This window comes from Mustelus asterias, unplaced genomic scaffold (assembly GCF_964213995.1).
Source record: "Mustelus asterias unplaced genomic scaffold, sMusAst1.hap1.1 HAP1_SCAFFOLD_301, whole genome shotgun sequence".
Classification (NCBI taxonomy): Eukaryota; Metazoa; Chordata; class Chondrichthyes; order Carcharhiniformes; family Triakidae; genus Mustelus; species Mustelus asterias.
Window position 1 is genome coordinate 276,170 of NW_027590266.1, and position 288,358 is coordinate 564,527.

General features: G+C 45.9%; 5 protein-coding genes and 4 pseudogenes across 7 annotated transcripts; all 9 read right to left on the bottom strand.

The window, feature by feature from the left end:
• Positions 1 to 9,397: 9,397 nt before the first annotated feature.
• Positions 9,398 to 27,008, bottom strand: LOC144486239 (interferon-induced protein with tetratricopeptide repeats 5-like). Its single transcript, XM_078204307.1, has 2 exons — positions 26,871 to 27,008; positions 9,398 to 12,517 (listed from the first exon to the last, which is right to left on the bottom strand). Exons 1-2 carry the CDS (start codon positions 26,873 to 26,875, stop codon positions 11,035 to 11,037), a joined length of 1,488 nt encoding a protein of 495 aa, XP_078060433.1. The 5' UTR covers positions 26,876 to 27,008; the 3' UTR covers positions 9,398 to 11,034.
• Positions 10,030 to 10,239, bottom strand: LOC144486241 (U2 spliceosomal RNA; annotated as a pseudogene).
• Positions 27,009 to 30,526: 3,518 nt separating the features above from the next.
• LOC144486233 (interferon-induced protein with tetratricopeptide repeats 5-like) lies at positions 30,527 to 50,334 on the bottom strand. The gene is made up of 5 exons (XM_078204303.1): positions 50,171 to 50,334; positions 43,533 to 43,931; positions 42,103 to 42,988; positions 31,688 to 31,793; positions 30,527 to 30,624 (listed from the first exon to the last, which is right to left on the bottom strand). The coding sequence occupies exons 1-5, from the start codon at positions 50,332 to 50,334 to the stop codon at positions 30,527 to 30,529; spliced, it is 1,653 nt and encodes a 550-aa protein (XP_078060429.1).
• A 17,519-nt stretch (positions 50,335 to 67,853) lies between these two features.
• LOC144486226 (interferon-induced protein with tetratricopeptide repeats 5-like) lies at positions 67,854 to 118,058 on the bottom strand. The gene is made up of 2 exons (XM_078204299.1): positions 117,963 to 118,058; positions 67,854 to 70,647 (listed from the first exon to the last, which is right to left on the bottom strand). The coding sequence occupies exons 1-2, from the start codon at positions 117,965 to 117,967 to the stop codon at positions 69,165 to 69,167; spliced, it is 1,488 nt and encodes a 495-aa protein (XP_078060425.1). The 5' UTR covers positions 117,968 to 118,058; the 3' UTR covers positions 67,854 to 69,164.
• Positions 118,059 to 126,077: 8,019 nt separating this feature from the next.
• On the bottom strand, positions 126,078 to 241,937 carry LOC144486240 (interferon-induced protein with tetratricopeptide repeats 5-like). 3 transcript variants are annotated; one of them, XM_078204308.1, is made up of 3 exons: positions 241,843 to 241,892; positions 186,241 to 186,297; positions 168,768 to 171,887 (listed from the first exon to the last, which is right to left on the bottom strand). In XM_078204308.1, exons 2-3 carry the CDS (start codon positions 186,243 to 186,245, stop codon positions 170,405 to 170,407), a joined length of 1,488 nt encoding a protein of 495 aa, XP_078060434.1. In that variant the 5' UTR covers positions 186,246 to 186,297; positions 241,843 to 241,892; the 3' UTR covers positions 168,768 to 170,404. The 3 variants fall into 3 exon arrangements, with proteins under 3 accessions (XP_078060436.1, XP_078060434.1, XP_078060435.1); XM_078204310.1 differs by lacking the exons at positions 168,768 to 171,887; positions 241,843 to 241,892 and adding an exon at positions 126,078 to 127,482 and having other exon boundaries at positions 186,241 to 186,318; XM_078204309.1 differs by lacking the exons at positions 168,768 to 171,887; positions 186,241 to 186,297 and adding an exon at positions 224,654 to 227,448 and having other exon boundaries at positions 241,843 to 241,937.
• LOC144486242 (U2 spliceosomal RNA) lies at positions 169,400 to 169,609 on the bottom strand (annotated as a pseudogene).
• Positions 200,691 to 202,357, bottom strand: LOC144486234 (interferon-induced protein with tetratricopeptide repeats 5 pseudogene; annotated as a pseudogene).
• Positions 241,938 to 260,963: 19,026 nt separating the features above from the next.
• On the bottom strand, positions 260,964 to 263,597 carry LOC144486227 (interferon-induced protein with tetratricopeptide repeats 5-like). The gene is made up of 3 exons (XM_078204300.1): positions 263,231 to 263,597; positions 261,712 to 262,635; positions 260,964 to 261,061 (listed from the first exon to the last, which is right to left on the bottom strand). The coding sequence occupies exons 1-3, from the start codon at positions 263,595 to 263,597 to the stop codon at positions 260,964 to 260,966; spliced, it is 1,389 nt and encodes a 462-aa protein (XP_078060426.1).
• Positions 263,598 to 283,213: 19,616 nt separating this feature from the next.
• LOC144486235 (interferon-induced protein with tetratricopeptide repeats 5 pseudogene) lies at positions 283,214 to 284,687 on the bottom strand (annotated as a pseudogene).
• Between the last annotated feature and the right edge of the window lie 3,671 nt (positions 284,688 to 288,358).

Sequence of the window (288,358 nt, forward strand, 5' to 3'; positions counted from 1 at the left end):
ACTGTGCAAGAGGAGAAGTGATCAGGAAGATTAAGAAGGAAGGATTTTGGTCACCATACTTACAGAGTTCCATTGATTACATGATAAGTCAATGTGAGGTGTGTGCGCAGAACTATCAGGAAAAGCATAACTGCCCCAATAGGACATATACCCATTCCTGAGGGACCATTTAAACACCTGTGTATGGATTATGTGGACATGGTGAAAAAGATAAAAGGGAAAAGATATATGTTAGTAGTCATTGACAGATTCAGCAGATGGATAGAAGCAACACCATCTAAAGATCAAGGGTCAAGAACAGTGATCAACTTCCTGACAAAAGAAGTCATTCCAAGATTTGGCATACCAGCCCAATTAAGTTCAGACAATGGATCTGCATTTGTAGGGAGAGTACTGAGAGAAACCCTCTCAGTGCTCCGAGTGAAACAGAAATTTGGCTGTGTCTACCATCCTCAGTCACAGGGAATGGTAGAAAGGACAAATGGAGTTCTTAAGGCCAAAATAAGCAAGATCTGTAGCGATACAGGGAAAAACTGGATTGATGCCCTACCACTAGCCTTAATGCAATGCCGAAGTCAGGAAAATAGAATAACACACTTAAGTCCACATGAGATGATGACGGGGAGACTAATGCCCGTGCCAAAGATTAGGGGAACGGGAGGCCCTACATTAGAATGTTTAGATCAGGACACTAAAGAGTACATGCAGCAATTAACTGTTATACATAGAACTATATTTGAACAGGAAAAAGCCAAAAAGGAAGAAAGCCCAGCAGCTGACCACCGAATCAGACCTGGAGATCGAGTATACATCAGGAAATTCCGAAGGCGCTGGGACGAACCAAGAAGAGAAGGACCTTCCGAAGTTACCAGAGTTTCACCCACAGCCTTACAAGTAGAAGGCAGTACACTGTGGTACCAGTTAAATCATTGTACTAGGACAATACCAGGTATAGGGGAAGATAGAGAGGCTGTCGAAGTTGGAAGACCGGAGAGAAGTAGTAGTGGGGACGAAGAAAACACAGGAGAAAGTTCCAATAGTTCTGTGCCAGATCAAAATAGAGATGCAGAGAGGGAGGATAGTGAGGATAACATTGAGTTTGATTTGGATGATGGGCCAGATGATGTTCCTGGTCCTAGTACAGGAAGTGGGGTAGAAGGGGCAGCAGCTCCCGCCCCCTTCCCGACTTGGGACAAACAGCAAGATGAGTAAGGAAGGTAATCGGGATTCTACCTATTATCAACTAAGAAAAAGAAATCACAAGCGGTCAGTAGCAGCAGATACAATTTGGGAAAAAGCACAGAGAAATGAGTGGTGGAAATGGGCTGAATACACAGGATACAAAAATAATAATGGGAAAGAATGTGTGATATGTACCTCAGAGAAACCTCATACTTGGATAATAGATATACCTTGGGAATCAAAGAATTGTAGAGATTGGCAGCAAAAATGGAAAAAAGAAAATTGTCAAAGTAAATATCCAACCTATGAGCGAAAGTACACTATAGGGGGCCAAACATTCACTGCTCAAGTAATAAATTGTTCAGAATCCACTTGCAATAATTTGTGTACTGGGAAGGCACCTGTGTGCCAATATCACTGTATCTTATATGCAGGGATAGGAAGAAATACGTATAATTTGACCCACAGATGTCCAAAATGGCCTAGAACAACAGTAGAAGTAGCCCCAAAAGAATGGAAAATGAAACCAGCTTTGTTGATTCAAGATTGTTACTGGAGGGAAAATAGTAAGGGAACTGAATTAGGAAATTGCACCGGGGATTGTGAAAGAATATGGAACATAGGGGATGTCCGTAGTCTATATGTGCCACAAAAAGGGGGAACACCACCTCCCGCACAAGTGTTGGAATCACAGGTAAACCAATTAGCTGATCTGTGGTGGCTGTGTGATCCCAAAAAGGGGTTAATGGCAAAACTGCCGGTGGATTGGATTGGATTGTGTGCTAGGGTCATGCTGGCACAAAATACTGTCCTGCTACCGATGGAACATGAAATGGAGGTTCAGAGAGTAAGAAGGTCATACACACCTAATCCAGAAATAAAGTTAGATGCAATAGGACAACCTCGTGGAATCCCCAATGAATTTAAAGCGAGAAATGAGATAGCTGCGGGGTTTGAATCCATTCTAATTTGGATTACCCCCAACAAAAACACTGAATGGATTAATTACATTTATTACAATCAGCAGAGATTCATTAACTACACTGATGAGGCTCTTACTGCACTAGGTGAGCAGTTAGATGCAACGAGCAAAATGGCTTGGCAGAATAGGCAAGCACTAGATTGGCTATTAGCAGAAAAAGCGGGTGTATGTGTTATGTTTGGCGATCAATGCTGTACATTCATCCCTAACAACACTGATCCAAAAGGTTCATTCACTAAAGCTATGACCAAATTACAAAATCTAAGGAAAGAAATGCATGACAATGCTGGATTTGGCCATAATATTTGGAATTGGCTTGATAATGCATTCGGACAATGGGGAGCATGGTTTGCAAAGGCAGGGGTCATAATAGTAGTAGTAATAATCATAATTGGACTAATCTTTTGTTGTTTACTGCCTGCTTTGAGATCTTTTATTACCAGACTAATGATGCGACATATGGTAGTGCGAATAGAGAATCAACAAATCCCCGAACAAGAAGTCCAGGAATGGGGTCAAGTTGAATTACCCCCACCGAATAGACTCATGATAACTTTGATTGAGACTGACACTCCTTATCTTGCAATGTAACACTAAAAGACTGCAGGAGAGGGGAAGATCTGTTTCGATGCATTAAAAGAAGATGGAAATTTGATTTGTATACAGTGATCAGTATTTTCCTTCCTCAGGAACAAGGACTGTTGACACAAACTCTACCGCTCAAGTTCACGGTTCATCGAATTCGATCCAGGAAACTGAGCTATCAACTGAACTGACAAAACAAGAGAAATCACTGAAATTGAAACTGAAAGACTGTATAAACTAAATAGTAGTAGCGGCGACTAAGCGAGGGAAAAGAATTGTGTAAACTGTGATAAATTGTACTCTCCCTCTTTGTGATAGCATGGGAAAAGTAGGGGTAGGATGGATGGGGATAATACTAGTACTTAGTATGGGGGGTGGCAAGTGTAAAGATGAACAGGAAGAAGACAGATCGCATATAAATACTTCTCTATATATGTCATATATGTATGCAGAAAAATTGAATATAAGCAAATGTTGGGTCTGCACTCATGTCCCAAGCCACTCCCAAGAAGGCCTACCACTCCAGTCTCTCCCCTTTCAGATTTCAGAAACTATAGAATGGATATTGAGACAAAATAAGACAGGGGAAGGAGAAAACATGACAATGTGGGAGTCAGCTGGGTATAGCATGACCAGGTTTGCTACATGGTACCAACCCAACTTACGACCATTCCCAGTTCCCACCTGTACTGACGGTCCTAAAATCGAATGGACCAGGATCCCTCTGTTTAAAGAAAAATGTGGATGGGGCAAGAGTTGGCGAAAGTAAATGTCAACAAACTGTGGAATGGCAACCACCTGTGAAAGATTTAAGTACAGTTGGTATGTTCAAAATAGACTGGACTGAAATATGCAACATCACATCAAGCAACGTGTGGGAAGGAAAGATTGTACAACCTTGGATGATGTTGGCTGATAACTTTACGGCCTACAATGGAACTTACTTTATATGCGGTACAAAGGCATATCCCTGGCTTCCTGTGAATTGGACAGGCTCCTGTTATCTGGGATATGTAGTGCCCTACATGCACCACATGCCTTCCCTACGAAGCTACCCTTCGCGAGCAAAACGAACAATCAGTAAGACTGACTGGTTCTCTATGATGGCCTTTCCATTATATGGGACAGGAAGAACGGCAAACGAGTTAATTCTGATGGCCTCAGCCCTGGAACAACTGGCTAATATCACTGCAGCTGAAGCTCGAAAAACAGGGCAAGCCTTGACAGAAGTATCAGCAGAGCTGATGGCAGTCCGCACAGGAGCACTGCAAAATAGACTGGCTTTGGACTATCTATTGGCCTCACAGGGAGGAACATGTGCCATAATTGAACAAGAATGCTGTACTTACATACCAGATAAATCTGAGAATATAACTGACCTTGCAAAGCATATCAAGGCACAAGCAGACCAACTCCAAAAAACCATCCAGGTGGGTTATAATCATGGAATTCGTGACCTATCCAAAAGATAGGTCACGAATTCCATGATTATAACCCACCTGGATGGTTAGGATGGGTGGGAAATGGGATGTTTGATTGGATTTTTAAATCATTTATGTTACTGCTGCTTATAATAGTAGGGATTGCGTTAGCAGGATGCTTATGTCGATGTGTAATTAGCAGGGCAATGGACAGCATGTATCATTATCAATAGTATGAAAATAAGAGGAGATAAGGTGACCCTAGAACCCATACCCATAGAGGGAAATACTTAAATAATCAAGCAAAATCAAGGAGGGAGAGATAGGTTAATGCAAAGTATATGAAATGTATTAATGCAAAATGTATTTTAGTGAACTGTCAGGTAAAGGAAATCTGGAGGAGCAGCTCGCAATTAGGCTATTAAATAAACAAAAAGGGATATTGATCCTACACTTAAGCTCCTCCACATTTCGTGAAACCAAACATAACTAAGACATATATTGGGAAAATATATCATGAAATGGGATGAAGCAGCAATATAATATGAAGGGTACCATTCTTAGCAGTGTAGAGGATCAGAAGGACCTTGGGGTCCGGGTCCATAGGACTCTTAAATCGGCCTCGCAGGTGGAGGATGCGGTCAAGAAGGCGTACGGCGTACTGGCCTTCATTAATCGAGGGATTGAGTTTAGGAGTCAGGAGATAATGCTGCAGCTTTATAGGACCCTGGTTAGACCCCACTTGGAGTACTGCGCGCAGTTCTGGTCACCTCATTACAGAAAAGATGTTGAAGCCATTGAAAGGGTGCAGAGGAGATTTACAAGGATGTTGCCTGGATTGGGGGCCATGCCTTATGAGGATAGGTTGAGGGAGCTTGGTCTCTTCTCCCTGGAGAGACGAAGGATGAGAGGTGACCTGATAGAGGTTTACAAGATGTTGAGAGGTCTGGATAGGGTAGACTCTCAGAGGCTATTTCCAAGGGCTGAAATGGTTGCTACGAGAGGACACAGGTTTAAGGTGCTGGGGGGTAGGTACAGAGGAGATGTCAGGGGTAAGTTTTTCACTCAGAGGGTGGTGGGTGAGTGGAATCGGCTGACGTCGGTGGTGGTGGAGGCAAACTCGTTGGGGTCTTTTAAGAGACTTCTGGATGAGTACATGGGATTTAATGGGATTGAGGGCTATAGATAGGCCTAGAGGTGGGGATGTGATCGGCGCAACCTGTGGGCCGAAGGGCCTGTTTGTGCTGTGGCTTTCTATGTTCTATGTTCTATGAAATAGTTTAGTGAGACTAATAATGAGTCTCAAAGGGGGGATATGTAAGGAATAATCATTAAGACAACATATATTGGAAGGAATAATTATGGTGGTTCCACTGAATAATCATTAAGACAACATATATTGGAAGGAATAATTATTAGGACAAGTAGGAGATAATAATTAACATAGAAGAGATAATCACTACCTAAGAAGCTCTCATATATCATCACATATTTTATTAAGCATACACTTGTACCCTTTTAAGTGCACAATACCTTACCAGGCCAGTACACATGGATACTCACATGAATGGACATGAAGGCTAAAAGAAGTCAAGCAAACACACAGAAGCTGAAAGTAATTTCCTAAAACCTAAGAAAGTCAGACAAACACACATCTTTAAAAAAGACTTGGCATAGCAGACAAACACAATGGTTGAACAAACAACAACCTTGGCTGATTAGGTAATAAACTTCAGATAAGAAGGCAAGATGTAACCATAATGATATCATAGCACATTCATTAGTGACCAATCAGAAAGAAGGCAGATAACGTAGGTCTAGTAAACCATGGTGGCTAATGAAAAGTGGCCTTGGGGTCTGCAAAAATAGCCTTGACTGTAAGATAAGAATGATGAAGTATGAAGCTAAAATGTGTATAAAAATGACTGTAAGCGCGCTGGTTCTTTGGATTCATCCGGAAATCCCGGCTTTGTTGACTTGTATTAGAAAATAAAGCCTTGCTGCCTGGAAGATCAAGACTCAGACTCTCTATTCTGATTGACGAACTCTTCTTGCCGTCCACGGGGAACCACGGCAATAGTCATTGACTTTAGGAAACTGAAGTCGGTAAATATACCTCTTGAGGCTGGTATGAGTCAAAATACAGTCAGGCTTTATTCTCACAAGCTTGAGGGAGAACCTGACCCCTTGAAAGCGGAAGCCAAAGTTCTCTCTGAACACAAGAAGTGTGGACCTTTATACATCAGGGTTCCCAATACAAGTGATGAAGCAAAGTCCAGTTAACAGTCCTTGATCATAAATTATAGTTCCTTTAACAGCTTCTGATAGTCTCTGGATCATGGTTAGAGACAATCTGGTATCCTTGGGTCATAAAGCACAATTCTCCTGGTAGTTGCAGTCAAGGTGCCACCTCTGGTCCCCTGCTCTTCCCGCAGCTTTTCCTTTGAAGTGATTGTGTGCGATTGCAGCTGTCCCAGTGGGAGTCCTCCTTCAAACGGCCATTCTCGCACTCTACCATTTGGTAGCTGCTTCCTTTGTTTAAATCATACACAAGCCTACGGAAAAAGTTAGACTTACAACCCTACATCTACATTTAACTGTCTGTTTATCAGAATGATATAAACAAGCAAGGGAACCAGGAACAAATGGCTTATACTACTAAAAATTAAAGATGAAACCAAGAACAAATGGCTTATACTACTACCAGGAGCAATATAAACAAAGGGGAGACTAGCCATATGGAAGGGTTATGTTTGTGATACATTCCAGGTACAAAGTTCAACCTTTTAGGCACAAAATACATTGAGTACAAAAAAAAACATTAACCCTTTCCCTTCTTCAGAAGCGTAAAGGAGAACATGCCCCTGTCTACATCAATGGGGGCGAAGTGGAAATGGCCGAGAGCTTCAAGTTTCTCGGTGTCCGGATCACCAACAATCTGTCCTGGCTGCAGAATGCTCCGGAGCTGCTCAGTGATGTCCATGACCTTTGCACTTTTCAAAGTCCTGACTCTCGCTGGAACTCTCGTTCTTATTTTTTAAATTCCCAACTCTCTCCAAAATTCTTACTCTGTGCTCACACCAGCTTTTTATTTCAAAGAACTGATTTTCTTTCGAACTCTCATTCTGTCCTCACGCCAGGGTATTTCTAATCGCTGTTTATTTTCTTCTTGTATTAATTACTAATTAACTATTAATGTGTTGCCACTTTGCCACTAATGTGTTGCCACTACAAGCTGTAGTGGTTTGGATACAGTTGACTTGGCTCTGTCTTCTTAAGCTCTTGTTGCTGCCAGGTCTTTAAAAAGAAATCTTTGCAGGTGTTGTATTTTGCGGTAACTGTATCAATACAGGGTACAGAGTGTTTATTGTACTGTCCTACACTGCAGTGCAGTTGGAACTTGGTTAGGCCTCTGCTTCTGTTTGTGAAAAGGCAAAAGGATATTGTGTAAAATGAAAGCTCACAGTATACGGGGTAACATATTGGCAGGGATAAAAGATTGAACTGGCTGGCAGAAAACAGAGTGTGCAGAAATGGGTCTTTGTTCGATTGTCAGGATGTGATGCGTGGAGTCCCACAGGGCTCTGTGCTGGGGCCTCAGCATTTTATGATTTATGACAAGGAGGGAGATGGTATAGTAGCTAAATTTGCAGATGACGCAAAGATGGTCAGAAAATATGTTGTGAAGTAGACATAAGGAGGTTGCAGACAGATATAGATAGCTTGTGTGAGTGAGCAAGGCTCAGTTGTTCAGTTTGGCTGGAAGAATGAAAAAGCAGAGTATTATTTAATTGGAGAATGGCCGCAGAGTTCCGAGGTGCAGAGGGATCCAGGTGTTTTAGTGCATGAATCACAAAATCCAGGTGTTCTAGTACATGGCTCACAGTAAGTTAGTCTGCAGGTACAGCAAGTAATTAAGATGGCTAATGAAATGTTATTCTTTATTCTGAGACAAATTGAACATGAAAGTATGAATGGGGTGGGGGATTGTTCCTTGGGCAGTGCCAGCCTGGCACTGACCACTGGAAGAAGTCTCACAACACCAGGTTAAAGTCCAACAGGTTTATTTGGTAGCAAATACCATAAGCTTTCGGAGCAGAGCTCCTTCGTCAGATGGAGTGGATATTTGAGAACAGATATCCACTCCATCTGACGAAGGAGCTCTGCTCCAAAAGCTTATGGTATTTGCTACCAAATAAACCTGTTGGACTTTAACCTGGTGTTGTGAGACTTCTTACTGTGCTTACCCCAGTCCAATGCCGGCATCTCCACATCACTGACCACTGGGCCAGAGTGGGGTCTGAGGTGGTGGGGCCTACTTGGGGGAGGGGGCAATTGGTGATGGTGAGGGGGGAGGGAGTTACTGTGCACTCTGCATTATGGATAGGTGGGGGAGGGAGGGGGGCGATCGGAGCAGGCCATGGTTGGGGGGGGTGGGGGTTGGTGGGTGCGGGGGGTGTCAGGGAGGCCAGCAATCAGGGACATGGGGGTATGGTCAGGGAAGCCAGCAATCTGGGGTGGTGAAGGGGGGGTTGGGTGGGGGGGGGGGGGGGGGGCGGTAGTCAGGGAAGTCGACGATCGGGGTGGGGTCAGGGATAACATTGGGAGGTCAGCAATCGGGAGGCTGGTAATGGGAGAGGGGGCCATCCCTACTGAGAGATGAGTGCATTCTCAGTGGCCCACTCAATGCACTGATTCTGGCCTCTCGGGAGAGATTAGGTCCCGTTACCGCCTGAGTCCCTCGGCGGACTCTGTAACGCACAGAGTGCTGTAAATTCATTCAACTAAGTACACCCCAAAAAATTGGCAGGAAAATCTCCCTTTTTCCTGCCCATTGGGCAGATTGTTTTTTTCTGGGAAATTCGCCACCATTAGAACAGAAGTTAAATCCAGAATTGTGTTTCTCACCCAGTGATGAATGTGATTTGACTCCCATTTCAGAACACTGATACTTATGCTTTAATTTGCATCATATGAAGATTAGATGAAAAAAATGTGTTGCATTTCCATGGCGCCTTTCACAATGCTCGAGATCTTCCAATGCACCTTCCCGGCAATAAATCCCTTTTAAAGTGTAGTTGCTACTGTAATATGGGAAATGCAGCACTCAATTTGCACACAACAAAGTCCCAAATATCCTTGAAAGATTCAGAGAAAGTCACGGACCACTTTCCTTACCAGAATGAAATGTTGTTCATGAAAAAATTTGCAGCACAAACAAAATCTTAGCCACAATTCCATTTTATTGGTTATTTTACCATTCAAACTCATTCGATACAATTACAATTAAAAATCAGTATCTGCAGCCATTGTGTTTTATCCCTTTTAACCCAATTTAACCCATTTTTGTATCCTTTAGCCTTCCCCCATTTACTGCTTTCCCCTTCAGTGAAATGGTGACAGTCGGTAGAAAATGGTCTTTCCCGGGTATTGTCCGAGCTGCTCTGTGTTGGCCAGTGAGGGTCTGGGATGGTTTGATGAAGAGTTGGTGAAGCTGACAAGTTACAGGACAGGGAGACTCCCAGTGACAGAGACTGAGATCTGAGTGAACGCTCTGGATGGGAGTCTGATCGTCTGTCAGCAAATCCTCAGAGCAACAGAATCAAGAGTTGCTTTATCTGAAGGGGCTGCACTGACTGTTGGCCCTTTCTCCAGTGTCACATGTGGAAAGCCTTTCACCCAATGGGCAACTTTCCTGAGAAGAGGCAGCAAGTGAGAGATAGGGTGGCAGAGTGGTTTTATTTTTTATACTATTCCAATTCAATCAAATCAAATCCAATTCAGAGCCTCAACAAGTTGAGACATTTCAGATCCAGGCTGACAAGACAGGGCGGGAGACCAAAACCACCCTGTCCTGGGTCTGATCTACATGAGTCAAGCTGATTGGAGAAGGGGGAGGATCCTCCTCCAAGACTTGAGCTCATTTGCATCTTAGCCAAAAGGCCGAGATGCCGCTTTTAAAAATTGCTTCATATGAAACACACGAAGCCCCAGTGCAACCCAATGACCTCAACCAAGCGCAGGCGATCCATACTACACTTGATCTTAGCCAAAAGGCCGAGAAGCGATTATACCCACTACAGGCTTGATTGGATATTGTTATTACACTGTCATTACCATCAGCAGAGTATAAATCACACAGATCACTGAAGCTTAAAATACCAGCGAGAATAATTTTCTATTAAAATCACAAAACAAATGAAGATCCAAACAAAACATACTTTAATCTATATTTGGCCATCAGTTTATATTTATCTCCCAGTTATCTAGGTTACATTAGAATTTGATGGAAGTGATTTTAAACCTACCTACCTGGTGGAAACTGGGTTAAACTGCTCACCCAAAGTGGGTGGGTCCTCATTAACATATACAGACTGAGCTCCGGTGACATCGTTGGGCTCCGATTGCGCTGCCAACTCTGTCCTGATCCCCACACCCAGAATCTACAGAAATCAGCGAGTTTCCAAATCCCCTCACCACTCACCCAAAATCCACCTGGAGTTAAAATCAGGCCCATGTTCATTTTCTTACTGCTTTCAACAAGTTTATATAATTCATAAAGAATTATTGTGACTGTCCAATAGCATCAACTATCTCGAATTCCCCAAATTCTTAGGTAATATTGTCCTTTTCACACTCAGTAAAAGCTCTGAGGTTGGGGAAATAAATGGTAGGTTTCCCACTCTGGTTAATGTTTCTGTATGAAGCACAGACTTAGAGTAATTACAGTAAGATTATTATTTGAAAATTAAACACATGAACCAGTACTCATTGGAACAAAGGAGCCATTGGAATATAAATGAAAATGTAGCTGACTGAACCTGTTTATAGGTCAGGGCCTTCAGTACACTTTCCAAAATGTGTTTAGTTTTTGTTGGGACAGTCATTGTCGGCCTCGATGGAAAGGCGTAATTCACAAAGAGCCCTTAGATATGTTTCATTGTCAGGATCAAACTCCAAAGCCTTTTCAAAGCATTTAATAGCTTCACATCTCTCCCCATCCAGCTGGTGCAGGAACCCATAAACACCAAGGGCCTTGCTGTCTCTCGGATTCTGGCGAAGGCACCTTGCTGCTATCATCTCCAGGTTTTCCCGACACCTTTTCTGTTCTATTGAGTCATAATTGACTTTCATTCCTTCCAGAAAATGGGCCGTAGCATTTGATTCTGATTTAATGTGATTTAGTTGAAATAACCCAGCCTGTAAACATATTGCCTGTTTATTCTCTGGACGTATACCGTCCAGTGTCAGGAGATGGTTATAGATCTCTTTTGTTTTGCGATATTCTCCATTCAGTGAACAGATTCCTGCAAAATCCAGGTGTGGTTTAATAGATGTTAATGGTCGGTTTTCAAGAGCGTTTTGAAAATGAAGCTTGCACAGTTTGATCAGTTCAGCTCTTTGTTGAAGAGCAGCATTGCGAGGACCTCTGCTGCCTGGAGAATTCATCGGTTCGTACAATTTGGTTCTGTAACACACACCTATTTGACTGTGTAAGAAAGTAGAGTTTGGGGTAATTTCTAATCCTTTCTTCAACAGTTCCACAGCTTTTTCCACATCTCCTTCCTTTCTGTAAAACGTTGCAGCATAACGAAGCACGTATGGAAGATCAGGGGATTTCTGCAACGCTTCCTCAATGAATTTCAATGCTTCCTCCTTCTGATTGAACTGTTGTAGTTTTAGAGCCAGCAGCACCATGGCTACAGTGTGATCTGGATCAAGCTCCAGCACACGTCTCAACTGCTTCATTGCTTCACTGGGCCCATGACTCTCCGGGGTACCAGAAAACCATTCCAGACGAAACAGAACAGTCGCATATCCAAAAATCCATTCCGTGTTATCCGGATCTTCCTCCAGAGCCTTTTTAAAACATTCCATTGCATCTTCATAATATTGAGCAGCAGAGCTCAGCAGTGCCCAACCCTTCTCCCCGTACACTTCAGGTATCATTGCTGTATACCGAGAGGCATCAGGAAATTGTTGACAGATCCTCTCCAGTTTGTCGAGGTAGGACTGAGCCTCTGTCAGTTGTCCCATGTGATAATTGACCCAGGCACGGTTTCCATAGGTGACGATGATTCTTTTTTCAAATTCATCTTCATGATTCTCCCTCAGAATCTTTTCAGCTTCCTGTAAGTTTTGAATCGCCTCCTCACAGTTTCCTTGCAGACAGTTTACAAAAGCGAGTTGGTTGTAAGACGTGGCTTGATATTTCACATCAAGCTGTATTGAATCTTCTGATCTTTGCTTCATATTGTCCAAGTCAATGTTTTCTTTCTGTGGCGCCCACGTGAAGTGACATTGAAGCCAATCGAGCTTCACTTTCAACAAATCCTTCTCTTGGTCACTGCAAGAGAAACAAATCTTTCATAATTCACTTCAGCAGCAACTGTAACTTGTCCATTTTTCACACTTGATTCTTGGAATTAATTTTAACCCAGGCCATTATGGTTAACCCTAAGTGATGCAGTACAGATGTTTAGCACTGGTATTGTACCACATCAATCGATTTATACACCAGGACGTTGCTAGTGTCTGTCAGTATTGAAATTACAAGTGAATCATGATTAATGTAATTTGTGTAATGTATCTACTGCCCCACCCCCATTCAGGACCCACCGCTTGGCACTGCCCCTGGCACATTTACTGGTCTCCACCACTGGAGAGCAGGAGTGATTTTTGCCAGCGTGACGTCTTGCCAGTGAGGTTTGATTTGATTTGATTTAATTTGATTTAATTTGATTTACTATTGTCACATGTATTAGTATACAGTGAAAAGTATTGTTCCTTGCGCGCTGTACAGAAAAAGCATACCATACATAGAACATAGAACATTACAGCGCAGTACAGGCCCTTCGGCCCTCGATGTTGCACCGACCAATGGAACCAATCTAAAGCCCCTCTAATCTATACTATTCCAATATCATCCATATGTTTATCCAATAACCATTTGAATGCTCTTAATGTTGACGAGTCCACCACTGCTGCAGGCAGGGCATTCCACGCCCTTACTACTCTGAGTAAAGAACCTACCTCTAACATCTGTCCTATATCTCTCACCCCTCAATTTAAAGCTATGTCCCCTCGTGCTAGCCATCATCATCCAAGGAAAAAGGCTCTCACTATCCACCCTATCTAATCCTCTGATCATCTTGTATGCCTCTATTAAGTCACCTCTTAACCTTCTTCTCTCTAACGAAAACAACCTCAAGCCTCTCAGCCTTTCCTTATACGATTTTCCCACCATACCAGGCAACATCCTGGTAAATCTCCTCTGCACCCTTTCCAACACTTCCACATCTTTTCTATAATGCGGCGACCAGAACTGTACGCAATACTCCAAATGCGGCCGCACCAGAGTTTTGTACAGTTGCAGCATGACCTCCTGGCTCCGAAAGTCAATCCCTCTACCAATAAAAGCTAACACACCGTACGCCTTCTTAACAACCCTATCAACCTGGGTGCTAACTTTCGGGGATCTATGCACATGGACACCCAGATCCCTCTGTTCATCCACACTACCAAGTATCTGACCATTAGTCCAGTACTCTGTATTCCTGTTACTCCTTCCAAAGTGAATCACCTCACACTTTTCCGCATTAAACTCCATTTGCCACCTCTCAGCCCAGCTCTGCAGCTTATCTATGTCCCTCTGTGACCTGCCACTTCCCTCCGCACTGTCTACAACTCCACCGACTTTAGTGTCATCCGCAAATTTACTAATCCATCCTTCCACGCCCTCATCCAGGTCATTAATAAAAATGAGAAACAGCAGTGGCCCCAAAACAGATCCTTGCGGTACACCACTAGTAACTGAACTCCAGGATGAATATTTCCCATCATTTCTTACAGCTAGCCAATTCCTGATCCAAACCACTAAATCACCCTCAATCCCATGTGTCCATATTTTCTGCAAAAGCTTACCATGGGGAACCTTATCAAACGCTTTGCTGAAATCCATATACACCGCATCAACTGCTTTACCCTCATCCACCTCTTTGGTCACCTTCTCAAAGAACTCAATAAGGTTTGTAAGGCACGAACTATCCTTCACAAAACCATGCTGACTATCCCTAATTGCAGTCGGGAATGGGTTAATGACCCTTGTCACACTTAAGCATTAAGACCCGAACTCTGTGATTTTGTTTCGAACACTGCAGAGTCCATGTTTTTGTCAGAGTTTGGTGTTTTTCATGTCTGTGCCAGATAAAAGGAACAGCTATTCCTCTGTCTCCATTTGTTATCAAGAAATGCGATTAACCCAGCTCGAGTTAAGCTAAACAACTTCCAATTTTATGTACCTTTGTTTAACACGATGGAGTTGACATGTATGCCTTCTGTCTTTGACTCACCATAGATTCATACATATATTCATCATACGTTATTCATCTTATCTTGATATAAAGTATTATTCAAACCTGTATGTATATTAGTTAACTTGTTTGTGCAAAACCTGTAATGTTGTTTCAAGGATATAAATGATGAACAATCGTGGCCTTGGAGATCGGACAAACTACGCAGAGGAAGATACTGCTAAAACAACAAGAATCTCACCATGAACAATGACAGCCATCTCAGAAAATTGCAATGTAATGAGGGCGGGAACAGGGACATATATAAACTCTGTTCTTACTTGTGTTCGATGAGAAGGCCTGGGTCCACTGTTAGGAACCTCACTTCTCCCACAATTGGGAAAATAAACCTGCATTTTGATCTACTAATAGCGTCAGAGGTTTTTTACCTACAACAATTGGGGGCTCGTCTGGGATAATCTGTTTACGGTCCGGTCGAATGGCCACGACCGGGACACCGGAATAGATTATCGAACTCTAAATAGAGTGGGTCAAAATGCAGTGGGTAATCATCTGTGATAAGAGTGTGAGATGTTTAGACGTGAGTGAGATAGAGACTGTCTGAGTGATCGCCGGGGTTTGAAGGAAAAGCCTTCATGTGTAAGAGTTAGAAGGAAAAGCCTTCTAAGGAGAAGCCGGCTTAAAAAAAATAGTATAAGCGATGGTACGGAGGGATCTGATCAACCCTTACAGGTATCACCGGACTCCGATAAGAGCGACCTGAGAGAGGGAGAGCAAGAAGGGAGAATAAGTCATTCCAGGTGGTGAGTATAAACTTATCAGTGTTATGGCGGGACAAAGACAGTGGGGACCCCCTGGGTCCCTGATAAATGAATTTATGACTAAGAGGGACAGACTCACAAAACAGATGATAACAGCGGGATGGGATTTAGACCATCCACTGGACCAACAACAAAAATGGTTGGAAGAGGAAAAGAAAAACAAAACTAAGAAAATTGGAGTTCTCTTAGTTCATCAATTGGCCGGATTAATTGAACAGGTTTCAGTCTCGGGTAAGAAATGGGCTGATGTCAAAGAAAAAATTAAAATGTTAATCAACAAAGGGGTGAAAGAGCCTCCGAATTTGGGGAGCGACTCTTTAGAATATACCAAGAATGTTGGGGAGTACCCGAAGCTGCCCGAACAGATAGAGCCTTTTTACAAGCATTTAAAGATGGGCTGTCGCCAGCTCACCAAAAAATCCTTAAAATGGGAGTTCTCAATACCCAGACTTATGATGAATTAGTGGAATGGGCATCTGGAATTAGAGATGGACCAGATGAGAAACCACACCTACAAATAAAACAGGAAAACGTTAGTGCAAACAGTAGAGAAGATAAATTAAGGGGTGCGTGCCATAATTGTAGGAAACTGGGTCACTTTGTCAGGCACTGTAGGACTCCAAAGGGGGGTAGTGAAGTCTGCAAAATGGCAGATAATGAAGGATGAGGGGATCTGCAGGTCCTCTCATTGACATGTACATGTCAATGAAAAAAGCATTAATAAAGAGGATGCAAAAGGATGGCTGGGATACGTCTCAGACCTTAGAGTAGCAGAAAACGTGGATATATAAAGAAAAGAGAAATGAGGCAAAGAAGATAGGAGTATTGTTAATGCATCAGTTAGCTGGACTAATTGAGCAAGATAGAAAAAAGATTAGAGAACTAGAATTCAGAATAAGAGAATTGGAGAAACGAAACCAAGTCTTCGAAGAAAAACAATAGAGAGAGGAAACTGTTCCTCTACCTCCTAATGAGTCCACACAGAGACCACCCGCTCCTCCAGTGGAGTAGGAAGTGCTAGAATACAACTCAGCACCAGTAACCTGGAGGGGAACTGGTGCGCGGCCAAAAGCAAAATTATAAACCCCTCACCCAGTATAAAACAGAGATTCAGAGAGTATTCGGGAATGCTCCCACTTATTGGAACAGAATTAAGAGAATTAAAACAATTAAGAGGGATCAGTGAATGTGAGAATCAAAGGAAAGATAAAGAGGTATCTGGCTTGCCAATGTTGTTCCAAAATCCCGATACGAATGAACAGGAGTGGTGGAATTGACCCAGTGTAGATAATCGCCAGACGGCACTAAACTCAGTCCTGAAACACTTAGACGAACAGGGACTAAAGGCGAGCCCCAGGAAGGCCCAAATAGGGAAAGCGCAGGTGTTATATCTGGGACACCTGATATCCCAGGGGACCAAAGAAATGCCATTGGACAGGAAAACAGCCATTCAGCAAATGCCAAGACCAGTAACCGTCCGAGGGGTAAGGAAGGTTTTGGGGTTGTTTAATTACAGCCGCAACTTCATATCAGAATTCGCAAGGCTAGCCGAACCAATACAAAGGCTAGTAAAAGGGGGGAAGTGCAGGCCTTGCCGGCCGCCTCGATTAAAACTGAACCCCCGATAGATATCTCACAGCTACACGCTGATACCCCTGAAGAAGAACGTGTGAGATGGAAAGTTCAAGGAGCTACACCTGATGGAGGGGGGGGTATGGAGATTAAATAATAAAGTTCTAGCCCCAGAATGTATCCAGCATATTCTGATGCAGTTACATCATGGGCTGTCGCATGTGGGAAGGGATGCCATGATGACCAGTATAGGGAAGGAATGGTGGTGGAAAGGAATGGGACGGGACATTGCCCGATATTGTCACCGGTGCATAACCTGTGCACAGTATAACCCTGGAAGACCCGTAAAAATCAAGATGGGGCACCAGCCTCGCCCTAAGGGTCCCTGGGAACACCTGCAAATTGACGTTACAGGACCTCTTCCGCAGTCACATGGAAGAACCTACTGCTCAGTAATAATTGATCAATTCACCAGATGGGTAGAAGCATTCCCGACGAAAAATTGTTCTGCCACCACAGTGGCTAGAATACTAGCTGAGGAAGTCATCCCAAGATGGGGGGGTGCCTTCGCAAATAGACTCCGATCAAGGCACACACTTTACAGGGAAGGTAGTCAAAACCATATGTCAACTGATGGGGATAAAACAGAAGTTTCACATACCCTACCACCCTCAAAGATCAGGAATGGTGGAACGTATGAATAGGACGCTTAAAACCTCCCTTTCCAAGGCCATGCAGGAATCAGGAAAGAGATGGACAGAAGTATTACCCGCCATATTAATGAAACTCAGGGCCACTACAAATCGGACCACTGGACTGACACCATATGAGCTAATGACCGGAAGGGCTATGCAACTGCCCGAGTCCATCATTACCGGAGGGGCAGATGTAGGCCCATTACGGGACAGGATTAGACGATATGTATTAGAGTTAAGCTCCCAATTGAAAGATATGCGGAAAACAGTACGGGACAAACAAATAGTGATGGATGAGCACAATAAGCTAGAACAGACCCCGGAGGTACCCCCGGCGGGCAGCAAGATTATGGTAAAAACACTACCAGGAAAACCTGGATTTGCCCCCAAATGGAAAGGCCCCTATGAGATCATTATCAGTGGAGACACCTGTGCCTGCACAGATATGCAAGGTAGGGGTGTCTGGAAGCATTGGACTCAGTTAAAGGAATACACCAATTACCGCAACAAAACAGTTAAAAGGGGAATAAAGGGTTAAAAGAAAACAAACAGGTTGTAAGTTTCTCTCTCACTCGAGGGAGGGAGAGAGCGAGAGAGATGTAAGATGTAATTGCGATCGAGAGCCTCATGTGGTGGAATGGGGTATAGCAGATCAATGCGAGTTTAATAAATTACGTTCCCCGGTAAATTTTACGATCGGGGCATCGGACAGAGATTTGGGGAATGTGGGAATAATAGCATTAGATTACATCTGAAGAGTCGTAAGGAGAGTTAGCCATTTAAGCACACAGTAGATTCGATCTTGCATCTGCCAGTGTAAAGATAATTATTTTAGGAGGGATATTTAAAAGTGATAAAATAAATGGATTATTTGGATCAGGCTTTGTTAAATTTGAAAATGTATTTTTGATAGAACTGAAGTTGAAAAGATAAATAGAATTATTCCTGCGTATTTGAACTGATGATTAATCACTTGTTTATATTCCTCTGAGTTATAAGACTTGCAGTAATTTTAAGATATAGTCAAAATTTAAGAGAGAAGGCAGTTACATAAGGTAGAATGGGAGTGCGTGTGTCACACTGGGAATTATTATACTGCCATAATGCATTCTAATTAAAATGTGTTACATGGATCAACCATGAAACTGTATTAAATGACAGACGGGCTAAAAGGGAGTGCCCGCCTATAATACCAAATTGACAAATCAATATAATTAGAGATGAGGGAAATAATTCAGTGGAATAAATGAGATAAGAAAATGCTGGGGAAGTATTTGTTACAAACGGTTAAAGATTAAAGTGATCAGATTTCTTGAATTTACTTCTGTTTTGAGTTGAATTACAGTTTGGAAGGCAGCAGCATAAAAGCGACTGTTAATCAACGGTCTGTATTCTTAAATGTTTTACTTCCATCCCAGTTTAAGATGTTAAGTCTGAATAAATGTTGGAAGCTTCCATGTGTATCTGTGTGTTTAACAACGTGATTGCGTGAATGTTTTGTTGTTGTTCGTTTTAATGTTGAGAAAGGAGTTAAACCTTGGAAGGACCATGTGCTCTTTCCTTGTCTTGAAGTTGAAATTATAAGAGTGTAGTTGAGAAGTTAAAAAAATAATAAGTAATTTGGTGAAAAATAGAAAAGCAGGAACAAAAGAATGAGGTGAATATACTGTCTATGAGTCAGTTTAAAGTCTATCAAATCAATGAATCGTAGTTCCGATTATCCCAAGTTACAGCAGGAGATTAATCAGTTAAAACCTCAGTTGTTAATACAAATAAAGATGTTGTCCTTGAGTATTTTTAATTTGCATTTGATGCCAACCATTGAACACCATGAATTATTGGAACTTGTGTTGCCAGTTAGTTACCGATATGAAATTCAAGACTTGTGTGATGTTCCGATAATATGCAACAAATTACATCATTTAAATCATCTAACATTGATGATAGTTCTGATAGTGTAACTAGTTAAAACTATATACTGCCGTTGGAATTGTGCCATCTATTGTTCAAGGTTTTCCAAATCTAAGAACACTGCAAAGCTTAGAACCTAGCCAGCTAGGAAGCAAACCAAAACATTTCTAATCAAGTAACTCTTGTTATTGTTATATGTATTGTGCTTGTTATTGTTCTAAAAGTGCAAGGAATTCTGATCTGGAGCTCAGTTTAAAAATGGAAACAGATTAATTTAAAAATTAAATTAAGAGGGTTTTGAGATACCCGATATAATATATATTGTGTATTGACAAAAACATAAGTCTGTGAAAAAAAAAGGCTAGTTATTCCAAACATGTAACCATTCTTTGCCATAATTTGTAATAACTTGCACAATTAACATTAACATGACAGGAAGTGAAACCGGATTACTTGAGAGAGAGAGAGAGAGAAAGAGTTGCAGCCAGACTCAAAAGTCTTGCAGCATTCGACTGCACACAACAAATGGTTTATTCGGTTATCTGTGTTTTTAAAGAGCTGTGTCTGGCAGCATAAACTATTGGCACCTGTGAGACCTTATGAGACAATCTGTCGATAGAAGGATCATTTCTGCTTAAACATTGCACTTTCAAATGTGGACAAACAAATGAACAAATTAGATATAATGTAAGAATACACCATACAAAGATCGGAGTTGTATGGTATGTGATTTAAATGAGAAAAGCGATGTCTTTTGATAGAATTAGCCAGCTGCAGCCAGTGCAAAGTGTTGTTTGATTTGCACCAAACCAACTGAAGGGTCTGTTTATTTCTTCAGAATAAACTCGACTGATCTGAAGTAAATATGCCTTTCTTTAAGCATTGTTTTTGAAATAACGGTTATTTTAGACAAAGGAGAGAGAAAGAGCAGCCAAAAACCAGCGCTGAGATTGAACAAAACAAACATCTGTTTCTAAAGCATAACTAAATTAGATATTATTATTACGTACAAGCAGTCTCCAGCTACATCAACAACTTGGCCACGAGAAAGTTTGTTTACCTTACATTGTACTATCAGAGAATGCAGCTAAGTTTCTAAGTTGGCCTCAGAATTCCAAGCTGATGAGGCCAAATTAGCTAAAATGAACTTAAAGCATAGCACAATTAATTACATTGGGCAAAAATACTTTGCACTGGCGAAAGCCATACAGATATCGGGGGGAAAAAAACGTGGATGAAGGTATTGCCCACCATACTAAATGAGATTAAGGGTTGCTACAAACCAAACAACCAGATTAACCCCTTATGAGCTGATGACAGGACGGACGATGCTATTACCAAAAAGCATCATAACAGGTGGGACCGATGTAGGTCCACTAAAAGATAAAATCAGGAGATATGTTTTGGAACTAAGCACCCAACTAAAAGAGATGCAGAAATCGGTAAAAGACAATCAAGCAATAAGAGATGCAGAGAGAGCTTGAAATGCTCCCTGACAGTCCCAACAGTGGGATGTCCCAGTAAAAATATTACCTAACAAATCAGGGCTTGTACAAAAATGAAATGAGCCGTATGAAGTTATAATTAGTGGAGATATCCTTGCCTGTATATATTCAGTTGAATATGATGAAATTAATTGGAAAAATATGTGATATACTCCAATTGCAGATATAAACAAACAACAACTGACCTCCAAGCAAGCTGAACGGGCGCGCGGAAACTTTGCACGTGGGCGATATAGCCTTTGGACCATTGTATAACGGTCGCGCGGGATATCAGTAAGTGATAAGATGCTTCTCATGCTGATACTCACGACCCTGGCCCTGTTAGCCATAGCGGGAAAGTATAAATTGAATTATGAGGAGTTAGGGGTGAAGCACAGTGATCATCTCTGTAATGATGACTCTGTCTATTGTATGAACATCTTTGTGTATATGTCTTATCTGTATGCATCACAATCGAATCTGAGCAAGTGCTGGGTCTGTTCACACATTCCCACGCACGGAGGAAAGGGAGGAATTTCCTTATTCCCTATCCCTTTATCAGCTCCAGAAGTAATTGAATGGGTTTTAAATCAGAATGGAACCCAGAAAGGGACAAAGAAACTGACATTTAAAACCCCATCAGGTACCACTATGCAGGGTATCAGCAACAGTGATGTTGTTTCAAGGCTAGGGGGCTTTATCGACCTTTAAGAAGAATTACCAGCCCAGCTACGACAGATCAGGATCCCCACCCTACTTTGTTGTGAAAAATAAACAGAGAGGATCTATCTGCCTGATAAGAAATGGAACCATACCTGTTGGCCGTAGCTACTGTATACAGCAGGTTGATATCACTGATGATGCTGAGGCCATGATACAGGTCACAATCCAGTGCCCCATAGCCACCGTCCCGGTTAACCTCTCCTTCGCTTATATAAGCGTGATGACTGCATATAATGGTACCTATTTTGTCTGTGGAAGCAATGCCTATCCGTGGCTCCCCTGGAATTGGACAGGATTGTGTTATTTGGCATATGTGGTGCCTTATATTCACCATTACACTGATTTACGGGCCCACCCCGAGTACACCTGCTTAGGGCTAAGCGAGCCATCAGTGAGACAGAACGATTCTTCATGATAGCCTACCCATTTTCTGGGACGGCAAAGGCAGCGCAGGAACTTATACAGATGGCCTCAACCCGAGAGAAAGTTGCAAATAAGACTCAGGATGGGTTCGAGGAGGTGAGCACGGCCATCTCTGAAATGTCAGCAGCGGTCGTAGCTATTCGAACTATGGTGTTACAGAACTGATAGGCACTCGATTATGTGCTAGCCTCCCAAGGTGGAACATGTGCCATAGTTGTACGTATATTCCCGATGCTTCGGAGAATATAACTCGCTTAGCAGATCATATTAAACAAGTAGCAAAAGCAATACAGGAAGAAGGGAACCAATATCATGATTATATTCCTCCGGGCTGGCTGGGCCAATGGTTCGGGTCGTGGGGTTCATACCTGATGCATGGATTGATTGTATTAATTGTAATTGTAATTACTTGCTGTGTTTGTATGGCATTATTGAACGCCTGTTGCAAAACAGTAACAGCGCGGATTATGCCGGGCGCAAGTGTACAGGCGGAGGGGGCAGACCTCCCGACTAAGGAGCTGGGCCCATTCCCCGATAACATATGGTTCTGAGTTGGTCATAGGTGCCATGTTTGGACCTGGCATCCGACCAAAAGGGGAGAGTGAAGTCGGGAATGGGTTAATAAACTTCAAAACTCAAAGTGTCAAAGTGACCTCTGTGATATTTAGAGCTTGTATGAGAAGTGCTGTAGAATTCATTGTTTTGGTTAGAATTCATTGTTTCTTACATTCGGACCAGATAAGGGAAAACCGTTGTCTCCTGAATGTATATCAGATTAACTTGTTTGTGCAAAACCTGTAATATTGTTTCAAGGCAATGACGAACGATCGCGGCCTTGGAGATTGCTCATACAGCGGGAATCTGTATACCGAGGGGTATAAAACTCTGTTCTTACTTGTGTTCGAAGAGAAGGCTGGGGTCCACTGTTAGGAACGTTGCTTCTCCCACAATTGTGAAAATAACGCTGCACTTTGATTTACTAATAATGTCAGAGGTTTTTTTACCTACTACAGTTGGGGGCTCGTCAGTCACATTACAACAGTCACATTATCAATTCATTTAAATCCACTGCCCTTTAAGTTTTGAAAGAAAGCCTGCAGTGTCTCTGAGTTGAAAAAAATCAGTGCTTGCAATTTCAATAGCTGTTAGTGACTTAGGCCTGAGGGTTAACATTATTATATTACTACTATCTGACTGGTTTCACAACCTATCATTATCACAGTGGGATGGCCTGAAAGTTCATAGTTTGAGTGACAGCTCCCAGAACTCATGGTGGGTTTGCCGTATTTGCTCCCTGACAATTCTCACTCCCTCACTCCCCGACAATGGACGCCATTCTCAAACCAAACAATGTTCGTACCCACCTGAGTGGGTGCTTGACTCTCTTAGCATTGTTAGGAGGGGGTGTACATTGTTGGGGGAAGAGGGAACATTGATTAACAAGAGGGGGTGAACATCGCGAGGAGGGGGTGAACATCGCAAGGAGGGGGGTGAACATTGTTGGAAGGGGATGAACAACGACAGGGAGTGAGGTTAAAATTGTTATGGGGTGAATATTTTTATTAGGGGATTGAATATTGTGAATTTATTGAACATTGTTAGTCGTGGTGTGAACATTGTCGGCGGGGGAGGGGCAGGCAAGTATTGAACGTGTTCAGGAGTGGGTTGAAAGTTGTTGGATGGAGAGGGTGGAACATTAGTCAGTGTAGAGCCAACAAACAGAAGCTGAAGCTTCCCATGTCCGTACCCCACATGTCAGTAGATTGGGACCTCCTCAGGATTCTGCAGTGAATCAGCAATATCATTTAATTATTCACCCCTCCCCTAACAGAAGATTCAGGAATATTTGCAGCTACTTATCGCAGCTGCTATTGAGGAGAGGATGGAAGACTGAGGCATTGGAACAGTCACTGGATCAGAGAGGAGGACCTGAGTAAATCACTCCAGATAACTAAAATGCAGAATACCTGTCTGAGGGCACTTACTGAGAACCTGATGAAACATTGTGACAATATAGAAGTGGAATTTAACTTGTATTTGATACAAAGTCTGAGTGGAAATTAATTTTAATTAAATTTGAAATATTGCCTGATACAATATTATAAACAAACCTGCTTTTTGCTCTTATTTCTTCCGAGAGTCAGCAGTTTTGGTGCGGCGCTAAACTCTCACCTGTATGTGTGGCCAAAGCTGAGAGGACCAACTAAACTGAGGGACAAGGGAATTCAGAGAGAAGTGGGAGTTGTGAGCAGAGAGGAAAGGATGCTTCGAAGAGCAAGGGGACTGAATTAAACCGGAAACCTAACTTAAATTAATAACTTAAACTGTTCAAAATAATTAATTTAATAATAAAGCCAGTGGTGGGACAGCAGATTTTTCAATTGAGACAATAGATTTATGCGATACTTTTTCAAAAGGGGTTTAAAGTGTTGGAGAAAGGTCGCAGTCAAAGTTGCTGAACTCAATGTTGATTCCTGAGGGGTACAGCGTGTCCAATGGGAAGATGAGATGCTGCTTCTCCAGTTTGCGTTGGGCTTCACTGGATCACTGCAGCAGGTCAAGGATGGACTGTGGGCATGAGAGCACGGTACTGAGTTACAATGGTAACAGGAAGGGTGGGGTCATGCTTGTGGATTGGGCAAAGGTATTCCACAAAGTGGTCACCCTGTCTGCGTTTATTCTCCCCAATGTAGGGGAGACCACATTGGGAGCAGCAAATACAATAAACCAAATTGAAGGAGGTGCAACTGAAACGCTTCTGAATATGAAAGGAGTGTTTGGAGCCTTGAACGGTGATGAGGGAGGAGGTAAAGGGGAAGGTGTTACACCTTCTGTGATTGCATTGGAAGGTGCAGAGGGAGGGGACAGGAGTGGGGTGTGATGGAGGAGTAGATGAGGTTTCATGGAGGGAGTGGTCCCTGTGGAATGCTGACAGAGGCTGGGTAATGGGTGAGGGGAAGCTGTGTTTTATGGTAGCATCATGGCAGAAACGGTGGAGGCTGATCCTTTGAACGTGAAGAGTGGTTGGCTGGAAAGTGAGGACAAGGGGAACACTATCATAGTTCTGGGAGGGAGGGGAAGGGGTGAGGGCAGAGATGTGGGAAATGGGTCAAACCCAGTTGAGTGCCCTGTCAAGCACAGGCGGGAAAAGCCTTGGTAATCCTACACCTCTATCCCCCACCAGGAGGGTCTCAGAGCTCTCCACTTCTTTCTCAAGGAAAGGAGAGTTGCCCACTGCTGGGTCAGTTCTCAATGAGCATTCTGCCACTTTGTCAGCTTGTACTGCGACACTACGCCTGTTGGTTAGCGATACGTCAGGTGGGAGGGAGACAATTCTGCCTACTTCCCACCCCTGACCACTCCATCCCTCCCAGTCATCCTGCCAACATATTAAGTGATGGAAGGAACTCTCAGGTGGTGCTCTGGGCAGCGAGGATGTGATACGCGGCTTCCTCATCCCATTTCCCCTTTCCATTTTGGATGATTAGAACAGACGTAAAATCCAGAACCACCTTTCTCACTCAGAGTATGTGAGTTAATTCCTATTTCAGAACACTTTCCAACACTGACCCTCACAGAGTCATAGAGTCATAGAGGTTTACAGCATGGAAACAGGCCCTTCGGCCCAACTTGTCCATGCCGCCCTTTGTTTTTAAATCCCAAAGCTAATCCCAATTGCCCGCATTTGGCCCATATCCCTCTATACCCATCGTACCCATGTAACTATCTAAATGCTTTTTAAAAGACAAAATTGTACCCACCTCTACTACTACCTCTGGCAGCTTGTTCCAGGCACTCACCACCCTCTGTGTGAAAAACTTGCTCCTCTGGACACTTTTGTATCTCTCCCCTCTCACCTTAAACCTATGCCCTCTAGTTTTAGACTCCCCCACCTTTGGGAAAAGATATTGACTATCTAGCTGATCTGTGCCCCTCATTATTTTATAGACCTCTATAAGATCACCCCTCAGCCTCCTATGCTCCAGATAAAAAAGTCCCAGTCTATCCAGCCTCTCCTTATAACTCAATCCATCAAATCCCAGTAGCATCCTCGTAAATCTTTTCTGCACTCTTTCTAGTTTAATAATATCCTTTCTATAATTGGGTGACCAGAATTGCACACAGTACAGGATACAGTACTGTAAATAATTGGCCCGTCTTATGCTGCAGCGCTTCTTTAAGAAGAATGTCTATCACAGCAGACAGTAGAGTTTTCTTAAGTTGGCTAAGTTAGCCTTTTCAATGGCCAACAGCATTATGCTTTAATTATGCTTTAATTCATGTAATATAAAGGACGGAATATGTTAAAGACAGATGTGAATTTCTAGAATGTTTTTCACAATCCTCAGGATGTCCCAATGCTCATTCTGGTGAATGATTTGCTGTCACTATTATAATATGGGAAATGTGTCAGCCAGCTTCTACACAGAAAGATCCCAAAAACACAATGTGATCATGACTAGATCATTTGTTTAAGCGATTTTGGCTCAGAGATAAATATGGACCCAAACACTTGGAGAACATCCTTACCTTTTCTCTGATGTCGTGTCACTGAGAGGCAGACGCTGCCTTGATTTCATATCTCATCTGAAATGTGGGACCTCAGGCAACGCAGTGCTCCCACACCACTGCATTGAGAATAGGCCTGGATTATGTGTTCAAGTCTCTGGAGTGACAGGAATCCACAACACCCTGAGGCCGCAGTGATAGCACTGAGCTATAGTCTACACAGTATTAACACAAGAAAATCTGTCTTACCTCATGATGATCTGCGCAAATAGACAGGCTGCTTCTTCACTTCTGTTGTCTGATCAGCTGGAAGAATAGAATGCGATGTGCTCAATTCTTCCAACACACAAACACACACACACGCATACATATATATATCCTCCAACCACACCCTTCACAACATTCAGCATCAACTGACTTTCTTGGAATTGGACTTGACGCAGGGAAATGAAACCAAAAGTTAATTTATCAGTTGCTGAAAATCCACAATATCAAAACAAAATAATTTTCCCTTATTTAATGTTTCCTCCTTTCCTGTTTATGACAGCGGATCAGAACATTCAGATCTATAACACGGGTGGCTATTGTGCTTTTGAAATAAGTGATCCTCCAATTGGGGAATCCATCTACTGCAATCAGCTCCAATCCACTCTGCGGAGCATCCATTCATTGCACTGGTGTCCACGTGAGGACCTCCTGCTGTGCGGGAAGCCTCTGAACTCATGCTGTCATGGCGACACTCAGGTTTTATTCGACTTGACGTTGTATTTGTGAATTTGAACCGCACAGTGACATTCAATCTATTCAATTGTCTCTCACAAAAAACCCTGTGTTCAGCTGTAAGCGAAACCCAACACTGGCATTGAGTAAATAACTAGGTATTTAAATTGCGGCAAGGATAATATTGAATATTACTACAAAGTCTCTGAATGCAGAGTGGATTGTTTCCGGAGATGTTGTGGTTTATTCCGGGATTTGACAGGGAGTGTTGCTACAGCCTAACAGGAAAGGCAGTGGAGTAGGCGACCTGCCCACACAAGGGCTACAATATGGGACAGTAGTTGCAGACGGCAGCATAACAGAGAAATGGAGCGGGGGCTGCCCAGAGGAACAAGCTCTAGAGTTGGTCCCTCTTGTTGAATTGCAGCTGAACTTCTCCAAGCTTCTTAACAATGACAGGAGACAGTCAATACACTTGAATATCTCCGTCAGTAACCTCACCTGTGTTGTCCTATATTTCACCTCATCCCCCCTGAGTCCCCTGCATCAGAACCAGTTTCCAAGCTCCCCATCTGGCTGACACACGAACCATCTCCCTCACCATGAGTGCTTGTAGCTCACTCAATGTCTGGTGGTTTTCCCCACACACTGATCCTACACCTATACTTGTCTGAGCCTACAGTGCTGACTGTGTCGGATCTGCTGTGCTGATCTGTGCTGTTCTGCTCTGTCCTGCTGGGACTGGCAAAACTGGACAAACAATAGGACTTGGATGTCTGAAAGCAGAAGATCATAAGGGAAATGTCGATAAGCGGTGATGAGGTGTTATGAGCTGTTAATATATTGGGAGTGTGATGCATTGAGAATGAGAGGTTAAAGTTGTGATGGCCAGGACATGTCATGTGATGATGAGTTCGCTGATCCTTGACCTCCCATGTAAGGTCACTAATTTCGTTTGACCCTTTTTGTGTTCTGGTGTTTCATCAGATTCGCAGCAATAAAGTTCTGCATCAGCCCCCTGCAATTCAGTGCTTTGAAGAGGACAGACTGCCTTTAAGAAAGACAGACTTCTGCACAATGTGCTCTCTGTGAATATTTCTCCATCTGCTACCACACGAATTTCTATCCCACTCTATCCATATTTGCTGCTCTGTTCATATTATCTTCTGCTGTATAAACTCTGCCAGTCCTTATTCATCAATCTCTCAGTCGTTAACATGCCCTCACCCACCACTCCCATCCTCACTTACCCTATTCATCCTAGCACTGTGCTGACGGTCACTGCCTGACAAGAACTGGTGTTCCAGAGTTTGGGAAGCTTCCTCTCATCACCCAGTTGGTGTCCACAGCCTGTCAGAACTATGTTAATGAGGCCCAATGTCCAACACCGGTCATGCCTCGTGTTCAGACGCCTGGTACCAGAGTGCGTCAGTGTCTCTGAAACCAGTTTTCTGGATAGTTCAGAGTGACGGCATGGATCAGTTGCTGAGCTGTTCAAAATACAATTTTCAAACTTGAGTTCAACATGTGTTAAACTCTCAACGTTAATATGAACAATATTGTACGTGTTTCACACCTGGTGGAACCTAACACCCCAGAGTAAAGTTAAAGATATAAGTGAAACATTTTATGTGGCTGGAATGGCAGAATTTAGTGAAATCAGCAAAAAGATCATCTTTATTCCACGGGATCAGGATAATTTGATCAGGTGAATTCAAAATTGACTCAGTTGTAGGAGACAGAGGCTGCTTTCGTGACTGGAAGCCAGTGTCCAGTGGCATACCACGGGGATCTGTGATGGGTCCCCTATTATTTGTCATTCATATAAACAACATAGATGACTATGTGGAGGGTAGGATTATTAAGTTTGCGGATGCCACAAAGATTGGCTGGGTGGTCAACAGTGAGACGGAGTGTCTTGGGCTGCAGGAAGATATAGACGGAATGGTCAAATGAACAGATAAGTGGCAGATGGAATTTAACCCTGAAAGGTTTGAGGTGATGCACTTAGGAAGGAGTAATTTGACAGGGAAATATTCAATAAACAGCATAATCCCAGGAAGTTCTGTGGAACAAAGGAACCTTGGCGTTTTGTTTATAGATCTCTGAAGGCGGAAGGGCATGTCAGTAGGGTGATGAAAAAGGCATATGGGACACTTGCCTTTATCAATCGAGGCATAGATTACAAAAGCAGGGAAGTCATGTTGGAATTGTATAGAACTTTAGTGAGGCCTCAGCTGGAATACTGTGTGCAGTTCTGGTCGCCACATTATAGGAAGGATGTGATTGCACTGGAGGGGGTGCAGAGGGGATTCACCAGGATGCTGCCTGGGGTGGAACAATTTAAGTTATGGCGAGAGGTTGGATAGGCTTGGGTTGTTTTTTTTGGAGCAGAGAAAACTGAGGGACGACCTGATTGAGGTGTACAAGATTATGAGAGACAAGAACAGAGTGGATAAGGAACAGCTGTTCCCCTTAGTTGAAGGGTCAGTCACAAGGGGACATAGGCTCAAGGTAAGGGGCAGGAGGTTTCGGACGCATATGAGGAAAAGCCTTTTTACCCAGAGGTCTGAAATACGCTGCCTGGGAGAGTGGTAGAGAAGAGTTGCCTCACATCCTTTGAAAAGTACCTGGATGAGCACTTGGCATGTCATAACATTCAAGACTATGGGCTAAGTGCTAGTAAATGGGATTAGGTGGGAGTTCAGGTGTTTCTCGCTTGCCAGTGCAGACTCGATGGGCCAAAGGGCCTCTTCTACACTGTGTGATTCTATGATTCTATGATTCCGAAAACAAAATATGAACAACCAAAATGGATCAAACCAACGTAACAAAAACAGAGGATCAAGTCTTTATCTGGGTAGGCATATTAAAGAAGGAGCGATAAAGGCGGAGGATGCACTGTGGAAGGTATTTCCATGTGGATGAAGGTGTGATGAATTAACTGCGCCATTAAAAAACGAGGTAAAGCTAGAAGTCACCAAGAACCAGAAAAATGATCAAAGGATGGATTACGGCCCAGAATCAGGAGCGATTCTATACCTGAAACAAAAGAACAGGAGCGGGATTTCTCCTCAGGTCCCCAAAAGGACATTTTGGACCTCCCTTGTCCCTGGATTCTTTCCCTCAGGCCTCACTTCTCTGTTCTGCTGGTTTTTCAGCATTTGCCGAAGTGTTGACTGGCCTCAATGTTCCTCTTCTCGACTATTGTTCATTGCTCTGTCTCTACAAGATCTTTTCTCAACTCTTTCTTTCTGCTTTGCATTTTGCTTCTCCGAGACCCCTTTGAAATTAGAACATAAGAACATAAAAAGTCAGAGCAGGAGTAGGCCATCTGGCCCCTTGAGTCTGCTCCGCCATTCAATAAGATCATGGCTGACCTTTTTGTGGACTCAGCTCCACTTACCCGCCCACTCACCATAATCCTTAATTCCTTTACTGTTCAAAAATTTATCTATCCTTGCCTTAAAGACATTCTATGAGGTAGCCTCAACTGCTTCACTGGGCAGGGAACTCAGTCCTAAATCTGCTCCCCCTTATTTTGAAGCCATACCCTCGAGATCTATTTTCACCCACCAGTGGAAACAACGTCCCTGCTTCTATCTTATCTATTCCCTTCATAATCTTGTATGTTTCTATCAGACCTCCCCTCATTCTTCTGAATTCCAATGAGTATAGCCCCAGTCTACTCAGTCTCTCCTCATAAGCCAACCCTCTCAACTCCGGAATCAACCTAGTGAATCTCCTCTGCACCCCCTCCAGTGCCAGTATATCCTTTCTCAAGTAAGGAGACCAAAACTGTACACAGTACCTCCTCCTGCCCTCTCTCTGAGCTCCTCATCCAGTGCATCCTCTGGGGACTAACCTTCCCAATCTCCCTCGCCCGCATTCACTCCTCCCAGTGTTGACCCTGTGGACTTGGCCAATGGAGGTCAGCTCTCCCCACCCTCCCCACACTACCCTCCAGTATGTCTGTCCACTTGTGAACAAGGCCCTTGTCACCCAGGAGCTTATTGTGGATGATTTGAGTGGAGTCAAAGCCCCAAAATATGTTAATTAGAGATGGAATTCCAATGATGTATAGCTCACAATTCTGATCAGCTGGGAAATGTGATGAATTTGATTTTAATGATTATCTACATTCGTGGATTGATTGAGAACATTGCTCAGTGTGTCACCATATCCAGATTCTTGGATTGCGGCATGTTGCAATAGAAACGGAAGATGTGAAATGAAACTCACCCCTGTTGTTTTAGCTTTTGCCTTTTGACCACAGGAGAAGTTTCAAACTGAGGTGTTGAGGGACTGGAACCCAGTGTAGTTCAGTGAACAAAGGCTTGACACACCTGATGGAACTTTCTTGGCACAGGATTCAGCTTCCGTAGAGTTTAGTGCATTGGGTGAAGTGGGCTTGGTGTGAGTTAGGATACTGGCCGTAGAGATTGGGATGAACTAAAATGTGGAGGGCGGCGAGTGAGTGTGGAATGTAATCGAAAAGAAGAGGAGGCATCAGGACAGATGAGGAAAAGTTTATGGATTTTCAGAGGCACCTTACAGCAGCATGAGCAGAGCTGGAGGGTGGACTGCAGAGGGCTTTTCTGTGTGAATGAAGGTGTTCAGAATTGTCAGCAGAATGGAAAACAGAGATGCAGTTTGAAGTCACCTCAAGTTCCAGAAGTGAAAGGAGAATGGATTTCGGGCGAGGACGGGGAATTTCTGGACCGGACCTTGCTGAAAATTTAATAGGACAGCCAAGTGAGTGGTGATAAGAACATAAAAACATAAGAAATAGCAGCAGGAGTAGGCCATCTAGCCCCTCGGGCCTGCCCCGCCATTCAACAAGATCATGGCTGATCTGAGGCGAATCAGTTCCACTTACCCGCCTGCTCCCCATATCCCTTAATTCCCTTATTGATCAGAAATCTATCTACCCGTGATTTAAACATATTCAACGAGGTAGCCTCCACCACTTCAATGGGCAGAGAATTCCAGAGATTCACTACCCTCTGAGAGAAGAAGTTCCCCCTCAACTCTGTTCTGAACCAGCCCCCACTTATTTTGAGGTTGTGCCCTCCAGTTCTGGTTTCCCTTCTAAGTGGAAGAATCTCTCTACCTCTACCCTATCCAGCCCCTTCATTATCTTATATGTCTCTATAAGATCACCCCTCAGCCTTCTAAACTCCAACGAGTACAGACCCAATCTGTTCAATCTCTCCTCATAAGCTACACCCCTCATCTCCGGTATCAACCTGGTGAACCGTCTCTGCACTCCCTCCAAGGCCAATATATCCTTTCGCAAATAAGGGGACCAAAACTGCACACATTACTCCAGTTGCGGCCTCACCAGTGCCCTGTATAGTTGCAGCAAGACCTCCCTGCTTTTATATTCTATCCCCCTCGCGATAAAGGCCAACATTTTATTTGCCTTCTTGATTACCTGCTACACCTGCAGACTGAGGTTTTGCGATTCGTGCACAAGGACCCCCAGGTCCCTCTGCACAGTAGCATGATGTAATTTTTCTCCATTTAAATAATATTCCAATTTACTATTATTTCTTCCGAAGTGGATAACCTCACATTTGCCAACGTTATATTCCATCTGCCAGATCCTTGCCCACTAGCTCAGCCGATCCAAATCTCTCTGCAGACTTTCCGCATCCTCCACGCAATTCGCTTTCCCACTCATCTTCGTGTCATCAGCAAACTTTGATACCCTACACTCAGTCCCCTCCTCCAGATCATCTATGTAAATGGTAAACAGTTGAGGCCCCAGCACCGATCCCTGCGGCACGCCACTGGTCACCAACTGCCAACCAGAAAAGCACCCATTTATTCCAACTCTCTGCTTCCTGTTAGATAACCAATCCTCAATCCACGCTAACACCTTACCCCCAACTCCGTGTACCCCAATCTTCTGCAGCAACCTTATCGAATGCCTTCTGGAAATCTAAAAACATCTAATGGCTGAGGACAAGGAAGATCTACAAGAACCTACTTGTGGGGCCCTAAGGAGCCACTTCCACACGACCGACATTGACACGTCTTTTCTATCATCCAGCTGTGTGGGACTGCACACATGAGGCCCATTCTTGTCTCTTCAGTGATAGACAAAGAATCCTGGTTCATCTGGGTAATGCAGTCAGAACCAGGCACCAAGGGTGGCTCAGCTGTTGGGGAGAGGGTGGAACGGGGGAATTATGAGGAAGACCAGATGAGCCACAGTTATAGATGGTGATTTGATAGTAAGGGGAGTAGATAAGTGTTCTGTGGCCATATACATGATTCCAGGATGGAGTGCTGCTACCCTGATGCCAGGGTCATGGGCAACACTAACAGCTGCAGAATACCCTTGATTTTAGCAAGGCTTTTGACAAGGTCCCGCATGGCAGAACAGTTAAAAAAGTAAAGGCTCATGGGACCCAAGGGCAAGCTGGATACAAAATTAGACCAGTCGCTGAAAATATAGAGTAATTGTTGACGAGTGTTGAAAATTCTTCCATATTTAAATTGGAATAAAGAATATTGAACAAGGGGTTTGTTTCCAGAAGAAAAATAACATTCACAACAGTTGAATTGCCAGCCCCAATATTTGGTCCTGATTTTAACTCTCCGGCTCCTAACACCTGACACAAACCAGGCAGAGAGGCAGTTAAACTGGACTGAGGGAGTATTTGGAGTATTGTGAGCAGTTTTGGGCCCTGTATCTAAGGAAGGACCCTTGGAAAGAGTCCAGAGGAGCTTCACAAGAATGATTCCTGGAATGAAGAGCTTGTCGTATGAGGAACGGTTGAGGACTCTGGGTCTGTACTGCTTGATATTTAGAAGGATGAGGGGGGATCTTACTGAAATTTGCAGGATACTGCGAGGCCTGGATAGAGTGGACGTGGAGAGGGTGTTTCCAGTAGTAGGAAAAACTAGAACCAGAGGGCACAACCTCAGGCTAAAGGGATGATCCTTTAAAACAGAAATGAGGAGGAATTTCTTCAGCCAGAGAGTGATGAATCTGAGGAACTCTTTGCCGCAGAAGGCTGTGGAGGCCAGGTCATTGAGTGTCTTTAAGACAGAGATAGATAGGTTCTTGATTAATAAGGGGATCAGGGGTTATGGGGAAAAGGCAGGAGAATGGGGATGAGAAAAATATCAGCCATGATTGAATGGCGGAGCAGACTCGATGGGCCAAATAGCCTAGTTCTGCTCCTAGAGTCATAGAGTCATAGAGGTTTACAGCATGGAAACAGGCCCTTCGGCCCAACTTGTCCATGCCGCCCTTTTTTGTTATAACCCCTAAGCGAGTCCCAATTGCCCACATTTGGCCCATATCCCTCTATACCCATGGTACCCATGTAACTATCTAAATGCTTTTTAAAAGATAAAATTGTACCCAGCTCTACTACTACCTATGGCAGCTTGTTCCAGACACTCAACACCCTCTGTGTGAAACAATTGCCCCTCTGGACACTTTGTACCTCTCCCCTCTCACCTTAAACCTATGCCCTCTGGTTTTAGACTCCCCTATCGTTGGGAAAAGATATTGACTATCTACCTTGTCTATGCCCCTCATTATTTTAAAAACCTCTATACGGTCACCCCCAGCCTCCTATGCTCCAGAGAAAAAAGTCCCAATCTATTCAGCCTCTCCTTATAACTCAATCCATTAAGTACCGGTAGCATCTTAGTAAATGTTTTCTGCACTCTTTCTAATTTAATAATATCCTTTCTATAATAGGGTGAACAGAATTGCACACAGTATTCCAAGTGTGGCCTTACCAATGTCTTGTACAACTTCAACAAGACGTCCCAACTCCTGTATTCAATGTTCTGACCGGTGAAACCAAGCATGCCAAATGCCTTCTTCACCACTCTGTCCACCTGTGACTCCACTTTCAAGGAGCTATGAACATGTACCCCTAGTTCTCTTTGTCCTGTAACTCTCCCCAATGCCCTACCATTAACTGAGTAAGTCCTGCCCTGGTTCAGTCTACCAAAATGCATCACCTCCCATTTGTCTAAATTAAACTCCCTCTGCCATTCGTCAGCCCACTGGCCCAATTGATCAAGATCCCGTTGCAGTTGGAGATAACTTTCTTCACTGTCCACTATGCCACCAATCTTGGTGTCATCTGCAAACTTACTAACCATACCCCCTATATTCTCATCCACATCATTAATATAAATGACAAATAACAGTGGGCCCAGCACTGATCCCTGAGGCACTCCTGGTCACAGGCCACCAGTCTGAAAAACAATTCTCTGCAACCACCCTCTGGCTTTTGTCAAGGAGCCAATTTTGTATCCATTTGGACACCTCACCCTGGATCTCGTGAGATTCAACTTTATGCAACAACCTACCATGTGGTACCTTGTCAAAGGCCTTGCTAAAGTCCATGTAGACAACATCAACTGCACTGCCCTCATCTACCTTCTTGATTACCCCTTCAAAACACTCAATTAAATTTGTGAGACATGATTTTCCACTCACAAAGCCATGCTGACTGTCCCTAATCAGTCCTTGCATCTGTAAATGGCTGTAGATCCTGTCTCTCAAAATACCTTCCAACAATTTACCCACCACAGATGCGAGTCTCACTGGCCTGTAGTTCCCAGGCTTTTCCCTGCCGCCCTTTTTAAAAAAAGGCACAACATTTGCCATTCTCCAATCTTCAGGCACCTCACTTGTGCCTATTGATGATTCAGATATCTCGGCTAGGGGACCCGCAATTTCCTCCCTAGCCTCCCACAACGTCCTGGGACATACTTCATCAGGTCCCGGGGATTTATCTACCTTGATGTGCTTTAAGACTTCCAGCACCTCCTTCTCTGTAATATGTCTACTCCTCAAGACATCACTGTTTATTTCCCTAAGTTCCCTGACATCCATGCTTTTCTCAACAGTAAATACTAATGAGAAATATTCATTTAGGATCTGTGGCTTAAGGTCTCATGAGGGACTGACCCATTCCTTTCCTGGCCTGATCTAACCACCTACAATTTTAAATTGGGAAAACTGGCCCCATAAAGACATTGGGCTGACTTTTCTCAAAAAAATTCGAAGTGTAAAACGGGAGGTTTTCTCACCCGTTTTTTCTGCGAGGTTGGTATTGGTAATTTATAGCACTCTGTGCAACACAGAGGCCGTAATGTGATTCTCGCCAGTAGGGGGAGACATTAATTCATGCCCACATGGAAATGACGGGCTTAGTACCTTTTTCAAGACCTTCACTGGAAATTCATCTGCACAGAACAGGGCAGGAGGTATCAGAACCTTGGGAATACATCGTGGTGCCAATACATTCCTCACAAAACCTGTAAGGCTCAGGCTGATTTCTAAATCTTACGACAGAAACTTATGTATTAACCAGAATAATGGGAAGATGCCAAGAGCCAAAATGTTCAGCAATAACAAAACATTAAATCAACTTGTTCAGTGTACACTTGAGTTTCGTAATCTGACAGACAATCTAATTGAGGTGTTTAAAATGAAAATAGAATTCAATGTTCATTATCAGTAACTGCTGGAGGAGGGATTGAGAAGTAGACAACTGGGTATTCACCTTCCAATTTGACTTGGTACAAGTGAAATCAGAAACTCTTTCCACACAAAAGGCAGGAAAGATTTGGTGAGAAGAAGAATGCGATAGAAAGAATGAAAAAAATGGGAGAGAGAAAGAGAGAGAGAGCAAGTAAGAGAAAATGAAAAAGAGAGTAAAATAGAGAAGTAGAGGCAGAGAAAGACAACAGGAGAATGAATGTGGTAGCATGGCCCCTTTAAGAGGGTGTTCCCTAAGGGCCATGCAATTGGGTCGGATCCGATGGACTGTCGAGGTGGGAAGCTGAACCAATTGGGAATAAGGATGTGAATCCTGGGTTGGGAGGTCACGCAATTGGAGCCTGGAGGAGAGTTGTGCAGTCACACAGTTGATTCTGCCTGACCCTTTGTTGTAAATACTTATTTATTGTTCATAGTTAGAACTTTGCAGCAGGACCGGCATGGGTGGCTGGTAAGATTGTGGAGGGAACAGGACTGTTCTCCTATGTCGTGGAGATACAAGGTCGTCGTCTCAAGAAACATGCGGACCATCTGAGCAGGAGAGCAGTGGCTGATACAGGGGATCAACTGGCAAGGCCTGCAATAAATTCAACATTACTAGGCTTGGGTACGGGGACCCTAGTTGTAAACATGGAACCGGAGCAACCGGAGGTTACTGTAACTGAGGAAACAGCAGCTATCGAGGAGGTGCTTGACCCCAGATTGATGAGTTTGCCTTTTGTGTCTGTCCAGCCTGATTCTTCAAATTCTGAAGAGTCTACTGTAGTATTGAGACATTCTACCATAGTCCGGAAGTCCCCGGATTGACTAAACCTATGATGAGTTTTTTCCTGGGGTAATCTTAATGCCCTTTAAATGTCTTTGCCTGTGCTAATGGTGTTCTTTTGTTTCCTCCACAGGTGAATTCAGGAGCTGGGGGGAAGGAGTGTGGCAGCGTGGCCTTGTTAATGGGTTGTACCCTGAGGCCATACGGTCTGGCCGGACACTATGGATTGTCCAGGCAGGAAGCTGAGTCAATCGGGTGCAAGGGTACATGTCCCGGGTCAGGGAGATCCCACAGATGGAACCAGGGAGGAGTGTTGATGGCTACATACTTTATTCTGGCTGACCCTTTGTTGTAACTACTTTATCATTTGCAACAAATCCCTTGTTACTTTGAACCACATCAAGTCACCCTCGATTTATTACCAAGAGAGAATGAGGAAGACCAAGAAAGTGAAAGAGAAAAAGAGAAGGAAAGAGAGAAAAGAAATAATAGAGAATGACTAAGGAACAGGAAGGAAGGGAGAAGAAACAAAAAAATGACAAAATCACAGAAGGAAAGAGTGAGTGAAAGAAAGAAAAAGGAAAATGAGGGAAAGAATGATTGAAAGAGAGATTTGGGTAAGCGGTTCTTTAATTGCTTCCTCCAGGGGCAATGCTGTCACAGGGGAATTACAATGCCCCTGAGAACCATACATAACTTACTGAGGAGGCCAGCATGGTGGTTTCAGTCAGCTTTCTGATTGATGTCTTCATTCTTGTCTGTGCACTGTGAAAACTTGGAAGTGGCCAGATTACTTTAATCTCCATGCCCGCTGGATACTTGGAAGGCTTCCAAATCACAACAGCACTCCATTCAGCAGAAGAGATTCTCCTTTCTCTCTGTCTCAGAAGCCGCAGGTGTGTGAAGACCCCTTTGAAGTCCTTTGACTGACAGGAGAAGTCACTTTCATGAGGATTCCCTTCGCTACAGTTGCTCACTCAGCCCTATTCTTTTTTTAGCAATGTGGGACACCAAATCAATGCTCAATCCTGTCCTTCAAAAGCCAGCCACATGGACTTTCCAAACTTATGGAACTACTAAAAACTTATTGAAACTTTCCAAAAAGACAAAGAGTGCCTCCAAAAAATGAGAACTCCAAACTGTTTTATTTACAACTTAATTGGCACATTTTCCAATAGTTCTGGTTTGATAATGAACGCAGTGACTGGATTTTCTTTAAATATTTTGACTAAAAACAAAGGAACTTTTATTCAATTATATTATAAATATTTCTATTTACCATTTGTGAATTGATAATTGCTTTATATTTTGAAGTGCCTCTATCCAATCAGAAACAGGGAATATATGACTGAGAAGAATCAAAACTTTCAATGAATTTCACTTTGTCTTCAGAAAATTGTCAAAGGGACAAGTGGAGATTGGAAACTATTCTGATGGGCAGAGAATCATCACAGTCTGGGTTCTAGGAGGCAAATACTATCAACATATCTGATTATTGATGTTTAAATCGGTGTCTCGGTGAATAAAGCTTATACCCTCTTAATTTTCATCCATTTTGTGTCTTCTTATAGCCGTGAGTATGACAATGAACATAAAATGGACTTTGCAGCTTTGTCACAAGTTAGGGTTAGGGTTAGGGTTGCTGTGTGTTGACCAGAATGAAATGAGTGAAATGTTTTTGATTTGATTTGTATAGTGAAAAGTATTGTTTCCTGCGCGCTATACAGACAAAGCATACCGTTCATAGAGAAGGAAAGGTGAGAGTGCAGAATGTAGTGTTGCAGTCACAGCTAGGGTGTAGAGAAAGATAACTTAATGTGAAGTAGATCCATTCAACAGTCTGATGGTAGCAGGGAAGAAGCTGTTCTTGAGTCGGCTGGTACATGACCTAAACTTTTGTATCTTTTTCCCGATGGAAGAAGGTGGAAGACAATATGTCTGATGTCTGGGGTGTGTGAGCTCATTGAATGTGCTGGCTGCTGATGACAAATGACCATAAACTTCACCAAACACCAGAAATTATTTTGCTGATGTTTTCCCGCCATATTCTGCAGCACTAACTGTCCTCATTCACCCAGATCAACAACACAATTCACATCTTAGCCACAGATTCATTTATTGGATATTTTAACATTCCATCTCAGATTGAACAATTACAATTGAAATCACTGTTTATAAAATCAGTATCTGCAGCCATTGTGTTTTATTCATTTCAATCCAATTTAACCCATTTTTGTATCCTTTAGCCTTCCCCCATTTACTGCTTTCCCCTTCAGTGAGATGGTGACAGTCGGTAGAAAATGGTCTTTCCCGGGTATTGTCCGAGCTGCTCTGTGTTGGCCAGTGAGGGTCTGGGATGGTTTGATGAAGAGTTGGTGAAGCTGACAAGTTACAGGACAGGGAGACTCCCAGTGACAGAGACTGAGATCTGAGTGAACGCTCTGGATGGGAGTCTGATCGTCTGTCAGCAAATCCTCAGAGCAACAGAATCAAGCAGTTGCTTTATCTGAAGGGTCTTCAATGATTTTGATTTGATTTATTATTGTCACATGTATTGGGATACAGTGAAAAGTATTGTTCCTTGCGCTCTATACAGTCAAAACATAGAGTACATCAGGGATCAGGAAAGAAGAGTGTGCAGAATATAGTGTTGCGGTTACAGGAAGAGTGCAGAGAAAAATCAGCTAAATGTATAACAGGACCATTCAAAAGTCTGATGACAGCAGGGACGGAGTTGTCCTTGAGTCTGTTGGTACATGTTCTCAGACTTTTGTGTCTTTTTCCTGACAAGAAAGTGGAGGAGATTATGTCCAGGATGGGTGGGGTCCTTAATTATGCTGGCTGCTTTTCCGAGGCAGTGGGAAGTGTAGACAGAGTCAATGGATGGGAGGCTGGTTTGTGTGACGAACTGGGCTACACCCCTTTGCACTTTCTGTGCTCTTGGTCAGAGCAGGAGTCATAGCAAGCTGTGATACATCCGGAATAGATGCTTTCTATGATGCATCTGTAAAAATTGTTGAGAGTTGTAGTGGACGTGCCGAATTTCCTCAGTCTTCTGAGAAAGTAGAGGCGTTGGTGGCTTTCTTAACTACAGCGTCAGTATGCAAGGATCAGGACTGATGGTTGATGACCTGAACATCTAGAAACTTGAAGTGCTCGACCATCTCCACTTCATCCCGATTGATGTAGACAGGGGCATGTCCTCCACTACACTTCCTGAAGTCAATGACTATCTCCTTCATTTTGTTGACATTGAGGAAATGTGAATTTGAAAAGAATGCTCATAAAGCAATCAATAAAGAAATTCACAACCAAACGTCTTCATAAATTAGAGAATATGAATGGATCTTTCAAATACAGTAAGAAGTCTTACAACACCAGGTTAAAGTCCAACAGGTTTATTTGGAATCACGAGCTTTTGGAGCACTGCTCCTTCATCATCCACTCACCTGAAGAAGGTGCAGTTCTCCGAAAGCTCGTGATTCCAAATAAACCTTTTGGACCTGGTGTTGTGAGCCTTCTTACTGTGCCCACCCGAGTCCAACACCGGCATCTCCACATCATGGCTACCATCTTTCAAATATGTGAATTGGAAAATTCTTTGTAAGCCTGGATGGAAATGCTTAACTCAGGGGCAGCACACAACTAATCTTCATTGCCAAGTTCAAACTCAAAGATCTTTTCAAAACATTCAATGGCTGCACGCTTGTCCCCATCCAAGGTATGCATGATCCCCCATGAAGTGGGGAAAATCATAAAGATGGGTACCTGACACACAAAATGGTTGCCTGGCACATAAAATGGCTACCTGGGACATAGACATTAAGCAGGCACTGACCTTTAGCACAGAAAGCTACATGAAATTAAAACATGCAGCACAAACAGTTATTTAAAGTTAAACATGCAGTATACAAATACTGCAGGAAGCCAGTAAGAGCTTGAGGCACTTTAAAGATAAGGACAGACCCGGGACAATAAGGTCTGATAAAGAGATTAGCCATAAATGGGAACAGGAATACATAAATGCAGCAAAACCAATCACTGTATGTATAGACCGAAACTAATCATTGATAGTCATTGATAGAGGAAATGTATCCATTCTATGAAACAATGCGATGCTAAAAGCCAATGTCTGTACCTGTCTGATTGTAACGATGTGTTAACTATCGATCACACTCAACTATAACGATGTGTTAAATGGCTAATGTCCGGACTATCCATTGTCTGAAAAGTATAAAAATGAACAACTCCTATTGTATTATTGAGAAGGTAGCTGCCAAAGTATTGCGGAGTGCCAGTGCCTTTCTCCCCGAAGCTTCGTGTCCGAAATAAAGCTGTATTGTTGAACCTCCAGTTTGACTCCAGTGGCAGTTCCCCACAACACCCCAGATGCAAAAAGCCTTGGTATCTCTTAGGTTCCTGTAACGTTGTTTCTCAGCCATCTTTACCAAGGTGGTACGACACCATTCTCGTGCCCTTGAGTTATGTTGAATTTTAATTCCTTCCAGATAATATTTGATGGCATTTGATTCTGAATTTTTGTGAAAAAATTCAACTTTCCCAGGCCCAAAATATTTTTCCTGCTTATTTTCTAGGGTAATATTTTCCAATTCCAGTAAGGTTTTGTAGATCTCTTTCGCTTCGCGATATTCTTCATTCATTGCACAGATTTCTGCAAATGCTAGTTTTGCGATAATAAATGATTGCTTGAGTAGAAATGCTTCTCCAAAATGCTGCTTGCATTGTTTGATCAATGCAATCTTCTGTTGAAAAACAGGGTCGCGAAGGTTTCTGCAGCGTGGATTTTTGATCAGCTGGAGTAGTTTGTTTTTATAACACAGACCTGTTTGGTGATGTAGGAAGGAACAGTTTGGAGTAATTTCTAACGCTTTCTTCAACAACTCAATTGATTTATCCACTGCTCCTTCTCTTCTCAAAAATTTGGCGACATAGCGAATCACGAATGGGAGATCAGGGTATTTCTGCAACGCTTGTTCAACCAATGTGAACGCCTCCTCCTTCTGATTGAGGTCTTGTAGTTTTAGAGCCAGCAGCACTTTGGCTTCAGCATGACCTGGATCAAGCTCCAGCACACGTCTCAACTGATTCATATATTCACTGAATTCGCTATTCTCTGGGTTACTGGAACAATCTTCCAGACGAACAAGCGCAGTCGCAAAGCCAAAGTTCCATTCAATATGATCTGGATCTTCCTCCAGAGCCTTTTTAAAACATTCCTTTGCCTCTTCATAGTATTCAGCTGTAGAGCTCAGCAGTGACCAACCCTTCTCCCCGTACACTTCAGGTATCATTGCTGTTGTGGGAAATTTACCACTTCGGAGTCAGACTTGGAGGTTTCCACAATACAGTTTTATTTCGGACAATGCTTTGGGAGAAAGCACTGGTTCTCCGCAGTACTTGGCAGCTACCTTCTCGCTGATCATTTTTATACCTTTTAGACAATAGGCAGTACAGACATTAGCCGTTAACACATCGTTACAAGTTGAGTAGACAGATACGGACATTGACAGTTAACACATCCATTACAAGCAGACAGGTACGGACATGGACAGTTAACATATCATTGTTCATAGAATGGATACATTTATGCAGTTATGTCCTCTATCAGTGACTGGTTTCGATATATACATTTAGTGGCTGATCTTGTTACATTTATGTATTTATGTCCCCATCTGTGACCTTATTATCAGACTCATTGTTCTGGGTCTGCTCTTATCTAAAGTGCCTCAAGCTCTGACCAGCTTCCTGCAGCAATTCAGATACTGCAGGTTTTACCTTTTTGTGTTACTGTCTGTTCCAAAAGCCAGTGCCTCTCAATGTCCCTTCCCAGGTAACCATTTTGTGTCCATCACTTTACTTCCACCAATATATTCCAAAAAACTGAGAGGCATTAGGAAATGGATGATAGACCGTCTCCAGTTTGTCGAGGTAGGACTGAGCCTCTGTCAGTTGTCCCATGTGATAATTGACCCAGGCACGGTTTCCATAGGTGACGATGATTCCTGCTCCAGATTTATCTTCATTATTTTCCCTCAGAATCTTTTCAGCTTCCTGTAAGTTTTGAATCGCCTCCTCACAGTTTCCTTGCAGACAGTTTACAAAAGCGAGTTGGTTGTAATCTTTCACATCAGGCTGAATTGAATCTTCTAAGCTTTGCTTCATATTATCCAAGTCAATGTTATTTTTCTGTGGCGCCAGCGTGAAGTGACATTGAAGCTGATCGAGCTTCATTTTCAACAAATCTTTCTCTTGGTCACTGCAAGAGAAACAAATCTTCCATAATTCAACTTAGCAGCAATTGTGACTTGTATATTTTTCATTTTTCACCTTGGAATGAATTCTAACCCTTTGGTTAACACAAGATGAAAGATTTGGGATATTTAGCAATATCATATCAGTCTATGAAATTTAATTTATATTCCAATCGTGGACTCTACTGGTGACTCTGAACACTGAAATTCCAAGTGAATTACTGTCAATATCACTTGTGTAATGTATCCTGTTTATATATTTTCACAATGTGCAAGCTTTTAACTCACTCAAAATCCATTGATGGACACCAGTGGTTCCCAAACCTTTTGGGATCTCTGAGATCAGAAATCTTTGTATCCTCATTGGTTACAGGTGAAGTTCCAGAGGACTGGAGGATAGCCAATGTTGTTCCATTGTTTAAGAAGGGCAGCAGGGATAATCTAGGAAATTATAGACCGGTGAGATTTACGTCAGTGGTAGGGAACTCATTGGAAAAGCTTCTTAGGGACAGGATTTACTCACATTTGGAAACAAATGGATTTATTAGTGATAGACAGCATGGTTTTGTGAAAGGGAGGTCGTGCCTCACTAACTTGATCGAATTTTTCGAGGAAGTGGCGAAGATGATAGATGAGGGAAAGGCAATGGATGTTGTATATAAGGACTTCAGTAAAGCCTTTGACAAGGTACCTCATGGTAGACTGGTAGGAAAGGTGAAGTCACACGGGATCAGAGGAGAACTGCCGAGATGGATATAGAACTGGCTTGGCCATAGAAAACAGAGGGTAGCAGTAGAGGGGTGCTTTTCTGAATGGAAGGCTGTGACCAGTGGTGTTTCACAGGGATCAGTTCTGGGGCCTTTGTTGTTCGTAGCATATATAAATGATTTAGAGGAAAATATAGCTGGTCTGATTAGTAAGTTGGCAGATGACACAGAAATTGGTGGAGTTGCAGATAGTGAAGAGGATTTTTAGAGGATACAGCAAGATATAGACCGGTTGGAGTCTTGGGTGGACAAATGGCAGATGGGGTTTAATCCGGATGAGTGTGAGATAGTGCATTTTGAAAGGTCCAATGCATGTAGAAATTATACAGTAAATGGTAGAACCTTTAGGAGTATTGACAGATAGAGAGATCGAGGCGTACATGTCCACCAATCACTGAAAGTGGCAACGCAGGTGGATAAGGTAGTCAAGAAAACATATGGCCATGCTTACCTTCATCAGTTGGGGCATTCAGTATAAAAATTGGTAAGTCATGTTGCAGCTGTACAGAACCTTAGTTAGGCCTCATTTAGAATATTGTGTACAATTCTGGTCGCCACAGTACCAGAAGGATGTGGCTGTTTTGGAGAGGGTAAAGAAGAGGTTTACCAAGATGTTGCCTGGTTTGGAGGGTATTAGCTATGAGGAGAGGTTGGATAAACTCGGTTTGTTCTCACTGGAGCGACAGAGGTTGAGGGGTGATCTGATAGAGGTCTCCAAGATTATGAGTGGCATGGACAGAGTGGATAGTTAGATGCTCTTTCCTAGGGTAGAAATGTCAAGTACTAGGGGACATAGGTTTAAGGTGCATGGGCAAAAGTTTAGAGGAGATGTGCGAGGCAAGTGTTTCACACAGAAGGCAGTGAATGTCTGGAACGCACTGCCTGGGGAGGTGATGGGAGCAGGTACAATAGCGACATTTAAGAGATAACTAGACAAATACATGACTGGATGGGAATGGAAGGATATGGATTCCGTAAGTGCATACGCTTTTAGTTTAGGCAGACATCATGATCGGCACAGGCTTGGAGGGCCGAAGGGCCTGTTCCTGTGCTGTACTTTTCTTTGTTCTTTGTTCAAATACCTGGCCATACCCCAAGCCAATCTCTTTCCCACTCCAACCAGACTACCCTTCATAACCTGAACCCTCCTCCAACTGCCGAAAGGACCTGACTACCCCCAAGACCTGACTATGCCATCTGACCTGATCTGACTGTACCATGACCAGACCACCCACAACACCCACCTACCCACTCGTCTAATTATCCACTAACCCACCTACCACCTTCATCTACTCTCCGACCCTACCTCACTCATTCAGCCACACATCCCAACATAGCCACCACCCATTTACCCATGTACCCACCAACCTACCCGAGGTCTGCGTATGGGCGGCACGGTGGCACAGTGGTTAGCACTGTTGCTTCACTGCGCCAGGGACTGGGTTCAATTCCCGCTTGTGTCACCGTCTGTGCGGAGTCTGCACGTTCTCACTGTGTCTGCGTGGGTTTCCTCCGGGCGTTCTGGTTTCCTCCCACAGACCGAAAGATATGCTGGTTCGGTGAATTGGCCATGCTAAATTCTCCCTCAGTGTACCCGAACAGGCACCGGAGTGTGGCGACTAGAAGATTTTCACAGTAACCTCATTGCAGTGTTAATGTAAGCCGACTTGTGACGCTAATAAATAAACTTAAAACTTAAACTTACCTTCTCCATTTCACCTACTCTACCCACTAAACCACATGATTCACTTACCCACCTCACTCACCTCACACTGTCTACTGACTCTCCTATTCACTTCTTCATTCACTCACTCATTCACTTAACCCATCCATTCACTCACATGAAGACATCACCTATGGTGGCCTAAAAGGGGGTACATCCTGTCTTTGTCCTACTCTATTCCAATCTGACAGAGTTCCCCAAGGAACTGCTACACTGAGCACTTTTTGTGCAAACTCAGTTTGCAGCAGAATCGCGGCGGGACAAATCTCATGTTCAATATTGCCATTTCTCAGCAGATTTGGGCCAAAGAAGCAAGAAGCACTTTCTTGGTGGAATCAGCAAGTCTGAAAGAAGGGCCCTTGACCCCATTCAAGGCATAAATTCTTCTAGCATGGCAGATAGAGTATAATTTAGACAAATGCGAGGTGATGCATTTTGGTGGATTGAACCAGGGCAGGACTTATTCAGTTAGTGGTAGGGCGTTGGGGAGAGTGACAGAGCAAAGAGATCTAGGGGTACATGTTCATAGCTCCTTGAAAGTGGAGTCATAGGTGGACAAGAGTGGTGAAGAAGGCATTTGGCATGCTTGGTTTCATTGGTCAGAACATTGAATACAGGAGTTGGGACATCTTGTTGAAGTTGTACAAGACATTGGTAAGGCCACACTTGGAATACTGTGTGCAATTCTGTTCACCCTATTATAGAAAGGATATTATTAAACTAGAAAGAGTGCAGAAAAGATTTACTAGGATGCTACCGGGACATGAATGATTGAGTTATAAGGAGAGGCTGGATACACTGGGACTTTTTTATCTGGAGCGTAGGAGGCTTAGGGGTGATCTTATAGAGGTCTATAAAATAATGAGGGGCACAGATCAGCTCGATAGTCAATATCTTTTCCCAAAGGTAGGGGAGTCTAAAACTAGAGGGCATAGGTTTAAGGTGAGAGGGGAGAGATACAGAAGTGTCCAGAGGGGCAATTCTTTCACACAGAGGGTGGTGAGTGTCTGGAACAAGCTGCCAGAGGTAGTAGTAGAAGTGGGTACAATTTTGTCCTTTAAAAAGCAGTTAGATAGTTACATGGGTATGATAGGTATAGAGGGATATGGGCCAAATGTAGGCAATTGGGATTAGCTTAAGGGTTTTAAAAAATAAAGGGCAGCATGGACAAGTTGGGCCGAAGGGCCTGTTTCCATGCTGTAAACCTCTATGACTCTACGTGTGCCACATAATCTAAAGGTTTGGTTTTGAAGTTTAGGTTAATTAATTCAAATATTTCTCAAACATCCCAAATGCTCTCAGTTCCCATGGAGACAGACAATTCTGGGAGGAGGCTCGGTTGGAATTCTGGGAAGTTGTCCGTGGGATTTTTCCAGAATTTCTTTGGGGTTGGAGCTGGGAGTGACCAAGTTGGTGGGTACAAACACTGAGTTCGGAGATTCAGAGGGAAGGAACTTCCCAAGAGCTGGGAAACAGCTGTGGATCTGTGGAATAATAGAGATATTAGAAAGCGGGGCTGTTGTGAGTGAACTTCAAATAGGAGCTAAAAACAGTTCCAAACCTTCCAAGACTGTAATGGGAAATGTTGAATTTAGTCCAAAGGAAGTGGAAAACCTTCAAGAACCGGGCAAGTGACCAAAGACTTTCTGGGGGTAATCGCAGTGGAAAAGAAGAACTGGATTTATACACTGAGACCTGACAAACTAGAGTGTTATAAACTTACATAGGAATATAGGCATTAGGAGCAGAAGTAGGCAAATCCAGCCCTTCGAGCCTGCCCCGCCGTTCAATCAGATCATGGCTGATCTCTTCCTGGTCTCAAATCCATCTCCCCACCTGTTCTCAATATCTCTTTAATCTGTCTATTTTATTCAAAATATATCTATCTCCTTCTTGAAACCATTCTCATAGAAACTTACAAAATTCTAACAGGGTTAGACAGGGTAGATTCAGAAAGAATGTTCCGAATGGTGGGGAAGTCCAGAATTAGGGGTCATAGTTTGAGGGTAAAGGGTAAACCTTTTAGAACTGAGGTGAGGAATCATAGAATCCCTACAGTATAGAAAGAGGCCATTCGGCCCATCGAGTCTTCACCAACCACAATCCCAACCAGGCCCTACCCCCATATCCCTACATATTTACCCACTAATCCCTCTAACCTATGCATCTCAGGGCACTAAGGGCAATTTTAGCATGGCCAATCAACCTACCCCACACATGTTTGGACTGTGGGAGGAAACCGGAGCATCCGGAGGAAACCCACGCAGACACGAGGAGAATGTGCAAACTCCACACAGACAGTGGCCCAAGCCGGGAATCGAACCCAGGTCCCTGGAGCTGTGAAGCAGCAGTGCTAACCACTGTGCTACCGTGCCGCCCTAACCACTGTGCTACCGTGCCGCCCTAACCACTGTGCTACCGTGCCACCCTAACCACTGTGCTACCGTGCCGCCTGAGAAATGTCTTTACCCAGAGAGTGGTGAATGTGTGGAATCACTACCACAGAATGTTGTTGAGACCAAAAGATGTGCGGGTTAGGTGGATTGGCCATGTTAAATTTCCCTTTAGTGTCAGGGGAATTAGCAGGATAAATGGGGATAGGGCCTGGGTGGGATTGTGGTCGGTGCAGACTCAATGGGCCAAATGGCCTCTTTCTGTACTGTAGGATCCTATGATTCGATGAAGACTTTGTCTGATTTCAAGAAGAAATTAGATATAACTCTTAGGTCTAAAGGGATCAAAGGATAGGGGAGAAGCGGGGGGATCAGGATATTGAATTCAGTGAACTGGCATGATCGTAATGAATGGTGGAGCAGGTTTGAAGGGCTGAATGGCCTACTCCTGCTTCTAGTTTCTATGCTTCTCTGTTTCTCTGTTTCTATTCATTACCGTCGCACTGTGGGGCAGTGCTATGGAGCTTAAGTTTTTCATTTAAATATTTATAGTTTATATCTATATAAAACATGAAATATAGTAAGGTTTGCTTTTGTTTGAAAATTAAGTCTTGTGGTGTAATTCATTAAGTTCATCATAAGGGCCAGCACTGTTGCAATTACATGGAGACTCCATGTCATAACCAAAATGGTACTGGGACCCAGGATCCAGAACTCCCACCCTCATTACTGAAACATCCTAGTCAGGAAAGGGGTGGGATATAATTTGCATATTTGGGAAACCTGGCCCAGCAGGGCCACTTGAACTCAGTGTAGATTGCAAACAGAGCCCATTTCTATGAGAGTGAGTTTTGCTTTCTGCAGTGTGGGCGCGACTCATGATTTTATAAGAGTAGGTTTGGATGTATGTAGAAGGTGGAAAAGGTCTGTGGAACTGTCAGACTGTCAAGTTATTTAAATCCTCTGATCTTTAAATATTGAGGAAAAAAGGTGACCAGCCAGCAACATCCACATCTTGTGAAAGGATATAAAAAGGTTGCCCATGTGGCTGCATATCTGAACTTATTTTGGGGTGCTGGACCCAATTGCAGTGCACACCTGCCTCCTTAGAATGAAAATTCAGTAACTGGGGGCCCTTCCTTCCAAGCGCAGTGCACTAACCAGGCTCCTGATTCCATGCACCTCAAGAGCAAAAATCCAGGCCAGTACAAATTTCCCATTCCCCCATCCCAATCCCCAAATCACAAGCACCAATCACCACTTATTCTTTCCCCACTCCAAACCTCTCCACTGAGTCCCATTACCTTCACATTTCCTCTCTCCCCATTTCTCAGCTGCGTTTGGTCACCATTGCCATTCACGAGACGTGGGTACGCAGCCGAGGCTGGCACTGCTGTGCTGTGCTGTTCTGAGAGAACTGCTTTAAGCAAGGCTCCATTTGTCCTTTCAGATGGATGGAAAAGATCCAATGGCGATAGTCGATGAAGAAGCTGTGACGTCTCTCCATGTGCTGGCCAACAGTCATCCCTCCACACAACCCCAGTAAAACAGACCACCTGGTCATTTTCACATTGCTATTTGTGGGAGCTTTCTGTGCAGAAATTGGCATTTTGTACATAGCAACAGTGACAACACAGCAGAAACATTTCAATGGTTGTAAACTGCTTTGGGACACCCTGACATTGTGAAATATTTGTATAGGTAAAGGTTCTTCTTTTATGTAATTGTTAATACTCTGAAACATTATCAGACATACACCATAAGGAACATAGAATTTGGAACTATGACGCACTGTGTATTTTGGAAACAATCTATGATTCAGAAATTAATAACTGCTCAGATATTGGCGTCATCGATGGACTGGGTGTGCCTGACAGTGATTTAAATAGTCCAATTCTAATTTTATGCTCTAGACTTTGTACCTTTGTACAATTGGCTGCAGTTAGAATCCAACAATGAAAGAATTGGGTGGCAAAGTGTTGAGGATAATTCTGGTGAAGCAAAGGTTCCTTTTTCATCATGATATGAATACACCCTTTACCGTCTGACCTCAGTTCATTGTCTCAGGTGGACCTTTCAACCTCCAAAACTGCACAGTCTCGTTCCCAACAATATTCAGCCCTCCAACATTGCCACTCCCTCCCCCACAATGCTCACCAGACCCTTCACCCCCCTAACAATACTCACCCCTCACTCCTGACAATTCTCACCCCCCTCACTCCCGAACAATTCTCACCCCCTCAATTCCGGACAGTTCTCACCCCTCACTCCCGGACAATTCTTAACCCTCTCACTCCCGGGCAATGCTCACACCCCCCCCTCAATTCCTCACAATTGTCACCCCCTCACTTCCGAACAATTCTCACCCCCTCAATTCCTCACAATTCTCACCCCCTCACAACCTCACAATTCTCACCCCCTCACTACCTCACAATTCTCACCCCCTCACTCCCTCACAATTCTCACACCCCTCCCAGACAATTCTCACCCCCTCACAACCTCACAATTCTCACCCCCTCACAACCTCACAATTCTCACCTCCTCACTACCTCACAATTCTCACCCCCCTCACTCCCTGACAATTCTCACCCACTCACTCCCTGACAATCCTCACCCCCCTCACAATTCTCACCCCCTCACTCCCGAACAATTCTCACCCCCTCACTCCCAGACAATTCTCACCCCCTCACTACCTCACAATTCTCACCCCCTCACTCCCTGATAATTCTCACCCCCCTCACTCCCAGACAAGTCTCATCCCCCTCAGTACCTCACAATTCTCACCCCCTCGCTCCCTCACAATTCTCACCCCCTCACTCCCAGACAATTCTCACCCCCTCACAACCTCACATTTCTCACCCCCTCACAACCTTTCAATTCTCACCTCCTTACTACCTCACAATTCTCACCCCCCTCACTCCCTGATAATTCTCACCCCCTCACTCCCAGACAACTCTCACCCCCCTCACTAGCTCACAATTCTCACCCCCTCACTACCTCACAATTCTCACCCCCTCACTACCTCACTATTCTCACCCCCCTCACTCCCTGACAATTCTCACCCCCTCACTCCCAGACAATCCTCACCCCCTCACAATTCTCACCCCCTCACTCCCTCACAATTCTCACACCCCTCCCAGACAATTCTCACCCCCTCACAACCTCACAATTCTCACCCCCTCACAACCTCACAATTCTCACCTCCTCACTACCTCACAATTCTCACCCCCTCACTCCCTGACAATTCTCACCCCCTCACTCCCTGACACTTCTCACCCCCCTCACTCCCAGACAACTCTCACCCCCCTCACTACCTCACAATTCTCACCACCTCATTCCCGGACAATTCTTACCACCCTCACTCCTGGACAAATCTCACCCCCTCACCCCTAGACAATTCTCACCCCCCTCACTCCCGGTCAATTCTCACCCCGCCTCACTCCTGGACAATTCTCACCCCCTCACTCCCGGACAATTCTCACCCCCTCACTTCCTGACAATAGGCACCATTCTTCAATCAAGCAATTCTCTTATCCACCTCTTCACTGCTTGACTCTCTTAGCATTGTTAGGAGGGGGTGAACATTGTTGGGGGAAGAGGGAACATTGACAATGGGAGATGAACATTGCCAGGAGGGGGGTGAATGTTGTTGGGGGAGGGGGTGAACATTGTTGGAAGGAGATGACCAATGACAGGGAATGAGATTAAAATTGTTATGGGGTGAATATTTTTATTAGGGGATTGAATATTGTTGTGAATTTATTGTTCCACAGGAGCAGGCTGAGGGTAAGAGAGATTGTGTCTGCATTTAATTAATTTATTTATTTTTCAGTTACATTTGGCTTAAAAATCGGAGGGTTTTTTCAAAACAGGAAGTAGGCCCAGGAGCAGCCTGGGGAAGGTTTAAAAAGGGCTAATTTAAAAAGGAGGTTTTTTTCAAAACAGGAAGAGGGCCCAGGAGCAGCCTGGGGAGGTTTTTTTGGAAGATTTAAAAGCAGGCCTCACTTTTGAGCGGGCAGCGTCTGGAGCGAGCAGCGGAGTGAGCAGGGAGCAGAGTGTGAGCTGTAAGGGCTTTGGCTCACAGGGCTTCGGCGAAGGCGAGGAAGGTTGTTTGTTTTTCTTCTGTTACACCCCCTTTTTTTGTTTTATCTCCCAAAAACTAAAAAGGACATGGCTGGTATGAGTGGGAGGCCAGTATACTACATTCGGTGTGGGATGTGGGAGTTCCTGGAGACAACTTGCCTCCCGGAAATCCAAATCTGTGCCAGATGCGTGGAACTGCAACTCCTGAAGGATCGTGTAAGGGAGCTGGAGCTGAGGCTCGATGAACTCAGTTTAGTTAGGGAAAATGAGAGATTAATAGATAAAAGTTATAGTCAGGTAGTGACACCAGGGTCTCGGAAGGAAGACACGTGGGTCACAGTTAGGAGGGGTAATAGTCAGAAGGGTGATGTGCCAGAAAGTACCCCAGTGGCAGTCTCCCATAAAAGAAAGGGATGGGCAACAGATGGGAGAAGGGAAGGGAGTGAGCAGTCTGTGGAGGGATCCCCTGTGGTTGTCCCCCTCCAAAATAGGTATATTGTTTTGGATTCTGTGGAGGGGGATGACCCTCCAGGGGTAAGCCACGAGGACCAGATCACTTCCACGGAGACAGGCTCAGGGGTCCGGAAGGGAAAGAAGGGGTTTAGGAGAGCGATAGTTGTGGGGGACGCAATGGTTAGAGGCACGGACAGGCGGTTCTGTGGGAGTGAACGAGAATCCAGGATGGTAGTCTGCCTCCCTGGTGCCGGGGTACTGGATGTCTCCGAGAGGGTAGGAAGCATATTTAAAAAGGAAGGTAGTCAAACGGATGTGATTATACACATTGGTGAAAATGATGTAGGTAGGAAGAGCAGGGGGGTCATACGAGAGAAATTCAGGGAGTTGGGTGCTAAGCTAAAAAGTAAGGCCTCCAGGGTAGCAATCTCTGGACTGCTCCCGGTGTCTAGTGCAAGTGAGGCTCGGAACAGGGAGATTCTACAGTTGAACGCGTGGCTAAAGGACTGGTGCAAGAGGGAGGGTTTTAAATTCATAGATAACTGGGAAATCTTCAAGCCAGGATGGCAACTGTACAGAAAGGATGGGTTACACCTTAACTGGAAGGGAGCAAATATCCTAGCTGGGAGTTTTGCTAGAGTGTTTCGGCAGGATTTAAACTAGTGTGGCAGGGGGGTGGGGAACAAAACAGTAGGTCTGTAAATACTGAGGCTGGGGTTGAGCTGGGGGCCAGGGCAAGGCTAGCTAAGAAGAGGAGCACTCTGGAGGAGGATGACCTGAGTGGGCCTGGAGGTCTGGAGTGCATCTGCTTCAATGCGAGGAGCGTAACGGGTAAAACAGACGAACTTAGGGCCTTAATGCTTATGCGGAATTTGGATGTGGTTGCGGTGACGGAAACTTGGTTAAAAGAAGGACAGGACTGGCAGCTGAATATTCTGGGGTATAAGTGTTTTAGGCGAGACAGAGGAGGGGCTAAAAAAGGTGGGGGAATAGCGATATTAGTAAGGAGCATATTACCGTGGTGCAGAGGGTAGACAACTTAGAGGGGTCATGTACTGAGTCACTGTGGGTGTGATGCGCGATATAACTCTCGAGGCTAGAGATGCTCAAGGAAATAAAGGCTTTTATTGACTACTACAATAAAGCTACCATATATAATACACGATCCCAGACTGAAAGGTCCCAGACAGAGCAGTGACCTTTATACCTCTCCCAGGAGGCGGAGCCCGACTGGGATGTACCATAATAACTATATTACAGGTAGAACAGCCCAACCCTAACCCCAACAGTAACATGTAGAACAGCCCAACCCTAACCCCAACAGTAACATATATAAAGACTCATAGTACTGGCCAGACCCTGGCTCAGTACTACCTGGTGGGAACCAATGATGGTTCACCACATTCACCCCTCCTTTGAAGACAAAGGCCGTCGGGGTACAAAAAAAAAGCACAGAACAATTGATCATCAGTCTATAAGTTCAGACGGTCAGGGGGACCGCACCGTCGTTGTGACCTCCTCAACACCGGCGATGACACCGGTGTAGGCACTCGCGGTGGCGTTCCCCCAAGGCGGTGTCCAACGGCTCCTCCAATGTCTCACGGGCCGGTTGACCCCGAGGTGGTGACAATCCGCTGAACTCGGACACACCTTGAAGTGGCGACCATCTCCTGGACTCAGGCAAGCTGTAAACGGGAGTAAAAGGGTTAAGTGATGGTCCCGATGCTGCCCGCGCCGTGTCAGGAGGGGAAACAATAGTTGGGGGGTCTCTAACAGGAGGTATGGGAGTGACAGGGGTTTCCAAGCCCCCTGCTGGCGCCAGGTCTCGAATCGATACCGTGTCCTCTCGCCCGTCAGGGTATGCCACATATGCATACTGAGGGTTGGCGTGGAGGAGATGGACCTGTTCAACCAAAGGGTCGGACTTGCGGGTCCTAACATGTCGCCGCAGGAGGACAGGTCCTGAGTACGTCAACCAAGACGGTAATGAGGCCCCAGAGGAAGACTTCCGAGGGAATGAAAACAGTCTCTCATGGGGAGTAGTGTTGGTTGCCATACACAGGAGTGAGCGTATGGAGTGGAGCGCATCAGGGAGCACCTCTTGCCAACGGGAGACTGGAAGGCCTTTTGACTTCAACGGCCAGTAAGACAGCCTTCCAGACTGTAGCATTCTCACGTTCCACCTGTCCATTACCCCTAGGGTTGTAGCTCGTGGTTCTACTGGAGGCAACCCCGTATGAGAGCAGGTATTGCCTCAAGTCATCGCTCATGAACGACGAGCCCCTATCGCTGTGGATGTAACAGGGGTAACTGAACAGGGTGAAAAGATCACGAAATGCCTTGATAACCGTGGCAGCGGTCGTATCAGAACAGGGAATGACAAAAGGGAATCGTGAGTACTCATCAACCACATTGAGGAAGTACACATTCCGATCTGTCGAGGGAAGGGGGCCCTTAAAATCCACACTCAGTCTTTCGAAGGGACGAGTGGCCTTAACGAGTTGTGCCCTGTCAGGTCGGTAAAAGTGCGGTTTGCATTCCGCGCATACCCGGCAGCTTCTAGTTATGGACCTGACATCCTCCACCGAGTAGGGTAGATTCCGGGCTTTTATGAAGTGGTAGGGCCGAGTGACCCCTGGATGGCAGAGGTCATTGTGGAGAGCCTGCAATCGATTCTCCTGCATACTGGCGCATGTTCCACGCGACAGGGCATCCGAGGGCTCGTTGAGTTTCCCTGGACGATACATGATGTCGTAATTATAGGTGGAGAGTTCGATTCTCCACCTCAAGATCTTATCGTTCTTGATCTTGCCCCGTAACGTGTTATTGAACATGAACGCCACGGACCGCTGGTCCGTGAGCAGGGAGAACCGTTTTCCCGCCAAGTAATGGCGCCAATGCCGGACAGCCTCCACAATGGCCTGGGCCTCCTTTTCCACCGCTGAATGTCGAATTTCGGGGCCTTGGAGGGTGCGAGAGAAAAAGGCGACGGGCCTGCCCGCCTGGTTAAGTGTGGCGGCCAGGGCGAAATCAGATGCATCGCTCTCCACCTGGAAGGGGATGGACTCATCGATAGCATGCATCGTGGCTTTCGCGATGTCGGCTTTTAGTTTTTCAAAGGCCAAACGAGCCTCTGGTGCGAGGGGAAAAGAGGGAGACTTGATGATCGGACGGGCTTTGTCCGCGTAATTGGGAACCCACTGTGCGTAGTAAGAGAAGAAGCCTAAGCATCTTCTCAGTGCTTTTACGCTAGTGGGCAGGGGAAGTTCGAGGAGGGGACGCATATGGTCTGGATCAGGGCCAATGACCCCGTTTTCCACCACGTATCCGAGGATAGCTAGGCGGCACGTGCGAAATGCAGTGCGTAGGAATCTAAGAAGGTTGGTATCGTGGTCCTGCTGGTCATGGCCGCAGATGGTGACGTTATCCAGGTACGGGAAGGTAGCCCGCAGTCCGTCATGGTCCACCATTCGGTCCATAGCACGCTGGAAGACCGAGACCCCATTGGTGACACCAAAAGGAACCCTTAGAAAATGGTACCAGCGACCATCCGCCTCAAAAGCCGTGTATTGTCGGTCCTCTGGGCGAATGGGGAGCTGGTGGTAGGCAGACTTTAGGTCGATGGTGGAGAACACCCGGTACTGCGCAATCTGGTTGACCATGTCAGTGAAGTAGGCAATTTTCCAAAAGCCATATTGGCACCATTCATAACGTGCCTACAATGCAGAGGGGAACACCGGATGGATATTCGTTCAAACCCCCTCTGCACAGCTGAGAGACCTTTAAATTTCAAAGCCAACGAAAGATCCTTATTCTGCCCAGCAACAGCGCGAAGCTGCATTTTAAACCGGCCTTTGGCCAAGGAAGGTCGGGATATCTGCGAGTCAAGACCGAGAGTGGGCTATATTGCATAACCAGACTATCAATAAAATATTACAGGAATAAAATGGCCAAGGCAGGCAAAGAAACTTAACAAACTAGGGTAAAAGGAATAAAAGATTAGATTAAATCTCCCTACACACAGCAGGACAAAATGACATTAACACCTAATCTCGCAAGCAGGGAACACAGACACAAAACAATGAGGTCAATTCAGATAAGGGGACACATAGAGGGGATAATGGGAAACACATTAAAACACCGGGGCAAGAACAGGTAGTCCCATTAACACAAACACACACCATACAAATGCAAATTGACAAGCCTCCCAGAGACCTTCCTGACCCGACAGACCACTTTATACATATTGTAAAAATGCATAATCAAATGTTCCCGCTCGAATTTGGATCCCTATAAAGATCCAGAGCTGATGTGAAAGGATTGAGATCAACGTGGCCAAGCCACTGTTTCGGAGCTGGTTACGTTGGTTCTCCCTGGGTTCCCAGTAATTGTACAATAAAGAAAAACACTTTGAACGTTGCCTTGCGACTCGACCTCTTGAATGCACTGGTACAAGGGATTTTTCCCTACAACATCAGAAATGCGCGGGAGGGGATACGCATCCAGCTGCGTGTATCTGTTAATAGTCTGACTATAGTCAATGACCATCCGGGGTTTGTTCCCACTCTTGACCACCATGACCTGCGCTCTCCAAGGACTAGCGCTAGGTTGTATGATCCCTTCCTTGAGGAGCCGCTGAACCTCAGATCGAATGAAGATCCGATCCTCAGCGCTGTAACGCCTACTCTTAGTCGCGGTGGGCTTGCAGCCTGGCACGAGATTCTGGAATAAGGAGGGTGTGGTAATCTTAAGCGTCGAGAGGCGACAGGTGGAGCGCGTTGGGCAATTTGGAGGCTGCTGTTCTCCCACTGAAAGCGGAGGGAGTGGCCCACCGTACTGTAGGGTTACACTCTTCAAGTGGACCATGAAATTTAGTCCGAGGAGTATTGGTGCGCAAAGGTGCGGTAACACCAGGAGCTTGAAGCTCTTGTAAACCGTGCCCTGCACCGTTAGATTTACCACGCAACTCCCTAGCACGGTGACAGACCGGGACCTTGACGCCATTGAAATTGTCTGCTTGACAGGCTGGATCTGGAGGCCACACCGCTTCACGGCGTCTGGGTGAATAAAGCTCTCCGTGCTCCCGCTGTCAAACAGACAATACATCGTGCGTTTGTTTACCTGTATGTCCATCATGGACTTGTCGAATCTGTGAGGCTTTGCCTGGTCCAGGATGATCGACGCCACCGTTGGTTCATGAGCGCCACTGCAGGCAGCTGAGATGGATGATGGCGACCCCTGCTGGTCATTCGCGGTCGGTGCCGAACAAAATGGCTGCTCCCATAGGTCGCACGTGGGCGATGGCGCCAAAATCAGCGACCGCTGGTGGTCGCGCGTCTCTTGCGACTCCGTCGTCTGGAATGGCGACGTCCTGGCCTCGCACGTGGAAGAAACCCTTGACGATGCCGATGTCGAGGAAACCGGCTCCGGGGAGTCACACGCCGCACTGCTGTTCCTGGATGTAAGTTTGGATCGACATACCTTCGAATAATGCCCCTTCTTGCCGCAGGCGGAGCACAACACCGCTTTAGCGGGACATCGCTGCCGAGTGTGCTTCACTCCCCCACAGAAGTAACACCGCGGACCGCTTGGAACTGCTGCCATCGTCAGGCCCGAGGGTGGGCACGCCATCATGCAGCTTTTCGGTCCCGCCGGATGAAGTGGGGTCTGTGGTTGCCCCTGCCACGCTGTCTCCACATGGTCGTCGGGATACATCGCCAGGCTTTTGGAGGCCGTTTCTAGCGTATCCGCTCGCTCTATAGACTTAGTGAGATCGAGATTACCTTGCTCCAACAGCCGAAGTCGGATATAAGATGATCCGATTCCCGCCACAAACGCATCTCGAGCGAGGTCGTTCATGTTCTGGTCTGCCGACACTGCTTTGCAGTTACAGCCCCTGGCTAGCTGTAGGAGCTCGCACGCATACTGTTCCGTTGTTTCGCCGGGCTGCCGTCGTCGAGTGGCTAAGAGATATCGAGCATGTATCTCGTTTGGCGGTTTAATGAATCGCTTCTTAAGAAGCTCGAGGGCCCCTTTGTAGTCGGTGGCCGCACGGATCGCTAAATATACAGCGTCGCTTACCCTCGCGTGGAGGACCCGGAGTCTGTCGTCGTCTGTGGTGACCGCTGCGGTGGCTTCGAGGTAATCCTGAAAACATTTCAACCAGTGGTCGAAGGTGTTGGAGGCACCCGCCGCACGTGGGTCCAGCGTAAGACGTTCGGGTTTAAGCATTTGCTCAATGCTCTCTGTATCGCTTTCTTTTTTTTTTCAACGACGAGAGTTCAATTAGTAGTCAATAAAATTGATGCGCGATAGAACTCACGAGGCTAGAGATGCTCGAGGAAATAAAGGCTTTTATTGACTACTACAATAGAGCTACCATATATAATGCACGATCCCAGACTGAAGGGTCCCAGACAGAGCAGTGACCTTTATACCTCTCCCAGGAGGCGGAGCCCGACTGGGATGTACCATAATAACTATATTACAGGTAGAACAGCCCAACCCTAACCCCAACAGTAACATGTAGAACAGCCCAACCCTAACCCCAACAGCAACATATATACAGACTCATAGTCCTGGCCAGACCCTGGCTCAGTATATATGGTAGCTCTATTACATCGGTATTCACGAAGGAGAGGGGCGTGTTAACCGGGAGTGTCTCGGTGTTGACCCGTTAGAGAAAATCTCCATTACAAAAGAGGAAGTGTTAGGTTTTTTAGGGAACATTAAAACTGACAAAGCCCCAGGGCCTGATGGCATCTATCCTCGACTGCTCAGGGAGACGAGAGGTGAAATTGCTGGGCCTCTGACGGAAATCTTTGTCGCTTCTTTGGACACAGGTGAGGTCCCTGAGGATTGGAGGACAGCGAATGTGGTCCCGTTGTTTAAGAAGGGTAGCAGGGATAACCCTGGAAATTATAGGTCGGTGAGCTTGACGTCCGTGGTAGGGAAGTTGTTGGAGAGGATTCTTAGAGACAGGATGTATGTGCATTTAGAACGGAACAATCTCATTAGTGACAGACAGCATGGTTTTGTAAGAGGGAGGTCGTGCCTTACAAATTTGGTGGAGTTTTTTGAGGAAGTGACAAAAACGGTTGATGAAGGAAGGGCCGTGGATGTCGTCTATATGGATTTCAGTAAGGCCTTTGACAAAGTCCCACATGGCAGGTTGGTTAAGAAGGTTAAGGCTCATGGGATACAAGGAGAAGTGGCTAGATGGGTGGAGAACTGGCTTGGCCATAGGAGACAGAGGGTAGTGGTCGAAGGGTCTTTTTCCGGCTGGAGGTCTGTGACCAGTGGTGTTCCGCAGGGCTCTGTACTAGGACCTCTGCTATTTGTGATATATATAAATGATTTGGAAGAAGGTGTAACTGGTGTAATCAGCAAGTTTGCGGATGACATGAAGATGGCTGGAATTGCGGATAGCGAAGAGCATTGTCGGGCAATACAGCAGGATATAGATAGGCTGGAAAATTGGGCGGAGAGGTGGCAGATGGAGTTTAATCCGGATAAATGCGAAGTGATGCATTTTGGAAGAAATAATGTAGGGAGGAGTTATACAATAAATGGCAGAGTCATCAGGAGTATAGAAACACAGAGGGACCTAGGTGTGCAAGTCCACAAATCCTTGAAGGTGGCAACACAGGTGGAGAAGGTGGTGAAGAAGGCATATGGTATGCTTGCCTTTATAGGACGGGGTATAGAGTATAAAAGCTGGAGTCTGATGATGCAGCTGTATAGAACGCTGGTTAGGCCACATTTGGAGTACTGCGTCCAGTTCTGGTCGCCGCACTACCAGAAGGACGTGGAGGCATTGGAGAGAGTGCAGAGAAGATTTACCAGGATGTTGCCTGGTATGGAGGGTCTTAGCTATGAGGAGAGATTGGGTAGACTGGGGTTGTTCTCCTTGGAAAGACGGAGAATGAGGGGAGATCTAATAGAGGTATACAAGATTATGAAGGGTATAGATAGGGTGAACAGTGGGAAGCTTTTTCCCAGGTCGGAGGTGACGTTCACGAGGGGTCACGGGCTCAAGGTGAGAGGGGCGAAGTATAACTCAGACATCAGAGGGACGTTTTTTACACAGGGGGTGGTGGGGGCCTGGAACGCGCTGCCAAGTAGGGTGGTGGAGGCAGGCACGCTGACATCGTTTAAGACTTACCTGGATAGTCACATGAGCAGCCTGGGAATGGAGGGATACAAACGATTGGTCTAGTTGGACCAAGGAGCGGCACAGGCTTGGAGGGCCGAAGGGCCTGTTTCCTGTGCTGTACTGTTCTTTGTTCTCTTTGTTCTTTGTTCAGTACTCCCTGGTGGGAACCAACGATGGTTCACCACAGGGTGGAACTCAGAAACAGGAAGGGTGCAGTCACTATGCTGGGGGTGTACTACAGACCACGCAACAGCCCACAGGAAGTGGAGGAAAGGATATGTCAGGAGATTCTGGATAGGTGCAGAAAAAATAGGGTTGTTGTAGTGGGGGACTTTAATTTCCCTGGCACAGACTGGAAAGTGCTTAGAGCTGGAGGTCCGGACGGGGAGGAATTTGTAAAATGCGTACTGGAAGGTTCTTTGGAACAGTATGTAGATAGCCCGACTAGAGAGGGGGCTATACTGGACCTAGTTCTGGGAAATGAGCCCGGTCAGGTCGTCAAAGTTTCGGTAGGGGAACATGTGGCAAATAGTGACCACAACTCTGTTAACTTTAGGATAGTAATGGACAAGGATGAGTGCTGTCCTACGGGCAGGGTGCTAAATTGGGGGAAGGCTAACTATAGCCGGATTAGGCAGAAATTGGTGGATGTTGATTGGGAGAGGATGTTCGAGGGTAAGTCCGCGTCTGGCATGTGGGAGTCTTTTAAGGAACTATTGATAAGGCTGCAGGAGAGGCATGTGCCTGTAAAAAGGAAAGATAGGAAAGGTAGGATTCGAGATCCGTGGATAACCAGGGAAATTGAGGACCTGATTAAAATGAAAAGGGAGGCGTACGTTAAGTCCAGGCAACAGAAAACAGATGGAGCTCTGGAGGAATACAGAGAGAGTAGGAAAGAACTCAAACGGGGAGTTAGAAGGGCAAAAAGAGGTCACGAGATGTTCTTGGCAGGCAGGATTAAGGAGAATCCTAAGGCATTCTATTCATACGTTAGGAACAAAAGAGTTGTCAGGGAGAAAATCGGACCTCTCAGGGACAAAGGAGGGGAATTATGCTTAGAACCCAAGGGAATAGGGGAGATCCTAAATGAATACTTTGCATCGGTATTCACGAAGGAGAGGGGCGTGTTAACCGGGAGTGTCTCGGAGGGAGGTGTTGACCCGTTAGAGAAAATCTCCATTACAAGACAGGAAGTGTTAGGTTTTTTAGGGAACATTAAAACTGACAAAGCCCCAGGGCCTGATGGCATCTATCCTCGACTGCTCAGGGAGACGAGAGGTGAAATTGCTGGGCCTCTGACGGAAATCTTTGTTGCTTCTTTGGACACGGGTGAGGTCCCTGAGGATTGGAGGATAGCGAATGTGGTCCCGTTGTTTAAGAAGGGTAGCAGGGATAACCCAGGAAATTATAGGCTGGTGAGCTTGACATCCGTGGTAGGGAAGTTGTTGGAGAGGATTCTTAGAGACAGGATGTATGTGCATTTAGAACGGAACAATCTCATTAGTGACAGACAGCATGGTTTTGTAAGAGGGAGGTCGTGCCTTACAAATTTGGTGGAGTTTTTTGAGGAAGTGACAAAAACGGTTGATGAAGGAAGGGCTGTGGATGTCGTCTATATGGATTTCAGTAAGGCATTTGACAAAGTCCCACATGGCAGGTTGGTTAAGAAGGTTAAGGCTCATGGGATACAAGGAGAAGTGGCTAGATGGGTGGAGAACTGGCTTGGCCATAGGAGACAGAGTGTAGTGGTCGAAGGGTCTTTTTCCGGCTGGAGGTCTGTGACCAGTGGTGTTCTCCAGGGCTCTGTACTGGGACCTCTGCTATTTATGATATATATAAATGATTTGGAAGAAGGTGTAACTGGTGTAATCAGCAAGTTTGCAGATGACACGAAGATGGCTGGACTTGCGGATAGCGAAGAGCATTGTCGGGCAATACAGCAGGATATAGATAGGCTGGAAAATTGGGCGGAGAGGTGGCAGATGGAGTTTAATCCGGATAAATGCGAAGTGATGCATTTTGGAAGAAATAATGTAGGGAGGAGTTATACAATAAATGGCAGAGTCATCAGGAGTATAGAAACACAGAGGGACCTAGGTGTGCAAGTCCACAAATCCTTGAAGGTGGCAACACAGGTGGAGAAGGTGGTGAAGAAGGCATATGGTATGCTTGCCTTTATAGGACGGGGGATAGAGTATAAAAGCTGGAGTCTGATGATGCAGCTGTATAGAACGCTGGTTAGGCCACATTTGGAGTACTGTGTCCAGTTCTGGTCGCCGCACTACCAGAAGGACGTGGAGGCCTTGGAGAGAGTGCAGAGAAGGTTTACCAGGATGTTGCCTGGTATGGAGGGTCTTAGCTATGAGGAGAGATTGGGTAAACTGGGGTTGTTCTCCCTGGAAAGACGGAGAATGAGGGGAGATCTAATAGAGGTGTACAAGATTATGAAGGGGATAGATAGGGTGAACGGTGGGAAGCTTTTTCCCAGGTCAGAAGTGACGTTCACGAGGGGTCACGGGCTCAAGGTGAGAGGGGCGAAGTATAACTCAGATATTAGAGGGATGTTTTTTACACAGAGGGTGGTGGGGGCCTGGAATGCGCTGCCAAGTAGGGTGGTGGAGGCAGGCACGCTGACATCGTTTAAGACTTAACTGGATAGTCACATGAGCAGCCTGGGAATGGAGGGATACAAACGATTGGTCTAGTTGGACCAAGGAGCGGCACAGGATTGGAGGGCCGAAGGGCCTGTTTCCTCTGCTGTACTGTTCTTTGTTCTTTGTTCTTTATGGACCGCCCAGCGGCAACAGGTCTTTAGTTGAGAAAGGTGGCATGTGTCGGTGCAGGCTTGGTGGGCTGAAGAGACTGTTCCTGTGCTGTACTGTTCTTTGTTCTAAGAGCATGCACAATGAATGGTAGGATGCTAGGAAGTAGAGAGGACCAGAGGCACCTTGGGCTGCATGTCCAATGATCCCTGTAGGCAGCGGGACAGAGAGATAAGGTGGTTAAGAAGGCCTATTGGATATTTGCCTTTATTAACCAAGCCATAGAATATAAGCTCAGGGAAGTTACGATGGAGCTGTATAAAACACTCGTTAGGTCACAGCTAGAGTACTGACTGCGGTTTTGGTCATCACACTATAGGAAGGATGTAATTGGACTAAAAAGGGTGCAGAGGAGATTCACCAGGGTGTTGCCTGGGCTGGAGTGTTTCAGCTATGAAGAGAGACTGGTTAGGCTGGGATTGTTTTCCTCAGAGCAGAGAATGTTGAGGGGGGACCTGATCGATTGTACAAAATTATAGGGACATAAATAGGATAGATGGGAAGAAACTTTTCCCCTTACTAGAGGGGTCAATAACCAGGGGGCATAGATTTAATGTAAGGGGCAGGAGAATTAGAGGGGATTTGGGGAAAATCCTTTGCACCCAGAGGGGAGTGGGAATCTGGAACTCACTGTCTGAAAGGGCGGTAGAGGTGAGAACCAGCACAACATTTAAGAAGTATTTATATGAGCACTTGAAATGCCGTAACATACAGGGCTATAGGCCAAGTGTTGGAAAATATGATTAGGATATATCGGTGCTTGATGGCTGGCATAGACATGATGGGCTGAAGGGCCTCTTTCTAATATCTCTGTGACTAGTGTGTATCAGGAATAAGATGCTCATTTGACGGGAAGAATCTCAGTGAATAAAGCAAGAAGATCTTAGTTAAGGATCTCTCCGAAAAACCCACATTCATCCCAGATTGACCTGATGGTTAATTGTATGATTTATTTATGAAATCATTTAGTTAAGGTTCTCAATAAATGTACTGGATCTAATATGAGGTTGTATTAATCAAAATTCTTGATATCTGAACTTAACAAAGAGGCAAAATCACCTACAAGAGTAAAGGTCAGCATTAACAGAAGCCCCCGAGTGCAGAGCAATTTTATTCCCCATCTCCGAATGATTTCTTCAAACAGACCATAATCACTAAGAATAGACAACACCATCTCCTCCACAATCATTGGTATCCTGCAAGGCTGTGTCCTCAGCCCCCTACTATACTCCTTATACACCTATGACTGTGTGGTCAAATTCCCCTCCAACTCCATTTTCAAGTTTGCTGACGACACCACCGTCGTGGGTCAGATCTCAAGTAATGATGAGACGGAGTACAGGATTGAGATAGAGAATCTGGTGAACTGGTGTGACGACAATAATCTCTTCCTCAATGTCAACAAAACGAAGGAGATAGTCATTGACTTTAGGAAGCGTAAAGGAGAACATGCCCCTGTCTACATCAATGGGGGCGAAGTGGAAATGGCCGAGAGCTTCAAGTTTCTCGGTGTCTGGATCACCAACAATCTGTCCTGGCTGCAGAATGCTCCGGAGCTGCTCAGTGATGTCCATGACCTTTGCACTTTTCAAAGTCCTGACTCTCGCTGGAACTCTCGTTCTTATTTTTTAAATTCCCAACTCTCTCCAAAATTCTTACTCTGTGCTCACACCAGCTTTTTATTTCAAAGAACTGATTTTCTTTCGAACTCTCACTCTGTCCTCACGCCAGGGTATTTCTAATCGCTGTTTATTGTCTTCTTGTATTAATTACTAATTAACTATTAATGTGTTGCCACTACAAGCTGGAGTGGTTTGGATACAGTTGACTTGGCTCTGTCTTCTTAAGCTCTTGTTGCTGCCAGGTCTTTAAAAAGAAATCTTTGCAGGTGTTGTATTTTGCGGTAACTGTATCAATACAGGGTACAGAGTGTTTATTGTACTGTCCTACACTGCAGTGCAGTTGGAACTTGGTTAGGCCTCTGCTTCTGTTTGTGAAAAGGCAAAAGGATACTGTATAAAATGAAAGCTCACAATATACGGGGTAACATATTGGCAGGGATAAAAGATTGAACTGGCTGGCAGAAAACAGAGTGTGCAGAAATGGGTCTTTGTTCGATTGTCAGGATGTGATGCGTGGAGTCCCACAGGGCTCTGTGCTGGGGCCTCAGCATTTTATGATTTATGACAAGGAGGGAGATGGTATCGTAGCTAAATTTGCATTTGACGCAAAGATGGTCAGAAAATATGTTGTGAAGTAGACATAAGGAGGTTGCAGACAGATACAGATAGCTTGTGTGAGTGAGCAAGGCTCAGTTGTTCAGTTTGGCTGGAAGAATGAAAAAGCAGAGTATTATTTAATTGGAGAATGGCCGCAGAGTTCCAAGGTGCAGAGGGATCCAGGTGTTTTAGTGCATGAATCACAAAATCCAGGTGTTCTAGTACATGGCTCACAGTAAGTTAGTCTGCAGGTACAGCAAGTAATTAAGATGGCTAATGAAATGTTATTCTTTATTATGAGACAAATTGAACATGAAAGTATGAATGGGGTGGGGGATTGGTCCTTGGGCAGTGCCAGCCTGGCACTGACCACTGGGCCAGAGTGGGGTCTGAGGTGGTGGGGCCTACTTGGGGGAGGGGGCAATTGGTGGTGGTGAGGGGGGAGGGAGTCACTGTGCACTCTGCATTATGGATAGGTGGGGGAGGGAGGGGGGCGATCGGAGCTGGCCATGGTTGGGGGGGGGTGGGGGTTGGTGGGTGCGGGGGGTGTCAGGGAGGCCAGCAATCAGGGACACGGGGGTATGGTCAGGGAAGCCAGCGATCTGGGGTGGTGGGGGGCGGGGGGGCCGGTAGTCGGGGAAGTCGACGATCGGGGTGGGGGGGTGGGGTTGAGGTCAGGGATAACATTGGGAGGTCAGCAATCGGGAGGCTGGTGATGGGAGAGGGAGCCATCCCGACTGAGAGATGAGTGCATTCTCAGTGGCCCACTCAACGCGCTGATTCCGGCCCCTCGGGAGGGATTAGGTCCCGTTACCGCCTGAGTCCCTCGGCGGACTCTGTAACGCACAGAGTGCTGTAAATTCACTCAACTAAGTACACCCCAAAAAATTGGCAGGAAAATCTCCCTTTTTCCTGCCCATTGGGCAGATTGTTTTTTTCTGGGAAATTCGCCACCATTAGAACAGAAGTTAAATCCAGACTCGTGTTTCTCACCCAGTGATGAATGTGATTTGACTCCCATTTCAGAACACTGATACTTATGCTTTAATTTGCATCATATGAAGATCAGATGAAAAAAATGTGTTGCATTTCCATGGCGCCTTTCACAATGCTCGAGATCTTCCAATGCACCTTCCCGGCAATAAATCCCTTTTAAAGTGTAGTTGCTACTGTAATATGGGAAATGCAGCACTCAATTTGCACACAACAAAGTCCCAAATATCCTTGAAAGATTCAGAGAAAGTCACGGACCACTTTCCTTACCAGAATGAAATGTTGTTCATGAAAAAATTTGCAGCACAAACAAAATCTTAGCCACAATTCCATTTTATTGGTTATTTTACCATTCAAACTCATTCGATACAATTACAATTAAAAATCAGTATCTGCAGCTATTGTGTTTTATTCCTTTTAACCCAATTTAACCCATTTTTATATCCTTTAGCCTTCCCCCATTTACTGCTTTCCCCTTCAGTGAGATGGTGACAGTCGGTAGAAAATGGTCTTTCCCGGGTATTGTCCGAGCTGCTCTGTGTTGGCCAGTGAGGGTCTGGGATGGTTTGATGAAGAGTTGGTGAAGCTGACAAGTTACAGGACAGGGAGACTCCCAGTGACAGAGACTGAGATCTGAGTGAACGCTCTAGATGGGAGTCTGATCGTCTGTCAGCAAATCCTCAGAGCAACAGAATCAAGAGTTGCTTTATCTGAAGGGGCTGCACTGACTGTTGGCCCTTTCTCCAGTGTCACATGTGGAAAGCCTTTCACCCAATGGGCAACTTTCCTGAGAAGAGGCAGCAAGTGAGAGATAGGGTGGCAGAGTGGTTTTATTATACCCACTACAGGCTGGATTGGATATTGTTATTACACTGTCATTACCATCAGCAGAGTATAAATAACACAGAATTCACTGAAGCTTAAAATACCAGCGAGAATAATTTCCTATTAAAATCACAAAACAAATGAAGATCCAAACAAAACATACTTTAATCTATATTTGGCCATCAGTTTATATTTATCTCCCAGTTATCTAGGTTACATTAGAATTTGATGGAAGTGATTTTAAACCTACCTACCTGCTGGAAACTGGGTTAAACTGCTCACCCAAAGTGGGTGGGTCCTCATTAACATACACGGACTGGGCTCCGGGCACATCGTTGGGCTCCGATTGCGCTGCCAACTGTGTCCTGATCCCCACACCCAGAATCTACAGAAATCAGCGAGTTTCCAAATCCCCTCACCACTCACCCAAAATCCACCTGGAGTTAAAATCAGGCCCATGTTAGTTTTCTTACTGCTTTCAACAAGTTTATATAATTCATAAAGAATTATTGTGACTGTCCAATAGCATCAACTATCTCGAATTCCCCAAATTCTTAGGTAATATTGTCCTTTTCACATTCAGTAAAAGCTCTGAGGTTGGGGAAACAAATGGTAGGTTTCCCACTCTGGTTAATGTTTCTGTATGAAGCACAGACTTAGAGTAATTACAGTAAGATTATTATTTGAAAATTAAATACATGAACCAGTACTCATTGGAACAAAGGAGCCATTGGAATATAAATGAAAATGTAGCTGACTGAACCTGTTTATAGGTCAGGGCCTTCAGTAACTTTCCAAAATGTGTTTAGTTTTTGTTGGGACAGTCATTGTCATCCTCGATGGAAAGGCGTAATTCACAAAGAGCCCTTCGATATGTTTCATTGTCAGAATCAAACTCCAAAGCCTTTTCAAAGCATTTAATAGCTTCACATCTCTCCCCATCCAGCTGGTGCAGGAACCCATAAACACCAAGGGCCTTGCTTTCTCTCGGATTCCGGCGAAGGTGTCTTGCTGCTATCATCTCCAGGTTTTCTCGACACTTTTTCTGTTCTATTGAGTCATAATTGACTTTCATTCCTTCCAGAAAATGGGCCGTGGCATTTGATTCTGATTTAATGTGATTTAGTTCAAATAACCCAGCCTGTAAACATATTGCCTGTTTATTCTCTGGACGTATATCCTTCAGTGTCAGTAAGTGGTTATAGATCTCTTTTGCTTTGCGATATTCTGCATTTAGTGAACAGATTCCTGCAAAATCCAGGTGTGGTTTAATAGATGTTATTGGTCGGTTTTCTAAAGCTTTTTGAAAATGAAACTTGCACAGTTTGATCAGTTCAGCTCTTTGTTGAAGAGCAGCATTGCGAGGACCTCTGCTGCCTGGAGAATTCATCAGTTCATCCAATTTGATTTTGTAACACTGACCTATTTGATTGTGTAAGAAAGTAGAGTTTGGGGTAATTTCTAATCCTTTCTTCAACAGTTCCACAGCTTTTTCCACATCTCCTTCCTTTCTGTAAAACTTTGCAGCATAACGAAGCACGTATGGAAGATCAGGGGATTTCTGCAACGCTTCCTCAATGAATTTCAATGCTTTCTCCTTCTGATAGAACTGTTGTAGTTTTAGAGCCAGCAGCACCATGGCTACAGTGTGATCTGGATCAAGCTCCAGCACACGTCTCAACTGCTTCATTGCTTCACTGGGCCCATGACTCTCCGGGGTACCAGAAAACCATTCCAGACGAAACAGAACAGTCGCATATCCAACATTCCATTCCGTGTTATCCGGATCTTCCTCCAGAGCCTTTTTAAAACATTCCATTGCATCTTCATAATATTGAGCAGCAGAGCTCAGCAGTGCCCAACCCTTCTCCCCGTACACTTCAGGTATCATTGCTGTATACCGAGAGGCATCAGGAAATTGTTGACAGATCCTCTCCAGTTTGTCGAGGTAGGACTGAGCCTCTGTCAGTTGTCCCATGTGATAATTGACCCAGGCACGGTTTCCATAGGTGACGATGATTCTTTTTTCAAATTCATCTTCATGATTCTCCCTCAGAATCTTTTCAGCTTCCTGTAAGTTTTGAATCGCCTCCTCACAGTTTCCTTGCAGACAGTTTACAAAAGCGAGTTGGTTGTAAGACGTGGCTCGATATTTCACATCAAGCTGTATTGAATCTTCTAATCTTTGCTTCATATCATCCAAGTCAATGTTTTCTTTCTGTGGCGCCCACGTGAAGTGACATTGAAGCCAATCGAGCTTCATTTTCAACAAATCCTTCTCTTGGTCACTGCAAGAGAAACAAATCTTTCATAATCCACTTCAGCAGCAACTGTAACTTGTCCATTTTTCACACTTGATTCTTGGAATTAATTTTAACCCAGGCCATTATGGTTAACCCTAAGTGATGCAGTACAGATGTTTAGCACTGGTATTGTACCACATCAATCGATTTATACACCAGGACGTTGCTAGTGTCTGTCAATATTGAAATTACAAGTGAATCATTATTAATGTAATTTGTGTAATGTATCTACTGCCCCACCCCCATTCAGGACCCACCGCTTGGCACTGCCCCTGGCACATTTACTGGTCTCCACCACTGGAGAGCAGGAGTGATTTTTGCCAGCGTGACGTCTTGCCAGTGAGGTTTGATTTGATTTGATTTAATTTGATTTAATTTGATTTACTATTGTCACATGTATTAGTATACAGTGAAAAGTATTGTTCCTTGCGCGCTGTACAGAAAAAGCATACCATACATAGAACATAGAACATAGAACATTACAGCGCGGTACAGGCCCTTCGGCCCTCAATGTTGCGCCGACCAGTGGAACCAATCTAAAACCCCTCTAATCTATACTATTCCAATATCATCCATATGTTTATCCAATAACCATTTGAATGCTCTTAATGTTGACGAGTCCACCACTGCTGCAGGCAGGGCATTCCACGCCCTTACTACTCTCTGAGTAAAGAACCTACCTCTAACATCTGTCCTATATCTCTCACCCCTCAATTTAAAGCTATGTCCCCTCGTGCTAGCCATCACCATCCGAGGAAAAAGGCTCTCACTATCCACCCTATCTAATCCTCTGATCATCCTGTATTCCTCTATTAAGTCACCTCTTAAACTTCTTCTCTCTAACGAAAACAACCTCAAGCCCCTCAGCCTTTCCTTATATGATTTTCCCACCATACCAGGCAACATCCTGGTAAATCTCCTCTGCACCCTTTCCAACACTTCCACATCTTTCCTATAATGTGGCGACCAGAACTGTACGCAATACTCCAAATGCGGCCGCACCAGAGTTTTGTACAGTTGCAGCATGACCTCCTGGCTCCGAAAGTCAATCCCTCTACCAATAAAAGCTAACACACCGTACGCCTTCTTAACAACCCGATCAACCTGGGTGCCAACTTTCGGGGATCTATGCACATGGACACCCAGATCCCTCTGTTCATCCACACTACCAAGTATCTGAGTATTAGCCCAGTACTCTGTATTCCTGTTACTCGTTCCAAAGTGAATCACCTCACACTTTTCCGCATTAAACTCCATTTGCCACCTCTCAGCCCAGCTCTGCAGCTTATCTATGTCCCTCTGTAACCTGCCACTTCCCTCCGCACTGTCTACAACTCCACCGACTTTAGTGTCATCCGCAAATTTACTAATCCATCCTTCCACGCCCTCATCCAGGTCATTAATAAAAATGACAAACAGCAGTGGCCCCAAAACAGATCCTTGCGGTACACCACTAGTAACTGAACTCCAGGATGAATATTTCCCATCATTTCTTACAGTTAGCCAATTCCTGATCCAAACCACTAAATCACCCTCAATCCCATGTGTCCGTATTTTCTGCAAAAGCTTACCATGGGGAACCTTATCAAACGCTTTGCTGAAATCCATATACACCACATCAACTGCTTTACCCTCATCCACCTCTTTGGTCACCTTCTCAAAGAACTCAATAAGGTTTCTGAGGCACGACCTAGCCTTCACAAAACCGTGCTGACTATCCCTAATCAAATTATTCCTTTCTCGGTGATTATAAATCCTATCTCTTATAATCCTTTCCAATACTTTGCCCACAACAGAAGTAAGGTTCACCGGTCTATAATTACCAGGGTTGTCCCTACTCCCCTTCTTGAACAAGGGGACAACATTTGCTATCCTCCACTCTTTGGAGGCTAAGGTGGACTGGGAGAGCAGACTGGTAGGTAGGACACATGAGGAACAGTGGAGGATTTTTAAGGAGATCCTTTTCAGTACTCAGCAACAATATATTCCGGTGATAAAGAAGGGTTGTAAGAAAAGGGATAACCAGCCGTGGATAACGAAGGAAATTAAGGAGAGTATTAAATTAAAGACCGATGCGTACAGAGTGGCCAAAAATAGTGGAGAATCGGAAGATTGGGAAAACTTTAAGAAACAACAAAGAACGACTAAGAAAGCGATAAAAAAAGGAAAGATAGGTTATGAAGCTAGGCTAGCTCTAAATATAAAAAATGATAGTAAAAGCTTTTACAAAGATAAAAAGGAATAGAGTGGCAAGAGTGAATGTTGGACCCTTGGAGGACGAGAGGGGGGATTTAATAGTGGGAAATGAGGAAATGGCTGAAACTTTAAATAAGTTTTTTGTGTCGGTCTTCACGATGGAAGACCCAAATAGTTTACCGAATATTAACGATAGAGGGTTGGTAGGAGGAGAGGTACTCAATACAATTAACGTCACCAGGGAGGCAGTGCTTGGCAGACTAACGGGACTGAAGGTGGACAAGTCCCCGGGCCCGGATGGAATGCATCCCAGGGTACTGAAAGAAATGTCAGAGGTAATAGCGGATGCGTTAGTGGTTATTTATCAAAATTCGTTGGATTCTGGGGTAGTGCCGGCGGATTGGAAAACGGCTAATCTTACGCCGCTGTTTAAAAAAGGAAATAGACAAAAGGCGGGTAACTACAGGCCGTAACGTCTGTAGTTGGGAAAATGCTGGAATCCATCATTAAAGAAGAAATAGCAGGCCATCTGGATAAGAATGGTTCGATTAAGCAGACGCAGCATGGATTCATGAGGGGAAAGTCGTGCTTGACGAACTTGTTGGATTTTTATGAAGATGTGACTAGTGTGGTTGACGGAGGGGAACCGGTGGATGCGGTGTTTTTGGATTTCCAAAAGGCGTTTGATAAGGTGCCTCATAAAAGGTTGCTGAAGAAGATTGGGTCACACGGAGTTGGGGGTAGGGTGTTAGCGTGGATTGGGGATTGGCTGAGTGTAGGGAAACAACGTTTGCAGATGACACAAAGATAAGTGGAAAAGTGAATCGTGTGGAGGGCATAGAAGGTCTGCAGAGAGATTTGGACAGGCTGAGTGAGTGGGCGAGGATCTGGCAGATGGAGTATAACGTTGACAAATGCGAGGTTATTCACTTTGGAAGAAATAACAGCAAATTGGATAATTATCTTAATGGAAAGAAATTACAACATGCTGCTGTGCAGAGGGACCTGGGGGTCCTTGTGCATGAGACGCAAAACCCAGTCTACAGGTGCAACAGGTGATCAAGAAGGCAAATGGGATGTTGGCCTATATCGCAAGGGGGATAGAATATAAAAGCAGAGATGTCTTGCTGCATCTGTACAGGGCATTGGTGAGGCCGCGGCTGGAATACTGTGTGCAGTATTGGTCCCCTTATTTGCGGAAGGATATATTGGCCTTGGAGGGAGTGCAGAGTAGGTTCACCAGGTTGATAGCAGAGATTAGGGGTGTTGATTATGAGGAGAGACTGAGCAGATTGGGTTTGTATTCGTTGGAATTTAGAAGGCTGAGGGTGGATCTGATAGAGACCTATAAGATAATGAAGGGGCTGGATAGGGTAGAGGTGGAGAGATTCTTTCCACTTAGAAAGGAAACTAGAACTAGAGGGCACAGCCTCAAAATGAAGGGAGGTTGGTTTAGGACAGAGTTGAGGAGGAACTTCTTCTCTCAGAGGGTGGTGAATCTCTGGAATTCTCTGCCCACTGAAGTGATGGAGGCTACCTCGTTGAATATGTTTAAATCACGGATAGATGGATTCCTGATCGGTAAGGGAATTAGGGGTTATAGGGATCAGGCGGGTAAGTGGAACTGATTCACTTCAGATCAGCCATGATCTTATTGAATGGCGGGGCAGGTTCGAGGGGCTAGATGGCCTACTCCTGCTCCTAGTTCATATCTTCTTATGTTCTTCTGGCACTGTTCCTGTAGACAATGACGACACAAAGATCAAAGGCCAAAGTTCTCTGCAATCTCGTCTCTCGCCTCCCAGAGAATCCTAGGATAAATCCCATCCGGCCCAGGGGACTTATCTATTTTTACCCTTTCCAGAATTGCTATCACCTCCTCCTTATGAACATCAATCCCATCCAGTCCAACAGCCTGCATCTCAGTACTCCCCTTGAAAACACTGTCCCTCTCCAGTGTGAATACCGACAAAAAATATTCATTTAGTGCCTCTCTTATCTCTTCAGACTCCACGCACAACTTCCCACTACTGTCCTTGACTGGCCCTAATCTTACCCTAGTCATTCTTTTATTCCTGACATACCTATAGAAAGCTTTAGGGTTTTCCTTGATCCTACCTGCCAAAGACTTCTCATGTCCCCTCCTGGCTCTTCTTAACTCTTTCTTTAGGTCCTTCCTGGCTAACTTGTAACTCTCAAGTGCCCTAACTGAGCCTTCACGTCTCATCTTAACATAAGTCTCCTTCTTCCTCTTCACAAGAGATTCAACCTCCTTAGTAAACCATGGTTCCCTCACCACGTCTGCTTCCTCCCTGCCTGACAGGTACATATTTATCAAGGACGCGTAGTAGCTGTTCCTTGAACAAGTTCCACATTATAATTGTGCCCATCCCCTGCAGTTTCCTTCCCCAACCTATGCCAGCTAAATCTCGCCTAATCGCATCATAATTTCCTTTCCCCCAGCTATAGCTCTTGCCCTTTGGTATGTACCTATCCTTTTCCATTGCTAAGGTAAACGTAATCGAATTGTGGTCACTGTCACCAAAGTGCTCACCTACCTCCAAATTTAACACCTGGCCTGGTTCATTACCCAGTACCAAATCCAATGTTGGCTCGCCTCTTGTTGGTCTATCTACATACTGCGTCAGGAAGCCTTCCTGCACACATTGGACAAAAACCGACTCCTCTAAAGTACTCGAACGATAGCTTTTCCAGTCAATATTTGTAAAGTTAAAGTCCCCCATAACAACTACCCTGTTACTTTCGCTCCTATCCAGAATCATCTTTGCAATCTTTTCCTCTACATCTCTGGAACTTTTCGGAGGTCTATAAAATACTCCCATAGAGTACATAGAGAAGGAAAGGAGAGAGTGCAGAATGTAGTGTTACAATCATAGCTAGAGTGTAGAGAAAGATCAACTTAATGTGAGGTAGGTCCATTCAAACGTCTGATGGCAGCAGGGAAGAAGCTATTTTTGAGTTGGTTGGTATGTGACCTCAGACTTTGGTATCTTTTTCCCAATGGAAGAAGGTGGAAGTGAGAATGTCCGGGGTGCGAAGGGTCCTTGATTATGCTGGCTGCTTTTCTGAGGCAGTGGGAAGTGTAGACAGTGTCAATAAATGGGATGCTAGTTTACATGATGGACTGGGCTTTGTTCATGATCCTTTTGTAGTTTGTTGCGGTCTTGGTCAGAGCAGGAGCCATACCAAACTGTGATACAACCAGAAAGAATGCTTTCTATGGTGCATCTGTAAAAATTGGTGAAAATCCTATTGGGCATGCCAGATTTTCTTAGTCTCCTGAGAAAGTAGAGGCGTTGGTGGGCTTCCTTAACTACAGCATTGGCTTGGGGGGACCAGGACATGTTGGTGGTGATCTGGAAACCTAAAAACCTGAAGCTCTCCACCATTTCTACTTCATCCCCACTGATGTGAACAGGGGCATACCCTCCACTATGCTTCCTGAAGTCGATGACAATCTCCTTCATTTTGCTGACATTGAGGGAGAGATTATTGTTGCCGCACCAGTTCACCAGATTCTCTATCTCTTTCCTGTACTCCGTCTCGTCATTGTTTGTGATCTGACCCACTATGGTGATGTTCATCAGCAAACTTGAAAATCGAGTTGGAGGGGAATTTGGCCACACAGTCAGAGGTGTATTACGAGTATAGTAAGGGGCTGAGAACACAGCCTTGTGGGGCACCGGTGTTGAGGATGATCGTGGATGTAAAGCATCCGGGAGGGGGGAAGCAGCCATGCCGGACCCGATTATTATATGGAGATGCGGGCAGTCTAGGAATGAGATTCATGCTTATTCTGGGTGTAAAGCCCAGAAAAAGCAGCTAAAATGGGGCTGGGAGATAACAATTTTTGGCTTCTCATGCTATCTTCCCGGCTCACCACTTTGATCGACTGGCATGGCAGGCTGGTACGATCACACCCCTGATTTATTACTCTGCTTTCTTCTGAAAAATCTGCATTTTTGACACAATAACTTGCTAACTCAGTGCTGAGCAGATCTAAAGAGTGATAAAGGAATTTGGTGAGATTGGGAATTCTGTGCCGAGGGAAAAGGAGGTGCTTAGAAGAGAATGGTTTAAACTAGGATCTTGGATCATTGAACTTGCTTCAGAGGCACAGGCAGGAGAAATTAAAACAGGGATTAAGGAAATGACAGGAATGGTTAAACAATGTTTTGCACTGACCTTCATAGTGGAGGAAACCAAAAGCAAATGCATTCAAATAAGCACTGACAATTTCCATAATTAACCTGCAGCCTCTAGGAATCGAACATTATTTCTATTAATATCATATTAATAAAGGTGTTGTGAATGTAAGGAATGGGCTGTTTGATTAATAATTAAGAATCGCCCAATGGGGTGATATATAGACCAGAATTCTCCAGCCATTCACGCCCCATCACTGCTGTCAGCTCGGACAGAGAATTTGGCGTTCAGCCAAATCTGCATTCACTGAATTCGCACCAGAAAATCTTGCCATGAAGGCTGGAGAATTTCAGCCATTGTCTAGTTGCTTTACAACTGTGGAAGCATTGGAGAGGGGACCATATCTCAGAACACTTTTTCACTGATAACTTTGTTCTAACGTTTTATCTCCCCTCAGGTTGAGTTTGATCTTTGCGGTGGGAGAAGTGGGACTTCACATTCTGACCCTGCTTTGAAGAGACCAAGTACCTTTCTGGGAGTCAGCACTGCCAACCAGGGAGTTGTGGCATTACAAAGCAACTGTAGGAAGAGGCAGTGTCTCTATCAACAGGAACAGAGGCTTTCCAAACATTAGCAATGGCATTTTATTGATCACCACTGAATGAGCCAGTGTTTATATTCATGAAGGCTCAGCTTCTCAACCTTGTCTCTTGCCTGAGGTGTGGTGATTCTCAGGTTAAATCACCACTAGTCAGCTCTTCCCCTCAAAGTGGGAGAGCAACCTTTGGTCATGATTGACTGTGGCGACTTTACCTTTTATCTTTACAGAAACATTGTGACTGGGGACAGGAGAGAAGGAGAGGTGCCCGCTGCTGGACAATTTCTGTCCAAGGATCATTCTGTTGCTTTGCCACCTTGCTGCCACCCCACCCTGGTTTGTTTGATGTCAGATGGACAACAACAACAACAATAACAATGGCAATATTAGCTGTGAGATCAATTGTGACAATGAAAGACAAGCATGCTGGGAACATTGGTAAAGTTATAATTAAACACAGATGCAGGTTAGAAGGCTGCTGCAAGTTGTGACCTGTCCTGTGGGCTTTGACCACTTCCTGTGTTGACCAAATATGGGCAATTATTTGCGTTATGCTGGACCATTTGGCACCAAGGTTTGCTGCCATGTCCATATATGGTTGAGACTATGTGACATATGTGCACTTGGGAATAAACATTATTGAGTTGTTTATGAGTACCTCCATTGGGCTGTGATCGAACATTGTGATTGGTTTCTGGTGATGTCATTCGCTGAGTGCCAGAGAACCTTCTGGAAGATTTGGAAAGTTTGGGGATAAAGAAATGTGTCTCAACGTTTATTTTCAAGGCCCATCATCGCAAGTGTGCCCTGAAGGAACATCCTCAGAGAAGACAAAGAACCACACGGAAGAATCTTCATCGGGAACGGACCTGGCCAATTCGCTCAAACTGGGGTAGTATTCATTTTCAGCTAAAAGTTTAGAATTAATGTTAGAGTCAGAGAATTGAAGTGAAATAAGTTAAAATGAAATGAGTTGAAGTGTTGCAACTTGTGAATTAATGAGTTTGGTAATTAAAGTGGACAATGAAATGTTTCATTTAAGTGAATTTGAGTTGACTCCTGTTCTTTGGTTTGTTACACTAAAATAAGTACCTGGAAAAGATTTATGTTTACAGCTGGATAACAGGCTGGTGATACACCAGTTGGGAGGAAGGGACTTTGGTCCATTTCCCACTGAATGCCCTCCACCTGCACCCCCCCCCCCCCAATCCCACCCCCACAACTGGGTGGTTGTGGTTCTCTCCATACAATGGTGTTCTGAGGAGTGAGGATGCAATGCTCAGCTTTCTCTTCCCATTTTACATTTTCCCCGTTTTTTCATTTTTTGGGATTTCTGGCAGAGGTAAATCCAAAATAAATTTCACCCAGGGATGAATTTGTGAGTTAACTCCCATTTCAGAACACTTTCCAACACTGACCCCTATGTTTTAATTAGCATCATATGAAGGATATTATGTCAATGAAAGACTTGCATTTTGATAGAGAATTTCTCAATCCTCTGGATGTCCCAATGCGCTCTCCTCTCAATGAATCACTTTTAAATTATAGTCACTATTACAATTGGTCAGGACATTGAATACAGGAGTTGGAACGTCTTGTTGAAATTGTACAAGACATTGGTAAGGCCACACTTGGAATACTGTGTACAGTTCTGGTCACCCTATTATAGAAAGGATATGATTAAACTAGAAAGAGTGCAGAAAAGATTTACTAGGATGCTACCGGGACTTGATGGTTTCAGTTAAAAGGAGAGGCTGGATAGACTGGGACTTTTTTCTCTGGAGCGTAGGAGGCTGAGGGGTGATCTTATAGAGGTGTACAAAATAATGAGGGGCATAGATCAGCTCGATAGTCAATATATTTTCCCAAAGGTAGGGGAGTCTAAAACCAGAGGGCAAGGGTTTAAGGGGAGAGATACAAAAGTGTCCAGAGGGGCAATATTTTCACCAGAGGGTGGTGAGTGTCTGGAACAAGCTGCCAGAGGTAGTATTAGAGGCGGGTACAATTTTGTGTTTTAAAAAGCATTTAGATAGTTACATGGATAAGATGGGTATAGGGGGATATGGGCCAAATGCAGGCCAGTGAGATAAGCTTAGGGGTTTTTAAAAAAAAGGGACATCATGGACAAGTTGGGCTGAAGGGCCAATTTCCATGCTGTAAACCTCTATGACTCTATAATGTGGGAAATGTGTCAGCCAGTTTCTACACAGCAAGTTCCCAAAAACACAATGTGATCATGACTAAATCATCTGTTTGCGCGATTTTGGCTAAGAGATAAATATGGATCCTTGGACCATTCCACTCTATGTTTTCTTTGCTGGAGTGACACTGGATGTTCAAAGCCCAAATGAGAGGGCAGACATTGTCTGAATTGTATTTCTCATCTCAGGCAATGTAGTCACTGCGTTGACAACAGGCCTGGATTATGTGCTCAAGTCTCTGGAGTGACATGAACCCACAACACTATGACACTGAGGCAGCAGTGATAGCACTGAGCTATAGCTGTGTTGATGGGGGTTTTCTTTTGAGGCTGTGGATTGCTAAAACTTAAGCTAAGTACACTACTCATGAACTCAGTGTCCTGATTCAAAGGTGTGTCTATTATTGACCAATCGATCAAATCTGAGAATGATATTAGATGGTTAGCACCCCACTCGGAAGCTCTGACAAACCCAACACCACTCTAAAGTACAATGTCTCCGTGAGGGCAATTATACATTTTCAAAATCGTATTTCCCACCTTTCTGGTAGACATGATCCAGTAAACATGTATACAAATCAATCGATAACTCACCCTGTCATCAATTCCAGCCAATTACGAGTCACACCTTGGTCACATGGGATTTCATTAGCTTAAGGTATCGGATATAACCTCCCCTGGTTGCCCAGCTACACAAGACACTGGACAGTAAAGGTTAAAGGCAATATTCCTACAGACTCAAACCCACGTGACCCTTACGTCTGTCTTGCACCTCTGTTATCAGCTTTGAGCTGACACCGGTAGCCATTTTGTTCCCGACAACTGCAGATAAAGTGGCTGCATTCAGTAAGTCTATTGTCTCGCAGAATGCAGGCTCTATCTAACTGCCTCATCCCATCAAACCCTGCTGTATCTCGCTGTTAGGCTGAAATTTTACAAAATGTATTCTAAAAGCAATCTGCATCTGTTTTATAAATTCAAAATACATGTTTTAAATGAGAAATAATGTAGGGACGCAGGTTCGATTCCTGGCTCGGGTCACTGTCTGATTGGAGTTTGCACATTCTCCTCGTGTCTGCGTGGGTTTCCCCCGGGTGCTCTGATTTGCTCCCACAGTCCAAAGATGTGCAGGTTAGGTGGATTGGCCATGCTAAATTGCCCCTTAGTGTCAGGGGACTGGCTCGGGTAAATGCATTATGGGGAATAGGGCCTGGGTGGGATTGTGGTGGATGCACACTCGATGGGCCAAATGACCTCCTTCTGCACTGTAGGATTCTATGATTCTATGATTTGTTGTTGAAACAAACTGTTTTTTACACTGACGGTCTCTTATTAGTACATTCTTTAATCTAAGATCATTCTCTCCATGTCAGTATTGTGTTAGTGTTTTAAACTCATGATTACAGCAAGCTGACTACACTCTACACAATAGTGGCACAAGAAAATCTGTCTTACCTCATGATGATCTGAGTGAATAGTCAGTATATTCGTTCACTGCGCTTCTGTTATTAGATCAGCCGCAAGAATTTAGTGCGCTTAGTTTTTGCAACACACACATTTATATATGTCCAGCAACCACCTCCTTCATTCCATTCAGAGTTCAGTGGTTTTGATGGAATTGTATTTGAAACAGAGATTTGAAACCAAAAGGTAAATTCATCAGGTGCAGAAAACCAACGTCATCAAAATGGACATTCCCTGCTTGATGCTTATTCACGTATTGTTTGGGACTTGCAGAGTATGAAATTCTGGCCTGTGACACCGATGGTTATGGTGCTTTGGAAGTTGATGATTTTCCAACTGGTGGCTGCTTCAGTCACTTCCAGTGTATCCTACCTGACACCCTATCATTGGATAGATGCTCACGCAGGGTCTGCTGCCATGCTAGCAGCCTCTGTCCTCATGTTGTCATGGTGACACTCAGCCCCATGGCTAAATTGAAGTTTATTTGTAACGACGCAGGGGGCACCATCTTACCCCCGCCCCCCCATCCACACCACAATCCCGCTGCAACAAAGATGGTGAATTTGGAGGCAAGACAAATCTCCGTCCACTGCAGCGGGATGAGAAAGTCCCACCCACTTGAACAGTCGGAAAATTCTGGCTTGGGTCTTTTCAACCTTTTGACTTGTCACATGTGTTCAGTTGTAAATGTGATCCAGTGCTAGTGTTATTTAAAAGGTTAGATACTCAGTTTAGAGTAAGGATATTTTGGAATAATTTCGCTCATGTCTCAAGTTATTAAGCTGGCGGGAGGAGTACCTAGATATGGGGAAAACCTGAACATAATCAGCTTCCGGCCTCGTGCGGGAAGGGGAGTCGGGAGTTGCCTCCATCAGAAGCCCCGTTTTGATTTTGGGCAGAAATGGTTGCAGAGGAGGTTCTGTCCGCGGGCACGTTCGACAGGAATTCAAATGTTAGGACATCCAATTGTTTGGATGTTAGGACAGGAGATGCTGTCATACTAAAAATCCCGGCCAGTGATTTTCAGAGAACAGAGTGCCTTTAGGAAGAACAGGTTGTCCGCACCAGGCCCAAATGCAGCTGCTCCCACAGCATCCACCAGCTGAGCGCACACACCCACAGCAACATGGACCCTGCTTGATCAGTGCTGCCATAGGGGGAATGAGAGGGAACAGCAAATCTGCATGCTGAATATCTGCATATTTTTAGGAATGGAGCAGGCATGAAGCATGACCCCTGTGTTTAAGAAATGCTGTGGATAAATTTCTATTCCACTTTCTCCCTATTGATCTGTTTACATTATCTTCTCCTGTATAAACTCTGCCAGTCCACAGTCTCAATCACTGCCATGCGACGCCGACACCCACCCCCCCCGCCCCCCTCACCACCCTACTCCCGTCCACAACTTCTATCTTTCCCAGCACCACCTTGAGGGTCACTGCCTGACAAGAATTGGTGTTCCAGAGTTTGGGAAGCTTCCTCTCATCACCCAGTTGGTGTCCACAGCCTGTCAGAACTATGTTAATGAGGCCCAACGTCCAACGCCAGTCAAGCCTCGTGAACAAGGTATTCAGACACCTGGTACCAGAGTGTCTCAGTGTCTCTGAATCCAATTTCCAGGGCGGTTCAGGGTGACGGCATGGATCAGTTGCTGAGCTGTTCAGAACACAATTTTCAAACTTGAGTTCAACGTGTGCTAAACTCTCAATGTTGATGTGAACAATATCATGTGTGTTTCAAACCTGGTGAAAACTAACACCCAAGAGTAAAGTTAGAGATACAACTGAAACATTTCATATGGATAGAACGGCAAAATTTAGTGAAACCTGTGAACAACAAATAGATCTTTAATCTCAAAACAAAATATGAAAAACTAAAATAGATCAAATCAACTGAAAAACAGAGGATCAGATCTTTACCTCAATTGGAATATTAAAGAAGGAGTGATAAAGGTGGAGGATGCACTGCACCTCAAGACCAGAAGACATAGGAGCAGAAGTAGGCCTTTCAGCACATTGAGTCTTCTCCGGCATTCAATAAGATTATCACTGATCTGATATGATACTCCTCAACTCCACTTTCCCAGTTCATCCCCATAACCCTTAATTCCCTCACTGACTCAAAATCCGTCTACCTCAGCCTTGAACACACTTAACGACCCAGCCTCTACAGCCCTCAGCGGTGAAGAATTCCACAGATTCACTACTCTCTGAGAGAGGAAATTCCTCCTCATCTCTGTCTTAAATGGGGGACCCCTTACTCTGAGATTATGCCCTCTGGCCCTAGACTCTCCCACCAGGGGAAACGACCTCTCAACATCTACCTGATGAAATATATCCTAGGATTCTTTGGGAGGCAAGGGATGAGATTGCAGAGCCTTTGGCTTTGATCTTTGGGTCCTCACTGTCCACGGGGATGGTGCCAGAGGACTGGAGAGTGGCGAATGTTGTTCCTCTGTTTAAGGGAATAGAAATGACCCTGGTAATTATAGACCGGTTAGTCTTACTTCAGTGGTTGGTAAATTGATGGAAAAGGTCCTTAGGGATGGGATTTACGCCCATTTAGAAAGATGCGGATTAATCCGGGATAGTCAGCACGGATTCGTGAAGGGCAAGTCGTGCCTCACAAATTTGATTGAATTTTTTGAGGAGGTAACTAAGTGTGTTGATGAAGGTAGGGCAGTTGATGTCATATACATGGATTTTAGTAAGACGTTTGATAAGGTCCCCCATGGTCGGCTTATGATGAAAGTAAGGAGGTGTGGGATAGAGGGAAAGTTGGCCGATTGGATAGGTAACTGGCTGTCTGATCAAAGACAGAGGGTGGTGGTGGATGGAAAATTTTCGGACTGGAGGCAGGTTACTTGCGGAGTGCCACAGGGATCAGTGCTTGGTCCTCTGCTCTTTGTGATTTTTATTAATGACTTAGAGGAGGGGGCTGAAGGGTGGATCAGTAAATTTGCTGATGACACCAAGATTGGTGGAGTAGTGGATGAGGTGGAGGGCTGTTGTAGGCTGCAAAGAGACATAGATAGGATGCAAAGCTGGGCTGAAAAATGGCAAATGGAGTTTACCCCTGATAAACGTGAGGTGATTCATTTTGGTAGGACTAATTTAAATGTGGATTACAGGGTCAAAGGTAGGGTTCTGAAGACTGTGGAGGAACAGCGAGATCTTGGGGTCCATATCCACAGATCTCTAAAGGTTGCCACTCAAGTGGATAGAGCTGTGAAGAAGGCCTATAGCGTGTTAGCTTTTATTCACAGGGGGTTTGAGTTTAAGAGCCATGGGGTTATGCTGCAACTGTACAGGACCTTGGTGAGACCACATTTGGAATATTGTGTGCAGTTCTGGTCACCTCACTATAAGAAGGATGTGGAAGCGCTGGAAAGAGTGCAGAGGAGATTTACCAGGATGCTGCCTGGTTTGGAGGGTAGGTCTTATGAGGAAAGGTTGAGGGAGCTAGGGCTGTTCTCTCTGGAGCGGAGGAGGCTGAGGGGAGACTTAATAGAGGTTTATAAAATGATGAAGGGGATAGATAGAGTGAATGTTCAAAGACTATTCCCTCGGGTGGATGGAGCTATTACAAGGGGGCATAACTATAGGGTTCATGGTGGGAGATATAGGAAGGATATCAGAGGTAGGTTCTTTACGCAGAGAGTGGTTGGGGTGTGGAATGGACTGCCTGCAGTGATAGTGGAGTCAGACACTTTCGGAACATTTAAGCGGTTATTGGATAGGCACATGGAGCACACCAGGATGATAGGGAGTGGGATAGCTTGATCTTGGTTTTAGATAAAGCTCGGCACAACATCGTGGGCCAAAGGGCCTGTTCTGTGCTGTACTGTTCTATGTTCTGTTGTGGTAAACCACTGTTAAGCTTATTGCCTGTGTGTGTGTGTGTGTGACATGCCTGGGCATGCCCCTGCCGGCCCTGCCTGAGACTCCTCCCTCCTCGGTCCAGGTATAAAGGTGACTGCTCCCAACCCCCCTGCCTCAGTCTCGGGACCAGTTCATCGGCATGGGTGTGCTCCAAATCTTTTGCGAATAAAAGCCTATTTGTTCTTGCATACAAACTAGTCTTTGCTTAATTGGTAGTGCATCAATTTTATTTGCAAAAGGTTTTGGGATGGAGCAGATATTAAAACCCGATAGATTAGAATTGGATCCTCAAGCCGTAGGCGCCTCTAACAGCTTCGATCACTGGCTGTGATGTTTGGAAACTTTCCTCACCGCCTCCGCCTCCGTCGTCCAGACCGAAACCGACAAGCTACACGTGCTCCACGCCCGGGTAAGCGATCAAGTATTCTCGATGATTAGAGACGCTGAAACTTACGAGGATGCAATCGAACTTTTAAAAGGCCAGTACAACAAACAGTCTAATGAAATCTACACCAGACATCTTCTGGCTACTCGCAGACAACAGCCAGGAGAATCCGGCGACCAATTCCTGCCTGCGTTGCGAGCACTTGGCAGGGTCTGCAACTGCAAGGCTGTAACAGCCGCCCAAAACACTGACGACTTATTCAGAGGTGCCTATGTCACGAGTATCAAGTCAAACTATATCTGACAATGACTGCTGGAACAGGGTGGGCTGGATCTACAAAAGACTGTAGCGCTTGCCGACTCGTTAGAGGTGGCCTTCCGTAATCTCGAGGCCTACACCCCCGACCACGGGGGCGCATCGTGGACGCCGCAGTCGCCGCCACCTCTGTACTCGGGAGGGCCGCAGGCCTACGCCACGCCACATCCCACCAATGACCCGACCGCTGCGGCAGTCTCTGGAGGCCCGAAGTGCTCCTTCTGCGGCCTGGGGAAGCACCTCCGACAACGCTGCCCGGCGAAGGATGCGATCTGCTCCGGGTGTGGAAAGAAGGGCCATTACGCGAAGGTATGCAGGGCAAAGTCGACCTCCAAGCCCAGTAGCGCCATGTGCGACCCGTGGGGGCCGCCATCTTGGACGCCTTCAGCCGCGTGTGAGCCGTGCGGGCCGCCATCTTGGAGGCCGTCAGCCGCGTCGCAAAATCCAACAGTGGCTTCGGTTACGCTGGACCAATCCAGGCCTCACCAACTTGCCAGGTCCATGATGGACATCGAGGTAAACAGTCGCACTACAAACTGTTTATTTGACTGTAGGAGTATGGAGAGCTTTATTCACCCTACCACAGTGAGTCGCTACGCCCTTCCAGTACTGCCAGTGAAGCAAACGATCTCCATGGCTTCAAAGTCCCACTCGGTGGATGTCCTCGGGTACTGCGTGGCGACCCTGACTGTACGGGGCACAGTGTACAAAAACTTCAGGCTCCTCGTGCTGCCACATCTCTGCGTTGCCGTACTCCTGGGGCTAGATTTCCTGTGTCACTTTAAGAGTGTCACCATGGAGTATAATGGGCCTTTTCCCCTTTTCTGTTTGCAATCACCAGTTCTTAGATCACCCACCGCGCACCACCTGCAGCCTCTCGACCCTTAAAGTCGCCCCTCCCTCACTGTTTGAAAATCTCACCCCCGACTGCAAGCCCATCGCCACCAAGAGCAGACGGTACAATGCTGGAGACAGAGCTTTCATCAGGTCCGAAGTACAATGGCTCCTAGGGGAGGGGATCATCGAGGCCAGTACCAGCCCCTGGAGAGCCCAAGTAGTAGTTGTTAAGACTGGGGAGAAACATCGCATGGTCATTGACTACAGTCAGACCATTAACTGCTACACGCAGCTGGACGCGTACCCCCTTGATGCACGTCAATCGAGCACAAGACACAAGGCTTCGGTAACTGAAGGCTTTTATTGTCTAACAATGGAACTATTAGAACACAAGTACACCACTCCAGACTGAAGGGGTCCCGCCCGAGCAGAGGGTCTTATACCTCTCCCAGGAGGCGGGGCCCGACTGGGATGTGCCACAACAGCAACAACCACAGGTGTATTAATCCCACAGTATAAACACCCAAGCCCAACAACAACATTAGAACAACCCCACAGTGGTAACCAACGATGGTTCACCACATTCACCCCTCCTTTGAGAACAAAGGCCGGCGGGGTGCGAAAACAGACTATATAAAAAAAAAAGTCAACAATCTACAAGTCCAGATGGTCTGGAGGACCGCACCGTCGTTGTGACCTCCTCAATACCAGCGGTGACACCGGAGCAGGTGCTTGCGGTGGCGTTCTCTCCAAAACAGCGTCCGGCTGTCCTCTCGCGGACTCACGGGCCAGTTGACCCTGATGAAGCGGTAGTGCAGGGGATCCCGATACATTCTTCGATGGCGCCGATCTCCGAGTCTCAGGCAAGCTGTACAGTGGAGTATAACTGTTATGCACTGGTCCCGGTGCTGACCGCGCCACGTCCGGGGGAGAAATAAGAGACAGGGGATTCGTGACTGGGGGTATGGGAGCGACAGGAGTTGCTACGTCCCCTGCGGGCGCCAGGTCTCGGATCGAGACTGTGTCCTCTCGCCCGTCAGGATATGCCACATAGGCATACTGAGGGTTGGCGTGGAGGAGGTGGACCGGTTCGACCAAGGGGTCGGACTTGCGGGCCCTCACATGTCGCCGCAGAAGGACAGGTCCTGGGTACGTCAACCAGGCTGGTAAAGATATCCCCGAGGACGACTTCCGAGGGAATGAGAACATCCTCTCGTGGGGAGTAGCATTGGTTGCCGTACACAGGAGGGAGCGAATGGAGTGAAGCGCATTTGGGAGGACCTCCTGCCAATGGGAGACTGGAAGGCCTTTGGACTTCAGCGCCAATAGGACAGCCTTCCAGACTGTAGCATTCTCTCTTTCCACCTGTCCATTGCCCCTAGGGTTGTAACTCGTGGTCCTACTAGAGGCAATCCCGTATGAGAGCAGGAATTGCCTCAAGTCATTACTCATGAACAACGAGCCCCTGTCGCTATGTATATAGCTGGGGTACCCGAACAGGGTAAAAAGATCACGGAATGCCTTGATCACCGTGGCAGTCGACGTGTCCGCACAGGGGACAACAAACGGGAACCGGGAGTACTCGTCTATGATGTTAAGAAAGTACACGTTCCGGTCTGTTGAGGGAAGGGGGCCCTTAAAATCCACACTCAGCCTCTCGAAGGGGTGAGTGGCCTTGACCAAATGTGCCCGGTCAGGTCGGTAAAAGTGCGGTTTGCATTCCGCGCAAATCCGACAGCTCCTTGTCACTGACCTGACGTCCTCCACCGAGTAAGGCAGGTTGCGGGCTTTGATGAAGTGGTAGAGCCGAGTGACCCCAGGATGGCACAGGTCATTATGGAGGGCGTTCAAGCGGTCCTCCTGCATAGTAGCGCATGTTCCGCGCGAGAGGGCATCCGAGGGCTCATTGAGTTTCCCTGGACGATACATAATATCGTAATTATAGGTGGAGAGCTCAATTCTCCACCGCAAGATCTTGTCATTCTTGATCTTGCCCCTCTGCGTGTTATTGAACATAAACGCCATGGACCGCTGGTCCGTGATCAGGGTGAACCGCTTCCCCGCCAGGTAATGGCGCCAGTGTCTGACGGCCTCCACAATGGCCTGGGCCTCCTTTTCCACCGCTGAATGCCGAATTTCGGGACCTTGAAGGGTGCGGGAAAAAAAGGCGACGGGCCTGCCTGCCTGGTTTAGTGTGGCGGCCAGGGCGAAATCAGATGCATCACTTTCCACCTGAAAAGGGATGGATTCGTCCACCGCGTGCATCGTGGCTTTCGCAATGTCGCATTTCAATGCCTTGAAGGCCAATTGGGCCTCTGGCGTGAGTGGAAAAGTCATTGACTTAATAAGCGGACGGGCTTTGTCCGCGTAGTTGGGGACCCACTGCGCATAATAGGAGAAGAAGCCTAGGCATCTCCTCAGTGCTTTTGCGCTAGCGGGCAAAAGAAGTTCAGCAAGGGGGCGCATACGGTCGGGATCAGGGCCAATGACCCCGTTTTCCACTACGTATCCCAGGATGGCTAATCGGCGCGTACGGAATACACACTTCTCCCTGTTGTAGGTCAGATTCAGGCGAGATGCAGTGCGCAAAAAGTTCTGGAGATTTGTGTCATGGTCCTGCTGATCACGGCCGCAGATGGTGACATTATCCAGGTACGGGAAGGTAGCCCGCAGCCCGTTCTGGTCCACCATTCGGTCCATAGCACGCTGGAAGACCGAGACCCCATTGGTGACACCAAATGGAACCCTAAGAAACTGATACAGACGACCATCCGCCTCAAAAGCCGTGTAATGTCGGTCCTCTGGGCGGATGGGGAGTTGGTGGTAGGCGGACTTAAAGTCTATGGTGGAGAACACCCGGTACTGCGCAATCTGATTGACCATATCAGATATGCACGGGAGAGGATACGCGTCCAGCTGCGTATATCGATTAATGGTCTGACTGTAATCAATGACCATCCGGGGTTTGTTCCCGCTCTTAACCACCACAACCTGTGCTCTCCACGGACTAACACTGGGCTGTATGATCCCTTCTTTGAGGAGCCGCTGAACCTCAGATCTGATGAAGATCCGATCTTCAGCGCTGTAACGCCTACTTTTAGTAGCGATGGGCTTGCAGCCTGGTACCAGATTCTTAAATAAAGAGGGTGTGGTGATCTTTAATGTGGAAAGATTGCATGCGGGGCGCTTTGGACAATTTGGAGGCTGCAGCTGGTCCCCTACTGTCAGCGAAGGGAGTGGCCCACCGTACTGTAGCATCACACTCTTCATGTGGACCATAAAGTTTAGTCCGAGGAGAATTGGCGCGCAAAGATGCGGCAACACAAGGAGCCTGTATCGCTCGTAAATTGTGTCCTGCACTTTCAGAGTTACCAACCACAATTTCTATGGCATCACGGTCCCGATCTGTACCGATCGGTACAGATCGGGACCGTGATGCCATAGAAATTGGCTGTTTGGCAGGTAGAACCCGGAGTCCACACCTCTTTACAGTGTCAGGGTGAATAAAGCTCTCAGTGCTCCCGCTGTCAAACAGACAATAAACTGTACGACCATTTACCTTAATGTTCATCATTGAACAGTCAAGCCTGTGGTGCTTAGCCTGGTCCAGGGTGATCGACGCCACCGTTGGCCCTTGGACGTCACTGCAGGCAGCTGAGATCGATGCTGAGGACCCCTGCTGGTCGCTCCTGGTCATCGTCAAAATGACGATGTTGCCAAAATGGCCGCCCCCATGAATCGCACATGGTTGAGGGCGCCAAGCGTAGTGACTCCTGGTGGTCATCCTCCTCCGACTTCGCCGACCACAATGGCGTCGTCCTGGACTCGCACGTGGACGGACCTCGTGGGTACTTCGACGTCGATGGTGATGATCCCCGTTCTGGAGGGTCACAGGCTGCACTGCCGTTCTTGGGCTTCGATCTGCAGACTTTCGCGTAGTGCCCCTTTTTACCGCATTGATTACAGACCACCGCTTTAGCAGGACACTTTTGTCGTGGATGCTTGGCTCCTCCGCAGAAATAGCACCGCGGGCCGCCTGGGGCTGCCGCCGTCGTCGGGTCTATATGGGAGCGCGAGCCCGTGGGGCGAGGAGGGATTTGTGCTTGCTCCTGCCACGTTGTCTCCACGTGGTCCTCCGGATACAGGGCCAAGCTCTTCGCGCCGCCGCAAGCATTTCAGCCATCTCCATAGCTTGGGTCAGGTTGAGATTCCCCTTCTCCAACAGCTTGAGCCGGATGTACGAAGACCCTACCCCTGCCACAAACGCATCTCGGGCGAGGTCGTACATGTACTGCTCAGCCGACACAGCTTTGCAGTCGCAGCCCCTGGCAAGCTGCAAGAGCTCATTGGCGTAATCCTCCATGGTTTCGCCCGACTGCCGACGTCGTGTAGCGAGGAGGTAACGAGCGTGGATCTCGTTGGGAGGTCTCGTGTAGCGCTTTTTTAAAAGCTCGAGGGCCCTCGGGTAAGTGGTGGCCGCACGGATCGCGAGGTAGACAGTGTCGCTTACCCTCGCATGGAGGACCTGGAGTCTGTCGTCATCCGTGGTGACCGCTGCAGAGGCTGCCAGGTAGTCCTCAAAACACTTCAGCCAGTGGTCGAAGGTGTTAGAGGCGCCGACCGCACGTGGATCCAGCATCAGACGCTCTGGCTTTAGCATTTGTTCCATACTCTCCTTTCCGTCGAGAGCTTAGTGTTAGACAATAAAATTGATGCACGTCAATCGAGCACAAGACACAAGGCTTCGGTAACTGAAGGCTTTTATTGTCTAACAATGGAACTATTAGAACACAAGTACACCACTCCAGACTGAAGGGGTCCCGCCCGAGCAGAGGGTCTTATACCTCTCCCAGGAGGCGGGGCCCGACTGGGATGTGCCACAACAGCAACAACCACAGGTGTATTAATCCCACAGTGTAAACACCCTAGCCCAACAACAACATTATAACAACCCCACAGTGTCAACACCCTAGCCCAACAACAACATTAGAACAACCCCACAGTGGTAACCAACGATGGTTCACCACACCCCTTGCCCGCATATGTGACATAGTTAATCAGATTGCGCAATATCGGGAGTTCTCCACCATCGACTTAAAATCTGCATACCACCAGCTCCCTATCCGCCTGGAAGACCGCCAATATACTGCCTTCGAGGCGGATGGCCGCCTCTATCACTTCCTCGGTTTTCCAGCGTGAGATGGACCGAATGGTAGACCAGAACGGGCTGCGGGCCACCTTCCCATACCTGGATAACGTCACCATCTGCGGCCATGATCAGCAGGACCACGACGCCAACCTCCACAAATTCTTCCACACTGCCACATTCCTAAATCTGACCTGTAATAAGGAGAAGTGCGTATTCTGCACACGTCGCCTCGCCACCTTGGTTGTGTTGTGGAAAACAGGGGGATCGGTCCTGATCCCGACCGCATGCGTCCCCTCCTGGAACTTCCCCTCCCCACCAGCCACAAAGCACTGAGGAGATGCCTGGGCTTCTTCTTGTATTACGCCCAGTGGGTCCCCAAGTATGCGGATAAAGCCCGTCCGCTCATCAAATCCACCTCTTTTCCCCTGACGGCAGAGGCCCACGTGGCCTTCAACCACATCAAAGCAGACATCGCGAAGGCCACGATGCACGCTGTAGACGAATCCATCCCGTTCCAGGTGGAGAGCGATGCGTCTGACTTCGCCCTAGTCGCCACCCTTAACCAGGCGGGCAGACCCATGGCCTTCTTCTCATGAACCCTCCAAGGCCCTGAAATTCGACACTCCTCTGTCGAGAAGGAGGCCCAAGCCATAGTCGAAGCTGTATGGCACTGGCGCCACTACTTAGCTGGAAAACGATTCACCCTACTCACAGACCAATGGTCAGTTGCATTCATGTTTAACACGCAGCGGGGCAAGATCAAAAATGATAAAATATTGAGGTGGAGAATCGAGCTTTCCACCTACAATTACGACATCTTATACCGGCCCGGGAAGCTCAATGAGCCCCCAGACATCCTGTCCCGGGGAATATGTGCCAGCGCACAAATAGACCAATTGCAGACTCTCCACAACGACCTCTGCCACCCGCGGGTCACCAGGTTTTTTCACTTCATTAAAGCCCGTAACCTGCCCTACTCCATTGAGGAAGTCAGGTCTATAACCAGACACTGCCAGGTCTGCGCAGAGTGCAAGCCGCACTTCTATCGGCCAGACAGAGCACACCTCATAAAGGCCACCCGCCTTTTGAACGCCTAAGCGTCGACTTCAAAGGCCCCCTCCCCTCTTCTGACCATAACATATACTTCCTCAACGTCATTGACGAATATTCACGTTTCCCCTTCGCTATTCCCTGCCTGGATATGACCTCGGCCACGGTCATCAGGGCCCTGCACAGCCTCTTCACCCTGTTCGGTTTCCCTAGCTATATCCATAGCGACCGGGGATCCTCCTTTATGAGTGATGAGCTGCGACAGTACCTGTTCTCCAAAAGCAAAGCCTCGAGTAGGACCACCAGCTACAACCCCAGGGGGAACGGACAGGTAGAGAGGGCGAACGTGACAGTCTGGAAGGCCGTTTTACTAGCTCTGAGGTCTAAAGGTCTTCCAGTCACCCGCTGGCAAGAGGTCCTCCCTGATGCACTACACTCGATTTGATCACTCTTTTGCACAGCTACCAATGCTACCCCTCACGAAAGAATGCTTGTTTTCCCCAGGAAGTCCTCCTCGGGGACCTCACTACCGTCGTGGCTGACATCCCCAGGCCCTGTCCTGCTCCGGAAGCACGTGAGGACCCATAAGTCAGACCCCCTGGTCGAAAGGGTCCAGCTCCTCCACGCCAACCCCCAATACGCCTATGTGGCGTACCCCGACAGGCGGGAGGACACGGTCTCCATTCGAGACCTGGCACCCGCAGGTGCCCCAGGGACCACGACGACCCACAACCCCACACCCCTAACCCCCGTATACAGCACGCCTGAGCCCCAGGAGCTGCCACCACGCACCTGACAATCGGAAGGGACGACAGACGACTCGAGCGACTACGGCCTGGCGCCTGAACCAACACCGCGGCCATCGGAACCAACACCACAACCGGCACTACGGTGGTTGCAGCGGCAGATCAAGCCCCCAGAGAGACTGAAATTGTAAATTTGTAACTCTGTAAATATCGTTCCACCCACCTCACCCCCGCCGGACTCTTTTTTAAAAGCAGGGGTGAATGTGGTAAACCACCGTTAAGCTTATTTCCTGTGTGTGTGTGACATGCCTGGGCATGCCCCTGCCGGCCCTGCCTGAGACTCCTCCTCCCCCCGGTCCAGGTATAAAGGTGACTGCTCCCGACCCCCCTGCCTCAGTCTCTGGACCAGTTCATCAGCATGGGTGTGCTCCAAGTCTTTTGCGAATAAAAGCCTATTTGTTCTTGCATACAAACTAGTCTTTGCTTAATTGATAGTGCATCACCTGTCAAGGCCCCTGGGAATCCTATATGTCTCAATAAGGTCGCCTCTCAATAAGTACAGGTTCAACCTACTTAAGTCCTCCTCATAAGAAAACCCCTCCATACCCAGGATCAACTTCATGAACCTTCTCTGGGCTGCTTCCAATACCAGTATATCTTTCCTTAGATAAAGGGACTAAAACTGTTCACAGTATTCCAGGTGTGGCCTAACTTGTGCCTTGTATATAGAACATAGAACATAGAACAGTACAGCACAGAACAGGCCCTTCGGCCCACGATGTTGTGCCGACCTTCATCTGAAACCAAGATCAAGCTATCCCACTCCCTACCATCCTGGTGTGCTCCATGTGCCTATCCAATAACCGCTTAAATGTTCCTAAAGTGTCTGACTCCACTTCACGCAGAGAGTGGTTGGGGTGTGGAATGGACTGCCTGCAGTGATAGTGGAGTATACTTTTAGAAAGACTTCCTTATTTCTATCCTCCATTTCATTTGCCTTCCCTATTACCTGCTTAACTTGTATGCTAGTTTTTTGTGATTTACACACAAGGACCCCCAAATCCCACGGTGCTGTGGCTTTCTGCAGTCTTACTCAATTTAAATAATATTTAAATCCTTTATTCTTCCTGCCAAAGGGCAGCTTCAGAAATCACCATGAGTCCAAAATTGGCAGAAGAGTGGATTATTACAGCAGCTAGTGAAGAAGGCAAGTGGCATTTTGGCCATCATAGCGAGAGGATTTGAGTATAGGAATAAGGATGATTACTGCAATTTTATAAGGCGCTGGTGAGATCACACTTGGAACATAGAATCATAGAAACCCCACAGTGCAGAAGGAGGCCATTCGGCCCATCGAGTCTGCACCGACCACAATCCCACCCAGGTCCTACCCCCACATATTTACCCGCTAATCCCTCTAACCTACGCATCTCAGGACTCTAAGGGGCAATTTTTAACCTGGCCAATCAACCTAACCCGCACATCTTTGGACTGTGGGAGGAAACCGGAGCACCCGGAGGAAACCCACGCAAACACGAGGAGAATGTGCAAACTCCACACAGACAGTGACCCGAGCCGGGAATCGAACCCGGGACCCTGGAGCTGTGAAGCAGCAGTGCTAACCACTGTGCTACCGTGCCGCCCCACCACTGTGCTACCGTGCCGCCCATGTGTACAGTTTTGGTGTCCTTATCAGACGAAGGATATCCTTGCTATAGAGGGTGTGCAGCGAAGGCTTACCAGGCTGATTCTTGGGATGGCGGGTCTGTCATATGAAGGGTGATTAAATCTATTAGGATTGTATTCATTGGAGTTTCGAAGCCTGAGAGGGGATCTCATAGAAACTTATGAAATTCTAACAGGATTAGACAGGATAGATTCAGAAAGAATGTTCCTGTTGGTGGGAGAGTGTAGAAGTGGGGTCAGAGTTTGAGGATAAGGGGTGAACCTTTTAGGACTGAGGTGAGGAGAAATTTCTTCACCCAGAGAGTGGTGAATGTGTGGAATTCATTACCACAGAAAGTTGTTGAGATGAAAACAAGGTGTGATTTCAAGAAGGAATTAGATATAGCTCTTGGGGCTAAAGGAATCAAGGGATCTGGGGGGAAGGAGGGATCAGGATATTGAATTCAATGAGCAGCCATGATCAAAATGAATGGTGGAACAGGCTCGAAGGGCCCAAAGTCTGTTGCTTTTCACCTTCTAAGATCATGTGGTCCAACTGCTGCCTCATCACACATGCTGTTAAAACCCACATCCAGGCTTTACTGTTACCTGTACATTGACTATTCAATGCCTTCCTGACCATCCACAGGTATTCCACACTCCATTAACTTGAGCTAATCCAATGGCCCTCTGCCCATATCCAAACTTGTAGCAAGTCCCAGTGATCTATCAGCCCTTTATTTGCTGGATGATAATATGGCTCCCAGTTGGACAATGTCCTCAATTTTCAAATTCCCATTTGATGAGAACACAGAGATGTTCAGTTTCATTTCCCAGGCTCAGGTTCTGTTTCACTTCCAGGAAACAAATAATTTGGAAATGTTAGCACTCTGAGCACTGTTCTCCATTAACTCATTATTGGAGGCAAAGTTGACAATGAAATCTGTTGCCTTTACCATTTGATGGAATTCTGTTTTGATCATTGAAAACTCATCAATATTTAAATTTACATTAAATCATTGAACAAGATGTTTTATTTCCCGCAAACAGCATTCTCAGCCATTGAATTGTCAGCTGCGATATCTGGCTTTGAATTTAACACCCAAACTCACACAGTCCAAAATAAACCGGACAGGGAGGCGGTTAACATGGAGTGAGGGACTGAACATGGGCTGACCATCGACAATTTTAACCCAAAGCCAGGCAACACCAAGGATTCGACTTTAAACTGGAGGTAAGAGTGAGGCAGCAGTGATGGATTCTTCACTGTGCTGCACTGTGGGCCAGGAGAGGCCCAGAAAGATAAATTTATCAAAAGAGAATTAATTTCCTTGTTGGACAGTAGGAGCAGGAGTAACTCCTCCAGATCTGACTGGAGACTTACTGGATCTCTCTTGCCCAGGATTAACCCCTCATAATCACATGGCTATCCTACTGGTGATTCAGCATCATCTACTATGTGGTTCCCCTTCATCAATTCCATGTTTAGTGCATCATTTGATCAACTCCATGTGTGTTTTTGTATTTTTTTTCCATCTGACAGCTTTGGATCAGAGGCTAGCGCTCTTGCCTGTTTGATTTGATTGATTATTGTCACGTGCATTGGGATACACGGGACAAAAGTATTGTTTCTTGCGCGCTATACAGACAAAGCATACCATTTGTAGAGTACATAAGGGAGAAGGAAAGGAGAGTGTGCAGAATGTAGTATTGCAGCTACAGGTAGGCTGAAGTTAAAGATCAGTGTAATATATGATAGGACCATTCTATTTAATGGATTATCCTCCAGCATTTCTACCAGCCCTGGTGTGATGCCACCACCAAACATCCTCCCCTGCTCTCCCATTTCAGCACTCTGAGGAGGCCATTCCCTATGCTACATTCTCCTCAATCACCCCTAACAGGCCTACCCTTCCTGGCGGCACCATTCTGTGCAAGCACGGGAGATGGAACACCTGTCCTTTCACCCCCTCTCTTCCCCAAGGCCCCAAACACTCCTTCCAAACCTGGAACAGTGATTTGCTTGTAATTCTTTCAATTCAGTCTAATGTATTCACTGTTCACAATGTGGTCTCCATTACACTGGGGAGAGTAGCGGAGTTGACCGCTTTGTGGAAAGCCTCCATTCGGTCCGTTGGCCCTGAGCTTCCTGCCGCTTGTCATTCTGATTCTCCATCTTGCTCCCACGCTGAGCTTTCTGTCCGCGGCCTGCGACAGTGTGGCAGCGAAACTCAACGCAAGCTCGAGGAACAGCATCTTATCTCTTCAACTCAGCAAGTTACAACCTTCTGAACTCAACATCCAGTTCAACAACTTTAATCATAACCTCAACCTTCACCTTGTTCTGTGCGTTTTTCATCTTCTCTACTTTTTAGTTATTTTTGTCTGGTTTCTTTCATGTTGTATTCGTTTGGTTTTTAATGCAGCCATTCACGTCCCATTGTGACACAACCTTTACTCTCCCCGTTACCAGCCTCTGTGGCTGCTGCATCATGAAACCTTTTGTTATTTAATCTCCCCCATCCTCCACCCTGTCACAGAGCTTCCCCGTTGCTCTTCCTGCCCCCTCTCCATTCCCATTGGCTTAAAATCCCTCCACTTTTCTACCTTTCTTCACTCCTGATGCAAGGTCATTGATTGGAAACGTAACTCTGTTTCTCACCACGGATGCTGCCTGATCTGATAAGTTCTTTTTTCCCCAACATTTTATTGTTTTAGATTCAAATTTCCTCAGAGGGATTTGCAATGACCTTTACTTCATCATCCTGCCCAAATGGGACAAATTATTTCCACCTCTTGACCTCTGATGGCAAGTTAATGGTGAACAATGCCTGGTATGTCAGCATTTGCAGGATATTTGCTTCCTGGGTGTGAAACTAGAAAGTTAACCTCGTAAACTAAACTAACCAGCACTCATTTCTCAGTCATTTTTCAGGATGGCAGCCGGTGACTAGTGGTGTGCCTCAGGGGTCAGTGCTGGGATCACAACTTTTCACAATATACATTAACGATTTGGAGGAAGGAACTGAAGGCACTGTTGCTAAGTTTACAGATGATACAAAGGTATGTAGAGGGACAGGTAGGATTGAGGAAGCAGGGGGGCTGCAGAAGGATCTGGACAGGTTAGGAGAGTGGGCAAAGAAGTGGCAGATGGAATACAATGTGGAAAAGTGTGAGGTTATGCACTTTGGAAGGAGGAATGGAGGCATAGACTATTTTCTAAATGGGAAAATGCTTAGGAAATCGGAAGCACAAAGGGACTTGGGAGTCATTGTTCAAGATTTTTATAAGTTTAACGTGCAGGTTCAGTCGGCAGTTAGGAAGGCAAATGCAATGTTAGCATTCATGTCGAGAGGGTTAGAATACAATGCTTACCCCAGTCCAACGCCGGCATCTCCACATCATAGAATACAAGAGCAGGGATGTACATCTGAGGCCGTATAAGGCTCTGGTCAGACCCCATTTGGAGTATTGTGAGCAGTTTTGGGGCCCGTGTCTAAGGAAGGATGTGCTGGCCTCGGAAAGGGTCCAGAGTAGGTTCACAAGAATGATCCCTGGAATGAAGAGCTTGTCGTATGAAGAACTGTTGAGGAATCTGAGTCTGTACTCGTTGGAGTTTAAAGGATGAGGGGGGATCTTATTGAAACTTAGGCCTGGATAGAGTGGATGTGGAGAGGATGTTTCCACTTGGAGGAAAAATAACCTCAGGCTAAAGGGACGATCCTTTAAAACACAGGTGAGGAAGAAATTCTTCAGCCAGAGAGTGGTGAATCTGTGGAACTCTTTGCCGCAGAAGGCTGTGGAGGCCAGGTCATTGAGTGTCTTTAAGACAGATTTACATAGGTTCTTGATTAATAAGGGGATCAGGGATTATGGGGAAAAGGCAGGAGAATGGGAATGATAAATATATCAGCCGTGGCCGAGTGGCCTAATTCTGTTCCTAGGTCTTATGGTCTTATGGCCAGTCCACTTCTCTGGAATTCGGATTTCTAACATGTTTCAGTGACATCTCCGTGATAAACTGGTTGTGGTGCCGGTAACACCTAGAACCGGAAATTCTAGTCAGGCAGCTCTGTCCCTGGAGCTGGGCTGAAGCAACACCCACCAGTCTGCCCGAGCACTGACAGGACCCTCAATCCCGGGGAGGGGGTCGGAGCCAGTATTATAAAGGGAGCATCACCCTCCTCCCCCAACCCACCGCCCAAATTGCCGGGATCCTGATCCTCTGCAGCTCAGCGCTTGCAGCTGCATTCCAGAAACTGAAATATGCAAAATAATCTCTGTACAGTGAGAGAGGCAGGGAATGTGAGACTAAAAACCACTGCTGGCCCAGGGCCCAGACTGGTGAGTTGGAGGTGGGGTTAGGACTGGTTAAAACAAGGATTTGATTGTAGGCTATCATTATTAAAGCAAAAGAAATCGGCCGGCTCCCTCCCCTCCACCACGCACATGAGTAATCAGGAAGAACTGAAACATAACAAAGAAGAAAGATCATCCATTGTGCATGGAATGAGTGAATACTTGGATACAGGGATAGAAGGCTCGATAAGCAAATTTGCAGATGACACAAAAGTAGGTGGGACAGTATGTTGCAATGAGGAAATAAGAATCTTACAGATGGATATAGATATACCGTAGTATAAAATCCTACAGTGCAGAAGGAGGCCATTCGGCCCATCGAATCTGCACCAACCACAATCCCACTCAGGCCCTATCCCCATAACCCCATGCATTTACCCTGCTAATCCCCCTGACACTAAGGAGCAATTTAGCATGGCCAATCCACCTAACCCACACATCTTTGGACTGTGGGAGGAAACCAGTTATAATTCTGACACCCGAAAGAAACCCACGCGGGGAGAACATGCAAACTCCACATAGACAGTCACCCAAGCCGGGAATTGAACCCGAGTCCCTGGCGCTGTGAGGCAGGTTAGGAGAGTGGGCCAAAATGTGGCAGATGGAGTTTAATGTGGATAGGTGTGACGTCATGCATTTTGGTCACAAAAATGGGAAGGTGACTTATTATGTAAATGGGGAGAGACTTTGGGGTGCTCCGGTGCAGAGGGATCTGGGTGGCCTTGTTCATGAGTCACAGAAAACTAGCATGCAGGTACAGCAGATAATAAAGAAAGCGAATGGAATGTTGGCATTCATAGCGAAAGGAAGAGAATATAAAGGTCCATCGAGAAGGGAAAGAGAGAGTGCAGAAAGTAGTGTTACAGTCACAGCTCGAGTGTAGAGAAAGATCAACTTAATGCAAGGTAGGTCCGTTCTTGTCTGACCAGGACCAGGCGAGCCAGGGCTGTGGCCTTCACCCATCTGGCAGGGATGCCCCAGGTGCAAGGTCAGATCGACTGCTCCCACATAGCTCTTAAGTCACCGTGGCAGGATGCGATGCCATTCAGGATCCGTGAGGGATCCCACTCCCTCAACCTGCAACTCGTCTGCGACCATACAGTGCGCAGGTGTGTGCCCATTTCCCGGGGCAGCGCCCAGGACAGTTACATCTTGGACCACTTGGAAATCCCAGCTGTCTTTGAGGGAGAGCAGCAGCTGGAGGAATGGCTCAAGGGGTCCCCACTTAGGAATTGACTGATGATGCCAATGCGGGGAACAAACACCAGCAGAGACTGAACTAGTCCAATTTGCCTATGTTTGGCCCATATCCCTCTAAACATTTCCTATCTATGTACCTGTCCAAATGTCTTTTAAACATTCACATTCAGGGAACAATTTCTGAATGATAACACACAGCATTGTTCATCATTAACTCCCCATTGTGGGTAGAGTTGAAGAAGGAATCTGTCACATTTTCCATTCGGCAGAATACTGTCATGTAGATCATTGAGACTCCATCTGAATAAATTATTTAAATATATTTAAAATTTGATTTACATAGAATTAGCAAGCCCAGGACGCAATCGCCTGGGCTCACTTACCTGTGTGGCCATGCTGGGAGAGGTTCGCTCCGGCGAGGATCATATATGGTCCCCCATCAAGACGGACCAGACGTGATGGCCTCGCCAGTAGAACCGGATGCCATTGAGGCCCTCCCCCAGAGGTCAAGGGCAAGGGGGATGCGACTCTGGCTGTGCCTGCCTGGCAGTGCCAGCTAACGTTTGGGGTTGATGCTCGCTTGGAGCTCATGTTACACACATTCCCCTGCCTACTCAACGACCCCCAACGGTTGTGTATGAGGTTGACCCCCAACCCCACTGAAGATGCCACAGTTACCCTGCCATCTTTCTGCTGTAAGAAGTCTCACAACACCAGGTTAAAGTCCAACAGGTCTATTTGGTAGCAAATACCATCAGCTTTCGGAGCACTGCTCCTTCGTCAGATGGAGTGGAAATGTGCTCTCAAACAGTGCACAGAGACACAAAAAATCAAGTTACAGAATACTGATTAGAATGCGAATCCCTACAGCCAGCCAGGTCTTAAAGGTACAGACAATGTGGGTGGAGGGAGCATTAAACATAGGTTAAAGAGATGTGTATTGTCTCCAGACAGAACTCCAGACTAGCTGTTCTGTCTGGGAATGGTCTGGAGACCATTCATATGAGGAATGGTTAAGGACTCTGGGCCCGTACTCGTTGGAGTTTAGAAGGATGTGGCGGGGGAGTCTTATTGAAACTTACAGGATACTGTGAAGCCTGGACAGAGTGGACTTGGAGAGGATGTTTCCACTAGTAGGAAAAACTAGAACCAGAGGGCACAACCTCAGGCTAAAGGGACGATCCTTTAAAACAGAGATGAGGAGGAATTTCTTCAGCCAGGGAATGGTGAATCTGTGGAACTCTTTGCCGCAGAAGGCTGTGGAGGCCAGGTCATTGAGTGTCTTTAAGTTCTTGATTAATAAGGGGATCAGGGGTTATGGGGAAAAGGCAGGAAAATGGGGATAAGAAAAATATCAGCCAAGATTAAATGGTGGAGCAGACTCGATGGGCCGAGTGGCCCAATTCTGCTCCTCGGTCTTATGGTCTTTTGGTCTTATGACTGCCTGTGTGTCCTTCATTAGCCTTTCTATGCAGCTGTCCATTGTTAATACAGGCACAGCTGCAGCCATTTTGGGCGACTCATGCACCCAAAGGGTCCATGCCGGTAAGAAGCACTTTTATATTGCACTAAGTGCCATAAGCTTGATACTTGCGGCACGCCGAAAAAACCGGTGCCATTCACTCCTGTTTTCTCACTCGTTCGGCACTTGTAAATTTATTTTGTAAGATTGCACCCACTCTCTCAGCATGGAGTTAGGCCCATGCTGAGAGAGTGGGCGGCACGGTAGCACAGTGGTTAGCACTGCTGCTTCACAGCTCCAGGGTCCCGGGTTCGATTCCCGGCTCGGGTCACTGTCTGTGTGGAGTTTGCACATTCTCCTCGTGTCTGCGTGGGTTTCCTCCCACAGTCCAAAGATGTGCGAGTTAGGTTGATTGGCCAGGTTTTTAAAAAATTGCCCCTTAGTGTCCTGAGATGCGTAGGTTAGTGGGATTAGCAGGTAGATATGTGGGGGTAGGGTCTGGGTGGGATTGTGGTCGGTGCAGACTCGATGGGCCGAATGGCCTCCTTCGGCACTGTAGGGTTTCTATGATTTCTATGATTTCTATGTGATCTGATAGTCCTGGGGAATGAAACCCGAATCAAGACTGATTGAAAATCAAGTGACAGTTTCACACAGAGAAAGGGAAAAGCTACTGTTTGGAGATGGAGACTAAGAGAAATGGGGTGGAATTCTCCAGCTGTTCTCAACAACGGGATTCCCCCATCCCACTGCAGTGAACAGAGACTTGACCGAGCACCATAATTCTCCGTCCTTCCTGGCAGCGGAGGTAGACTTTGAACGGCCAGAAAAGTCTGGCCATGGTGCGTCTGTGTGTGTGGGGTGGTGCAGAGTGTTGGCGAATAGAGAGAAAAGTAGCCACTACGTTGAAGAGCGGAAAATAATTTTTTTTGTGTTATCAACCAAGTAAGATGTTGTCAGAGTTATTCTCTGAGCAGAAAAAAGATTATGGAGCAGACAGGATTTAAAGAATAAGGAGTAAATGAGATGGACTTTTCTGCTGGATGTCATTCTTGAATGCGCAAGCTAAGTGAAATGATTTGTGAAGGACAGTGAGAGACTTGAGCTGCTTTGCAGGCGGAAGTGAGAATGCAGGAAAGCTGGGAGTAACTCGGGACCTCATCTTTGATGCTGCACGTCTTCCAGAATCGTGGTCTTAGCGGAAAATGTTACAGAAAGTATGTTTCAGTTGCATTAATTAGTTAATGTGAAGGTAACTTTTAGCAGCTTTATGCATTAGTTGCTTGTTAAGTAAAAGTTGATTTTAGTTTGCTTATTACAGTAAAAGTCTGAATACATTAAATCATGTTATTTGGTTGTTTCTGTTGGGTCACAGCGAAATTAATTTAAAAGTTAACAGTTTCGATGTGGATAACAATAGACATCACATACTTTCAGCACTGACTGAAGAAAAAGTTGGACCATTCAACACCATTCCTCAGGTACATAATGGGAGAGATAATTCCCATCAATTCCCCAGCACTGTCTCCCATGCCACATGGGTGGATGAAGTTAAGGGAGAAGATGAGAACTTAGCTTGGTAGGAGTGGGATCAAAAGCATTTTCCACGGAAAAGGCAGGAAGCAATTAGTGCGAGGTGTAATGTGACACGGAGAGAAAGACAAAAAGGAGTGGAGAGCAAAAGTGAGGAAAAAAAATGAGACAGACCGAGAGTAGAAAGGAAAATGTGGAAGATCAAGAAAAAGAAAAAAAGAAACCTAGGGACTAAAGAGACAGAAAAGAGAGTAAAAGCAAATTATTGCGGATGCTGGAATGTGAAACAAAACAAATAATGTTGGAAAATCTCAGCAGGTCTGACAGCATCTGGAGAGAGAGAATAGAGCCAACGTTTCGAATCTGGGTGACGCTTCGTCAGAGCTGAAGACAACAGAAAATAGGATGCATTTTATACTATTAGTGTGGCGGTGGGAAGCAGGATTGACAAAGATGTCATAGACAAAACTAGAAAGAGCGCAGAAAAGATTTACTCGGATGCTACCGGGACTTGATGGTTGGAATTGTAAAGAGAGGGTAGATAGACTGGGACTTTTTTCCCTGGAACATTGGAGGCTTAGGGGTGATCTTATAGAGGTCTATACAATAATGAGGGGCATAGATAAGGTAGATAGTCAACATCTTTTTCCCAAAGACTGTAGATTCAAGACTGTGGACTGTAGACTTTCCAAAGCTTTATTTGAGGAGTCTAAAGCTTCAGGGTAAAGGTGAGAAGGCAGAGATACAAAAGGGTCCAGAGGGGAAATCTTTTCACTCAGAGGGTGGTGAGGGTCTGGAATGAGCTGCCAGAGGTACTAGTAGTGACGGGTACAATTTTGTCTTTTAAAAAGCATTTAGACAGCTATATGGGTAAGATGGGTATAGAGGGATATGGGCCAATCGCGGGCAATTGGTGGTAAAAGCTTAGTGGTAAAAACTGGGTGGCATGGACAAGTTGGGCTGAAGGGTCTGTTTCCATGCTTTAGACCTCTATGACTCTGTGACTCTAAAAAGACACAGGGAATGTCAATGGTGAAGATCATGGTGAAGAAGGGTGCCAATGGCGGCCCATTAAGAGATCAGAATGGTAGAGCAAAGGTTAGCAGAGTGTCAAAGGACAACATGAGAATGTATGGGAATATATGAAATATATTATGATGGAAATATAAATATGAGAATATATGAGAAAATGGGCCAAATCGATTGGGGGGAGGGGAGACCCAAAGGTGGGGGGGCAGGGGGGGAGGTGGGGGGAGATGGAAAGCGAGATTTTAAAAAGGTGGAAAAATGAAACAGTGGAGAAGATGTATATTTTATTAAACTTTAATTTTTTAAATGAAAAAAACAGGAGATAAGAGGTTCATTAACTCCTTCCTCCAGGGGCAATGCTGTCACAGGAGAATTACACTGCCTCTGAGAGCCATACATCACCTAGCGAGGAGCTCAGCAATTGTACCACATAGTGACTGTCACCTCAACTGTTGCTCTGCACTCTGGTGCAAATGTACAACTGCCTACGTTTCCCAGAACAGCCCAGCTGTCAGTTCTGTGTTAGAGGTGGAAATTGTTGCTGTGTGTTGCCCAGAATGAATTGAGTGAAACGTTGGGCCCGATTTTACCAATACTTTGCGCCCGTTTGCGGTACAGTTGGGCGTCGGGCCTATGCCGCGATCCGCACCCGATTCCTACAAGGTGAGGGAAAGATTACCAACCCGATTACCAACGGTTGATTCAGGCGCCGTTCTGGTACGCGCCCAAATTGGCTGGCGAACGATTTAAATGCATTTGCATCCATTTAAATCGACTTAATGAAGCGCGCGCCAACTTTACCATCAATTCCCCCTTTACCAGCGTTCGGCCCAATTCGCGTCCGCGCCTTTACCGACCTGATAAATAAAAGTCCAACTTGTACTTTTATTCAGCAGGGGAATCGCCGAGGCCCACCCTTCGCGGGCACCCCCTCTAACCACCCCGGCAGACCCTCCCCCTCCCCCGGGATCGGACCTCTCTGGGAGGCAGGCGCCCCCAGCAGAGCACACCCCTAACCTTCCTCAATCGTGGTCCCCCTCCACCATCCTTCCAGCTCACCTTCAGTCCTTGACTTCAGTCCTGCAGCACGTGACTTCGAGCCACGGCTGAAGTGACCGGGCTTCACACAGGTCCGCTGGCGTCTGCCGGAGGAGGGGGGGGAGCGGGCCCAGTTGGAACTCTGGTGGAGGGGGGGATGAGGAGAGGGGGCAGGCCCACATCGCCCTCTTGCGGGGGGGGGGGGGGGGGGGGGTGGGAGGGGTGGGGGTGTGACTTATCATCCCCTTGGGAGGGGTAGGGGGTGTGACCGATCATCCCCTGGGGGAGGGGGGGGGGTGCGGGGGGGGGGGTGTGGAGAGGGGCTGTGATGGATCATCCCCTCCCCACCCCACCTATCCTACTCACTACCCACTTACGCATCCTACTCACTGCCCACTTACCCATCCTACTCACTGCCCACTTACCCATCCTACTCACTGCCCACTTACCCATCCTACTGACTACCCACTTACCCATCCTACTCACTGCCCACTTACCCATCCGACTCACTACCCACTTACCCATCCTACTCACTACCCACTTACCCATCCGACTCACTACCCACTTACCCATCCTACTCACTACCCACTTACCCATCCTACTCACTACCCACTTACCCATCCTACTCACTGCCCACTTACCCATCTGACTCACTGCCCACTTACCCATCCTACTCACTTACCCGACTCACTCACTGTGGTGAACCATCGTTGGTTACCACTGTGGGGTTATTCTAATGTTGCTGTTGGGCTAGGGTGTTCACACTGCGGGGTTGTTATAATGTTGTTGTTGGGCTAGGGTGTTTACACTGTGGGATTAATATACCTGTGGTGGATACTGTTGTGGCACATCCCAGTCGGGCCTCGCCTCCTGGGAGAAGTATAAGACCCTCTGCTCGGGCGGGACCCCTCCAGTCTGGAATGGTGTACTCGTGTTTAAATAGTTCCATTGTTAGACAATAAAAGCCTTCAATTACTGAAGCCTTGTGTCTCGTGCTCGATTGTCGCGCATCAATTTTATTGTCTAACACGAAACTCTCGACAGAAAGGAGAGTATGGAACAAATGCTAAAGCCAGAGCGTCTGACGCTGGATCCACGTGCGGTCGGCGCCTCTAACACCTTCGACCACTGGCTGAAGTGTTTCGAGGACTACCTGGCAGCCTCTGCAGCAGTCACTACGGATAACGACAGACTCCAGGTCCTCCATGCGAGGGTAAGCGACACTGTCTACCTCGCGATTCGTGCGGCCACCACTTACCCGAGGGCCCTCGAGCTTTTGAAAAAGCGATACACGAGACCTCCCAACGAGATCCACGCTCGTTACCTCCTCGCTACACGACGTCGGCAGTCGGGCGAAACCATGGAGGACTACGCCAATGAGCTCTTGCAGCTTGCCAGGGGCTGCGACTGCAAAGCTGTGTCGGCTGAGCAGTACATGTACGACCTTGCCCGAGATGCGTTTGTGGCAGGGGTAGGGTCTCTGTACATCCGGCTCAAGCTGTTGGAGAAGGGGAATCTCAACCTGACCCAAGCTATGGAGATGGCTGAAATGCTGGAGGCGGCGTCGAAAAGCTTGGCCCTGTATCCGGAGGACCACGTGGAGACAACGTGGCAGGAGCAAGCACAAATCCCTCCTCGCCCCACGGGCTCACGCTCCCATATCGACCCGACGACGGCGGCAGCCCCAGGCGGCCCGCGGTGCTATTTCTGCGGAGGAGCCAAGCATCCATGGCAACAGTGTCCTGCTAAAGCGGTGGTCTGTAATCAATGCGGTAAAAAGGGGCACTACGCGAAAGTCTGCAGATCGAAGCCCAAGAATGGCAGTGCAGCCTGTGACCCTCCAGAACGGAGATCATCTCCATCGGCGTCGCAGTACCCACGAGGTCCGTCCATGTGCAAGCCCAGGACGACGCCATTGTGGCTGGCGGAGGAGGAGGATGACCACCAGGAGTCGCTACGCTTGGTGCCCTCAACCATGTGCGATTCATGGGGGCGGCCATCTTGGTCGATGACGACCAGGAGCGACCAGCAGGGGTCCTCAGCATCAACCTCGGCTGCCTGCAGTGACGTCCAAGGGCCAACGGTGGCGTCGATCACCCTGGACCAGGCTAAGCACCACAGGCTTGACTGTTCCATGATGAACATTAAGGTAAATGGTCGTACTGTTTATTGTCTGTTTGACAGCGGGAGCACTGAGAGTTTTATTCACCCTGACACTGCAAAGAGGTGTGGACTCCGGGTTCTACCTGCCAAACAGACAATTTCTATGGCATCACGGTCCCGGTCTGTACCGATCCAAGGACGTTGTGTGGTAACTCTGAAAGTGCAGGGCACAATTTACGAGCGATACAGGCTCCTTGTGTTGCCGCATCTTTGCGCGCCAATTCTCCTCGGACTAAACTTTATGGTCCACATGAAGAGTGTGATCCTACAGTACGGTGGGCCACTCCCTTTGCTGACAGTAGGGGATCAGCCGCAGCCTCCAAATTGTCCAAAGCGCCCCGCATGCAATCTTTCCACACTAAAGATCACCACACCCTCTTTATTTAAGAATCTGGTACCAGGCTGCAAGCCCATCGCTACTAAAAGTAGGCGTTACAGTGCTGAAGACCGGATCTTCATCAGATCTGAGGTTCAGCGGCTCCTCAAAGAAGGGATCATACAGTCCAGCGTTAGTCCGTGGAGAGCACAGGTCGTGGTGGTTAAGAGCGGGAACAAACCCCGGATGGTCATCGACTACAGTCAGACCATTAATCGATATACGCAGCTGGATGCGTATCCTCTCCCGCGCATATCTGATATGGTCAATCAGATTGCGCAGTACCGGGTGTTCTCCACCATAGACCTTAAGTCCGCCTACCACCAACTCCCCATCCGCCCAGAGGACCGACATTACACGGCTTTTGAGGCGGATGGTCGTCTGTATCAGTTTCTTAGGGTTCCATTTGGTGTCACCAATGGGGTCTCGGTCTTCCAGCGTGCTATGGACCGAATGGTGGACCAGAACGGGTTGCGGGCTACCTTCCCGTACCTGGATAATGTCACCATCTGCGGCCATGATCAGCAGGACCATGACACAAATCTCCAGAACTTTTTGCGCACTGCATCTCGCCTGAATCTGACCTACAACAGGGAGAAGTGTGTATTCCGTACGCGCAGGTTAGCCATCCTGGGATACGTGGTGGAAAACGGGGTCATTGGCCCTGATCCAGACCGTATGCGCCCCCTTACTGAACTTCCCTTGTCCGCTAGCGCAAAAGCACTGAGGAGATGCCTCGGCTTCTTCTCCTATTATGCGCAGTGGGTCCCCAACTACGCGGACAAAGCCCGTACGCTTATTAAGTCCACGACTTTTCCACTCACGCCAGAGGCCCAATTGGCCTTCAAGGCATTGAAAAGCAACATTGCGAAAGCCACGATGCACGCGGTGGATGAATCCATCCCTTTTCAGGTGGAAAGTGATGCATCTGATTTCGCCCTGGCCGCCACACTAAACCAGGCAGGCAGGCCCGTCGCCTTTTTTTCCCGCACCCTTCAAGGTCCCGAAATTCGGCATTCAGCGGTGGAGAAGGAGGCCCAGGCTATTGTGGAGGCCGTCAGACACTGGCGCCATTACCTGGCGGGGAAGCGGTTCACCCTGATCACGGACCAGCGATCCGTGGTGTTTATGTTCAATAATACGCAGTGGGGCAAGATCAAGAATGACAAGATCTTGCGGTGGAGAATTGAGCTCTCCACCTATAATTACGATATTATGTATCGTCCAGGGAAACTCAATGAGCCCTCGGATGCCCTCTCGCGCGGAACATGCGCTACTATGCAGGAGGACCGCTTGAACGCCCTCCATAATGACCTGTGCCATCCTGGGGTCACTCGGCTCTACCACTTCATCAAAGCCCGCAACCTGCCCTACTCGGTGGAGGATGTCAGGTCAGTAACAAGGAGCTGTCGGATTTGCGCGGAATGCAAACCGCACTTTTACCGACCTGACCGGGCACAATTGGTCAAGGCCACTCGCCCCTTCGAGAGGCTGAGTGTGGATTTTAAGGGCCCCCTTCCCTCAACAGACCGGAACGTGTACTTTCTTAACATCATAGATGAGTACTCCCGGTTCCCGTTTGTTGTCCCCTGTGCGGACACGTCGACTGCCACGGTGATCAAGGCATTCCGTGATCTTTTTACCCTGTTCGGGTACCCCAGCTATATACATAGCGACAGGGGCTCGTCGTTCATGAGTAACGACTTGAGGCAATTCCTGCTCTCATACGGGATTGCCTCTAGTAGAACCACGAGTTACAACCCTAGGGGCAACGGACAGGTGGAGAGAGAGAATGCTACAGTCTGGAAGGCTGTCCTATTGGCGCTGAAGTCCAAAGGCCTTCCAGTCTCCCATTGGCAGGAGGTCCTCCCAAATGCGCTTCACTCCATTCGCTCCCTCCTGTGTACGGCAACCAATGCTACTCCCCACGAGAGGATGTTCTCATTCCCTCGGAAGTCGTCCTCGGGGATATCTTTACCAGCCTGGTTGACGTACCCAGGACCCGTCCTTCTGCGGCGACATGTAAGGGCCCGCAAGTCCGACCCCTTGGTCGAACCGGTCCACCTCCTCCACGCCAACCCTCAGTGTGCCTATGTGGCATATCCTGACGGGCGAGAGGACACAGTCTCGATCCGAGACCTGGCGCCCGCAGGGGACGTAGCAACTCCTGTCGCTCCCATACCCCCAGTCACGAATCCCCTATCGCTTATTTCTCCCCCGGACGTGGCGCGGTCAGCACCGGGACCAGTGCATAACAGTTATACTCCCATGTACAGCTTGCCTGAGACTCGGAGATCGGCGCCACCGCAGAAGGTACCGGGATCCCCTGCACTACCGCTTCACCAGGGTCAACCGGCCCATGAGTCCTCGAGGGGACAGCCGGACGCTGTTTTGGAGAGAACGCCACCGCAAGCACCTGCTCCGGTGTCACAGCCGGTATTGAGGAGGTCACAACGACGGTGCGGTCCTCCAGACCGTCTGGACTTGTAGATTTTTTTGTATATATGTAGTCTGTTTTCGCACCCCGCCGGCCTTTGTTTTCAAAGGAGGGGTGAATGTGGTGAACCATCGTTGGCTACCACTGTGGGGTTATTCTAATGTTGTTGTTGGGCTAGGGTGTTTACACTGTGGGATTAATACACCTGTGGTTGTTGCTGTTGTGGCACATCCCAGTCGGGCCCCGCCTCCTGGGAGAGGTATAAGACCCTCTGCTCGGGCGGGACCCCTCCAGTCTGGAATGGTGTACTCGTGTTTAAATAGTTCCATTGTTAGACAATAAAAGCCATCAATTACTGAAGCCTTGTGTCTCGTGCTCGATTGTCGCGCATCACTCACCTCACACTATTCCTCGCCTCCCTACTCACCTATCCACGCACACACTTACCCATCCATTCACTCACCCATTCATGTACATGAAGATTGCACTGTTAGTCTTATGGTGCTATGAGAAGGAGATATGTTCTGTGTTCCCCAGACTCTGCTGTGCTCTGACAGAGCTCCCCAAGTTACGCTGCACTGTGCATTCCTGTTTCAAACTGGGATTGAAAGACCCCAGAACAATAATGCAACAGCATCACACGGGGAGAAGCTTTGAGCTCAGTCACAACCTACTCATGGGCAGGGTTTTCCTGTCCCGCTGCACTGGCCGTGCAGCATAGCGGGCTGGGAAATATGAGCGAGAGACGAAAAATCAAGTTTGCGCCCGATTTCTCAGCTCTCGCGATATTGCTGGCCTCATTCTGCTGGAGTAATTAGCCTTGCCCTCAGGAAGGATACCAAGCTGATTTAAATAAATGACCTTGGGACACAATCATACGGGTTCATTTAGCGTCATCTCGCCAGTCGAGGACCTCACCGGCGAGGATCACCGATGCCCCCCACCAACAGGGACCAGGTGTGATGGGAACCAGAGGTCATTGAAGCCCCCGGGTGGTCAGGGGCAGGGCCAGCAGTGCCAGCCTGGCACTCTGGCACTGCCACCCTGGCACCCTGAAAGGGCTAAGGGAGCGGGGCCAGATGGGGGCAGGGTCTGATGGGGGTAGGGTCAGAGGGGCAGGACCTGAGGGGCTGAGCCTGACAGGGGAGGCAGGGAGCCCGTAGAAGGGGAGGGAAAAGAGGAACTCTGCATCGGGGGTTGGAGGCTGATTGGTGGGGTGGTTACCTGCCGGTGGGGTGGCGGGTGGCGATCTGGCGTGTGGCCGGAGATCGGGGGATCTGTGGGGAGGAGGGTTGGGGTGATGTCCGTGGGGGGTGTGGGGGAAGATGTCTGTGGGGGGGAGGGGGGTGTGACAGAACTCCCAGTATTCTGTGTACAAAGAACAAAGAACAAAGAACAGTACAGCACAGGAAACAGGCCCTTCAGCCCTCCAAGCCTGTGCCGCTCCTTGGTCCAACTAGACCAATCGTTTGTATCCCTCCATTCCCAGGCTGCTCATGTGACTATCCAGGTAAGTCTTAAACAATGTCAGCGTGCCTGCCTCCACCACCCTACTTGGCAGCGCATTCCAGGCCCCCACCACCCTCTGTGTAAAAAACGTCCCTCTGATGTCTGAGTTATACTTCGCCCCTTTCAGCTTGAGCCCGTGACCCCTCGTGATCGTCACCTCCGACCTGGGAAAAAGCTTCCCACTGTTCCTATACCCTTCATAATCTTGTATACCTCTATTAGATCTCCCCTCATTCTCCGTCTTTCCAAGGAGAACAACCCCAGTCTACCCAATCTCTCCTCATAGCTAAGACCCTCCATACCAGGCAACATCCTGGTAAACCTTCTCTGCACTCTCTCTAACACCTCCACGTCCTTCTGGTAGTGCGGCGACCAGAACTGGACGCAGTACTCCAAATGTGGCCTAACCAGCGTTCTGTACAGCTGCATCATCAGACTCCAGCTTTTATACTCTATACCCCGTCCTATAAAGGCAAGCATACCATATGCCTTCTTCATCACCTTCTCCACCTGTGTTGCCACCTTCAAGGATTTGTGGACTTGCACACCTAGGTCCCTCTGTGTTTCTATACTCCTGATGACTCTGCCATTTATTGTATAACTCCTCCCTACATTATTTCTTCCAAAATGCATCACTTCGCATTTATCCGGATTAAACTCCATCTGCCACCTCTCCGCCGAATTTTCCAGCCTATCTATATCCTGCTGTATTGCCCGACAATGCTCTTCGCTATCCGCAATTCCAGCCATCTTCGTGTCATCCGCAAACTTGCTGATTACACCAGTTACACCTTCTTCCAAATCATTTATATATATCACAAATAGCAGAGGTCCTAGTACAGAGCCCTGCGGAACACCACTGGTCACAGACCTCCAGCCGGAAAAAGACCCTTCGACCACTACCCTCTGTCTCCTATGGCCAAGCCAGTTCTCCACCCATCTAGCCACTTCTCCTTGTATCCCATGAGCCTTAACCTTCTTAACCAACCTGCCATGTGGGACTTTGTCAGTACTGTTCCTGTGCACTGGCGCACCTAGTGCTCAGCTGATGACTTTCCGGTGAGTTGAGACTCTACGCCCCTTCTCCCCTTACTCATGAAATTCTCATTATGGCCTCTGTATTGCACAGAGTGCCATAAATTACCACCACTTACCTGGCTGGAAAAACCGCCGAGTAAATCTCCCATTTTCTCACCAGTTTTACCCTTAGAATTTAGCAGAAAGAATTTGGCCGATCATGTCTGTTGCTCGGAAGATTCAGGCGACTGGAGCTCGAAGCTATATTGTAAACATTGGGGTTTCATGTTGGAAGTCTGGAAAAAAGGGCCATTAACCCCATTCGAGACATAAATTATTCACCTGCGTCACATAATCTAAAGGTTTTGATTTGAAGTTAATTATTTTAAATATCTCTCAGACATCCCAACTACTCTCAGTTTCCATGGAGACAAGTGATTCAGGGAGGATGCTCAGTTGGAATTCTGGGAAGTTGTCCATGGGATTTTTCCAGAATTTTTTTGGGGTTGGAGCTGGAAGTGACCAAGTTGGTGGGTGTAAACACTGAGTTCGGAGATTCAGAGGGAAGGAACTTCCCAAGAGCTGGGAAAGAGCTGTGGATCTGTGGAATAATAGAGATATTAGAAAGCGGGGCTGTTTCAAATCTTCTGCTGAAGCCACGGTGCAGCAATTGTGAGTGAACTTCAAATAGGAGCTAAAAACAGTTCCAGACCTTCCAAGACTGTAATGGAAAAGTTTGACTTTAGTCCAAAGGAAGTGGAAAACCATCAAGAAGCAGACAAGGAAGGAGAATGAGGAGTGACCTTATTGAGGTGTACAAAATCATGAGGGGCATAAATAGGATGGACGCACATCAGCTAGAATTTTACTGGCCCGCCTGCTATGGGAATCGGAGCGGGCGAGGAGCAGACAATGGGAAGATCCATTAACCACAGGCGCGGTTTTACGTTTTCAGGACAAGCAAGGCCGTAAAATCCCACCCCCAGTCGGTTGTCCCAGGGTAGGGGAATTGAACACTGGAGGGCATAGGTTTAAGGTGAGGGTGGGGGGGAAAGATTTAAAAGGGACCCGAGGGGCAACTTTATCATGCAGAGGGTGGTGCACATATGGAAACAACTGCTGGAGAAAGTGGTTGAGGCAGATACAGCAACATTTAAAAAGCATTTGGATAAGTACATGGATGGGAAAGGATTTGGGGGATAGGGGCCAAACACGGGCAACTGGGACTAACTGGGAGGGCACCATCGCTGGCATGGACCGGTTGGGCTGAAGGGCCTGCTTCCGTGCTGTGCTGCTCTATGACTCTAAGTGACCAAAGATTTTCTGTGGGTAGCCACAGTGGAGAAGCATAACTAATTCATACATTGGGAAACCTGAACCCAGCTGGTACATTTGAACTTTTTTGCTCGAGGGAGATTTATTTCCTGCAGTGTGTAACTTAGGATTTTTAAGAGTGGATGCGAATGTCTATAAAATGTGGGTACGGTCACATGATTAATTCATTTAAATCCACTGCCCTTTAAGTTTTGAAAGAAAGCCTGCAGTGTCTCTGAGTTGAAAAAAATCAGTGCTTGCAATTTCAATAGCTGTTAGTGACTTAGGCCTGAGGGTCAACATTATTATATTACTACCATCTGACTGGTTTCACAACCTATCATTATCACAGTGGGATGGCCTGAAAGTTCATAGTTTGAGTGACAGCTCCCGGAACTCATGATGGGTTTGCTGTATTTGCTCCCTGACAATTCTCACTCCCTCACTCCCCGACAATGGACGCCATTCTCAAACCAAGCAATGTTCGTACCCACCTGAGTGGGTGCTTGACTCTCTTAGCATTGTTAGGAGGGGGTGTACATTGTTGGGGGAAGAGGGAACATTGATTAACAAGAGGGGGTGAACATCGCGAGGAGGGGGTGAACATCGCGAGGAGGGGGGTGAACATTGTTGGAAGGGGATGAACAATGACAGGGAGTGAGGTTAAAATTGTTATAGGGTGAATATTTTTATTAGGGGATTGAATATTTTTGTGAATTTATTGAACATTGTTAGTCGTGGTGTGAACATTGTCGGCGGGGGAGGGGCAGGCAAGTATTGAACGTGTTCAGGAGTGGGTTGAAAGTTGTTGGACGGAGAGGGTGGAACATTAGTCAGTGTAGAGCCAGCAAACAGAAGCAGAAGCTTCCCATGTCCGTACCCCACATGTCAGTAGATTGGGGCCTCCTTAGGATCCTGCAGTGAATCAGCAATGTCATTTAATTATTCACCCCTCCCCTCACAGAAGATTCAGGAATATTTGCAGCTACTTATCGCAGCTGCTATTGAGGAGAGGATGGAAGACTGAGGCATTGGAACAGTCACTGGATCAGAGAGGAGGACCTGAGTAAATCACTCCAGATAACTAAAATGCAGAATACCTGTCTGAGGGCATTTACTGAGTACCTGATAAAACATTGTGACAATATAGAAGTGGAATTTAACTTGTATTTGATACAAAGTCTGAGTGGAAATTAATTTTAATTTGATTTGAAATATTGCCTGATAGAATATTATAAACAAACCTGCTTTTTGTCTCTTATTTCTTCCGAGAGTCAGCAGTTTTGGTGCGGCGCTAAACTCTCACCTGTATGTCTGGCCAAAGCTGAGAGGATCAACTAAACTGAGGGACAAGGGAATTCAGAGAGAAGTGGGAGTTGTGAGCAGAGAGGAAAGGATGCTTCGAAGAGCAAGGGGACTGAATTAAACCGGAAACCTTGTTAAACTGCTTAAATTAAATTAATAACTTAAACTGTTCAAAATAATTAATTTAATAATGACAATAAAGTCAGTAGTGGAACAGCAGATTTTTAAATTGAGACAATAGATTTATGCGATACTTTTTCAAAAGGGGTTTAAAGTGTTGGAGAAAGGTCGCAGTCAAAGTTGCTGAACTCAATGTTGATTCCTGAGGGGTATAGCGTGTCCAATGGGAAGATGAGATGCTGCTTCTCCAGTTTGCGTTGGGTTTCACTGGATCACTGCAGCAGGTCAAGGATAGACTGTGGGCATGAGAGCACGGTACTGAGTTACAATGGCAACAGGAAGGGTGGGGTCATGCTTGTGGATTGGGCAAAGGTGTTCCACAAAGTGGTCACCCTGTCTGCATTTAGTCTCCCCAATGTAGGGGAGACCACATTGGGAGCAGCAAATACAATAAACCAAATTGAAGGAGGTGCAACTGAAACGCTTCTGAACATGAAAGGAGTGTTTGGAGCCTTGAACGGTGATGAGGGAGGAGGTAAAGGGGAAGGTGTTACACCTTCTGTGATTGCATTGGAAGGTGCTGAGGGAGGGGACGGGGAGTGGGGTGTGATGGAGGAGTAGACGAGGTTTCATGGAGGGAGTGGTCCCTGTGGAATGCTGACAGAGGCTGGGTAATGGGTGAGGGGAAGCTGTGTTTTATGGTAGCATCATGGCAGAAACGGTGGAGGCTGATCCTTTGCATGTGAAGAGTGGTTGGCTGGAAAGTGAGGACAAGGGGAACACTATCATAGTTCTGGGAGGGAGGGGAAGGGGTGAGGGCAGAGATGTGGGAAATGGGTCAAACCCAGTTGAGTGCCCTGTCAAGCACAGGCGGGAAAAACCTTGGTGATCCTACACCTCCATCCCCCAGCAGGAGGGTCTCAGAGCTCTCCACTTCTTTCTCAAGGAAAGGAGAGTTGCCCACTGCTGGGTCATTTCGCAATGAGCATTCTGCCACTTTGTCAGCTTGTACTGCGACACTACGCCTGTTGGTTGGTGGTAGATCAGGTGGGAGGGAGGTAATTCTGTCTGCTTCCCACACCTGACCATTCTATCCCTCCCAGTCAGCCTGCCAACATATTAAGTGATGGAAAGAACTCTCAGGTGGTGCTCTGGGCAGCGAGGATGTGATACACAGTTCCTCATCCCATTTCCCCTTTCCATTTTGGATTATTCTAACAGAAGTAAAATCCACTTTGTCACCCAGTGGCGAGTGTGTGAGTTAACTCCGATTTCAGAACACTTTCCAACACTAACCCCTGTGCTTTAATTAATGTAATGTAAAGGACAGAATATGTTAAAGACAGATGTGATTCGCAATCCTCAGGAGGTCCCAATGCTCATTCTGGTGAATGATTTGCTGTCACTATTATAATATGGGAAATGTGTCAGCCAGCTTCTACACAGCAAGATCCCAAAAAACACAACGTGATCATGACGAAATCATTTGTTTTAGCGATTTCGGCTAAGAGATAAATATGGACTCAAACACTTGGAGAACATCCTTACCTTTTCTCTGATGTAGTGTCACTGAGAGGCAGACGCTGCCTTGATTTAGATCTCATCTGAAATGTGGGACCTCAGGCAATGCAGTGCTCCCTCGCCACTGCATTGAGAATAGGCCTGGATTATGTGCTCAAGTCTCCGGCGTGACAGGAACCCACAACACCCTGAGGCCGCAGTGATAGCACTGAGCTACAGCTGACTATACTCTACACACTATTGACACAAGAAAATCTGTCTTACCCCATGATGATCTGAGCAAATAGACAGGCTGCTTCTTCACTTTGACTTCTGTTGTCTGAGTAGCTGGAAGAACAGAATGTGATGTGCTCAATTCTTCCAACAGACACACACAGACGTGTATAGATATGTCCTCCAACCACACACTTCACACCATTCAAAGTCCACTGGTTTTGTTGGAATTGGACTTGACGCAGGGAAATTAAACCAAAAGTTAATGATCAATTATCAATGGAAACAAAATAATCTTCCCTTAATTAATGTTTATTCCTTTATTTTTTTATGACAGCGGATCAGAACATTCAGATCTATAACACGGGTGGTTATTGCCCTTTTGAAATAAGTAACCCTCCAATTGGGGAGTCCATCGACTGCAATCAGCTCCAATCCACTCTGCGGAGCATCCAATCATTGCACTGGTGTCCACGTGAGGACCTCCTGCTGTGCGGGAAGCCTCTGACCTCATGCTGTCATGGCGACACTCAGATTGACGTGATGTTTTATTTGTGAATGTGATCCACACAGAGACATTCAATCTATTCGATTGTCTCTCACAAAAGAACACGGATGGAATTTTCCCATCGTTCAGCAAAGTATGATGGCGGGCAGCAAAGGTGGCTTTGTGCCCACCAATGGCGATGGTGGGTTTTTGTAACGTAGTGTGCACCACTTAGCCAAATCCTTTCGGACCTGGGACTCATGTCGGCTCGATGGCAGGTGGCTTCTGATTCACCGGCCTGCCTACACCTCTTTGATTTGATTTAATTTGATTTGATCTGATTTAATATTGTCACATGTATTAACATACAGTGAAAAGTATTGTTTCTTGCGTGCTATGCAGACAAAGCATACCGTTCATAGAGAAGGAAAGGAGAGAGTGCAGAATGTAGTGTTACAGTCATAGCTTGGGTGCAGAGAAAGATCAACTTAATGCAAGGTAAGTCCATTCAAAAGTCTGATAGCAGGAGGGAAGAAGCTGTTCTTGAGTCAGCTGGTGCGTGACCTCAGACTTTTGTATTTTTTTCTCAATGGAAGAAGGTGGAAGAGAGAATGTCCAGGGTGTGTGGGGTCCTTAATTATGCTGACTGCTTTGCCGAGGCAGCAGGAAGTGTCAACAGAGTCAGTGTATGGGAGGCTTGTTTGTGTGATGGATTGGGCTACATTCACGACCTTTTGTAGTTCCTTGCGGTCTTGGGCAGAGCAGGAGCCATACCAAGCTGTGATACAACCAGAAATAGTACTTTCTATGGTGCATCTGTAAAAGTTGCTGAGAGTCGTAGCTGACTTGCCAAATTTCCTTAGTCTTCTGAGAAAGTAGAGGCGTTGGTGGGCTTTCGTAACTATACTGTCAGCATGGGGGGACCAGGACAGGTTGTTGGTGATCTGGACACCTAAAAACTTGAAGCTCTCGATCCTTTCCACTTTGTCCCCGTTGATGTAGACAGGGGCATGTTCTCCTTTACGTTTCCCACAGGGAGGTCATTCACTGCCTGCTCAAGAGACACTCGCTCTCCCACATGAATTTTCAGGTGTAATGTCAGTGTGTTTGAGTTAGTAAGGGTTAAAATGGGACTGAAGAAACAGCACCATCCATATTTTGATGCAGAGAATCACCTGTCGGTTGACTGCGCCTAGAGAGAGTCTGAGAGAATTTGGAATGAAGATAGCACTGGTTTAGGCTCTAATTTGGAGATAGAAACATAGAAACATAGAAAAACTACAGCACAAAACAGGCCCTTTGGCCCCACAAGTTGTGCCAAACATATCCCAAACTTTTAGGCCTACCTATAACCCTCCATCCTATTAAGTCCCATATACTCATCCAGGAGTCTCTTAAAAGACCCTGTTGAGTTTGCCTCCACCACCACTGACGGCAGCCGATTCCACTCGTCCACCACCCTCTGTGTGAAAAACTTCCCCGTAACATTTCCCCTGTACCTACCCCCCAGCACCTTAAAACCTGTGTCCTCTCGTAGCAGCCATTTCCACCCTGGGAAAAAGCCTCTGAGAGTCCACCCGATCTATGCCTCTCAACATCTTATACACCTCTATTAGGTCTCCTCTCATCCTACGTCTCTCCAAGAAGAAAAGACCGAGCTCCCTCAGCCTATCCTCATAAGGCATGCCACTCAATCCAGGCAACCTCCTTGTAAATCGCCTCTGCACCCTTTCAATCTTTTCCACATCCTTCCTGTAATGAGGTGACCAGAACTGCGCACAGTACTCCAAGTGGGGTCTGACGAGGGTCTTATATAGCTGCATCTTTACCCCGGACTCCAAAACTCAATCCCTCGATTGATAAAGGCCAGCACACCATACATCTTCTTAACCACCTCCTCCACCTGCGGGGCCGATTTTAGAGTCCTATGGACCTGGACCCCAAGGTCCTTCTGATCCTCTCCAGTACTAAGAGTCTTTCCGTTTATATTGTACTCCTTCATTCCATTTGACCTGCCAAAATGGACCACTACGCATTTATCTGGGTTGAACTCCATCTGCCACTTCTCCACCCAGTCTTGCATCCTATCTATGTCCCTCTGTAACTTCTGACATCCCTCCAGGCTATCCACAACCCCACCAACCTTCGTGTCGTCGGCAAACTTACCAACCCATCCCTCCACTTCCTCATCCAGGTCATTTCTGAAAATGACAAACCGCAAGGGTCCCAGAACAGATCCCTGGGGCACACCACTGGTGACCGATCTCCATTTGGAAAAAGACCCATCTATACCCACTCTCTGCCTCCTTTGAGCAAGCCAGTTCTGGATCCACAGGGCAGCAGCACCTTGGATCCCATGCCCTCTCACTTTTTCTAGTAGCCTTGCATGGGGGACCTTATCGAACGCCTTGCTAAAATCCATATAAACCACATCTACCGCTTTCCCTTCGTTAATGTCACATTTTCGAAGAACTCCACCAGGCTCGTAAGGCACGATCTGCCTTTGACAAAGCCATGCTGAGTATTCTGGAGCATACTAAACCTCTCTAAATGCTCATAAAGCTTGTCTCTCAGGATCTTCTCCATCAGCTTACCAACCACTGAGGTTAGACTCACCGGTCGGTAATTTCCTGGGCTATCCCTATTCCCTTTCTTGAAAATAGGAACCACATCCGCAATCCTCCAATCCTCCGGCACCTCTCCTGTTCCCATCGACGACGCAAGGATCATCGCCAGAGGCTCTGCAATCTCTTCCCTCGCCTCCCACAGCAACCCGGGGTACATCCCATCCAGACCCGGCGACTTATGTATCTTGATGCCATTCAAAGATTCCAGCACAACCTCTTTGTTCAATTCCACATACTCAATCTTTTCAGTCCACCGCAAGCCCGCAGTACATCCACCCAGGTCCTTCTCTTCTGTGAAAACCGAGGCAAAATACTCATTAAGCACCTCTGCCATTTCTACTGGTTCCATACAGATTTTCCCGCCTTCACCTTTTATAGGCCCTATTCCTTCACGTCTCATCCTTTTCCTCGTCACATATTTATAGAACGCCTTAGGGTTTTCCTTAATCCTACCTGCCAAGCCCTTCTCGTGACCCCTTCTGGCTCTCCTAAGTTCCTTCTTTAGTCCCTTCGTACAAGCCGTATACTCATCTAGATCCCTATCTTCGCCAAGCTCTCTGAACCTTTTGTATGCTTTCCTTTTCTTCTCGACTCGGTCCCACACAGCTTTCATGCACCACGGTACCTTTAACCTACCAACTCCTCCCTGTCTGCTCGAAACGTTGTCCTGTAGAACTCTAGACAGACATTCCTTGAAAAACTGCCACCTCTCTTCAGTACATTTCCCCGAGAATACCTCCTTCCAACTTACTCCTCTAATTTGCTGCCTTATGTCTTCATATTTCCCCTTACTCCATATAAACGCTTTCCGAGCTTGCCTGATCCTCTCTTTTTTCAATGCAAGCATAAAGGAGATAGAGTTATGATCGCTATCCCCGAGATGCTCTCCCACTGAGAGATCTGACACCTGTCCAGGTTCATTGGTCAGTATCAGATCAAGTACAGCCTCTCCTCTTGTAGGCTTGTCCAAATGCTGTGTCAGGAAACCCTCCTGAACACACCTAACGAACTCCTCCCCATCCAATCCCCTTACCCTCGGGATATTCCAATCTATGTTTGGGAAATTAAAGTCTCCCATCACAACAACTCTGCTATTATTGTAACTCTCCAGGATCTGTTTCCCTATCTGCTCCTTCACCTCCCTGTTACTATTGGGTGGCCTATAGAAAACTCCCAGCAAAGTGATCGACCCCTTCCCACTCTGAACTTCCACCCACAGAGACTCTGTAGACAATCCCTCCACAGCATACACCCTCTCTACAGCTGTGACACTATCCCTGATCAGCAGTGCCACTCCACCCCCTCTCTTGCCTTCCTCCCTGTCCTTCCTGAAACATCTGAATCCCGGCACCTGGAGTATCCAGTCCTGTCCCTGAGACATCCAAGTCTCCGTAATGGCCACCACATCACACTTCCAGGCATCGATCCACGCTCTGAGCACATCCCCTTTATTCACTATACTCCTGGCATTAAAGTAAACACATCTCAATCCTTTGGTCTGAGCTCTCTCCTTCTCTATCCCCCGTCCATCCTCCCTCTTGCACCGTCTATAACCCTTCTCTGTCTGCGAGCTAACTTCCTCGCTCCCAGTCACCTCGTCTCAATCCCCTCCCCCCAACCTATCTAGTTTAAACTCTCCCCAGTAGCCTTAGCCAACCTTCCCGCCAGGATATTGGTCCCCCTGGGATTCAAGTGCCACCTGTTTGTTGTGTACAGGTCACACCTGCCCCTAAGGAGTTCCCAATGGTCCAGGAACCTGAATCCCTGCCCCCTGCACCAGTCCCTCAGCCACACATTCATTCTCCACCTTACTCCATTCCTGCCCTCACCTTCCCGTGTATTGTGACGCTGCTGTGTCTTTAAGAAATGCATTTGCCATGTCTTTCGTGCAGCATCTGTTGCAGCAGTTTGTTTTGTTAAATTATCACAGCCATTCTATCCATGCGCAGCAGAAACTGTTTTGTCACTGCAGCAACCTAATTGATCTTAATTGTGACATTGTTTGTTTTAATGCAGGGTTCTGTTATTTTGTGTTTTCCCCTGGGATGTTGCAGAGTCGGGCTTGACATGTTTGATTGATAGGGGAGGACATATGACTGGGTATAACTAGGCTAATGCAGAGAACTCAAGGTCAGTTGATTTTTGGGAGAAGAAGGGCTTATCTTTTCCGCTTTCTAAGGTTTGGAGATGGGAATCAGCTCGGAAGTAAATCTCTTTCTCTATGATTCTGCTGTTTGGGGGTGGAGCTTTCTCTGGGAGTTGCTTCATGAGAATTAGAAGACAAGCATCTGTCTTGATCAACCTCCAGAGTAGTTGGAAGGCCAGAAATCTAGTAGCCACATGAGCATATTTGGTTTTCTGAGCTAACTGGTTCAAAGAAGGGATTTATATCTATGTGGGGATACTGCTACATTGAAACAATGGAGATAGCTAGCTGCTAAGATTTATGCCTTGTCATGTTTAACTATTTTAATTGGTAACAGTTATGCTCATTCTTTTTGTTACATTCTAACTGTGTTCTTAAATAAAGTTTGTTTTGGTAAAAGCTTCCTGGTGGGTCACCTGGAGTGAAACACATCATGCTCACCCTAATGCTAAAATTAAATGTGAAAGTTAGGGTCTAAGCTCATTTCATAATATACCTGGAAGTTTCTAATCTGGCCCGGAACTGTATATAGTTGTATTTTGATGATAAACGGTTTATTTTCATCCATACAAACCTCCAGACCTCACAGTGAGACACAAAACTTAGAACACTTTCCATTGTCCAAATTATTTTTGCATTTTCCAGAGGTTTGGGTTCTACAATGAGTGCCCTGATTGGATTTTCTTTTCATGTTCTGATGAAAAAGGAGCATTGGTTCCATTTAATTATAAATTACTCTCTAACATTTGAGAATTCATGATTATTTTACATTTTGAAGCATCTGGATCCAATCAGAAGCAGGGAATCTACGACTGGGAGGAATCAAAACTTTCAATGAATTTGACTTTGGCTTCAGAAAAATTGTCAAAGGGGCAAATGGAGATTGGGAACTATTCTGATTGGCAGAGAATCATCACGGTTTGGGTTCTGGGAGACAAATATCATTGACATGTGTGACTAATGTTGTTAAAATCGGTGCTTGTATTGAAAAACATTAATGAAATTTAACCTCCTCTTTGACATCCTCTTAACTTTCATCCATTTAGTGTCTTCCTTTATCTGTGAGAGGGGCAGTTAATATAAAACAGGCTTTGCTGCTTTTTCACAAGTTGCTGTGTGTTGCCCGGAATGAAATGAGTGAAATGTTGTTTTCTAAATGATGACAAGTGACCATAAAGATCACCAAATCCCAGAAATTATTTTGCTGATGTTTTCCACACCATATTCTGCAGCACTAACTGTCCTCATTCACCCAGATCAACAGCACAATTCACATCGTAGCCACAGATTCATTTATTGGATATTTTAACATTCCATCTCAGATTAAACAATTACAATTGAAATCTCTGTTTATAAAATCAGTATCTGCAGCCATTGTGTTTTATTATTTTTAACCCAATTTAACCCATTTTTATATCCTTTAGCCTTCCCCCATTTACTGCTTTCCCCTTCAGTGAGATGGTGACAGTCGGTAGAAAATGGTCTTTCCTGGGTATTGTCCGAGCTGCTCTGTGTTGGCCAGTGAGGGTCTGGGATGGTTTGATGAAGAGTTGGTGAAGCTGACAAGTTACAGGACAGGGAGACTCCCAGTGACAGAGACTGAGATCTGAGTGAACGCTCTGGATGGGAGTCTGATCGTCTGTCAGCAAATCCTCAGAGCAACAGAATCAAGAGTTGCTTTATCTGAAGGGGCTGCACTGACTGTTGGCCCTTCCTCCAGTGTTACATGTGGAAAGCCTTTCACCCAATGGGCAACTTTCCTGAGAAGAGGCAGCAAGTGAGAGATAGGGTGGCAGAGTGGTTTTATTATACCCACTACAGGCTGGATTGGATATTGTTATTACACTGTCATTACCATCAGCAGAGTATAAATCACACAGAGTGTATTGAAGCTTATAATACCAGCTGGAATGCGTCATGTAGTTTGCTATTAAAACACAATAAACAGATAATGATCATTATAAAACACGTATGTTATCTCTATTTGGCCTTCAGTTTATATCTACCTCCCAGTTACCTCGGTTACATTCGAATTTGACGGAGGTGATTTTAAATCAACCCACTTGGTGGAAACTAGGTTAAAGTGGGTGGGGCCCTCATTAACATACACGGACTGGGTTGTGGTGACATTGTTGGGCCCCGATTGTGATATTGCCGTGGTTGGGGGGGCTGCTACAGGTTTTCCAACAGGCTGAAGAGAGAGAATCAGGATGTCAAGAGGGGGATGTGTTTCACTTTCCTTTGGACACAAGTTCCCCATCAGACCCCAGGAGGAGGGTTTAGAGATTGTCTGCTATGGACTTGCTTTTTCCAAAGCATGGGACCCTCCCCAGTATCCCCTTCAACTCCCCTCCATGCACATTGTATCGACAAGAGGTACACTGATGGCACAAGAATGAAACTAAGCTTTTAAAATACCCCAAGCCTGGCTTCTGTCAGGGGGTTCTAAATCCCCTCATTACACACCCAACAAAAATAGATCTGGAGTTAAAATCAGGCCTATGAATTGTCTATTATTATAGAAACAACTCCTAACATTCATAATAACCATCCAATTGACTCAATCAACTCTTACTCTCAAAATCAAATGTTTTGTTCTTGCCACATAGAACAGAAGGTCAAAGGGTAAGGAAATAATATGCTACTTGGTTAGTGCATCAATGTGGTCAGTATTCCTGAATAAAACACCGAGATTTTGAAGATTTGCAGAAAGATTATCATTTGAATATTATACATGCATGAATAAAATGTGAATTTGAAAGAAAGTGCCCACAGGAAATAAGTGATAATGTTCCCCAGCCAATCTCTTTATATATTACAGAATATTAATGATTTTTTCAAATATGTGAGCTGGAAAATTCTTTGTAAGCCTGCATGGAAATGCTTAACTCAGGGGCAGCACACAACTAATCTTCATTGCCAAGTTCAAACTCCAAGACCTTTTCAAAGCATTCAATAGCTGCGCTCTCGTCCCCATCCAAGATCCCCCGAATGCAAAAAGCCTTGGTATCTCTTGGAACCTTGGAAAGTAGTTTTTTAGCCATCTTCTCCAAGTTGGTGCGACACTTGTCTCCTGATTGTGAGTCACGTTTCATTTTGAATCCTTCCAAATAATATTTGATGGCATTTGATTCTGATTTTTTGTGGAACAATTCAAATTTTGCAGCCCCAATATATATTTCCTGCTTATCTTCTGGAGTAATATTTTCCAATTCCAGTAAGGTTTTGTAGATCTCTTCCGCTTCGCGATATTCTTCATTCATTGCACAGATTTCTGCAAATGCTAGTTTTGTGATAATAAATGATTGCTTGAGTATCGATGCTTCTCCAAAATGCTGCTTGCATTGATTAATCAGTGCAACCTTCTGTTGAAAAATGGGATTTTGAGGGTCCTTGTTGCCTGGAATTTTGATCAACTGGATTAGTTGGTTCTTGTAACACATACCTATTTGATAGTATAAGAAGGAAGAGTTTGGGGTAATTTCTAATCCTTTCTTCAACAGATCCACAGCTTTTTCCACATCTCCTTTCGTTCTGTAAAACTTTGCAGCATAACGAAGCACGTATGGAAGATCAGGGGATTTCTGCAACGCTTCCTCAATGAATTTCAATGCTTCTTCCTTCTGATTGAACTGTTGTAGTTTTAGAGCCAGCAGCACCATGGCTTCAGTGTGATCTGGATCAAGCTCCAGCACACGTCTCAACTGCTTCATTGCTTCACTAGGCCCACGACTCTCTGGGGTACCAGAAAACCATTCCAGACGTGATAGGGCAGTAGCATATCCAAAAATCCATTCCGTGTTATCCGGAGCTTCCTCCAGAGCCTTTTTAAAACATTCCTTTGCATCTTCATAATATCGAGCAGCAGAGCTCAGCAGTGCCCAACCCTTCTCCCCGTACACTTCAGGTATCATTGCTGTATACCGAGAGGCATCAGGAAATTGTTGACAGATCCTCTCCAGTTTGTCGAGGTAGGACTGAGCCTCTGTCAGTTGTCCCATGTGATAATTGACCCAGGCACGGTTTCCATAGGTGACGATGATTCTTTTTTCAACGTCATCCTTATTATTGGCCCTCAGAATTCTTTCAGCTTCCTGTAAGTTTTGAATCGCCTCCTCACAGTTTCCTTGCAAATAGTTTACAAAAGCGAGTTGGTTGTAAGACCTGGCTCGATATTTCACATCAAGCTGTATTGAATCTTCTAATCTTTGCTTCATATCATCCAAGTCAATGTTTTCTTTCTGTGGCGCCCACGTGAAGTGACATTGAAGCTGATCGAGCTTCACTTTCAACAAATCCTCCTGTCTGTTACTGTAAGGGAAAAAAACTTTCATAAACCACCTTGTCAACAACTGTTATTTGTCTATTTTGCATTTTTGATTCTTGGAATTAATTCTAACCCTTGCCTTTGGTTAACACAAGATAACAGATTTGGGATATTTCACAATGCTATTGTACCACAATGATGCAAAATATTTAATTTATATTCCAGTATTGGTCAAGATTGGTGAATCTCAGCACTGAAATTCCAAGTGAATTATTGCCAATATCACTTGTGCAATGTATCCTGTTTCTATGTTTTCACAATGTGCAAGTTTTTAACTCACTCAAAATCCATTTACCTACACCTGTGGATCCCAAACCTTTTTGGTTGTGTATCCCTGTTCAGGTGTACCAACTTTTTATATCCTCCTGAAGGCACTTTCATTTTTAACTAATCCTCTAATGACGACATGTTCAGAAATACTACAACTATAAAAGTTCTAATTCGGGCAAACAATTTTACCCAATAATGTTGGTCACAAGATACAAACAGAAAACGTATTTGATTCTGCATTTGCTGTTCCCTTTGGTTTATTTGAAAATAATTAAAATAATCCATCTACATTTTTAACAAGATGATGATCTGGTGAACTGGTGCGATGACAATAATCTCTCCCTCAATGTTAACAAAATGAAGGAGATAGTCATCGACTTCAAGAAGCGTAGTGGAGGACATGCCCCTGTCTGCATCAATGGGAAGGAAGTAGAAATGGTCGAGAGCTTCAAGCTTTGAGGTGTCCAGATCAGCAACAATCTGTCCTGGTCCCTCCACGCTGACGCTATAGTTAAGAAAGAACACCAACACCTCTTTTTTCTCAGAAGGCTAAGGAAATTTGGCATGTTTGCTGGGACTCTCTCCAACTTTTACAGATGCACCATAGAAAGCAACCTTTCTGGTTGTATCACAGCTTGGTATGGCTCCTGCTCTGCCCAAGAACACTATAAAGGGTCATGAACGAAGCCCAGTCCATCATGCAAACCAGCCTCCCATCCATTAACTCTGTCTACACTTCTCGCTGCCTTGGGAAAGCAGCCAGTATAATCAAAGACCCCACAACATACTCTCTTCCACCGGGAAAAAGATACAAAAAAGATACCAACCGGCAAAAGAACAGCTTCTTCCCTGTTGTTATCAGACTGTTGAATGAACCTACCTTGCATTAAGTTGATCTTTCTCTGCACCCTAGCTATGATTGTAGCACTACATTCTGCACTCTCTCCTTTCCTTCTCTATGAACGGTATGCTTTGTCTGTATAGCGTGCAAGAAACAATACTTTTCACTGTATACTAATACATGTGACAATAATAAGTCAAATCAAAGAAACTAATTCCAAAGTTTTGATCAGTATGTTTGGGGCGGCATGGTGGCACAGCAGTTATCACTGCTGCCTCACAGCACCAGGGACCCGGGTTCGATTCCCAGCTTTGATCACTGCTCTTTAAATTTTCAAAGAAATCCTGCTGTGTCTCTGAGTTGAAAGAAATCGGTTCTTGCAATTTCAAACCTGTTAGTGACTTAGGCCTGAGGATTAACATTTTTATATTACTGCTATCTGACTGATTCCACAACCTATCATTATCACAGTGGGATGGCCTGAAAGTTCATAATTTGGCTGACAGCTCCCAGAACTCATGATGGGTTTGCTGTATTTGATGTTGGGCTATGAATACAAATGTTTGTTTTTATAAGGGGCTAAGAACTTGAAAGATTTAAGAGTATTGAATGTTTTTTTACCAATGAGAGTGTGTCATATATAGTGAAGTCTGTAATTCCATCTCAGAATGGCTCTTTGAGCACTTCCCATTCTGGATACAGGGTGAGTTGACATGGAGGGTCTGAGAGGAAAGCATGGTGGGAGTTTGATTGGTAAAATCTGGCATCAGGGCTCTAAGGTACTGTGGGAATGAATGGGGGTTTATTGGTGGGGGATAGGGGTGATGGTGTGAGGTGGTGGGAGGATTGATAGGCCCCATCTACATGTATTCCAACCAGGATCCAGTCCCAGAGCACTAATCGCTTGCCTCAGCACTGTTACCCAGCACAAAGGAAGATGGTTGTGGTTGTTGGAGATCAAGCATTTCAGATGCAGGACGTCACTGAATGATTTCCTCGGGGTAGTGACCGGACCCAACGCTCTCCAGCTGATTCATCAATGAACATTGCCGGGGGAGGGGTGAACAGTGTCAGGGAGGGGTGAACAGTGTCAGGGAGGGGTGAACAGTGTCAGGGAGGGGTGAACAGTGTCAGGGAGGGGTGAACTGTGTCAGGGAGGGGTGAACAGTGTCAGGGAGGGGTGAACAGTGTCAGGGAGGGGTGAACAGCGTCAGGGAGGGGTGAACATTGCTGGGGGAGGGGTGAACAGTGTCAGGGAGGGGTGAACAGTGTCAGGGGGAGGAGCTGAACAGTGTCAGGGGGAGGTGAACAGTGTCAGGGGGAGGAGCTGAACAGTGTCGAGGAGGGGAGGGGGTGAACATTGTCTGGGGAGGGGAGGGGGTGATCATTGTCTGGGGAGGGGAGCGTGAACATTGTCTGGGGAGGGGAGGGTGAACATTGTCAGGGGAGCGTGAAGATTGTCAGGGGAGGGGAGGGGGTGAATATTGTCAGGGGAGGGGTGAATATTGTCAGAGGAGGGGGTGACTATTGTCAGGGGAGGGGGTGATCATTGTCTGGGGAGGGGAGGGTGAACATTGTCAGGGGAGGGGGTGAATATTGCCAGGGGAGGGTGAACATTGTCAGAGGAGGGGGTGACTATTGTCAGGGGAGGGGGTGAATGTTATTGGGGAGGGGTAAATATTTTTGGGTGTCAGTTGCTGTCTATTTCAGAACACTTCCCAACCCTCTGTTTTAATTAGCCTCATATAAAGGGTAGAATACGTTAAAATAATATTACATTTTTATAATGCTTTCCACAATCTTTCGATATCCCAGTGCATTTATCTGGCAACAAATCACTGGTCAAGTCCATTTGCTCCTGCAACAAGAGAAATGTGGCAACCAAACAACAATGTAGCGGCTCCATTAGCCATGGGTCCAATTGCCGGAATGGCCGCTAAATCTCACAAGATGCCAGAAGTGTGATTCTCCACAGGGAGATGTCAGTTTGCGATCTTCCCCGTCCCCTTCATGTGATCTCCCAGGAAGGGAACTAGCCTGATCTGCATCTGCATTCATTTCCATATCATTAGCAGGCATCACGACACATTGTCCACCTTTACTGTATCTTCCCACCCAGCCAGCGTGACATCACTCTGGCGCGATTCACTACCGCGCTTGATAAACAGAAACCCTGATGCCATGCCCTCCTCCGAGGAGGTTGGACGCGTATCTCCAGTATCCACCAGGGATACCGAGGAGAGAGAGGGCACTGGAGGGGGTTGATGTTGGAGGTCTGTAAGTTTGTAAATCTGTTCCCAGGAATCTGTGAGGTCGGGGGGGGGGGAGGTGGTGCTGGGGCAGGATGTTGAGGGGGCGCTGTGTGAGGTGGGCTGTGTCTGTGTGGTCAGTGGGGGGTGAGGGGAGTCTTGTTCTGTGCTATGCGGCTTGGGCAGCTGTTATGGATGGGTGGGTGGGTGCCCACATGACAAAGCCTGTACCAGTCCCCTCCTGAGTGGCGAGGTAGGGGTGGGGCTGCAGCTGAGGATTTACTCTCCACTGAGTTTTATTATAGAGGGATGACAGCAATGAGCTCTCTAATGGCTGCCGCTTGACTTACCAGGAAGCTTATTAACGCAGCCTAACCCTGAGGGAGGAACCAATTATGCTGAGTTTGTAAGCAGAGATTTATGCTTGTAACACTGATGGGCCCTTAGGTGTTAGCCCTTTGCATAATCAGCTCCCCACAGAGCTACAGCCAAGGCTCAGCCTCAGGTCTCTGTGAGAGGGCTGGCAGACCTAGTGCCTTGGAAAGAAGGGCCAAAGGGTTCACCTCTCCCCAGGGCCCCAACTCCTGCAGTAGTGGTCCTATTGCATTCCCCCCCCCCCCCCACCCCCCCTGCCCCCACTTCCCAATGCCCATCTCACCATCCGAATGTGAGACTTTAGTTGCGACCAGAAAACTCAAATGGCTCCTGAAAGAGACTTCAGTGGTCCCATCCTCATGGGCAGGAGGGTGAGAGATGTGTTGTGACATTGTGGTCCAGGATTAGGTAGGACACGTGGGTGACCCTTCTGGACATGGCCCCTCCTACATGAGGGCGAACAACTCAGGGAGCTGGTGATGCCTGAATGCCAGCTGCCGATTCAATACGGGAGGCTGATGATGACTCGCAGTGAGGAAAGAGCTGTGATAGTCCTCAGGGATACGGCGAATATCTGACTCCTGTCTGGCTGCTGGCAGCTCACAGACTCCCTGTGGCTTGGCTCATTTCAGAGCGATAATATGCAGAGTCAGTGAACTCTCCTGATGCTGTCTCAGGAGGGCTGGGGGTTCAGTTGGAAGATTGCCTGTATCATTACTGAGCGCTGTCAGTGTGAGGGAAGAACATTCACTGAGATAATAGCACCACATTGAGGGGATCGAAAGTCTGAATGCGTTCCTAATGTTCATGTCATTGCTGTAAGTGAAAGGAACCCACAACACCCTGACTCTGAGGCAGCAGTGATAGCACTGAGCTACAGCTGACTATACACAGTATAGACACAAGAAAATCTGTCTTACCCCATGATGATCTGAGCGAATAGACAGGCTGCTTCTACACTTTGACTTCTGTTATCTGATCAGTTGCAAGAATAGAACGCGATGTGCTCAATTCTTCCAACAAACTCATATATATATCCAGCAACCACACTTTCATACCATTCAGAGTCAGGCAATTTTCCAGAATTGTACTCGTAACAAGGAATTGAAACCAAAAGTGCTCACATCCCTAAATGTCTAACATCACCCGTGCCCCACAGTTTTCTAGCCCTCCTGTTGCAGAAAATCAGCATCACCAAAATAAAAGAATGACCCCTTGATTAATACTCAATCATGTATAGATCAGGCTAATTGTTCCAATCTCCCTCCCTGCACTCACCCCTCCCAGTGTTGAACTTGTAAACGCTGTCAATAATCATCATCTTTCCCCCACCCTCCCCGCAACACTCTCAGGAATGTCTGTTCACTGTGAACAGGGAGCTCCTTGTGGGCAATTGCACCAGTATTATGGTCTTTAAATGTAAAATTCCAATCATCAGAAATTCATAATCGGAAGGGGAATGTGCCTTTATTTTCTTCGGCTTTCTCTTCACTGAGAGTTAATGGAGAATAGCGATCAGTGACTCATCGTTTACAGTTCATTTTCTTCCTCAGTAAGGAGCTCGAAGCTCAAACCTGCCAAACAAAACGAACCATCACTGTTTTGCTTTCTGCCTCCTGACCCGATGAGAATTTTAAAATTAATTTCTTTCCCTGAATGGGTGCCAACATGGGCAAATGAACAAAGGGGAGATGGGAAAACAGGACTGGGCGTAATTGGTAATCATAGAACCCCTACAGCGCAGAAGGAGGCCATTCGACCCAAAGGGCCCGATTTTACCATCGCGTTGCGCCCGTTTTCGGGCGCGAAAACTTGGTAAAGCCGGGCATGAGGTGAGTAGCGCAATCCGCGCCCGCCTCCGCACTGGCTCCCCCTTTACCAAGGCCCGAAAATGGACGCGTTCGGGACCTTTGGGCGCGACAGCCATTTAAATGCATTTGCATGCATTTAAATTGAATTAATGGGCTGCACGCCCAATCTTACCGGCACTTCCTCCTTTACCGCCTGATGCGCTATTCAGACACGAGGTTTGAAGCTCAGTGAATGAAAGGCTTTTATTTACTGTTAACAAAGCTCCCAGAACTTATATACACTATCCCAGACTGAAGGGGTCCCGGCCAGAGCAGGGACTCTTATACCTCTACCAGGAGGCGGAGCCCGACTGGGATGTGCCACAACACTACAGTACAAAGGTGTAACAACCCCACCCTAACCCAACAGCAACAATAGCACAACCCAACAGTAACATATGTACATCCTTGTAGTACTGGCCAGCCCCTGGCTCAGCACTATCCAGTGGGAACCAACGATGGTTCACCACATTCACCCCTCCTTTGAGAAGAAAGGCCGGCGGGGTACAAAAAAACAGAATAAAGTGTCAGCAGTCTACAAGTTCAGACGGTCAGGGGGACCGCACCGTCGTTGTGACCTCCTCAATACCGGCGGTGACACCGGAGTAGGCACTTGCGGTGGCGTTCTCCCCAAGGCGGCGTCCAGCTGTTCTTCCACGGACTCACAGGCCGGTTGACCCTGAGGTGACGGTAGTCCAGGGGATCCTGACACGCCCTGCGGTGGAGACCATCTTCTGGGCTCAGGCAAGCTGTACATGGGAGTAAAATGGTTAAGCAATGGTCCCGATGCTGCCCGCGCCGTGCCCAGGGAAGAAACAAGAGATAAAGGGTTTGTTACAGGGGGTATGGGAGCGACAGGGGTTGCTACGTCCCCTGCTGGCGCCAGGTCTCGGATCGAGACCGTGTCCTCTTGCCCGTCAGGGTATGCCACATATGCATACTGAGGGTTGGCGTGGAGGAGATGGACCTGTTCGACCAACGGGTCAGACTTGCGGGCCCTTACATGTCGCCGCAGGAGGACGGGTCCTGAGTACGTCAACCAAGACGGTAATGAGGTCCCCGAGGAAGACTTCCGAGGGAATGAGAACATCCTCTCGTGGGGAGTAGCATTGGTTGCCGTACACAGGAGGGAGCGAATAGAATGGAGCGCATCAGGGAGCACCTCTTGCCAACGGGAGACTGGAAGACCTTTTGACTTCAACGCCAGTAAGACAGCCTTCCAGACTGTAGCATTCTCGCGTTCCACCTGTCCATTACCCCTAGGGTTGTAGCTCGTGGTCCTCCTAGAGGCAATCCCGTAGGAGAGCAGGAATTGCCTCAAGTCATCGCTCATGAATGACGAGCCCCTGTCGCTATGGATGTAGCCGGGGTACCCGAACAGGGTAAAGAGATCACGGAATGCCTTGATAACCGTGGCAGCGGATGTATCAGAGCAGGGAACAACAAAAGGGAACCGAGAGTACTCGTCAATGATATTGAGGAAGTACACATTCCGATCTGTTGAGGGAAGGGGGCCCTTAAAACCGACACTCAGTCTCTCGAAGGGACGAGTGGCCTTGACTAAATGTGCCCGGTCAGGTCGGTAAAAGTGCGGTTTGCATTCCGCGCAAACCCGACAGCTCCTTGTTACTGACCTGATGTCCTCCACCGAGTAAGGCAGGTTGCGGGCTTTTATAAAGTGGTAGAGCCGAGTGACCCCAGGATGGCACAGGTCATTATGGAGGGCCTGCAAACGGTCCTCCTGTATCCTAGCGCATGTTCCACGCGAGAGGGCATCCGAGGGCTCATTGAGTTTCCCTGGACGATACATGATGTCGTAGTTATAGGTGGAGAGTTCAATTCTCCACCGCAAGATCTTGTCATTCTTGATCTTGCCCCTCTGCGTGTTGTTAAACATGAACGCCATGGACCGCTGGTCCGTGATCAGGGTGAACCGTTTTCCCGCCAAGTAATGGCGCCAGTGCCTGACGGCCTCCACAATGGCCTGGGCCTCCTTTTCCACCGCTGAATGCCAAATTTCGGGGCCTTGGAGGGTGCGGGAAAAAAATGTGACGGGCCTGCCCGCCTGGTTACGTGTGGCGGCCAGGGCGAAATCAGATGCATCGCTCTCCACCTGAAAGGGGATGGACTCGTCTACAGCGTGCATCGTAGCTTTCGCGATGTCTGCTTTCAATTTATCGAAGGCCAATCGGGCCTCTGGCGTTAAGGGAAAAGTCGTGGACTTAATTAGCGGACGGGCTTTGTCCGCGTAGTTAGGAACCCACTGCGCATAATAGGAGAAGAAGCCTAAGCATCTTCTCAGTGCTTTTGCACTAGCAGGTAAGGGAAGTTCAGAAAGGGGGCGCATACGGTCTGGATCAGGGCCAATGACCCCGTTTTCCACCACGTATCCTAGGATGGCTAAACGGCGCGTACGAAACACACACTTCTCCCTGTTGTAGGTCAAGTTCAGGCGAGATGCAGTGCGTAGGAAGTTCAGGAGGTTCGTGTCGTGGTCCTGCTGGTCATGGCCGCAGATGGTGACATTATCCAGGTACGGGAAGGTAGCCCGCAGCCCGTTCTGGTCCACCATTCGGTCCATAGCACGCTGGAAGACCGAGACCCCATTGGTGACACCAAAGGGAACCCTGAGAAAGTGATACAAGCGACCATCCGCCTCAAAAGCCATGTATTGTCGGTCCTCTGGGCGAATGGGGACTTATCTAGACAGCTATATGAACGGAGTGGGAATGGAGGGATACAAAAGAGTGGTCTAGTTTGGACCAGGGAGTGGCGCGGGCTAATTGTTCCTTGTTTCTCGTGGAAGTGGAAATGACTAGGGTTGGGAAGCATTTTCCGATCAGGGCCATTGTGATCTCCTGGACTCGTTTCGATCGCCTAAGGGGGTCGGAGAGGAATTTCCCAGATTTTTTTCCCCCATATTGGCCCTGGGGTTTTTCACTCTGGGTTTTCACCTCTCCCTGGAGATCACATGGTCTGGAATGGGGGGGTGGGGGTGAGTTAATAGGTTGTAATGAACAAAGCATCGTAGCTGTGGGGGACAGCTCGGTGGATAGGATATTGGTATGTAGATAGGCTGGAAAATTGGGCGGGGATCCTGGATTCAGGATTCAATCCTGGACCGGGGAGCGGCGCGGGCTTGGAGGGCCGAAGGGCCTGTTCCTGTGCTGTATTGTTCTTTGTTCTTTGTTCTTTGTTCTTGGTGGTAGGCAGACTTGAGGTCTATGGCGGAGAACACCCGGTACTGCGCAATCTGATTGACCATATCAGATATGCGCGGGAGGGGGTACGCATCCAGCTGCGTATATCGGTTAATGGTCTGACTGTAGTCAATGACCATCCGGGGTTTGTTCCCGCTCTTGACCACCACAACCTGCGCTCTCCACGGACTAGCACTGGGTTGTATGATCCTTTCTTTGAGGAGCCGCTGAACCTCAGATCTAATGAAGATCCGATCCTCAGTGCTGTAACGCCTACTTTTAGTCACGATCGGCTTGCAGCCTGGCACAAGATTCTGGAACAAGGAGGGTGTGGTGATCTTCAGCGTCGAGAGGCTGCAGGCGGGGCGCGTTGGGCAATTTGGAGGCTGCTTCTGTTTTCCCACTGCCAGTGAAGGGAGTGGCCCACTGTACTGTAGGATTACACTCCTCAAGTGGACCATGAAGTTTAGTCCGAGAAGTATTGGCGTGCAAAAATACGGCAACACAAGGAGCTTGAAACGCTCGTAAACTGTGCCTTGCACCTTCAAGGTTACCACGCAACTCCCTAGCACGGCAACAGACTGGGACCTTGATGCCATAGAGATTGTCTGTTTGGCAGGTTGAATCTGGAGTCCACACCGCTTCACAGTGTCTGGGTGGATAAAGCTCTCAGTGCTCCCGCTGTCAAACAGACAATAAATCACGTGGTCATTTACCTGGATATTCATCATAGATTTGTCAAGTCTATGAGGCTTGGCCTGGTCCAGGATGATCGACGCCACCGTTGGTTCATGAGCGCCACTGCAGGCAGCTGAAGTCGATGAGGAGGACCCCTGCTGGTCGTTCGTGGTCAGTGTCGACCAACATGGCTGCCCCCATGAGTCGCACGTGGGTGAGGGCGTCAAACTCAGCGACCCCTGGTGGTCATACTCCTCCGACTCCGTCGACCGTAATGGCGTCGTCCTGGTCTCGCACGTGGACGAACCCCGCGACGACTTCGACGACGAAGACCCGAGCTCTGAAGAATCGTGGGCCACACTGCCGTTCCTGGGTTTAGATCGGCACACTTTTGAATAATGCCCTTTTTTACCGCATGCGGTGCACAACACAGCTTTAGCGGGACACTTTTGCCGAGTATGCTTCGCTCCTCCACAGAAATAGCACCGCGGGCCGCCCGGGGCTGCTGCCGTCGTCTGGCCCGAATGGGAGCACGCCATTACACAGCATTTCGAACCCGAGGGACGAGGAGGGATTGGCGACTGCTCCTGCCACGTTGTCTCCACATGGTCCTCCGGATATAATACTAAGCTTTTGGAGGCCGACTCGAGCATCTCTGCTAACTCGATGGCCTGGGTAAGATTAAGGTTACCCTTCTCCAACAGTTTAAGTCGAATGTACGACGATCCGACCCCGGCCACAAACGCATCTCGGGCGAGGTCATACATGCTCTGCTCAGCCGACACAGCTTTGCAGTCATAGCCCCTGGCTAGCTGTAGGAGCTCGTTCGCATATTCCTCCATCATTTCGCCAGACTGCCGTCGTCGAGTGGCTAGGAGGTAACGAGCGTGTATCTCATTAGGTGGTTTGGTATAGCGCTTCTTCAGAAGCTCGAGGGCCTTAGTATAATCGGTGGCCGCACGGATCACGAGGTAGACAGTGTCGCTTACCCTCGCATGGAGGACCCGGAGTCTGTCATCATCTGTGGTGACCGCTGCGGAGGCTGCCAGGTAGTCTTCGAAACACTTCAGCCAGTGGTCGAAGGTGTTAGAAGCGCCCACCGCACGTGGATCTAGCATAAGGCGTTCCGGCTTCAGAATTTGCTCCATACTCTCTCTTTTTTGTTCAACGAGAGTTTAACGACAGTCAATAAAATTGATGCGTTATTCAGACACGAGGCTTGAAGCTCAGTAAATGAAAGGCTTTTATTTACTGTTAACGAAGCTACCAGAACTTATATACACTATCCCAGACTGAAGGGGTCCCGGCCAGAGCAGGGACTCTTATACCTCTCCCAGGAGGCGGAGCCCGACTGGGATGTGCCACAACACTACAGTACAAAGGTGTAACAACCCCATCCTAACCCCAACAGCAACAATAGCACAACCCAACAGTAACATATGTACATCCTTGTAGTACTGGCCAGCCCCTGGCTCAGCACTATCCAGTGGGAACCAACGATGGTTTACCACACCACCGCGTTCACCAATCCGGAATCGGCGCAAAACAGACATGCTCCATATAAGTCCGATTCAGGCACTCCATCAGTGAGGGTTAGTGAGGAGGGAAGTGCATAGCGTCCGACAGCTCTGCTACTCGCGGGTGTCCTGTTGTTGCGGCCATTTTCTGTCTTGGGTCGGTGGTGGCTCTGTGAGTGTGTGGGGGGTGGGGGGCTGTTGCTCAGCAGGGTCTCCGATGTCCGACTTGCAGCATGGACCTGGGTCTCAGCACTGACCTCGGGTCTTGTGGTGCCACTGGGTCCTAGTGCACTCAGCTCACCACCAGCTGAAGGATGTGCACAAAGCCCTTGCAAATTGCACTGCTGCAGCCTTTCAACTGCAAGGAGCTGTTATTGTGGGGAGCATGTGGCTGGGGGAATTGGGGGGACTGGGATTGTGGGGAGTATGTGGCTGGGGAATTGGGGGGGCTGTGATTGTGGGGAGCATGTGGCTGGGGGAATTGGGGGGGACTGTGATTGTGGGGAGTATGTGGCTGGGGGAATTGGGGGGGGCTGTGATTGTGGGGAGCATGTGGCTGGGGGAATTGGGGGGACTGTGATTGTGGGGAGCATGTGGCTGGGGGAATTGGGGGGGGCTGTGATTGTGGGGAGCATGTGGCTGGGGGAATTGGGGGGACTGTGATTGTGGGGAGCATGTGGCTGGGGGAATTGGGGGGGCTGTGATTCTGGGAAGCATGTGGCTGGGGGAATTGGGGGGGGCTGTGATTGTGGGGAGCATGTGGCTGGGGGAATTGGGGGGGGCTGTGATTGTGGGGAGCATGTGGCTGGGGGAATTGGGGGGGGCTGTGATTGTGGGGAGCATGTGGCTGGGGGAATTGAGGAGGATGTGATTGTGGAGAGCATGTGGCTGGGGGAATTGGGGGGGCTGTGATTGTGGGGAGCATGTGGCTGGGGGAATTGAGTGTGGCTGTGATTGTGGGGAGCATGTGCTGGGGGAATTGAGGGGGCTGTGATTGTGGGGAGCATGTGGCTGGGGGAATTGGGGGGGCTGTGATTGTGGGGAGTATGTGGCTGGGGGAATTGGGGGGGCTGTGATTCTGGGAAGCATGTGGCTGGGGGAATTGGGGGGGCTGTGATTGTGGGGAGCATGTGGCTGGGGGAATTGAGGGGGATGTGATTGTGGGGAGCATGTGGCTGGGGAATTGGGGTGGGCTGTGATTCTGGGAAACATGTGGCTGGGGGAATTGAGGGGGATGTGATTCTGGGAAACATGTGGCTGGGGGAATTAGGGGGTACGGACAGTGACTGTGGATGTGCTGGAGGCAAGCAGCGTTCCTTAATCTCTACATGTGTTCCTCTCCACCTTCCCCCGCCCCCTGCCCTCCCCGCCACCATCCCACCCCCTTCCCTTCAGAGTGACGAGGTAGCTTTTGCAATGCAACCAATCGATCTTGTTGTTCTTTTGGTTGCTGTTGGAGCTGAGGAGGAGCTGGAAGAAGAATTTCAGGCACAGGAGGCCTGGGCCTTACCACTTGCAGGAGTAGAGGGAGACGACCACCAGGGGCAGGAGGTGGCCGCCATTCACCCAGAGGGAGGGGCGCAGGAGAAGGAGGGAGCAGAGACCCCGGCAGTTCCATGCACGAGTGTCATTTGAACAGATGTTGGACCCGTGTGCTGCCAACGTCTGCGCCTCCAAAAGGAGACAGTGCAACACCTGTGTCTGCGCAAGGCACCCAGGATGCATGCATGACAGCTTCATTGTCAGGAGCTCGGACATCCTGGAGGCATTTGAGGAGGAGCCCAGGCTGCGGGGGTGGCTCGTGGGTGATATGGGTTACCCGCTACGGACATGGCTGATGACGCCTGTGTCTGAGACGGAGACCTGCTATAATGAGGCCCATGTAGCCACCTGCACCATAGTGGAGAGGGGCATTGGGCTCCTCAAAATGTAAGTCCGGTGCCTGGACTGATCTGGCGGGGCCCGACAATACTTCCCCCATTGTGGTCGTGTCTGTGCCTTGCACAATCTGGTTCTACAGAGAGGTGACATATTGGAGGAGGAGGAGGATGGCGTGGAGGCCGACCAGCCGGGCATCACTGGGGAGGAGGCTGCCCAGCAGGAGGAGGAGGAAGAAGAGGAAGAGCAGGCCGAGGAACACCAACCAGGCGTTGGAGGGCTGGTAGCCCAAATGAGGCATGCGAAGGTGGCAAGGGAGGCCCTGATCACCAGGCGGTTCAGTTACTGGGGGCTTTTGTCTGTGGGTTCCATCGCCCCCCCCCCCCACCACCCCCCCCACCCACCCCCCCCCCCCCCCCCCCCCCCCCAAAAATTCCTTCCATATCCTGCAACATTGTCACACCAGAGTGGTGGGCCTGGGTACTCAGTGTTCGTGAGTTTCTTTGGCAGGCAGGAGGGTGATGACGACTCGCGAAGCACCATTATGATGATGCCCTGGTGCAAACTAGTCTGACTCCTACCTGAGCTCCGCATGCACGCTGGCACTTGGGCCCATGTCTGTGTAGTGGGTAAGGGATCCGAAAGCCCCATACAGGGCCCTGGGGTGGGTGGTGGTGGGGGACGGGAGGGAATCGTTTGTGGGTTCTGGGGAACCACTGGCTTCCTTTTGTCAGTGACATAAAACAAAGCATCAAGAAAATTACATCACAGGAACAGGCCCTTCGGCCCTCCAAGCCTGTAGTGACCAGGCTGTCCATCTGATCTGTTACCTCCTACCCCTCTGGGGACCATATGCCTCTATTCCCATCCCATTCACATAGCTGTAAAGACGCCCCTTAAACGTCATCGTATCTGTGTCTGCGACCTTCCCCGGCAGCGAGTTCCAGGCACCCACTACCCTCTCTGTGCAAATAAACATGTCTCGTACATCTCCTTTAAACCTTGCCCCTGCACCCAAAACTCATGCCCCCGAGAAGTTGCCTCAAAATGAGTGAAGGGATGACAGGTGCTTGACGGCAGCCCAACCATGCTGTCACTGACAGCCCGCATCTCCCCTTCCCTTGACAATTCCAGCACCTGCACCTCAAAGGGGATGAGGACCCGGAAGTCTTCGCCCTCTCATGGGTGTTATGGTCAGTCTTCTCCAGTGGAGACAGAAGGAGCCATGAAAGAAATGGTGGCGTGGCTCCTGCAGAGTATCAGGTGGCGGCCCTCAGAGGGCAAGCGCAGTGGGGCTCTTTGGGGGGGAAAGGAAGGAGCTGCTTGGGGGTCAGGAGCTAGAAGCATGCAGGGTGCTGGGGATGGGAGGATCTGGGGGAGATTTGGGGGAAGATGCTAAATGGGGTTCAGCACTCATCCTTTCTGCCCGGATGAGGTCATTGACTTTTTTCCGGCACTGCGTCCCGATTTGGGGGGGCCAGTGCCCTGGCACTGACCGAGCCGGCAACTTCCTCCTGGGTCGCATTTCCCCCTGGGTCTGTGTCCTCCTGGGGCAAGAGGGTGTCCCGCTTCACCTCTGCTCCATCCAGCAGCCTCCCCAGGTCGCCCTCAGTAAATCGCCGGGGGGGCGGGGGGGGGGGGCGCGGGGGCTGGTCATGTGCACATTTTGTGCAGGAATGCCTGCCTGCCTGTCCATTCTTGAGTTATGTATGGAGCTGCCCCTCGTTAGGGCAGATCAGCTGCAGGCAGTTCGGCAGAACATTCCAGCAAGTTCCATGCAGTTTGCTTGTTAGCATTGAGAGGAAGGCAAGTGAGCACTTGCAGGTGTGCTGATGGGGAGGGGGGTGTTGGACCAGTGCTTCAATGATTGGGGACAGGGGAGAGAGAGGGAGGTGTCACACAGCCATCAGAGTCCGGAGGAGATGGGGGCCTAGTGCGGGAGGGTTTGGGGTGGGGTGAGGGGGATCACTCTGCCTGATATCTGTCAGATGGAGGAAGGAGGGTGGATCTCTCTGCCTGAGATCAGTGAGGGGGAAGGGGGGGGTCCGCTGCCACTCTGCCTGAGATCAGTGGAGGGGAGAGAGTGGGGCCCGTAATCGGTCTGGGTGGTGGGGCGATGTGGGGGGGTGGGGGGGGGGGTGGGCGGGTGGCGGGGGGGGGGGGGGGGGCGGGGGGTGGGGGGGTTGGTGGGGGGTGGGGGTGGGGTGGTGGGGGGCGAAGGGGGTCAGTAATGTTGTGGGGGTGGGACAATGACTGTGCGGGCCAGGATAAGGCATTATCCGGCTGGGGAGGGACGTGGCAGGAGAGCGCTATTCTATCATTTCTTTTCTGCGTATGCGCAGTTGGAGGAGCCAATCGGAGCTGCAGGATTTTGGGTGGGTTAAGCCCCGCCCACAGGCTTGTACCACGTGATTTGGAATCGCTGATATTTTTAAGATTGAGTGCGTATGGGGGCGCCTGAGAACGGGTCTAAAAGTCAGACCTGAAACACTCCCAGTTTTAAGTCCGTCCAGCACTTAGAATCAAAATGGTAAAATAGGGCCCATAGAGTCTGCACCGACTCTTACCCAGGCTTTCCCCTTAACCCCACATACTTACCTCACTAATCCCCCTAACTTAACCTTGGGATCCGGGTTCATAGGATGCTCAAAGCAGCGTCGCAGGTGGAGGCTGTGGTTAAGAAGGCGTATGGAATACTGGCCTTCATTAATAGAGGAATTGAGCTTAGAAATCGGGAGATAATACTGCAGCTGTATAGGACCCTGGTCAGACCTCACCTGGAGTACTGTGCCCAGTTCTGGTCGCCTCATTACAGAAAGGATGTGGAAGCCATAGAAAGGGTGCAGAGGAGATTTACAAGGATGTTGCCTGGATTAGGTGGCATGCCTTATGAAGGTAGGTTGAGAGAGCTAAGTCTTTTCTCCTTGGAGAGGCGAAGGATGAGGGGTGATCAGTTAAAGATGTATAAGATGTTGAGGGGTATTGATAGAATGGATTGTCAGAGGCTTTTACCCAAGGCTGGAATGGTTGCCACAAGAGGTCACAGGTTTAAGGTGCTGGGGAGTAGGTACAGAGGAGATGTTAGGGGTAAGTTTTTCACTCAGAGGGTGGTGGGTGCGTGGAATCGGCTGCCGGTAGTGGTGGTGGTGGCAGATTCAATAGGGTCTTTTTAGAGACTTTTGGATAAGTTCATGGAAGTTAGTAAGATAGAGGGTTATAGGTAAGCCTAGTAGGTAGGGACATGTTCGGCGCAACTTGTGGGCTGAAGGGCCTGTTTATGCTGTAGCTTTTCTATGTTCTAACCTATACATCTTGGGTCAGCAAAGGGGCAAATTAGCATGGCCAATCTACCTGACCTGCATATCCTTGTATGGAACAATGATATGAATTACTTCATGTCTATGAATGAGGGCCAGTCAGGAGTGCTTTGATTAGAAAGACTTGGGCGAGGGTTTCAGCAGCAGAGAAGTTGAGGCAAATGGTGGCACAAACTTGAGACTGTTTAGATCAGGGGGTGAAATCCCCACATGTTTGAATCTTATTTTAATTCTTAATACAATATTTTTATTACTTAAGAAGTCTGTTGCCAATGGATTAAAGGATCAGTGAGCTGGAAGCTTTCTGCATTCCTTGTTCTTTTTCTTGCATTATGTTGACAGAGAAACTAAGCCTGTTCAGCGAAACTAACCCGCATTGATTTGCTTTCTGCTTCCGAACCAGATGAGATTGTGAAATTGAGTCGTTGTTGTTATGCAGCTTTAATTTAAACACCTTCCAAGCATTCCAGTTTAATGAGACAAACAAGGACAGTAATTCAATTATTTCTTTATTTAACACTTCTAGTACCAACTCATTAACTCTTTACTGAACTTTAACTCTAACTGAACATCAACTTTCAACTGAACTTTAACTCTTAAACTGAATATTAACTTTAACTGAACACCAACTTTATCTAAACATCAACTTTAACTATTTAACTGAAAATAGATACTACCGAGTTTAGGAAAACCTTGGCCAAGAAATATCCTCAATGTAGAATCTATCTTCTTGTTCTCTGAAGCATCCTTCAGGGTACAGTCCTTGTTGTGATGGTTGGTCTCCTGGAGTTATTGCTGCCACAACAAAGGACTCGCATGTCTTTTTATCCACAATTCTCCACTCGCTTCCAGAAGATTCAGCCAACTGTGTCATCAGAAACCGATCACATGACTCGAATAACCAGTTAAATTACTTTTGAGCGATGCCATGATACTTAGTTCATTATACATGTTCCATACATAGCAGCCATATAAATCAGAGACGCACTGTCTCGGTTAATGTTGTAAGGGGAAAATACAAGGGGGGCACACTTTAAAATGGCAGCACAAGAAAGCACACTCTGAAATGGTTGCCTGGCACACACAGGGTTAACTGGGAAAGAAGCCAGAAAAACAGCCACAGGCTCCCGCTTTTCAGAAATAACGTCAAGCCAGAATCCTGACAGACAAACCACTTACAAAGTACAGACAGTGACTCATAGCAAACAAACACCTCAGGAAGCCAAAGCCACGGGTCGAAACATCTTTAAGATAAGGAAACCCCTAAACAAAGAGTTTAGATTAATGCTAGAGGAAGGCGGGAAATATGAATGCGAGGGAACCGATTAGCACCCGCACAAGACGAAACTAGCCATTGATAGACCCATTCATAAAATGCTAAATGTCTATACCTGTTTGTATTCTTGTAAATATGGGGAAATGTACCCATTCATGAAATGTTAAATACTTGTAAATGTGATAATCTTCGAATCACCGGTCTACCCATTGTGTAAAGGGTATAAAATTGAACCGCTCCCGGTATACAATTGAGAAAAGGTGTTCTATGAACATAGCGCCTTTCTCCACGGAGCTCCGTTTAATAAATCGTATTTTCTGAATCTCGAAGTCTGACTACTGGTGGATTTTTCCCACAACAATGTAAACAACTTCCCTTATCTGGGAAGCTTCAAATCACAGCTCCCAGACCAGAGCCTCTTTACGACCTGCATCTGGTTTTAATCTATAAATTGGCTAAAAATCCCAGCATTCTTAGCTTTCAACGAGAATAGCCATTTTAAAGCCACTATTGCCATTATTGTCATTAAACTATTGTTGTAGCCATTCTTTCTCTGTCCACAGTTGCCGAAATGGAAACCTGTGTAGAACAGCAAGCACAGGGTAAACAGGACCTGGAATGAGTGAGGCTATACGAGCAGAGATTGATAAAGGCAAGTGTCCCATCTGTGTTTTTCACCACTCCAATGACATCCTTTCCGCCTTCAGAGATCCATGGATAAACACACCAAGATCCCTTTGTCCTGCAGAACTTCCTAGTGACATGCCGTTCATTTGAATACTTTCTTGTCAAATAATGCCTTCCAAAGTGTATCACCTCACATTTTTCAGGGTTAAATTCCACCTGCCACATACCTGCCCATTTGACCATCGTTTATCTAAATGACAAATAGTAGGGGACCCAGCCCAGATCCCTGTGGTACGCCACTGGGACACTGGCATCCAGTCACTAAAGTAGCCTTTTGTCATCATGTTCTGCCTTCTACAACTAAACCAATTTTGAACCCACTTTATCAAATTACCCTGTATCCCATGTACATTTGCCTTCTTTATAAGGCTCCCATGTCAGACATTGTCAAAGACTTTGCTGAAATGCATATAAACTACATCAATTGCACTACCCTCATCAACACACCTGGTCACCTTCTCAAAAAATTTAATCAAGTTTGTTAGGCATGACCTCCCTCTGACGAAGCCATGCTGACAATCCCTGTTCAAACCTTATAGGTGGGATTTTATGGCCTCACTCATCCCGAAACTGTAAAATCCTGCCTGAGGACAACGTAACTTCCCATTGTCCATCCCTCGCCCGCTCCGATTCCCGTGGTGGGCGAGGCGGTAAAATTTCAGCCTATCTCTCCAAGTGGAGATAGATTCTCTCCTTCAGGATTTTCTCCAATAGTTTCCCTACCACCAGCATGTCCACTTCTCTGGAATTCAGATATCTAACATGTTTCAGTGACATCTCTGTGATAAATTGATTGTGGTGCCGGTAACACCTAGAACTTGAAATTCTAGTCAGGCAGCTCCGTCCCTGGAGCTGGGTTGAAGCAACACATCCCACCCACCAGTCTGACCGAGCACTGACAGGAACCTCAATCCTGCGGGGGAGGTCAAAGCCTGTATTATAAAGGGGGTGTTGTGGGAATTACCACCGGAGTCAGACTGGAGGTTCAATAATACAGCTTTATTTTGGACATGAAGCTTCGAGGGAGAAAGCATTGGTACTCCGCAGCACTTGGCAGCTACCTTCTCAATAATACAATAGCAGCTGATCATTTTTATACTTCTCAGACAATGGATAGTCCGGACATTAGTCATTTAACACATCGTTATAGTTGAGGAGACAGATCATGGTGATCGATAGTTAACACATCGTTACAATCAGATAGGTACAGACATGGGCATTTAACATCGCATTGTTTCATAGAATGGATACATTTCCTCTATCAATGACTATCAATGACTGGTTTCGGTCTATTCATACAGTGATTGGTTTTGCTGCATTTATGTATTTCTGTTCCCATCTATGGCTGATCTTAATATCAGACCTTATTGTCTTGGGTCTGTCCTCAGAACCATAGAAAATTACAGCTCAGAAACAGGCCTTTTGGCCCTTCTTGTCTGTGCCGAACCATTTTTTGCCTAGTCCCACTGACCTGCACTTGGACCATATCCCTCCACACCCCTCTCATCCATGAACCCGTCCAAGTTTTTCTTAAATGTTAAATGTGACCCCGCATTTACCACTTTATCCGGCAGCTCATTCCACACTCCCACCACTCTCTGCGTGAAGAAGCCCCCCCTAATATTCCCTTTAAACTTTTCTCCTTTCACCCTTAACCCATGCCCTCTGGTTTTTTTCTTCCCTAGCCTCAGCGGAAAAAGCCTGCTTGCATTCACTCTATCTATACCCATCTGTAAGTTTTAGGGCAAATCCTCCATGATTAAAAAACCCAGGGATAAGGAAAATGGCCGACTGGTTGTCAGGAACTTTTACAGCCACATGAATATGCAAGAGGCTGGGAATAACGAGAAGGTCGAGACAGGAATAATCGAATCAACAAGAAACAAAGGAGAAACGATGGCCAGCAGACAAGAAGTAAATAGCCCAGCAGCAAGACAATGAGAACAGAGATCATTCCATCCACAGACAACATCAATGACTCATCTCGCTGATGAGATTCCAATCAGGATGACTCAGAGAACATTTAAAAGACATTAAAATGTCAATTAAGGGCGGTCCCGACAGTTCCGGCCTTTTGGCCCAGTCAATCGAAACTATCAATTATCAGAAACTGTTTTTGTGTGAGAGAATCACGGGTTCAGGTTTTAAAAAGGGACAAGCAAGCTCTGGTCTCTCTCTCGCTTTTCTCTTCGGACCAGCATGGCAGCACCCTCCACTCTCTTCTCCTGTTCCTGCCTCTCGTTCGTCTCCAGCACGCAGCCCGAAGCCCATTGAGCAATTTAAACTAGGATTGTGAGTACCCTCCGGTAATTCGCAAAGTTCCCGAGATCATCATAGTGATGAGGCTTTGGGGAAAGGGGGGGCCTTTTGCATGCACCTTTCATAGTTTAAGACACTGGTAAACTAGTGTAAAGTAAGCATTCTCGTTGTGTCCGTTTTAGTATTCCTTCCATAGCTATAGTCTTATAGAGCATAAGGCATTGTGTGTTGTTTTCCTGGTGTTTGGTGACCTTGACCTTGATGTTTTAATAGATATATATATATATATATCTTTGACTTCCATTGGAGTCCGTTTTGATCTTTTCAATTTCTCACCAATAATCTCTGACCAAGTCACAATATTAAATATACCTTACCATAATTCCGGAGTCTAGAACTGAGGGTACCCTGGGCGCTTCGAAACCGCCCACTCAGGAAAGGCTGCCAGATAGTGGATAGGCAGCAGTTTCCTTTTCTCTCTCTTGGGAGCGCTACTCTAGTGAAGTAGACGCAAGGTGGCCATTGTTCCATCGGCGAGAGAGAGAATCACTCGGGCATTGGTGAGGTTTGGGTAACGGAGACCCAAACCTAAAATAAGCCCAGTGGAGTTAAAAAGAGGGATCCCGCTACAATGGCGACCGCGACAGGACTCCGGTGGTCTGGAATATGTGACTTATCAGAGGGGGTGAGGGAAAGAAGCAAAATGGAGGAGAGAATCTCCTCATATCTGTGGAAAAAGGTCAACCTCACCGAAACGTGGGTATTAGCACTAATCAATGCAGAGCAGCCCGTAATGGCTGCGGCTGCATGGACAGAGAGCAAGGAATACACTAAAGGGTTGGAAAAGGCAGCTTGGCTAGCCTGCCTGTCCCAGCAGGTAGCCAAAATGGAAAGGAGAATTGCTGTTCTGGAGGGAGAGTTGAGCAAAGTTAGGGCCAGCACGGGGGACAGCGCTAGAGCAGAGGAACAGTTATTTAATGAATTAACTGATGCGAGGCAGTGCATCCTACAAGCTGGCGAGTCACACCGATATGAAAAGGAATTCCTCCAATGCCAGGTAGTTGAGGCAAAGGAGAGGGAACGGGAGGCCCAGGAACTCCTGGCTCAAGGTGCGCAGAGGTACAAGGAGCTGGAAGGGAGGTTCAGGGACATCCAGGCAACATACAGGGTGGCTTGCGACGAGTTAGGTGACGGCGAGCATGGGCCATGCCAGGCACGGATAGAAGAGCTGGAGGAGGCTCTGTCCAAGCTCAGGGGACGGGTGCACCTGGGAGGTCCAGGAGGGTCCCCTAGGGGCAGAGGGTTCCTCGCAGCGGATGATTCCCCAGGCGCTAAGGGGAATAGACCGCCTCCTGAGGCGCCGGAAACGTGTCCGGGTCGGCAGGTGGGGTTCGGGCTGTCCAGAGAGGGGCAGGTCCAAGGGAGGTCAATGGGGTACCCCCAGGTAGCGGCGTGTCCACCGGGTATAGCGCACCATTCCTTTGGGAAAGGGAACAGACCGCTGCCTGAGATGCCGGTAATGTGTCCGGGTCAGCAGGTAGGGTTCGGGACGTCCAGGGAGGGACGGGTCCAAGGGGGGGTCAGTGGAGTATCCCCAGGTTGGGGTGTCTCCGACATGAGTAGCACACCCCGGAGTGTTGGGGCTACGGAGCATGGAGGGAGAGCCGAATGCCGATGAGGCAGGGGGGCAACAGCCCCAGGTGGGGCAGATATCCCCGGTTAGACAAAGAAAGTATGGTCCCCCGGTGGGAGGGGACGCAAGGGGACCGATAGAGAGTGACATAATAATTCCCCATGGGGCACATGTGCTCAGGGGGATGGTAACCCACATCCCAAGACTGACTAGGGCGGGAGACCCGTCATTACATTTTATGGAGGTGCAACAGGCAGCCGACATAAATGATTGTGATGAGGTGGAACGGGTGAAACTACTGCTGATGACTCTGGATTCCTATTTATGTAAGGCAGTGACCTCCAGGGAAGGGGGAAGACCTGCCACATGGGTAGCGGCACAGACAGCGGTTCTGGAGGCCATGGGGTTAAACCAAGGTAGTCCCTTCGCAAGGGTGTGGGAGACAAAGCAGCAAGTCGCTGAGTCCCCGGATATGTTTGCAGACAGGCTGTGGACAGTATATGAGGGAGTGTGTGGGACTCCCTTAGACAGGCAACATCTGGACGAGAGGACAGCCCACTGGCTGAAGACTCTCGTGGCTAACTGCCTTCCGCGAGTTAGGGCAAAGGCCGAGCATTGGTTCGACCCGCTGGACCCCAACCTTAACGAGGCGGAGGTAATAAGGAAGCTCACCCTTGCGTATCGCAATGGGGAGAGAAGTGAGGAAAAGCCCCATAAGGGCAAGGTGCATGAGGTCGCACCGGCACCCCTCCCTAGGAGGGAGTGGAAGCAGGAAGGCAGCCGGGCCTCAGACCGGAGGCCAGTGTGCTACGGGTGTGGGAAGCCCGGGCACTTCAGGAGGGAGTGTAGGAACTCAAGCAGGGAGGAAAGGGCTCCCATGAAAAAGACACCAACCCCGGTGGTAGGAGCACTTACCCCGGAGACGATCGATGTAAAGGATCTGCTGGCTTATCTGCAGACCAAGGCAACAGGGTCCGGGCAGGTAGCGATGGCAACAGGCCAGGGCCAGCCCGCACCCGCACCATGAACTCCCTTATGACTGCCAGCGGGGCAGCCCACCTTCCTATGTCCATTAGAGTATGGCCCATGCGGGAGACCCTGGGTCAGGATGGAGATCCAGGATGTGGCCGGGAGTTACCTACTGGACACAGGTGCTTCCAGTACCATTGTCCACACGGACAATCCCCAAACATCCCCTCTATCCAGCGGGGCGCCCTACAGTCTTGTCGGCTTCATGGGAAACGAGAAGACTGGTTTTTTCTCTGTTCCCCTGTCCATCAGGTTGGGGACACTCCAGGCGCGGTGGAAATGCGTCCTGATGAGATGGGAGCAGGAGGGAAAGGGGATCCTAGGCGCTGATTTTATAGTGGCTCATCAGGTCTTGGTGGACCTGAGGAACCACTGTTTGTGGGGCATAGCAGGGGAAGGGGCTGAGAAGGAGGTCATGGTCATAGAGAGGGCACAAGAAAGGGGGGCTTTGTGTGTAGTGAAACCCAAGGAGGGGTATGATTTGGAAGCCATGGTAGGGAATACCTCGGAGGAATATAGGGGGTATATCCAGAAGAATTTGGCCGCCTTTGCGACCCACAAGCACGATTGCGGGAGGGTCACTGGGACAGAGGTCAGGATAGATGGAGACCCCATGTCCCGACCCCAGAAACAGTATAGTTTCCCCCAGGAAGCGGAGGCAGATTTAAAGGTGGCCCTAAATTCACTGATAGGGCAAGGCATTTTGAGGCCAATTGCCACACATGTGAACTCACCGCTCTGGCCGGTGAGGAAGCCAGATAATTCCTGGAGGGCCACAGTGGACTACAGAGTCCTTAATAAGAATATTCCGGCATGCGCCCCAACGGTAGCAGCCGTGGCGGACCTGTTAGGAGAAATTCCAGCGTCATCCTCTGTTTGTACAGTGCTGGATATTTCGAATGGGTTTTGGTCCGTCCCAGTCAGGTGGGAGGACCAGTATAAGTTCGCCTTCACGTTTAAGGGGCAGCAGTTTACATGGAGCTGTCTCCCACAGGGTTTCCACAACAGCCCCAGCATTTTTCACCAGTGCATGGCCGAATGCCTGAAAGAGTTTAGTGAGCCCCACAGACTGGTCCAGTATGTGGACGACATACTACTGTTCACAGACAGTAGCGAGGAACATGGCCCCCTGGTAGACGAGTTGTTGGGCTTACTCCGTAAGGGAGGGTTAAAAGTTGACCCCAAGAAAGCCCAAATCGGGTTGAGGGAGGTCAAGTTCCTGGGTTTAACCCTTAGGGCTGGGGAGAGAGGGATAGATGCGGCCAGGAGACAGGCAGTGCAGGAACTCCCAGTCCCGGTAGACGTTAGGGGGGTACGGTTTTTTTGGGATGTCACAGGCTATTGCCGTGATTTCATTGAAGATTACACCGCAACTGCAGCGCCTCTGCTCAGGCTGCTGCACAAGGGGGTGGAATGGGAGTGGGATAGCAAGTGCGAGTCGGCATTCATCCGACTCAAGGAGGACTTGCAAAAGGCCCCAGCTCTGGGAGCCATTGACCCCCGGGAGGAATCTTTCCTGGAGGTAGTGTAAGGAATAATCATTAAGCCAACATATAAGGAATAATCATTAAGACAACATATATTGGAAGGAACAATTATTAGGACAAGTAGGAAATAATAATTAACATAGAAGAGATAATCACTACCTAAGAAGCTCTCATATATCATCACATATCTTATTAAGCTTTCACTTGTACCCTTTTAAGTGCACAATACCTTACCAGGCCAGTACACATGGATACTCACATAAATGAACCTGAAGGCTAAAAGAAGTCAAGCCAGCACACAGAAGCTGAAAGCAATTTCCTAAAACCTAAGAAACACACATCTTAAAAAAAAAGACTTGGCATAGCAGGATGCCCCACAATGGTTGAACAACCAACAACCTTGGCTGATTAGATAATAAACTTCAGATAAGAAGGCAAGTTGTAACCACAATGATATCATAGCACATTCATTGATGACCAATCAGAAAGAAGGCAGATAACGTAGTTCTAGTAAACCATGGTGGCTAACGAAAAATGGCCTTGGGGTCTGCAAAAATAGCCTTGACTGTAAGATAAGAATGATGAGGTATGAAGCTAAAAAGTGTATAAAAATGACTGTAAGCGCGCTGGTTCTTTGGATTCATCCGGAAATCCCGGCTTTGTTGACTTGTATTAGAAAACAAAGCCTTGCTGCCTGGAAGATCAAGACTCAGACTCTCTATTCTGATTGATGAACTCTTCTTGCCGTCCACGGGGAACCACGGCAGATCTGGCGCTGCGAGCAGGGTAGAGTTGAGGTCGTCCGGTGACTCAACCCCGGAGGGATCGAGGGAGACGGTGGTCTGACCGGAACCGAAAAGTCCCCAGCCGGCCTTCTGTCAACAAGATAAGCTGACTTGCATGCATGTAAATCCTTGTTGTCAGAAAGGGGTTTTCGAGGCCTGGCGCACCCGGTTCTCCACTGGTCCTGGATCTCACCTACCCGAAAGATAACCTTCATTGGTAAAGTTAAAATTGTGTAAAATATTGAGAGACTGAGTCTGATCGGAAGGGTAAATTTTGCATGCAAAAAGCACGCTTTAGTTTTATGTACTGTATTGTCCACGAATGGGTAAAAAGTGAGACGCTACAAAAACCGAACGCTAATTGATGCAATTAGGTTAGTCGAGTGGTTTGGAGCGGGTTTCCAGGTTACGACTTGCCCAAGGAGAGTAAGTGTAGGCAAGCCTGCCAGTCCAAACCTACCCAGGACCTTGGAGAGAGAGACGTCAGCCGAGAGGAAGGAGAGATCTAGGAGAGATTGGTCTCCTACCTGATATAGTAATTAAGGACCTACGTTGATCGCGGGAAGAAGAGAGGGGATAGGTAGTGAAATAAAGTAAAGGGGCTACAAGGAGAAGCCTGAAAAGGTTGACCTGGAATAGCGGTGTAAGCAGCTGTTGGTAAATGTGGAGTGTAAAGCAGGATCATAGAATCATAGAAACCCTACAGTGCAGAAGGAGGCCATTCGGCCCATCGAGTCTGCACCAACCACAATCCCACCCAGGCCCTACCCCCACGACAGATCACGACAGTGATGAATCACGTAGGAATATTGCAGTCATAGATTTCTTAAGTAGTGGTGTTAACACACATTTTTTCAGAGAAGATCTAGTAAAAATAGTTGGAGGAGGTTTTAGGGAGTGGTATGAGGGTGAGAGAGATGCCCTGCTAAGAAGAATAACTGAAGTAGTTAATTTGGAGGAAGTGAGTAAGGAGTGGCCATACGTAAATTGGGACGAAATAATATACAAAAATTGGACGAGTGAAGCAGTAGAAGAAACATTGACAGAATTAATAGAAGAAATCAGACCAAGTAAGGCTCTGTTGGAAATCAGTGAGCAAGTGGAGGCATATTATCCACTAGCAGAAGAAAAAGGATTATCACCAGGAGAGGGAAGAACAGGGAAGCAAATACTGAGACCTCGGTTGGAAATACAGGTGTCAGTCAGGGAAGTGCAGTGGGAAGATAGTCCAAGGACAGAAAAAGGGAAAACAGTATATCGCATAAAAATAACAATAGTGCCAAATACCAACATATCAGAAAATAGCAAGCCGCACGGCAGTGCAAAGAAACAGAACATGCCATATCAAACTAAGACACCGGTGGAAATTCTGTGGGAAAAGTACCCGGCCCTGAAAGGAGACATAGCCCATATCTCCCAAAAATGGACCAAAAGAACAAGTAAATTAAACACACAGTGGCCAGAGGGAGGCACCTGGTGTACAGAAAGATGTGAGGATCAGAAAGGACTGGTAAAGAATTATAAATTAAGGGATAAATCACAAAAGAGAAATCAGAAAAGAAGTAAAGAATTGGAGATACTAACATTATTTGAAAAGGAAGGAAAAGAGAAAAAACGCATATGGAAAATGCAAATGCCAGTTCAGATTCAGGAAAAGGAAAAATTGGAAGACCCAAATGTAGCCCCGCCCCCTTATAAGGAAAACCAAGATTTTGCTGGGCTGTATCCAGTAATAAAGGGGACAGTGAATTTTGAGGGGGAATATGAAGAAAGGAACATGACCCGCGAACAATGGGCAAAGCAGGAGGTGGAAGGAAAGGAAAAAAGGGAAGAAGAAGGTGCTAGAGTGGAAGGAGAACTGGATAACATACGCCGTATGAGGCAACAGTTAGAAGAAGAGATGGTTCGGGTAAAAGTGTTAAAATGGGCAAAAAGAAAAATGGAGGAGGAGCAGAGTAGAAAAAGTGGGGAGGCAGTAGGAAGTGAGGCAAAGTATGAAGAGGAGGAGGGCAGGGAAGAATGGGATGAAAAATGTAAACATAGCAAGGGAAGTGCAGAAAGAAAAGGAAGCAAGACAGGGATACAATGGGTACCCCCGATGAAACTTATATGTGAAGAATTGGACGAGGAAGACTCCACCAGTTAGAGTGAGGAGGACGAAGAAAAGGTAAGAAAGGTAAGAAAGTCAAATCGAAGAAGGAGACCACCTATTAAACTCGGAGAAACAGACTGGGAAGACCCAAGAGTATGTCCCGTAGTTGTAAAAGGAAATAGGGCACAGTACATTCCGTGGGCAGGACAGGACCTACCCAATTTAATTAGTGAATTACCGAATATCATGGATGGGGCTGGGAGGTGGATTGGACAGCTGGAGGCAGGAATGGTAGGAAAAAGAATGGCCCTGGGAGATATCAAAGCTCTCCTAACAAAAGTACTGGGAATGAATCAAATGGCTGAAGTCATGAGACTTGCTGAAATTCCTACTGCAGCAATCGATCCAGATGTGGATGGAGTGCTCATAGATGAATACCGCCCACTAATTTGGTGAGCACTAAGGGGATTGTACCCTAACCGTGTAGATCTGAAATCACTAAAAGGAGACCCACTGGGAGAGGAGGAAAATGCTGCAACATATGTTGAAAATCAGTTAAAAAGGTGGAGAAGGAACACGGAAAAAGACATCCTGACAGACCCCCTAACTAATGCCATGTTCCGAGCAGCCATCTTAGAAGGCCTGCCAGCTTCAGCTAAGTCCAGATTGGATGAAGTAGTAGGCCTGGAATCAAAAACTTACAGGGAATTCCTAGACTATGTTATCCACGCAGTAGAGAGACACCATAAAGAGGAGAAGAATGCAGATAAACAATTAAAAGAAGTACACCGTAAGCTCCTGCAGGCGCAGTTAGAAGAAATAAAAGCTAAACAAAAGTCAAAAGAGGACCCCACCCCCAAGAAAATGGCACCCATAATAACTGAAGTGATTACTGAAGAAACCCCCAACCCAACACCAGAGAGGGGGGGAGAGGGATGTCAGCCTATTATAACCTATAACATCTCTGGTTTCCCGATGCCCATGAACCAAGGGGGATACAATCCAAATTATCAGACCACATATCTACCTCAAAATCAGAATAATTGGAACGGAAAAGGACAGGGACAGGGAAAAGCACCCTATCAAAATCAGAGGGGACAAAACCAAGGATATAATCAAGGCCCAAGGCAGGGAGGACCACCTGGCCCTCCAGGGTATGCTGGGGATGTGGGGAAACAGGACACATAAAGAGGAATTGTCCCCAAAACAGCTATAGACAAGGAGGTCAACAACAAATGAGTCAGCAAATGATGCAAGTGCCAACCAGTGACTGCCCAATGAGTCAGGGGCCAGTAAATCACCAGAGTTTCCTGTAGGGAGGCCCAGAGAATCCCGAAATGGTCGGCCAGTATGTACAAATAACGGACACAGCAAATCAAGAACCTATAATCAATGTTAGAATAGGGGGGTTGAGATCCCCATGATGATAGACACAGGAGCTACTTGTACGTGCATACAAGAAAAATATGCAGGACACCTACCATTGTCAGGTCAGTTTGTAAAAACTATGGGGGAAAGCAGTATTGACTCAAATGACGATGCCGGTGCCTATCACCGTTGGAAACAAAACCACTCATGTGCCTGTGTTAGTATGCAATAAAACGCCACTGAATTTGTTAGGCCGGGATGCAATCTTAGGGTTAGGGTTAAAATTAGAGTGTACAACTCAAGGAATTAATCTGACGGGCATGTACGTAATTAGGGTAAGGGGAGAAGAGTGGGCCAATGTATATTGGCTAGGGGACATAGAAGAACAAATTAAAAAGCAGGTATGGGAAATTTGGGGGACATTTGTAGAGGCACAGATTCCAGACGCCAAATGGCCAAAAACTGAATTATATAGCACAATGATTTTTGATAAAATGCAACAGTCAGAGATACAGGAGAAGTGGAATAAAGAGGCAGGACAAGAACAGGAAATAAATTCAGACAGCATTTTAATCGGACCAGAGGGAGCAGCCCTCACAATTACAAAGAATGAATGGGTCAGAAAATGGTTCTCAGTGCCTGAGACAGAACCACATGTTACGCTAAAGGTGAATCCTGATTACAGACCAAAGGATTTGGGACTTATGACGTTTAGGGCACAGGAACTGGAATTTATTAAAGCAAACAATGAGAATATTTGGATGTCGACTGACGGACAAATGATGAAAATATCTGTTAATGCAAGGATGACTGGAAGACCAAAAGAGGTAAAAATAGAGTTAAAAGATAAAGAAGTGGAGCAAGAATGGAGAGCAAAGTTAGAAAAAGATTTAGATTCTCTCCCTGAGGAATTGTGGTCAAAAAACGACACAGATGTAGGCAAAGTCAAAACAGCTACCCCAGTCAAAGTAAAATTGAAGCCAGGATGTCAAGGACCTTATAAACCACAATATCCAATCAAGGCAGAAGCAGTAAAAGGCATAAGAGAAACAATCAGAGGATTAGTAGACGCAGGGGTGTTAAAAGAAACCCGAAGTAAATGCAACACACCCTTATTACCAGTTAAAAAGGCAGATGGGGAAAAGTGGAGGTTAGTACACGACCTGAGAGCAGTTAATGAAGTAGTTGAAAATATGCCAGTAGAAGTCCCTAACCCCTACACCTTATTGACTAACATACCGTCTGAAAGCAGATGGTTTACAGTAATAGACTTATGCTCAGTGTTTTTCAGTGTGCCCTTGGCACAAGCGAGTCAGTACTTATTTGCTTTTACGTATGAGGGAAAACAGTACACATACAATAGAATGCCACAAGGATTCAAACACTCCCCACATGTATTCAACCAAGTGTTGAGAGCAGATTTGGCAGGGATACAACTAGAAGGAACACTGATACAATATGTGGATGACTTGTTGTTGTGTACAGAAACAAAGGAACAGTGTAGGGAAGAAAGTTTAAAACTGCTGGAAAAGCTGGCAAAAGGAGGACATAAAGTGTCAAGAAAGAAATTACAGTTCTGTCAGAGAAAAGTAGAATACCTTGGAAGGGAAATAACGATTGGACAAAAAAGAATAGCTTACCAGCAGATAGAAGCAGTGTTAAAAATCCCAAAACCACAGACAGTGGGACAAATGATGACATTTTTGGGAATGACAGGATTTAGTTCAGAATGGATAGAAAACTATGCAGAAAAAACACAAGCGTTAAGGAAAATAATGAAAGAGGCCGGATGTGAGGAGTTAAAAGCGATCTTGATATGGGACAGGGAGGCCTCAGAGGCATTTGATAATGTGAAAAAAGAGATGGTGCAAGCACCAGCACTGATGCTGCCTTCGTATGATAAACCCGTTGACCTTTTTGTTAGCAACAGGGAAACAGGGTTTGCCACTGCTGTGTTAATGCAAGACAGCTGTAAAGGAAGAAAGAAACAAGCAATAGCTTATTATAGCACCAAGTTAGATGATGTGGCTCTAGGGTACCCTCCATGTTATCAGGGTTTGGCAGCTGCTTGGTGGGCTTACGAAAAAGCAGCTACCATCACAATGGGATACTTAATAAACATACATGTACACCACAAAGTAGCTGAATTGATTGAGCAAGGAAAATTTGTGCTGACACCTGCTAGGATCCATCATTATCAAATACTAACCACATTTCCAGATATTACAATAATAAAGTGCAACAGAGTAAATCCAGCTGATTACATGCCATTACCTCATAAAGGAGGAGAACATGAATGCTTAAGAGAAGCAAAAACATTTATGAAACTGAGAGAAGACTTAAGAGCAGGGGGACTAGTGACAGAAGGGAAAAGGACACTGTATGTAGATGGCTCATGTTACAGGGATCACTGAGGAAATCACGCAGGCTATGCCATAGTTGAACAAAGACCAAGAGGACTTGAAGTTATAGAAGCAGAAAAATGTGAACAGCCCTGTTCGGCCCAGCTAGCAGAACTTAAGGCACTAACCAGAGCATGTGAATTAGCAAGAGGGGAGGCAGTAGAAGTGTATACAGATTCGGCTTATGCACATGGAGTGTGTCATCTGTTTGGATCAATCTGGAAACAGAGAGGCTTTATGAAAAGTAGTGGGGGACCAATACAGCATGAAAGTCAAATAAAAGCCTTAATACAAGCTATGATGGGCCCAAAGGAATTGGCCATAATCAAATGTCAAGCACACAAGAAAGGAAAAGATAATGTGACTAAAGGAAATGCAAAAGCTGATAAAGCAGCCAAAGAAGTATCAGGATGTGCATTAACTACAATAGCTCCAGTAGAAATAGCAAAACCACATCCAGGACCAGGGGTAGGGAGTATCATTCCCCAGCCCACGTTAGATGACGTAATACAATTACAGGAGGACGCTGGAATAGCTGAGAAGACCATGTGGAAAGAAAGGGGAGCGATACAAGGACAGCAGGATAGACTGTGGCGAAATGGAGAGGGGATGGTAATAGCACCCACAGCATTACTAACCTTACTGATAAGTGAGGCACATGGAGTTGTCCACTGTGCAAGAGGAGAAGTGATCAGGAAGATTAAGAAGGAAGGATTTTGGTCACCATACTTACAGAGTTCCATTGATTACATGATAAGTCAATGTGAGGTGTGTGCGCAGAACTATCAGGAAAAGCATAACTGCCCCAATAGGACATATACCCATTCCTGAGGGACCATTTAAACACCTGTGTATGGATTATGTGGACATGGTGAAAAAGATAAAAGGGAAAAGATATATGTTAGTAGTCATTGACAGATTCAGCAGATGGATAGAAGCAACACCATCTAAAGATCAAGGGTCAAGAACAGTGATCAACTTCCTGACAAAAGAAGTCATTCCAAGATTTGGCATACCAGCCCAATTAAGTTCAGACAATGGATCTGCATTTGTAGGGAGAGTACTGAGAGAAACCCTCTCAGTGCTCCGAGTGAAACAGAAATTTGGCTGTGTCTACCATCCTCAGTCACAGGGAATGGTAGAAAGGACAAATGGAGTTCTTAAGGCCAAAATAAGCAAGATCTGTAGCGATACAGGGAAAAACTGGATTGATGCCCTACCACTAGCCTTAATGCAATGCCGAAGTCAGGAAAATAGAATAACACACTTAAGTCCACATGAGATGATGACGGGGAGACTAATGCCCGTGCCAAAGATTAGGGGAACGGGAGGCCCTACATTAGAATGTTTAGATCAGGACACTAAAGAGTACATGCAGCAATTAACTGTTATACATAGAACTATATTTGAACAGGAAAAAGCCAAAAAGGAAGAAAGCCCAGCAGCTGACCACCGAATCAGACCTGGAGATCGAGTATACATCAGGAAATTCCGAAGGCGCTGGGACGAACCAAGAAGAGAAGGACCTTCCGAAGTTACCAGAGTTTCACCCACAGCCTTACAAGTAGAAGGCAGTACACTGTGGTACCAGTTAAATCATTGTACTAGGACAATACCAGGTATAGGGGAAGATAGAGAGGCTGTCGAAGTTGGAAGACCGGAGAGAAGTAGTAGTGGGGACGAAGAAAACACAGGAGAAAGTTCCAATAGTTCTGTGCCAGATCAAAATAGAGATGCAGAGAGGGAGGATAGTGAGGATAACATTGAGTTTGATTTGGATGATGGGCCAGATGATGTTCCTGGTCCTAGTACAGGAAGTGGGGTAGAAGGGGCAGCAGCTCCCGCCCCCTTCCCGACTTGGGACAAACAGCAAGATGAGTAAGGAAGGTAATCGGGATTCTACCTATTATCAACTAAGAAAAAGAAATCACAAGCGGTCAGTAGCAGCAGATACAATTTGGGAAAAAGCACAGAGAAATGAGTGGTGGAAATGGGCTGAATACACAGGATACAAAAATAATAATGGGAAAGAATGTGTGATATGTACCTCAGAGAAACCTCATACTTGGATAATAGATATACCTTGGGAATCAAAGAATTGTAGAGATTGGCAGCAAAAATGGAAAAAAGAAAATTGTCAAAGTAAATATCCAACCTATGAGCGAAAGTACACTATAGGGGGCCAAACATTCACTGCTCAAGTAATAAATTGTTCAGAATCCACTTGCAATAATTTGTGTACTGGGAAGGCACCTGTGTGCCAATATCACTGTATCTTATATGCAGGGATAGGAAGAAATACGTATAATTTGACCCACAGATGTCCAAAATGGCCTAGAACAACAGTAGAAGTAGCCCCAAAAGAATGGAAAATGAAACCAGCTTTGTTGATTCAAGATTGTTACTGGAGGGAAAATAGTAAGGGAACTGAATTAGGAAATTGCACCGGGGATTGTGAAAGAATATGGAACATAGGGGATGTCCGTAGTCTATATGTGCCACAAAAAGGGGGAACACCACCTCCCGCACAAGTGTTGGAATCACAGGTAAACCAATTAGCTGATCTGTGGTGGCTGTGTGATCCCAAAAAGGGGTTAATGGCAAAACTGCCGGTGGATTGGATTGGATTGTGTGCTAGGGTCATGCTGGCACAAAATACTGTCCTGCTACCGATGGAACATGAAATGGAGGTTCAGAGAGTAAGAAGGTCATACACACCTAATCCAGAAATAAAGTTAGATGCAATAGGACAACCTCGTGGAATCCCCAATGAATTTAAAGCGAGAAATGAGATAGCTGCGGGGTTTGAATCCATTCTAATTTGGATTACCCCCAACAAAAACACTGAATGGATTAATTACATTTATTACAATCAGCAGAGATTCATTAACTACACTGATGAGGCTCTTACTGCACTAGGTGAGCAGTTAGATGCAACGAGCAAAATGGCTTGGCAGAATAGGCAAGCACTAGATTGGCTATTAGCAGAAAAAGCGGGTGTATGTGTTATGTTTGGCGATCAATGCTGTACATTCATCCCTAACAACACTGATCCAAAAGGTTCATTCACTAAAGCTATGACCAAATTACAAAATCTAAGGAAAGAAATGCATGACAATGCTGGATTTGGCCATAATATTTGGAATTGGCTTGATAATGCATTCGGACAATGGGGAGCATGGTTTGCAAAGGCAGGGGTCATAATAGTAGTAGTAATAATCATAATTGGACTAATCTTTTGTTGTTTACTGCCTGCTTTGAGATCTTTTATTACCAGACTAATGATGCGACATATGGTAGTGCGAATAGAGAATCAACAAATCCCCGAACAAGAAGTCCAGGAATGGGGTCAAGTTGAATTACCCCCACCGAATAGACTCATGATAACTTTGATTGAGACTGACACTCCTTATCTTGCAATGTAACACTAAAAGACTGCAGGAGAGGGGAAGATCTGTTTCGATGCATTAAAAGAAGATGGAAATTTGATTTGTATACAGTGATCAGTATTTTCCTTCCTCAGGAACAAGGACTGTTGACACAAACTCTACCGCTCAAGTTCACGGTTCATCGAATTCGATCCAGGAAACTGAGCTATCAACTGAACTGACAAAACAAGAGAAATCACTGAAATTGAAACTGAAAGACTGTATAAACTAAATAGTAGTAGCGGCGACTAAGCGAGGGAAAAGAATTGTGTAAACTGTGATAAATTGTACTCTCCCTCTTTGTGATAGCATGGGAAAAGTAGGGGTAGGATGGATGGGGATAATACTAGTACTTAGTATGGGGGGTGGCAAGTGTAAAGATGAACAGGAAGAAGACAGATCGCATATAAATACTTCTCTATATATGTCATATATGTATGCAGAAAAATTGAATATAAGCAAATGTTGGGTCTGCACTCATGTCCCAAGCCACTCCCAAGAAGGCCTACCACTCCAGTCTCTCCCCTTTCAGATTTCAGAAACTATAGAATGGATATTGAGACAAAATAAGACAGGGGAAGGAGAAAACATGACAATGTGGGAGTCAGCTGGGTATAGCATGACCAGGTTTGCTACATGGTACCAACCCAACTTACGACCATTCCCAGTTCCCACCTGTACTGACGGTCCTAAAATCGAATGGACCAGGATCCCTCTGTTTAAAGAAAAATGTGGATGGGGCAAGAGTTGGCGAAAGTAAATGTCAACAAACTGTGGAATGGCAACCACCTGTGAAAGATTTAAGTACAGTTGGTATGTTCAAATAGACTGGACTGAAATATGCAACATCACATCAAGCAACGTGTGGGAAGGAAAGATTGTACAACCTTGGATGATGTTGGCTGATAACTTTACGGCCTACAATGGAACTTACTTTATATGCGGTACAAAGGCATATCCCTGGCTTCCTGTGAATTGGACAGGCTCCTGTTATCTGGGATATGTAGTGCCCTACATGCACCACATGCCTTCCCTACGAAGCTACCCTTCGCGAGCAAAACGAACAATCAGTAAGACTGACTGGTTCTCTATGATGGCCTTTCCATTATATGGGACAGGAAGAACGGCAAACGAGTTAATTCTGATGGCCTCAGCCCTGGAACAACTGGCTAATATCACTGCAGCTGAAGCTCGAAAAACAGGGCAAGCCTTGACAGAAGTATCAGCAGAGCTGATGGCAGTCCGCACAGGAGCACTGCAAAATAGACTGGCTTTGGACTATCTATTGGCCTCACAGGGAGGAACATGTGCCATAATTGAACAAGAATGCTGTACTTACATACCAGATAAATCTGAGAATATAACTGACCTTGCAAAGCATATCAAGGCACAAGCAGACCAACTCCAAAAAACCATCCAGGTGGGTTATAATCATGGAATTCGTGACCTATCCAAAAGATAGGTCACGAATTCCATGATTATAACCCACCTGGATGGTTAGGATGGGTGGGAAATGGGATGTTTGATTGGATTTTTAAATCATTTATGTTACTGCTGCTTATAATAGTAGGGATTGCGTTAGCAGGATGCTTATGTCGATGTGTAATTAGCAGGGCAATGGACAGCATGTGTCATTATCAATAGTATGAAAATAAGAGGAGATAAGGTGACCCTAGAACCCATACCCATAGAGGGAAATACTTAAATAATCAAGCAAAATCAAGGAGGGAGAGATAGGTTAATGCAAAGTATATGAAATGTATTAATGCAAAATGTATTTTAGTGAACTGTCAGGTAAAGGAAATCTGGAGGAGCAGCTCGCAATTAGGCTATTAAATAAACAAAAAGGGATATTGATCCTACACTTAAGCTCCTCCACATTTCGTGAAACCAAACATAACTAAGACATATATTGGGAAAATATATCATGAAATGGGATGAAGCAGCAATATAATATGAAGGGTACCATTCTTAGCAGTGTAGAGGATCAGAAGGACCTTGGGGTCCGGGTCCATAGGACTCTTAAATCGGCCTCGCAGGTGGAGGATGCGGTCAAGAAGGCGTACGGCGTACTGGCCTTCATTAATCGAGGGATTGAGTTTAGGAGTCAGGAGATAATGCTGCAGCTTTATAGGACCCTGGTTAGACCCCACTTGGAGTACTGCGCGCAGTTCTGGTCACCTCATTACAGAAAAGATGTTGAAGCCATTGAAAGGGTGCAGAGGAGATTTACAAGGATGTTGCCTGGATTGGGGGCCATGCCTTATGAGGATAGGTTGAGGGAGCTTGGTCTCTTCTCCCTGGAGAGACGAAGGATGAGAGGTGACCTGATAGAGGTTTACAAGATGTTGAGAGGTCTGGATAGGGTAGACTCTCAGAGGCTATTTCCAAGGGCTGAAATGGTTGCTACGAGAGGACACAGGTTTAAGGTGCTGGGGGGTAGGTACAGAGGAGATGTCAGGGGTAAGTTTTTCACTCAGAGGGTGGTGGGTGAGTGGAATCGGCTGACGTCGGTGGTGGTGGAGGCAAACTCGTTGGGGTCTTTTAAGAGACTTCTGGATGAGTACATGGGATTTAATGGGATTGAGGGCTATAGATAGGCCTAGAGGTGGGGATGTGATCGGCGCAACCTGTGGGCCGAAGGGCCTGTTTGTGCTGTGGCTTTCTATGTTCTATGTTCTATGAAATAGTTTAGTGAGACTAATAATGAGTCTCAAAGGGGGGATATGTAAGGAATAATCATTAAGACAACATATATTGGAAGGAATAATTATGGTGGTTCCACTGAATAATCATTAAGACAACATATATTGGAAGGAATAATTATTAGGACAAGTAGGAGATAATAATTAACATAGAAGAGATAATCACTACCTAAGAAGCTCTCATATATCATCACATATTTTATTAAGCATACACTTGTACCCTTTTAAGTGCACAATACCTTACCAGGCCAGTACACATGGATACTCACATGAATGAACATGAAGGCTAAAAGAAGTCAAGCAAACACACAGAAGCTGAAAGTAATTTCCTAAAACCTAAGAAAGTCAGACAAACACACATCTTTAAAAAAGACTTGGCATAGCAGACAAACACAATGGTTGAACAAACAACAACCTTGGCTGATTAGGTAATAAACTTCAGATAAGAAGGCAAGATGTAACCATAATGATATCATAGCACATTCATTAGTGACCAATCAGAAAGAAGGCAGATAACGTAGGTCTAGTAAACCATGGTGGCTAATGAAAAGTGGCCTTGGGGTCTGCAAAAATAGCCTTGACTGTAAGATAAGAATGATGAAGTATGAAGCTAAAATGTGTATAAAAATGACTGTAAGCGCGCTGGTTCTTTGGATTCATCCGGAAATCCCGGCTTTGTTGACTTGTATTAGAAAATAAAGCCTTGCTGCCTGGAAGATCAAGACTCAGACTCTCTATTCTGATTGACGAACTCTTCTTGCCGTCCACGGGGAACCACGGCAATAGTCATTGACTTTAGGAAGCTGAAGTCGGTAAATATACCTCTTGAGGCTGGTATGAGTCAAAATACAGTCAGGCTTTATTCTCACAAGCTTGAGGGAGAACCTGACCCCTTGAAAGCGGAAGCCAAAGTTCTCTCTGAACACAAGAAGTGTGGACCTTTATACATCAGGGTTCCCAATACAAGTGATGAAGCAAAGTCCAGTTAACAGTCCTTGATCATAAATTATAGTTCCTTTAACAGCTTCTGATAGTCTCTGGATCATGGTTAGAGACAATCTGGTATCCTTGGGTCATAAAGCACAATTCTCCTGGTAGTTGCAGTCAAGGTGCCACCTCTGGTCCCCTGCTCTTCCCGCAGCTTTTCCTTTGAAGTGATTGTGTGCGATTGCAGCTGTCCCAGTGGGAGTCCTCCTTCAAACGGCCATTCTCGCACTCTACCATTTGGTAGCTGCTTCCTTTGTTTAAATCATACACAAGCCTACGGAAAAAGTTAGACTTACAACCCTACATCTACATTTAACTGTCTGTTTATCAGAATGATATAAACAAGCAAGGGAACCAGGAACAAATGGCTTATACTACTAAAAATTAAAGATGAAACCAAGAACAAATGGCTTATACTACTACCAGGAGCAATATAAACAAAGGGGAGACTAGCCATATGGAAGGGTTATGTTTGTGATACATTCCAGGTACAAAGTTCAACCTTTTAGGCACAAAATACATTGAGTACAAAAAAAAACATTAACCCTTTCCCTTCTTCAGAAGCGTAAAGGAGAACATGCCCCTGTCTACATCAATGGGGGCGAAGTGGAAATGGCCGAGAGCTTCAAGTTTCTCGGTGTCCGGATCACCAACAATCTGTCCTGGCTGCAGAATGCTCCGGAGCTGCTCAGTGATGTCCATGACCTTTGCACTTTTCAAAGTCCTGACTCTCGCTGGAACTCTCGTTCTTATTTTTTAAATTCCCAACTCTCTCCAAAATTCTTACTCTGTGCTCACACCAGCTTTTTATTTCAAAGAACTGATTTTCTTTCGAACTCTCATTCTGTCCTCACGCCAGGGTATTTCTAATCGCTGTTTATTTTCTTCTTGTATTAATTACTAATTAACTATTAATGTGTTGCCACTTTGCCACTAATGTGTTGCCACTACAAGCTGTAGTGGTTTGGATACAGTTGACTTGGCTCTGTCTTCTTAAGCTCTTGTTGCTGCCAGGTCTTTAAAAAGAAATCTTTGCAGGTGTTGTATTTTGCGGTAACTGTATCAATACAGGGTACAGAGTGTTTATTGTACTGTCCTACACTGCAGTGCAGTTGGAACTTGGTTAGGCCTCTGCTTCTGTTTGTGAAAAGGCAAAAGGATATTGTGTAAAATGAAAGCTCACAGTATACGGGGTAACATATTGGCAGGGATAAAAGATTGAACTGGCTGGCAGAAAACAGAGTGTGCAGAAATGGGTCTTTGTTCGATTGTCAGGATGTGATGCGTGGAGTCCCACAGGGCTCTGTGCTGGGGCCTCAGCATTTTATGATTTATGACAAGGAGGGAGATGGTATAGTAGCTAAATTTGCAGATGACGCAAAGATGGTCAGAAAATATGTTGTGAAGTAGACATAAGGAGGTTGCAGACAGATATAGATAGCTTGTGTGAGTGAGCAAGGCTCAGTTGTTCAGTTTGGCTGGAAGAATGAAAAAGCAGAGTATTATTTAATTGGAGAATGGCCGCAGAGTTCCGAGGTGCAGAGGGATCCAGGTGTTTTAGTGCATGAATCACAAAATCCAGGTGTTCTAGTACATGGCTCACAGTAAGTTAGTCTGCAGGTACAGCAAGTAATTAAGATGGCTAATGAAATGTTATTCTTTATTCTGAGACAAATTGAACATGAAAGTATGAATGGGGTGGGGGATTGTTCCTTGGGCAGTGCCAGCCTGGCACTGACCACTGGAAGAAGTCTCACAACACCAGGTTAAAGTCCAACAGGTTTATTTGGTAGCAAATACCATAAGCTTTCGGAGCAGAGCTCCTTCGTCAGATGGAGTGGATATTTGAGAACAGATATCCACTCCATCTGACGAAGGAGCTCTGCTCCGAAAGCTTATGGTATTTGCTACCAAATAAACCTGTTGGACTTTAACCTGGTGTTGTGAGACTTCTTACTGTGCTTACCCCAGTCCAACGCCGGCATCTCCACATCACTGACCACTGGGCCAGAGTGGGGTCTGAGGTGGTGGGGCCTACTTGGGGGAGGGGGCAATTGGTGATGGTGAGGGGGGAGGGAGTTACTGTGCACTCTGCATTATGGATAGGTGGGGGAGGGAGGGGGGCGATCGGAGCAGGCCATGGTTGGGGGGGGTGGGGGTTGGTGGGTGCGGGGGGTGTCAGGGAGGCCAGCAATCAGGGACATGGGGGTATGGTCAGGGAAGCCAGCAATCTGGGGTGGTGAAGGGGGGGTTGGGTGGGGGGGGGGGGGGGGGGGGGGGGGGGGCGGTAGTCAGGGAAGTCGACGATCGGGGTGGGGTCAGGGATAACATTGGGAGGTCAGCAATCGGGAGGCTGGTAATGGGAGAGGGGGCCATCCCTACTGAGAGATGAGTGCATTCTCAGTGGCCCACTCAATGCACTGATTCTGGCCTCTCGGGAGAGATTAGGTCCCGTTACCGCCTGAGTCCCTCGGCGGACTCTGTAACGCACAGAGTGCTGTAAATTCATTCAACTAAGTACACCCCAAAAAATTGGCAGGAAAATCTCCCTTTTTCCTGCCCATTGGGCAGATTGTTTTTTTCTGGGAAATTCGCCACCATTAGAACAGAAGTTAAATCCAGAATTGTGTTTCTCACCCAGTGATGAATGTGATTTGACTCCCATTTCAGAACACTGATACTTATGCTTTAATTTGCATCATATGAAGATTAGATGAAAAAAATGTGTTGCATTTCCATGGCGCCTTTCACAATGCTCGAGATCTTCCAATGCACCTTCCCGGCAATAAATCCCTTTTAAAGTGTAGTTGCTACTGTAATATGGGAAATGCAGCACTCAATTTGCACACAACAAAGTCCCAAATATCCTTGAAAGATTCAGAGAAAGTCACGGACCACTTTCCTTACCAGAATGAAATGTTGTTCATGAAAAAATTTGCAGCACAAACAAAATCTTAGCCACAATTCCATTTTATTGGTTATTTTACCATTCAAACTCATTCGATACAATTACAATTAAAAATCAGTATCTGCAGCCATTGTGTTTTATCCCTTTTAACCCAATTTAACCCATTTTTGTATCCTTTAGCCTTCCCCCATTTACTGCTTTCCCCTTCAGTGAGATGGTGACAGTCGGTAGAAAATGGTCTTTCCCGGGTATTGTCCGAGCTGCTCTGTGTTGGCCAGTGAGGGTCTGGGATGGTTTGATGAAGAGTTGGTGAAGCTGACAAGTTACAGGACAGGGAGACTCCCAGTGACAGAGACTGAGATCTGAGTGAACGCTCTGGATGGGAGTCTGATCGTCTGTCAGCAAATCCTCAGAGCAACAGAATCAAGAGTTGCTTTATCTGAAGGGGCTGCACTGACTGTTGGCCCTTTCTCCAGTGTCACATGTGGAAAGCCTTTCACCCAATGGGCAACTTTCCTGAGAAGAGGCAGCAAGTGAGAGATAGGGTGGCAGAGTGGTTTTATTTTTTATACTATTCCAATTCAATCAAATCAAATCCAATTCAGAGCCTCAACAAGTTGAGACATTTCAGATCCAGGCTGACAAGACAGGGCGGGAGACCAAAACCACCCTGTCCTGGGTCTGATCTACATGAGTCAAGCTGATTGGAGAAGGGGGAGGATCCTCCTCCAAGACTTGAGCTCATTTGCATCTTAGCCAAAAGGCCGAGATGCCGCTTTTAAAAATTGCTTCATATGAAACACACGAAGCCCCAGTGCAACCCAATGACCTCAACCAAGCGCAGGCGATCCATACTACACTTGATCTTAGCCAAAAGGCCGAGAAGCGATTATACCCACTACAGGCTTGATTGGATATTGTTATTACACTGTCATCACCATCAGCAGAGTATAAATCACACAGATCACTGAAGCTTAAAATACCAGCGAGAATAATTTTCTATTAAAATCACAAAACAAATGAAGATCCAAACAAAACATACTTTAATCTATATTTGGCCATCAGTTTATATTTATCTCCCAGTTATCTAGGTTACATTAGAATTTGATGGAAGTGATTTTAAACCTACCTACCTGGTGGAAACTGGGTTAAACTGCTCACCCAAAGTGGGTGGGTCCTCATTAACATATACAGACTGAGCTCCGGTGACATCGTTGGGCTCCGATTGCGCTGCCAACTCTGTCCTGATCCCCACACCCAGAATCTACAGAAATCAGCGAGTTTCCAAATCCCCTCACCACTCACCCAAAATCCACCTGGAGTTAAAATCAGGCCCATGTTCATTTTCTTACTGCTTTCAACAAGTTTATATAATTCATAAAGAATTATTGTGACTGTCCAATAGCATCAACTATCTCGAATTCCCCAAATTCTTAGGTAATATTGTCCTTTTCACACTCAGTAAAAGCTCTGAGGTTGGGGAAATAAATGGTAGGTTTCCCACTCTGGTTAATGTTTCTGTATGAAGCACAGACTTAGAGTAATTACAGTAAGATTATTATTTGAAAATTAAACACATGAACCAGTACTCATTGGAACAAAGGAGCCATTGGAATATAAATGAAAATGTAGCTGACTGAACCTGTTTATAGGTCAGGGCCTTCAGTACACTTTCCAAAATGTGTTTAGTTTTTGTTGGGACAGTCATTGTCGGCCTCGATGGAAAGGCGTAATTCACAAAGAGCCCTTAGATATGTTTCATTGTCAGGATCAAACTCCAAAGCCTTTTCAAAGCATTTAATAGCTTCACATCTCTCCCCATCCAGCTGGTGCAGGAACCCATAAACACCAAGGGCCTTGCTGTCTCTCGGATTCTGGCGAAGGCACCTTGCTGCTATCATCTCCAGGTTTTCCCGACACCTTTTCTGTTCTATTGAGTCATAATTGACTTTCATTCCTTCCAGAAAATGGGCCGTAGCATTTGATTCTGATTTAATGTGATTTAGTTGAAATAACCCAGCCTGTAAACATATTGCCTGTTTATTCTCTGGACGTATACCGTCCAGTGTCAGGAGATGGTTATAGATCTCTTTTGTTTTGCGATATTCTCCATTCAGTGAACAGATTCCTGCAAAATCCAGGTGTGGTTTAATAGATGTTAATGGTCGGTTTTCAAGAGCGTTTTGAAAATGAAGCTTGCACAGTTTGATCAGTTCAGCTCTTTGTTGAAGAGCAGCATTGCGAGGACCTCTGCTGCCTGGAGAATTCATCGGTTCGTACAATTTGGTTCTGTAACACGCACCTATTTGACTGTGTAAGAAAGTAGAGTTTGGGGTAATTTCTAATCCTTTCTTCAACAGTTCCACAGCTTTTTCCACATCTCCTTCCTTTCTGTAAAACGTTGCAGCATAACGAAGCACGTATGGAAGATCAGGGGATTTCTGCAACGCTTCCTCAATGAATTTCAATGCTTCCTCCTTCTGATTGAACTGTTGTAGTTTTAGAGCCAGCAGCACCATGGCTACAGTGTGATCTGGATCAAGCTCCAGCACACGTCTCAACTGCTTCATTGCTTCACTGGGCCCATGACTCTCCGGGGTACCAGAAAACCATTCCAGACGAAACAGAACAGTCGCATATCCAAAAATCCATTCCGTGTTATCCGGATCTTCCTCCAGAGCCTTTTTAAAACATTCCATTGCATCTTCATAATATTGAGCAGCAGAGCTCAGCAGTGCCCAACCCTTCTCCCCGTACACTTCAGGTATCATTGCTGTATACCGAGAGGCATCAGGAAATTGTTGACAGATCCTCTCCAGTTTGTCGAGGTAGGACTGAGCCTCTGTCAGTTGTCCCATGTGATAATTGACCCAGGCACGGTTTCCATAGGTGACGATGATTCTTTTTTCAAATTCATCTTCATGATTCTCCCTCAGAATCTTTTCAGCTTCCTGTAAGTTTTGAATCGCCTCCTCACAGTTTCCTTGCAGACAGTTTACAAAAGCGAGTTGGTTGTAAGACGTGGCTCGATATTTCACATCAAGCTGTATTGAATCTTCTGATCTTTGCTTCATATTGTCCAAGTCAATGTTTTCTTTCTGTGGCGCCCACGTGAAGTGACATTGAAGCCAATCGAGCTTCACTTTCAACAAATCCTTCTCTTGGTCACTGCAAGAGAAACAAATCTTTCATAATTCACTTCAGCAGCAACTGTAACTTGTCCATTTTTCACACTTGATTCTTGGAATTAATTTTAACCCAGGCCATTATGGTTAACCCTAAGTGATGCAGTACAGATGTTTAGCACTGGTATTGTACCACATCAATCGATTTATACACCAGGACGCTGCTAGTGTCTGTCAGTATTGAAATTACAAGTGAATCATTATTAATGTAATTTGTGTAATGTATCTACTGCCCCACCCCCATTCAGGACCCACCGCTTGGCACTGCCCCTGGCACATTTACTGGTCTCCACCACTGGAGAGCAGGAGTGATTTTTGCCAGCGTGACGTCTTGCCAGTGAGGTTTGATTTGATTTGATTTAATTTGATTTAATTTGATTTACTATTGTCACATGTATTAGTATACAGTGAAAAGTATTGTTCCTTGCGCGCTGTACAGAAAAAGCATACCATACATAGAACATAGAACATTACAGCGCGGTACAGGCCCTTCGGCCCTCGATGTTGCACCGACCAATGGAACCAATCTAAAGCCCCTCTAATCTATACTATTCCAATATCATCCATATGTTTATCCAATAACCATTTGAATGCTCTTAATGTTGACGAGTCCACCACTGCTGCAGGCAGGGCATTCCACGCCCTTACTACTCTGAGTAAAGAACCTACCTCTAACATCTGTCCTATATCTCTCACCCCTCAATTTAAAGCTATGTCCCCTCGTGCTAGCCATCATCATCCAAGGAAAAAGGCTCTCACTATCCACCCTATCTAATCCTCTGATCATCTTGTATGCCTCTATTAAGTCACCTCTTAACCTTCTTCTCTCTAACGAAAACAACCTCAAGCCTCTCAGCCTTTCCTTATACGATTTTCCCACCATACCAGGCAACATCCTGGTAAATCTCCTCTGCACCCTTTCCAACACTTCCACATCTTTTCTATAATGCGGCGACCAGAACTGTACGCAATACTCCAAATGCGGCCGCACCAGAGTTTTGTACAGTTGCAGCATGACCTCCTGGCTCCGAAAGTCAATCCCTCTACCAATAAAAGCTAACACACCGTACGCCTTCTTAACAACCCTATCAACCTGGGTGCTAACTTTCGGGGATCTATGCACATGGACACCCAGATCCCTCTGTTCATCCACACTACCAAGTATCTGACCATTAGTCCAGTACTCTGTATTCCTGTTACTCCTTCCAAAGTGAATCACCTCACACTTTTCCGCATTAAACTCCATTTGCCACCTCTCAGCCCAGCTCTGCAGCTTATCTATGTCCCTCTGTGACCTGCCACTTCCCTCCGCACTGTCTACAACTCCACCGACTTTAGTGTCATCCGCAAATTTACTAATCCATCCTTCCACGCCCTCATCCAGGTCATTAATAAAAATGAGAAACAGCAGTGGCCCCAAAACAGATCCTTGCGGTACACCACTAGTAACTGAACTCCAGGATGAATATTTCCCATCATTTCTTACAGCTAGCCAATTCCTGATCCAAACCACTAAATCACCCTCAATCCCATGTGTCCATATTTTCTGCAAAAGCTTACCATGGGGAACCTTATCAAACGCTTTGCTGAAATCCATATACACCGCATCAACTGCTTTACCCTCATCCACCTCTTTGGTCACCTTCTCAAAGAACTCAATAAGGTTTGTAAGGCACGAACTATCCTTCACAAAACCATGCTGACTATCCCTAATTGCAGTCGGGAATGGGTTAATGACCCTTGTCACACTTAAGCATTAAGACCCGAACTCTGTGATTTTGTTTCGAACACTGCAGAGTCCATGTTTTTGTCAGAGTTTGGTGTTTTTCATGTCTGTGCCAGATAAAAGGAACAGCTATTCCTCTGTCTCCATTTGTTATCAAGAAATGCGATTAACCCAGCTCGAGTTAAGCTAAACAACTTCCAATTTTATGTACCTTTGTTTAACACGATGGAGTTGACATGTATGCCTTCTGTCTTTGACTCACCATAGATTCATACATATATTCATCATACGTTATTCATCTTATCTTGATATAAAGTATTATTCAAACCTGTATGTATATTAGTTAACTTGTTTGTGCAAAACCTGTAATGTTGTTTCAAGGATATAAATGATGAACAATCGTGGCCTTGGAGATCGGACAAACTACGCAGAGGAAGATACTGCTAAAACAACAAGAATCTCACCATGAACAATGACAGCCATCTCAGAAAATTGCAATGTAATGAGGGCGGGAACAGGGACATATATAAACTCTGTTCTTACTTGTGTTCGATGAGAAGGCCTGGGTCCACTGTTAGGAACCTCACTTCTCCCACAATTGGGAAAATAAACCTGCATTTTGATCTACTAATAGCGTCAGAGGTTTTTTACCTACAACAATTGGGGGCTCGTCTGGGATAATCTGTTTACGGTCCGGTCGAATGGCCACGACCGGGACACCGGAATAGATTATCGAACTCTAAATAGAGTGGGTCAAAATGCAGTGGGTAATCATCTGTGATAAGAGTGTGAGATGTTTAGACGTGAGTGAGATAGAGACTGTCTGAGTGATCGCCGGGGTTTGAAGGAAAAGCCTTCATGTGTAAGAGTTAGAAGGAAAAGCCTTCTAAGGAGAAGCCGGCTTAAAAAAAATAGTATAAGCGATGGTACGGAGGGATCTGATCAACCCTTACAGGTATCACCGGACTCCGATAAGAGCGACCTGAGAGAGGGAGAGCAAGAAGGGAGAATAAGTCATTCCAGGTGGTGAGTATAAACTTATCAGTGTTATGGCGGGACAAAGACAGTGGGGACCCCCTGGGTCCCTGATAAATGAATTTATGACTAAGAGGGACAGACTCACAAAACAGATGATAACAGCGGGATGGGATTTAGACCATCCACTGGACCAACAACAAAAATGGTTGGAAGAGGAAAAGAAAAACAAAACTAAGAAAATTGGAGTTCTCTTAGTTCATCAATTGGCCGGATTAATTGAACAGGTTTCAGTCTCGGGTAAGAAATGGGCTGATGTCAAAGAAAAAATTAAAATGTTAATCAACAAAGGGGTGAAAGAGCCTCCGAATTTGGGGAGCGACTCTTTAGAATATACCAAGAATGTTGGGGAGTACCCGAAGCTGCCCGAACAGATAGAGCCTTTTTACAAGCATTTAAAGATGGGCTGTCGCCAGCTCACCAAAAAATCCTTAAAATGGGAGTTCTCAATACCCAGACTTATGATGAATTAGTGGAATGGGCATCTGGAATTAGAGATGGACCAGATGAGAAACCACACCTACAAATAAAACAGGAAAACGTTAGTGCAAACAGTAGAGAAGATAAATTAAGGGGTGCGTGCCATAATTGTAGGAAACTGGGTCACTTTGTCAGGCACTGTAGGACTCCAAAGGGGGGTAGTGAAGTCTGCAAAATGGCAGATAATGAAGGATGAGGGGATCTGCAGGTCCTCTCATTGACATGTACATGTCAATGAAAAAAGCATTAATAAAGAGGATGCAAAAGGATGGCTGGGATACGTCTCAGACCTTAGAGTAGCAGAAAACGTGGATATATAAAGAAAAGAGAAATGAGGCAAAGAAGATAGGAGTATTGTTAATGCATCAGTTAGCTGGACTAATTGAGCAAGATAGAAAAAAGATTAGAGAACTAGAATTCAGAATAAGAGAATTGGAGAAACGAAACCAAGTCTTCGAAGAAAAACAATAGAGAGAGGAAACTGTTCCTCTACCTCCTAATGAGTCCACACAGAGACCACCCGCTCCTCCAGTGGAGTAGGAAGTGCTAGAATACAACTCAGCACCAGTAACCTGGAGGGGAACTGGTGCGCGGCCAAAAGCAAAATTATAAACCCCTCACCCAGTATAAAACAGAGATTCAGAGAGTATTCGGGAATGCTCCCACTTATTGGAACAGAATTAAGAGAATTAAAACAATTAAGAGGGATCAGTGAATGTGAGAATCAAAGGAAAGATAAAGAGGTATCTGGCTTGCCAATGTTGTTCCAAAATCCCGATACGAATGAACAGGAGTGGTGGAATTGACCCAGTGTAGATAATCGCCAGACGGCACTAAACTCAGTCCTGAAACACTTAGACGAACAGGGACTAAAGGCGAGCCCCAGGAAGGCCCAAATAGGGAAAGCGCAGGTGTTATATCTGGGACACCTGATATCCCAGGGGACCAAAGAAATGCCATTGGACAGGAAAACAGCCATTCAGCAAATGCCAAGACCGGTAACCGTCCGAGGGGTAAGGAAGGTTTTGGGGTTGTTTAATTACAGCCGCAACTTCATATCAGAATTCGCAAGGCTAGCCGAACCAATACAAAGGCTAGTAAAAGGGGGGAAGTGCAGGCCTTGCCGGCCGCCTCGATTAAAACTGAACCCCCGATAGATATCTCACAGCTACACGCTGATACCCCTGAAGAAGAACGTGTGAGATGGAAAGTTCAAGGAGCTACACCTGATGGAGGGGGGGGTATGGAGATTAAATAATAAAGTTCTAGCCCCAGAATGTATCCAGCATATTCTGATGCAGTTACATCATGGGCTGTCGCATGTGGGAAGGGATGCCATGATGACCAGTATAGGGAAGGAATGGTGGTGGAAAGGAATGGGACGGGACATTGCCCGATATTGTCACCGGTGCATAACCTGTGCACAGTATAACCCTGGAAGACCCGTAAAAATCAAGATGGGGCACCAGCCTCGCCCTAAGGGTCCCTGGGAACACCTGCAAATTGACGTTACAGGACCTCTTCCGCAGTCACACGGAAGAACCTACTGCTCAGTAATAATTGATCAATTCACCAGATGGGTAGAAGCATTCCCGACGAAAAATTGTTCTGCCACCACAGTGGCTAGAATACTAGCTGAGGAAGTCATCCCAAGATGGGGGGGTGCCTTCGCAAATAGACTCCGATCAAGGCACACACTTTACAGGGAAGGTAGTCAAAACCATATGTCAACTGATGGGGATAAAACAGAAGTTTCACATACCCTACCACCCTCAAAGATCAGGAATGGTGGAACGTATGAATAGGACGCTTAAAACCTCCCTTTCCAAGGCCATGCAGGAATCAGGAAAGAGATGGACAGAAGTATTACCCGCCATATTAATGAAACTCAGGGCCACTACAAATCGGACCACTGGACTGACACCATATGAGCTAATGACCGGAAGGGCTATGCAACTGCCCGAGTCCATCATTACCGGAGGGGCAGATGTAGGCCCATTACGGGACAGGATTAGACGATATGTATTAGAGTTAAGCTCCCAATTGAAAGATATGCGGAAAACAGTACGGGACAAACAAATAGTGATGGATGAGCACAATAAGCTAGAACAGACCCCGGAGGTACCCCCGGCGGGCAGCAAGATTATGGTAAAAACACTACCAGGAAAACCTGGATTTGCCCCCAAATGGAAAGGCCCCTATGAGATCATTATCAGTGGAGACACCTGTGCCTGCACAGATATGCAAGGTAGGGGTGTCTGGAAGCATTGGACTCAGTTAAAGGAATACACCAATTACCGCAACAAAACAGTTAAAAGGGGAATAAAGGGTTAAAAGAAAACAAACAGGTTGTAAGTTTCTCTCTCACTCGAGGGAGGGAGAGAGCGAGAGAGATGTAAGATGTAATTGCGATCGAGAGCCTCATGTGGTGGAATGGGGTATAGCAGATCAATGCGAGTTTAATAAATTACGTTCCCCGGTAAATTTTACGATCGGGGCATCGGACAGAGATTTGGGGAATGTGGGAATAATAGCATTAGATTACATCTGAAGAGTCGTAAGGAGAGTTAGCCATTTAAGCACACAGTAGATTCGATCTTGCATCTGCCAGTGTAAAGATAATTATTTTAGGAGGGATATTTAAAAGTGATAAAATAAATGGATTATTTGGATCAGGCTTTGTTAAATTTGAAAATGTATTTTTGATAGAACTGAAGTTGAAAAGATAAACAGAATTATTCCTGCGTATTTGAACTGATGATTAATCACTTGTTTATATTCCTCTGAGTTATAAGACTTGCAGTAATTTTAAGATATAGTCAAAATTTAAGAGAGAAGGCAGTTACATAAGGTAGAATGGGAGTGCGTGTGTCACACTGGGAATTATTATACTGCCATAATGCATTCTAATTAAAATGTGTTACATGGATCAACCATGAAACTGTATTAAATGACAGACGGGCTAAAAGGGAGTGCCCGCCTATAATACCAAATTGACAAATCAATATAATTAGAGATGAGGGAAATAATTCAGTGGAATAAATGAGATAAGAAAATGCTGGGGAAGTATTTGTTACAAACGGTTAAAGATTAAAGTGATCAGATTTCTTGAATTTACTTCTGTTTTGAGTTGAATTACAGTTTGGAAGGCAGCAGCATAAAAGCGACTGTTAATCAACGGTCTGTATTCTTAAATGTTTTACTTCCATCCCAGTTTAAGATGTTAAGTCTGAATAAATGTTGGAAGCTTCCATGTGTATCTGTGTGTTTAACAACGTGATTGCGTGAATGTTTTGTTGTTGTTCGTTTTAATGTTGAGAAAGGAGTTAAACCTTGGAAGGACCATGTGCTCTTTCCTTGTCTTGAAGTTGAAATTATAAGAGTGTAGTTGAGAAGTTAAAAAAATAATAAGTAATTTGGTGAAAAATAGAAAAGCAGGAACAAAAGAATGAGGTGAATATACTGTCTATGAGTCAGTTTAAAGTCTATCAAATCAATGAATCGTAGTTCCGATTATCCCAAGTTACAGCAGGAGATTAATCAGTTAAAACCTCAGTTGTTAATACAAATAAAGATGTTGTCCTTGAGTATTTTTAATTTGCATTTGATGCCAACCATTGAACACCATGAATTATTGGAACTTGTGTTGCCAGTTAGTTACCGATATGAAATTCAAGACTTGTGTGATGTTCCGATAATATGCAACAAATTACATCATTTAAATCATCTAACATTGATGATAGTTCTGATAGTGTAACTAGTTAAAACTATATACTGCCGTTGGAATTGTGCCATCTATTGTTCAAGGTTTTCCAAATCTAAGAACACTGCAAAGCTTAGAACCTAGCCAGCTAGGAAGCAAACCAAAACATTTCTAATCAAGTAACTCTTGTTATTGTTATATGTATTGTGCTTGTTATTGTTCTAAAAGTGCAAGGAATTCTGATCTGGAGCTCAGTTTAAAAATGGAAACAGATTAATTTAAAAATTAAATTAAGAGGGTTTTGAGATACCCGATATAATATATATTGTGTATTGACAAAAACATAAGTCTGTGAAAAAAAAAGGCTAGTTATTCCAAACATGTAACCATTCTTTGCCATAATTTGTAATAACTTGCACAATTAACATTAACATGACAGGAAGTGAAACCGGATTACTTGAGAGAGAGAGAGAGAGAAAGAGTTGCAGCCAGACTCAAAAGTCTTGCAGCATTCGACTGCACACAACAAATGGTTTATTCGGTTATCTGTGTTTTTAAAGAGCTGTGTCTGGCAGCATAAACTATTGGCACCTGTGAGACCTTATGAGACAATCTGTCGATAGAAGGATCATTTCTGCTTAAACATTGCACTTTCAAATGTGGACAAACAAATGAACAAATTAGATATAATGTAAGAATACACCATACAAAGATCGGAGTTGTATGGTATGTGATTTAAATGAGAAAAGCGATGTCTTTTGATAGAATTAGCCAGCTGCAGCCAGTGCAAAGTGTTGTTTGATTTGCACCAAACCAACTGAAGGGTCTGTTTATTTCTTCAGAATAAACTCGACTGATCTGAAGTAAATATGCCTTTCTTTAAGCATTGTTTTTGAAATAACGGTTATTTTAGACAAAGGAGAGAGAAAGAGCAGCCAAAAACCAGCGCTGAGATTGAACAAAACAAACATCTGTTTCTAAAGCATAACTAAATTAGATATTATTATTACGTACAAGCAGTCTCCAGCTACATCAACAACTTGGCCACGAGAAAGTTTGTTTACCTTACATTGTACTATCAGAGAATGCAGCTAAGTTTCTAAGTTGGCCTCAGAATTCCAAGCTGATGAGGCCAAATTAGCTAAAATGAACTTAAAGCATAGCACAATTAATTACATTGGGCAAAAATACTTTGCACTGGCGAAAGCCATACAGATATCGGGGGGAAAAAAACGTGGATGAAGGTATTGCCCACCATACTAAATGAGATTAAGGGTTGCTACAAACCAAACAACCAGATTAACCCCTTATGAGCTGATGACAGGACGGACGATGCTATTACCAAAAAGCATCATAACAGGTGGGACCGATGTAGGTCCACTAAAAGATAAAATCAGGAGATATGTTTTGGAACTAAGCACCCAACTAAAAGAGATGCATAAATCGGTAAAAGACAATCAAGCAATAAGAGATGCAGAGAGAGCTTGAAATGCTCCCTGACAGTCCCAACAGTGGGATGTCCCAGTAAAAATATTACCTAACAAATCAGGGCTTGTACAAAAATGAAATGAGCCGTATGAAGTTATAATTAGTGGAGATATCCTTGCCTGTATATATTCAGTTGAATATGATGAAATTAATTGGAAAAATATGTGATATACTCCAATTGCAGATATAAACAAACAACAACTGACCTCCAAGCAAGCTGAACGGGCGCGCGGAAACTTTGCACGTGGGCGATATAGCCTTTGGACCATTGTATAACGGTCGCGCGGGATATCAGTAAGTGATAAGATGCTTCTCATGCTGATACTCACGACCCTGGCCCTGTTAGCCATAGCGGGAAAGTATAAATTGAATTATGAGGAGTTAGGGGTGAAGCACAGTGATCATCTCTGTAATGATGACTCTGTCTATTGTATGAACATCTTTGTGTATATGTCTTATCTGTATGCATCACAATCGAATCTGAGCAAGTGCTGGGTCTGTTCACACATTCCCACGCACGGAGGAAAGGGAGGAATTTCCTTATTCCCTATCCCTTTATCAGCTCCAGAAGTAATTGAATGGGTTTTAAATCAGAATGGAACCCAGAAAGGGACAAAGAAACTGACATTTAAAACCCCATCAGGTACCACTATGCAGGGTATCAGCAACAGTGATGTTGTTTCAAGGCTAGGGGGCTTTATCGACCTTTAAGAAGAATTACCAGCCCAGCTACGACAGATCAGGATCCCCACCCTACTTTGTTGTGAAAAATAAACAGAGAGGATCTATCTGCCTGATAAGAAATGGAACCATACCTGTTGGCCGTAGCTACTGTATACAGCAGGTTGATATCACTGATGATGCTGAGGCCATGATACAGGTCACAATCCAGTGCCCCATAGCCACCGTCCCGGTTAACCTCTCCTTCGCTTATATAAGCGCGATGACTGCATATAATGGTACCTATTTTGTCTGTGGAAGCAATGCCTATCCGTGGCTCCCCTGGAATTGGACAGGATTGTGTTATTTGGCATATGTGGTGCCTTATATTCACCATTACACTGATTTACGGGCCCACCCCGAGTACACCTGCTTAGGGCTAAGCGAGCCATCAGTGAGACAGAACGATTCTTCATGATAGCCTACCCATTTTCTGGGACGGCAAAGGCAGCGCAGGAACTTATACAGATGGCCTCAACCCGAGAGAAAGTTGCAAATAAGACTAAGGATGGGTTCGAGGAGGTGAGCACGGCCATCTCTGAAATGTCAGCAGCGGTCGTAGCTATTCGAACTATGGTGTTACAGAACTGATAGGCACTCGATTATGTGCTAGCCTCCCAAGGTGGAACATGTGCCATAGTTGTACGTATATTCCCGATGCTTCGGAGAATATAACTCGCTTAGCAGATCATATTAAACAAGTAGCAAAAGCAATACAGGAAGAAGGGAACCAATATCATGATTATATTCCTCCGGGCTGGCTGGGCCAATGGTTCGGGTCGTGGGGTTCATACCTGATGCATGGATTGATTGTATTAATTGTAATTGTAATTACTTGCTGTGTTTGTATGGCATTATTGAACGCCTGTTGCAAAACAGTAACAGCGCGGATTATGCCGGGCGCAAGTGTACAGGCGGAGGGGGCAGACCTCCCGACTAAGGAGCTGGGCCCATTCCCCGATAACATATGGTTCTGAGTTGGTCATAGGTGCCATGTTTGGACCTGGCATCCGACCAAAAGGGGAGAGTGAAGTCGGGAATGGGTTAATAAACTTCAAAACTCAAAGTGTCAAAGTGACCTCTGTGATATTTAGAGCTTGTATGAGAAGTGCTGTAGAATTCATTGTTTTGGTTAGAATTCATTGTTTCTTACATTCGGACCAGATAAGGGAAAACCGTTGTCTCCTGAATGTATATCAGATTAACTTGTTTGTGCAAAACCTGTAATATTGTTTCAAGGCAATGACGAACGATCGCGGCCTTGGAGATTGCTCATACAGCGGGAATCTGTATACCGAGGGGTATAAAACTCTGTTCTTACTTGTGTTCGAAGAGAAGGCTGGGGTCCACTGTTAGGAACGTTGCTTCTCCCACAATTGTGAAAATAACGCTGCACTTTGATTTACTAATAATGTCAGAGGTTTTTTTACCTACTACAGTTGGGGGCTCGTCAGTCACATTACAACAGTCACATTATCAATTCATTTAAATCCACTGCCCTTTAAGTTTTGAAAGAAAGCCTGCAGTGTCTCTGAGTTGAAAAAAATCAGTGCTTGCAATTTCAATAGCTGTTAGTGACTTAGGCCTGAGGGTTAACATTATTATATTACTACTATCTGACTGGTTTCACAACCTATCATTATCACAGTGGGATGGCCTGAAAGTTCATAGTTTGAGTGACAGCTCCCAGAACTCATGGTGGGTTTGCCGTATTTGCTCCCTGACAATTCTCACTCCCTCACTCCCCGACAATGGACGCCATTCTCAAACCAAACAATGTTCGTACCCACCTGAGTGGGTGCTTGACTCTCTTAGCATTGTTAGGAGGGGGTGTACATTGTTGGGGGAAGAGGGAACATTGATTAACAAGAGGGGGTGAACATCGCGAGGAGGGGGTGAACATCGCAAGGAGGGGGGTGAACATTGTTGGAAGGGGATGAACAACGACAGGGAGTGAGGTTAAAATTGTTATGGGGTGAATATTTTTATTAGGGGATTGAATATTGTGAATTTATTGAACATTGTTAGTCGTGGTGTGAACATTGTCGGCGGGGGAGGGGCAGGCAAGTATTGAACGTGTTCAGGAGTGGGTTGAAAGTTGTTGGATGGAGAGGGTGGAACATTAGTCAGTGTAGAGCCAACAAACAGAAGCTGAAGCTTCCCATGTCCGTACCCCACATGTCAGTAGATTGGGACCTCCTCAGGATTCTGCAGTGAATCAGCAATATCATTTAATTATTCACCCCTCCCCTAACAGAAGATTCAGGAATATTTGCAGCTACTTATCGCAGCTGTTATTGAGGAGAGGATGGAAGACTGAGGCATTGGAACAGTCACTGGATCAGAGAGGAGGACCTGAGTAAATCACTCCAGATAACTAAAATGCAGAATACCTGTCTGAGGGCACTTACTGAGAACCTGATGAAACATTGTGACAATATAGAAGTGGAATTTAACTTGTATTTGATACAAAGTCTGAGTGGAAATTAATTTTAATTAAATTTGAAATATTGCCTGATACAATATTATAAACAAACCTGCTTTTTGCTCTTATTTCTTCCGAGAGTCAGCAGTTTTGGTGCGGCGCTAAACTCTCACCTGTATGTGTGGCCAAAGCTGAGAGGACCAACTAAACTGAGGGACAAGGGAATTCAGAGAGAAGTGGGAGTTGTGAGCAGAGAGGAAAGGATGCTTCGAAGAGCAAGGGGACTGAATTAAACCGGAAACCTAACTTAAATTAATAACTTAAACTGTTCAAAATAATTAATTTAATAATAAAGCCAGTGGTGGGACAGCAGATTTTTCAATTGAGACAATAGATTTATGCGATACTTTTTCAAAAGGGGTTTAAAGTGTTGGAGAAAGGTCGCAGTCAAAGTTGCTGAACTCAATGTTGATTCCTGAGGGGTACAGCGTGTCCAATGGGAAGATGAGATGCTGCTTCTCCAGTTTGCGTTGGGCTTCACTGGATCACTGCAGCAGGTCAAGGATGGACTGTGGGCATGAGAGCACGGTACTGAGTTACAATGGTAACAGGAAGGGTGGGGTCATGCTTGTGGATTGGGCAAAGGTATTCCACAAAGTGGTCACCCTGTCTGCGTTTATTCTCCCCAATGTAGGGGAGACCACATTGGGAGCAGCAAATACAATAAACCAAATTGAAGGAGGTGCAACTGAAACGCTTCTGAATATGAAAGGAGTGTTTGGAGCCTTGAACGGTGATGAGGGAGGAGGTAAAGGGGAAGGTGTTACACCTTCTGTGATTGCATTGGAAGGTGCAGAGGGAGGGGACAGGAGTGGGGTGTGATGGAGGAGTAGATGAGGTTTCATGGAGGGAGTGGTCCCTGTGGAATGCTGACAGAGGCTGGGTAATGGGTGAGGGGAAGCTGTGTTTTATGGTAGCATCATGGCAGAAACGGTGGAGGCTGATTCTTTGAACGTGAAGAGTGGTTGGCTGGAAAGTGAGGACAAGGGGAACACTATCATAGTTCTGGGAGGGAGGGGAAGGGGTGAGGGCAGAGATGTGGGAAATGGGTCAAACCCAGTTGAGTGCCCTGTCAAGCACAGGCGGGAAAAGCCTTGGTAATCCTACACCTCTATCCCCCACCAGGAGGGTCTCAGAGCTCTCCACTTCTTTCTCAAGGAAAGGAGAGTTGCCCACTGCTGGGTCAGTTCTCAATGAGCATTCTGCCACTTTGTCAGCTTGTACTGCGACACTACGCCTGTTGGTTAGCGATACGTCAGGTGGGAGGGAGACAATTCTGCCTACTTCCCACCCCTGACCACTCCATCCCTCCCAGTCATCCTGCCAACATATTAAGTGATGGAAGGAACTCTCAGGTGGTGCTCTGGGCAGCGAGGATGTGATACGCGGCTTCCTCATCCCATTTCCCCTTTCCATTTTGGATGATTAGAACAGACGTAAAATCCAGAACCACCTTTCTCACTCAGAGTATGTGAGTTAATTCCTATTTCAGAACACTTTCCAACACTGACCCTCACAGAGTCATAGAGTCATAGAGGTTTACAGCATGGAAACAGGCCCTTCGGCCCAACTTGTCCATGCCGCCCTTTGTTTTTAAATCCCAAAGCTAATCCCAATTGCCCGCATTTGGCCCATATCCCTCTATACCCATCGTACCCATGTAACTATCTAAATGCTTTTTAAAAGACAAAATTGTACCCACCTCTACTACTACCTCTGGCAGCTTGTTCCAGGCACTCACCACCCTCTGTGTGAAAAACTTGCTCCTCTGGACACTTTTGTATCTCTCCCCTCTCACCTTAAACCTATGCCCTCTAGTTTTAGACTCCCCCACCTTTGGGAAAAGATATTGACTATCTAGCTGATCTGTGCCCCTCATTATTTTATAGACCTCTATAAGATCACCCCTCAGCCTCCTATGCTCCAGATAAAAAAGTCCCAGTCTATCCAGCCTCTCCTTATAACTCAATCCATCAAATCCCAGTAGCATCCTCGTAAATCTTTTCTGCACTCTTTCTAGTTTAATAATATCCTTTCTATAATTGGGTGACCAGAATTGCACACAGTACAGGATACAGTACTGTAAATAATTGGCCCGTCTTATGCTGCAGCGCTTCTTTAAGAAGAATGTCTATCACAGCAGACAGTAGAGTTTTCTTAAGTTGGCTAAGTTAGCCTTTTCAATGGCCAACAGCATTATGCTTTAATTATGCTTTAATTCATGTAATATAAAGGACGGAATATGTTAAAGACAGATGTGAATTTCTAGAATGTTTTTCACAATCCTCAGGATGTCCCAATGCTCATTCTGGTGAATGATTTGCTGTCACTATTATAATATGGGAAATGTGTCAGCCAGCTTCTACACAGAAAGATCCCAAAAACACAATGTGATCATGACTAGATCATTTGTTTAAGTGATTTTGGCTCAGAGATAAATATGGACCCAAACACTTGGAGAACATCCTTACCTTTTCTCTGATGTCGTGTCACTGAGAGGCAGACGCTGCCTTGATTTCATATCTCATCTGAAATGTGGGACCTCAGGCAACGCAGTGCTCCCACACCACTGCATTGAGAATAGGCCTGGATTATGTGCTCAAGTCTCTGGAGTGACAGGAATCCACAACACCCTGAGGCCGCAGTGATAGCACTGAGCTATAGTCTACACAGTATTAACACAAGAAAATCTGTCTTACCTCATGATGATCTGCGCAAATAGACAGGCTGCTTCTTCACTTCTGTTGTCTGATCAGCTGGAAGAATAGAATGCGATGTGCTCAATTCTTCCAACACACAAACACACACACACGCATACATATATATATCCTCCAACCACACCCTTCACAACATTCAGCATCAACTGACTTTCTTGGAATTGGACTTGACGCAGGGAAATGAAACCAAAAGTTAATTTATCAGTTGCTGAAAATCCACAATATCAAAACAAAATAATGTTCCCTTATTTAATGTTTCCTCCTTTCCTGTTTATGACAGCGGATCAGAACATTCAGATCTATAACACGGGTGGCTATTGTGCTTTTGAAATAAGTGTTCCTCCAATTGGGGAATCCATCTACTGCAATCAGCTCCAATCCACTCTGCGGAGCATCCATTCATTGCACTGGTGTCCACGTGAGGACCTCCTGCTGTGCGGGAAGCCTCTGAACTCATGCTGTCATGGCGACACTCAGGTTTTATTCGACTTGACGTTGTATTTGTGAATTTGAACCGCACAGTGACATTCAATCTATTCAATTGTCTCTCACAAAAAACCCTGTGTTCAGCTGTAAGCGAAACCCAACACTGGCATTGAGTAAATAACTAGGTATTTAAATTGCGGCAAGGATAATATTGAATATTACTACAAAGTCTCTGAATGCAGAGTGGATTGTTTCCGGAGATGTTGTGGTTTATTCCGGGATTTGACAGGGAGTGTTGCTACAGCCTAACAGGAAAGGCAGTGGAGTAGGCGACCTGCCCACACAAGGGCTACAATATGGGACAGTAGTTGCAGACGGCAGCATAACAGAGAAATGGAGCGGGGGCTGCCCAGAGGAACAAGCTCTAGAGTTGGTCCCTCTTGTTGAATTGCAGCTGAACTTCTCCAAGCATCTTAACAATGACAGGAGACAGTCAATACACTTGAATATCTCCGTCAGTAACCTCACCTGTGTTGTCCTATATTTCACCTCATCCCCCCTGAGTCCCCTGCATCAGAACCAGTTTCCAAGCTCCCCATCTGGCTGACACACGAACCATCTCCCTCACCATGAGTGCTTGTAGCTCACTCAATGTCTGGTGGTTTCCCCCACACACTGATCCTACACCTATACTTGTCTGAGCCTACAGTGCTGACTGTGTCGGATCTGCTGTGCTGTTCTGCTCTGTCCTGCTGGGACTGGCAAAACTGGACAAACAATAGGACTTGGATGTCTGAAAGCAGAAGATCATAAGGGAAATGTCGATAAGCGGTGATGAGGTGTTATGAGCTGTTAATATATTGGGAGTGTGATGCATTGAGAATGAGAGGTTAAAGTTGTGATAGCCAGGACATGTCATGTGATGATGAGTTCGCTGATCCTTGACCTCCCATGTAAGGTCACTAATTTCGTTTGACCCTTTTTGTGTTCTGGTGTTTCATCAGATTCGCAGCAATAAAGTTCTGCATCAGCCCCTGCAATTCAGTGCTTTGAAGAGGACAGACTGCCTTTAAGAAAGACAGACTTCTGCACAATGTGCTCTCTGTGAATATTTCTCCATCTGCTACCACACGAATTTCTATCCCACTCTATCCATATTTGCTGCTCTGTTCACATTATCTTCTGCTGTATAAACTCTGCCAGTCCTTATTCATCAATCTCTCAGTCGTTAACATGCCCTCACCCACCACTCCCATCCTCACTTACCCTATTCATCCTAGCACTGTGCTGACGGTCACTGCCTGACAAGAACTGGTGTTCCAGAGTTTGGGAAGCTTCCTCTCATCACCCAGTTGGTGTCCACAGCCTGTCAGAACTATGTTAATGAGGCCCAATGTCCAACACCGGTCATGCCTCGTGTTCAGACGCCTGGTACCAGAGTGCGTCAGTGTCTCTGAAACCAGTTTTCTGGATAGTTCAGGGTGACGGCATGGATCAGTTGCTGAGCTGTTCAGAATACAATTTTCAAACTTGAGTTCAACATGTGTTAAACTCTCAACGTTAATATGAACAATATTGTACGTGTTTCACACCTGGTGGAACCTAACACCCCAGAGTAAAGTTAAAGATATAAGTGAAACATTTTATGTGGCTGGAATGGCAGAATTTAGTGAAATCAGCAAAAAGATCATCTTTATTCCACGGGATCAGGATAATTTGATCAGGTGAATTCAAAATTGACTCAGTTGTAGGAGACAGAGGCTGCTTTCGTGACTGGAAGCCAGTGTCCAGTGGCATACCACGGGGATTTGTGATGGGTCCCCTATTATTTGTCATTCATATAAACAACATAGATGACTATGTGGAGGGTAGGATTATTAAGTTTGCGGACGCCACAAAGATTGACTGGGTGGTCAACAGTGAGATGGAGTGTCTTGGGCTGCAGGAAGATATAGACGGAATGGTCAAATGAACAGATAAGTGGCAGATGGAATTTAACCCTGAAAGGTTTGAGGTGATGCACTTAGGAAGGAGTAATTTGACAGGGAAATATTCAATAAACAGCATAATCCCAGGAAGTTCTGTGGAACAAAGGAACCTTGGCGTTTTGTTTATAGATCTCTGAAGGCGGAAGGGCATGTCAGTAGGGTGATGAAAAAGGCATATGGGACACTTGCCTTTATCAATCGAGGCATAGATTACAAAAGCAGGGAAGTCATGTTGGAATTGTATAGAACTTTAGTGAGGCCTCAGCTGGAATACTGTGTGCAGTTCTGGTCGCCACATTATAGGAAGGATGTGATTGCACTGGAGGGGGTGCAGAGGGGATTCACCAGGATGCTGCCTGGGGTGGAACAATTTAAGTTATGGCGAGAGGTTGGATAGGCTTGGGTTGTTTTTTTTGGAGCAGAGAAAACTGAGGGACGACCTGATTGAGGTGTACAAGATTATGAGAGACAAGAACAGAGTGGATAAGGAACAGCTGTTCCCCTTAGTTGAAGGGTCAGTCACAAGGGGACATAGGCTCAAGGTAAGGGGCAGGAGGTTTCGGACGCATATGAGGAAAAGCCTTTTTACCCAGAGGTCTGAAATACGCTGCCTGGGAGAGTGGTAGAGAAGAGTTGCCTCACATCCTTTGAAAAGTACCTGGATGAGCACTTGGCATGTCATAACATTCAAGACTATGGGCTAAGTGCTAGTAAATGGGATTAGGTGGGAGTTCAGGTGTGTCTGCCAGTGCAGACTCGATGGGCCAAAGGGCCTCTTCTACACTGTGTGATTCTATGATTGTATGATTCCGAAAACAAAATATGAACAACTAAAATGGATCAAACCAACGTAACAAAAGCAGAGGATCAAGTCTTTATCTGGGTAGGCATATTAAAGAAGGAGCGATAAAGGCGGAGGATGCACTGTGGAAGGTATTTCCATGTGGATGAAGGTGTGATGAATTAACTGCGCCATTAAAAAACAAGGTAAAGCTGGAAGTCACCAAGAACCAGAAAAATGATCAAAGGATGGATTACGGCCCAGAATCAGGAGCGATTCTATACCTGAAACAAAAGAACAGGAGCAGGATTTCTCCTCAGGTCCCCAAAAGGACATTTTGGACCTCCCTTGTCCCTGGATTCTTTCCCTCAGGCCTCACTTCTCTGTTCTGCTGGTTTTTCAGCATTAGCCGAAGTGTTTACTGGCCTCAATGTTCCTCTTCTCGACTATTGTTCATTGCTCTGTCTCTACAAGATCTTTTCTCAACTCTTTCTTTCTGCTTTGCATTTTGCTTCTCCGAGACCCCTTTGAAATTAGAACATAAGAACATAAAAAGCCAGAGCAGGAGTAGGCCATCTGGCCCCTCGAGTCTGCTCCGCCATTCAATAAGATCATGGCTGACCTTTTTGTGGACTCAGCTCCACTTACCCGCCCGCTCACCATAATCCTTAATTCCTTTGCTGTTCAAAAATTTATCTATCCTTGCCTTAAAGACATTCTATGAGGTAGCCTCAATTGCTTCACTGGGCAGGGAATTCCACAGATTCACAACCCTTTGTGTGAAAAAGTTCCTCCTCAACTCAGTCCTAAATCTGCTCCCCCTTATTTTGAAGCCATACCCTCTAGATCTATTTTCACCCACCAGTGGAAACAACGTCCCTGCTTCTATCTTATCTATTCCCTTCATAATCTTGTATGTTTCTATCAGACCTCCCCTTGTTCTTCTGAATTCCAATGAGTATAGCCCCAGTCTACTCAGTCTCTCCTCATAAGCCAACCCTCTCAATTCCGGAATCAACCTAGTGAATCTCCTCTGCACCCCCTCCAGTGCCAGCATATCCTTTCTCAAGTATGGAGACCAAAACTGTACACAGTACCTCCTCCTGCCCTCTCTCTGAGCTCCTCATCCAGTGCATCCTCTGGGGACTAACCTTCCCAATCTCCCTCGCCCGCATTCACTCCTCCCAGTGTTGACCCTGTGGACTTGGCCAATGGAGGTCAGCTCTCCCCACCCTCCCCACATTACCCTCCAATATGTCTGTCCACTTGTGAACAAGGCCCTTGTCACCCAGGAGCTTATTGTGGATGATTTGAGTGGAGTCAAAGCCCCAAAATATGTTAATTAGAGATGGAATTCCAATGATGTATAGCTCACAATTCTGATCAGCTGGAAAATGTGATGAATTTGATTTTAATGATTATCTACATTAGTGGATTGATTGAGAACATTGCTCAGTGTGTCATCATATCCAGATTCTTGGATTGCGGCATGTTGCAATAGAAACGGAAGATGTGAAATGAAACTCACCCCTGTTGTTTTAGCTTTTGCCTTTTGACCACAGGAGAAGTTTCAAACTGAGGTGTTGAGGGACTGGAACCCAGTGTAGTTCAGTGAACAAAGGCTTGACACACCTGATGGAACTTTCTTGGCACAGGATTCAGCTTCCGTAGAGTTTAGTGCATTGGGTGAAGTGGGCTTGGTGTGAGTTAGGATACTGGCCGTAGAGATTGGGATGAACTAAAATGTGGAGGGCGGCGAGTGAGTGTGGAATGTAATCGAAAAGAAGAGGAGGCATCAGGACAGATGAGGAAAAGTTTATGGATTTTCAGAGGCACCTTACAGCAGCATGAGCAGAGCTGGAGGGTGGACTGCAGAGGGCTTTTCTGTGTGAATGAAGGTGTTCAGAATTGTCAGCAGAATGGAAAACAGAGATGCAGTTTGAAGTCACCTCAAGTTCCAGAAGTGAAAGGAGAATGGATTTCGGGCGAGGACGGGGAATTTCTGGACCGGACCTTGCTGAAAATTTAATAGGACAGCCAAGTGAGTGGTGATAAGAACATAAAAACATAAGAAATAGGAGCAGGAGTAGGCCATCTAGCCCCTCGGGCCTGCCCCGCCATTCAACAAGATCATGGCTGATCTGAGGCGAATCAGTTCCACTTACCCGCCTGCTCCCCATATCCCTTAATTCCCTTATCGATCAGAAATCTATCTACCCGTGATTTAAACATATTCAACGAGGTAGCCTCCACCACTTCAATGGGCAGAGAATTCCAGAGATTCACTACCCTCTGAGAGAAGAAGTACCCTCAACTCTGTTCTGAACCAGCCCCCACTTATTTTGAGGTTGTGCCCTCTAGTTCTGGTTTCCCTTCTAAGTGGAAGAATCTCTCTACCTCTACCCTATCCAGCCCCTTCATTATCTTATATGTCTCTATAAGATCACCACTCAGCCTTCTAAACTCCAACGAGTACAGACCCAATCTGTTCAATCTCTCCTCATAAGCTACACCCCTCATCTCCGGTATCAACCTGGTGAACCGTCTCTGCACTCCCTCCAAGGCCAATATATCCTTTCGCAAATAAGGGGACCAAAACTGCACACATTACTCCAGTTGCGGCCTCACCAGTGCCTTGTATAGTTGCAGCAAGACCTCCCTGCTTTTATATTCTATCCCCCTCGCGATAAAGGCCAACATTTTATTTGCCTTCTTGATTACCTGCTACACCTGCAGACTGAGTTTTTGCGATTCGTGCACAAGGACCCCCAGGTCCCTCTGCACAGTAGCATGATGTAATTTTTCTCCATTTAAATAATATTCCAATTTACTATTATTTCTTCCGAAGTGGATAACCTCACATTTGCCAACGTTATATTCCATCTGCCAGATCCTTGCCCACTAGCTCAGCCGATCCAAATCTCTCTGCAGACTTTCCGCATCCTCCACGCAATTCGCTTTCCCACTCATCTTCGTGTCATCAGCAAACTTTGATACCCTACACTCAGTCCCCTCCTCCAGATCATCTATGTAAATGGTAAACAGTTGAGGCCCCAGCACCGATCCCTGCGGCACGCCACTGGTCACCAACTGCCAACCAGAAAAGCACCCATTTATTCCAACTCTCTGCTTCCTGTTAGATAACCAATCCTCAATCCACGCTAACACCTTACCCCCAACTCCGTGTACCCCAATCTTCTGCAGCAACCTTATCGAATGCCTTCTGGAAATCTAAAAACATCTAATGGCTGAGGACAAGGAAGATCTACAAGAACCTACTTGTGGGGCCCTAAGGAGCCACTTCCACACGACCGACATTGACACTTCTTTTCTATCATCCAGCTGTGTGGGACTGCACACATGAGGCCCATTCTTGTCTCTTCAGTGATAGACAAAGAATCCTGGTTCATCTGGGTAATGCAGTCAGAACCAGGCACCAAGGGTGGCTCAGCTGTTGGGGAGAGGGTGGAACGGGGGAATTATGAGGAAGACCAGATGAGCCACAGTTATAGATGGTGATTTGATAGTAAGGGGAGTAGATAAGTGTTCTGTGGCCATATACATGATTCCAGGATGGAGTGCTGCTACCCTGATGCCAGGGTCATGGGCAACACTAACAGCTGCAGAATACCCTTGATTTTAGCAAGGCTTTTGACAAGGTCCCACATGGCAGAACAGTTAAAAAAGTAAAGGCTCATGGGACCCAAGGGCAAGCTGGATACAAAATTAGACCAGAAGCTGAAAATATAGAGTAATTGTTGACGAGTGTTGAAAATTCTTCCATATTTAAATTGGAATAAAGAATATTGAACAAGGGGTTTGTTTCCAGAAGAAAAATAACATTCACAACAGTTGAATTGCCAGCCCCAATATTTGGTCCTGATTTTAACTCTCCGGCTCCTAACACCTGACACAAGCCAGGCAGAGAGGCAGTTAAACTGGACTGAGGGAGTATTTGGAGTATTGTGAGCAGTTTTGGGCCCTGTATCTAAGGAAGGACCCTTGGAAAGAGTCCAGAGGAGCTTCACAAGAATGATTCCTGGAATGAAGAGCTTGTCGTATGAGGAACGGTTGAGGACTCTGGGTCTGTACTGCTTGATATTTAGAAGGATGAGGGGGGATCTTACTGAAATTTGCAGGATACTGCGAGGCCTGGATAGAGTGGACGTGGAGAGGGTGTTTCCAGTAGTAGGAAAAACTAGAACCAGAGGGCACAACCTCAGGCTAAAGGGATGATCCTTTAAAACAGAAATGAGGAGGAATTTCTTCAGCCAGAGAGTGATGAATCTGAGGAACTCTTTGCCGCAGAAGGCTGTGGAGGCCAGGTCATTGAGTGTCTTTAAGACAGAGATAGATAGGTTCTTGATTAATAAGGGGATCAGGGGTTATGGGGAAAAGGCAGGAGAATGGGGATGAGAAAAATATCAGCCATGATTGAATGGCGGAGCAGACTCGATGGGCCAAATAGCCTAGTTCTGCTCCTAGAGTCATAGAGTCATAGAGGTTTACAGCATGGAAACAGGCCCTTCGGCCCAACTTGTCCATGCCGCCCTTTTTTGTTATAACCCCTAAGCGAGTCCCAATTGCCCACATTTGGCCCATATCCCTCTATACCCATGGTACCCATGTAACTATCTAAATGCTTTTTAAAAGATAAAATTGTACCCAGCTCTACTACTACCTATGGCAGCTTGTTCCAGACACTCAACACCCTCTGTGTGAAACAATTGCCCCTCTGGACACTTTGTACCTCTCCCCTCTCACCTTAAACCTATGCCCTCTGGTTTTAGACTCCCCTATCGTTGGGAAAAGATATTGACTATCTACCTTGTCTATGCCCCTCATTATTTTAAAAACCTCTATACGGTCACCCCCAGCCTCCTATGCTCCAGAGAAAAAAGTCCCAATCTATTCAGCCTCTCCTTATAACTCAATCCATTAAGTACCGGTAGCATCTTAGTAAATGTTTTCTGCACTCTTTCTAATTTAATAATATCCTTTCTATAATAGGGTGACCAGAATTGCACACAGTATTCCAAGTGTGGCCTTACCAATGTCTTGTACAACTTCAACAAGACGTCCCAACTCCTGTATTCAATGTTCTGACCGGTGAAACCAAGCATGCCAAATGCCTTCTTCACCACTCTGTCCACCTGTGACTCCACTTTCAAGGAGCTATGAACATGTACCCCTAGTTCTCTTTGTCCTGTAACTCTCCCCAATGCCCTACCATTAACTGAGTAAGTCCTGCCCTGGTTCAGTCTACCAAAATGCATCACCTCCCATTTGTCTAAATTAAACTCCCTCTGCCATTCGTCAGCCCACTGGCCCAATTGATCAAGATCCCGTTGCAGTTGGAGATAACTTTCTTCACTGTCCACTATGCCACCAATCTTGGTGTCATCTGCAAACTTACTAACCATGCCCCCTATATTCTCATCCAAATCATTAACATAAATGACAAATAACAGTGGGCCCAGCACTGATCCCTGAGGCACTCCTGGTCACAGGCCACCAGTCTGAAAAACAATTCTCTGCAACCACCCTCTGGCTTTTGTCAAGGAGCCAATTTTGTATCCATTTGGACACCTCACCCTGGATCTCGTGAGATTCAACTTTATGCAACAACCTACCATGTGGTACCTTGTCAAAGGCCTTGCTAAAGTCCATGTAGACAACATCAACTGCACTGCCCTCATCTACCTTCTTGATTACCCCTTCAAAACACTCAATTAAATTTGTGAGACATGATTTTCCACTCACAAAGCCATGCTGACTGTCCCTAATCAGTCCTTGCATCTGTAAATGGCTGTAGATCCTGTCTCTCAAAATACCTTCCAACAATTTACCCACCACAGATGTGAGTCTCACTGGCCTGTAGTTCCCAGGCTTTTCCCTGCCGCCCTTTTTAAAAAAAGGCACAACATTTGCCATTCTCCAATCTTCAGGCACCTCACTTGTGCCTATTGATGATTCAGATATCTCGGCTAGGGGACCCGCAATTTCCTCCCTAGCCTCCCACAACGTCCTGGGATATACTTCATCAGGTCCCGGGGATTTATCTACCTTGATGTGCTTAAAGACTTCCAGCACCTCCTTCTCTGTTATATGTCTACTCCTCAAGACATCACTGTTTATTTCCCTAAGTTCCCTGACATCCATGCTTTTCTCAACAGTAAATACTAATGAGAAATATTCATTTAGGATCTGTGGCTTAAGGTCTCATGAGGGACTGACCCATTCCTTTCCTGGCCTGATCTAACCACCTACAATTTTAAATTGGGAAAACTGGCCCCATAAAGACATTGGGCTGACTTTTCTCAAAAAAATTCGAAGTGTAAAACGGGAGGTTTTCTCACTCGTTTTTTCTGCGAGGTTGGTATTGGTAATTTATAGCACTCTGTGCAACACAGAGGCCGTAATGTGATTCTCGCCAGTAGGGGGAGACATTAATTCATGCCCACATGGAAATGACGGGCTTAGTACCTTTTTCAAGACCTTCACTGGAAATTCATCTGCACAGAACAGGGCAGGAGGTATCAGAACCTTGGGAATACATCGTGGTGCCAATACATTCCTCACAAAACCTGTAAGGCTGAGGCTGATTTCTAAATCTTACGACAGAAACTTATGTATTAACCAGAATAATGGGAAGATGCCAAGAGCCAAAATGTTCAGCAATAAGAAAACATTAAATCAACTTGTTCAGTGTACACTTGAGTTTCGTAATCTGACAGACAATCTAATTGAGGTGTTTAAAATGAAAATAGAATTCAATGTTCATTATCAGTAACTGCTGGAGGAGGGATTGAGAAGTAGACAACTGGGTATTCACCTTCCAATTTGACTTGGTACAAGTGAAATCAGAAACTCTTTCCACACAAAAGGCAGGAAAGATTTGGTGAGAAGAAGAATGCGATAGAAAGAATGAAAAAAATGGGAGAGAGAAAGAGAGAGAGAGCAAGTAAGAGAAAATGAAAAAGAGAGTAAAATAGAGAAGTAGAGGCAGAGAAAGACAACAGGAGAACGAATGTGGTAGCATGGCCCATTGAAGAGGGTGTTCCCTAAGGGCCATGCAATTGGGTCGGATCCTATGGACTGTCGAGGTGGGAAGCTGAACCAATTGGGAATAAGGATGTGAATCCTGGGTTGGGAGGTCACGCAATTGGAGCCTGGAGGAGAGTTGTGCAGTCACACAGTTGATTCTGCCTGACCCTTTGTTGTAAATACTTATTTATTGTTCATAGTTAGAACTTTGCAGCAGGACCGGCATGGGTAGCTGGTAAGATTGTGGAGGGAACAGGACTGTTCTCCTATGTCGTGGAGATACAAGGTCGTCGTCTCAAGAAACATGCGGACCATCTGAGCAGGAGAGCAGTGGCTGATACAGGGGATCAACTGGCAAGGCCTGCAATAAATTCAACATTACTAGGCTTGGGTACGGGGACCCTAGTTGTAAACATGGAACCGGAGCAACCGGAGGTTACTGTAACTGAGGAAACAGCAGCTATCGAGGAGGTGCTTGACCCCAGATTGATGAGTTTGCCTTTTGTGTCTGTCCAGCCTGATTCTTCAAATTCTGAAGAGTCTACTGTAGTATTGAGACATTCTACCATAGTCCGGAAGTCCCCGGATTGACTAAACCTATGATGAGTTTTTTCCTGGGGTAATCTTAATGCCCTTTAAAATGTCTTTGCCTGTGCTAATGGTGTTCTTTTGTTTCCTCCACAGGTGAATTCAGGAGCTTGGGGGAAGGAGTGTGGCAGCGTGGCCTTGTTAATGGGTTGTACCCTGAGGCCATACGGTCTGGCCGGACACTATGGATTGTCCAGGCAGGAAGCTGAGTCAATCGGGTGCAAGGGTACATGTCCCGGGTCAGGGAGATCCCACAGATGGAACCAGGGAGGAGTGTTGATGGCTTCATACTTTATTCTGGCTGACCCTTTGTTGTAACTACTTTATCATTTGCAACAAATCCCTTGTTACTTTGAGCCACATCAAGTCACCCTCGATTTATTACCAAGAGAGAATGAGGAAGACCAAGAAAGTGAAAGAGAAAAAGAGAAGGAAAGAGAGAAAAGAAATAATAGAGAATGACTAAGGAACAGGAAGGAAGAGAGAAGAAACAAAAAAATGACAAAATCACAGAAGGAAAGAGTGTGTGAAAGAAAGAAAAAGGAAAATGAGGGAAAGAATGATTGAAAGAGAGATTTGGATAAGCGGTTCTTTAATTGCTTCCTCCAGGGGCAATGCTGTCACAGGGGAATTACAATGCCCCTGAGAACCATACATAACTTACTGAGGAGGCCAGCATGGTGGTTTCAGTCAGCTTTCTGATTGATGTCTTCATTCTTGTCTGTGCACTGTGAAAACTTGGAAGTGGCCAGATTACTTTAATCTCCATGCCCGCTGGATACTTGGAAGGCTTCCAAATCACAACAGCACTCCATTCAGCAGAAGAGATTCTCCTTTCTCTCTGTCTCAGAAGCCGCAGGTGTGTGAAGACCCCTTTGAAGTCCTTTGACTGACAGGAGAAGTCACTTTCATGAGGATTCCCTTCGCTACAGTTGCTCACTCAGCCCTATTCTTTTTTTAGCAATGTGGGACACCAAATCAATGCTCAATCCTGTCCTTCAAAAGCCAGCCACATGGACTTTCCAAACTTATGGAACTACTAAAAACTTATTGAAACTTTCCAAAAAGACAAAGAGTGCCTCCAAAAAATGAGAACTCCAAACTGTTTTATTTACAACTTATTTGGCACAATTTCCAATGGTTCTGGTTCTATAATGAACGCAGTGACTGGATTTTCTTTAAATATTTTGACTAAAAACAAAGGAACTTTTATTCAATTATATTATAAATATTTCTATTTACCATTTGTGAATTGATAATTGCTTTATATTTTGAAGTGCCTCTATCCAATCAGAAGCAGGGAATATATGACTGAGAAGAATCAAAACTTTCAATGAATTTCACTTTGTCTTCAGAAAATTGTCAAAGGGACAAGTGGAGATTGGAAACTATTCTGATGGGCAGAGAATCATCACAGTCTGGGTTCTAGGAGGCAAATACTATCAACATATCTGATTATTGATGTTTAAATCGGTGTCTCGGTGAATAAAGCTTATACCCTCTTAATTTTCATCCATTTTGTGTCTTCTTATAGCCGTGAGTATGACAATTAACATAAAATGGACTTTGCAGCTTTGTCACAAGTTAGGGTTAGGGTTGCTGTGTGTTGACCAGAATGAAATGAGTGAAATGTTTTTGACTTGATTTGTATAGTGAAAAGTATTGTTTCCTGCGCGCTATACAGACAAAGCATACCGTTCATAGAGAAGGAAAGGTGAGAGTGCAGAATGTAGTGTTGCAGTCACAGCTAGGGTGTAGAGAAAGATAACTTAATGTGAAGTAGATCCATTCAACAGTCTGATGGGAGCAGGGAAGAAGCTGTTCTTGAGTCGGCTGGTACATGACCTAAACTTTTGTATCTTTTTCCCGATGGAAGAAGGTGGAAGACAATATGTCTGAAGTCTGGGGTGTGTGAGCTCATTGAATGTGCTGGCTGCTGATGACAAATGACCATAAACTTCACCAAACACCAGAAATTATTTTGCTGATGTTTTCCCGCCATATTCTGCAGCACTAACTGTCCTCATTCACCCAGATCAACAACACAATTCACATCTTAGCCACAGATTCATTTATTGGATATTTTAACATTCCATCTCAGATTAAACAATTACAATTGAAATCACTGTTTATAAAATCAGTATCTGCAGCCATTGTGTTTTATTCATTTCAATCCAATTTAACCCATTTTTATATCCTTTAGCCTTCCCCCATTTACTGCTTTCCCCTTCAGTGAGATGGTGACAGTCGGTAGAAAATGGTCTTTCCCGGGTATTGTCCGAGCTGCTCTGTGTTGGCCAGTGAGGGTCTGGGATGGTTTGATGAAGAGTTGGTGAAGCTGACAAGTTACAGGACAGGGAGACTCCCAGTGACAGAGACTGAGATCTGAATGAACGCTCTGGATGGGAGTCTGATCGTCTGTCAGCAAATCCTCAGAGCAACAGAATCAAGCAGTTGCTTTATCTGAAGGGTCTTCAATGATTTTGATTTGATTTATTATTGTCACATGTATTGGGATACAGTGAAAAGTATTGTTCCTTGCGCTCTATACAGTCAAAACATAGAGTACATCAGGGAGCAGGAAAGAAGAGTGTGCAGAATATAGTGTTGCGGTTACAGGAAGAGTGCAGAGAAAAATCAGCTAAATGTATAATAGGACCATTCAAAAGTCTGATGACAGCAGGGACGAAGTTGTCCTTGAGTCTGTTGGTACATGTTCTCAGACTTTTGTGTATTTTTCCTGACAGAAGAAAGTGGAGGAGATTATGTCCAGGATGGGTGGGGTCCTTAATTATGCTGGCTGCTTTTCCGAGGCAGCGGGAAGTGTAGACAGAATCAATGGATGGGAGGCTGGTTTGTGTGACGAACTGGGCTACACCCCTTTGCACTTTCTGTGATCTTGGTCAGAGCAGGAGTCATAGCAAGCTGTGATACATCCGGAATAGATGCTTTCTATGATGCATCTGTAAAAATTGTTGAGAGTTAGTGGACGTGCCGAATTTCCTCAGTCTTCTGGGAAAGTAGAGGCGTTGGTGGCTTTCTTAACTACAGCGTCAGTATGCAAGGATCAGGACTGATGGTTGATGACCTGAACATCTAGAAACTTGAAGTGCTCGACCATCTCCACTTCATCCCGATTGATGTAGACAGGGGCATGTCCTCCACTGCACTTCCTGAAGTCAATGACTATCTCCTTCATTTTGTTGACATTGAGGAAATGTGAATTTGAAAAGAATGCTCATAAAGCAATCAATAAAGAAATTCACAACCAAACGTCTTCATAAATTAGAGAATATGAATGGATCTTTCAAATATAGTAAGAAGTCTTACAACACCAGGTTAAAGTCCAACAGGTATATTTGGAATCACGAGCTTTTGGAGCACTGCTCCTTCATCATCCACTCACCTGAAGAAGGTGCAGTTCTCCGAAAGCTCGTGATTCCAAATAAACCTTTTGGACCTGGTGTTGTGAGCCTTCTTACTGTGCCCACCCGAGTCCAACACCGGCATCTCCACATCATGGCTACCATCTTTCAAATATGTGAATTGGAAAATTCTTTGTAAGCCTGGATGGAAATGCTTAACTCAGGGGCAGCACACAACTAATCTTCATTGCCAAGTTCAAACTCAAAGATCTTTTCAAAACATTCAATGGCTGCACGCTTGTCCCCATCCAAGGTATGCATGATCCCCCATGAAGTGGGGAAAATCATAAAGATGGGTACCTGACACATAAAATGGTTGCTTGGCACATAAAATGGCTACCTGGGACATAGACATTAAGCAGGCACTGACTTTTAGCACAGAAAGCTACATGAAATTAAAACATGCAGCACAAACAGTTATTTAAAGTTAAACATGCAGTATACAAATACTGCAGGAAGCCAGTAAGAGCTTGAGGCATTTTAAAGATAAGGACAGATCCGGGACAATAAGGTCTGATAAAGAGATTAGCCATAAATGGGAACAGGAATACATAAATGCAGCAAAACCAATCACTGTATGTATAGACCGAAACTAATCATTGATAGTCATTGATAGAGGAAATGTATCCATTCTATGAAACAATGCGATGCTAAAAGCCAATGTCTGTACCTGTCTGATTGTAACGATGTGTTAACTATCGATCACACTCAACTATAACGATGTGTTAAATGGCTAATGCCCGGACTATCCATTGTCTGAAAAGTATAAAAATGAACAACTCCTATTGTATTATTGAGAAGGTAGCTGCCAAAGTATTGCGGAGTGCCAGTGCCTTTCTCCCCGAAGCTTCGTGTCCGAAATAAAGCTGTATTGTTGAACCTCCAGTTTGACTCCAGTGGCAGTTCCCCACAACACCCCAGATGCAAAAAGCCTTGGTATCTCTTAGGTTCCTGTAACGTTGTTTCTCAGCCATCTTTACCAAGGTGGTACGACACCATTCTCGTGCCCTTGAGTTATGTTGAATTTTAATTCCTTCCAGATAATATTTGATGGCATTTGATTCTGAATTTTTGTGAAAAAATTCAAATTTCCCAGGCCCAAAATATTTTTCCTGCTTATTTTCTCGGGTAATATTTTCCAATTCCAGTAAGGTTTTGTAGATCTCTTTCGCTTCGCGATATTCTTCATTCATTGCACAGATTTCTGCAAATGCTAGTTTTGCGATAATAAATGATTGCTTGAGTAGAAATGCTTCTCCAAAATGCTGCTTGCATTGATTGATCAATGCAATCTTCTGTTGAAAAACAGGGTCGCGAGGGTTTCTGCAGCGTGGATTTTTGATCAGCTGGAGTAGTTTGTTTTTATAACACAGACCTATTTGGTGATGTAGGAAGGAACAGTTTGGAGTAATTTCTAATGCTTTCTTCAACAACTCAATTGATTTATCCACTGCTCCTTCCCTTCTCAAAAATTTGGCTACATAGCGAATCACGTATGGGAGATCAGGGTATTTCTGCAACGCTTGTTCAACCAATGTGAACGCCTCCTCCTTCTGATTGAGGTCTTGTAGTTTTAGAGCCAGCAGCACTTTGGCTTCAGCATGACCTGGATCAAGCTCCAGTACACGTCTCAACTGATTCATATATTCACTGAATTCGCTATTCTCTGGGTTACTGGAACAATCTTCCAGACGAACAAGCGCAGTCGCAAAGCCAAAGGTCCATTCAATATTATCTGGATCTTCCTCCAGAGCCTTTTTAAAACATTCCTTTGCCTCTTCATAGTATTCAGCTGTAGAGCTCAGCAGTGACCAACCCTTCTCCCCGTACACTTCAGGTATCATTGCTGTTGTGGGAAATCTACCACTTCAGAGTCAGACTTGGAGGTTTCCACAATACAGTTTTATTTCGGACAAAGCTTTGGGAGAATGCACTGGTTCTCCGCAGTACTTGGCAGCTACCTTCTCAACTACACAATGCTCGCTGATCATTTTTATACCTTTTAGACAATAGGCATTTCGGACATTAGCCGTTAACACATCGTTACAAGTTGAGTAGACAGATACGGACATTGACAGTTAACACATCCATTACAAGCAGACAGGTACGGACATGGACAGTTAACATATCATTGTTCATAGAATGGATACATTTATGCAGCTATGTCCTCTATCAGTGACTGGTTTCGATATATACATTTAGTGGCTGATCTTGTTACATTTATGTATTTATGTCCCCATCTGTGACCTTATTATCAGACTCATTGTTCTGGGTCTGCTCTTATCTAAAGTGCCTCAAGCTCTGACCAGCTTCCTGCAGCAATTCAGATACTGCAGGTTTTACCTTTTTGTGTTACTGTCTGTTCCAAAAGCCAGTGCCTCTCAATGTCCCTTCCCAGGTAACCATTTTGTGTCCATCACTTTACTTCCACCAATATATTCCAAAAAACTGAGAGGCATTAGGAAATGGATGATAGACCGTCTCCAGTTTGTCGAGGTAGGACTGAGCCTCTGTCAGTTGTCCCATGTGATAATTGACCCAGGCACGGTTTCCATAGGTGACGATGATTCCTGCTCCAGATTTATCTTCATTATTTTCCCTCAGAATCTTTTCAGCTTCCTGTAAGTTTTGAATCGCCTCCTCACAGTTTCCTTGCAGACAGTTTACAAAAGCGAGTTGGTTGTAATCTTTCACATCAGGCTGAATTGAATCTTCTAAGCTTTGCTTCATATTATCCAAGTCAATGTTATTTTTCTGTGGCGCCCGCGTGAAGTGACATTGAAGCTGATCGAGCTTCATTTTCAACAAATCTTTCTCTTGGTCACTGCAAGAGAAACAAATCTTCCATAATTCAACTTAGCAGCAATTGTGACTTGTATATTTTTCATTTTTCACCTTGGAATGAATTCTAACCCTTTGGTTAACACAAGATGAAAGATTTGGGATATTTAGCAATATCATATCAGTCTATGAAATTTAATTTATATTCCAATCGTGGACTCTACTGGTGACTCTGAACACTGAAATTCCAAGTGAATTACTGTCAATATCACTTGTGTAATGTATCCTGTTTATATATTTTCACAATGTGCAAGCTTTTAACTCACTCAAAATCCATTGATGGACACCAGTGGTTCCCAAACCTTTTGGGATCTCTGAGATCAGAAATCTTTGTATCCTCATTGGTTACAGGTGAAGTTCCAGAGGACTGGAGGATAGCCAATGTTGTTCCATTGTTTAAGAAGGGCAGCAGGGATAATCTAGGAAATTATAGACCGGTGAGATTTACGTCAGTGGTAGGGAACTCATTGGAAAAGCTTCTTAGGGACAGGATTTACTCACATTTGGAAACAAATGGATTTATTAGTGATAGACAGCATGGTTTTGTGAAAGGGAGGTCGTGCCTCACTAACTTGATCGAATTTTTCGAGGAAGTGGCGAAGATGATAGATGAGGGAAAGGCAATGGATGTTGTATATAAGGACTTCAGTAAAGCCTTTGACAAGGTACCTCATGGTAGACTGGTAGGAAAGGTGAAGTCACACGGGATCAGAGGAGAACTGCCGAGATGGATATAGAACTGGATTGGCCATAGAAAACAGAGGGTAGCAGTAGAGGGGTGCTTTTCTGAATGGAAGGCTGTGACCAGTGGTGTTGTTTCACAGGGATCAGTTCTGGGGCCTTTGTTGTTCGTAGCATATATAAATGATTTAGAGGAAAATATAGCTGGCCTGATTAGTAAGTTGGCAGATGACACAGAAATTGGTGGAGTTGCAGATAGTGAAGAGGATTTTTAGAGGATACAGCAAGATATAGACCGGTTGGAGTCTTGGGTGGAGAAATGGCAGATGGGGTTTAATCCGGATAAGTGTGAGATAGTGCATTTTGAAAGGTCCAATGCATGTAGAAATTATACAGTAAATGGTAGAACCTTTAGGAGTATTGACAGATAGAGAGATCGAGGCGTACATGTCCACCAATCACTGAAAGTGGCAACGCAGGTGGATAAGGTAGTCAAGAAAACATATGGCCATGCTTACCTTCATCAGTTGGGGCATTCAGTATAAAAATTGGTAAGTCATGCTGCAGCTGTACAGAACCTTAGTTAGGCCTCATTTAGAATATTGTGTACAATTCTGGTCGCCACAGTACCAGAAGGATGTGGCTGTTTTGGAGAGGGTAAAGAAGAGGTTTACCAAGATGTTGCCTGGTTTGGAGGGTATTAGCTATGAGGAGAGGTTGGATAAACTCGGTTTGTTCTCACTGGAGCGACAGAGGTTGAGGGGTGATCTGATAGAGGTCTCCAAGATTATGAGTGGCATGGACAGAGTGGATAGTTAGATGCTCTTTCCTAGGGTAGAAATGTCAAGTACTAGGGGACATAGGTTTAAGGTGCATGGGCAAAAGTTTAGAGGAGATGTGCGAGGCAAGTGTTTCACACAGAAGGCAGTGAATGTCTGGAACGCACTGCCTGGGGAGGTGATGGGAGCAGGTACAATAGCGACATTTAAGAGATAACTAGACAAATACATGACTGGATGGGAATGGAAGGATATGGATTCCGTAAGTGCATACGCTTTTAGTTTAGGCAGACATCATGATCGGCACAGGCTTGGAGGGCCGAAGGGCCTGTTCCTGTGCTGTACTTTTCTTTGTTCTTTGTTCAAATACCTGGCCATACCCCAAGCCAATCTCTTTCCCACTCCAACCAGACTACCCTTCATAACCTGAACCCTCCTCCAACTGCCGAAAGGACCTGACTACCCCCAAGACCTGACTATGCCATCTGACCTGATCTGACTGTACCATGACCAGACCACCCACAACACCCACCTACCCACTCGTCTAATTATCCACTAACCCACCTACCACCTTCATCTACTCTCCGACCCTACCTCACTCATTCAGCCACACATCCCAACATAGCCACCACCCATTTACCCATGTACCCACCAACCTACCCGAGGTCTGCGTATGGGCACAGTGGTTAGCACTGCTGCGTCACAGCACCAGGGACTGGGTTCAATTCCCGCTTGTGTCACCGTCTGTGCGGAGTCTGCACGTTCTCACTGTGTCTGCGTGGGTTTCCTCCGGGCGTTCTGGTTTCCTCCCACAGACCGAAAGATATGCTGGTTAGGTGAATTGGCCATGCTAAATTCTCCCTCAGTGTACCCCAACAGGCACCGGAGTGTGGCGACTAGAAGATTTTCACAGTAACCTCATTGCAGTGTTAATGTAAGCCGACTTGTGACGCTAATAAATAAACTTAAAACTTAAACTTACCTTCTCCATTTCACCTACTCTACCCACTAAACCACATGATTCACTTACCCACCTCACCCACCTCACACTGTCTACTGACTCTCCTATTCACTTCTTCATTCACTCACTCATTCACTTAACCCATCCATTCACTCACATGAAGACATCACCTATGGTGGCCTAAAAGGGGGTACATCCTGTCTTTGTCCTACTCTATTCCAATCTGACAGAGTTCCCCAAGGAACTGCTACACTGAGCACTTTTTGTGCAAACTCAGTTTGCAGCAGAATCGCGGCGGGACAAATCTCATGTTCAATATTGCCATTTCTCAGCAGATTTGGGCCAAAGAAGCAAGAAGCACTTTCTTGGTGGAATCAGCAAGTCTGAAAGAAGGGTCCTTGACCCCATTCAAGGCATAAATCCTTCACGAATGGCAGATGGAGTTTAATTTAGACAAATGCGAGGTGATGCATTTTGGTAGATTGAACCAGGGCAGGACTTATTCAGTTAGTGGTAGGGCGTTGGGTAGAGTGACAGAGCAAAGAGATCTAGGGGTACATGTTCATAGCTCCTTGAAAGTGGAGTCATAGGTGGACAGAGTGGTGAAGAAGGCATTTGGCATGCTTGGTTTCATCGGTCAGAACATTGAATACAGGAGTTGGGACATCTTGTTGAAGTTGTACAAGACATTGGTAAGGCCACACTTGGAATACTGTGTGCAATTCTGTTCACCCTATTATAGAAAGGATATTATTAAACTAGAAAGAGTGCAGAAAAGATTTACTAGGATGCTACCGGGACTTGAATGATTGAGTTATAAGGAGAGGCTGGATACACTGGGACTTTTTTATCTGGAGCGTAGGAGGCTTAGGGGTGATCTTATAGAGGTCTATAAAATAATGAGGGGCACAGATCAGCTAGATAGTCAATATCTTTTCCCAAAGGTAGGGGAGTCTAAAACTAGAGGGCATAGGATTAAGGTGAGAGGGGAGAGATACAAAAGTGTCCAGAGGGGCAATTCTTTCACACAGAGGGTGGTGAGTGTCTGGAACAAGCTGCCAGAGGTAGTAGTAGAAGTGGGTACAATTTTGTCCTTTAAAAAGCAGTTAGATAGTTACATGGGTATGATAGGTATAGAGGGATATGGGCCAAATGTAGGCAATTGGGATTAGCTTAAGGGTTTTAAAAAATAAAGGGCAGCATGGACAAGTTGGGCCGAAGGGCCTGTTTCCATGCTGTAAACCTCTATGACTCTACGTGTGCCACATAATCTAAAGGTTTGGTTTTGAAGTTTAGGTTAATTAATTCAAATATTTCTCAAACATCCCAAATGCCCTCAGTTCCCATGGAGACAGACAATTCAGGGAGGAGGCTCAGTTGGAATTCTGGGAAGTTGTCCGTGGGATTTTTCCAGAATTTCTTTGGGGTTGGAGCTGGGAGTGACCAAGTTGGTGGGTGTAAACACTGAGTTCGGAGATTCAGAGGGAAGGAACTTCCCAAGAGCTGGGAAACAGCTGTGGATCTGTGGAATAATAGAGATATTAGAAAGCGGGGCTGTTGTGAGTGAACTTCAAATAGGAGCTAAAAACAGTTCCAGACCTTCCAAGACTGTAATGGGAAATGTTGAATTTAGTCCAAAGGAAGTGGAAAACCTTCAAGAACCGGGCAAGTGACCAAAGACTTTCTGGGGGTAATCGCAGTGGAAAAGAAGAACTGGATTTATACACTGAGACCTGACAAACTAGAGTGTTATAAACTTACATAGGAATATAGGCATTAGGAGCAGAAGTAGGCAAATCCAGCCCTTCGAGCCTGCCCCGCCATTCAATCAGATCATGGCTGATCTCTTCCTGGTCTCAAATCCATCTCCCCACCTGTTCTCAATATCTCTTTAATCTGTCTATTTTATTCAAAACATATCTATCTCCTTCTTGAAACCATTCTCATAGAAACTTACAAAATTCTAACAGGGTTAGACAGGGTAGATTCAGAAAGAATGTTCCTAATGGTGGGGAAGTCCAGAATTAGGGGTCATAGTTTGAGGGTAAAGGGTAAACCTTTTAGAACTGAGGTGAGGAATCATAGAATCCCTACAGTACAGAAAGAGGCCATTCGGCCCATCGAGTCTTCACCGACCACAATCCCAACCAGGCCCTACCCCCATATCCCTACATATTTACCCACTAATCCCTCTAACCTATGTATCTCAGGGCACTAAGGGCAATTTTAGCATGGCCAATCAACCTACCCCACACATATTTGGACTGTGGGGGGAAACCGGAGCATCCGGAGGAAACCCACGCAGACACGAGGAGAATGTGCAAACTCCACACAGACAGTGGCCCAAGCCGGGAATCGAACCCAGGTCCCTGGAGCTGTGAAGCAGCAGTGCTAACCACTGTGCTACCGTGCCGCCCTAACCACTGTGCTACCGTGCCACCCTAACCACTGTACTACCGTGCCACCTGAGAAATGTCTTTACCCAGAGAGTGGTGAATGCGTGGAATCACTACCACAGAATGTTGTTGAGACCAAAAGATGTGCGGGTTAGGTGGATTGGCCATGTTAAATTTCCCTTTAGTGTCAGGGGAATTAGCAGGATAAATGGGGATAGGGCCTGGGTGGGATTATGGTCGGTGCAGACTCAATGGGCCAAATGGCCTCTTTCTGTACTGTAGGATCCTATGATTCGATGAAGACTTTGTCTGATTTCAAGAAGAAATTAGATATAGCTCTTAGGTCTAAAGGGATCAAAGGATAGGGGAGAAGCGGGGGGATCAGGATATTGAATTCAGTGAACTGGCATGATCATAATGAATGGTGGAGCAGGTTTGAAGGGTTGAATGGCCTACTCCTGCTTCTAGTTTCTATGCTTCTCTGTTTCTCTGTTTCTATTCATTACCGTCGCACTGTGGGGCAGTGCAATGGAGCTTAAGTTTTTCATTTAAATATTTATAGTTTATATCTATATAAAACATGAAATATAGTAAGGTTTGCTTTTGTTTGAAAATTAAGTCTTGTGGTGTAATTCATTAAGTTCATCATAAGGGCCAGCACTGTTGCAATTACATGGAGACTCCATGTCATAACCAAAATGGTACTGGGACCCAGGATCCAGAACTCCCACCCTCATTACTGAAACATCCTAGTCAGGAAAGGGGTGGGATATAATTTGCATATTTGGGAAACCTGGCCCAGCAGGGCCACTTGAACTCAGTGTAGATTGCAAACAGAGCCCATTTCTATGAGAGTGAGTTTTGCTTTCTGCAGTGTGGGCGCGACTCATGATTTTATAAGAGTAGGTTTGGATGTATGTAGAAGGTGGAAAAGGTCTGTGGAACTGTCAGACTGTCAAGTTATTTAAATCCTCTGATCTTTAAATATTGAGGAAAAAAGGTGACCAGCCAGCAACATCCACATCTTGTGAAAGGATATAAAAAGGTTGCCCATGTGGCTGCATATCTGAACTTATTTTGGGGTGCTGGACCCAATTGCAGTGCACACCTGCCTCCTTAGAATGAAAATTCAGTAACTGGGGGCCCTTCCTTCCAAGCGCAGGGCACTAACCAGGCTCCTGATTCCATGCACCTCAAGAGCAAAAATCCAGGCCAGTACAAATTTCCCATTCCCCCATCCCAATCCCCAAATCACAAGCACCAATCACCACTTATTCTTTCCCCACTCCAAACCTCTCTCCTGAGTCCCATTACCTTCACATTTCCTCTCTCCCCATTTCTCAGCTGCGTTTGGTCACCATTGCCATTCACGAGACGTGGGTACGCAGCCGAGGCTGGCACTGCTGTGCTGTGCTGTTCTGAGAGAACTGCTTTAAGCAAGGCTCCATTTGTCCTTTCAGATGGATGGAAAAGATCCAATGGCGATAGTCGATGAAGAAGCTGTGACGTCTCTCCATGTGCTGGCCAACAGTCATCCCTCAACACAACCCCACTAAAACAGACCACCTGGTCATTTTCACATTGCTATTTGTGGGAGCTTTCTGTGCAGAAATTGGCATTTTGTACATAGCAACAGTGACAACACAGCAGAAACATTTCAATGGTTGTAAACTGCTTTGGGACACCCTGACATTGTGAAATATTTGTATAGATAAAGGTTCTTCTTTTATGTAATTGTTAATACTCTGAAACATTATCAGACTGTGGTGAACCATCGTTGGTTCCCACTGTGGGATTGTTCTAATGTTGTTGTTGGGCTAGGGTGTTCCCACTGTGGGATTGTTCTAATGTTGTTGTTGGGCTAGGGTGGGATTGATACACCTGTGGTTGTTACTGTTGTGGCACATCCCAGTCGGGCTCCGCCTCCTGGGAGAGGAAAAGACCCCCTGCTCGGGCGGGACCTCGTCAGTCTGGGATAGTGTGTTTACGTTCAATTAGTTCCATTGTTAGACAATAAAAGCCTTCTTTTACCGAAGCTTCGTGCCTCGTGTTCAATTGATGCGCATCACAGACATACACCATAAGGAACATAGAATTTGGAACTATGACGCACTGTGTATTTTGGAAACAATCTATGATTCAGAAATTAATAACTGCTCAGATATTGGCGTCATCGATGGACTGGGTGTGCCTGACAGTGATTTAAATAGTCCAATTCTAATTTTATGCTCTAGACTTTGTACCTTTGTACAATTGGCTGCAGTTAGAATCCAACAATGAAAGAATTGGGTGGCAAAGTGTTGAGGATAATTCTGGTGAAGCAAAGGTTCCTTTTTCATCATGATATGAATACACCCTTTACCGTCTGACCTCAGTTCATTGTCTCAGGTGGACCTTTCAACCTCCAAAACTGCACAGTCTCGTTCCCAACAATGTTCAGCCCCTCCAACATTGCCACTCCCTCCCCAACAATGCTCACCAGACTCTTCACCCCCCCCTAACAATGCTCACCCCTCACTCCTGACAATTCTCACACCCCTCACTCCCGAACAATTCTCACCCCCTCACTTCCAGACAATTCTCACCCCTCACTCCCGGACAATTCGTAACCCTCTCACTCCCGGGCAATGCTCACACCCCCTCTCAATTCCTCACAATTGTCACCCCCTCACTCCCTGACAATTCTCACCCCCTCACTTCCTCACAATTCTCACCCCCTCACAACCTCACAATTCTCACCCCCTCACTACCTCACAATTCTCACCCCCTCACTCCCTGACAATCCTCACCCCCCTCACAATTCTCACCCCCTCACTCCCGAACAATTCTCACCCCCTCACTCCCAGACAATTCTCACCCCCTCACAACCTCACAATTCTCACCCCCTCACAACCTCTCAATTCTCACCTCCTTACTACCTCACAATTCTCACCCCCTCACTCCCAGACAAGTCTCACCCCCCTCACTACCTCACAATTCTCACCCCCTCGCTCCCTCACAATTCTCATCCCCTCACTCCCAGACAATTCTCACCCCATCACAACCTCACAATTCTCACCCCCTCACAACCTCTCAATTCTCACCTCCTTACTACCTCACAATTCTCACCCCCCTCACTCCCTGATAATTCTCACCCCCCTCACTCCCAGACAACTCTCACCCCCCTCACTACCTCACAATTCTCACCCCCTCACTACCTCACAATTCTCACCCCCTCACAATTCTCACCCCCCTCACTCCCTGACAATTCTCACCCCCTCACTCCCTGACAATCCTCACCCCCTCACAATTCTCACCCCCTCACTCCCTCACAATTCTCACATCCCTCCCAGACAACTCTCACCCCCTCACGACCTCACAATTCTCACCCCCTCACAACATCACAATTCTCACCTCCTCACTACCTCACAATTCTCACCCCCCTCACTCCCTGACAATTCTCACCCCCTCACTCCCTGACACTTCTCACCCCCCTCACTCCCAGACAACTCTCACCCCCCTCACTACCTCACAATTCTCACCCCCTCACTCCCTGACAATTCTCACCCCCTCACTACCTCACAATTCTCACCCCCTCACTCCCGGACAATTCTTACCACCCTCACTCCTGGACAAATCTCACCCCCCTCACTCCCGGACAATTCTCACCCCCCCTCATTCCCGGACAATTCTCACCCCCTCACTCCCGGACAATTCTCACCCCCCCTCACTCCTGGACAATTCTCACCCCCCTCACTCCCTGACAATTCTCACCCCCCCTCACTCCCTGACAATTCTAACCCCCCCTCACTCCCTGACAATTCTCACCCCCTCACTTCCTGACAATAGGCACCATTCTTCAATCAAGCAATGCTCTTACCCACCTCTTCAGTGCTTGACTCTCTTAGCATTGTTAGGAGGGTGTGAACATTGTTGGGGGAAGAGGGAACATTGACAATGGGAGATGAACATTGCCAGGAGGGGGGTGAATGTTGTTGGGGGAGGGGGTGAACATTGTTGGAAGGGGATGACCAATGACAGGGAATGAGATTAAAATTGTTATGGGGTGAATATTTTTATTAGGGGATTGAATATTGTTGTGAATTTATTGTTCCACAGGAGCAGGCTGAGGGTAAGAGAGATTGTGTCTGCATTTAATTAATTAATTTATTTTTCAGTTACATTTGGCTTAAAAATCGGAGGGTTTTTTCAAAACAGGAAGTAGGCCCAGGAGCAGCCTGGGGAAGGTTTAAAAAGGGCTAATTTAAAAAGGAGGTTTTTTTTTTCAAAACAGGAAGTAGGCCCAGGAGCAGCCTGGGGAAGGTTTAAAAAGGGCTAATTTAAAAAGGAGGTTTTTTTCAAAACAGGAAGAAGGCCCAGGAGCAGCCTGGGGAGGTTTTTTTGTAAGGTTTAAAAGCAGGCCGCACTTTTGAGCGGGCAGCGTCTGGAGCGAGCAGCGGAGTGAGCAGGGAGCAGAGTGTGAGCTGTAAGGGCTTTGGCTCACAGGGCTTCGGCGAAGGCGAGGAAGGTTGTTTGTTTTTCTTCTGTTACACCCCTTTTTTTGTTTTATCTCCCAAAAACTAAAAAGGACATGGCTGGTATGAGTGAGAGGCCAGTATACTGCATTCGGTGTGGGATGTGGGAGTTCCTGGAGACAACTTGCCTCCCGGAAGTCCATATCTGTGCCAGATGCGTGGAACTGCAACTCCTGAAGGATCGTGTAAGGGAGCTGGAGCTGAGGCTCGATGAACTCAGTTTAGTTAGGGAAAATGAGAGATTAATAGATAAAAGTTATAGTCAGGTAGTGACACCAGGGTCTCGGAAGGAAGACACGTGGGTCACAGTTAGGAGGGGTAATAGTCAGAAGGGTGATGTGCCAGAAAGTACCCCAGTGGCAGTCTCCCATAAAAGAAAGGGATGGGCAACAGATGGGAGAAGGGAAGGGAGTGAGCAGTCTGTGGAGGGATCCCCTGTGGTTGTCCCTCTCCAAAATAGGTATATTGTTTTGGATTCTGTGGAGGGGGATGACCCTCCAGGGGTAAGCCACGAGGACCAGATCACCTCCACGGAGACAGGCTCAGGGGTCCAGAAGGGAAAGAAGGGGTTTAGGAGAGCGATAGTTGTGGGGGACGCAATGGTTAGAGGCACGGACAGGCGGTTCTGTGGGAGTGAACGAGAATCCAGGATGGTAGTCTGCCTCCCTGGTGCCGGGGTACTGGATGTCTCCGAGAGGGTAGGAAGCATATTTAAAAAGGAAGGTAGTCAAACGGATGTGATTATACACTTTGGTGAAAATGATGTAGATAGGAGGAGCAGGGGGGTCATACGAGAGAAATTCAGGGAGTTGGGTGCTAAGCTAAAAAGTAAGGCCTCCAGGGTAGCAATCTCTGGACTGCTCCCGGTGTCAAGTGCAAGTGAGGCTCGGAACAGGGAGATTCTACAGTTGAACGCGTGGCTAAAGGACTGGTGCAAGAGGGAGGGTTTTAAATTCATAGATAACTGGGAAATCTTCAAGCCAGGATGGCAACTGTACAGAAAGGATGGGTTACACCTTAACTGGAAGGGAGCAAATATCCTGGCTGGGAGTTTTGCGAGAGTGTTTCGGCAGGATTTAAACTAGTGTGGCAGGGGGGTGGGGAACAAAACAGTAGGTCAGTAAATACTGAGGCTGGGGTTGAGCTGGGGGCCAGGGCAAGGCTAGCTTAGAAGAGGAGCACTCTGGAGGAGGATGACCTGAGTGGACCTGGAGGTCTGGAGTGCATCTGCTTCAATGCGAGGAGCGTAACGGGTAAAACAGACGAACTTAGGGCCTTAATGCTTATGCGGAATTTGGATGTGGTTGCGGTGACGGAAACTTGGTTAAAAGAAGGACAGGACTGGCAGCTGAATATTCTGGGGTATAAGTGTTTTAGGCGAGACAGAGGAGGGGCTAAAAAAGGTGGGGGAATAGCGATATTAGCTAAGGAGCATATTAATGTGGTGCAGAGGGTAGACAACTTAGAGGGGTCATGTACTGAGTCACTGTGGGTGTGATGCGCGATATAACTCTCGAGGCTAGAGATGCTCGAGGAAATAAAAGCTTTTATTGACTACTACAATAGAGCTACCATATATAATACACGATCCCAGACTGAAGCATCCCAGACAGAGCAGTGACCTTTATACCTCTCCCAGGAGGCGGAGCCCGACTGGGATGTACCATAATAACTATATTACAGGTAGAACAGCCCAACCCTAACCCCAACAGTAACATGTAGAACAGCCCAACCCTAACCCCAACAGTAACATATATACAGACTCATAGTACTGGCCAGACCCTGGCTCAGTACTACCTGGTGGGAACCAATGATGGTTCACCACATTCACCCCTCCTTTGAAGACAAAGGCCGTCGGGGTACAAAAAAAAAGCACAGAACAATTGGTCATCAGTCTATAAGTTCAGACGGTCAGGGGGACCGCACCGTCGTTGTGACCTCCTCAACACCGGCGATGACACCGGTGTAGGCACTCGCGGTGGCGTTCTCCCCAAGGCGGTGTCCAACGGCTCCTCCAATGTCTCACGGGCCGGTTGACCCCGAGGTGGTGACAATCCGCTGAACTCGGACACACCTTGAAGTGGCGACCATCTCCTGGACTCAGGCAAGCTGTAAACGGGAGTAAAAGGGTTAAGTGATGGTCCCAATGCTGCCCGCGCCGTGTCAGGAGGGGAAACAATAGTTGGGGGGTCTCTAACAGGAGGTATGGGAGTGACAGGGGTTTCCAAGCCCACTGCTGGCGCCAGGTCTCGCTGTGGATGCAACAGGGGTAACCGAACAGGGTGAAAAGATCACGAAATGCCTTGCTAACCGTGGCAGCGGTCGTATCAGAACAGGGAATGACAAAAGGGAATCGTGAGTACTCATCAACCACATTGAGGAAGTACACATTCCGATCTGTCGAGGGAAGGGGGCCCTTAAAATCCACACTCAGTCTTTTGAAGGGACGAGTGGCCTTAACGAGTTGTGCCCTGTCAGGTCGGATAAGTGCGGTTTGCATTCCGCGCATACCCGGCAGCTTCTAGTTATGGACCTGACATCCTCCACCGAGTAGGGTAGATTCCGGGCTTTTATGAAGTGGTAGGGCCGAGTGACCCCTGAATGGCAGAGGTCATTGTGGAGAGTCTGCAATCGATTCTCCTGCATACTGGCGCATGTTCCACGCGACAGGGCATCCGAGGGCTCGTTGAGTTTCCCTGGACGATACATGATGTCGTAATTATAGGTGGAGAGTTCGATTCTCCGCCTCAAGATCTTATCGTTCTTGATCTTGCCCCGTAACGTGTTATTGAACATGAACGCCACGGACCGCTGGTCCGTGAGCAGGGAGAACCGTTTTCCCGCCAAGTAATGGCGCCAATGCCGGACAGCCTCCACAATGGCCTGGGCCTCCTTTTCCACCGCTGAATGTCGAATTTCGGGGCCTTGGAGGGTGCGAGAGAAAAAGGCGACGGGACGGGCCTGCCCGCCTGGTTAAGTGTGGCGGCCAAGGCAAAATCAGATGCATCGCTCTCCACCTGGAAGGGGATGGACTCATCGATAGCGTGCATCGTGGCTTTCGCGATGTCGGCTTTTAGTTTTTCAAAGGCCAAACGAGCCTCTGGTGCTAGGGGAAAAGAGGTAGACTTGATGAGCGGACGGGCTTTGTCCGCGTAATTGGGAACCCACTGTGCGTAGTAAGAGAAGAAGCCTAAGCATCTTCTCAGTGCTTTTACGCTAGTGGGCAGGGGAAGTTCGAGGAGGGGACGCATACGGTCTGGATCAGGGCCAATGACCCCGTTTTCCACCACGTATCCGAGGATAGCTAGGCGGCACGTGCGAAATGCAGTGCGTAGGAATCTAAGAAGGTTGGTATCGTGGTCCTGCTGGTCATGGCCGCAGATGGTGACGTTATCCAGGTACGGGAAGGTAGCCCGCAGTCCGTTATGGTCCACCATTCGGTCCATAGCACGCTGGAAGACCGAGACCCCATTGGTGACACCAAAAGGAACCCTTAGAAAATGGTACCAGCGACCATCCGCCTCAAAAGCCGTGTATTGTCGGTCCTCTGGGCGAATGGGGAGCTGGTGGTAGGCAGACTTTAGGTCGATGGTGGAGAACACCCGGTACTGCGCAATCTGGTTGACCATGTCAGAAATGCGCGGGAGGGGATACGCATCCAGCTGCGTGTATCTGTTAATGGTCTGACTATAGTCAATGACCATCCGGGGTTTGTTCCCACTCTTGACCACCACGTCCTGCGCTCTCCAAGGACTAGCGCTAGGTTGTATGATCCCTTCCTTGAGGAGCCGCTGAACCTCAGATCGAATGAAGATCCGATCCTCAGCGCTGTAACGCCTACTCTTAGTCGCGATGGGCTTGCAGCCTGGCACGAGATTCTGGAATAAGGAGGGTGTGGTAATCTTAAGCGTCGCGAGGCTACAGGTGGAGCGCGTTGGGCAATTTGGAGGCTGCTGTTCTCCCACTGAAAGCGGAGGGAGTGGCTCACCGTACTGTAGGGTTACACTCTTCAAGTGGACCATGAAATTTAGTCCGAGGAGTATTGGTGCGCAAAGGTGCGGTAACACCAGGAGCTTGAAGCTCTCATAAACCGTGCCCTGCACCGCTAGATTTACCACGCCACTCCCTAGCACGGTGACAGACCGGGACCTTGACGCCATTGAAATTGTCTGCTTGACAGGCTGGATCTGGAGGCCACACCGCTTCACGGCGTCTGGGTGAATAAAGCTCTCCGTGCTCCCGCTGTCAAACAGACAATAAATCGTGCGTTTGTTTACCTGTATGTCCATCATGGACTTGTCGAGTCTGTGAGGCTTTGCCTGGTCCAGGATGATCGACGCCACCATTGGTTCGTGAGCGCCACTGCAGGCAGCTGAGATGGATGATGGCGACCCCTGCTGGTCATTCGCGGTCGGTGCCGAACAAAATGGCTGCTTCCATAGGTCGCACGTGGGCGATGGCGCCAAAATCAGCGACCCCTGGTGGTCGCGCGTCTCTTGCGACTTCGTCGTCTGGAATGGCGACGTCCTGGCCTCGCACGTGGAAGAAACCCTTGACGATGCCGACGTCGAGGAAACCGGCTCCGGGGAGTCACACGCCGCACTGCTGTTCCTGGATGTAAGTTTGGATCGACATACCTTCGAATAATGCCCCTTCTTGCCGCAGGCGGAGCACAACACCGCTTTAGCGGGACATCGCTGCCGAGTGTGCTTCACTCCCCCACAGAAGTAACACCGCGGGCCGCCTGGAGCTGCTGCCATCGTCAGGCCCGAGGGTGGGCACGCCATCACGCAGCTTTTCGGTCCAGCTGGATGAAGTGGGGTCTGTGATTGCCCCTGCCACGCTGTCGCCACGTGGTCGTCGGGATACATCGCCAGGCTTTTGGAGGCCGTTTCTAGCGTATCCGCTCGCTCTATAGACTTAGTGAGATCGAGATTACCTTGCTCCAACAGCCGAAGTCGGATATAAGACGATCCGATTCCCGCCACAAACGCATCTCGAGCGAGGTCGTTCATGTTCTGGTCTGCCGACACTGCTTTGCAGTTACAGCCCCTGGCTAGCTGTAGGAGCTCGCACGCATACTGTTCCGTTGTTTCGCCGGGCTGCCGTCGTCGAGTGGCTAAGAGATATCGAGCATGTATCTCGTTTGGCGGTTTAATGTAGCGCTTCTTAAGAAGCTCGAGGGCCCCTTTGTAGTCGGTGGCCGCACGGATCGCTAAATATACAGCGTCGCTTACCCTCGCGTGGAGGACCCGGAGTCTGTCGTCGTCTGTGGTGACCGCTGCGGTGGCTTCGAGGTAATCCTGAAAACATTTCAACCAGTGGTCGAAGGTGTTGGAGGCGCCCGCCGCACGTGGGTCCAGCGTAAGCCGTTCGGGTTTAAGCATTTGCTCCATGCTCTCTGTATCATTTTCTTTTTTATTTCAACGACGAGAGTTCAATTAGTAGTCAATAAAATTGATGTGCGATAGAACTCACGAGGCTAGAGATGCTCGAGGAAATAAAGGCTTTTATTGACTACTACAATAGAGCTACCATATATAATACACGATCCCAGACTGAAGGGTCCCAGACAGAGCAGTGACCTTTATACCTCTCCCAGGAGGCGGAGCCCGACTGGGATGTACCATAATAACTATATTACAGGTAGAACAGCCCAACCCTAACCCCAACAGTAACATGTAGAACAGCCCAACCCTAACCCCAACAGTAACATATATACAGACTCATAGTCCTGGCCAGACCCTGGCTCAGTACTACCTGGTGGGAACCAACGATGGTTCACCACAGGGTGGAACTCAGAAACAGGAAGGGTGCAGTCACTATGCTGGGGGTGTACTACAGACCACGCAACAGCCCACGGGAAGTGGAGGAAAGGATATGTCAGGAGATTCTGGATAGGTGAAGAAAAAATAGGGTTGTTGTAGTGGGGGACTTTAATTTCCCTGGCACAGACTGGAAAGTGCTTCGAGCTGGGGGTCCGGACGGGGAGGAATTTGTAAAATGCGTACTGGAAGGTTCTTTGGAACAGTATGTAGATAGCCCGGCGAGAGAGGGGGCTATACTGGACCTAGTTCTGGGAAATGAGCCCGGTCAGGTCGTCAAAGTTTTGGTTGGGGAACATGTGGCAAATAGTGACCACAACTCTGTTAACTTTAGGATAGTAATGGACAAGGATGAGTGCTGTCCTACGGGCAGGGTGCTAAATTGGGGGAAGGCTAACTATAGCCGGATTAGGCAGAAATTGGTGGATGTTGATTGGGAGAGGATGTCCGAGGGTAAGTCCGCGTCTGGCATGTGGGAGTCTTTTAAGGAACTATTGATAAGGCTGCAGGATAGGCATGTGCCTGTAAAAAGGAAAGATAGGAAAGGTAGGATTCGAGATCCGTGGATAACCAGGGAAATTGAGGATCTGATTAAAATGAAAAGGGAGGCGTACGATAAGTCCAGGCAACAGAAAACAGATGGAGCTCTGGAGGAATACAGAGAGAGTAGGAAAGAACTCAAACGGGGAGTTAGAAGGGCAAAAAGAGGTCACGAGATGTTCTTGGCAGGCAGGATTAAGGAGAATCCCAAGGCATTCTATTCATACGTTAGGAACAAAAGAGTTGTCAGGGAGAAAATCGGACCTCTCAGGGACAAAGGAGGGGAATTATGCTTAGAACCCAAAGGAATAGGGGAGATCCTAAATGAATACTTTGCATCGGTATTCACGAAGGAGAGGGGCGTGTTAACCGGGAGTGTCTCGGAGGGAGGTGTTGACCCGTTAGAGAAAATCTCCATTACAAGACAGGAAGTGTTAGGTTTTTTAGGGAACATTAAAACTGACAAAGCCCCAGGGCCTGATGGCATCTATCCTCGACTGCTCAGGGAGACGAGAGATGACATTGCTGGGCCTCTGACGGAAATCTTTGTCGCTTCTTTGGACACGGGTGAGGTCCCTGAGGATTGGAGGATAGCGAATGTGGTCCCGTTGTTTAAGAAGGGTAGCAGGGATAACCCAGGAAATTATAGGCTGGTGAGCTTGACATTCATGGTAGGGAAGTTGTTGGAGAGGATTCTTAGAGACAGGATGTATGTGCATTTAGAACGGAACAATCTCATTAGTGACAGACAGCATGGTTTTGTAAGAGGGAGGTCGTGCCTTACAAATTTGGTGGAGTTTTTTGAGGAAGTGACAAAAACGGTTGATGAAGGAAGGGCCGTGGATGTCGTCTATATGGATTTCAGTCAGGCATTTGACAAAGTCCCACATGGCAGGTTGGTTAAGAAGGTTAAGGCTCATGGGATACAAGGAGAAGTGGCTAGATGGGTGGAGAACTGGCTTGGCCATAGGAGACAGAGGGTAGTGGTCGAAGGGTCTTTTTCCGGCTGGAGGTCTGTGACCAGTGGTGTTCCGCAGGGCTCTGTACTGGGACCTCTGCTATTTATGATATATATATAAATGATTTGGAAGAAGGTGTAACTGGTGTAATCAGCAAGTTTGCAGATGACACGAAGATGGCTGGACTTGCGGATAGCGAAGAGCATTGTCGAGCAATACAGCAGGATATAGATAGGCTGGAAAATTGGGCGGAGAGGTGGCAGATGGAGTTTAATCCGGATAAATGCGAAGTGATGCATTTTGGAAGAAATAATGTAGGGAGGTGTTATACAATAAATGGCAGCGTCATCAGGAGTACAGAAACACAGAGGGACCTAGGTGTGCAAGTCCACAAATCCTTGAAGGTGGCAACACAGGTGGAGAAGGTGGTGAAGAAGGCATATGGTATGCTTGCCTTTATAGGACGGGGTATAGAGTATAAAAGCTGGAGTCTGATGATGCAGCTGTATAGAACGCTGGTTAGGCCACATTTGGAGTACTGTGTCCAGTTCTGGTCGCCGCACTCCCAGAAGGATGTGGAGGCGTTAGAGAGAGTGCAGAGAAGGTTTACCAGGATGTTGCCTGGTATGGAGGGTCTTAGCTATGAGGAGAGATTGGGTAAACTGGGGTTGTTCTCCCTGGAAAGACGGAGAATGAGGGGAGATCTAATAGAGGTGTACAACATTATGAAGGGGATAGATAGGGTGAACGGTGGGAAGCTTTTTCCCAGGTCAGAAGTGACGTTCACGAGGGGTCACGGGCTCAAGGTGAGAGGGGCGAAGTATAACTCAGATATTAGAGGGACGTTTTTTACACAGAGGGTGGTGGGGGCCTGGAATGCGCTGCCAAGTAGGGTGGTGGAGGCAGGCACGCTGACATCGTTTAAGACTTAACTGGATAGTCACATGAGCAGCCTGGGAATGGAGGGATACAAATGATTGGTCTAGTTGGACCAAGGAGCGGCACGGGATTGGAGGGCCGAAGGGCCTGTTTCCTCTGCTGTACTGTTCTTTGTTCTTTGTTCTTTATGGACCGCCCAGCGGCAACAGGTCTTTAGTTGAGAAAGGTGGCATGTGTCGGTGCAGGCTTGGTGGGCTGAAGAGTCTGTTCCTGTGCTGTACTGTTCTTTGTTCTAAGAGCATACACAATGAATGGTAGGATGCTAGGAAGTAGAGAGGACCAGAGGCACCTTGGGCTGCATGTCCAATGATCCCTGTAGGCAGCGGGACAGAGAGATAAGGTGGTTAAGAAGGCCTATTGGATATTTGCCTTTATTAACCAAGCCATAGAATATAAGCTCAGGGAAGTTACGATGGAGCTGTGTAAAACACTCGTTAGGTCACAGCTAGAGTACTGACTGCGGTTCTGGTCATCACACTATAGGAAGGATGCAATTGGACTAAAAAGGGTGCAGAGGAGATTCACCAGGGTGTTGCCTGGGCTGGAGTGTTTCAGCTATGAAGAGAGACTGGTTAGGCTGGGATTGTTTTCCTCAGAGCAGAGAATGTTGAGGGGGGACCTGATCGATTGTACAAAATTATAGGGACATAAATAGGATAGATGGGAAGAAACTTTTCCCCTTACTAGAGGGGTCAATAACCAGGGGGCATAGATTTAATGTAAGGGGCAGGAGAATTAGAGGGGATTTGGGGAAAATCCTTTGCACCCAGAGGGGAGTGGGAATCTGGAACTCACTGTCTGAAAGGGCGGTAGAGGTGAGAACCAGCACAACATTTAAGAAGTATTTATATGAGCACTTGAAATGCCATAACATACAGGGCTATAGGCCAAGTGTTGGAAAATATGATTAGGATATATCGGTGCTTGATGGCTGGCATAGACATGATGGGCTGAAGGGCCTCTTTCTAATATCTCTGTGACTAGTGTGTATCAGAAATAAGATGTTCATTTGACGGGAAGAATCTCAGTGAATAAAGCAAGAAGATCTTAGTTAAGGATCTCTCCGAAAAACCCACATTTATCCCAGATTGACCTGATGGTTAATTGTATGATTTATTTATGAAATCATTTAGTTAAGGTTCTCAATAAAGGTATTGGATCTAATATGAGGTTGTATTAATCAAAATTCTTGATATCTGAACTTAACAAAGAGGCAAAATCACCTACAAGAGTAAAGGTCAGCATTAACAGAAGCCCCCGAGTGCAGAGCAATTTTATTCCCCATCTCCGAATGATTTCTTCAAACAGACCATAATCAGTAAGAATAGACAACACCATCTCCTCCACAATCATTGGTATCCTGCAAGGCTGTGTCCTCAGCTCCCTACTATACTCCTTATACACCTATGACTGTGTGGTCAAATTCCCCTCCAACTCCATTTTCAAGTTTGCTGACGACACCACCGTCGTGGGTCAGATCTCAAGTAATGACGAGACAGAGCACAGGAATGAGATAGAGAATCTGGTGAACTGGTGTGACGACAATAATCTCTTCCTCGATGTCAACAAAACGAAGGAGATAGTCATTGACTTTAGGAAGCGTAAAGGAGAACATGCCCCTGTCTACATCAATGGGGGCGAAGTGGAAATGGCCGAGAGCTTCAAGTTTCTCGGTGTCCGGATCACCAACAATCTGTCCTGGCTGCAGAATGCTCCGGAGCTGCTCAGTGATGTCCATGACCTTTGCACTTTTCAAAGTCCTGACTCTCGCTGGAACTCTCGTTCTTATTTTTTAAATTCCCAACTCTCTCCAAAATTCTTACTCTGTGCTCCCACCAGCTTTTTATTTCAAAGAACTGATTTTCTTTCGAACTCTCACTCTGTCCTCACGCCAGGGTGTTTCTAATCGCTGTTTATTGTCTTCTTGTATTAATTACTAATTAACTATTAATGTGTTGCCACTACAAGCTGGAGTGGTTTGGATACAGTTGACTTGGCTCTGTCTTCTTAAGCTCTTGTTGCTGCCAGGTCTTTAAAAAGAAATCTTTGCAGGTGTTGTATTTTGCGGTAACTGTATCAATACAGGGTACAGAGTGTTTATTGTACTGTCCTACACTGCAGTGCAGTTGGAACTTGGTTAGGCCTCTGCTTCTGTTTGTGAAAAGGCAAAAGGATATTGTGTAAAATGAAAGCTCACAGTATACGGGGTAACATATTGGCAGGGATAAAAGATTGAACTGGCTGGCAGAAAACAGAGTGTGCAGAAATGGGTCTTTGTTCGATTGTCAGGATGTGATGCGTGGAGTCCCACAGGGCTCTGTGCTGGGGCCTCAGCATTTTATGATTTATGACAAGGAGGGAGATGGTATAGTAGCTAAATTTGCATTTGACGCAAAGTTGGTCAGAAAATATGTTGTGAAGTAGACATAAGGAGGTTGCAGACAGATACAGATAGCTTGTGTGAGTGAGCAAGGCTCAGTTATTCAGTTTGGCTGGAAGAATGAAAAAGCAGAGTATTATTTAATTGGAGAATGGCCGCAGAGTTCCAAGGTGCAGAGGGATCCAGGTGTTTTAGTGCATGAATCACAAAATCCAGGTGTTCTAGTACATGGCTCACAGTAAGTTAGTCTGCAGGTACAGCAAGTAATTAAGATGGCTAATGAAATGTTATTCTTTATTATGACACAAATTGAACATGAAAGTATGAATGGGGTGGGGGATTGGTCCTTGGGCAGTGCCAGCCTGGCACTGACCACTGGGCCAGAGTGGGGTCTGAGGTGGTGGAGCCTACTTGGGGGAGGGGGCAATTGGTGGTGGTGAGGGGGGAGGGAGTCACTGTGCACTCTGCATTATGGATAGGTGGGGGAGGGAGGGGGGCGATCGGAGCTGGCCATGGTTGGGGGGGGGTGGGGGTTGGTGGGTGCGGGGGGTGTCAGGGAGGTCAGCAATCAGGGACATGGGGGTATGGTCAGGGAAGCCAGCGATCTGGGGTGGTGGTGGCGGGGGGGGGGGGGGCGGTAGTCGGGGAAGTCGACGATCGGGGTGGGGGAGTGGGGTTGGGGGTGGGGTCAGGGATAACATTGGGAGGTCAGCAATCGGGAGGCTGGTGATGGGAGAGGGGGCCATCCCTACTGAGAGATGAGTGCATTCTCAGTGGCCCACTCAACACGCTGATTCCGGCCCCCGGGAGGGATTAGGTCCCGTTACCGCCTGAGTCCTTCGGCGGACTCTGTAATGCACAGAGTGCTGTAAATTCACTCAACTAAGTACACCCCAAAAAATTGGCAGGAAAATCTCCCTTTTTCCTGCCCATTGGGCTGATTGTTTTTTTCTGGGAAATTCGCCACCATTAGAACAGAAGTTAAATCCAGACTCGTGTTTCTCACCCAGTGATGAATGTGATTTGACTCCCATTTCAGAACACTGATACTTATGCTTTAATTTGCATCATATGAAGATTAGATGAAAAAAATGTGTTGCATTTCCATGGCGCCTTTCACAATGCTCGAGATCTTCCAATGCACCTTCCCGGCAATAAATCCCTTTTAAAGTGTAGTTACTACTGTAATATGGGAAATGCAGCACTCAATTTGCACACAACAAAGTCCCAAATATCCTTGAAAGATTCAGAGAAAGTCACGGACCACTTTCCTTACCAGAATGAAATGTTGTTCATGAAAAAATTTGCAGCACAAACAAAATCTTAGCCACAATTCCATTTTATTGGTTATTTTACCATTCAAACTCATTCGAAACAATTACAATTAAAAATCAGTATCTGCAGCCATTGTGTTTTATCTCTTTTAACCCAGTTTAACCCATTTTTATATCCTTTAGCCTTCCCCCATTTACTGCTTTCCCCTTCAGTGAGATGGTGACAGTCGGTAGAAAATGGTCTTTCTCGGGTATTGTCCGAGCTGCTCTGTGTTGGCCAGTGAGGGTCTGGGATGGTTTGATGAAGAGTTGGTGAAGCTGACAAGTTACAGGACAGGGAGACTCCCAGTGACAAAGACTGAGATCTGAGTGAACGCTCTGGATGGGAGTCTGATCGTCTGTCAGCAAATCCTTAGAGCAACAGAATCAAGAGTTGCTTTATCTGAAGGGGCTGCACTGACTGTTGGCCCTTTCTCCAGTGTCACATGTGGAAAGCCTTTCACCCAATGGGCAACTTTCCTGAGAAGAGGCAGCAAGTGAGAGATAGGGTGGCAGAGTGGTTTTATTATACCCACTACAGGCTGGATTGGATATTGTTACTACACTGTCATTACCATCAGCAGAGTATAAATCACACAGAGTTCACTGAAGCTTAAAATACCAGCGAGAATAATTTCCTATTAAAATCACAAAACAAATGAAGATCCAAACAAAACATACTTTAATCTATATTTGGCCATCAGTTTATATCTATCTCCCAGTTATCTAGGTTACATTAGAATTTGATGGAGATGATTTTAAACCTACCTACCTGGTGGAAACTGGGTTAAACTGCTCACCCAAAGTGGGTGGGTCCTCATTAACATACACGGACTGGGCTCCGGTCACATCGTTGGGCTCCGATTGCGCTGCCAACTCTGTCCTGATCCCCACACCCAGAATCTACAGAAATCAGCGAGTTTCCAAATCCCCTCACCACTCACCCAAAATCCACCTGGAGTTAAAATCAGGCCCATGTTAGTTTTCTTACTGCTTTCAACAAGTTTGTATAATTCATAAAGAATTATTGTGACTGTCCAATAGCATCAACTATCTCGAATTCCCCAAATTCTTCGGTAATATTGTCCTTTTCACACTCAGTAAAAGCTCTGAGGTTGGGGAAATAAATGGTAGGTTTCCCACTCTGGTTAATGTTTCTGTGTGAAGCACAGACTTAGAGTAATTACAGTAAGATTATTATTTGAAAATTAAATACATGAACCAGTACTCATTGGAACAAAGGAGCCATTGGAATATAAATGAAAATGTAGCCGATTGAACCTGTTTATAGGTCAGGGCCTTCAGTACACTTTCCAAAATGTGTTTAGTTTTTGTTGGGACAGTCATTGTCGGCCTCGATGGAAAGGCGTAATTCACAAAGAGCCCTTCGATATGTTTCATTGTCAGGATCAAACTCCAAAGCCTTTTCAAAGCATTTAATAGCTTCACATCTCTCCCCATCCAGCTGGTGCAGGAACCCATAAACACCAAGGGCCTTGCTGTCTCTCGGATTCTTGCGAAGGTGTCTTGCTGCTATCATCTCCAGGTTTTCTCGACACTTTTTCTGTTCTATTGAGTCATAATTGACTTTCATTCCTTCCAGAAAATGGGCGATGGCATTTGATTCTGATTTAATGTGATTTAGTTGAAATAACCCAGCCTCTAAACATATTACCTGTTTATTCTCTGGACGTCTACTGTCCAGTGTCAGGAGATGGTTATAGATCTCTTTTGCTTTGCGATATTCTCCATTCAGTGAACAGATTCCTGCAAAATCCAGGTGTGGTTTAACAGATGTTAATGGTCGGTTTTCAAGAGCGTTTTGAAAATGAAGCTTGCACAGTTTGATCAGTTCAGCTCTTTGTTGAAGAGCAGCATTGCGAGGACCTCTGCTGCCTGGAGAATTCATCAGTTCGTCCAATTTGATTCTGTAACACTGACCTATTTGACTGTGTAAGAAAGTAGAGTTTGGGGTAATTTCTAATCCTTTCTTCAACAGTTCCACAGCTTTTTCCACATCTCCTTCCCTTCTGTAAAACGTTGCAGCATAACGAAGCACGTATGGAAGATCAGGGGATTTCTGCAACGCTTCCTCAATGAAGTTCAGTGCTTCCTCCTTCTGATTGAACTGTTGTAGTTTTAGAGCCAGCAGCACCATGGCTACAGTGTGATCTGGATCAAGCTCCAGCACACGTCTCAACTGCTTCACTGCTTCACTGGGCCCATGACTCTCCGGGGTACCAGAAAAAAATTCCAGACGAAACAGAACAGTCGCATATCCAAAAATCCATTCCGTGTTATCCGGATCTTCCTCCAGAGCCTTTTTAAAACATTCCATTGCATCTTCATAATATTGAGCAGCAGAGCTCAGCAGTGCCCAACCCTTCTCCCCGTACACTTCAGGTATCATTGCTGTATACCGAGAGGCATCAGGAAATTGTTGACAGATCCTCTCCAGTTTGTCGAGGTAGGACTGAGCCTCTGTCAGTTGTCCCACGTGATAATTGACCCAGGCACGGTTTCCATAGGTGACGATGATTCTTTTTTCAAATTCATCTTCATGATTCTCCCTCAGAATCTTTTCAGCTTCCTGTAAGTTTTGAATCGCCTCCTCACAGTTTCCTTGCAGACAGTTTACAAAAGCGAGTTGGTTGTAAGACGTGGCTTGATATTTCACATCAAGCTGTATTGAATCTTTTGATCTTTGCTTCATATTGTCCAAGTCAATGTTTTCTTTCTGTGGCGCCCATGTGAAGTGACATTGAAGCCAATCGAGCTTCATTTTCAATAAATCCTTCTCTTGGTCACTGCAAGAGAAACAAATCTTTCATAATCCACTTCAGCAGCAACTGTAACTTGTCCATTTTTCACACTTGATTCTTGGAATTAATTTAACCCAGGCCATTATGGTTAACCCTAAGTGATGCAGTACAGATGTTTAGCACTGGTATTGTACCACATCAATCGATTTATACACCAGGACGCTGCTAGTGTCTGTCAATATTGAAATTACAAGTGAATCATGATTAATGTAATTTGTGTAATGTATCTACTGCCCCACCCCCATTCGGGACCCACCGCTTGGCACTGCCCCTGGCACATTTACTGGTCTCCACCACTGGAGAGCAGGAGTGATTTTTGCCAGCGTGACGTCTTGCCAGTGAGGTTTGATTTGATTTGATTTAATTTGATTTAATTTGATTTACTATTGTCACATGTATTAGTATACAGTGAAAAGTATTGTTCCTTGCGCGCTGTACAGAAAAAGCATACCATACATAGAACATAGAACATTACAGCGCAGTACAGGCCCTTCGGCCCTCGATGTTGCGCCGACCAATGGAACCAATCTAAAGCCCCTCTAATCTATACTATTCCAATATCATCCATATGTTTATCCAATAACCATTTGAATGCTCTTAATGTTGACGAGTCCACCACTGCTGCAGGCAGGGCATTCCACGCCCTTACTACTCTCTGAGTAAAGAACCTACCTCTAACATCTGTCCTATATCTCTCACCCCTCAATTTAAAGCTATGTCCCCTCATGCTAGCCATCACCATCCAAGGAAAAAGGCTCTCACTATCCACCCTATCTAATCCTCTGATCATTCTGTATGCCTCTATTAAGCCTCTTAACCTTCTTCTCTCTAACGAAAACAACCTCAAGCCTCTCAACCTTTCCTTATACGATTTTCCCACCATACCAGGCAACATCCTGGTAAATCTCCTCTGCATCCTTTCCAACACTTCCACAACTTTCCTATAATGCGGCGACCAGAACTGTACGCAATACTCCAAATGTGGCCGCACCAGAGTTTTGTACAGTTGCAGCATGACCTCCTGGCTCCGAAAGTCAATCCCCCTACCAATAAAAGCTAACACACCGTACGCCTTCTTAACAACCCTATCAACCTGGGTGCTAACTTTCGGGGATCTGTGCACATGGACACCCAGATCCCTCTGTTCATCCACACTACCAAGTATCTGACCATTAGCCCAGTACTCTGTATTCCTGTTACTCCTTCCAAAGTGAATCACCTCACACTTTTCCGCATTAAACTCCATTTGCCACCTCTCAGCCCAGCTCTGCAGCTTATCTATGTCCCTCTGTAACCTGCCACTTCCCTCCGCACTGTCTACAACTCCACCGACTTTAGTGTCATCCGCAAATTTACTAATCCATACTTCCATGCCCTCATCCAGGTCATTAATAAAAATGAGAAACAGCAGTGGCCCCAAAACAGATCCTTGCGGTACACCACTAGTAACTGAACTCCAGGATGAATATTTCCCATCATTTCTTACAGCTAGCCATTTCCTGATCCAAACCACTAAATCACCCTCAATCCCATGTGTCCGTATTTTCTGCAAAAGCTTACCATGGGGAACCTTATCAAACGCTTTGCTGAAATCCATATACACCACATCAACTGCTTTACCCTCATCCACCTCTTTGGTCACCTTCTCAAAGAACTCAATAAGGTTTGTAAGGCACGAACTATCCTTCACAAAACCATGCTGACTATCCCTAATTGCAGTCGGGAATGGGTTAATGACCCTTGTCACACTTAAGCATTAAGACCCGAACTCTGTGATTTTGTTTAGAACACTGCAGAGTCCATGTTTTTGTCAGAGTTCGGTGTTTTTCATGTCTGTGCCAGATAAAAGGAACAGCTATTCCTCTGTCTCCATTTGTTATCAAGAAATGCGATTAACCCAGCTCGAGATAAGCTAAACAACCTCCATTTTTATGTACCTTTGTTTATCACGATGGAATTGACATGTATGCCTTCTGTCTTTGAATCACCATAGATTCATGTATATATTCATCATACGTTATTCATCTTATCCTGATATAAAGTATTATTCAAACCTGTATGTATATTAGTTAACTTGTTTGTGCAAAACCTGTAATGTTGTTTCAAGGATATAAATGATGAACAATCGTGGCCTTGGAGATCGGACAAACTACGCAGAGGAAGATACTGCTAAAACAACAAGAATCTCACCATGAACAATGACAGCCATCTCAGAAAATTGCAATGTAATGAGGGCGGGAACAGGGACATATATAAACTCTGTTCTTACTTGTGTTCGATGAGAAGGCCTGGGTCCACTGTTAGGAACCTCACTTCTCCCACAATTGTGAAAATAAACCTGCATTTTGATCTACTAATAGCGTCAGAGGTTTTTTACCTACAACAATTGGGGGCTCGTCCGGGATAATCTGTTTACGGTCCGGTCGAATGGCCACGACCGGGACACCGGAATAGATTATCGAACTCTAAATAGAGTGGGTCAAAATGCAGTGGGTAATCATCTGTGATAAGAGTGTGTGATGTTTAGACGTGAGTGAGATAGAGACTGTCTGAGTGATCGCCGGGGTTTGAAGGAAAAGCCTTCATGTGTAAGAGTTAGAAGGAAAAGCCTTCTAAGGAGAAGCCGGCTTAAAAAAAATAGTATAAGCGGTGGTACGGAGGGATCTGATCAACCCTTACAGGTATCACCGGACTCCGATAAGAGCGACCTGAGAGAGGGAGAGCAAGAAGGGAGAATAAGTCATTCCAGGTGGTGAGTATAAACTTATCAGTGTTATGGCGGGACAAAGACAGTGGGGACCCCCTGGGTCCCTGATAAATGAATTTATGACTAAGAGGGACAGACTCACAAAACAGATGATAACAGCGGGATGGGATTTAGACCATCCACTAGACCAACAACAAAAATGGTTGGAAGAGGAAAAGAAAAACAAAACTAAGGAAATTGGAGTTCTCTTAGTTCATCAATTGGCCGGATTAATTGAACAGGTTTCAGTCTCGGGTAAGAAATGGGCTGGTGTCAAAGAAAAAATTAAAATGTTAATCAACAAAGGGGTGAAAGAGCCTCCGAATTTGGGGAGCGACTCTTTAGAATATACCAAGAATGTTGGGGAGTACCCGAAGCTGCTCGAACAGATAGAGCCTTTTTACAAGCATTTAAAGATGGGCTGTCGCCAGATCACCAAAAAATCCTTAAAATGGGAGTTCTCAATACCCAGACTTATGATGAATTAGTGGAATGGGCATCTGGAATTAGAGATGGACCAGATGAGAAACCACACCTACAAATAAAACAGGAAAACGTTAGTGCAAACAGTAGAGAAGATAAATTAAGGGGTGCGTGCCATAATTGTAGGAGACTGGGTCACTTTGTCAGGCACTGTAGGGCTCCAAAGGGGGGTAGTGAAGTCTGCAAAATGGCAGATAATGAAGGATGAGGGGATCTGCAGGTCCTCTCATTGACGTGTACTTATCAAAGAAAAAAGCATTAATAAAGAGGATGCAAAAGGATGGCTGGGATACGTCTCAGACCTTAGAGTAGCAGAAAACGTGGATATATAAAGAAAAGAGAAACGAGGCAAAGAAGATAGGAGTATTGTTAATGCATCAGTTAGCTGGACTAATTGAGCAAGATAGAAAAAAGATTAGAGAACTAGAATTCAGAATAAGAGAATTGGAAAAACGAAACCAAGTCTTCGAAGAAAAACAATAGAGAGAGGAAACTGTTCCTCTACCTCCTAATGAGTCCACACAGAGACCACCCGCTTCTCCAGAGGAGTAGGAAGTGCTAGAATACAACTCAGCACCAGTAACCTGGAGGGGAACTGGTGCACGGCCAAAAGCAAAATTATAAACCCCTCACCCAGTATAAAACAGAGATTCAGAGAGTATTAGGGAATGCTCCCACTTATTGGAACAGAATTAAGAGAATTAAAACAATTAAGAGGGATCAGTGAATGTGAGAATCAAAGGAAAGATAAAGAGGTATCTGGCTTGCCAATGTTGTTCCAAAATCCCGATACGAATGAACAGGAGTGGTGGAATTGACCCAGTGTAGATAATCGCCAGACGGCACTAAACTCAGTCCTGAAACACTTAGACGAACAGGGACTAAAGGCGAGCCCCAGGAAGGCCCAAATAGGGAAAGCGCAGGTGTTATATCTGGGACACCTGATATCCCAGGGGACCAAAGAAATGCCATTGGACAGGAAAACAGCCATTCAGCAAATGCCAAGACCAGTAACCGTCCGAGGGGTAAGGAAGGTTTTGGGGTTGTTTAATTACAGCCGCAACTTCATACCAGAATTCGCAAGGCTAGCCGAACCAATACAAAGGCTAGTAAAAGGGGGGAAGTGCAGGCCTTGCCGGCCGCCTCGGTTAAAACTGAACCCCCGATAGATATCTCACAGCTACACGCTGATACCCCTGAAGAAGAACGTGTGAGATGGAAAGTTCAAGGAGCTACACCTGATGGATAGGGGGGTATGGAGATTAAATAATAAAGTTCTAGCCCCAGAATGTATCCAGCATACTCTGATGCAGTTACATCATGGGCTGTCGCATGTGGGAAGGGATGCCATGATGACCAGTATAGGGAAGGAATGGTGGTGGAAAGGAATGGGACGGGACATTGCCCGATATTGTCACCGGTGCATAACCTGTGCACAGTATAACCCTGGAAGACCCGTAAAAATCAAGATGGGGCACCAGCCTCGCCCTAAGGGTCCCTGGGAACACCTGCAAATTGACGTTACAGGACCTCTTCCGCAGTCACACGGAAGAACCTACTGCTCAGTAATAATTGATCAATTCACCAGATGGGTAGAAGCATTCCCGACGAAAAATTGTTCTGCCACCACAGTGGCTAGAATACTAGCTGAGGAAGTCATCCCAAGATGGGGGGGTGCCTTCGCAAATAGACTCCGATCAAGGCACACACTTTACAGGGAAGGTAGTCAAAACCATATGTCAACTGATGGGGATAAAACAGAAGTTTCACATACCCTACCACCCTCAAAGATCAGGAATGGTGGAACGTATGAATAGGACACTTAAAACCTCCCTTTCCAAGGCCATGCAGGAATCAGGAAAGAGATGGACAGAAGTATTACCCGCCATATTAATGAAACTCAGGGCCACTACAAATCGGACCACTGGACTGACACCATATGAGCTAATGACCGGAAGGGCTATGCAACTGCCCGAGTCCATCATTACCGGAGGGGCAGATGTAGGCCCATTACGGGACAGGATTAGACGATATGTATTAGAGTTAAGCTCCCAATTAAAAGATATGCGGAAAACAGTACGGGACAAACAAATAGCGGTAGATGAGCACAATAAACTAGAACAGGCCCCGGAGGTACCCCCGGCGGGCAGCAAGGTTATGGTAAAAACACTACCAGGAAAACCTGGATTTGCCCCCAAATGGAAAGGCCCCTATGAGATCATTATCAGTGGAGACACCTGTGCCTGCACAGATATGCAAGGTAGGGGTGTCTGGAAGCATTGGACTCAGTTAAAGGAATACACCAATTACCGCAACAAAACAGTTAAAAGGGGAATAAAGGGTTAAAAGAAAACAAACAGGTTGTAAGTTTCTCTCTCACTCGAGGGAGGGAGAGAGCGAGAGAGATGTAAGATGTAATTGCGATCGAGAGCCTCATGTGGTGGAATGGGGTATAGCAGATCAATGCGAGTTTAATAAATTACGTTCCCCAGTAAATTTTACGATCGGGGCATCGGACAGAGATTTGGGGAATGTGGGAATAATAGCATTAGATTACATCTGAAGAGTCGTAAGGAGAGTTAGCCATTTAAGCACACAGTAGATTCGATCTTGCATCTGCCAGTGTAAAGATAATTATTTTAGGAGGGATATTTAAAAGTGATAAAATAAATGGATTATTTGGATCAGGCTTTGTTAAATTTGAAAATGTATTTTTGATAGAACTGAAGTTGAAAAGATAAATAGAATTATTCCTGCGTATTTGAAATGATGATTAATCACTTGTTTATATTCCTCTGAGTTATAAGACTTGCAGTAATTTTAAGATATAGTCAAAATTTAAGAGAGAAGGCAGTTACATAAGGTAGAATGGGAGTGCGTGTGTCACACTGGGAATTATTATACTGCCATAATGCATTCTAATTAAAATGTGTTACATGGATCAACCATGAAACTGTATTAAATGACAGACGGGCTAAAAGGGAGTGCCCGCCTATAATACCAAATTGACAAATCAATATAATTAGAGATGAGGGAAATAATTCAGTGGAATAAATGAGATAAGAAAATGCTGGGGAAGTATTTGTTACAAACGGTTAAAGATTAAAGTGATCAGATTTCTTGAATTTACTTCTGTTTTGAGTTGAATTACAGTTTGGAAGGCAGCAGCATAAAAGCGACTGTTAATCAACGGTCTGTATTCTTAAATGTTTTACTTCCATCCCAGTTTAAGATGTTAAGTCTGAATAAATGTTGGAAGCTTCCATGTGTATCTGTGTGTTTAACAACGTGATTGCGTGAATGTTTTGTTGTTGTTCGTTTTAATGTTGAGAAAGGAGTTAAACCTTGGAAGGACCATGTGCTCTTTCCTTGTCTTGAAGTTGAAATTATAAGAGTGTAGTTGAGAAGTTAAAAAAATAATAAGTAATTTGGTGAAAAATAGAAAAGCAGGAACAAAAGAATGAGGTGAATATACTGTCTATGAGTCAGTTTAAAGTCTATCAAATCAATGAATCGTAGTTCCGATTATCCCAAGTTACAGCAGGAGATTAATCAGTTAAAACCTCAGTTGTTAATACAAATAAAGATGTTGTCCTTGAGTATTTTTAATTTGCATTTGATGCCAACCATTGAACACCATGAATTATTGGAACTTGTGTTGCCAGTTAGTTACTGATATGAAATTCAAGACTTGTGTGATGTTCCGATAATATGCAACAAATTACATCATTTAAATCATCTAACATTGATGATAGTTCTGATAGTGTAACTATTTAAAACTATATACTGCCGTTGGAATTGTGCCATCTATTGTTCAAGGTTTTCCAAATCTAAGAACACTGCAAAGCTTAGAACCTAGCCAGCTAGGAAGCAAACCAAAACATTTCTAATCAAGTAACTCTTGTTATTGTTATATGTATTGTGCTTGTTATTGTTCTAAAAGTGCAAGGAATTCTGATCTGGAGCTCAGTTTAAAAATGGAAACAGATTAATTTAAAAATTAAATTAAGAGGGTTTTGAGATACCCGATATAATATATATTGTGTATTGACAAAAACATAAGTCTGTGAAAAAAAAAGGCTAGTTATTCCAAACATGTAACCATTCTTTGCCATAATTTGTAATAACTTGCACAATTAACATTAACATGACAGGAAGTGAAACCGGATCACTTGAGAGAGAGAGAGAGAGAAAGAGTTGCAGCCAGACTCAAAAGTCTTGCAGCATTCGACTGCACACAACAAACGGCTTATTCGGTTATCTGTGTTTTTAAAGAGCTGTGTCTGGCAGCATAAACTATTGGCACCTGTGAGACCTTATGAGACAATCTGTCGATAGAAGGATCATTTCTGCTTAAACATTGCACTCTCAAATGTGGACAAACAAATGAACAAATTAGATATAATGTAAGAATACACCATACAAAGATCGGAGTTGTATGGTATGTGATTTAAATGAGAAAAGCGATGTCTTTTGATAGAATTAGCCAGCTGCAGCCAGTGCAAAGTGTTGTTTGATTTGCACCAAACCAACTGAAGGGTCTGTTTATTTCTTCAGAATAAACTCGACTGATCTGAAGTAAATATGCCTTTCTTTAAGCATTGTTTTTGAAATAACGGTTATTTTAGACAAAGGAGAGAGAAAGAGCAGCCAAAAACCAGCGCTGAGATTGAACAAAACAAACATCTGTTTCTAAAGCATAACTAAATTAGATATTATTATTACATACAAGCAGTCTCCAGCTACATCAACAACTTGGCCACGAGAAAGTTTGTTTACCTTACATTGTACTATCAGAGAATGCAGCTAAGTTTCTAAGTTGGCCTCAGAATTCCAAGCTGATGAGGCCAAATTAGCTAAAATGAACTTAAAGCATAGCACAATTAATTACATTGGGCAAAAATACTTTGCACTGGCGAAAGCCATACAGATATCGGGGGGAAAAAAACGTGGATGAAGGTATTGCCCACCATACTAAATGAGATTGAGGGTTGCTACAAACCAAACAACCAGATTAACCCCTTATGAGCTGATGACAGGACGGACGATGCTATTACCAAAAAGCATCATAACAGGTGGGACCGATGTAGGTCCACTAAAAGATAAAATCAGGAGATATGTTTTGGAACTAAGCACCCAACTAAAAGAGATGCATAAATCGGTAAAAGACAATCAAGAAATAAGAGATGCAGAGAGAGCTTGAAATGCTCCCTGACAGTGGGATGTCCCAGTAAAAATATTACCTAACAAATCAGGGCTTGTACAAAAATGAAATGAGCCGTATGAAGTTATAATTAGTGGAGATATCCTTGCCTGTATATATTCAGTTGAATATGATGAAATTAATTGGAAAAATATGTGATATACTCCAATTGCAGATATAAACAAACAACAACTGACCTCCAAGCAAGCTGAACGGGCGCGCGGAAACTTTGCACGTGGGCGATGTAGCCTTTGGACCATTGTATAACGGTCGCGCGGGATATCAGTAAGTGATAAGATGCTTCTCATGCTGATACTCACGACCCTGGCCCTGTTAGCCATAGCGGGAAAGTATAAATTGAATTATGAGGAGTTAGGGATGAAGCACAGTGATCATCTCTGTAATGATGACTCTGTCTATTGTATGAACATCTTTGTGTATATGTCTTATCTGTATGCATCACAATCGAATCTGAGCAAGTGCTGGGTCTGTTCACACATTCCCATGCACGGAGGAAAGGGAGGAATTTCCTTATTCCCTATCCCTTTATCAGCTCCAGAAGTAATTGAATGGGTTTTAAATCAGAATGGAACCCAGAAAGGGACAAAGAAACTGACATTTAAAACCCCATCAGGTACCACTATGCAGGGTATCAGCAACAGTGATGTTGTTTCAAGGCTAGGGGGCTTTATCGACCTTTAAGAAGAATTACCAGCCCAGCTACGACAGATCAGGATCCCCACCCTACTTTGTTGTGAAAAATAAACAGAGAGGATCTATCTGCCTGATAAGAAATGGAACCATACCTGTTGGCCGTAGCTACTGTATACAGCAGGTTGATATCACTGATGATGCTGAGGCCATGATACAGGTCACAATCCAGTGCCCCATAGCCACCGTCCCGGTTAACCTCTCCTTCGCTTATATAAGCGCGATGACTGCATATAATGGTACCTATTTTGTCTGTGGAAGCAATGCCTATCCGTTGCTCCCCTGGAATTGGACAGGATTGTGTTATTTGGCATATGTGGTGCCTTATATTCACCATTACACTGATTTACGGGACCACCCCGAGATACACCTGCTTAGGGCTAAGCGAGCCATCAGTGAGACAGAGCGATTCTTCATGATAGCCTACCCATTTTTTGGGACGGCAAAGGCAGCACAGGAACTTATACAGATGGCCTCAACCCGAGAGAAAGTTGCAAATAAGACTAAGGATGGGTTCGAGGAGGTGAGCATGGCCATCTCTGAAATGTCAGCAGCGGTCGTAGCTATTCGAACTATGGTGTTACAGAACTGATAGGCACTCGATTATGTGCTAGCCTCCCAAGGTGGAACATGTGCCATAGTTGGCTCGAAATGTTGTACGTATATTCCCGATGCTTCGGAGAATATAACTCGCTTAGCAGATCATATTAAACAAGTAGCAAAAGCAATACAGGAAGAAGGGAACCAATATCATGATTATAACCCTCCGGGCTGGCTGGGCCAATGGTTCGGGTCGTGGGGTTCATACCTGATGCATGGATTGATTGTATTAATTGTAATTGTAATTACTTGCTGTGTTTGTATGGCATTATTGAACGCCTGTTGCAAAACAGTAACAGCGCGGATTATGCCGGGCGCAAGTGTACAGGCGGAGGGGGCAGACCTCCCGACTCAGGAGCTGGGCCCATTCCCCGATAACATGTGGTTCTGAGTTGGTCATAGGTGCCATGTTTGGACCTGGCATCCGATCAAAAGGGGAGAGTGAAGTCGGGAATGGGTTAATAAACTTCAAAACTCAAAGTGTCAAAGTGACCTCTGTGATATTTAGAGCTTGTATGAGAAGTGCTGTAGAATTCATTGTTTTGGTTAGAATTCATTGTTTCTTACATTCGGACCAGATAAGGGAAAACCGTTGTCTCCTGAATGTATATCAGATTAACTTGTTTGTACAAAACCTGTAATATTGTTTCAAGGCAATGACAAACGATCGCGGCCTTGGAGATTGCTCATACAGCGGGAATCTGTATACCGAGGGGTATAAAACTCTGTTCTTACTTGTGTTCGAAGAGAAGGCTGGGGTCCACTGTTAGGAACGTCGCTTCTCCCACAATTGTGAAAATAACGCTGCACTTTGATTTACTAATAGTGTCAGAGGTTTTTTTACCTACTACAATTGGGGGCTCGTCAGTCACATTACAACAGTCACATTATCAATTCATTTAAATCCACTGCCCTTTAAGTTTTGAAAGAAAGCCTGCAGTGTCTCTGAGTTGAAAAGAATCAGTGCTTGCAATTTCAATAGCTGTTAGTGACTTAGGCCTGAGGGTTAACATTATTATATTACTACTATCTGACTGGTTTCACAACCTATCATTATCACAGTGGGACGACCTGAAAGTTCATAGTTTGAGTGACAGCTCCCAGAACTCATGGTGGGTTTGCTGTATTTGCTCCCTGACAATTCTCACTCCCTCACTCCCCGACAATGGACGCCATTCTCAAACCAAACAATGTTCGTACCCACCTGAGTGGGTGCTTGACTCTCTTAGCATTGTTAGGAGGGGGTGAACATTGTTGGGGGAAGAGGGAACATTGATTAACAAGAGGGGGTGAACATCGCGAGGAGGGGGTGAACATCGCGAGGAGGGGAGGTGAACATCGCGAGGAGGGGGTGAACATCGCGAGGAGGGGGGGTGAACATCGCAAGGAGGGGGGTGAACATTGTTGGAAGGGGATGAACAACGACAGGGAGTGAGGTTAAAATTGTTATGGCGTGAATATTTTTATTAGGGGATTGAATATTGTGAATTTATTGTTAGTCGTGGTGTGAACATTGTCGGCGGGGGAGGGGCAGGCAAGTATTGAACGTGTTCAGGAGTGGGTTGAAAGTTGTTGGACAGAGAGGGTGGAACATTAGTCAGTGTAGAGCCAGCAAACAGAAGCTGAAGCTTCCCTTGTCCGTACCCCATATGTCAGTAGATTGGGACCTCCTCAGGATTCTGCAGTGAATCAGCAATATCATTTAATTATTCACCCCTCCCCTCACAGAAGATTCAGGAATATTTGCAGCTACTTATCGCAGCTGTTATTGAGGAGAGGATGGAAGACTGAGGCATTGGAACAGTCACTGGATCAGAGAGCAAGACCTGAGTAAATCACTCCAGATAACTAAAATGCAGGATACCTGTCTGAGGGCACTTACTGAGAACCTGATAAAACATTGTGACAATATAGAAGTGGAATTTAACTTGTATTTGATGCAATTGAGTGGAAATTAATTTTAATTAAATTTGAAACATTGCCTGATAGAATATTATAAACAAACCTGCTTTTTGCTCTTATTTCTTCTGAGAGTCAGCAGTTTTGGTGCGGCGCGAAACTCTCATGTGTATGTGTGGCCAAAGCTGAGAGGATCAACTAAACTGAGGGACAAGGGAATTCAGAGAGAAGTGGGAGTTGTGAGCAGAGAGGAAAGGATGCTTCGAAGAGCAAGGGGACTGAATTAAACCGGAAACCTAACTTAAATTAATAACTTAAACTGTTCAAAATAATTAATTTAATAATAAAGTCAGTGGTGGAACAGCAGATTTTTCAATTGAGACAATAGATTTATGCGATACTTTTTCAAAAGGGGTTTAAAGTGTTGGAGAAAGGTCGCAGTCAAAGTTGCTGAACTCAATGTTGATTCCTGAGGGGTACAGCGTGTCCAATGGGAAGATGAGATGCTGCTTCTCCAGTTTGCGTTGGGCTTCACTGGATCACTGCAGCAGGTCAAGGATGGACTGTGGGCATGAGAGCACGGTACTGAGTTACAATGGCAACAGGAAGGGTGGGGTCATGCTTGTGGATTGGGCAAAGGTGTTCCACAAAGTGGTCACCCTGTCTGCATTTAGTCTCCCCAATGTAGGGGAGACCACATTGGGAGCAGCAAATACAATAAACCAAATTGAAGGAGGTGCAACTGAAACGCTTCTGAATATGAAAGGAGTGTTTGGAGCCTTGAACGGTGATGAGGGAGGAGGTAAAGGTGTTACACCTTCTGTGATTGCATTGGAAGGTGCAGAGGGAGGGGACAGGAGTGGGATGTGATGGAGGAGTAGATGAGGTTTCATGGAGGGAGTGGTCCCTGTGGAATGCTGACAGAGGCTGGGTAATGGGGGAGGGGAAGCTGTGTTTTATGGTAGCATCATGGCAGAAACGGTGGAGGCGGATCCTTTGAACGTGAAGAGTGGTTGGCTAAAGTGAGGACAAGGGGAACACTATCATAGTTCTGGGAGGGAGGGGAAGGGGTGAGGGCAGAGATGTGGGAAATGGGTCAAACCCAGTTGAGTGCCCTGTCAAGCACAGGCGGGAAAAACCTTGGTAATCCTACACCTCCATCCCCCAACAGGAGGGTCTCAGAGCTCTCCACTTCTTTCTCAAGGAAAGGAGAGTTGCCCACTGCTGGGTCATTTCACAATGAGCATTCTGCCACTTTGTCAGCTTGTACTGCGACACTACGCCTGTTGGTTAGTGATACGTCAGGTGGGAGGGAGACAATTCTGCCTGCTTCCCACCCCTGACCACTCCATCCCTCCCAGTCATCCTGTCAACATATTAAGTGATGGAAAGAACTCTCAGGTGGTGCTCTGGGCAGCGAGGATGTGATACGCAGCTTCCTCATCCCATTTCCCGTTTCCATTTTGGGTTATTAGAACAGAAGTAAAATCCAGAACCACCTTTCTCACTCAGAGTATGTGAGTTAACTCCTATTTCAGAACACTTTCCAACACTGACCCTCATAGAGTCATAGAGGTTTACAGCATGGAAACAGGCCCTTCGGCCCAACTTGTCCATGCCGCCCTTTGTTTTTAAAACCCATAAGCTAATCCCAATTGCCCGCATTTGGCCCTTATCCCTCTATACCCATCGTACGCATGTAACTATCTAAATGCTTTTTAAAAGACAAAATTGTACCCACCTCTACTACTACCTCTGGTAGCTTGTTCCAGACACTCACCACCCTCTGTGTGAAAAACTTGCTCCTCTGGACACTTTTGTATCTCTCCCCTCTCACCTTAAACCTATGCCCTCTAGTTTTAGACTCCCCTACCTTTGGGAAAAGATATTGACTATCTCGCTGATCTGTGCCCCTCATTATTTTATAGACCTCTATAAGATCACCCCTCAGCCTCCTATGCTCCAGATAAAAAGTCCCAGTCTATCCAGCCTCTCCTTATAACTCAATCCATCAAATCCCAGTAGCATCCTCGTAAATCTTTTCTGCACTCTTTCTAGTTTAATAATATCCTTTCTATAATTGGGTGACCAGAATTGCACACAGTACAGGATTCAGCACTGTAAATAATTGGCCCGTCTTATGCTGCAGCGCTTCTTTAAGAAGAATGTCTATCACAGCAGACAGTAGAGTTTTTTTAAGTTGGCTAAGTTAGCCTTTTCAATGGCCAACAGCATTATGCTTTAATTATGCTTTTATTAATGTAATATAAAGGAAGGAATATGTTAAAGACAGATGTGAATTTCTATAATGTTTTTCACAATCCTCAGGATGTCCCAATGCTCATTCTGGTGAATGATTTGCTGTCACTATTATAATATGGGAAATGTGTCAGCCAGCTTCTACACAGAAAGATCCCAAAAACACAATGTGATCATGACTAGATCATTTGTTTTAGCGATTTTGGCTCAGAGATAAATATGGACCCAAACACTTGGAGAACATCCTTACCTTTTCTCTGATGTTGTGTCACTGAGAGGCAGACGCTGCCTTGATTTCATATCTCATCTGAAATGTGGGACCTCAGGCAACGCAGTGCTCCCTCACCACTGCATTGAGAATAGGCCTGGATTATGTGTTCAAGTCTCTGGAGTGACAGGAATCCACAACACCCTGAGGCCGCAGTGATAGCACTGAGCTATAGTCTACACAGTATTAACACAAGAAAATCTGTCTTACCTCATGATGATCTGCGCAAATAGACAGGCTGCTTCTTCACTTCTGTTGTCTGATCAGCTGGAAGAATAGAATGCGATGTGCTCAATTCTTCCAACACACAAACACACACACACGCATACATATATACATCCTCCAACCACACCCTTCACACCATTCAGCATCAACTGACTTTCTTGGAATTGGACTTGACGCAGGGAAATGAAACCAAAAGTTAATTTATCAGTTGCTGAAAATCCACAATATCAAAACAAAATAATTTTCCCTTATTTAATGTTTCCTCCTTTCCTGTTTATGACAGCGGATCAGAACATTCAGATCTATAACACGGGTGGCGATTGTGCTTTTGAAATAAGTGATTCTCCAATTGGGGAATCCATCTACTGCAATCAGCTCCATTCCACTCTGCGGAGCATCCATTCATTGCACTGGTGTCCACGTGAGGACCTCCTGCTGTGCGGGAAGCCTCTGACCTCATGCTGTCATGGCGACACTCAGGTTTTATTCGACTTGACGTTGTATTTGTGAATTTGAACCGCACAGTGACATTCAATCTATTCAATTGTCTCTCACAAAAAACCCTGTGTTCAGCTGTAAGCGAAACCCAACACTGGCATTGAGTAAATAACTAGGTATTTAAATTGCGGCAAGGATAATATTGAATATTACTACAAAGTCTCTGAATGCAGAGTGGATTGTTTCCGGAGATGTTGTGGTTTATTCTGGGATTTGACAGGGAGTGTTGCTACAGCCGAACAGGAAAGGCAGTGGAGTAGGTGACCTGCCCACACAAGGGCTACAATATGGGACAGTAGTTGCAGACGGCAGCATAACAGAGAAATGGAGCGGGGGCTGCCCAGAGGAACAAGCTCTAGAGTTGGTCCCTCTTGTTGAATTGGAGCTGAACTTCTCCAAGCTTCTTAACAATGACAGGAGACAGTCAATACACTTGAATATCTCCGTCAGTAACCTCACCTGTGTTGTCCTATATTTCACCTCATCCCCCCTGAGTCCCCTGCATCAGAACCAGTTTCCAAGCTCCCCATCTGGCTGACACACGAACCATCTCCCGAAACATGAGTGCTTGTAGCTCACTCAATGTCTGGTGGTTTTCCCCACACAATGATCCTACACCTATACTTGTCTGAGCCTACAGTGCTGACTGTGTCGGATCTGCTGTGCTGATCTGTGCTGTTCTGCTCTGTCCTGCTGGGACTGGCAAAACTGGACAATCAATAGGACTTGGATGTCTGAAAGCAGAGGATCATAAGGGAAATGTCGATAAGCGGTGATGAGGTGTTATGAGCTGTTAATATATTGGGAGTGTGATGCATTGAGAATGAGAGGTTAAAGTTGTGATGGCCAGGACATGTCATGTGATGATGAGTTCGCTGATCCTTGACCTCCCATGTAAGGTCACTAATTTCATTTGACCCTTTTTGTGTTCTGGTGTTTCGTCAGATTCGCAGCAATAGAGTTCTGCATCAGCCCCCTGCAATTCAGTGCTTTGAAGAGGACAGACTGCCTTTAAGAAAGACAGACTTCTGCACAATGTGCCCTCTGTGAATATTTCTCCATCTGCTACCACACGAATTTCTATCCCACTCTATCCATATTTGCTGCTCTGTTCACATTATCTTCTGCTGTATAAACTCTGCCAGTCCTTATTCATCAATCTCTCAGTCGTTAACATGCCCTCACCCACCACTCCCATCCTCACTTACCCTATTCATCCTAGCACTGTGCTGACGGTCACTGCCTGACAAGAACTGGTGTTCCAGAGTTTTGAAGCTTCCTCTCATCACCCAGTTGGTGTCCACAGCCTGTCAGAACTATGTTAATGAGGCCCAATGTCCAACACCGGTCATGCCTCGTGTTCAGACGCCTGGTACCAGAGTGCGTCAGTGTCTCTGAAACCAGTTTTCTGGATAGTTCAGAGTGACGGCATGGATCAGTTGCTGAGCTGTTCAAAATACAATTTTCAAACTTGAGTTCAACATGTGATAAACTCTCAACGTTAATATGAACAATATTGTACGTGTTTCACACCTGGTGGAACCTAACACCCCAGAGTAAAGTTAAAGATATAAGTGAAACATTTTATGTGGCTGGAATGGCAGAATTTAGTGAAATCAGCAAAAAGATCATCTTTATTCCACGGGATCAGGATAATTTGATCAGGTGAATTCAAAATTGACTCAGTTGTAGGAGACAGAGGCTGCTTTCGTGACTGGAAGCCAGTGTCCAGTGGCATACCACGGGGATCTGTGATGGGTCCCCTATTATTTGTCATTCATATAAACAACATAGATGACTATGTGGAGGGTAGGATTATTAAGTTTGCGGATGCCACAAAGATTGGCTGGGTGGTCAACAGTGAGACGGAGTGTCTTGGGCTGCAGGAAGATATAGACGGAATGGTCAAATGAACAGATAAGTGGTAGATGGAATTTAACCCTGAAAGGTTTGAGGTGATGCACTTAGGAAGGAGTAATTTGACAGGGAAATATTCAATAAACAGCATAATCCCAGGAAGTTCTGTGGAACAAAGGAACCTTGGCGTTTTGTTTATAGATCTCTGAAGGCGGAGGGCATGTCAGTAGGGTGATGAAAAAGGCATATGGGACACTTGCCTTTATCAATCGAGGCATAGATTACAAAAGCAGGGAAGTCATGTTGGAATTGCATAGAACTTTAGTGAGGCCTCAGCTGGAATACTGTGTGCAGTTCTGGTCGCCACATTATAGGAAGGATGTGATTGCACTGGAGGGGGTGCAGAGGGGATTCACCAGGATGCTGCCTGGGGTGGAACAATTTAAGTTATGGCGAGAGGTTGGATAGGCTTGGGTTGTTTTTTTTGGAGCAGAGAAAACTGAGGGACGACCTGATTGAGGTGTACAAGATTATGAGAGACAAGAACAGAGTGGATAAGGAACAGCTGTTCCCCTTAGTTGAAGGGTCAGTCACAAGGGGACATAGGCTCAAGGTAAGGGGCAGGAGGTTTCGGACGCTTATGAGGAAAAGCCTTTTTACACAGAGGTCTGAAATACGCTGCCTGGGAGAGTGGTAGAGAAGAGTTGCCTCACATCCTTTGAAAAGTACCTGGATGAGCACTTGGCATGTCATAACATTCAAGACTATGGGCTAAGTGCTGGTAAATGGGATTAGGTGGGAGTTCAGGTGTTTCTCGCTTGCTAGTGCAGACTCGATGGGCCAAAGGGCCTCTTCTACACTGTGTGATTCTATGATTCTGTGATTCCGAAAACAAAATATGAACCACTAAAATGGATCAAACCAACGTAACAAAAGCAGAGGATCAAGTCTTTATCTGGGTAGGCATATTAAAGAAGGAGCGATAAAGGCGGAGGATGCACTGTGGAAGGTATTTCCATGTGGATGAAGGTGTGATGAATTAACTGCGCCATTAAAAAGCGAGGTAAAGCTGGAAGTCACCAAGAACCAGAAAAATGATCAAAGGATGGATTACGGCCCAGAATCAGGAGCGATTCTGTACCTGAAACAAAAGAACAAGAGCGGGATTTCTCCTCAGGTCCCCAAAAGGACATTTTGGACCTCGGTTGTCCCTGGATTCTTTCCCTCAGGCCTCACTTCTCTGTTCTGCTGGTTTTTCAGCATTAGCCGAAGTGTTGACTGGCCTCAATGTTCCTCTTCTCGACTATTGTTCATTGCTCTGTCTCTACAAGATCTTTTCTCAACTCTTTCTTTCTGCTTTGCATTTTGCTTCTCCGAGACCCCTTTGAAATTAGAACATAAGAACATAAAAAGTCAGAGCAGGAGTAGGCCATCTGGCCCCTTGAGTCTGCTCCGCCATTCAATAAGATCATGGCTGACCTTTTTGTGGACTCAGCTCCACTTACCCGCCCACTCACCATAATCCTTAATTCCTTTACTGTTCAAAAATGTATCTATCCTTGCCTTAAAGACATTCTATGAGGTAGCCTCAACTGCTTCACTGGGCAGGGAACTCAGTCCTAAATCTGCTCCCCCTTATTTTGAAGCCATACCCTCTAGATCTATTTTCACCCACCAGTGGAAACAACGTCCCTGCTTCTATCTTATCTATTCCCTTCATAATCTTGTATGTTTCTATCAGACCTCCCCTCATTCTTCTGAATTCCAATGAGTATAGCCCCAGTCTACTCAGTCTCTCGTCATAAGCCAACCCTCTCAACTCCGGAATCAACCTAGTGAATCTCCTCTGCACCCCCTCCAGTGCTAGTATATTGATTGAGAACATTGCTCAGTGTGTCATCATATCCAGATTCTTGGATTGCGGCATGTTGCAATAGAAACGGAAGATGTGAAATGAAACTCATCCCTGTTGTTTTAGCTTTTGCCTTTTGACCACAGGAGAAGTTTCAAACTGAGGTGTTGAGGGACTGGAACCCAGTGTAGTTCAGTGAACAAAGGCTTGACACACCTGATGGAACTTTCTTGGCACAGGATTCAGCTTCCGTAGAGTTTAGTGCATTGGGTGAAGTGGGCTTGGTGTGAGTTAGGATACAGGCCGTAGAGATTGGGATGAACTAAAATGTGGAGGGCGGCGAGTGAGTGTGGAATGTAATTGAAAAGAAGAGGAGGCATCAGGACAGATGAGGAAAAGTTTATGGATTTTCAGAGGCACCTTACAGCAGCATGAGCAGAGCTGGAGGGTGGACTGCAGAGGGCTTTTCTGTGTGAATGAAGGTGTTCAGAATTGTCAGCAGAATGGAAAACAGAGATGCAGTTTGAAGTCACCTCAAGTTCCAGAAGTGAAAGGAGAATGGATTTCGGGCGAGGACGGGGAATTTCTGGACCGGACCTTGCTGAAAATTTAATAGGACAGCCAAGTGAGTGGTGATAAGAACATAAAAACATAAGAAATAGCAGCAGGAGTAGGCCATCTAGCCCCTCGGGCCTGCCCCGCCATTCAACAAGATCATGGCTGATCTGAGGCGAATCAGTTCCACTTACCCGCCTGCTCCCCATATCCCTTAATTCCCTTATCGATCAGAAATCTATCTACCCGTGATTTAAACATATTCAACGAGGAAGCCTCCACCACTTCAATGGGCAGAGAATTCCAGAGATTCACTACCCTCTGAGAGAAGAAGTTCCCCCTCAACTCTGTTCTGAACCAGCCCCCACTTATTTTGAGGTTGTGCCCTCTAGTTCTGGTTTCCCTTCTAAGTGGAAGAATCTCTCTACCTCTACCCTATCCAGCCCCTTCATTATCTTATATGTCTCTATAAGATCACCCCTCAGCCTTCTAAACTCCAACGAGTACAGACCCAATCTGTTCAATCTCTCCTCATAAGCTACACCCCTCATCTCCGGTATCAACCTGGTGAACCGTCTCTGCACTCCCTCCAAGGCCAATATATCCTTTCGCAAATAAGGGGACCAAAACTGCACACATTACTCCAGTTGCGGCCTCACCAGTGCCTTGAATAGTTGCAGCAAGACCTCCCTGCTTTTATATTCTATCCCCCTCGCAATAAAGGCCAACATTCTATTTGCCTTCTTGATTACCTGCAGACTGAGTTTTTGCGATTCGTGCACAAGGACCCCCAGGTCCCTCTGCACAGTAGCATGATGTAATTTTTCTCCATTTAAATAATATTCCAATTTACTATTATTTCTTCCAAAGTGGATAACCTCACATTTGCCAACGTTATATTCCATCTGCCAGATCCTTGCCCACTCGCTCAGCCTATCCAAATCTCTCTGCAGACTTTCCGCATCCTCCACGCAATTCGCTTTCCCACTCATCTTCGTGTCATCAGCAAACTTTGATACCCTCCACTCAGTCCCCTCCTCCAGATCATCTATGTAAATGGTAAACAGTTGAGGCCCCAGCACCGATCCCTGCGGCACGCCACTGGTCACCAACTGCCAACCAGAAAAGCACCCATTTATTCCAACTCTCTGCTTCCTGTTAGATAACCAATCCTCAATCCACGCTAACACCTTACCCCCAACTCCGTGTACCCCAATCTTCTGCAGCAACCTAATCGAATGCCTTCTGGAAATCTAAAAACATCTAATGGCTGAGGACAAGGAAGATCTACAAGAACCTACTTGTGGGGCCCTAAGGAGCCACTTCCACACGACCGACATTGACACTTCTTTTCTATCATCCAACTGTGTGGGACTGCACACATGAGGCCCATTCTTGTCTCTTCAGTGATAGACAAAGAATCCTGGTTCATCTGGGTAATGCAGTCAGAACCAGGCACCAAGGGTGGCTCAGCTGTTGGGGAGAGGGTGGAACGGGGGAATTATTGGGAAGACCAGATGAGCCACAGTTATAGATGGTGATTTGATAGTAAGGGGAGTAGATAAGTGTTCTGTGGCCATATACATGATTCCAGGATGGAGTGCTGCTACCCTGATGCCAGGGTCATGGGCAACACTAACAGCTGCAGAATACCCTTGATTTTAGCAAGGCTTTTGACAAGGTCCCGCATGGCAGAACAGTTAAAAAAGTAAAGGCTCATGGGACCCAAGGGCAAGCTGGATACAAAATTAGACCAGAAGCTGAAAATATAGAGTAATTGTTGACGAGTGTTGAAAATTCTTCCATATTTAAATTGGAATAAAGAGTATTGAACAAGGGGTTTGTTTCCAGAAGAAAAATAACATTCACAACAGTTGAATTGCCAGCCCCAATATTTGGTCCTGATTTTAACTCTCCGGCTCCTAACACCTGACACAAACCAGGCAGAGAGGCAGTTAAACTGGACTGAGGGAGTATTTGGAGTATTGTGAGCAGTTTTGGGCCCTGTATCTAAGGAAGGACCCTTGGAAAGGGTCCAGAGGAGCTTCACAAGAATGATTCCTGGAATGAAGAGCTTGTCGTATGATGAACGGTTGAGGACTCTGGGTCTGTACTGCTTGATATTTAGAAGGATGAGGGGGGATCTTACTGAAATTTTCAGGATACTGCGAGGCCTGGATAGAGTGGACGTGGAGAGGGTGTTTCCAGTAGTAGGAAAAACTAGAACCAGAGGGCACAACCTCAGGCTAAAGGGATGATCCTTTAAAACAGAAATGAGGAGGAATTTCTTCAGCCAGAGAGTGATGAATCTGTGGAACTCTTTGCTGCAGAAGGCTGTGGAGGCCAGGTCATTGAGTGTCTTTAAGACAGAGATAGATAGGCTCTTGATTAATAAGGGGATCAGGGGTTATGGGGAAAAGGCAGGAGAATGGGGATGAGAAAAATATCAGCCATGATTGAATGGCGGAGCAGACTCGATGGGCCAAATAGCCTAGTTCTGCTCCTAGAGTCATAGAGGTTTGCAGCATGGAAACAGGCCCTTCGGCCCAACTTGTCCATGCCTCCCTTTTTTGTTATAACCCCTAAGATAGTCCCAATTGCCCACATTTGGCCCATATCCCTCTATACCCATGGTACCCATGTAACTATCTAAATGCTTTTTAAAAGATAAAATTGTACCCAGCTCTACTACTACCTCTGGCAGCTTGTTCCAGACACTCAACACCCTCTGTGTGAAACAATTGCCCCTCTGGACACTTTTGTATCTCTCCCCTCTCATCTTAAACTTCTGCCCTCTAGTTTTAGACTCCCCTACCTTTGGGAAAAGATATTGACTGTCTACCTTGTCTACGCCCCTCATTATTTTATAGACCTCTATACGGTCACCCCCAGCCTCCTATGCTCCAGAGAAAAAAGTCCCAATCTATTCAGCCTTTCCTTATAACTCAATCCATTAAGTACCGGTAGCATCTTAGTAAATCTTTTCTGCACTCTTTCTAATTTAATAATATCCTTTCTATAATAGGGTGACCAGAATTGCACACAGTATTCCAAGTGTGGCCTTACCAATGTCTTGTACAACTTCAACAAGCCGTCCCATCACCTGTATTCAATGTTCTGACCAATGAAACCAAGCATGCCAAATGCCTTCTTCACCACTCTGTCCACCTATGACTCCACTTTCAAGGAGCTATGAACATGTACCCCTCGATCTCTTTGTCCTGTAACTCCCCCCAATGCCCTACCATTAACTGAGTAAGTCCTGCCCTGGTTCAGTCTACCAAAATGCATCACCTCGCATTTGTCTAAATTAAACTCCATCTGCCATTCGTCAGCCCACTGGCCCAATTGCAGTTGGAGATAACTTTCTTCACTGTCCACTATGCCACCAATCTTGGTGTCATCTGCAAACTTACTAACCATGCCCCCTATATTCTCATCCAAATCATTAATATAAATGACAAATAACAGTGGGCCCAGCACTGATCCCTGAGGCACACCTGGTCACAGGCCACCAGTTTGAAAAATAATTCTCTACAACTGTGGGTGGCACGGTAGCACAGTGGTTAGCACTGCTGCTTCACAGCTCCAGGGACCTGGGTTTGATTCCCGGCTTGGGACACTGTCTGTGTGGAGTTTGCACGTTCTCCTCGTGTCTGCGTGGGTTTCCTCTGGGTGCTCCGGTTTCCTCCCACAGTCCAAAGATGTGCGGGTTAGGTTGATTGGCCATGTAAAAATTGCCCCTTAGTGTCCTGAGATGCGTAGGTTAGAGGGATTAGTAGGTAAAATATGTAGGGATATGGGAGTAGGGTCTGGGTGGGATTGTGGTCGGTGCAGACCCAATGGGCCGAATGGCCTCTTTCTGTACTGTAGGGTTTCTATGATTTCTATGATTTACAATCACCCTCTGGCTTCTGTCAAGAAGCCAATTTTGTAGATACCTCACCCTGGATCTCGTGAGATTCAACTTTATGCAACAACCTACCATGTGGTACCTTGTCAAAGGCCTTGCTAAATTCCATGTACACAACATCAACTGCGCTGCCCTCATCTACCTTCTTGATTACCCCTTCAAAACACTCAATTAAATTTGTGAGACAGGGTTTTCCACTCACAAAGCCATGCTGACTGTCCCTAATCAGTCCTTGCATCTCTAAATGCCTGTCGATCCTGTCTCTCAGAAAACCTTCCAACAATTTACCCACCACAGATGTGAGGCTCACTGGCCTGTAGTTCCCAGGCTTTTCCCTGCTGCCCTTTTTAAAAAAAGGCACAACATTTGCCACTCTCCAATCTTCAGGCACCTCACTTGTGCCTATTGATGATTCAGATATCTCGGCTAGGGGACCCGCAATTTCCTCCCTAGCCTCCCACAACGTCCTGGGATATACTTCATCAGGTCCCGGGGATTTATCTACCTTGATGTGCTTTAAGACTTCCAGCACCTCCTTCTCTGTAATATGTCTACTCCTCAAGACATCACTATTTATTTCCCCAAGTTCCCTGACATCCATGCTTTTCTCAACAGTAAATACTAATGAGAAATATTCATTTAGGATCTATGTCTTAAGGTCTCATGAGGGACTGACCCATTCCTTTCCTGGCCTGATCTAACCACCTACAATTTTAAATTGGGAAACCTGGCCCCATAAAGACATTGGGCTGACTTTTCTCAAAAAAATTCGAAGTGTAAAACGGGAGGTTTTCTCACCCGTTTTTTCTGCGAGGTTGGTATTGGTAATTTATAGCACTCTGTGCAACACAGAGGCCGTAATGTGATTCTCGCCAGCAGGGGGAGACATTAATTCATGCCCACATGGAAATGACGGGCTTAGTACCTTTTTCAAGACCTTCACTGGAAATTCATCTGCACAGAACAGGGCAGGAGGTATCAGAACCTTGGGAATACATCGTGGTGCCAATACATTCCTCACAAAACCTGTAAGGCTGAGGCTGATTTCTAAATCTAACGACAGAAACTTATGTATTAACCAGAATAATGGGAAGATGCCAAGAGCCAAAATGTTCAGCAATAACAAAACATTAAATCAACTTGTTCAGTGTACACTTGAGTTTCGTAATCTGACGGACAATCTAATTGAGGTGTTTAAAATGAAAATAAAATTCAATGTTCATTATCAGTAACTGCTGGAGGAGGGATTGAGAAGTAGACAACTGGGTATTCACCTTCGAATTTGACTTGGTACAAGTGAAATCAGAAACTCTTTCCACACAAAAGGCAGGAAAGATTTGATGAGAAGAAGAATGCGATAGAAAGAAAAAAATGGGAGAGAGAAAGAGAGAGAGAGCAAGTAAGAGAAAATGAAAAAGAGAATAAAATAGAGAAGTAGAGGCAGAGAAAGACAACAGGAGAATGAATGTGGTAGCATGGCCCATTGAAGAGGGTGTTCCCTAAGGGCCATGCAATTGGGTCGGATCCTATGGACTGTCGAGGTGGGAAGCTGAACCAATCGCGAATAAGGATGTGAATCCTGGGTTGGGAGGTCACGCAATTGGAGCCTGGAGGAGAGTTGTGCAGTCGCACAGTTGATTCTGCCTGACCCTTTGTTGTAAATACTTATTTATTGTTCATAGTTAGAACCTTGCAGCAGGACCGGCATGGGTGGCTGGTAAGATTGTGGAGGGAACAGGACTGGTCTCCTATGTCGTGGAGATACAAAGTCGTCGTCTCAAGAAACATGCGGACCATCTGAGCAGGAGAGCAGTGGCTGATACAGGGGATCAACTGGCAAGGCCTGCAATAAATTCAACATTACTAGGATTGGTTACAGGAACCCTAGTTGTAAACATGGAACCGGAGCAACCGGAGGTTACTGTAACTGAGGAAACAGCAGCTATCGAGGAGGTGCTTGACCCCAGATTGATGAGTTTGCCTTTTGTGTCAGTCCAGCCTAATTCTTCAAATTCTGAAGAGCCTACTGTAGTATTGAGACATTCTACCATAGTCCGGATGTTCCCGGATTGACTAAACTTATGATGAGTTTTTTCCTGGGGTAATCTTAATGCCCTTTAAAATGTCTTTGCCTGTGTGGTGAACCATCGTTGGTTCACCACTGGGGGTTGTTACTATGTTACTGTTGGGCTAGGGTGTTGTTACTGTGGGGGTTGTACAATGTTGTTGGGTTAGGGTGTTTACCTGTTATAAGAGTTATCATGGCACATTCCAGTGGGGTCCCGCCTCCGGTGGCGAGGTATAAGACCCCCTGCTCCGGCAGGACCCCTTCAGTCTGAACTGGTGTATTCGTGTTAGTAGTTCCATTGTTACTCTATTAAAGCCTTCAATACCAAAGCCTTGGTTCCATGTGCTTATTGTTGCGCATCAATTTAATAGAGTAAACAGAAAACTCACAGCTGTACAACAAGAAAAGAAAAAAAAAACCGGATCGTCTGACACTGGACCCACGTGCGGTCGGTGCAGCTAACACATTCGACCATTGGTGGAAGTGCTTTGAGGACTACCTGGCAGCCTCGGTAGCTATCACTACAGACAGTGATAAACTCCAGGTCCTCCACGCAAGGGTAAGCGACACGATTTACCTAGCCATTCGTGCAGCTCCCACTTACCTGGGTGCCGTCGAGCTCCTAAAAAAAAGATACACTATGCCACCCAACGAGATACATGCTCGTTACCTCCTCGCTACACGACGTCGGCAGTCGGGCGAAACCATGGAGGACTATGCCAATGAGCTCCTGCAGCTTGCCAGGGGTTGCGATTGTAAGGACGTATCAGCCGAACAGTATATGTACGACCTCGCCCGAGACGCGTTCGTAGCAGGGGTAGGGTCCTCGTACATCAGGCTTAAATTGCTGGAAAAGGGGAAACTCAGCTTGACCCAAGCAATGGAGATGGCCGTGATGCTGGAAGCGGCATCGAAGAGCTTGGCGCTGTACCCCGAGGACCACGTGCAGTCAACGTGGTTGGAGCAAGCTCAGCTCCCTCCTCGCCCCGCTAACCCGCGCTCCCAGATCGATTCGACGACGGCGGCAGCTCCAGGTGGCCAGCGATGCTATTTTTGTGGTGGGGCCAAGCATCCACGGCAACAGTGTCCGGCAAGAACGGCAATCTGCAGCCAGTGCGGTAAAAAAGGCCACTACGGCAAAGTCTGCAGGTCCAAGCCTAAAAACGGCAGTGCAGCTTGGTCTAAGTCTAAAAACGGCAGTGCAGCTTGTAACCCTCCAGAACGGAGACAATCTCCTTCGGCATCGCAGTACCCACGAGGTCCGACCACGTGCGAATCCAGGACGGCGCCATTGTGGCTGACGGAGGAGGAGGAAGACCACCAGGAGTCGCTGCGCTTGGCGCCCTCGCCCACGTGCGATTCATGGGGGCGGCCATCATGGTCCACGATGACTAGGAGCGACCAGCAGGGGTCCTCAGCATCCACATCGTCCTCAGCATCCACATCAGCAGCATGCAGTGGCGCCCAGGGGCCAACGGTGGCGTCGATCTCCCTGGATCAGACCAGGCACTACAGACTGGAACATTCTATGATGGATGTAAAGGTTAGTGGTAGAACTGTGAATTGTCTGTTTGACTGTGGGAGCACTGAAAGTTTCATACACCCTGAAACTGCTAAAAGGTGTGGACTCCAGGTTCTCCCTGCCAAGCAGACAATTTCCATGGCATCACAGTCCCGGTCTGTACCGATCCAAGGACGATGTATGGTAACTCTTGAGGTACAGGGCACAATTTACGAGCAATACAGGCTCCTTGTGTTACCTCACCTTTGCGCGCCAATTCTCCTCGGACTAAACTTTATGGCCCACATGAAGAGTGTGATCCTACAGTACGGTGGGCCACTCCCTTCACTGGCAGTAGGGAATCAGCCGCAGCCTCCAAATTGCCCAAAGCGCCCCGCATGCAATCTATCCACCCTGAAAATTACTACACCATCCCTTTTTAAAAATCTGGTTCCTGGCTGCAAGCCCATCGCTACTAAAAGTAGGCGTTACAGCGCTGAGGACCGGATCTTTATTAGATCTGAGGTTCAGCGGCTCCTCAAGGAAGGGATCATACAGGCCAGTGCTAGTCCGTGGAGAGCGCAGGTCGTGGTAGTCAAAAGCGGGAACAAACCTCGGATGGTCATCGACTATAGTCAGACCATTAATCGTTATACGCAGCTGGATGCGTATCCTCTCCCGCGCATTTCTGATATGGTCAATCAGATTGCGCAGTACCGAATGTTTTCTACCATAGACCTTAAGTCCGCCTACCATCAACTCCCCATCCGCCCAGAGGACCGACAATATACGGCTTTTGAGGCGGATGGTCGTCTATACCAATTCCTCAGGGTTCCATTTGGTGTCACCAATGGGGTCTCGGTCTTCCAGCGTGCTATGGACCGAATGGTGGACCAGAACGGGTTGCGGGCTACCTTCCCGTACCTGGATAACGTCACCATCTGCGGCCATGACCAGCAGGACCACGACACGAATCTCCAACACTTTCTGCGCACTGCATCTCGCCTGAATCTGACCTATAACAGGGAGAAGTGCGTATTCCGTACGCGTAGGTTAGCCATCCTCGGATACGTGGTGGAAAACGGGGTCATTGGCCCTGATCCAGACCGTATGCGCCCACTCACTGAACTTCCCTTGCCCGCTAGCACGAAAGCACTGAGGAGATGCCTCGGGTTCTTTTCGTATTATGCACAGTGGGTCCCCAACTACGCGGACAAAGCTCGTCCGCTCATTAAGTCCACGACCTTCCCACTTATGCCGGAGGCCCAATTGGCCTTCAAGGTTTTGAAGAGCGACATCTCGAAAGCCACGATGCACGCGGTGGATGAATCCATTCCTTTCCAGGTGGAGAGTGATGCATCTCACTTCGCCCTAGCCGCCACACTAAACCAGGCAGGCAGGCCCGTCGCGTTCTTTTCCCGCACCCTTCAAGGCCCAGAAATTCGGCACTCAGCAGTGGAGAAGGAGGCTCAGGCCATTGTGGAGGCAGTCAGACACTGGCGCCATTACCTGGCAGGGAAGCGGTTCACCCTGATCACGGATCAACGATCCGTGGCGTTTATGTTCAGTAACACGCAGAGGGGCAAGATCAAGAACGATAAGATCTTGCGGTGGAGAATTGAGCTCTCCACCTATAATTACGATATTATGTATCGTCCAGGGAAGCTCAATGAGCCCTCGGATGCCCTCTCGCGCGGAACATGCGCCATCATGCAGGAGGACCGCTTGAAGGCTCTCCACAATGATCTGTGTCATCCTGGAGTCACCAGACTCTACCACTTCGTCAAAGCCCGCAACCTGCCTTACTCGGTGGAGGATGTCAGGTCAGTGACTAGAAGCTGTCGGATTTGCGCAGAATGCAAACCACACTTTTATCGACCAGACCGGGCACAATTGGTCAAGGCCACTCGCCCTTTTGAGAGGCTGAGTGTGGATTTTAAGGGCCCCCTTCCCTCAACGGACCGGAATGTCTATTTCCTCAACATAATAGACGAGTATTCCCGGTTTCCGTTTGTTGTCCCCTGTGCGGACACGTCGACTGCCACCGTCATCAAGGTTTTCAGTGAACTTTTTACCCTGTTCGGGTACCCCTGCTACATTCATAGCGACAGGGGCTCGTCGTTCATGAGCAACGACTTGAGGCAATTCCTGCTCTCATTCGGGATTGCCTCTAGTAGAACCACGAGCTACAACCCTAGGGGTAACGGACAGGTGGAAAGGGAGAATGCTACAGTCTGGAAGGCTGTCCTACTGGCACTGAAATCCAGGGGCCTTCCAGTCTCCCGTTGGCAGGAGGTCCTTCCAAATGCGCTCCATTCTATCCGCTCCCTCCTGTGTACGGCAACCAATGCTACTCCCCACGAGAGGATGTTCTCATTCCCTCGGAAGTCGTCCTCGGGAACCTCATTGCCAGCCTGGTTGACGTACCCAGGACCCGTCCTTCTGCGGCGACATGTGAGGGCTCGCAAGTCCGACCCCCTGGTCGAACCGGTCCAACTCCTCCACGCCAACCCTCAGTATGCCTATGTGGCATATCCTGACGGGCGAGAGGACACTGTCTCCATTAGAGACCTGGCGCCCGCAGGGGACGTAGCAACTCCTGTCGCTCCTATTCCCCCCGTCACGAATCCACTACTCCTCATTACTTCCCCAGACGTGGCGCGGTCAGCACCGGGACCAGTGCATAACACTTTTACTCCCATGTACAGCTTGCCTGAGACTCGGAGATCGGCGCCACCATCATCACCACCACCACTACCACCAAACGTTCCAGGATCCCCTGCACCATCGCCTCACCAGGGCCGGCCGGCCCGGGAGTCCTTGAGGGGACAGCCAGACGTTGCTTTGGAAAGAGCGCCACCACAAGCACTTGCTCCGGATTCGCAACCGGTGTTGAGGAGATCGCAGCGTCGGTGCGGTCCTCCAGACCGTCTGGACTTGTGAATCCTGTGATTTGTCTGTTTATATGACCTGTTTTTCGTGCACCCCGCCACCTTTTGTTCTTAAAGGAGGGGTGAATGTGGTGAACCATCGTTGGTTCACCACTGGGGGTTGTTACTATGTTACTGTTGGGCTAGGGTGTTGTTACTGTGGGGGTTGTACAATGTTGTTGGGTTAGGGTGTTTACCTGTTATAAGAGTTATCATGGCACATTCCAGTGGGGTCCCGCCTCCGGTGGCGAGGTATAAGACTCCCTGCTCCGGCAGGACCCCTTCAGTCTGAACTGGTGTATTCGTGTTAGTAGTTCCATTGTTACTCTATTAAAGCCTTCAATACCGAAGCCTTGGTTCCATGTGCTTATTGTCGCGCATCAGCCTGTGCTAATGATGTTCTTTTGTTTCCTCCACAGGTGAATTCAGGAGCTGGGGGGTAGGAGTGTGGCAGCGTGGCCTTGTTAATGGGTTGTACCCTGAGGCCATACGGTCTGGCCGGACACTATGGATTGTCCAGGCAGGAAGCTGAGTCAATCGGGTGCAAGGGTACATGTCCCGGGTCAGGGAGATCCCACAGATGGAACCAGGAAGGAGTGTTGATGGCTACATACTTTATTCTGGCTGACCCTTTGTTGTAACTACTTTATCATTTGCAACAAATCCCTTGTTACTTTGAACCACATCAAGTCACCCTCGATTTATTACAAAGAGCGAATGAGGAAGACCAAGAAAGTGAAAGGTGAAAAGAGAAGGAAAGAGAGAAAAGAAATAATAGAGAATGACTAAGGAACAGGAAGGAAGAGAGAAGAAACAAAAAAATGACAAAATCACAGAAGGAGAGAGTGAGTGAAAGAAAGAAAAAGGAAAATGAGGGAAAGAATGATTGAAAGAGAGATTTGGGTAAGCGGTTCTTTAATTGCTTCCTCCAGGGGCAATGCTGTCACAGGGGAATTACAATGCCCCTGAGAACCATACATAACTTACTGAGGAGGCCAGCATGGTGGTTTCAGTCAGCTTTCTGATTGATGTCTTCATTCTTGTCTGTGCACTGTGAAAACTTGGAAGTGGCCAGATTACTTTAATCTCCATGCCCGCTGGATACTTGGAAGGCTTCCAAATCACAACAGCACTCCATTCAGCAGAAGAGATTCTCCTTTCTCTCTGTCTCAGAAGCCGCAGGTGTGTGAAGACCCCTTTGAAGTCCTTTGACTGACAGGAAAGTCACTTTCATGAGGATTCCCTTCGCTACAGTTGCTCACTCAGTCCTATTCTTTTTTTAGCAATGTGGGACACCAAATCAATGCTCAATCCTGTCCTTCAAAAGCCAGCCACATGGACTTTCCAAACTTATGGAACTACTAAAAACTTATTGAAACTTTCCAAAAAGACAAAGAGTGCCTCCAAGAAATGAGAACTCCAAACTGTTTTATTTACAACTTATTTGGCACAATTTCCAATGGTTCTGGTTCTATAATGAACGCAGTGACTGGATTTTCTTTAAATATTTTGACTAAAAACAAAGGAACTTTTATTCAATTATATTATAAATATTTCTATTTACCATTTGTGAATTGATAATTGCTTTATATTTTGAAGCGCCTCTATCCAATCAGAAGCAGGGAATATATGACTGAGAAGAATCAAATCTTTCAATGAATTTCACTTTGTCTTCAGAAAATTGTCAAAGGGACAAGTGGAGATTGGAAACTATTCTGATGGGCAGAGAATCATCACATTCTGGGTTCTAGGAGGCAAATACTATCAACATATCTGATTTTTGATGTTTAAATCGGTGTCTCGGTGAATAAAGCTTATACCCTCTTAATTTTCATCCATTTTGTGTCTTCTTATAGCCGAGAGTATGACAATTAACATAAAATGGACTTTGCAGCTTTGTCACAAGTTAGGGTTAGGGTTAGGGTTGCTGTGTGTTGACCAGAATGAAATGAGTGAAATGTTTTTGATTTGATTTGTATAGTGAAAATTATTGTTTCCTGCGCGCTATACAGACAAAGCATACCATTCATAGAGAAGGAAAGGTGAGAGTGCAGAATGTAGTGTTGCAGTCACAGCTAGGGTGTAGAGAAAGATAACTTAATGTGAAGTAGATCCATTCAACAGTCTGATGGTAGCAGGGAAGAAGCTGTTCTTGAGTCGGCTGGTACATGACCTAAACTTTTGTATCTTTTTCCCGATGGAAGAAGGTGGAAGACAATATGTCTGATGTCTGGGGTGTGTGAGCTCATTGAATGTGCTGGCTGCTGATGACAAATGACCATAAACTTCACCAAACACCAGAAATTATTTTGCTGATGTTTTCCCGCCATATTCTGCAGCACTAACTGTCCTCATTCACCCAGATCAACAACACAATTCACATCTTAGCCACAGATTCATTTATTGGATATTTTAACATTCCATCTCAGATTAAACAATTACAATTGAAATCACTGTTTATAAAATCAGTATCTGCAACCATTGTGTTTTATTCATTTCAATCCAATTTAACCCATTTTTATATCCTTTAGCCTTCCCCCATTTACTGCTTTCCCCTTCAGTGAGATGGTGACAGTCGGTAGAAAATGGTCTTTCCCGGGTATTTTCCGAGCTGCTCTGTGTTGGCCAGTGAGAGTCTGGGATGGTTTGATGAAGAGTTGGTGAAGCTGACAAGTTACAGGACAGGGAGACTCCCAGTGACAGAGACTGAGATCTGAGTGAACGCTCTGGATGGGATTCTGATCGTCTGTCAGCAAATCCTCAGAGCAACAGAATCAAGCAGTTGCTTTATCTGAAGGGTCTTCAATGATTTTGATTTGATTTATTATTGTCACATGTATTGGGATACAGTGAAAAGTATTGTTCCTTGCGCTCTATACAGTCAAAACATAGAGTACATCAGGGATCAGGAAAGAAGAGTGTGCAGAATATAGTGTTGCGGTTACAGGAAGAGTGCAGAGAAAAATCAGCTAAATGTATAATAGGACCATTCAAAAGTCTGATGACAGCAGGGACGAAGTTGTCCTTGAGTCTGTTGGTACATGTTCTCAGACTTTTGTGTCTTTTTCCTGACAGAAGAAAGTGGAGGAGATTATGTCCAGGATGGGTGGGGTCCTTAATTATGCTGGCTGCTTTTCCGAGGCAGCGGGAAGTGTAGACAGAGTCAATGGATGGGAGGCTGGTTTGTGTGACGAACTGGGCTACACCCCTTTGCACTTTCTGTGCTCTTGGTCAGAGCAGGAGTCATAGCAAGCTGTGATACATCCGGAATAGATGCTTTCTATGATGCATCTGTAAAAATTGTTGAGAGTTGTAGTGGACGTGCCGAATTTCCTCAGTCTTCTGAGAAAGTAGAGGCGTTGGTGGCTTTCTTAACTACAGCGTCAGTATGCAAGGATCAGGACTGATGGTTGATGACCTGAACATCTAGAAACTTGAAGTGCTCGACCATCTCCACTTCATCCCGATTGATGTAGACAGGGGCATGTCCTCCACTACACTTCCTGAAGTCAATGACTATCTCCTTCATTTTGTTGACATTGAGGAAATGTGAATTTGAAAAGAATGCTCATAAAGCAATCAATAAAGAAATTCACAACCAAACGTCTTCATAAATTAGAGAATATGAATGGATCTTTCAAATATAGTAAGAAGTCTTACAACACCAGGTTAAAGTCCAACAGGTTTATTTGGAATCACGAGCTTTTGGAGCACTGCTCCTTCACCATCCACTCACCTGAAGAAGGTGCAGTTCTCCGAAAGCTCGTGATTCCAAATAAACCTTTTGGACCTGGTGTTGTGAGCCTTCTTACTGTGCCCACCCGAGTCCAACACCGGCATCTCCACATCATGGCTACCATCTTTCAAATATGTGAATTGGAAAATTCTTTGTAAGCCTGGATGGAAATGCTTAACTCAGGGGCAGCACACAACTAATCTTCATTGCCAAGTTCAAACTCAAAGATCTTTTCAAAACATTCAATGGCTGCACGCTTGTCCCCATCCAAGGTATGCATGATCCCCCATGAAGTGGGGAAAATCATAAAGATGGGTACCTGACACACAAAATGGTTGCCTGGCACATAAAATGGCTACCTGGGACATAGACATTAAGCAGGCACTGACCTTTAGCACAGAAAGCTACATGAAATTAAAACATGCAGCACAAACAGTTATTTAAAGTTAAACATGCAGTATACAAATACTGCAGGAAGCCAGTAAGAGCTTGAGGCACTTTAAAGATAAGGACAGACCCGGGACAATAAGGTCTGATAAAGAGATTAGCCATAAATGGGAACAGGAATACATAAATGCAGCAAAACCAATCACTGTATGTATAGACCGAAACTAATCATTGATAGTCATTGATAGAGGAAATGTATCCATTCTATGAAACAATGCGATGCTAAAAGCCAATGTCTGTACCTGTCTGATTGTAACGATGTGTTAACTATCGATCACACTCAACTATAACGATGTGTTAAATGGCTAATGTCCGGACTATCCATTGTCTGAAAAGTATAAAAATGAACAACTCCTATTGTATTATTGAGAAGGTAGCTGCCAAGGTACTGCGGAGTGCCAGTGCCTTTCTCCCCGAAGCTTCGTGTCCGAAATAAAGCTGTATTGTTGAACCTCCAGTTTGACTCCAGTGGCAGTTCCCCACAACACCCCAGATGCAAAAAACCTTGGTATCTCTTAGGTTCCTGTAACGTTGTTTCTCAGCCATCTTTACCAAGGTGGTACGACACCATTCTCGTGCCCTTGAGTTATGTTGAATTTTAATTCCTTCCAGATAATATTTGATAGCATTTGATTCTGAATTTTTGTGAAAAAATTCAAATTTCCCAGCCCCAAAATATTTTTCCTGCTTATTTTCTAGGGTAATATTTTCCAATTCCAGTAAGGTTTTGTAGATCTCTTTCGCTTCGCGATATTCTTCATTCATTGCACAGATTTCTGCAAATGCTAGTTTTGCGATAATAAATGATTGCTTGAGTATCGATGCTTCTCCAAAATGCTGCTTGCATTGATTGATCAATGCAATCTTCTGTTGAAAAACAGGGTCGCGAAGGTTTCTGCAGCGTGGATTTTTGATCAGCTGGAGTAGTTTGTTTTTATAACACAGACCTGTTTGGTGATGTAGGAAGGAACAGTTTGGAGTAATTTCTAACGCTTTCTTCAACAACTCAATTGATTTATCCACTGCTCCTTCTCTTCTCAAAAATTTGGCGACATAGCGAATCACGAATGGGAGATCAGGGGATTTCTGCAACGCTTGTTCAACCAATGTGAACGCCTCCTCCTTCTGATTGAGGTCTTGTAGTTTTAGAGCCAGCAGCACTTTGGCTTCAGCATGACCTGGATCAAGCTCCAGCACACGTCTCAACTGATTCATATATTCACTGAATTCGCTATTCTCTGGGTTACTGGAACAATCTTCCAGACGAACAAGCGCAGTCGCAAAGCCAAAGTTCCATTCAATATTATCTGGATCTTCCTCCAGAGCCTTTTTAAAACATTCCTTTGCCTCTTCATAGTATTCAGCTGTAGAGCTCAGCAGTGACCAACCCTTCTCCCCGTACACTTCAGGTATCATTGCTGTTGTGGGAAATTTACCACTTCGGAGTCAGACTTGGAGGTTTCCACAATACAGTTTTATTTTGGACAATGCTTTGGGAGAAAGCACTGGTTCTCCGCAGTACTTGGCAGCTACCTTCTCAACTACACAATGCTAGCTGATCATTTTTATACCTTTTAGACAATAGGCAGTACAGACATTAGCCGTTAACACATCGTTACAAGTTGAGTAGACAGATACGGACATTGACAGTTAACACATCCATTACAAGCAGACAGGTACGGACATGGACAGTTAACATATCATTGTTCATAGAATGGATACATTTATGCAGTTATGTCCTCTATCAGTGACTGGTTTCGATATATACATTTAGTGGCTGATCTTGTTACATTTATGTATTTATGTCCCCATCTGTGACCTTATTATCAGACTCATTGTTCTGGGTCTGCTCTTATCTAAAGTGCCTCAAGCTCTGACCAGCTTCCTGCAGCAATTCAGATACCACAGGTTTTAACTTTTTGTGTAACTGTCTGTTCCAAAAGCCAGTGCCTCTCAATGTCCCTTCCCAGGTAACCATTTTGTGTCCATCACTTTACTTCCACCAATATATTCCAAAAAACTGAGAGGCATTAGGAAATGGATGATAGACCGTCTCCAGTTTGTCGAGGTAGGACTGAGCCTCTGTCAGTTGTCCCATGTGATAATTGACCCAGGCACGGTTTCCATAGGTGACGATGATTCCTGCTCCAGATTTATCTTCATTATTTTCCCCCAGAATCCTTTCAGCTTCCTGTAAGTTTTGAATCGCCTCCTCACAGTTTCCTTGCAGACAGTTTACAAAAGCGAGTTGGTTGTAAGACCTGTCTTGATCTTTCAGATTAAGCTCTATTATGCATTCTAATCTTTGCTTCATATCATCCAAGTCAATGTTTTCTTTCTGTGGCGCCCACGCGAAGTGACATTGAAGCTGATCGAGCTTCATTTTCAACAAATCCTTCTCTTGGTCACTGCAAGAGAAACAAATCTTCCATAATTCAATTTAGCAGCAATTGTGACTTGTATATTTTTCATTTTTCACCTTGGAATGAATTCTAACCCTTTGGTTAACACAAGATGAAAGATTTGGGATATTTAGCAATATCATATCAGTCTATGAAATTTAATTTATATTCCAATCGTGGACTCTACTGGTGACTCTGAACACTGAAATTCCAAGTGAATTACTGTCAATATCACTTGTGTAATGTATCCTGTTTATATATTTTCACAATGTGCAAGCTTTTAACTCACTCAAAATCCATTGATGGACACCAGTGGTTCCCAAACCTTTTGGGATCTCTGAGATCAGAAATCTTTGTATCCTCATTGGTTACAGGTGAAGTTCCAGAGGACTGGAGGATAGCCAATGTTGTTCCATTGCTTAAGAAGGGCAGCAGGGATAATCTAGGAAATTATAGGCCGGTGAGATTTACGTCAGTGGTAGGGAACTCATTGGAAAAGCTTCTTAGGGACAGGATTTACTCACATTTGGAAACAAATGGATTTATTAGTGATAGACAGCATGGTTTTGTGAAAGGGAGGTCGTGCCTCACTAACTTGATCGAATTTTTCGAGGAAGTGGCGAAGATGATAGATGAGGGAAAGGCAATGGATGTTGTATATAAGGACTTCAGTAAAGCCTTTGACAAGGTACCTCATGGTAGACTGGTAGGAAAGGTGAAGTCACACGGGATCAGAGGAGAACTGCCGAGATGGATATAGAACTGGCTTGGCCATAGAAAACAGAGGGTAGCAGTAGAGGGGTGCTTTTCTGAATGGAAGGCTGTGACCAGTGGTGTTTCACAGGGATCAGTTCTGGGGCCTTTGTTGTTCGTAGCATATATAAATGATTTAGAGGAAAATGTAGCTGGTCTGATTAGTAAGTTGGCAGATGACACAGAAATTGGTGGAGTTGCAGATACTGAAGAGGATTGTTAGAGGATACAGCAAGATATAGACCGGTTGGAGTCTTGGGCGGAGAAATGGCAGATGGGCTTTAATCCGGATAAGTGTGAGATAGTGCATTTTGAAAGGTCCAATGCATGTAGAAATTATACAGTAAATGGTAGAACCTTTAGGAGTATTGACAGATAGGGAGATCGAGGCGTACATGTCCACCAATCACTGAAAGTGGCAACGCAGGTGGATAAGGTAGTCAAGAAAACATATGGCCATGCTTACCTTCATCGGTTGGGGCATTCAGTATAAAAATTGGTAAGTCATGCTGCAGCTGTACAGAACCTTAGTTAGGCCTCATTTAGAATATTGTGTACAATTCTGGTCGCCACAGTACCAGAAGGATGTGGCTGTTTTGGAGAGGGTAAAGAAGAGGTTTACCAAGATGTTGCCTGGTTTGGAGGGTATTAGCTATGAGGAGAGGTTGGATAAACTCGGTTTGTTCTCACTGGAGCGACGGAGGTTGAGGGGTGACCTGATAGAGGTCTCCGAGATTATGAGTGGCATGGACAGAGTGGATAGTTAGATGCTCTTTCCTAGGGTAGAAATGTCAAGTACTAGGGGACATAGGTTTAAGGTAGATGGGCAAAAGTTTAGAGGAGATGTGCGAGGCAAGTGTTTCACACAGAAGGCAGTGAATGTCTGGAACGCACTGCCTGGGGAGGTGATGGGAGCAGGTACAATAGCGACATTTAAGAGATAACTAGACAAATACATGACTGGATGGGAATGGAAGGATGTGGATTCCGTAAGTGCATACGGTTTTAGTTTAGGCAGACATCATGATCGGCACAGGCTTGGAGGGCCGAAGGGCCTGTTCCTGTGCTGTACTTTTCTTTGTTCTTTGTTCAAATACCTGGCCATACCCCAAGCCAATCTCTTTCCCACTCCAACCAGACTACCCCTCATAACCTCATCCCTCCTCCAACTGCCGAAAGGACCTGACTACCCCCAAGACCTGACTATGCCATCTGACCTGATCTGACTGTACCATGACCAGACCACCCACAACACCCACCTACCCACTCGTCTAATTATCCACTAACCCACCTACCACCTTCATCTACTCTCCGACCCTACCTCACTCATTCAGCCACACATCCCAACATAGCCACCACCCATTTACCCATGTACCCACCAACCTACCCGAGGTCTGCGTATGGGCGGCACGGTGGCACAGTGGTTAGCACTGCTGCTTCACAGCGCCAGGGACTGGGTTCAATTCCCGCTTGTGTCACCGTCTGTGCGGAGTCTGCACGTTCTCACTGTGTCTGCGTGGGTTTCCTCCGGGCGTTCTGGTTTCCTCCCACAGACCGAAAGATATGCTGGTTAGGTGAATTGGCCATGCTAAATTCTCCCTCAGTGTACCCGAACAGGCACCGGAGTGTGGCGACTAGAAGATTTTCACAGTAACCTCATTGCAGTGTTAATGTAAGCCGACTTGTGACGCTAATAAATAAACTTAAAACTTAAACTTACCTTCTCCATTTCACCTACTCTACCCACTAAACCACATGATTCACTTACCCACCTCACCCACCTCACACTGTCTACTGACTCTCCTATTCACTTCTTCATTCACTCACTCATTCACTTAACCCATCCATTCACTCACATGAAGACATCACCTATGGTGGCCTAAAAGGGGGTACATCCTGTCTTTGCCCTACTCTATTCCACTCTGACAGAGTTCCCCAAGGAACTGCTACACTGAGCACTTTTTGTGCAAACTCAGTTTGCAGCAGAATCGCGGCGGGACAAATCTCATGTTCAATATTGCCATTTCTCAGCAGATTTGGGCCAAAGAAGCAAGAAGCACTTTCTTGGTGGAATCAGCAAGTCTGAAAGAAGGGTCCTTGACCCCATTGAAGGCATAAATCCTTCACGAATGGCAGATGGAGTTTAATTTAGACAAATGCGAGGTGATGCATTTTGGTAGATTGAACCAGGGCAGGACTTATTCAGTTAGTGGTAGGGCGTTGGGTAGAGTGACAGAGCAAAGAGATCTAGGGGTACATGTTCATAGCTCCTTGAAAGTGGAGTCATAGGTGGACAGAGTGGTGAAGAAGGCATTTGGCATGCTTGGTTTCATTGGTCAGAACATTGAATACAGGAGTTGGGACATCTTGTTGAAGTTGTACAAGGCATTGGTAAGGCCACACTTGGAATACTGTGTGCAATTCTGGTCACCCTATTATAGAAAGGATATTATTAAACTAGAAAGAATGCAGAAAAGATTTACCAGGATGCTACCGGGACTTGAATGATTGAGTTATAAGGAGAGGCTGGATACACTGGGACTTTTTTATCTGGAGCGTAGGAGGCTTAGGGGTGATCTTATAGAGGTCTATAAAATAATGAGGGGCACAGATCAGCTAGATAGTCAATATCTTTTCCCAAAGGTAGGGGAGTCTAAAACTAGAGGGCATAGGTTTAAGGTGAGAGGGGAGAGATACAAAAGTGTCCAGAGGGGCAATTCTTTCACACAGAGGGTGGTGAGTGTCTGGAACAAGCTGCCAGAGGTAGTAGTAGAAGTGGGTACAATTTTGTCCTTTAAAAAGCAGTTAGATAGTTACATGGGTATGATAGGTATAGAGGGATATGGGCCAAATGTAGGCAATTGGGATTAGCTTAAGGGTTTTAAAAAATAAAGGGCAGCATGGACAAGTTGGGCCGAAGGGCCTGTTTCCATGCTGTAAACCTCTATGACTCTACGTGTGCCACATAATCTAAAGGTTTGGTTTTGAAGTTTAGGTTAATTAATTCAAATATTTCTCAAACATCCCAAATGCCCTCAGTTCCCATGGAGACAGACAATTCAGGGAGGAGGCTCGGTTGGAATTCTGGGAAGTTGTCCGTGGGATTTTTCCAGAATTTCTTTGGGGTTGGAGCTGGGAGTGACCAAGTTGGTGGGTGTAAACACTGAGTTCGGAGATTCAGAGGGAAGGAACTTCCCAAGAGCTGGGAAACAGCTGTGGATCTGTGGAATAATAGAGATATTAGAAAGCAGGGCTGTTGTGAGTGAACTTCAAATAGGAGCTAAAAACAGTTCCAGACCTTCCAAGACTGTAATGGGAAATGTTGAATTTAGTCCAAAGGAAGTGGAAAACATTCAAGAACCGGGCAAGTGACCAAAGACTTTCTGGGGGTAATCGCAGTGGAAAAGAAGAACTGGATTTATACAGTGAGACCTGACAAACTAGAGTGTTATAAACTTACATAGGAATATAGGCATTAGGAGCAGAAGTAGGCAAATCCAGCCCTTCGAGCCTGCCCCACCGTTCAATCAGATCATGGCTGATCTCTTCCTGGTCTCAAATCCATCTCCCCACCTGTTCTCAATATCTCTTTAATCTGTCTATTTTATTCAAAACATATCTATCTCCTTCTTGAAACCATTCTCATAGAAACTTACAAAATTCTCACAGTGTTAGACAGGGTAGATTCAGAAAGAATGTTCCTAATGGTGGGGAAGTCCAGAATTAGGGGTCATAGTTTGAGGGTAAAGGGTAAACCTTTTAGAACTGAGGTGAGGAATCATAGAATCCCTACAGTACAGAAAGAGGCCATTCGGCCCATCGAGTCTTCACCGACCACAATCCCAACCAGGCCCTACCCCCATATCCCTACATATTTACCCACTAATCCCTCTAACCTACGCATCTCAGGGCACTAAGGGCAATTTTAGCATGGCCAATCAACCTACCCCACACATGTTTGGACTGTGGGAGGAAACCGGAGCATCCGGAGGAACCCCACGCAGACACGAGGAGAATGTGCAAACTCCACACAGACAGTGGCCCAAGCCGGGAATCGAACCCAGGTCCCTGGAGCTGTGAAGCAGCAGTGCTAACCACTGTGCTACTGTGCCGCCCTAACCACTGTGCTACCGTGCCACCCTAACCACTGTGCTACCGTGCCACCCTAACCACTGTGCTACCGTGCCACCCTAACCACTGTGCTACCGTGCCGCCCTAACCACTGTGCTACCGTGCCGCCCTAACCACTGTGCTACCGTGCCACCCTAACCACTGTGCTACCGTGCCACCCTAACCACTGTGCTACCGTGCCACCCTAACCACTGTGCTACCGTGCCGCCCTAACCACTGTGCTACCGTGCCGCCCTAACCACTGTGCTACCGTGCCACCCTAACCACTGTGCTACCGTGCCGCCTGAGAAATGTCTTTACCCAGAGAGTGGTGAATGTGTGGAATCACTACCACAGAATGTTGTTGAGACCAAAAGATGTGCGGGTTAGGTGGATTGGCCATGTTAAATTTCCCTTTAGTGTCAGGGGAATTAGCAGGATAAATGGGGATAGGGCCTGGGTGGGATTATGGTCGGTGCAGACTCAATGGGCCAAATGGCCTCTTTCTGTACTGTAAGATCCTATGATTCGATGAAGACTTTGTCTGATTTCAAGAAGAAATTAGATATAGCTCTTAGGTCTAAAGGGATCAAAGGATAGGGGAGAAGCGGGGGGAATCAGGATATTGAATTCAGTGAACTGGCATGATCGTAATGAATGGTGGAGCAGGTTTGAAGGGCTGAATGGCCTACTCCTGCTTCTAGTTTCTATGCTTCTCTGTTTCTCTGTTTCTCTGTTTCTATTCATTACCGTCGCACTGTGGGGCAGTGCTATCGAGCTTAAGTTTTTAATTTAAATATTTATAGTTTATATCTATATAAAACATGAAATATAGTAAGGTTTGCTTTTGTTTGAAAATTAAGTCTTGTGGTGTAATTCATTAAGTTCATCATAAGGGCCAGCACTGTTGCAATTACATGGAGACTCCATGTCATAACCAAAATGGTACTGGGACCCAGGATCCAGAACTCCCACCCTCATTACTGAAACATCCTAGTCAGGAAAGGGGTGGGATATAATTTGCATATTTGGGAAACCTGGCCCAGCAGGGCCACTTGAACTCAGTGTAGATTGCAAACAGAGCCCATTTCTATGAGAGTGAGTTTTGCTTTCTGCAGTGTGGGCGCGACTCATGATTTTATAAGAGTAGGTTTGGATGTATGTAGAAGGTGGAAAAGGTCTGTGGAACTGTCAGACTGTCAAGTTATTTAAATCCTCTGATCTTTAAATATTGAGGAAAAAAGGTGACCAGCCAGCAACATCCACATCTTGTGAAAGGATATAAAAAGGTTGCCCATGTGGCTGCATATCCGAACTTATTTTGGGGTGCTGGACCCAATTGCAGTGCACACCTGCCTCCTTAGAATGAAAATTCAGTAACTGGGGGCCCTTCCTTCCAAGCGCAGTGCACTAACCAGGCTCCTGATTCCATGCACCTCAAGAGCAAAAATCCAGGCCAGTACAAATTTCCCATTCCCCCATCCCAATCCCCAAATCACAAGCACCAATCACCACTTATTCTTTCCCCACTCCAAACCTCTCCACTGAGTCCCATTACCTTCACATTTCCTCTCTCCCCATTTCTCAGCTGCGTTTGGTCACCATTGCCATTCACGAGACGTGGGTACGCAGCCGAGGCTGGCACTGCTGTGCTGTGCTGTTCTGAGAGAACTGCTTTAAGCAAGGCTCCATTTGTCCTTTCAGATGGATGGAAAAGATCCAATGGCGATAGTCGATGAAGAAGCTGTGATGTCTCTCCATGTGCTGGCCAACAGTCATCCCTCCACACAACCCCAGTAAAACAGACCACCTGGTCATTTTCACATTGCTATTTGTGGGAGCTTTCTGTGCAGAAATTGGCATTTTGTACATAGCAACAGTGACAACACAGCAGAAACATTTCATTGGTTGTAAACTGCTTTGGGACACCCTGACATTGTGAAATATTTGTATAGATAAAGGTTCTTCTTTTATGTAATTGTTAATACTCTGAAACATTATCAGACATACACCATAAGGAACATAGAATTCGGAACTATGACGCACTGTGTATTTTGGAAACAATCTATGATTCAGAAATTAATAACTGCTCAGATATTGGCGTCATCGATGGACTGGGTGTGCCTGACAGTGATTTAAATAGTCCAATTCTAATTTTATGCTCTAGAGTTTGTACCTTTGTACAACTGGCTGCAGTTAGAATCCAACAATGAAAGAATTGGGTGGCAAAGTGTTGAGGATAATTCTGGTGAAGCAAAGGTTCCTTTTTCATCATGATATGAATACACCCTTTACCGTCTGACCTCAGTTCATTGTCTCAGGTGGACCTTTCAACCTCCAAAACTGCACAGTCTCGTTCCCAACAATGTTCAGCCCCTCCAACATTGCCACTCCCTCCCCCACAATGCTCACCAGACTCTTCACCCCCCTCACAATTCTCACCCCCCTCACTCCCGAACATTTCTCATCCCCTCACTACCTCACAATTCTCACCCCCCTCACTCCCTGACAATTCTCACCCCCTCACTCCCTGACAATTCTCACCCCCCTCACTACCTCACAATTCTCACCCCCCTCACTCCCTGACAATTCTCACCCCCCTCACTCCTGGACAATTCTCACCCCCCTCACTCCCTGACAATTCTCACCCCCCTCACTCCTGGACAATTCTCACCCCCCTCACTCCCTGACAATTCTCACCCCCCTCACTCCCTGACAATTCTCACCCCCTCACTCCCTGACAATTCTCATCCCCTCACTACCTCACAATTCTCACCCCCCTCACTACCTCACAATTCTCACCCCCTCACTCCCAGACAACTCTCACCCCCCTCACTCCCTGACAATTCTCACCCCCCTCACTCCCTGACAATTCTCACCCCCTCACTCCCAGACAACTCTCACCCCCTCACTCCCTGACAATTCTCACCCCCTCACTCCTGGACAATTCTCACCCCCTCACTCCTGGACAATTCTCACCCCCTCACTCCTGGACAATTCTCACCCCCCTCACAATTCTCACCCCCTCACTCCCTGACAATTCTCACCCCCTCACTCCTGGACAATTCTCACCCCCTCACTCCTGGACAATTCTCACCCCCCTCACAATTCTCACCCCCTCACTCCCTGACAATTCTCACCCACTCACTCCCTGACAATTCTCACCCCCTCACTCCTGGACAATTCTCACCCCCTCACTCCTGGACAATTCTCACCCCCCTCACAATTCTCACCCCCTCACTACCTCACAATTCTCACCCCCTCACTCCCTGACAATTCTCACCCCCTCACTCCCTGACAATTCTCACCCCCTCACTCCCGGACAATTCTCACCCCCTCACTCCCTGACAATTCTCACCCCCTCACTCCCGGACAATTCTCACCCCCTCACTCCCTGACAATTCTCACCCCCTCACTCCCAGACAACTCTCACCCCCTCACTCCCTGACAATTCTCACCCCCTCACTCCTGGACAATTCTCACCCCCTCACTCCTGGACAATTCTCACCCCCTCACTCCTGGACAATTCTCACCCCCCTCACAATTCTCACCCCCCTCACTACCTCACAATTCTCACCCCCTCACTACCTCACAATTCTCACCCCCTCACTCCCTGACAATTCTCACCCCCTCACTCCCGGACAATTCTCACCCCCTCACTCCCGGACAATTCTCACCCCCCTCACTCCCTGACAATTCTCACCCCCTCACTCCCTGACAATTCTCACCCCCTCACTACCTCACAATTCTCACCCCCTCACTCCCTGACAATTCTCACCCCCTCACTCCCTGACAATTCTCACCCCCTCACTACCTCACAATTCTCACCCCCTCACTCCCGAACAATTCTCACCCCCTCACTCCCAGACAATTCTCACCCCCCTCATCTTGGACAATTCTCATCCCCCTCACTCTCTGACAATTCCAACCTCCCCCCCCTCCCCACTCCTGGACAATTCTCACCCCCTCACTTCCTGACAATAGGCACCATTCTTCAATCAAGCAATGCTCTTACCCACCTCTTCAGTGCTTGACTCTCTTAGCATTGGTAGGAGGGGGTGAACATTGTTGGGGGAAGAGGGAACATTGACAATGGGAGATGAACATTGTCAGGAGGGGGGTGAATGTTGTTGGGGGAGGGGGTGAACATTGTTGGAAGGGGATGACCAATGACAGGGAATGAGATTAAAATTGTTATGGGGTGAATATTTTTATTAGGGGATTGAATATTGTTGTGAATTTATTGTTAGTCGTGGTGTGAACATTGTCGGCGGGGGAGGGGCAGGCAATTTTGAACACGTTCAAACGTGTTCAGGTGTGGGTTGAAAGTTGTTGGATAGAGAGGGTGGAACATTCGTCAGTGTAGAGCCAGCAAACAGAAATGGAAGCTTCCCATGTCCGTACCCCACATGTCAGTAGATCCTCAGGATTCTGCAGTGAATCAGCAATATCATTTAATTATTCACCCCTCCCCTCACAGAAGATTCAGGAATATTTGCAGCTACTTATCGCAGCTGTTATTGAGGAGAGGATGGAAGACTGAGGCATTGGAACAGTCACTGGATCAGAGAGGAGGACCTGAGTAAATCACTCCAGATAACTAAAATGCAGAATACCTGTCTGAGGGCACTTACTGAGTACCTGATAAAACATTGTGACAATATAGAAGTGGAATTTAACTTGTATTTGATACAAAGTCTGAGTGGAAATTAATTTTAATTTGATTTGAAATATTGCCTGATAGAATATTATAAACAAACCTGCTTTCTGTCTCTTATTTCTTCCAAGAGTCAGCAGTTTTGGTGCGGTGCTAAACCCAGAGCTGAAAGGATCAACTAAACTGAGGGACAAGGGAATTCGGAGAGAAGTGGGAGTTGTGTGCAGAGAGGAAAGGATGCTTTGAAGAGCAAGGGGACTGAATTAAACCGGAAACCTTGTTAAACTGCTTAAATTAAATTAACTTAAACTGTTCAAAATAATTACTTTAATAATGACAATAAAGTCAGTGGTGGAACAGCAGATTTTTCAATTGAGACAATAGATTTATGCGATACTTTTTCAGAAGGGGTTTAAAGTGTTGGAGAAACGTCACAGTCAAAGTTGCTGAACTCAATGTTGATTCCTGAGGGGTATAGCGTGTCCAATGGGAAGATGAGATGCTGCTTCTCCAGTTTGCGTTGGGCTTCACTGGATCACTGCAGCAGGTCAAGGATGGACTGTGGGCATGAGAGCACGGTACTGAGTTACAATGGCAACAGGAAGGGTGGGGTCATGCTTGTGGATTGGGCAAAGGTGTTCCACAAAGTGGTCACCCTGTCTGCATTTAGTCTCCCCAATGTAGGGGAGACCACATTGGGAGCAGCAAATACAATAAACCAAATTGAAGGAGGTCCAAGTGAAACGCGTCTGAACATGAAAGGAGTGTTTGGAGCCTTGAACGGTGATGAGGGAGGAGGTAAAGGGGAAGGTGTTACACCTTCTGTGATTGCATTGGAAGGTGCTGAGGGAGGGGACAGGAGTGGGGTGTGATGGAGGAGTAGACGAGGTTTCATGGAGGGAGTGGTCCCTGTGGAATGCTGACAGAGGCTGGGTAATGGGTGAGGGGAAGCTGTGTTTTATGGTAGCATCATGGCAGAAACGGTGGAGGCTGATCCTTTGAATGTGAAGAGTGGTTGGCTGGAAAGTGAGGACAAGGGGAACACTATCATAGTTCTGGGAGGGAGGGGAAGGGGTGAGGGCAGAGATGTGGGAAATGGGTCAAACCCAGTTGAGTGTCCTGTCAAGCACAGGTGGGAAAAACCTTGGTAATCCTACACCTCCATCCCCCAGCAGGAGGGTCTCAGAGCTCTCCACTTGTTCCTCGAGAAAAGGAGAGTTGCCCACTGCTGGGTCATTTCGCAATGAGCATTCTGCCACTTTGTCAGCTTGTACTGCGACACTACCCCTGCTGGTTGATGGTAGACCAGGTGGGAGGAAGGCAATTCTGCCTGCTTCCCACACCTGACCATTCTATCCCTCCCAGTCAGCCTGCCAACATATTAAGTGATGGAAGGAACTCTCAGGTGGTGCTCTGGGCAGCGAGGATGTGATACGCGGCTTCCTCATCCCATTTCCCCTTTCCATTTTGGATTATTCTAACAGAAGTAAAATCCAGTTTGTCACCCAGTGACGAGTGTGTGAGTTGACTCCGATTTCAGAACACTTTCCAACACTAACCCCTGTTCATTAATTAATGTAATGTAAAGTACAGAATATTTTAAAGACAGATGTGATTCACAATCCTCAGAATGTCCCAATGCTCATTCTGGTGAATGATTTGCTGTCACTATTATAATATGGGAAATGTGTCAGCCAACTTCTGCACAGCAAGATCCCAAAAACACAACGTGATCATGACTAGATCATTTGTTTTAGCGATTTTGGCTAAGAGATAAATATGGACCCAAACACTTGGAGAACATCCTTACCTTTTCTCTGATGTAGTGTCACTGAGAGGCAGACGCTGCCTTGATTTAGATCTCATCTGAAATGTGGGACCTCAGGCAATGCAGTGCTCCCTCACCACTGCATTGAGAATAGGCCTGGATTATATGCTCAAGTCTCCAGAGTGACAGGAACCCACAACACCCTGAGGCCGCAGTGATAGCACTGAGCTATATCTGACTATACTCTACACACTATTGACACAAGAAAATCTGTCTTACCCCATGATGATCTGAGCAAATAGACAGGCTGCTTCTTCACTTTGACCTCTGTTTGAGTAGCTGGAAGAACAGAATGTGATGTGCTCAATTCTTCCAACAGACACACACAGACGTGTATATATATGTCCTCCAACCACACCCTTCACACCATTCAAAGTCCACTGGTTTTGTTGGAATTGGACTTGACACAGGGAAATTAAACCAAAAGTTCATGATCAATTGCTGAAAATCAACATGGAAACAAAATAATCTTCCCTTAATTAATGTTTATTCCTTTATTTTTTTTATGACAGCGGATCAGAACATTCAGATCTATAACACGGGGGGTTATTGTCCTTTTGAAATAAGTGACCCTCCAATTGGGGAGTCCATCTACTGCAATCAGCTCCAATCCACCCTGCGGAGCATCCAATCATTGCACTGGTGGCCACGTGAGGACCTCCTGCTGTGCGGGAAGCCTCTGACCTCATGCTGTCATGGCGACACTCAGATTGACGTGATGTTTTATTTGTGAATGTGAACCACACAGAGACATTCAATCTATTCGATTGTCTCTCACAAAACAACACGGATGGAATTTTCCCATCGTTCAGCAAAGTATGATGGCGGGCAGCAAAGGTGGCTTTGTGCCCACCGATGGCGATGGTGGGTTTTTGTAACGTAGTGTGCACCACTTAGCCAAATCCTTTCGGACCTGGGACTCATGTCGGCTCGATGGCAGGTGGCTTCTGATTCACCGACCTGCCTACACCTCTTTGATTTGATTTAATTTGATTTGATCTGATTTAATATTGTCACATGTATTAACATACAGTGAAAAGTATTGTTTCTTGCGTGCTATGCAGACAAAGCATACCGTTCATAGAGAAGTAAAGGAGAGAGTGTAGAATGTAGTGTTACAGTCGTAGCTAGGGTGCAGAAAAAGATCAACTTAATGCAAGGTAAGTCCATTCAAATGTCTGACGGCAGCAGGGAAGAAGCTGTTTTTGAGTCAGTTGGTGCGTGGCCTCAGACTTTTGTATTTTTTTCTCAATGGAAGAAGGTGAAAGAGAGAATGTCCAGGGTGCGTGGGGTCTTTAATTATGCTGACTGCTTTGCCGAGGCAGCAGGAAGTGTCAACAGAGTCAGTGTATGGGAGGCTTGTTTGTGTGATGGATTGGGCTACATTCACGACCTTTTGTAGTTCCTTGCGGTCTTGGGCAGAGCAGGAGCCATGCCAAGCTGTGATACAACCAGAAAGAATGCTTTCTATGGTGCATCTGTAAAAGTTGGTGAGAGTCGTAGCTGACTTGCCAAATTTCCTTAGTCTTCTGAGAAAGTAGAGGCATTGGTGGGCTTTCGTAACTATAGTGTCAGCATGGGGGGACCAGGACAGGTTGTTGGTGATCTGCACACCTAAAAACTTGAAGCTCTCGATCCTTTCCACTTTGTCCCCGTTGATGTAGACAGGGGCATGTTCTCCTTTACGTTTCCCACAGGGAGGTCACTCACTGCCTGCTCAAGAGACACTCGCTCTCCCACATGAATCTTCAGGTGTAATGTCAGTGTGTTTGAGTTAGTAAGGGTTAAAATGGGACTGAAGAAACAGCACCATCCATATTTTGATGCAGAGAATCACCTGTCGGTTGACTGCGCCAAGAGAGAGTCTGAGAGAATTCGGAATGAAGATAGTACTGGTTTAGGCTCTAATTTGGAGATAGAAGCAGAGAAACATAGAAAAACTACAGCACAAAACAGGCCCTTCGGCCCCACAAGTTGTGCCGAACATATCCCTACTTTTTAGGCCTACCAATAACCCTCCATCCTATTCAGTCCCATGTACTCATCCAGGAGTCTCTTAAAAGACCCTGTTGAGTTTGCCTCCAGCACCACTGACGGCAGCCGATTCCATTCGCCCACCACCCTCTGTGTGAAAAACTTCCCCCTAACATTTCCCCTGTACCTACCCCCTAACATTTCCCCTGTACCTACCCCCGAGCACCTTAAACCTGTGTCCTCTCGTAGCAGCCATTTCCACCCTGGGAAAAAGCCTCTGAGAGTCCACCCGATCTATGCCTCTCAACATCTTAGATACCTCTATTAGGTCTCCTCTCATCCTATGTCTCTCCAAGGAGAAAAGACCGAGCTCCCTCAGCCTATCCTCATAAGGCATGCCACTCAATCCAGGCAACATCCTTGTAAATCTCCTCTGCACCCTTTCAATCTTTTCCATATCCTTCCTGTAATGAGGCGACCAGAACTGAGCACAGTACTCCAAGTGGGGTCTGACGAGGGTCTTATATAGCTGCATCATTATCCCCAGACTCCTAAACTCAATCCCTCGATTGATAAAGGCCAGCACACCATACGCCTTCTTAACCACCTCCTCCACCTGCGGGGCCAATTTTAGAGTCCTATGGACCCGGACACCAAGGTCCTTCTGATCATCTCCAGTCGTAAGAGTCTTCCCCTTTATATTGTACTCCTTCATCCCATTTGACCTGCCAAAATGGACCACTACGCATTTATCTGGGTTGAACTCCATCTGCCACTTCTCCGCCCAGTCTTGCATCCTATCTATGTCCCTCTGTAACTTCTGACATCCCTCCAGACTATCCACAACCCCACCAACCTTCGTGTCGTCGGCAAACTTACCAACCCATCCCTCCACTTCCTCATCCAGGTCATTTATGAAAATGACAAACAGCAAGGGTCCCAGAACAGATCCCTGGGGCACACCACTGGTGACCGACCTCCATTTAGAAAAAGACCCATCTATACCCACTCTCTGCCTCCTTTGGGCAAGTCAGTTCTGGATCCACAGGGCAGCAGCGCCTTGGATCCCATGCCCTCTCACTTTTTCTAGAAGCCTTGCGTGGGGGACCTTATCAAATGCCTTGCTCAAATCCATATAAACCACATCTACCGCCTTCCCTTCGTCAATGTGTTTAGTCACATTTTCGAAGAAGCCCACCAGGCTCGTAAGGCACGATCTGTCTTTGACAAAGCCATGCTGAGTATTCTTGAGCATACTAAACCTCTCTAAATGCTCATAAATCTTGTCCCTCAGGATCTTCTCCATCAGCTTACCAACCACTGAGGTTAGACTCACCGGTCGGTAATTACCTCGGCTATCCCTATTCCCCTTCTTGAAAATAGGAACCACATCCGCAATACTCCAATCCTCCGGCACCTCTCCCGTCTCCATTGATGATGCAAAGATCATCGCCAGAGGCTCTGCAATCTCTTCCCTCACCTTCCACAGTAACCTGGGGTACATCCCATCCGGACCCGGCGACTTATCTATCTTGATGCCATTCAAAGATTCCAGCACAACCTCTTTGTTCAAGTCCACATACTCAATCTTTTCAGTCCACCTCAAGCCCGCAGTACATCCACCCAGGTCCTTCTCCTCTGCGAAAACCGAGGCAAAATACTCATTAAGCACCTCTGCCATTTCTACTGGTTCCGTACAGATTTTCCCGCCTTCACCTTTTATAGGCCCTATTCCTTCACGTCTCATCCTTTTACTCTTCACATATTTATAGAACGCCGTAGGGTTTTCCTTAATCCTACCTGCCAAGGCCTTCTCGTGACCCCTTGTGGCTCTCCTAATTTCCTTCTTTCGTCCCTTCCTTCAAGCCGTATACTCATCTAGATCCCCATCTTCGTCAAGCTCTCTGAACCTTTTGTATGCTTTCCTTTTCTTCTCGACTAGGTCCCGCACAGCTTTCGTGCACCATGGTTCCTTTAACCTACCAACTCCTCCTTGTCTGCTCGGAGCGTTGTCCTGTAGAACTCTGGACAGACATTCCTTGAAAAACTGCCACCTCTCTTCAGTACATTTCCCCTTACTCCATATAAACGCTTTCCTGGCTTGCCTGATCCTCTCTTTTTCCAATGCAAGCATAAAGGAGATAGAGTTATGATCGCTATCCCCAAGATGGTCTCCCACTGAGAGATCTGACACCTGTCCAGGTTCATTGGTCAGTATCAGATCAAGTACAGCCTCTCCTCTTGTAGGCTTGTCCACATGCTGTGTCAGGAAACCCTCCTGAACACACCTAACGAACTCCTCCCCATCCAATCCCCTTACCCTAGGGATATTCCAATCTATGTTTGGGAAATTAAAGTCTCCCATCACAACAACTCTGCTATTATTGCAACTCTCCAGGATCTGTTTCCCTATCTGCTCCTCCACCTTCCTGTTACTATTGGGCGGCCTATAGAAAACTCCCAGCAAAGTGATCGACCCCTTCCCACTCCGAACTTCCACCCACAGAGACTCTGTAGACAATCCCGCCACAGCATACACCCTCTCTACAGCTGTGACCCTATCCCTGATCAGCAGTGCAACTCCACCCCGTCTCTTGCCTCCCTCCCTGTCCTTCCTGAAACATCTGAATCCCGGCACCTGGAGTATCCAGTCCTGTCCTTGAGACATCCAAGTCTCCGTAATGGCCACCACATCACACTTCCAGGCATCGATCCACACTCTGAGCTCATCCTCTTTATTCACTATACTCCTGGCATTAAAGTAAACACATCTCAATCCTTTGGTCTGAGCTCTCTCCTTCTCTATCCCCCGTCCATCCTCCCTCTTGCACTGTCTATAACCCTTCTCTGTCTGCGAGCTAACTTCCTCGCTCCCAGTCACCTCGTCTCGATCCCCTCACCCCAACCTATCTAGTTTAAACTCTCCCCAGTAGCCTTAGCCAACCTTCCCACCAGGATATTGGTCCCCCTGGGATTCAAGTACCACCTGTTTTTTGTGTACAGGTCACACCTGCCCCTAAAGAGTTCCCAATGGTCCAGGAACCTGAATCCTTGCCCCCTGCACCAGTCCCTCAGCCACACATTCATTCTCCACCTTACTCCATTCCTGCCCTCACCTTCCCGTGTATTGTGACGCTGCTGTGTCTTTAAGAAATGCATTTGCCATGTCTTTCGTGCAGGATCTGTTGTAGCAGTTTGTTTTTTTAATTATCACAGCCATTCTATCCATGTGCAGCAAAAACTGTTTTGTCACTGCTGCAACCTAATTGATCTTAATTGCGACATTGTTTGTTTTAACGCAGGGTTCTGTTATTTTGTGTTTTCCCTTGGGATGTTGCAGAGTCGGGCTTGACATGTTTGATTGATAGGGGAGGTCATATGACTGGGTACAACTAGGCTAATGCAGAGAACTCAAGGTCAGTTGCTTTTTGGGAGAAGAAGGGCTTATCTTTTCCGCTCTCTAAGGTTTGGAGATGGGAATCAGCTCGGAAGTAAATCTCTTTCTCTATGATTCTGCTGTTTGGGGGTGGAGCTTTCTCTGGGAGTTGCTGCATGAGAATTAGAAGACAAGCATCTGTCTTGATCAATCTCCAGAGTGGTTGGAAGGCCAGAAATCTAGTAGCCACATGAGCATATTTGGTTTTCTGAGCTAACTGGTTCAAAGAAGGGATTTATAACTATGTGGGGATACTGCTACATTGAAACAATGGAGATAGCTAGCTGCTAAGATTTATGCCTTGTCATGTTTAACGATTTTAATTGGTAACAGTTATGCTCATTCTTTTTGTTACATTCTAACTGTGTTCTTAAATAAAGTTTGTTTTGATAAAAGCTTCCTGGTGGGTCACCTGGAGTGAAACACATCATGCTCACCCTAATGCTAAAATTAAATGTGAAAGTTAGGGTCTAAGCTCATTTCATAATATACCTGGAAGTTTCTAATCTGGCCCGGAACTGTATATAGTTGTATTTTGATGATAAACGGTTTATTTTCATCCATACAAACCTCCAGACCTCACAGTGAGACACAAAACTTAGAACACTTTCCATTGTCCAAATTATTTTTGCATTTTCCAGAGGTTTGGGTTCTACAATGAGTGCCCTGATTGGATTTTCTTTTCATGTTCTGATGAAAAAGGAGCATTGGTTCCATTTAATGATAAATTACTCTCTAACATTTGAGAATTCATGATTATTTTACATTTTGAAGCATCTGGATCCAATCAGAAGCAGGGAATCTACGACTGGGAGGAATCAAAACTTTCAATGAATTTGACTTTGTCTTCAGAAAAATTGTCAAAGGGGCAAATGGAGATTGGGAACTATTCTGATTGGCAGAGAATCATCACGGTTTGGGTTCTGGGAGACAAATATCATTGACATGTGTGACTAATGTTGTTAAAATCGGTGCTTGTATTGAAAAACATTAATGAAATTTAACCTCCTCTTTGACATCCTCTTAACTTTCATCCATTTAGTGTCTTCCTTTATCTGTGAGAGGGGCAGTTAATATAAAACGGGCTTTGCTGCTTTTTCACAAGTTGCTGTGTGTTGCCCGGAATGAAATGAGTGAAATGTTGTTTTCTAAATGATGACAAGTGACCATAAAGATCACCAAATCCCAGAAATTATTTTGCTGATGTTTTCCACACCATATTCTGCAGCACTAACTGTCCTCATTCACCCAGATCAACAGCACAATTCACATCTTAGCCACAGATTCATTTATTGGATATTTTAACATTCCATCTCAGATTAAACAATTACAATTGAAATCACTGTTTATAAAATCAGTATCTGCAGCCATTGTGTTTTATTATTTTTAACCCAATTTAACCCATTTTTATATCCTTTAGCCTTCCCCCATTTACTGCTTTCCCCTTCAGTGAGATGGTGACAGTCGGTAGAAAATGGTCTTTCCCGGGTATTGTCCGAGCTGCTCTGTGTTGGCCAGTGAGGGTCTGGGATGGTTTGATGAAGAGTTGGTGAAGCTGACAAGTTACAGGACAGGGAGACTCCCAGTGACAGAGACTGAGATCTGAATGAACGCTCTGGATGGGAGTCTGATCGTCTGTCAGCAAATCCTCAGAGCAACAGAATCAAGAGTTGCTTTATCTGAAGGGGCTGCACTGACTGTTGGCCCTTTCTCCAGTGTTACATGTGGAAAACCTTTCACCCAATGGGCAACTTTCCTGAGAAGAGGCAGCAAGTGAGAGATAGGGTGGCAGAGTGGTTTTATTATACCCACTACAGGCTGGATTGGATATTGTTATTACACTGTCATTACCATCAGCAGAGTATAAATCACACAGAGTGTATTGAAGCTTATAATACCAGCTGGAATGCGTCATGTAGTTTGCTATTAAAACACAATAAACAGATAATGATCATTATAAAACACGTATGTTCTCTCTATTTGGCCTTCAGTTTATATCTACCTCCCAGTTACCTCGGTTACATTCGAATTTGACGGAGGTGATTTTAAATCAACCCACTTGGTGGAAACTAGGTTAAAGTGGGTGGGGCCCTCATTAACATACACGGACTGGGTTGTGGTGACATTGTTGGGCCCCGATTGCGATATTGCCGTGGTTGGGGGGGCTGCTACAGGTTTTCCAACAGGCTGAAGCAGCTCTGAGAGAATCAGGATGTCAAGAGGGGGATGTGTTTCACTTTCCTTTGGACACAAGTTCCCCATCAGACCCCAGGAGGAGGGTTTAGAGATTGTCTGCTATGGACTTGCTTTTTCCAAAGCATGGGACCCTCCCCAGTATCCCCTTCAACTCACCTCCATGCACATTGTATCGACAAGAGGTACACTGATGGCACAAGAATGAAACTAAGCTTTTAAAATACCCCAAGCCTGGCTTCTGTCGGGGGGTTCTAAATCCCCTCATTACACACCCAACAAAAATAGATCTGGAGTTAAAATCAGGCCTATGAATTGTCTATTATTATAGAAACAACTCCTAACATTCATAATAACCATCCAATTGACTCAATCAACTCTTACTCTCAAAATCAAATGTTTTGTTCTTGCCACATAGAACAGAAGGTCAAAGGGTAAGGAAATAATATGCTACTTGGTTAGTGCATCAATGTGGTCAGTATTCCTGAATAAAACACCGAGATTTTGAAGATTTGCAGAAAGATTATCATTTGAATATTATACATGCATGAATAAAATGTGAATTTGAAAGAAAGTGCCCACAGGAAATAAGTGATAATGTTCCCCAGCCAATCTCTTTATATATTACAAAATATTAATGATTTTTTCAAATATGTGAGCTGGAAAATTCTTTGTAAGCCTGCATGGAAATGCTTAACTCAGGGGCAGCACACAACTAATCTTCATTGCCAAGTTCAAACTCCAAGACCTTTTCAAAGCATTCAATAGCTGCGCTCTCGTCCCCATCCAAGATCCCCCGAATGCAAAAAGCCTTGGTATCTCTTGGAACCTTGGAAAGTAGTTTTTTAGCCATCTTCTCCAAGTTGGTGCGACACTTTTCTCCTGATTGTGAGTCACGTTTCATTTTGAATCCTTCCAAATAATATTTGATGGCATTTGATTCTGATTTTTTGTGGAACAATTCAAATTTCGCAGCCCCAATATATATTTCCTGCTTATCTTCTGGAGTAATATTTTCCAATTCCAGTAAGGTTTTGTAGATCTCTTCCGCTTCGCGATATTCTTCATTCATTGCACAGATTTCTGCAAATGCTAGTTTTGCGATAATAAATGATTGCTTGAGTATCGATGCTTCTCCAAAATGCTGCTTGCATTGATTAATCAGTGCAACCTTCTGTTGAAAAATGGGATTTTGAGGGTCCTTGTTGCCTGGAATTTTGATCAACTGGATTAGTTGGTTCTTGTAACACATACCTATTTGATAGTATAAGAAGGAAGAGTTTGGGGTAATTTCTAATCCTTTCTTCAACAGATCCACAGCTTTTTCCACATCTCCTTTCGTTCTGTAAAACTTTGCAGCATAACGAAGCACGTATGGAAGATCAGGGGATTTCTGCAACGCGTCCTCAATGAATTTCAATGCTTCTTCCTTCTGATTGAACTGTTGTAGTTTTAGAGCCAGCAGCACCATGGCTTCAGTGTGATCTGGATCAAGCTCCAGCACACGTCTCAACTGCTTCATTGCTTCACTAGGCCCACGACTCTCTGGGGTACCAGAAAACCATTCCAGACGTGATAGGGCAGTAGCATATCCAAAAATCCATTCCGTGTTATCCGGAGCTTCCTCCAGAGCCTTTTTAAAACATTCCTTTGCATCTTCATAATATTGAGCAGCAGAGCTCAGCAGTGACCAACCCTTCTCCCCGTACACTTCAGGTATCATTGCTGTATACTGAGAGGCATCAGGAAATTGTTGACAGACCCTCTCCAGTTTGTCGAGGTAGGACTGAGCCTCTGTCAGTTGTCCCATGTGATAATTGACCCAGGCACGGTTTCCATAGGTGACGATGATTCTTTTTTCAACGTCATCCTTATTATTGTCCCTCAGAATTCTTTCAGCTTCCTGTAAGTTTTGAATCGCCTCCTCACAGTTTCCTTGCAAATAGTTTACAAAAGTGAGTTGGTTGTAAGACCTGGCTCGATATTTCACATCAAGCTGTATTGAATCTTCTAATCTTTGCTTCAAATCATCCAAGTCAATGTTTTCTTTCTGTGGCGCCCACGTGAAGTGACATTGAAGCTGATCGAGCTTCACTTTCAACAAATCCTCCTGTCTGTTACTGTAAGGGAAAAAAAACTTTCATAAACCACCTTGTCAACAACTGTTATTTGTCTATTTTGCATTTTTGATTCTTGGAATTAATTCTAACCCTTGCCTTTGGTTAACACAAGATAACAGATTTGGGATATTTCACAATGCTATTGTACCACAATGATGCAAAATATTTAATTTATATTCCAGTATTGGTCAAGATTGGTGAATCTCAGCACTGAAATTCCAAGTGAATTATTGCCAATATCACTTGTGCAATGTATCCTGTTTCTATGTTTTCACAATGTGCAAGTTTTTAACTCACTCAAAATCCATTTACCTACACCTGTGGATCCCAAACCTTTTTGGTTGTGTATCCCTGTTCAGGTGTACCAACTTTTTATATCCTCCTGAAGGCACTTTCATTTTTAACTAATCCTCTAATGACGACATGTTCAGAAATACTACAACTATAAAAGTTCTAATTCGGGCAAACAATTTTACCCAATAATGTTGGTCACAAGATACAAACAGAAAACGTATTTGATTCTGCATTTGCTGTTCCCTTTGGTTTATTTGAAAGTAATTAAAATAATCCATCTACATTTTTAACAAGATGATGATCTGGTGAACTGGTGCGATGACAATAATCTCTCCCTCAAGGTTAACAAAATGAAGGAGATAGTCATCGACTTCAAGAAGCGTAGTGGAGGACATGCCCCTGTCTGCATCAATGGGAAGGAAGTAGAAATGGTCGAGAGCTTCAAGCTTTGAGGTGTCCAGATCAGCAACAATCTGTCCTGGTCCCTCCACGCTGACGCTATAGTTAAGAAAGAACACCAACACCTCTTTTTTCTCAGGAGGCTAAGGAAATTTGGCATGTTTGCTGGGACTCTCTCCAACTTTTACAGATGCACCATAGAAAGCAACCTTTCTGGTTGTATCACAGCTTGGTATGGCTCCTGCTCTGCCCAAGAACACTATAAAGGGTCATGAACGAAGCCCAGTCCATCATGCAAACCAGCCTCCCATCCATTAACTCTGTCTACACTTCTCGCTGCCTTGGGAAAGCAGCCAGTATAATCAAAGACCCCACAACATACTCTCTTCCACCGGGAAAAAGATACAAAAAAGATACCAACCGGCAAAAGAACAGCTTCTTCCCTGTTGTTATCAGACTTTTGAATGAACCTACCTTGCATTAAGTTGATCTTTCTCTGCACCCTAGCTATGATTGTAGCACTACATTCTGCACTCTCTCCTTTCCTTCTCTATGAACGGTATGCTTTGTCTGTATAGCGTGCAAGAAACAATACTTTTCACTGTATACTAATACATGTGACAATAATAAGTCAAATCAAAGAAACTAATTCCAAAGTTTTGATCAGTATGTTTGGGGCGGCATGGTGGCACAGCAGTTATCACTGCTGCCTCACAGCACCAGGGACCCGGGTTCGATTCCCAGCTTTGATCACTGCTCTTTAAATTTTCAAAGAAATCCTGCTGTGTCTCTGAGTTGAAAGAAATCGGTTCTTGCAATTTCAAACCTGTTAGTGACTTAGGCCTGAGGATTAACATTTTTATATTACTGCTATCTGACTGATTCCACAACCTATCATTATCACAGTGGGATGGCCTGAAAGTTCATAATTTGGCTGACAGCTCCCAGAACTCATGATGGGTTTGCTGTATTTGATGTTGGGCTATGAATACAAATGTTTGTTTTTATAAGGGGCTAAGAACTTGAAAGATTTAAGAGTATTGAATGTTTTTTTACCAATGAGAGTGTGTCATATATAGTGAAGTCTGTAATTCCATCTCAGAATGGCTCTTTGAGCACTTCCCATTCTGGATACAGGGTGAGTTGACATGGAGGGTCTGAGAGGAAAGCATGGTGGGAGTTTGATTGGTAAAATCTGGCATCAGGGCTCTAAGGTACTGTGGGAATGAATGGGGGTTTATTGGTGGGGGATAGGGGTGATGGTGTGAGGTGGTGGGAGGATTGATAGGCCCCATCTACATGTATTCCAACCAGGATCCAGTCCCAGAGCACTAATCGCTTGCCTCAGCACTGTTACCCAGCACAAAGGAAGATGGTTGTGGTTGTTGGGGATCAAGCATTTCAGATGCAGGACGTCACTGAACGATTTCCTCAGGGTAGTGACCGGACCCAACGCTCTCCAGCTGATTCATCAATGAACATTGCCGGGGGAGGGGTGAACAGTGTCAGGGAGGGGTGAACATTGCCGGGGGAGGGGTGAACAGTGTCAGGGAGGGGTGAACAGTGTCAGGGAGAGGTGAACAGTGTCAGGGAGGGGTGAACAGTGTCAGGGAGGGGTGAACAGTGTCAGGGAGGGGTGAACAGTGTCAGGGAGGGGTGAACAGTGTCAGGGAGGGGTGAACATTGCCGGGGGAGGGGTGAACAGTGTCAGGGAGGGGTGAACATTGCCGGGGGAGGGGTGAACATTGCCGGGGGAGGGGTGAACAGTGTCAGGGAGGGGTGAACAGCGTCAGGGAGGGGTGAACAGTGTCAGGGAGGGGTGAACAGTGTCAGGGGGAGGAGCTGAACAGTGTCGAGGAGGGGAGGGGGTGAACATTGTCAGGGGAGGGGGTGAACATTGTCTGGGGAGGGGAGGGTGAACATTGTCAGGGGAGCGTGAAGATTGTCAGGGGGGGGGAGGGGGTGAATATTGTCAGGGGAGGGGTGAATATTGTCAGAGGAGGGGGTGACTATTGTCAGGGGAGGGGGTGATCATTGTCTGGGGAGGGGAGGGTGAACATTGTCAGGGGAGGGGGTGACTATTGTCAGGGGAGGGGGGTGAATGTTATTGGGGAGGGGTAAATATTTTTGGGTGTCAGTTGCTGTCTGTTTCAGAACACTTCCCAACCCTCTGTTTTAATTAGCCTCATATAATGGGTAGAATACGTTAAAATAATATTACGTTTTTATAATGCTTTCCACAATCTTTCGATATCCCAGTGCATTTATCTGGCAACAAATCACTGGTCAAGTCCATTTGCTACTGCAACAAGAGAAATGTGGCAACCAAACAATAATGTAGCGGCTCCATTAGCCATGGGTCCAACTGCCGGAATGGCCGCTAAATCTCACAAGATGCCAGAAGTGTGATTCTCCACAGGGAGATGTCAGTTTGCGATCTTCCCCGTCCCCTTCATGTGATCTCCCAGGAAGGGAACAAGCCTGATCTGCATCTGCATTCATTTCCATATCATTAGCAGGCATCACGACACATTGTCCACCTTTACTGTATCTTCCCACCCAGCCAGCGTGACATCACTCTGGCGCGATTCACTACCGCGCTTGATAAACAGAAACCCTGATGCCATGCCCTCCTCCGAGGAGGTTGGACGCGTATCTCCAGTATCCACCAGGGATACCGAGGAGAGAGAGGGCACTGGAGGGGGTTGATGTTGGAGGTCTGTAAGTTTGTAAATCTGTTCACAGGAATCTGTGAGGTCGGGGGGGGGGGGGGGGGGGTGGTGCTGGGGCAGGATGTTGAGGGGGCGCTGTGTGAGGTGGGCTGTGTCTGTGTGGTCAGTGGGGGGTGAGGGAGTCTTGTTCTGTGCTATGCGGCTTGGGCAGCTGTTATGGATGGGTGGGTGGGTGCCCACATGACAAAGCCTGTACCAGTCCCCTCCTGAGTGGCGAGGTAGGGGTGGGGCTGCAGCTGAGGATTT

What these genes read in the sequence shown, in the direction of transcription:
- LOC144486233 (XM_078204303.1), bottom strand. Translation starts at nt 50,334, where the DNA reads ATGACTGTTGGCCAGCACATGGAGAGACGTCACAGCTTCTTCATCGAC. An exon ending in CGGCTGCGTACCCACGTCTC is followed by an intron (nt 43,932 to 50,170) that starts GTGAATGGCAAT and finishes TTTCTCTTGCAG; the next exon opens with TGACCAAGAGAAAGATTTGT. An exon ending in TGCCAAGAAAGTTCCATCAG is followed by an intron (nt 30,625 to 31,687) that starts GTGTGTCAAGCC and finishes CTAATTTCAAAG; the next exon opens with GGGTCTCGGAGAAGCAAAAT.
- LOC144486227 (XM_078204300.1), bottom strand. Translation starts at nt 263,597, where the DNA reads ATGAAGCTCGATCAGCTTCAATGTCACTTCGCGTGGGCGCCACAGAAA. An exon ending in TCCTAATGCCTCTCAGTTTT is followed by an intron (nt 262,636 to 263,230) that starts TTGGAATATATT and finishes AATTTCCCACAA; the next exon opens with CAGCAATGATACCTGAAGTG. An exon ending in AAGAGATACCAAGGTTTTTT is followed by an intron (nt 261,062 to 261,711) that starts GCATCTGGGGTG and finishes TGATTTTCCCCA; the next exon opens with CTTCATGGGGGATCATGCAT.